Genomic DNA, 288,358 nt, shown 5'->3' on the forward strand with positions numbered 1-288,358 from the left:
AGCATTGTTTGGGTTCTGGAAAGAGCTCTCTTCCTGGCTTGGAGATGGCAACCTTCTCACTATGTCCTTGCATGGTGGAGAGAAAGTGTTCTGGTCTCTCTCTCTCTCTTTTAGTTAACATATAATGTATTATTTGTTTCAGGGGTACAGGTCTGTGAATCATCAGTCTTATATAATTCACAGCACTCACCATAGCACATACCCTCCCCAATGTCCATCACCTAGCTACACTATCCTTCCCCCTGCCAGCAACCCTCAGTGTGTTTCCTGAGATTAAGAGTCTCTTATGGTTTGTCTCTCCATCTTGTTTCATCTTGTTTCATTTTCTGGTGTCTCTTTTCTTATGAGGGAACTAATCCCATCATGAAGGCCTGACCTTCATGACTTCATCTAAACCTAATTATCTCCTGAAGGCCCCGTCTCCAAATATCATCACATTGGAAGTTAGAGCTTCAACATATGAATTTGGCAGGGGGACATAATCTAGTCCATCAAAGTATGAGAACTCAGAGGGCTCTCTTAGCAAGACTTCCCTCTAAGTACCAATAGCTCCCTCAGACCACAGCCTAAAGGCCAACTCCTAAAAATCTAGCCCCTCCCTACTTCCCAGGACTTAGCTCCTATGCCTAGTTTCTGTACAATTACCCTTTGTTCTACCAGGTGACTTGTGGCTTGTAGCTGTTATTTGAGATGTCAGACTGATGGCAAAGTCACAGAAGTAATGGATTTTGTTTAGCCAGTGAGACTTATGGGTGAATCTTGACACTGTAGAATCAGGCATGGCCTGGTTGAAAGAATAGGGGATTGAAATCCAACAGACCTGGGTTCATATTATGGTTCTGTCACTTACTTGCTCTGAGACCTTGGCCAACCTACTTAATCCTTTGAGCCCCTGTGTTCTCATTTATGAAAAAGGAATAAAAATAATAATAATAATACCTATCTCAAGGGGGATTTTGTGAGGATTCAGTGAGATAGTGCCTCAAATTCTACCATTATGAGTCTTTCTAAATTCTTCACTCTGCTTATTGGCATAGGCAAATCTGAGGGAAACTCAGTAAAGGGCTGAGTTGACTAAGAATTTCTCTGAAGGCAGCAACCTCAGTTTGGGGGAGAAGAACTTATTCCAATGAGCCTCCCTTTGCTGGAGGGAGAAGTGTTTTGCTTGAATTTAAAATATTCCCTCACTCTCTTGGCCCTCTCTGAGACTGCCTCCAGGGTGGAACCCTGTAGAACTGCGATCACCCATCTGGCTTTCTGACTTAAATCTCCTCTTACCCATAGACTTAACATCACCCTGACTTCAAGCAGAACCTAAGGACACCAAGGACAGAGGAAGAGCATCATCATTACTGATGAAGTACTATTTTCATGGCTTACATTTATCCTGTATTTAATACACTCTGGGTACTATGCTTAGAACTTTACATGTGTGATCTCATTTAGTCCTCCAATAAACTTGTAGGTTCTGCTATTACCCTCATTTTACTGATGAAGGAATTGAGGTCTAAGAGAGTTATGTAAATTGCCAAAGCCCCCTGAGCCTCAGCTCATTGGATCAGGATTGGATATCTGATGCAGGCTGAATCACTCAGATTCTCTCCCCCAGAATTGTAGAAATGGATTTGAGATGCTTGATGTTCTGCTGGTCACGCAAAATGAAGACATGTAAACTTGGGAGCTATGAGGTGTTCATTAATGGTTAGGTACAAACAAAGGCAGAAATTCTATAGGGAGAAAGAAGGAGGCAAACACAAAGAAAGAAACACATAACTGAGGCTGTGGAGAGGGAGAAAATGAGAGGGACTCCCTGGATTTCCCCACTGGACTTCTTGCCTATGTTAGTCATGACTCTAGGATGTAAATGATAGAAATCTGACTCCTACTGGCTTAAATGAAAAAGAATCAATCTATTGGCTCTAAGAATAACACTGGCTTCAGGCACACCTTGATTCAAGATGCTCAATGTTGTTGGGATCCTATCTCTGTTCTTTGGATTTGCTTTCTTTTGTGTTGGTGTCAGCTTCAAGCATGCTCTGTCCATGGTAGAAAGATGGCTACCCAAAGCCCCAGGCACAGATTATTCAATTTTATCTCTGCAGAGAGTATCTCTTTCCCAAAAGTTGCAAGAAAGGTCTTACCATTGAGTCGTTGGCTGGCTTGGGTCATATGCCCAACTCTGAGGCTATCACTATGTTCACGGAGATGGAATGCACAATTGGCCAAACATGGTTCCAGGGATTAGAGTTAGTTCTACTCAAATCAAACGCACTGAGAGGAGGACAGTGGCTCCTCAAAGAAACACTCCTCAGAGGAAGTAGGACTGGATCTACGGCAATAAATACAATAGGTGCTCATTGCATGTTGCTCTTGTAATAAATTTCTTTGCTTTCTTTTAGCCAGCTTAAAATGGTTTTGAGGAGAAATTTGTTATTTGTGACTTAAAGAACTCTTGACTGAGATAGCCAGATTTCTACTATATGCTTCCAGATCTCCTGCCCTACCTTGTAATATCTTTTCTACCCAGCCACCAGCCCCAAAGTCTTGTCCCACTTGCTCTAATACCTCTTTGTAATCACAGATAAGATTGGTACATTTTTTTCCTACTTCACTAGCCTGATGCAAACCAACATCTGGAAGCCATGCTGAAGGTGGCAGATCTTCAAGGTAAAAAGAACTTGGTTTCTTAAAGAACCACCTGTCACTCAGGAGCATACACGTTGCAGTACACATACACAAGAAATAAACTATTGTGTTTAGCTGAGATTTGAGAGTTGATGTGTTTCAATGGATACTTTTACCTTAAATAATACAAAAATAAAGAAGGCCAGGTTAAGGACTTTAGACTTGACTGTCATTGCTGAACACTGGACATTCTAGGTTGCACAGCCTATGTGCAGCCCTGGGTACCTCTCCCACTTCAACCCCTAGAAACTGGGTGTGGTGGTTGCCACTCTGTGTTTGTTTCTTTTCATACCAACTCCAGGGGGGAGGGTGGGCTAACTTTTAACAAGTTCTCAAGTGATGCAAATTCTGCTGGTCCAGGATCATATTTGGAGTAGCAGGGACCTAAGTCAGGCAGGATGAGGGCTTAATCTTAGGTTAGTGGCAGTGGGATGGAGAGGTTCCAGATTCTAGAGCTATGAAGGAGATCGAATTGACAAGATTAGACAATGGTTCTGATATGTGATAAAATCAAGAATGAATTTCTAAGTGTCTGGTTTGGGTAACTAGATGGCAGAGTTGGGGGGATTTTCTTTTCACAGATCTACATTTCCTTTTTTTTTTTTTAAGATTTTATTTATTTATTTGTCAGAGAGAGAAAGAGAAAGAGAGAGAGGGTGAGCACACAAGCAGGGGGAGCAGCAGTCAGAGGGAGAAGCAGGCCCCTGCTGAACAAGGAGCCTGAGGTGGGATTCGACCCCAGGACCCCGGGATCATGACCCAAGCTGAAGGCAGCCACTTAACCGGCTGAGCCGTCCAGGCATCCCATGGATCTACATTTCTCATAAAGAACTTGCATTTAATTGTGCATTGAAGAGGGAATAGAAAAGAAATCGATGATATTGTAAGGAGCCCAGGTAAGTAAGGAGGTATTTTAAAATATAATAAATATATTTAGCTTTTGATGAATAAAATATACACTTTTCAGTTGAATAGTTTCTTGGGTGTGATCCATGCTGAATTGTTACAAACTATTCAGCTGCTGGAATCCAACAGCATTCCCACAAAGACTTAATAAAGTATGATATTTTTTGCTCCTTGTTAATTTAAGAACTAATCATGGTATAATGCTGACCAGGTGTGACATACTGATTTCTCTTTAAAAATAGTTTCCAGGGAGCTGATTATGAAAACATAAGGCAGATAATGTGCTTCTTTCAATACTGAACCCAATTAATTTCAGTGACTCATAAGTGCTAGGGTGAGAACTTAGAATATTAAAGCTACATTTGTTTAAGAAAGAAATAATCTTTCTTCTTCTCAATAGACTTCTAATTGTTTTGTACATAATTCTCTCTCTGAAGTCAGGTTGGAGAATTCAGTAAAACTAAAGGAAGGTTCATCCTTAGTCTTTACTAAAAGAATATCCAACGACTTGGTGACAGTCTGGGGGCTGAGGACGAGCTGATCACCCTTTAACAGGAAGCAATGATGATAATAGTTAATACTGAGCTCTTTTACGCACCACACATCTTGTTGAATTTCTCACCACACTCTGAGATATGTATGTTTATTTTATTTTATTTTTATTGAAGTATAATTGACATTTAACATTATATTATTTTCAGGTAGACAACATAATAATTCAATGTTTGTATACACTGAGAAATGATCACCACAATAAGTCTAGTTACCATTTGTTGCCATACAAAGTTATAAATTTTCTTCCTGTGGATGAGAATTTTTTAAGATTTCCTTTCTTAGCAACTTTCACATTTGCACTACAATGTTATCGACTACCGTCATCATGCTGTACATTATATCCCCATGATTTATTTATTTTTATATCTGGAAGTTTGTACCTCTTGAGTCCCTTCACCCATTTGCCCACTCTTCCATTTCCCCTCCCCTCTGGTAACCTGCAGCTATTCCCTGTAACTATGAGTTTTGTTTTGTTTGTTCATTTTAAAAAATTCTATCTATAAGTTAAATCATACAGTATTTGTTTTTCTCTGACTGACTTATTTCACTTAGCATAATACTGAGGTAGGTAATTTTAATTCCCATTGTATAGATGGCAAAAACAAGGCTTAGCGAGGTTCAGTGATCTGTCAAGTTGTCTCGGATGGTAAGTGACAGAAATGACACTTTCATCCAGGTCTGACTGCTTACAGAACTATGACCCTGGAAAATTCTACCTCTGAATTCTAGAATGTCAAACAAGGGAATAGAAGGTACATCTTCTAAAGCTTACGTATGAGGAAAGCAAAGTTCAGGTGATTCCTGGTCTAGTGTGGTTTCTGATGAGGCAACACACTGCCTTTTACAGCAACCAGCCAAAGCTATAAAGTTAGTGAAATAGATCTGATTTATAATGCATATAAGTGGTTCCCTATTGGTATGACTTTGAAAGCCCTGGGAAGAAGACTGTTTTCCCCAAGATATGCTTTCCCCCATTAGATGGTCTCTGAGGTTCTATCATTAAATATTAATTCCTCTAAGTTAGGCCATTCATATATCTTTATTAAAATACAGTTGCTCAAGCATTCCAAAGTGAATGTGTGCATACCCTTTCCTTGAGAGAGGTTTTAACTGGGGAGGGGTAACCAAGGAGTGAGGGGGATAGGAGCCAACTGAGATGAGTGTTAGGGCAAGAGAAAAGGAATAAGGAAAAAGATGAAACATAGGGGATCTGAGAGCCTGAATGACAAATCTCTAAAACTACTTTGTGTGTGTGTGTGTGTGTGTGTGTGTGTGTGTGTGTTTTAAAGATTTATTTATTTATTTGGGAGAAAGAGAGAGAGAAACTCAAGCAGACTCTGTGCTGAGCATGGACCCTGACATGGCGATTGATCTCATAACCCTGAGATCACCTCAGAGTGGAAACCAAGAGTCAGATTCTTAACCAACTGCATTACCCAGGCTCCCCTCAAACTACTTTGTTGAAGAACTGATTTAGACTAAAGGCTGACTCTTAATGATAAATTTTTGTTTTGAGTAGAGATAGAGATAACATTAAGCAGACCTGATTTCTGTCACCAAGATCGCCTACAAATATAATGTGGATATGCCGCGCAGTTACAAAGAGCTCGGAGAAAAAGCCCTGAATCTGACACTTCCTTATTTTCTGACCCTGAGCAAGTCTCTCCACCCCCACTACCCAGCTTTAGCTTTTAACATGAGTTGCTGTCAGGTGGGGCAAGAGAGGAAAGGCCAGAACTGAGAATTGATTTGGCTGCTGGGTAGATGATATTTTTGAAACACTCTGAATCTGTTCTAGCATTAAATCCTCCTAGAGCGCATCCATGCTGGACATGCTTCAAAAAGGTTGACATTAAGCATTCTTACAGAGCCTTCTCAATTCCCAGCAGCTTCTCTGGTTCACATTCCTCTCCTGTTAGGGATCATTAGTGGAAGAGTCTCAGCTGTCCTTCATACCATTCTTATTTGGCCAGAGAAGCCTCCACTGCACACTTTTTCCTAGAGGGGTCCTTTGTCAACTCTGGAGAAAGCAGAAGGAGAAACAGTTTACATAATGGTGTGATCACATCGATGCTTCAAACTAATTTTTCTCCAATTACCACATTTTCTGACAGCTGGTTTAGAAGTTGTTACCATTTTTTTTAAGCTGGAAAGCTTTCAGTTATAGATCTAAGTTTATCAGAGCATAGCTTTAAAGAGCACATTTAAACAGAGCTTCAGATTTTAAAACAGAGATAATGAGAGCTATTTCACCAATGACACAGATCGGAAAAAGGGTGATTCCTCCTCTGAGGAACCTAGTGAAAGATATTAATGTTTGGGAATTTCCCCAATTAAACTCATGGGTGAAATTCTTCACAAGGCATCTTACCTTAGATTGTGGTTCAGCTTGGCACAGACCTATCTGTGTGACAACCTAAGTGAAAGACCTATTGACACAGCTGATGGAAGAGGAAAGCCTGACAAAATCAAGGCCCTGGCCACTAGCAGGTGTTTATGCAGTTGGTGAGAACCAAGGGTTTGACATAATCCCTCAAACCTTGGATATAGTTGTCCCCTGTTGTTACAGGGCCATGATGGGAAAGAAGAATGAGTTGATTCAGATAAAAATGAGATAAACAGCCTTCTGTTATGAAAAGAATATGGGTTTAAGAGTCAGAAGTACCGGGACGCCTGGGTGGCTCAGTTGGTTGGACGACTGCCTTCAGCTCAGGTCATGATCCCGGAGTCCCGGGATCGAGTCCCGCATCGGGCTCCCAGCTCCATGGGGAGTCTGCTTCTCCCTCTGACCTTCTCCTCACTCATGTTCTCTCTCACCATCTCTCTCTCAAATAAATAAATAAAATCTTTAAAAAAAAAAAAAGAGTCAGAAGTACCTAGGTTAGAATCCTTGCTTTGCTGCTAACTAGCTAGATGACCTTAGGGTGAGACCCTAGACTTCTCAGCTTCAGAATCCTCATGCATATGGTGGCATTGTGTACAGGTGGATGGGACAAGAGGATACAATGGAAGGTGCCAAACACAGGGCCTGGTGAATGACAAGTTCTCAGTACTTGGGTTAAGAGCAGCTTTAAAATCATTTCCTGGGGGTGCCTGGATGGCTCAGTGGGTTAAAGCCTCTGCCTTTGGCTCAGGTCATGATCCCAGGGTCAGGGGATCAAGCCCCACGTCGGGCTCTCTGCGCGGCCGGGAGCCTGCTTCCCCCTCTCTCTCTGTCTGCCTCTCTGCCTACTTGTGATCTCTATCTGTGAAATAAATAAATAAATAAAAATCTTAAAAAAAATAAAATCATTTCCTGGCATCTACCCCTAATCTCATTCGTGATTTTCATTTGGCTTCACCCATCTGCTGTAGTCAGGTCACTCTGGCCATACTTCAGCCCACTTCTTGGACTCTGTATGTCAAAGTATAGAAAGCTGTCTTGACGCAGTATAGCTTGAGGGCATCACGCAGAGCTTAAGGGGCTCTGATGGCTCCCCATTGCCTCAGAATCAATTAAAACTCTGTAGCAAGGGAGGCAGTGTTGTGGTGAAGAGCTCTGCCTCTGGAATTAACTGGGTTTGAATCCCATCTCTGTCCCATCCTTCTTGTTTGACCTGGTGAAGCTACTCCACTCTCTGAGCATCAATATTTTCAGTGGTTTAAAAAAAAAAGGGATTATAATAGTGCCAATTTCATAAGGTTGTTGAGATTATGTGAGATAACGCATGTGAAGTTTTCAGCATGAGCCTGGCATACATCAATCATGTAGTGTTTGTCATCGTTGTTACTATTTATTATTATTATTACTATTATTTTATATTGTTGATTTAAAAAAATTTTTTTAAGAGAGAATCTTATGCAGGGCTTGATTTCATGACCCTGAGATTGCTACCTGAGCTGAAATCAAGAGTCAGACACCCAACTGACTGAGCCACCCAGGTGCCCCTTTAAATTTAATTTTATTATTATTTATTACCACTTGGTTTCATCTTACTTGTTTAGCCTTATTTTCCTCTCTCCATAATTCACACAACACCATGCTTCAGCCACTTTGAAATACTACCAAAATGTATCGAACAGTATAGTGGTTATAGTTAATAATACTGTCTTATATAATGTAAGTTGCTAATAGAGTAGATACTAAATATTCTACCACAAAAAAGAAATGGTAATTATGTGATGTGACACAGATGTTAGCTAGTGCTATGATAATCATCTTCAATATAAAAGTGTATGCAACTGACATGTTGCTTAAACTTATACAATGTTATTTGTCCATTATAACTTAATTTTTTTCCCCAAGCTTTTGAAAGCAGGGGCTCTGTCTCACTTATTTAACAATTATTTATTAAGCCTTATGTGCCTGGTACCACTACACGTGTTCAGACATCAAAGATCTAATGCATGTTCCTGCTCTTAAAAAATTCATAGTTTAGTAAAACCATTTATCCATCAAATTCAATTCAGATTGTTATAGGGCATACCCATATCAGTCTTATTAGTCTGTACATTCCTCATACCTAAGCTCTGTGAGTTGACTTGATTTGATTTCCATCACCAAAAATATTTCCCTTTTAGTTTGTTTCCTTCAGGCCTGTATTAATCAGTATTCTTTTGGTTGCAAGTGACAGAAACCTAACTCAAATGAGTGTAATAGAAAGAGGAACTTACTGGCTCACCAAGGAAAAGGTGAACAGCCAAATTATGTGAAAAGGCGGGGGAATCTGCATTTCAGGAAGAAGTGGCATCAGAGGCTTACTGTATTTTTGCCTTATAGTTACCACTACCATCAAGACTAGCTATTATTCTTTAATTTAATTATTTAAAATAATTTTTTTAAAGATTTTATTTATTTATTTGACAGAGATCACAAGTAGGCAGAGAGGCCAGCAGAGAGAGAGGAGAAAGCAGGCTCCCTGCTGAGCAGAGAGCCCAATGTGGGGCTCGATCCCAGGACGCTGAGATCATGACCTGAGCCAAAGACAGAGGCTTTAACCCACTGAACCACCCAGGCGCCCCTAATTTAATTATTAAAAAAAAACCTCCCAGGGACACCTGGGTGGCTCAGTCAGTTAAGCTTTTGCCTTTGACTCGGGGTCATGATCCCAGGGTCTTGGGGAAGAGTCCCACATCAGGCTCCTTGCTCAGCAGGGAGCCTGCTTTTCCTTCTGCCTTCCTCTCCCCCTGCTTGTACTCTCTCTCTCTCACTCTCTCTCTGACAAATAAATAAATAAAATCTAAAAAAAACCCCAAAAAACAAAAAACAAACTCCTAGAGAAAGATTCTGATTAGGATGGCCTGGGTCAGGTGAACCAATCAACTGCAGTCAAGAAAGTGAGTCATATGAAACATGGCAGCCATGTGGATGAAGTCTGGGAGAAACTACCCAAGGTAATGTTGGGGAAGAGGATGTATACAGACCACAATTAAAAATTTCCACAGGGTTGGGGCACCTGGGTGGCTCAGTGGGTTAAAGCCTCTGCCTTCAGCTCAGGTCATGATCTCGGGGTCCTGGGATTGAGCCCCGCATCGGGCTCTCTGCTCAGTGGGGAGCCTGCTTCCCCCTCTCTCTCTCTGCCCGCCTCTCTGCCTACTTGTGATCTCTCCCTGTCAAATAAATAAATAAAATCTTAAAAAAAAATTTCCACAGGGTCTTGGAGACACTGTAGGTTTTCAGAACTCCTTGGAAAATCCATGGTGAAAAGGGGTGTTAGACTCATTCTTAAACATTTTCAGGTGGTGTCTTGTGGGTACTGATGATGGTCAACAGACAATAAAGCATTATGGATGGCACCCACAGAAGAACAGCAGCATAAAGTACTGGCCAGGAGCTCTATAATGAGAATGGGAATGCAGTAGAGGCAAACTTATACCTTCTTCTGTTTGGGGCAGGCCTTATCTGAGTCCCCCTAATGGCCAAACGAAGGTACAGTCCTTACTACTCTAATGGTTATGCAAATCAAAAATTATTCAGGAGCCCTAAGGTTCAAAGCCCAGAGGAGAAACAAGCTACAAAAACACAGAAAGGTCCAGAGGAAGGGATCAAAGTCTGGGAATGGAGCCAGGGGTTCAGAACTAGGAGGTAGTTTGATTGGGTAGGCTGATTAGACAGCAGTGGGGATCGACAGTCATTGAGGGATTGCCTAAGGTATCAGCTACCATTTACAGCTTGCCTTTAAGGTCTGGCAAGAATGTGCTATGTGGGTGGGATGGTCTCATTGAAAGATCCAGTGGCGGAACAGCCATGGCACAGTGAAAAATGCACACATCGAACTCTTACCGTGAGCCCAACTGAGCCATAATTATAGATTAGTATATTTGGAGACTTAATGGAATTTTCCAGGAGAATTCAGGACCAGAGAGCCCTGTGCAAGTCAATAGAATCTGTAATTCTTGGGTATCAGAGGCTTTAAGAAAGAAGAGAATAACGGCAGAGAAGGATTTGAGGTATTTGTTTCATATGGATCTTCTGAGATAAAAGGATATTGTGACTGTCAGCGAGAAATGCAGACTAGGCCTCACAGGTGTCAGGCTTGCGAAGTCAGAGATCTAGGACCCTGTATTCACCCTGCACAGCCACTAAGCTGTGATGCACACTCTCTTCTGGACACATGGCAAGGCGACTTCATGCATTTACTGTATACCAGACATTGTCCTAGAATTTTTCATGCGTCACTTCTTTGAACCTCAGAAAACCCCATGAAGTAATTACTAAAATTGCCCCATTTCACATGAGAAATGAGGGCCAAAAAATTAATTGCTGAAGTCACACAGTTAGCATAAGGTAGATCTGGAGAGAGAACATCAAGCTCCAAGTGATTGGTCAACTCTCTAAGCTCCCCCACCCTACTTTTAACTCCCTTAGTTACCAACTTTGTCTGGCACAAAGTCACCAACTTTGTTTTTCCATGTATCCCTTCAGTGTCCACAGTTACTCATTCAGCTAGTACCCAGTGTCATATTAATTATTACTAAAAAAAATATTCTTTTTTTCAACTTGAATTTTTTTGAAAACTAGGTAATTTAGGCAGATGGCATAAAATTTAGAGATATGAAAGAGTATACAGTTATTTCCTATCACCCAGTAATCTTATTAAGCATGTTAAAAAAAAGACATCAGGCCCAAATGGAGTCACTTGTGCTAGATCTCATGTCAGCAAACCAAGACTTAATACCTAATCTAGTGGCAGTTTTCAATTCTCCAGGAATGTAATTTAAAAAAAAAAAAAGATTTATTTATTTAAGTACTCTCTGCACCCAATGTGGGGCTTGAACTCATAACTCCAAGCTCAAGCATCACATACTCTACCAACGGAGCCAGGCAGGTGCCCAGGAATGTAACCTTTAACCAGTCAACATGGAATCACCTGGTCAGGACTAAAGAGATAATCTGCCCAATAGACCCCTTGCATTCCCCCTCAGAAGGGTGACCTTGCCCGAAACAATGTATTCTTTGCTACTAATTTCATCTTTCTGCCCTCTTTCTGCCTTTAAAAACTTTTCCTTAAACATATATGGAGGTTACTCAAAAAAGTTAAAATGAAACTATTCTACGATCCAGCAGTCTTTCTATTGGGTATTTACCCAAAGAATATAAAAATACTAATTCAGAGGGACATATGCACCCCATTGTTTATAGCAGCATTGTCTATGGTAGCCAAATTATGGAAACAGTCCAAGTGTCCATTGATTGACGAATGGATAAAGAAGTGGAGATTATAAATATATATATATGTGTGTGTGTGTGTATATATATATATATATATAAATATATATATATATATATATACTCAGCCATAAAAAAGGAGTGAAATTCTGCCATTCAAAACACATGGATGGAACTAGAGAGTATAATGCTAAATGGAATAAGTCAGAGAAAGACAAATACCATGTGATTTCATTCATATGTGAAATTTAAGAAACAAAACAGATGAGCAAGGGGAAAAAGGGGGAGAGAGAGGCAAGAAACAGACTCTTAGCCATAAAGAACAAACTGATGGGTGGAAGAGGTGATGGGGATTAAGAGGGTACTTGTGATGAGTGCCAGGTGTTACATGGATATATTGAATCACTATATCATACCCCTAAGCTAATATTCCACTATATGTTAACTAAATGGAATTTAAGTAAAAACTTAAGAAATCTTTTTCTTTCTACAGTTTAGCAGAACTTCTTTCTATTATTTGATGGGATGCTGCCTGATCCATGAATCGTTGAATAAAGCCAATCTGGTCTTGAAATTTACACAGTTGAATTTTTGCTGTTGGAAATGCATGAGGTTTAGAAGTCATTTGTGTCTTCTTTCTTTCATGTCTATTATCTATTTGCTATAGAATTGTTTTTGTTCTTACTAGTATGTAGAATCTTTTATTATAAGGGAATTAGTCCTATGCCTGTGGTATGAATTGTCAGTATTTTCCCCAGTTTGTCTTTTTGCCTTTTGAATATATGAAGGTTTTTTTCTATGGAGAAATGTTTTGGCAGTCTAATTTATCAAATTTTAAAATTTTATGATGGAGATACGTCATCCTTAGACAGCTATTCCTTACTCCAGGATTATAAAACAAAATACTGTACGTTTTCTTCTATTACTGTTTTGGTTTTGATCCAGCTGCAAAATTTTTGATGTAACATGTGAGATATGGATCCAATTTAATTTGATAACTTTCAAGTTATTCCAAAAATGTTCGTTGAATAATTTTTTCCCCCACTGCTTTGAAATGTCGCATTTATTCTACACTTGATTTCTGGATGTATTTAACTTGTTTCTGAGTTTTCTATTATTGGCCTCTTTTTTTTATTTTTTAAATATTTTATTTATTTGACAGAGACAGAGAGAGAGAGAGAGAGCGCACAAGCAGAGGGAATGGCAGGCAGAGGGAGAAGAAGGCTCCAGAATGAGTAAGGAGCCTGATGCAGGACTTGATCTTAGAACCCTGAGATCATGAACTGAGTTGAGGGCAGACGCTAAACCAACTGAGTCACCCAGACATCCCTATTGATCTGTTTCTTGATGTGTAAGTACCGCATTGTTTAAATTACTGCAGCTCAATACCATGTTTTAATATCTGGTAGAGCCAGTCGTTTTCTTTCTACTCTTCCTTTTCAGAATTTTCCAAGCTATTCGTGCTTGTTTCTTACCTTTTCTTACTTTTTTAAGATTTTATTTTTAAGTAATCTCTGTAACCAATGTGGGGCTGAAACTTAAAGACCCTGAGATCATGAGTTGCAGGCTTTACTAACTGAACCAGCCAGGTGCCCCTCTGCTTCCTTATTTTCTATATTAATTTCAAAGTTAACTTGTCTATTCCCCCTCCGCCAAAATCTGTCAGTATCTTTTCTATTGGAATTGCATTAAATTTACAGATAAATTTAGGGAGAAATGACATCTTTATGATGTTGAGTCTTCCTACCCAAGAAAAAGATACAGCTTTCTTTTTTTAAGTGTACTTTGGTGTCCCTTAGTAACATCAGTTTTTTTTTTCAAATAGAATTTGAGTACATCTTTTTCAGCTTACTGATGGAGAATCTATCTTTTTTATTGTGATTATAAATATTTGTTCCCTTCCTCTGTGTATTCTAACTGGATGTTCTTTTGGCAACAATTTAAAATCTCTACTGTGGCAGTATTGCCTCAAGCTATGTTGAGAAACATCATATCTGGTTTGATTTGGGTTCCAGTTCTTGCTGCTAGCTTGCAGGCAAGACCTAGACCCCTTGAGATTGAGGGGCCTCTGAGGGTTCTGGCTCAGGGAATGCCCTATCCATTCACCCTAAGCTTTTCTAGAATGGGTGCCATGGATACTAAAACAGGTTGATGATGTTATATATGTTATAAACAACTACAAATCTATATGAATTGAATGCCTTTTCATCCACTGTAAGGTGTCTGCCCATACCAGGGCAGAATATGGGGCAAATTAAAGCTTACGCTGCTTCAAGTCGAAAACTCTAGATAGATTTTTCTTTGCAGTCCTGACAACTGGTCACCTTGAGGTAATTGATACAGCATTCAGTATTACACTTTCTAAAGATGCGACATGATTTTCTACTCAAATCACAAAAGGCAGTAGAGAGTCTGGTATCCTCCCAGAAAAATGGAATCTTGGGCTGGCATTGGAATTTGTCGATATTCATTAACATTCTTAACCAACATTAATATTTAATGAGCCCCTGCTATCTATGTGCCATTCTGTGCTGGAGCTCCAGACCCCAAAATGAATGAAGTCACAATTCTTGCTCTAGAGGAGCTTGCGGTCAAGTGGGAACAATAGGCAGAAACTCACTGTAATGCACTAGCTTAAATACTCAACAGAGTTAAGATCAACATGCTCTGGGAATGCAGAGAAGGGGGTTGTGAAATTTATTTGGGCTTAACAGTATTGGCTTTTGAGCTAAGCCCTGAAAGGTAAGAAAGTAGTTAGTTTGACAAGGGTAGCAGGTGGTACTAGTACCCTGTAACTCTCTACTTAAGCACTAGTTTTGGTGAAGAGATATGCCTGGCTCTTGCAGGCTGCTGGGGGAACTAATGCTCCCAGGAGCAGTACTCAACCAATCTTGAATGGGATTTGGCGGATAATTGCCCTAGTTTTCTCACCTGTTGAGCGGCATAACTCCAAGATATGCTTTATCATATCTACCAGGGTTGCTGAGTAACATCGGACCCCAGCCACCCAAAGTGGTAACCTTCTCAGTAAGGCACATTTTCCTGGCTTTCTTTCCCTCGTGGTCTCACTTGTCCATATCCTCACTGGGGCTTCCTGGGAATCACCTCCAAGCAAACTATTTGCTCTCAACTCCTAGTTTCAGGGTCTTCTCCTGGGAAACTAACCCCACAGAGCAAAGCATAGGCAGAGTACGTTCCTGGAAGAGGGAAGAACATCAGCAAAGGCACAGAAATATGAAAGCATGCCTTCTTTTGGTCCCAGAAAGCAGTTTCAGATGATTGCAGACCTGTTCAAGGAAGGCTAGGAAATGAGCAATTTGAAGAAAGGATGGTGGGATTAGAATGGGATTTTTTTTCTAAGTAGACTCCACACCCAGTGTGGAGCCCAATGTGGGCCTTGAACTCATGATCCTGAGATCAAGACCTGAGCCAAGATCAAGAGTCAGACGCTTTTTTATTTTTTTGAGTACTTGAATATTTTATTGCATATTACATTGAACATTTCAGTAAGAATCTTTCTAATATTTCTTCACATCAAGGAGGATCAGTTGGTTAATTTAACACTGAAAGTGTTTTCCAGAGTAGGGTTCACATTATGAAACAGGATCTTGTGTTACATGACACTGATTACAATTGCAGAAATAATCCCAAACAAGTCTCACACAACCAAACTATTCTTATATTCCTGCCCTTGCTCACCTCATTATTTGTGTTATTCTAATTTGAGCACTGATTCTATCTTCTAATAGAAGTCATTTTTATATGCTCATAGTCAAATATCAGAAGATGAAAGTATGCCCGTAGAAGCGACCATAGGAAGTCTAAATTCGTAAATGCAACACACCAAGAGTCGATGCTTAACAGACTGAGCCACCCCGGCGCCCCTAGAATGGGATTTTATAAAAGGCCCTCAGAAAATTTGGTAGTGGGCAGGGGCACTGTTTGGGAGCAGGGAGAAAGAAGATCTTCATCTTCTCCTCCCAGGTATTTTTGTCCAAGGACTGGGGCTCCAAGCTCTAGCTCTGTAGGGCAACAGGGCTCACGCCCTCACCTGGTCGATCCTCACGCCTTTCTCCAGATTGCGTAGCTGCCTCCATCACCTGCCAGACCAAGCCCAGCCGTTGCCGGGACGCAGCCGCGCTTGCTGGAGGTGGGCGGAGCTTGGTCAACAACCGGCACTGTTGCCAGGCCTGGCGGCTGTCTTATCCCCAGCGCCTGCACAAACGGAATTTTCCTTCCTGCAGCTGCGCCTTAGCACTCACCACTTGCCTGTCTCCGCTCTCCATGCGGGGCTCATCTGAGGCTTTCTATTCAGACAGTCATTGATATTCCCATCCTGTTGTTGGCTCCTGTCAATGGCGGAATGGGGAGACTTTCGCAGAATAGGCTGGGGAAGGGCCAGGTGCTTTTCCTGTTTGCCTGGATAGTGAGAGGTGGTATTTTTTAAAAGCGGTTTCATAAGCAGTCTCTGGCCTTTTTTTCTTTTCCTTCTTCCTTTTATTCTTCAATCTTCCTATCTTCTGCCCGTCCTCCCTCCTGCCAGACCCTGGATGAGGCATTCTGGATTCAGAGATGACTTAGTTGAGATCTCAGTTTAGTGAAGGAAACAGAACATGACCCAATAACTTCAATACCGTGTGCTGAGTGCTACAATTGACTTATTTATGTATTTTAAGTATTTGTTAAATGAAAAAAGAAAAGAATGAATGTTAGGGTGTGGAGGAGGGAGGCATAGTCAGGAAGGGCTTCACAGAAGTGGTGGTGCCTGAGCTGCATTAGGAAAGACTGGTTAAAGTCATGAGCACCTGCTAACTACCAAGCACCAGGCTAGGCCCTTTTAGATCGAATCCTCATGACAACGTGATGAGGTAGATAGTCCTATGTTACAGAAGAAGAAGAAAAACCGCAGGGAGATAAGATAAATGATCGGAAATCATAGATCCGCAAATGGGACCATTAGGATTCTAAACTAGCTCTGTGTGCTGCAAAGCTTGTGGTTGTTCCACTGCACCATGCTGCAAGGCATGGGGAAGGGTACCCCAAGTAGAGGGAATAGATTTGCAAAGGCTCGGAGGCACACCAGAGATGACATATGGGTTAATTTTCTGGAGCTGTTGGCTGCCGTGTTCTCTAGTCCCTAGTACTTTCCAATGTGCTCACTGTGTCTTGTAGGAAAAGCAAGTGGCAAGTGAGTGTTCAAGTCTTCCTCCTAAATTGTCTAGCAGAGTTTGAATCTCAGCTCTCTGGGACAGGCTATGTGACCTTGGGGAAGTCTCTTCCCCTCTCAGAGCCTCTGTTTCCTCATTTCTTTAAGTGAGAGCATGATTCTTACCTTGTAGAGTTGTAGGAATTCAAAGCAATGTGTGAAACAATCATTACAGTCGATTTGTTCAAGGTGACATTAGGATACCCAGGACCAGCTCATGATGGAGGAGTTGGCTAAATCATTAGGCAAAGGGAATTTTAGATAATTGGTTGGGGGAATGCCTTCCATCCTTCAAGAAATGAGAACGCTGGCAGAAAGCCTACTGCTAGCTTGTTTCAAATTGACCAGATGCTATTTTGGAGATGAGGAAAGACATTCTATTGACAGTGTAGGGAGAAGATAAAAACCAAGGAATAGGAAAACTGACCCCACTCCTGATCAAGAACAGGGGACAGGCAAGCCAGCCAGGTGTCTTCAGCTCTCCAGAGAGCCTCCAGCCCTGGCAGAGTCCTGCAGACTCTGGGACTCAGGGGAGGGGATGGAGAGAAAGTGCTGATGGGCTTTCAGGCTGAATCACACTCATTAAAACAACAGTCAAGTGTTCGACCTTGGACTATGACTCTGTTTTTCTCAGGTCCCTGGAGCTGGCTGTTTTCAAGAGAAGAAATGGGGTCATCTGCTCAGAGTTGGTGCTGGCATTAAGAAACCTTCCCTTGGGGACAGCTGTGCAGGAACTCATATAATGTGGTGTCAAGGGTGGGGGTTGGGGAAAGATTCTTCTCAATGTATAGATACATTAAGTAGTTATGCCATTGATTCCTTATGGCCTTTCAGCAATAAAGAAGTGGATGGCTTTTTCACAGAAATCCTCAGATATCATAAACATATCTTCAAAATAAATCTTCACTTAGAAATCATAGGCTTTGGCAAGCTCCTGATGCCCCACTCTGCTCTGCTAGCTCAGCCTGCCCACCTGCACCCACCATGGCCACCATTCAGCAGCCAGTAGGAAGATGGTGCTTAGTGGAGAGCAAAGGTTTTGATGAATATATGTAGGAAGTAGGAGTGGGAATGGCTCTGCGAAAAGTGGGTGCAATGGCCAAACCAGATTGTATCCTCTCTTCTGACAGCAAAACCTCACCATAAAAACTGAGAGCACTCTGGAAACAACAGAGTTTTCATGTAACCTGGGAGAGAAGTTTGAAGAAACTACAGCTGATGGCAGAAAAACTCAGACTGTCTGCAACTTCACAGACAGTGCATTGGTTCAACATCAGGAATGGGATGCGAAGGAAAGCACAAGCACAAGAAAATTGGAAAATAGGAAACTGGTGGTGGAATGTGTCATGAACTCAGGTCTATGAAAAAATAGAGTAAAAAATTCCATCACTATTTTGGACAGAAATTAGCTGTGAGGATGAACAAGCTCAGTTCAATGAGCAAATCTCTATACTGCCTTTTTTTTTTTTCCATTACTGTGTTCAGTTATCTTTATCACATTTTACATGCAACTATTTCAAAGTGTTGATTTAATTAGGATCATCTCTTTGGTTAGTAAATAAATGTGTTTGTGCTAAAAAAAAAAAAAGAAGAAAGACATAATAGGTTTTGAGCTTATGAATCTATATAACCTCTTCATTTTACACCTGAGGAAACCGAGGCTCAAAATGAAATTGACTTGGGGCGCCTGGGTGGCTCCGTGGGTTAAAGCCTCTGCCTTCAGCTCAGGTCATGATCCTAGGGTCCTGGGATTGAGCCCCACATCGGGCTCTCTGTCTGCAGGGAGCCTGCTTCCCCCTCTCTCTGTCTCTGCCTGCCTCTCTGCCCACTTGTGATCTGTCTGTCAAATAAATAAATAAAATCTTTAAAAAAATGAAATTGACTTCAGGATATTGCATAGTTAGGGGCACCTGGGTGGCTTAGTCTGTTAAGCATCTGCCTTTGGCTTGGCTCATGATTCCGAGGTTCTGAGATCAGCCCCGCATAGGTGAAGGGGAGGTCCCTGCTCTCCCTGCTCAGCAAGGAGTCTGCATCTCCCTCTCCCTCTGCCCCTCATTCCCTGCTCCCACACTCTCTCTCTGTCTCTCAAGTAAATAAATAAAATCTTTTAAAAAAAATATTACATAGCTATTAAGCTATTAAGTGGTGAACCAGGGATTCAAATATTTGTTTCTAAATCAGAACATCTGTTTCATTATATTTCTTTCTTTAAAATAATTGGTGTCATGAGAATGTGCCAGACATTGTATTGAGCACTGTTTATAAATGATCTCACTTAATTTTCTTCAAAAACTCTGCAAAGAATGATTAACCCCACTTTACAGATAAATAAACTGAGTCTCATTAAAGAAATTGCATGAGATTGTTTTGCTAAAAAGCAGCTGAGGCAGAAGATAAACCCTTATGGGTCTAAGAATCTAATTGGTTCACAATTTAAGCATAGCTGAGATTACAAACACAACAGCTCATTCACTGGCATCTTTTTAATATCTCTTCCTATCACCTGGTAGGAGCCTCCTTGAAGAGGAACTGTAACAGAAGTAGAGGGAGGGGGTTGCCTTCTACACCCAATCAGTACAGAAAGCTCAGTGTTGTCCCTGGGGTGGGTTGAATGCTAAGTGGAAAGGATGCTGTTTCACTTATCCATGAAGTGGTGTGAGGAAGCATCAGAGGTTGCATCTGAAGCAATCTCTGATGAATCCTGAGTTTCCCAGGCGGGGGAGACCCACTCTGTGCTGCTCCTGTATGTGTGTGACAGTAATGTTCCTCTATCACCATGGCAACAACCAATACACCCGCATCCCACAAGAGGCCAGAGCTGCTTTGTGGGGAGCTGTGGTCCAAGCTGGGTGGGAGGAGGAGTGGGGTGTATGGGGGAAGGGGTGTCTCATTGGCTTGATTCTTTTTGCTTCAAACTAGCTTGTTCCTGGGGGCAGAAATGTTCATACAGGATGCCAAGCCTCCTATCTCTGCAGGATTTGGGGCAAAGGGAGATGACAGGGAAGCTGAGGAGAGGCCAGGTGGGCACATTATTTCTTGTATGGTTTCCAATGAAATGCATTTATTAGGCAAGCTGCTGCTGAATGGCATCTTTCTAAGGGACCTGCCAATATACTCTAATGGGGAATCTCATGGGTTTTGTAAGCAACCAAACCTGCCTTATAGCTCTTCAATATTTCAGTTCTAAGATCTCATGTTAGTTAGTATAATGTCTTTGAAGTTCAATTGCTTTAATGGTAAAAAGAGGACATTTAACACCTCCCTTGGGGGAGATTAAATGAGATAACACACAGGCAGTTTCTGGCATGTGGTCGGCATCTCATCAGTTGTAGACATTATTGTGTCCCCAATATTGCCAGAGAAATGGGGACTTGGCAAGGGGACCATCTCTGACTCCTTTAAGTCAGGGGAAGACTTGGGATTAGAATTCATTCCATCCATTTCTCCTGGGTGCCTCTGCTTCTCTCTCTTTATCTCTCTCTCTTCTTAAAGCCATGCTCAGTGTTGGCTCCCCAGACTCAGCCCCTGTATTCCCTTGCTCAGCCTGGTGACATCAGGTGCTTATTTCCCTCTGTGGGTCTCCATGCACAGAATCTCACAACACTAGACCTTGGGGATCACTCAGCTCATTTTCCAGGCCAGGAAATGAAAGCTCAGAGAGAGAAGTGCATTGTTCAAGGTCACCCAGGAAGGTAGAAGCAATTAGCTGAAATGATTGTTGCATATATTTTAGCAGGTATGACTAAGCCTGGGAATGACTGCAAAGGATCCACCTCATGCTTTCCATGAATTCTCTTGGGTGTGTAACTGTAGGATAAGTATGTGTGGGGAGAGTCCTTTTTTTTTTTTTTTAATAAAAGATTTTATTTATTTATTTGACAGACAGAGAACACAAGTAGGCAGAGAAGCAGGCAGAGAGAGAGAGAAGCAGGCTCTGCACTGAGCAGAGAGCCCGATGCGGGGCTCGACCCCAGGACTCTGGGATCATGACCTGAGCCGAAGGCAGAGGCTTTAACCACTGAGCCACCCAGGCGCCCCGGGAGAGTCCTTTTTTATATTTCAGTTCTGTGATTCCCCTGGTGTCAGAAATATTAATAGCTAACATTTGCACAGGGCTTTACTGCTTATAAAATACACTCATAGACTTGATCTTATTTAGTCTTCACAATAGCCCTCAAGGTCATTATGATCATCACACCTTTCTTTTACAGATGAGAAAACTGAGGCTAGAAATGATCTGTTCAAAGTTACACAGTTACCATGAGGTAGATTTAGGAATTAAACTTATATTTGTGTGATTCCTAATCATAGCAAACTGGCCCAGCTGACATGGCCATCTTTGGAGAGTTCAACGTCAGGGACAAAGCTGTCCTCTACCCAGAGGCAAATGAAGAAGGTTATCCACAGGGCTGATTATTAAGAAGGGCCACCTGAATGAAGGTGACAAACTCAATTCAATTGGGTTCTCCGAATGACAGGTAACATGAGTGTGGAAAGCAATATTGATGCCTTTTCTGGTTAACCTTTTCACTTTCAAAGTGGTCCCATATTATCTCCTGAGAGGCTCAAGGCACACCTGTCCCTCCCTGTTTACGTAAGAGGCCTAGAAAGCTGAGCAACTTTTTGAAAATCACAAAGCCAAGTAGTGATGGAACTTAACAGTTTCTGGAATTCCAAATACCTTCTACATCTCTTTAGGGCAGATGGGCCTGAATGGGGTCCCCCAATCCTGAGAAGCGAGCAAAGGCCAAAGGTGGCATGTTCAAGGATACTTCCTTGTTTGAGAGGACACCTGGGCAACAAGTGTTTGGTCAGGTGGCTTGGTATGCCAGCTTTTCCTTTTAAGCTGTTTTTGAGCTCTGCCTGCCTTTCTCCCTGTGAGCATTCTCTGCTGCATTGTTGTTCAGGAGAAGAGAGAAATCAGAGAGGCGATAAAGCATTTAAATTGGTTCCTGATTTTAGCAGGATTCTTTCATCTGCAGTCGCCAGATGTGTGCCTGTGTTTACAATTCAGTGGGAAGATAAAGATTATGCAAGGAAGGGCCTTACAGAGTCCTGGGCTTCTAAAACTGGTAGAGACCTCTGAAATTCTGATATTTGGCTTAGTTGGACCCTGAGTGATTCAGAAAAGTGAGGGAGACCCTTCCACCAATTGCTTTGGGAAAAATGCCTTCTACCTAGAGATGAGAATGGCTGGTTGGTCTCAGAGAAAGACAGAAAAGGCCTGAACAGTGCCAGAATTGTATATTTTATAGAATTTTCAAGCCCTGTTTCCCCTTCAATTCCAGAAAAAAGGCAGGACATAAGATAGACTGAAAGTGCTATATTCTTCCTGCATCTGGAACCTGGATTCGCAGGTAGGGATAAAGGAAAGATTTTCATTATGGCTCATTAAAAACACAAGCCCACTTATAAGCGTGTCTTTGCATGCTGCACCGACACTTCTTGGCAAGAACTTAGCGTATAGAAAATATTAGTTTAAGCAGTTGTGATTTACAGTTATGTCAACTAATCAAAATCTTCTGCTTATATACAACTGATTAGTGACCATACATTCCCAATTATAAGAAAATGGTCTATTTTCCCATAAGAATAATATTCTTATTAAAACCTACCAGAAAGTAACAATAAATCCATGGAGTATTTGATAGATATTTTTCAATGATCTTATAGGCTTCCATTGTATCAATGAGGGAATCTAAACTGAAGGAGTTCTTTGGGCATATTTTGGTCTAGCACCCAAGACTGGGATACCAAGTGTGTGTTAGATGTTGTATCAGGCTTTGTACAACATTTTGAGAGGAGCAGAAGAAGAATCCCTCACCTTGAGGTACTTGCTACTTAAAAAGAAACCTGGATAGACACTAGCAACATAAACATACAAGTACAACCTGCAGAGCCTCCTTACAAATATGTAAGGGCATGCTTCAGGCCAGGAACTATTCTAAGGTTCAAAAACTATAGTGATAGGTAAGGTCTTTGCCTTCAAGGAATAGATCAATACATTCTCACTACTTACCCAGTTTAGTTTCCCTGTCTTTGCTTTTCCTAGCCTCTCTGTCTTGTTTTCTCCACCCTGTCCTGGGTATCCGAATTCCACCCATTTCATAAGGACTGAGTCCTACCTCCCCTGTGAAATCCTCTTATCTCTCAGATCTTTTCTTCTTCTGGCTCTTTTTTTTTTTTTTAAGATTTTATTTATTTATTTGACAGAGAGAGAAAGATCACAAGTAGGCAGAACAGAAGGCAGACGGAGAGGGGGAAGCAGGCTCCCTGTGGAGCAGAGAGCCAGATGCGGGGCTCGATCCCAGGACCCTGAGATCATGACCTGAACTGAAGGCAGAGGCTCAACCCACTGAGCCACCCAGGTGCCCCCTCCTCTGGCTCTTTTAACACTCACTGCCTGCTCCACTTTCTGGTCATTCACCAACTGCTCTGCTATTGCTGGTTATGTGTTCACATGTTTACGAGCTGTCTTCTTAAGGGTGTAACTTGGGTTTTATTTATTCTTGAATCTTCTTTATCCATGAGTGCTTAGCATAATACCCTGCATGTATTAGATACTCACAACATGTTTTTTAACTGGTTGATTTAAAAATATGATACATACACTACTAGCTTCATGGTTAAGTGGAATTACTTAGTGAAACATGAAAAAAAAAAGATAACCCAAACATCTGAAAAATGGAAGTGATAAAAGTATATGAAATCCCATCAAGAGATTTATCCTTTGGAAAAGATTCATCTGATACTCTAAAAAATACTTCTAGGAAGGGCAGTACATTAAAATAAGTTTATTTAGTTATTAGTGAAGTTATCAGTTTTATTCTCCAATAGACACAAGAGCTGAGTTGGATAAGAGTACAGTTCGTCTCTCAAACAGCTGAGTCCTTATTGCAGGCCAAGGACCATGCTTCATGCTGGGGTCCAAGATGGCTCAAACATAATCCTCTCTTTGAAAAGCATACATTCAAGCCACCAGAATATTTTATCATAAATTTTTTAAGGGGCTATGACCAAACCAGACTCAGGTTTTATCTACCATGAAACACTGTCTATCTGAAACACTTCGTCTACCGTGGAGGATTGAGGGAAGGCTTCCTGGGGGAGTCATCAACTAGCATTCCTCTAGGCCTTCTCTGCCAGAATGCCTTCCCTACTTCTCTGCTGGTAGTCTTATAGCTGCTTTAAGACTCACTTCAAATGTCACCTTCTCTGAGAAGCCATTCCTAAACCTCATAGGCAGAATGCATCCCTCACTCCTTGGTGTCCCTAAACCATTTAGCCCAACGATATTACAGCATTTCTCACATATTCTTGTAGTAAATCGTTCCTGTGTCTATCTTTCCTGCTCTCTGCTCCCATAGATTGTGAACTTTCCACAGACAGGATCTACTTTGCGTTTATATCAGTCTATCAAGCACTTACCACTGCCTGGCACAAGGTGGATGGGAAGACCACTGTATTATTATAGTTGGCTGGAGGCCTCTTGAACATCACTAGGTCTCTGGCTCAGAGCCCAATTGTGCATCTATAGGTCCCAAGTTGAGTGCCAGCTGGGAGGCAGGACTCAAGAACTGCCTGTCAGTATTAGTGACAAGATGTTCACTGATTCTGTTTAGTCCAACAGATACCTACTGAGAACTAGTTCACATAATAAGAATCAAGCCACTGCTACTAGAATATCTACTGTGTGCCAGGTGCTTTATATACACAATTTATTCTGTGTAACAACTTTGAAAAGTTTCATCTCCCCATGGCATAATGTATAAACTCCTTGAATCACTATAATCACCTGATATTAATATGTAACATTGTGTGTCAATTATACTAAAATAATTTTTTTAAAAGCATTATCTCCTTTTATCAGATAGGGAAAAGAAGCTCAGAGGCTAATTTGCCTGAGGTCACACATCACCCCGAGTGGGCTGAATGTAAAGTACTATATCTGCTGTGTCCTCTTCCCATACAACACATGGATTAAGTATATATCTCATGAGAGGTGAAAACAAAGGTCCAGAAGTCAAAACAGATTTAGGGAGTGCACATGGAAAGGTGATAATCAGAGGTCTTCATGGAGGTGGAAAGAGATCTAGCCAATTAATGAACTGGAAAAAACATATAGAAAGATATTTGAAGAGATAAACTTCTTGGTACAATATAGGACGCACCACTGCCTATCAGGAAGGCAAGCACAGAAAGGGTGGGGACCCTTAGATACCCCACTTGGGGGGAGGGGTCTCCAGCCTTATGCACGGTTTCACCTCTCTGGTTCATGAGGATGGGAAGAGAAGGTGCTCGTAAGTGAGCCATCCCTAAAGTGCAGGCACCAAAAATGCGTCCACAGACCCAGTGGAAGATCTGTCAAATCTCTGTCACCAAAAGGATGAAGGGGTGGGGGTGGCGGGTGGGGGGTGAGGATGTCTTTCTCACTTAATATTGAGGAAGGAGTAGTTCTTTTGTTTCATCATATGAGTGTGTGTGTGTGTTGTGTATGTGTGTGTAAACGCGCGCGCGCGCGTGTGTGGGCAGATTATTCTTTCCTCCATCACTTGGAGGTTGAGGAGATGGCACCTTTCTCCCAGCTTTGGGAAAAGAGGCGGTTCTTTTCTTTCCCATTACAGGGAGTATGTGCGTGTGTATGCGCGCGCGCACCAGGGGAATGGGTCCATTCTCACCTCAGGCTCGGGAGGCTGACACCTCTCTTCCTTCGAAAGGGAGTGGGGACAGTTTTCTTCGCCTCCATCTCTGGGTGGGACATGGCTCTTTTATCCCCAACCAAAAATGTGGTAGGGGTCTCGGCTTTTTCCCTATTCTAGGGAGCAAGACTGGCTCCCACACTCTCTCCACAGAACTCCGCTCAGGTTGCAGGAGACCTGGCAATCCCCCTGTCCCCAAATCTCCAGAGTAGGGACCCCACCGCTAGGTGCGGGGCGCGTAGGCAGCGAATAGGGGGCGGTGCCGGCTCTGCGGCGAGAGGCGGGGCGAAAAGTGGCTCCGCCTCCGGCCCCCGCCCGCTCCCTGGCGCGGCGCCTCGCGCTGCCCGGCCCGCCCGGCCCAGTGCACCGCGGCTGTCTGCTGGGCTCGCGCGCCGCGAACCCGGCCGCAGCCGACTCAGCCACCTTAGTCCCCCAGCCGCCGCCGCCTCAGTCTCGCCCTCCGCGCCGTCCGACCCCGCCGCCCCGCGCGCCCCCAGCCCCTCAAGCCAGATGATGAACTTCCTGAGGCGCCGGCTGTCGGACAGCAGCTTCATCGCCAACCTGCCCAATGGCTACATGACCGACCTGCAGCGGCCCGAGCCCCAGCAGCCGCCGCCGCCGCCCCCCGGTCCGGGCGCGGCCTCGGCCTCCTCGGCGCCCCCGGCCGTCTCGCCGGGCCCCGAGCGGAGGCCGCCGCCGGCCCCGGCCCCGGCCCCGGCGCCCGCGTCGCATCCCGCGCCGCAGGCGGCCGCGGCGCCATCGGTGGGCAGCAGTTTTTTCAGCTCGCTGTCCCAAGCGGTGAAGCAGACGGCAGCCTCGGCCGGCCTGGTGGACGCGCCCGCGCCCGCGCCCGCCGCCGCCAGGAAGGCCAAGGTGCTGCTGGTCGTCGACGAGCCGCACACCGACTGGTAGGTACCCGGCCGGCGCCGCCGCGCGGGGTTCCCGGGGCCTGCCGGGCAGCTGGAGGCCGTGGGGAAGGTGGTCCCGGGCGCCAAGGAATCGTTCCTGACACCTGAGAGGGAGGGTCTGCATGGTCCCCCTGTGGGGAGATGTTGGGGGGGGGGGGGGGGTTCAACGTTGTGTCTGGTGGCGGGGGCAGGGTGATCTGGAAAGGTGAATCCTGAGGTGAAATATTGCCTCGATTCTCTCAAATCCCTCACGACACGTAAAAGAAGGAGCTACTTTATGCAACAGGGAAGAATCCTAAAAAAAAGAAAAAATAGAGTTTTGTTTGTTTGTTTGTTCTTGAAGGGAGGGGGCAGAAAGAACAGACTTTCAGCCTAGACACTTAGAAGCTCAGGTGAAACATTTAAAGCCAATACAAAAGATTGTACATCGTGAGTCACGGAGTGAATTTGCGGTGGAAATGAGTGTTTCGAGGGAGAGGGTGATGGGGGTAGTTTTCACCTGGCTGGATGAAGGCTTGTATCAGTATTGACATCTACGTTGGTCGAAGCACGGATGTGAGAGCCCATGTGTATGTACTTGAGCTTGCTGCAGAGGAGCATGGCTGAGGTCCGTTTAAGAATAATAAAATGCTTGGTTTTTTGAAGCACGGAGGGGATTTGTGGTTTTTTAAATTTGTTTTTGTTTTAGTTAAAAAAAAAAGCGTGTGTGTGTGTTTGTGTGTGTGTGTGTGGCGGCGGGGTGGGAGGATGGGGAGAGTTGTGAAAGTGAAGGTGGTTTTTTCCAGCTGGAAAGATGATGACTGAGGTAAAATATTCTGGATCATTAAAGGGGTACAAACAAATAAAAAGATCTACCTTAATGTAGTAGACAGCAACTTGGAGAATTTCTTTCTTTCTCTCTCTTTCTTTCTTCTTTCTTGGGATATTGCAACTTAGAATGGTGAAGGCTTCTGGAAAATGTTACCTCTAGTTAGTAAAAGCATGAATGGGGTTCATTCAAGACAGATCAGGTTAAAGAGGTTCTATGTCACGTAGCAGGAAGTTGGCCCAGGGATGGTTGGGGTCGGTGGTGATGGAAGAATTGACTGGTGAAGGAAGGGCTTGAAGAAGTGAAGAGGCAAGAAATCTGGGTTGCTTCTTCTTCAGGAATATGGGAAGGGTTTTATTTTTTACTTTCTCAGAAAGGTTGAGGTAAGAGCCTGGACCCAAGTGCTTCCTCCTGAGAGTGAGACACAGAGGGACCACAGAATTGTTTTTCTCCATTTCCTCTTTTGGCTGCTTTACTGCTTTTCTCTTTCATTTTCTCACAGGGAGACTTGGAGGGAGGGAGTACTGGCGTGGGTGTAATGGAAGTGAGCTGTAGATGTGGAGATGCATTCCTGCTGGCTCCTAATATGACCATTCTGAATAGTCATTTGGGTGACTTGTGTAGTTGCCTTTTCTCAGAACAATGGAGTAGAAAATCTTAAGGGACCTTTGTTAGGAAATGACAGAGGAACTGGCAAGAGTGTATGAGGAAGATATAAGAGTATATGATGGTACCATTGGTAGTCCCATAGGAAGATTATTCTTAGTTTAAATTACAAGTGCTTATTAAATGAGAAAGGTAGGTAACTAAGTTTTATTGAGCAACTGTTATATGTCAGACCCTTACTAGGTGCTCTTATATATGTCTCATTAAATTCTAAACACAAAGCTGAGGCTTACAAAAAGTGAGTAACGTGTTCCCAGTCATACAGCCAGCAAATAGTTGACCTAGGATTTGAACTTAGGCCCATTTGACTCCAGTATTGCCATTCCACTATGCTGTATTGCCTCACAATATATATAATATTAATAATGTATTATCATTATTGCCAATAATACAATAATAAGTTTGCCTCATCATTATATTATTGGCAATATTAATAATAGGCTCCCTCTACAGGGTAGGCAGAGTAGGGGCCTTACCAAGAACTCACATTGAAATTTGGAGACAAAATGGAGACATGAAATGAACAGTTAAAAAAATTATTCTACAATTATTATTTCAGACCAATGTTTTAGGCATTCAATAAATAGAGTGATTGTGAGAGCCAGAGTTATTGGAGAAAGCTTTATAAAAGATGAGGGTTTTTTTTTTTTTTTAAGATTTTCTTTATTTATTTGACACACACAGAGAGAAATCACAATAGGCAGAGTGGCAGGGGGAAGCTGACTCCCCGCTGAGTAGGGAGCCCAATGCAGGGCTCAATCCAAGGACCCTGAGATCATGATCTGAGCCGAAGACAGACGCTTAACCAACTGAGCCACCTAGGTGCCCCTAAAAGATGAGTCTTGAAGAAAGGCTAGGAAAAGGAGGGGAGAAATAGGAATATTGATGCTTCATTTTTTATGCAGGAATCTGACACTCATGTACCTTGTCCTGATCTCCTGTTCTGATGAAGACATTTGTTTTGGGTTTAATTACCTGTTAGGTACCAGCAGGTAGGAAGATACTCATCTGTGTGGGCATGATGTGGTTGCTGAGATTTGTGTTTAGCACTAACTGCTTCTATTGCTTGGGATTCAAAACTCTTTTTGGATAGTGTTTTTCTCTAGGAAAACTGCCTGCCTGGCATGAACCAGAGAATTTGCCTTGCCCTGGGGACTAAACTTCTGATGGAAGCAATAGAAGCCATTTTCCTTTGGGCTGACTCCCAACCGTTTTCTGATTTTCTTTGTAGTAATAACATTGATTTATTAAAACTCATAAACCCAGTTTGAGTCTAGAGCTTGACGGCATTTGATGCTTCTTTGTTTCTATGCTTAATAGCAATTCTCAGGATTGCAGATTTTGTTTTCTTTCTTGCCTGAATTTGCTAAAAGCACCTCAGTTAAATATTTTTGAATGGTTTTATTGAAAGTTCTCTATAAGTTAAGGAGCAGGTGTCTGCTTATGATAAGTACAGTGACTTAAAAAGGTGCTTTTTCCTCTAATGGCAAATTTTAGCAAATTTGTCTCACTGTTTAAGCTATCTAGATAGCATTCAGTGAACAGGTGTCATATATGTCCAATATTATTTTCCTGATGCTTGAATAGGAAGTCAGAGTGTAGCTTCCTGGTAGAATTTAAGAATATTGGTCCCATTTGAACTATAGATTGCTAAAATAAAGAGGGTTTTAAGAAGCATTTAAATAATTGGAGATTTAAAAGAAGGGCTTAAAGTTGGCAGGCTCTCAGAGCAACCTTAATATATAGCAGATTCCTTCAAATTTTTATCAGTGTAATTAAGGACAATGGAATTTGGGGACTTTTCCACAGACTAAGTTGATGGGAAAATTGGAGGTTGTTTCTGTCTCTTGTTTAAAATGTGTTTTCATTGGTTGCTTGAGATCTTTAGATTAATTGCATGGTAAAGAATCATTGAAAATATGTATCTGCTCCACTAAAAAATGAAATCCCTTATTACTAATTGTTACTAGTATTTTAAATATATATACGTTTTGCCTGAAATGCATGTCTTCTTTTAAGGTTCATACCTAAATTTGAAGTGCAGTTAATACTGAACTCTAATTATCTTTGTGCTTAAACAAGGAACAAATGTCCATTTGTATGTTGTTTTTTTTTTCTGCATCTTACACTCTCACTGGTGAAGAGGTAAGTTTTCTCTCAGATTTTTCCCTGCCTCCATTTTCAGCAATTCCAATTCCAGTGACCAAGTGAGCTTTTCCGTCTTAGCATGTCTCAATGTTTGATTTGAAAATCAGCATAGCACAGACATTCTAGAGGTTATCTGATGTTCTGGGGACTGTAGATATGGTAAGTCCACAGGTGTTTATTGAGCACCTTCTTGTTATGGGGTGTATATGCTAAGAAAAAGGAGTTGTAGTATCTGTCTTTGAATATTTTTCTGTTCAAGTGGACAGCTAAGATAACACACTTTTTAAAAAAAATTAACATATAATGCATTATTTGTTTCAGGGGTACAGGTCTGTGATTCATTAGTCTTATTTATATAATACCCTTGCTCATTATAACACATACCGTCTTCAATGTCTATCACCCAGTTACCCCATTCCTACACCCTCCTCCCCCCAGCAATCCTCAGTTTGTTTTCTACGATTAAGAGTCTCTTGGAGCGCCTGGGTGGCTCAGTGGGTTAAAGCCTCTGCCTTCGGCTTGGGTCATGATCCCGGGGTTCTGGGATGGAGCCCCACATCAGGCTCTCTGCTCAGTGGGGAGCCTGCTTCCTCCTCTCTCTCTCTCTCTGCCTACTTGTGATCTCTATCTGTCAAATAAATAAATAAAAAATCTTAAAAAAAAAAAGAGTCTTTTATGGTTTGTCTTCCTCTCTGGGTTTCATCTTGTTTCATTTTTTCCTCTCTTCCCCATGATCCTCTGCCTTGTTTCTTAAATTCCATATCATGTATCAGTGAGATCATATAATTGTCTTTCTCTGTGACTTACTTTGCTTAGCATAATACCGTCTAGCTCCATCCACGTTGTTGTAAATGGTAAGATTTCATTTTTTGATGGCTGCATAATATTGCATTGCATATATATGTACAACATCTTATTTATCCATTCATCTGTTGATGGCTATTTGGGCTCTTTCCATAGTTTGGCTATTGTGGACTTTGCTGCTATAAACATTGGGGTGCAGGTGCTCCTTTGGATCACTACATTTGTTTCTTTGGGGTAAATACCCAGTAGTGCAATTGCTGAGTCTATTTTCAACTTTTTGAGGAATCTCCATACTGTTTTCCAGAGTGGCTGCACCAGTTTGCATTCCCACCAACAGTGTAGAAGGGTTCCCTCATCCTTTTTTTTTAAGTTTACAAAAACTACCCCTTATATTCAAAGAATATAGTCCTTGGATCAACAGTATTGGCATCAAATAGGAACTTTTTTTTTTTTTTTTAAGATTTATTTATTTATTTTAGGTAGAGAGCATAAGTGGGAGGGGCAGAGGGAGAGGGAGAGAGAATCTCAAGCAGACTCTACACTGATTGCTGAGCATAACATTTGGCTTGATCCTGAGACTCTGAGATAATCACTGGAGGGGAAACCAAGAATGGGACACTCAACTACTCAACCCACTGCACCACCCAAGTGCCCCAGGCAGGAGCTTGTTGAACTACAGCTTATCAGGTGGTCATACCTCCTGAGTCAATTTGCATTTGAATAAAATGTCCAGGTGATTTACATGCACATTAAATTTAAGATGCACTGAACTAAAGGATATGTGATTAGTGCTAAAGGTGTGGCAACCACACTACTATGATTTATTGAGCCTTTGCTATATGGGAAGCATAATAAGCTCTTTACAAATATCACTGAATCTCTGCCACAGCACTGTAGTACTTTAGAAGTTCAAAAGAGTGAAAAATGGATGTGGGCTACAGTGGGAAGGGAGTGCTTCGTGCAAGTATCGAGATTTGAACTGAACTTTGAAGATTTTGAATCAAAAGAGATAGGTTTGACTCAGTCCAGAGAGCGGATAGTATAAGGAAAGTACAGTGGTAGAAAAGAGAGAGACCATGAAGAAACTGGACTGATGCATTATCTAGGCAGCACCTATTTTCCATGTCTTAATGGTCCGTCTTTGGACATATCATTAAGAATAGGGGAATTCAAAGTACAGTAGTCTGGACCAGTGCTTGTGAGAGACTCTAGAACAGTATTTGAATTAGAACTTGGGAAAACTCAAGTGAGATTTGAGGCTTCTGTCTACTAAATATTTTATCTGTATGTCCTGTTTCTGACTTGTGAACACAAACATACTGATTCTATAAAATTGCATTGTTCTTAATAGCCATAGGCTATAACTTAGAATTCTAGATTAGTAGAGCTGGAAGATCATCTGGGTACTTTATAAATGGAAGAAATATGATATGAAGAGGGAACGTGACTAGTTCAGGGTTACTCAGCTAGTTAATGACAAAACCAGGACTACAATCTAGAACTTCAGTCTCTCTACTAAGCTTTTACCCCATTTTACCCTCTATTTTACTATCTTTCTATCTTCCTTTTATCTTTCTCCATTTCAAGGATTGATAGGGACTTTTTACTTTTATAATTATAACATTTGAACTTGAAAGAACCTGAAAGAGCATATAGTGCAGAGAAATGGAATGATTTGGCCAAGGTCAAATAAGAAGTTGGAGAATGAGGACTAGAATTTATATCATCTGACTCCAACTCAAGTTTCTTTCTATTCTCTCTCTCTTTTATTATTTTTTTTTTAAACAACTGATAATTTATTTAAAAGATTGATTTAGGCCTCTGCAATGGTGTCTTCAACCTTGACTCCTGGCTCCATACTGATGGAAGTAATTTGCTTAACAATCTCAGAAGGACTGTGCAGATCAATGAGTTGCTTGTGGATCTTCATCTGAGAACAATTTCAAGTCTTAGAACCTTAACCACAAGCAACTTTTTCTTGTAGTGATTCTCAGAATCTTGGTAGGTATCCGAACTGGTCCTTTCACTTCGAGATTCTTTTCCTTTGCACCTGTGATCAGGTTAGTATACACTGTTTCCCAAGATTTTAGGTTGCAGCTGGCTAGAGTAATTCTAAATTGGTGAATCGCCATCTCTGGTTCCAGGGTGTCTTCCCAGTGGCTTTAATAGCTATGACTGTGGAGCGGCTTTCTGACTGACTTGTTCCTGGAGGAAAGCAAACAGGGGTGAGTCAGGAGCAGGAGCAGGGCATCCAGGACTCCACTGTAGCTGCAACCATGTCTTTCTCAAAGAGGTTTTTTTACTCTTAAGTTACTTTTTAGGCAGATCCCTCAAATATAAGCCTTTTCTCCTTAGAAGTACTGTTTTTATCTATTTCTTTTAAAGATTCATTGTGGAATGCTTAGTAAATATTTTAAAAAGAGCCACATGAACACCGCACTAGAGTCACACGGACAATTGCATTATCTTATATGTTACTGTTTCAGCCAAGGTCATTGTAAAATGGTTGAAGGAAAGACTGTTCGAGAGTCTAGTAATCAAAATCCAACAATATAATAAAGTTAGTAGGACTGTGGTACAATGATGACCTTCTTTCCAGGGACTCATTTTTACTGTAGTGTTCCTGTCTACCTGAGATTGCTTCCTGTCTTTCTGTACCCAAGTTCAGATCTATAATTACGTTAGCCTTTTCAGTATCTTGCTAAGCAAAAAGTAGTGGAGGTCTACACAGTAAGTTTTCCAGAATTATATGCCTTCCCTCACATTGGTAAGACAGTTTTAACTGGGACATGTTCGGTGCAGTTGAGCATCTAACACAAGCCAAGTGCTGGGGATATAAGGATAAGTTTGGCATAGGCCTTGTTTACTAGGATCTTCCCGCCCAGTAGGGGAGAGGACAGACATTTAAGTAAGATTGATTATAGTATGGTAATTAGTGTGCATAGGGTACTATGGGAACACAGAGGTGGGCTGTCCTAGGAAATGAAGGTACGTTAGAAATGTTGTGCTGTTAAAAATGTGCCATTGTATATCCTTAGGTAAACCACTTTGCCTCTTTGGATTTTGATTTTCTAAAATCTGTCAGTTGATAGGATTGAAAAAGACACTCTCTAAGATCCTTTACAGCACTACTTTATTTCCATGTTACAGTTTATGTGCTATTTTCTTTTAAAAGCTTTATAATTTACTCTATGGCATAACACTTGTAAATCTTTGGAAAAAGAGGCTTAGGTCAATAAATGACTAAACATGTCTTTGATGAAAAGCTCATCTTTGAGTATGCTCCATTTAGTACCTCTTTCTTACCTCCTCATGATGGGAACTGGGGACTTGTGGTTAAATTCCTCTCTTCCTGATAGATCTAAGAACTTTTGTAAACATATGTTGAAGTATTGGCTGACAGAGTTTATCTCTTGATCCCTGCCATGTACACTGTGCTGCTGAGCAGTTTATACAACATATACAACATTGTCTCATTTTATCCTCACAGTGATCCTGAGAAGTAGAAAGAATATTTCATAGACGAAGAAACAAACTCATGAAAGTAATCACTTGCCCAGTATTAAATAGCTGTTAAGCTGAAATGTCAGGTTCTGAACCTAAATTGGTAGAGTCCTGCACACATAAGACAAATTTGCCAGCAGAAAAATTAGATTATTTTTTGTTATAAAAAAGGTTTCTTTGGCAAAAGGATTTACCGCATGATTCACTTAAATAGTAAGCACCCTACTGCTTTTGAAATTGCTCACTTTATAAAAATTTTATATATACACAACTTTTTCAGGATCATATTCATTACAGGGAGTGACATAGTTAAACATGGTTAAACATAGTGGCCTCAGTAGGGAGAGTTGCATCCTGTTTTTGGTGTTTAATGGTACTCACACTGTGTGTGCCCCTTTGAATCCTGTGAGTAAGATCTTCTGCATACTCGTTGGGTGGCATTGTCATCCTTTGTTTTAGCTTTCTACGTAGAAGCAATTGAATACCAGAAGGCTACATATAGCTTTCTAGAGAGAAGAGAAGATGATATAAAGGGCATTTCTGTCCTGCAGATACTACTTCTGTGCAGCAGAAGGAAGTAACTTAGAATAGGGCAGGTGACCTATGGAGAGAATAAAGTGTACAAATACCATAGATTTCTGAACTCAAAAGATGCCCATGCAGCATAAGTAAGAATTACAGAAAGTATACTTAGCCTTGGTGTTTGTTGCTCAGTAGTAGGCATTTCTGAAGTTTAATCAGTTTACATAAAATTGTAAAGCAGATTATGATTATATTCAATCTACCCTTTTCTTCTCTTTTCAGGACCATGAAACAATGTGAACATACAGGATTGAGGCCCAGCTCCACCCTTAACTGTATGACCCTACCAGAGTTACAAAACCTCTCTGAGCCCCTTTTCCCTCTATTTGACACATTTTTCACTGGGGAATTACCATATGCCAGACACTGTTCTAGGTTTCAGAATAACACAGACAAAAATTAGTTCCCATATGTGTGAAATGGAAGTGAAAACATGTATATCCCATAGTGATGTTGTGAGAATTGAATAAGGTTTTGGAAAAGCATTTTGTAGAGGGTAAAGAGCCTTACTAGTGATTGTTATAGCCTTCCCTATCTTTGTCCCTTTTTTTTTTTTTAAAGATTTTATTTATTTATTTGACAGAGAGGAAGAGATCACAAGTAGGCAGAGAGGCAGGCAGAGGGGGAGGGGGAGCAGGCTCCCTGCTGAGCAGAGAGCCTGATGTGGGGCTCTATCCCAGGACCCTGAGATCATGACCTGAACCGAAGGCAGAGGCTTAACCCACTGAGCCACCCAGGCACCCCTGTCCCTTTTTTTGAGTTCCCTTATGGTGTAGTTTTATTGTCTATTTTGCACACTTCGAGGATGAAGAGTATTTTTATTTTTTTTTAAATTGAAGGCTACTTGTTCAAAGCAAAATTTTTGAAGACTCCTTTTTTTTTTTTTTTTTTAAAGATTTTATTTATTTATTTGACAGAGAGAGACACAGTGAGAGAGGAACACAAGCAGGGGTAGTGGGAGAGGGAGAAGCAGGCTTCAGGCTGAGCAGGGAACCTGATGCGGGGCTTGATGCTTAATGACTGAGCCACCCAGGCGCCCCTTCCTTTGGTATATTTTGAAGGGAAATATAATTTTAGCTTTTTTTTTTTTTTAAATAAGAGAGATATTACCTATTCGACTCAGCTGATTTAACAGTTATGGACAGGACCACATAAATCCTTATTTTGTTTAATAAATAAATTCTAAAATAACTCTGCTTCAGTTTCACTTGTGACTAATTAGGGAAGGGTGGTTACAGAGGGGAATGAAGGAAGAGAGAATCAGAATGGCTTTAAAAGTTATGTTTGTGCAGGGCACCTGGGTGGCTCAGTTGGTCAAACCGCTGCCTTTGGCTCAGGTCATGATCCCATGTTCCTGGGATCGAGTCCCGAATCGGGCTCTCTGCTCAGTAGGGAGCCTGCTTCCCCCCTCTTTCTCTGTCTGCCTACTTGTGATCTCTCTGTCAAATAAATAAATAAAATCTTTTTTAAAAAAAAAAGTTAAGTCTGTGTTCTTTTCTCCTATTCAGTCTATCTTTCACATTGCATTCTAAGTATTAAACAAAAGCATCCACAAATCTTATAATTTCTTTTAATGTTCTTCTCTAACACGTTGTTGCTCATGAAGCTTATTTACAACGTGCTCCAGTTTATCTTTTCAGACTCATTTGTCACTACTCTCTCTTTTTTTTTTTTTTTAAAGATTTTTTATTTATTTACTTGACAAAGATCACAAGTAGGCAGAGAGGCAGGCAGAGAGGCAGGCAGAGAGAGAGGGAGAAGCAGGCTCCCTGCTGAGCAGAGAGCCCAATATGGGGCTGATCCCAGGACCCTGGGATCATGAGGTAAGCTGAAGGCAGAGGCTTTAACCCACTGAGCCACCCAGCTGCCCCTGTCACTACTCTCTTAATCCTAAACTTTTGCTATATCCTGGGTTACACTCTTCTAAACACATACTCAGCTTTTAGGATTCCATGCGATTATTTCACAATTCCTTTAGAATGTTTCTGTTGTGCTTCTCTGTCTTACCTCAATGATCATTTTCTTTATTCCATTCTCAGAGCATGAGGATACTGTCTTGTTTTAAAAAAGACCCATTCCCTCCTCCATGTCTTTGCTCTAAATTCTACTTCTTCTTTTCCCTTCTGTTCATTCTCTCATTTTCTGCTGGTTGCTCTGTCACTGCAAATAAAGAAACAAGCAAAATCTGTTCTCCACCTTCTTAGTCACTCTTCCAGATGTGAAATAGAAATCTCACTCTTGTCTCTACTCCCTTATCCTATATTTCCCCTCCTGCACTGATGGCTTCTATTCTATAATACTGATTGTTCTTGCTAAATCCAAAGGAAGGTGTCAGTCTATACTTTCATGGATTGGTTTGACACTGTTTATCTTCCATTTGGAAGTCCCTTCACTTCTGAATATGGCAATCTTTGTTCATATCTTTTTAAAGTTCCTTCTCACTCTTTTTCTTCCTTTTTTTTTTTTTAAGATTTATTTATTTATTTGTCAGAGAGAGAGAGAGAGAGAGAGAGAGAGAGATCACAAGCAGGCAAAGAGGCAAGCAGAGGCAGAGAGAGAAGCAGGCTCCCTGCTGAGAAAGTTGCCCTATGAGGGACTCTATTCTAGGACCCTGGGATCATGACCTGAGCTGAAGGCAGCCGCTCAACCAACTGAGCTACCCAGGAGTCCCTCTTCTTTTTCTTTGATTACCTCATTAAATATAAGTGTTCCTAAGGGCCCCATCTTCTGCCCACTTCTTTTTTCACTCTACACACATTCCCTGATCCATCTCCTCTCAAGATGTCATTTATCGGGGTGCCTGGGTGGCTCAGTGGGTTAAAGCCTCTGCCTTTGGCTCAGGTCATGATCCCAGGGTTCTGGATTGAGCCCCGCATCGGGCTCTCTGCTCCACAGGGAGCCTGCTTCCTCCTCTCTCTCTCTCTGCCTGCCTCTCTGCCTACTTGTGATCTGTCTGTCAAATAAATAAATAAAATCTTAAAAAAAAAAAAAAAGATGTCATTTATCTTCTAAATGCAATCAGTTCCCAGACCTCAGCCTTCAGACCAGAACATTGTCCTGATCTTTACATACATTTTTAGTTGCCTGCTGTATTTCTCCATTTGGGTGGTTACAGGCAACTCAAGGTCATTTGTTCCAGTATTGAATTCCTTATCTCCTCTATTCTCTGTCTCAACTGAGGACACTGACTGTTGCCTATTTCAAGTTCTCATTAATTTCACCTAGAACTCTTATAAGTTTCATGATGATTTCTACTTAATAGCTTGAATGAACTATTTAAAATACAAGTCTGACTCATTCACTCCTTTGCTTAAAGCTTTTCATGTCCTATCCCATGTCTGATAAGTAAAGTTCATCACCTTCCCATGTTTTGACCTGTGCTTTCTTCTCCAGTCTCCTAACCATTTCCATCCCTAAACTTCAATTTATAGTAATATTGAACTATTGAACTAACACACATTATGGCATTCCTTCCCCTTGTCTTTGTTTATGCTGTTCACTCCACATGCAATTGTTGTTCTCTTTTCTTCCTTTTCTTGACTGAACTCATATGTACCTTTTGAGACTGAGATGAATATTTCTTTTTCAGAAATTCTTCTCTTACCCCTGGATATATTGGGCATTTCTGTCCCCTCCATGCCCTCCTTCAGTCATATGGTTATCTTTATCACTGGACTCAAAACAATGATCTATTTGTGTGATGAAGAATTCTTTGTGGCAAGCTTAATGTTTTATTCATTTTTATATCCTTAGCATCCAGCAATGTCTGACACATAGTTTAAGTTCAATAAATCTTTGCCAAATTGAGCTAAGGAGAGAGAGATCCAGAGAATAACAAAAGAGATAGAAGGGAACAATGGTGAGAAAAAGTATTGTAGGATGAGAGGTGTATGTTGGAAAACATCTTTGTTCACTGCAAATACAAGCACTAGAATGCTTTTGCTTTTACTTATGCTCCATGAAATGCAAATAGACTTTATTAGTTTTCAACCAGTCCAAATCACAACTCTTTAGAGATTTAGCTCTGAATGAGATCCAATAGCAGCCTACAATACCGGAAAGTATTATCTGGCCCATGGTAGCTTTGAGCAGAATAGAGGCAAATGGAATAAAATTACAGACCGAAGCTCTCCTCTCTAGCCTATATTGACACTCGGCTCTCCTGGATCTCATTTTTCTGAAGTTGATCCTGCTTTTGTTTTTTGTTTTTTTCCCTGTCCAGCAAAACTCCAATCTTGGGCCACCCAAGCTGCTTTTTTTTTTTCTCTTTCTTGAGAAATTCCTTTGGGTTATCCCAAGGATAATTCTGGAGAACTAAACAGCATTGTGACTGATGGGAATGTGTTGAAAGGAAATACATAGTAAGCTTTTCATGATCTGACTCTGCCTACCTCTTCAGTTCTACCTTTCTTTGATTTCCCCATCCACTTTGATAACCATGACAAACTACTTAAGTTTAACTGAATGTGCCATGTCCCTATGTCTTTATACTACTCCTGCTACCTGAAAGGCTTCTTCTGTGTTTTTGCCTGGATCATCTTTAAGACTCAATTCAGTTGTTGATTATATTAGAGTCAGGACTAGACTTACTCCTTTATTGTCTTCTAGTTTGTGTTAGAATCTATAACATGTTTGTTTATTTCATAGTGATTAACTTATAACCAAATTTTATTTGTCTTCTCATCTCATCTTCAACGCTGAGATCTCCTTGAGGACAATGACTGTAACTTTTTTTTTTTTTTTTGGATGGTCTCAGCCTTTTATTTTTTTATTTATTTATTTTTTTAATAATTTTATTTTTTATAAACATATATATATTTTTTTTTTCCCCAGGGGTACAGGTCTGTGAATCTCCACGTTTACACACTTCACAGCACTCACCATAGCACATACCCTACCCAGTGTCCATAACCCCCCCCCAAGCCCCCTCTGCCCAGCAACCCTCAGTTTGTTTTGTGAGATTAAGAGTCACTTATGGTTTGTCTCCCTCCCAATCCCAACTTGTTTCATTTACTCTTCTCCTACCACGTTAACCCCCCATGTTGCATCTCCTCTCCCTCATATCAGGGAGATCATATGATAGTTGTCTTTCTCTGATTGACTTATTTCGCTAAGCATGATACCCTCTAGTTCCATCCACGTTGTCGCAAATGGCAAGATTTCATTTCTTTTGATGGCTGCATAGTATTCCATTGTATATATATACCACATCTTCTTTATCCATTCGTCTGTTGATGGACATCTAGGTTCTTTCCATAGTTTGGCTATTGTGGACATTGCTGCTATAAACATTCGGGTGCACGTGCCCCTTCGGATCACTACGTTTGTATCTTTAGGGTAAATACCCAGCAGTGCAATTGCTGGGTCATAGGGTAGTTCTATTTTCAACATTTTGAGGAACCTCCATGCTGTTTTCCAGAGTGGTTGTACCAGCTTGCATTCCTACCAACAGTGTAGGAGGGTTCCCCTTTCTCCGCATCCTCTCCAGCATCTGTCATTTCCTGACTTGTTAATTTTAGCCATTCTGACTGGTGTGAGGTGGTATCTCATTGTGGTTTTGATTTGTATTTCCCTGATGCCAAGTGATATGGAGCACTTTTTCATGTGTCTGTTGGCCATCTGGATGTCTTCTTTGCAGAAATGTCTGTTCATGTCTTCTGCCCATTTCTTGATTGGATAATTTGTTCTTTGGGTGTTGAGTTTGCTAAGTTCTTTATAGATTTTGGACACTAGCCCTTTATCTGATATGTCATTTGCAAATATCTTCTCCCATTCTGTCAGTTGTCTTTTGGTTTTGTGAACTGTTTCCTTTGCTGTGCAAAAGCTTTTGATCTTGATAAAATCCCAATAGTCCATTTTTGCCCTTGCTTCCCTTGCCTTTGGCGATGTTCCTAGGAAGATGTTGCTGCGGCTGAGGTCAAAGAGGTTGTTGCCTGTGTTCTCCTCAAGGATGTTGATGGATTCCTTTCTCACATTGAGGTCCTTCCTCCATTTTGCGTCTATTTTCGTGTGTGGTGTAAGGAAATGATCCAATTTCATTTTTCTGCATGTGGCTGTCCAATTTTCCCAACACCATTTATTGAAGAGGCTGTCTTTTTTCCATTGGACATTCTTTCCTGCTTTGTCGAAGATTAGTTGACCATAGAGTTGAGGGTCTATTTCTGGGCTCTCTATTCTGTTCCATTGATCTATGTGTCTGTTTTTGTGCCAGTACCATGCTGTCTTGATGATGACAGCTTTGTAATAGAGCTTGAAGTCCGGAATTGTGATGCCACCAACTCTGGCTTTCTTTTTCAATATTCCTTTGGCTATTCGCGGTCTTTTCTGGTTCCATATAAATTTTAGGATTATTTGTTCCATTTCTTTGAAAAAAATGGATGGTACTTTGATAGGAATTGCATTAAATGTGTAGATTGCTTTAGGTAGCATAGACATTTTCACAATATTTATTCTTCCAATCCAGGAGCATGGAACATTTTTCCATTTCTTTGTGTCTTCCTCAATTTCTTTCATGAGTACTTTATAGTTTTCTGTGTATAGGTTCTTAGTCTCTTTGGTTAGGTTTATTCCTAGGTATCTTATAGTTTTGGGTGCAATTGTAAATGGGATGGACTCCTTAATTTCTCTTTCTTCTGTCTTGTTGTTGGTGTAGAGAAATGCGACTGATTTCTGTGCATTGATTTTATATCCTGACACGTTACTGAATTCCTGTACAAGTTCTAGCAGTTTTGGAGTGGAGTCTTTTGGGTTTTCCACATATAGTATCATATCATCTGCGAAGAGTGATAGTTTGACTTCTTCTTTGCCGATTTGGATGCCTTTAATTTCTTTTTGTTGTCTGATTGCTGAGGCTAGGACCTCTAGTACTATGTTGAATAACAGTGGTGATAATGGACATCCCTGCCGTGTTCCTGACCTTAGCGGAAAAGCTTTCAGTTTTTCTCCATTGAGAATGATATTTGCGATGGGTTTTTCATAGATGGCTTTGATAATATTGAGGTATGTGCCCTCTATCCCTACACTTTGAAGAGTTTTGATCAGGAAGGGATGCTGTACTTTGTCAAATGCTTTTTCAGCATCTATGGAGAGTATCATATGGTTCTTGTTCTTTCTTTTATTAATGTGTTGTATCACATTGATTGATTTGCGGATGTTGAACCAACCTTGCAGCCCTGGAATAAATCCCACTTGGTCGTGGTGAATAATCCTTTTAATGTACTGTTGAATCCTATTGGCTAGTATTTTGGTGAGAATTTTCGCATCTGTGTTCATCAAGGATATTGGTCTGTAGTTCTCTTTTTTGATGGGATCCTTGTCTGGTTTGGGGATCAAGGTGATGCTGGCCTCATAAAATGAGTTTGGAAGTTTTCCTCCCATTTCTATTTTTTGGAACAGTCTCAGGAGAATAGGAATTAGTTCTTCTTTAAATGTTTGGTATAATTCCCCCGGGAAGCCATCTGGCCCTGGGCTTTTGTTTGTTTGGAGTTTTTGATGACTGTTTCAATCTCCTTACTGGTTATGGGTCTGTTCAGGCTTTCTATTTCTTCCTGGTTCAGTTGTGGTAGTTTATATATCTCTAGGAATGCATCCATTTCTTCCAGATTGTCAAATTTGTTGGCATAGAGTTGCTCATAATATGTTCTTATAATTGTCTGTATTTCTTGGGTGTTAGTTGTGATCTCTCCTCTTTCATTCATGATTTTATTGATTTGGGTCCTTTCTCTTTTCTTTTTGATAAGTCTGGCCAGGGGCTTATCAATCTTATTAATTCTTTCAAAGAACCAGCTCCTAGTTTCGTTGATTTGTTCTATTGTTTTTTTGGTTTCTATTTCATTGATTTCTGCTCTGATCTTTATGATTTCTCTTCTCCTGCTGGGTTTAGGGTTTCTTTCTTGTTCTTTCTCCAGCTCCTTTAGGTGTAGGGTTATGTTGTGTACCTGAGACCTTTCTTGTTTCTTGAGAAAGGCTTGTACCGCTATATATTTTCCTCTCAGGACTGCCTTTGTTGTGTCCCACAGATTTTGAACCGTTGTATTTTCATTATCATTTGTTTCCATGACTTTTTTCAATTCTTCTTTAATTTCCTGGTTGACCCATTCATTCTTTAGAAGGATGCTGTTTAGTCTCCATGTATTTGGGTTCTTTCCAAATTTCCTCTTGCGATTGAGTTCTAGCTTCAGAGCATTGTGGTCTGAAAATATGCAGGGAATGATCCCAATTTTTTGATAACAGTTAAGACCTGATTTAGAACCAAGGATGTGATCTATTCTGGAGAATGTTCCATGTGCACTAGAGAAGAATGTGTATTCTGTTGCTTTGGGATGAAATGTTCTGAATATATCTGTGATGTCCATCTGGTCCAGTGTGTCATTTAAGGCCTTTATTTCCTTGTTGATCTTTTGCCTGGATGATCTGTCCATTTCAGTGAGGGGAGTGTTAAAGTCCCCTACTATTATTGTATGATTGTCGATGTGTTTCTTTGATTTTGTTATTAATTGGTTTATATAGTTGGCTGCTCCCACATTAGGGGCATAGATATTTACAATTGTTAGATCTTCTTGTTGGACAGATCCTTTGAGTATGATATAGTTTCCATCTTCATCTCTTACTATAGTCTTTGGTTTAAAATCTAAGTGATCTGATATAAGGATTGCCACTCCTGCTTTCTTCTGATGTCCATTAGCATGGTGAATTCTTTTCCACCCCCTCACTTTAAATCTGAAAGTGTCTTCAGGTTTAAAATGAGTTTCTTGTAGGCAACATATAGATGGGTTTTGTTTTTTTATCCATTCTGATACCCTGTGTCTTTTGATTGGGGCATTTAGCCCATTAACATTCAGGGTAACTATTGAGAGATATGAATTTAGTGCCATTGTATTGCTTGTAAGGTGACTGTTATTGTATATTGTTTCTGTTCCTTTCTGATCTACTACTTTTAGGCTCTCTCTTTGCTTAGAGGACCCCTTTCAATATTTCCTGTAGAGCTGGCTTGGTGTTTGCAAATTCTTTCAGTTTTTGTTTGTCCTGGAAGCTTTTAATCTCTCCTTCTATTTTCAATGATAGCCTAGCTGGATATAGTATTCTTGGCTGCATGTTTTTCTCGTTAAGGGCTCTGAATATATCATGCCAGCTCTTTCTGGCCTGCCAGGTCTCTGTGGATAAGTCTGCTGCCAATCTAATATTTTTACCATTGTATGTTACAGACTTCTTCTCCCGGGCTGCTTTCAGGATTTTCTCTTTGTCACTAAGACTTGTAAATTTGACTATTAGGTGACGGGGTGTGGACCTATTGTTATTGATTTTGAGGGGGGTTCTCTGAACCTCCTGGATTTTGATGCTTATTCCCTTTGCCATATTGGGGAAATTCTCTCCAATAATTCTCTCCAATATACCTTCTGCTCCCCTCTCTCTTTCTTCTTCTTCTGGAATCCCAATCATTCTAATGTTGTTTCGTCTTATGGTGTCACTTATCTCTCGAATTCTGCCCTCGTGGTCCAGTAGTTGTTTGTCCCTCTTTTGTTCGGCTTCTTTATTCTCTGTCATTTGGTCTTCTATATCACTAATTCTTTCTTCTGCCTCATTTATCCTAGCAGTGAGAGCCTCCATTTTGGATTGCACCTCATTAATAGCTTTTTTGATTTCAACTTGATTAGATTTTAGTTCTTTTATTTCTCCAGAAAGGGCTTTTATATCTCCCGAGAGGGTTTCTCTAATATCTTCCATGCCTTTTTCGAGCCCAGCTAGAACCTTGAGAATCGTCATTCTGAACTCTAGATCTGACATATTACCAATGTCTGTATTGATTAGATCCTTAGCCTTTGGTACTGCCTCTTGTTCTTTTTTTTGTGGTGAATTTTTCCGCCTTGTCATTTTGTCCAGATAAGAGTATATGAAGGAGTAAGTAAAATACTAAAAGGGTGGCAACAACAGGAAAATATGCTTTAGCCAAAAATATGCTTTAGCCAAATCAGAAGAGATCCCAAATCGTGAGGGGGGGGGGGGGAGGGGAAAAAAAAAGGTGAAAAAAAAAAAAAAAAAAAAAGGAAAAAAGAAAAAAGAAACAAATAAAAAAAGAAAACCAATAATGAAAAAAATATAAAAAGGAAAAAATATATATATATTAGATAAACTAGTTAAAAACGTTAAAAAAGAAAAGGGTAAAAGTTTAAAAAAATTTAGCAGAAGAAGAGAAAAAAAATTGAAAAAGAAAAAAAAATTAACTGCATGGCTAAAGAATCATGGGGAGAAAGCCATGAGTTCTGTGCTTTGCTTTCTCCTCCTCTGGAATTCCGCTGTTCTCCTTGGTATTGAAACTGCACTCCTCGTAAGTGAACTTGGTCCTGGCTGGGTTTCTTGTTGATCTTCTGGGGGAGGGGCCTGTTGTAGAGATTCTCAAGTGTCTTTGCCCCAGGCGGAGTTGCACCGCCCTTACCAGGGGCCGGGCTGAGTAATCCGCTCGGGTTTGCTTTCGGGAGCTTTTGTTCCCTGAGCGCTTTCCGTAGAGTTCCGGAGGACGGGAATTAAGATGGCGTCCTCCCAGTCTCCGGCCCGGAGGAGCCGAGAGCTCGGGGTCCCACTCCTCAGTGCGCCCTCAGGGAACAGCGTCCAATTACTCCTGTCTGCCTGGCCTCCAGCCGTGCTCCGAGCTCACCGAGCCTGCTACCGGTTCAAGGTAAGCCCGAGCTGTGAGCTCACTCCTCGGCTCTGTCTCTGTAGCCGGCTTCCCCGTTCTAATACCTGCAAGCTCTGCGACACTCAGACACCCCGATCCTTCTGTGACCCTGCGGGACCTGAGGCCACACTGGCCCCGCGTGGGCTTCACCCCAGTTAAGCCTCTGGAGCGATGTCCCTCAGCGGAACAGACTTTTAAAAGTCCCGATTTTGTGCTCCGTTGCTCCGCCGCTTGCCGGGAGCCGGCCCCTCCCCCCGCGGTCTATCTTCCCGTCCCTTTGGATTCACTTCTCCGCCAGTCCTACCTTTCAGAAAGTGGTTGATTTTCTGTTTCTAGAATTGCTGTTCTTCTTCTCTTCGATCTCCCGTTGGATTTGTAGGTGTTTGCAATCTTTAGATAAGCTATCTAGCTGATCTCCCGCAACCTGAAGTAGTCTCAGCTGCTACTTCTCCGCCATCTTGACTCCTCCTGTAACTTTTTTTTTTAAGGTTTTTTATTTATTAGAGAGAGAGAGAGAGCCCACAAGTAGGCAGAGTGGCAGGTAGAGGGAGAAGGAGGATCCTGCTGAGCAGAGAGCCTGAAATAGGGCCTGGGATTATTACCTGAGCTGAAGGCAGATGCTTAACCAGCTGAGTCACCCAGATGCACCAATGACTATAACTTTAATCTTGATATCCCCAGCATTTGGTATGAGAGAGAAGGTTTTCAGTAATTATTTATTGGATCATTCAATGACTTATGAAAAAAATTATGAAAATACGAATGATGAGGAAAAGCAACTATTCAGCTCCCTATAAACAAACAAGAGCTATGTTAACAAATGTGATTATTCATTAAGAAATGATATGCATATATATGCATGCCTGGGTGGCTCAGATGGTTAAGTGTTTGGCTTTGGCTCAGGTCGTGATCTCTAGGTCCTGGGATCAAGCCCTGAGTTGGGGCCCTGGCTTACCGGGGAGTCTGCTTTTCCCTCTGCCTCTGTCTCTCCCCCTGCTCATGTTCTCTTTCTGTATCCTTCTGTTTCAAATAAATAAAATCTTTAAAAAAGTGATATATATATAAAAATCCTTTTATAAGCTGTAAAATGCTATAAACGCACTAATTATTTTTACTGGCCTCCCTTACAAGAGGCTGATGATATACCTGTCCTTCCCCTCTCTAACACCTCTTCTGATGGGCATAAACACTCCATGCTTGTTTTCTGGGGAATAGCCATGTGCTCTCTCTTTCTTCCCCTGTTTCAACCTAGGCACTAAGATGTCTTTGTTTACTTGAGCCTTCCTCAAATTTTAGAGTCTGTTCGTTCTTTTTCCTTCTGTCTAGGACCATTCTTCCATTCCAGTCCTCCTAAGTACAGCTATAATACCTTTCTAGGATAAATACTTCTTATTTATTTGTTCAGGGGACCTAGCAACTTTATGCAATAAATTTAGCCTGAGGTAATCCTGCAAAAAAGAGACTTGGGCTTTATGGAAGGAAATTGAGGTCTCTTTTTTCTGTTGTAGACTCAAATCCTTGAAGGCCCTAATATTAATAATGAAAAAGTAACTGAAGATTGTTTCTTTTATACTTCCGGATTCCAGTAATAATCCAGAGAGGGAGCTGTGTGTGTTGAGGGGAGGCAGGGGGATATGCTGGAGTGTGCTGTGCCCCAAGTCTCATGGTGCAGGGCTCCAAATTTGAGGGTATGCAGTGGAATGTGATGGACCCTGTGATGCAAATGTAGGGATACATATGGATATGTTTCCCTCTTTGGCCCCTATCACTCCCTGATGGTGAAAATTTAAGTTCCGTTGTATCCTATGTTGCAGAGTGTTAACGTATTAACACTTCAACTGTTGGACCAAAGGGCATCAGGAAAGATTGATCTGCTAATCAATTGGAAAACATCCACTAACTTCAGTGTGTTAGTTGCCATGAAGCCCTCAAGACCAGTTAATACTTTGAATCAGATAATTATAGAATATATGCTTTCAGCTTTAAGAAGTTGTGCAGAATCTCAAGGAAGACAGAAGTTAGAGTACAGTAGAAGGAGCTTTGCAAACATTTAAAATATCCAGATTTAGGTGTCTACTCTGCCAGTTAACTTTTTGTGTCACCGTAGGCAATTTAACGCTTTAAGCTTCAATTTCTATTTCGAAATTTAGGGATTTGGGTTAAATCACCTACAGAAGCCCTTAGAAATCAAGTGATTTATTTATTTTTTTTAAATTTTTTTACATGTTATGGTAGTCACCATACAGTACATTATTAGTTTTTGATGTAGTGTTCCACGATTCATTGTTTGCGTATAACACCCAGTGCTCCATGCTATCCATGCCCTCCTTAATACCCATCACCAGGCTCTCCTATCCCCCCACCGCCTCCCTTCTAAAACCCTCAGTTTGTTTCCTGGAGTCCATAGTCTCTCATGGTTTGTCTCCCCCTCTAATTCCCCACCACCCCACCTTGGTTTTTCCCTTCCTTCTCTTAATGTCCTCCATGCTATTCCTTATGTTTCACAAATAAGTAAAACCATATGATAATTGGCTTTCTCTGCTTGACATATTTCACTTAGCATAATCTCCTCCAGTTCCATCCATGTTGATGCAAATGTCGGGTATTCATCCTTTCTGATGGCTAAGTAATATTCCATTGTATATATGGACCACATCTTCTTTATCCATTCATTTGTTGAAAAGCATCTCGGCTCTTTCCACAGTTTGGCTCTTTTGGACATTGCTGCTATGAACATTGGGGTGCATATGGCCTTTCTTTTCTCTACAATGTTTCTTTGGGATATATACCCAGTAGTGCAATAGCTGGGTTAAAGGGTAGCTCTATTTTTAATTTATTGAGGAACCTCTGCACTGTTTTCCAAAGTGGCTGCACTAACTTGCATTCCCACCCACTGAAATCAAGTGATTAAGAAAAAAAAGAAAGAAAGAAAGAAACCAAGTGATTTCTACAGGTTAGATTGACATTATGAAGAGTTTTTCAGAGAAGGAAGAAATTACTGTGGGCTAATGAAATCAGAAAATGTTTCATATAAGGGGTAGATCTGAGCTAGCCTTTGAAGGCTGAGTGAGATTTAGATTAGTGAGGAAAGAAAGAGGCATTTCACTTGAAAAGAAAGAGCAAAAGCATAATAACAGTAATGAGTAATGTGTATGTAGAGGAGATTTAGACTAGGTAGCATACAGGTTTCAGGCCAGTGAAAAGAGAGAAGTTTGGGTATGCAGTGGGGGAGAAATGATAATAATACCTAATGTATTGGATATACCATGTGACAGGTGGTGTTCTAAGTAGATGTTATTAACTCATTTATTAGGTTATGAAATAGGTTATTATTATTATGAACTTAATTTTACAAATGAGGAAACTAAAGCTCATAGTGAATCCAGGTTTGAACCCAGGTTGTCCAACTTTGAGTCCATGCTCTTAACCAACATGCTCTGTGATCACTGAATAACAGTGTTTCAAATTTCTTGCCACTAAACACCTTGCTGTTTCTTATCCTCAATGACATAAACACACATTTGACTTTGGACAATTTCTTGTTCTCTCTGAACTTCAGTTTTTTCAGCTATAAGGAGGAAATAAATATATATCTCAAAGGGTTCTTATGAGAATCAATCAAACTGAAAATGTCTAATGCTGTGTCTGGGACATGGAGAGATTCAGTAAATGTTCCACCATGATGAGCAGATTTTCACAGCAGCTTTAAGACAACAGCTTACCATATGAGTATTTATAGAAGACTTCAAGTCAAGTAAAATAATTTGTAGACAGATTTCCATGACACCAAAAATAATTTTGAAAAATAGGACAAACCTAAATGAATATTCCTTCATTTTAGTTATAGTGGTTTGTTGCATATAGTTTAGAAAACACTGATTACTAGTGTTTTGAAACAGTCTCTGGGAAAGATGTTTTTGAGATGGCTTATTAGTAGAAACTTTATTCTTTGAGTGCTGTCACATTCGTTGTCTCAGTCCTCCACACAGTAATATTTGTGGGGCATAATTAATGTTATTCTCATTTTATGTAAAAAGGAATTACGATGGAGAGGTTACTCAAGCTCCCATAGCCAGGAAGTGATAGAATCAAGACTAGAACTCAGGTCTTTGACTTTGGGTCTTGTATATTTTTCTATGGACTTTCTATACTGAGATGCAGGAGCCATAGAACTAGGTGGATGGCTAATCTAGTTGGAAAATGGATAAGAATAACAGTTCTTCCAGCCATTTAACAAACTTCTTTGTTTTCAAGGATATTTATATTTAGCTTAATGATTTCCCTTTAATGCTGCCTCAAGTTTCTCTTGCAGAAACTGCTGGGTTCTTACACAAAAAGCCAGTGAACATTGCCCTGGAAAGTGATGACAGGAAGTTTGAGACTGGTATTCTTTGGAAAGAATGGAGCCAAAAGCCCTCAAGAAGCATCATGGTGTTCTGAAAAGCATAGATTTGGAATCAGATGACCCAGGTGAATTCAGGCATGGCAAGTTTCTGAATCTCAATGTCCTTATCCTTAAAACTATAGTAATAATACCTGTCCTTTTTTCTTCATAGGATTGTTGTGAGGTCAAATTGCAAACTGTAGCACACAGATTTAAATATATATGGATTGAAACTATTGTAACAAGTGGGATTGAGAGTTGATATGAAGAAGAATTTCCCACTTAATTTCCTCTTAAGTATTGTCATGGACAGTTTATCTAGTTATGAGAAGTAGGAATTTAGGGGAGCAAATATATTTTTTCTAGAATCAAGGCTGTCGATTATAATCAACTGTGGAGGTGGTGAATTTTTTTCCCCCACTTTTCTGTGCCTTCTCTCCTTGTCGATGCCTTTCCATGGACACATGTCCTATGAATGACCTAGGTCCCATTCCAGAGGTGAACGTATTTTCTGAAACAAAAGTGGGACATGAGGTCTAATTTTTCAGTGCAGGAACTAGTCTGGATGATTTTTAGGTGCTGAAATGTGGGAATTGGGAAATTTTGGTGGTTGGAGACATTGGTGGTTGGAACCTCCTTGAAGTTAGGGGGTTCTTGGCGATCGGAGGCCAAATTATTGTTGGCATCCCTATTTCCTGGCCTTTAATAAATTTTCAGTGGACTGAGTTAATCTCTGCTTAGCTAGGAGTTGTTAATGGTTATTGGCAATAACTTTTCATAGGTTTTTGCCTTTTTGTAAAAGGAGCTGCAAAATAGAAAAACATCTCTAATCCTACCTAATGAATAGTGGAATTTCAGCACCAAGGTCGGGGGCGAGGGGGGAAGAGAAGCATTCTTTATTATACTTGCCCACATGAAAAGTCTACTCTTTGAAAGAATAAACTGTGAGTTAACTTGGTAAAGTGGGATAAGACTGATTTTCCTGTAGCTTTCAGATAGCGTATGCATTCACATTTGGTTGAAAAAAATGCACTCAACTTAACTTTGACCCTGGAAAGAAATTGTAGCATTTAGGATTTTGTAATAAGGTCACACATTTAAGTAAAACTTGGTAATTTATTATATGCTTTGACTTGCATATGTCCCCTCACTTGTCATCTTAACCTTATAAGTTGGTATAGCTTCCTGTTTTGATTAGGAAACCAAGGCTCAGGTAGATGGTGATTCACTTAGAGTTATAACGTGAAATAGGTAGAGCTACATCTAAAAATCTAGATTCTTCTTTGTGCTCTTTTCTCCTTACTCAGTGCCCCTTTTCTGAGCTCTGCATTAGTCAATCATGATGCTTTTGCCTGAAAGCACTAAGGATGGATAAAAAAATTGCTTAAGCTGGAAAGAGCCTGTATGGTCTGTGACAGGTGCCGTGTAGGTTGGTTGAAAAACAACTTAAAGATTAGCTCCTTTCCCTATGTGTTTTTGTTAATGCTTATAATATTTTTATGATTTAGAATCCTTCTGGTGTCCTTGGTATATTTCAGACTGATTTTAAGTTGTCAGGAAAGGGGATTTTTCTCTCCAGAGCTCAATTCCTTTAAAGCTTCTTATTTTCCTTTGTACCTGGGAATTTATTTCTTAGCCAAAATTCAGAGTGGTACCAGACTTAAGTTCCTACCAAAAAGACTGTTCCCTGCTGATCTGTTTTTTTTCTGCCTGATTTTTTCCTACATAACCTGTCCCTTTTGCTACATTCCACCCCTTAATTCCGGCTTTAATTATGTGCAAGTTTCTGAGAATTAAAGGACAGTGAATTTGGGGGTAGGAAAAGGATATGAAGCTCCTGTCCCTTTTGATTCCGTGTGCTCCATCCCCCACCAAATCCTGGGAATACCTTGCTATTCTGTCCACTTCCCAGCATCCTTTGTCTTTCTCCAGACCCTTTAGGAGCATCTCTGCAGTGGTCTTGAAATAAAGACTTCCCAGAGATTTTTTAATGGTTGGTTTGGTTTTTCCCATATTAAGAGCTTAAAAAAAAAAAAGAGGCACATAGAGATCAACCTTTTGTTTACTTGGTCCACTTCCCCTCCGCTCTTGAGGACATTTACTGTGAGGTTTCCCATGTATTTCTTTCATTCTTTCATGAATTAGTCTGTAGGAGCTTGTGCTAGAATACTGAGCACAAGAGATGTTGACCCATCTTTGCAAAGCTTATAGTTTTTTGGGGAAGATAGTCAATTAAACAAGCAGTGTAGTAATAAATCCCAACAAGTGGGATTTATTGTTCTATCAACATGATTAAAGAAAGTTTTAAATAAAACATATTTCTCTCATAATATCATCATAGTAATAGAGTAGCTGCTTTCACATTTTTCCATATTCTCTTCCAATATTTGTCCATATGCAAACATATTTTTATATAATTGTGATTGTGGTCTAGCTATAATTTAATGTTCTTTCTGCTTATAAATAATTTTTATATGTTGTTACTTATATATTTTTTCATAGCTATTGTACCATGATTTATCCAATCATATTTCCTTTTTTAAAAAAAAGATTTTATTTATTTATTTGAGAGAGAGACAGTGAGAGAGCATGAAAGGGGAGAAGGTCAGAGGGAGAAGCAGACTCCTCGTGGAGCTGGGAGCCCAATGTGGGACTCGATCCCGAGACTCCGGGATCATGACATGAGCCAAAGGCAGTTGCTTAACCAACTGAACCACCCAGGTGCCCCTATCCAATTATATTTCTATTAGAGAAGTGTGTTGACTTATGTTTTTCATGATTAGTACATAGTAATGCTATAGGCATTCTCAATTTTTGGGAAAGGAACTATTTGATCAAAAATTATAATATATTTGGGCGCCTGGATGGCTCAGTGGGTTAAAGCCTCTGCCTTCGGCTGGGGTCATGGTCTCAAGGTCCTGGGATCAAGCCCCACATCAGGCTCTCCGCTCAGTGGGGAGCCTCCTTTCCCCTCTCTCTCTCTCTGCCTGCCTCTCTGCCTACTTGTGATCTCTGTCAAATAAATAAATAAAATCTTTAAAAAAATTATAATATATTTAACATTGATAGAAGCTATACTGCTTCCTATAAAAAGTTTTTACAGTTTGTAGTCCATCAACCTTTTTATCACTTTTCAGCACATTTATTATTTTTTTAAGTGTTAATAGATATAAAAGCTGTATTTGAATGTTTTAATATGTATTTCTATGAGTACAGGTAAGGTTGAATGTTTTCCCTAATGTTTGTTTTATAAATATGTGAAACGATTGCTCTGGACTTTAGTGGTTTACTTGTTGATTTTGCTTACTTGGTGGTTTGATTTTAAATGGGACATTCATTGTTGATGAAGAGGAATGGATGACAGTGGCTAGAAGGTCTTTTTGGGGATTTGATCTAACTTAGCAAAAACTTCTGTGATTGTGCAGCCAAGAGTTCGATTCTTTGAGCTAAATTCAGTACTCCAGGGGTGCCTGGGTGGCTTAGTTGGTTAAGCGTCTGCCTTCAGCTCAGGTCATGATCCCAGAGTCCTGGGATCAAGCCCCATATTGGGCTTGTTGCTCAGTGGGGAGCCTGCTTCTCCCTCTGCCTGCAGCTTCCCCTGCTTGTGCTCTTTTGCTCTCTCTCTCTCAAATAAATAAAATCTTTAAAAAAAAATAAAGTCAACATTACATGTAGGGCTGACACATATTGGGTCTATACTAGGTTGAGAGTTTTTTCAGAGCAAGGGCCTTGTTTCATTCTTTGCCTCAGCTTTTAGCACACTGGCCGATAGTAGGCCTCAAAAAATTGTTGCAGAAATACAAATTTCTTGGGGGTAGTGGATAAACTCCTCTAAATATTATTCTTACCTCTTCTTAAATTGCTTAAACTTTTCACGTCTTAGATTTGTTCTTTGGATCTTAACGATTTTCTGATTTTGGAGGCCTCTGGGAATTTATTAATATCTATAAGAGGATGACTGTGGTGCTCTCAGGCAGCATATTGAGGATTATAACCACACTATGAAAGCAATACTCTGTAGAGAAAGAATATAGAATAGACACCTGGTGGTGGAGGAGTAGAGATGGGGTGAGAGAGATACTCAGAAGGGTAGTAGGAAGTTGTCAGAAATAAACCTCATCTATTGCAGAGAATCCCAAGAGTATGAGAACTGGAAAGTAATCTTAGTGTTCACCTGAGCCTTGGTGTCATTATCCAAAATGTCAGTGAGAATGCCTGCTTTCTAGGGTTGTCGTGAGACTTCATTGAAATAAAGTATATTATGAAAGTGCTATGTGAAAAGAAATAATTGTTATCATCACTATCTCATGTAAGAAACCAAGAATAGAGAGAGAAAGTTACTTTTATTTTTTTCCCAGAAGCTGGATTTATTCTTTATATTTTGCTGCCAATCTTTATCATTTGAAGATGAAATAGAACTTTCTTTTTTTTTTTTTAAAGACTTTATTTATTTATGACAGATAGTGAGAGAGGAAACACAAGCACAGAGGAGCTGGAGAGGGAGAAGCAGGCTCCCCACCAAGCAGGGAGCCCAAAGTGGGGCTCGATCCTGGGATACTGGGACCATGACCTGAGCTGAAGGGAGATGCTTAACAACTGAGCCACCCAGGTACCCTGAAATAGAACTTTCTAAAGTACTATTTTCCCTCAGGGAAATAGTGAGGAAGGATGGAGGATGGGAGGGGGGTAACTTTGGGAAGTGAATAGACTTTGTTAGCTTTTTATCACTTGTGCAAATGGTGGGTTATCTTATAGTTAGTGGGAATAGTGAAGGTTTTGGTCCAAGGGAGTATTCGATCATGGTAAGTGCCTTCCTAAGGGAGGTTTATCTGGAGACAGTATTGAAAATTTGGAGGAGGAAGAACTTGTGTCAGCCTGGAGACTTTAGGAGCATGTTTTGGTTGTTCATCTCTGAGATACTGGAGGCTTGTAATAGTGGGACCACAGCAGTGAAGAAGGAATGGATACAAGGAAGTCAGAGGGTATAGTCCTAGGCTAAAGGACCTCTGGGACCTTATGACCTTCAATCTGTTATCTCTTCCAGAGGTTTGTTTTCCCTGAAAAATTTTTAAACATTGAAATATAAAGGTGTATAGCCCAAAGAGTTTTTGCAAAGTACAAAGTACAACCCAAGTCAAGATATATAATATGACCAATACCTGCTAAGCTTCTTTGGTACCCTCTCAGTCATTACTTCTCCTCCCCCAACAGGTTACCACTATTTTTACTACCTTCACCATATATTAATTTTGCCTGACTTGAGCTTATATAAATGGAACCATGCAATATAAACAGTATTGGGTCTAACTTCTTTTGTTTGACATTATGTTCATGAGAGTCCTCTGTATTCTTTTATTTTATTTTATTTTATTTTATATTATTTATTTATTTGTCAGAGAGCAAGAAGTGTGCACAAGCAGGCAGAATGGCAGGCAGAGGCAAAGAGAGAAGCAGGCTCCACACTGAGCAAGGAGCCCAATGCAGGACTCGATCCCAGGACCATAGGGTCATGACCTGAGCCGAAGGCAGCAGCCCAACCCACTGAGCCACTCAGGCATCCCAAGAGTCATCTGTATTCTTATATAGAGCATTACTTCATTCTTTTTCATTGCTCACTTATATTCTATGGTTTGAATATATCATAATTTATTTATTTATTCTGCTCTTTGTAGATACTTAAGTTGTTCCCAGTTTGGGAATGTGATGAAAAATGCTGCTGTGAACGATTTTTTTTATATGTCTTTTGGTGAATATAGGTTCTTTTTCCCTACCCAGGAGTGGAATTTACTGGGTAAGGGCATAATCACATTCTCATGAATGTCCTCTTGGTTTGTAAATGTTGCCTTCTTGCTATATCCTTATATGGTGGGGAGAGAGTTCTGGACCCTTCAAACTCTTAAAAGGGCACAAATCCCATTATGGGGGGCTTTACCCTTATAACCCCATTTAAATATAATTACTTCTCAAAGGCCCTACTTCTAAATACCATCACACTGGGGACTAGGGTTTCAGCATACGGATTTTGGGGGTTGAGGGCGGACATAACTTTCAGTTCATAATGAGTTGTGTAATTACTCAGTATTGCAGTATTTTAAATATCAAAGGCTTTTATGTTTTAAGAAACTTGAACAGAAAGGGCTCTATCTAACATAGGCAGAGAAAAGAAATACTGGTTATTGAATGCCTGCTATATACCGGGTACTGCCTAAATGCTTTTACTTATATTATCTTGTTTAATCAAGATAATACTCACGTGAAATCAGTGTTATTGCGTTGATTTTATAAGCCATAAAACTGATAATCACAGGTTAGTCAGGCAACTCATAATTGCTGACAAGAATCCAACCTAGATCTTGAATCCAAACCAGTCACATCACATAGAAATTACATTTTGTCAGTGAGGTGCCTTTTGCTTTTATTTATTTTTTTTCTTTTCTTTTTTGTGGGTGGAGGGGGGTCTTCTTGAAGATCCGGAAAGCCTGTAGTATAGGTGACCCCCTTCTGAGAATTAGTACTTAGCTGGCCCTGCAAACAGTAGCCTCCTAACCAGGCAACCCTTTCTCCCCACTCTCCACTCCCAGTCCCTTAGGCCTTTTCTGCCTCCCCAATGAATCTCTTAGCAGCCAGTCATTAAGACTGTCTCAAGGTAGATATTATACTGGCATATCCTCTGCTGCAGCTGGCAGGCTGATGGAAGAAGCTCCCACAGAATTTTTAAGGCTAGTTAAGCCTCTTATTTCTCTCTCATACCACTTTTCTTCATGTAGCTTTTTACCCCCAAGAGTAGGAGATCAAGAATGACATGTAATAGGGGTAGAAGGCAGGAGACCTGGGTCGTGGCCTTAATACTAATAGTTATATATTCTTAATCTCCTCTTGATCAAAGTTTTATAATTTATAAAAAGAGGGGGTTGGATTGGAGTTAGTGGTTCCATGGATCATCCTCAGGGCCTACTCTGGGAAGACCCAAGTAAGAGATACTTTGGATCCTCTCTGTATATTATTACAACCAGAGCAGCTCTGGTTCTATTTGTTGTGTATGTATTGAGCTTCTGCCTGAGATTTTAGTTAAAGCAAAGGATTATGTAACAAATATATGCTTGAAATCCATTAGACTTAGAAGATCTCTTATAAGTGAAAGTATTACTTTGTGAAAGATTATGAATGGCATAACTAGGATGAGCAAAATTTCACCTTTAACATTTTCTTTTTCTTTTTTTTAAGATTATTTATTTATTTGGGAGAGACAGCAGGGGGAGGGGCAGAGGGAGAGAAAGAATCTCAAGCAGATTCCTCACTGAGCATGGAGCCTGATGCAGGACTCGATCCCATGATCCTGAGATCATGACCTGAGCCGAGCTCAAGAGTCCAACGCTTAACCGATTGAGTCACACAGGCACCCCTCACCTTTAACATTTTCTTGGTGTATGCAAGGCCTTCACGCTATCCTCTGACCACCTTGAGGGAATGGAGGAAGTATAAATAATTTTGTCTAGAGTAGGAGAATGGGAAAGATTAATCAAAGAGGAGGCATCTGACCTAGAGTTATAGGAAGAATAGAAATTCACTGGGTAGATTAGGAGATTGGAGGGGATAAGGCATTTCAGGTAGAGGAATGAGGCAGGAAAGCATGAAAAGACACTATTATTTTGGTAATACTGTGTTCTTAGTTTAGATATTCTGTATGATGAAAACAGGAAGAAAGAGGAATCCTAGATGATATGAGTTGAGAGGTCAGTGGGCTCCTTTGTAAAGGGACTTGAACATCATTTATAGTGATGAGGACTAATGAAGAATTATAAATATCACTTGAGTTAGTACTGCTTAATGAATTTTGGGTTCCTCTAGACTTGCATCCTTGATCCACACAGCAGTGTTTGGATGGTAGCTATGGCAATTGTGAATCCCATACACTTAGAAGTAATTTTGATTAGAGAGAGCCTTGGTGACACTATTTTTTTCTTCTTACTTGGCTTAGAGTATTGGATATATGTGTAATGCTTGTGTGAAACAAAAGGGTAGGGGAGTGGAGGAGGCTCTGTTGTTGGGCAGCAAGTCTCTACACTGTAATAAACTCAGTGGTGTTCTTACCATTAAAACTGTCATCACAGGTAGAAGTGGCAAGGTTGTAATTTTACCTCCTTTGTGAAAAATTAAAGTCAGCCTTGTAGCTCATGCTTCTTCCTAGTTCTTCTCCATAACAGATCTCTTCAATTCTGCCACTGGAAACATATGTTTATTTGTAATGCATTGCATTCATGGTAATTGGAGCAGTGTGCCTTTTCATTCTTCTAACACCCATTTCCCTGCCTAGAGAGGCCCAGAGCATAAAGTAATGAGCCTGTGAATTGCATTAGGTTGGGATTCATTTTCCCAATTAAACACATATAAAGATGTCTCACCCATTTGCCCCCTTTTTTATCATCTATACCCTTGAAAAGTCCCTAGATCCCATGAGTTCTATACTGGTTGAGGACAGCTTTTACATTGGGGCATGTATCTGCCCAGTTGGGGCCAATGTCAGCTTCCATTTTACAATACTGAGGAGTGAACTGACATTGAAAAGTTAAAATGACCAGGCACTTTACATACATTTTCTCATTGAATTCTTACACTTACAAAGAAGTGTTATTGCCATTTTACATATAAGCAGATGGTAAAGTAACTTCCCCAGAGTTGCATACAGCTAGAAAGTGGTAAGTGAGGATTTGAATGTTTGTCTGAACTGAAAATCTGTGGGTTTTTTTTCTACTTCTTGACTCTGAAAGCAGAATAATTGTGCTGTTAGAGTCATAGAAATTTCATCTCTGAATGGGAAGAAGCTTAGGGGAAGAACTTTGGCATGAAGGTCAGGAAAGAGGTCATACAAAGTAATAAGTTATAAGCAGTTCTACTATTTACACCACTTGGGAATTAAACAGGTTATGCTGGGACCAGTAGTGAGTTTAGATAATTTCCAGGTATGATGAGTCAGAGTAGGGAGCAAGAGATTGATATGATATGTAGCTGGGGCTTTCTTAAAAAAAAAAGAATTAAGGTGTAATTTGCATACCTTAAAATTCACCTTTTTAAAGTATACAATTCACTGGTTTTAGTATAGTTCCAAGGTTGTGTAACTATCAGCACTATCTAATTCCAGAACATCTTCATCATTATACCCAAATTCCCTTTCCCTAGCTCCAGGCTAATCTACTTTTTGTCTCTGTGGATTTGCCTATTTTAGACATTTTATATATGTGGAATTATATAGTAACCCTTTCTTATATAGCTTCTTTCACTTAATATAATATTTTCAAGCTTTATCTACATCGTAGAATGTTAGTACTTAGTTCTTTTTTATGGATTTTATTGATTTTTTTCCTTGTTATACAATATTGCATGGATTTACATATTTATCCATTTCTCAGTTGATGGACATTTTGAGTTTTTAACACTCCTGTGTCATTATGAGTAACGTTGCTATGAGTATTTATGTGCAAGATTTACGTATGTATGTGTGTGTGTATATATATATATATATTTTTTTTTTTTTCCAGCGTAACAGAATTCATTGTTTATGCACTACACCCAGTGCTCCATGCAATACGTGCCCTCCATAATACCCACCGCCTGGCTCCCCAACCTCCCACCCCCCACATCTTCAAAACCTTCAGATTGTTTTTCATAGTCCATAGTCTCTCATGGTTCATCTCCCCTTCCAATTTACATTAATATATGTTTTGAGTTCTTTTAGGTATATACCCATGAGTGGAACTGCTGGGTCATGTAGTAAGTCTGTGTTTAATTTTTTGAGGAACTGCCAAATAGTTTTCCAAAGTGGCTGTACCATTTTACATTCCCACCAGGACTGTATGATGATTTCACTTTCTCTACATCATCAACAACGCTTTTTTTAAATTTTTGAAATTATTTTTATTTTATTTTTTTTTAAAGATTTTATTTATTAATTTGAAAGAGAGAGAGAGAGACAGAGAGCATGAGCTTGGGGAGAGGCAGAGGGAGAGGGAGAAGCAGACTCCCTGCTGAGCAGGGAGGCCAATCTGGGGCTCCATCCCAGAACCTGGAGATCACAACCTGAGCCAAAGGCAGCCCATTTAATTGACTGAGCCACCCAGGCATCCCTTTTTTTGTTTTTTCAAAATGGCTATTTTAGTGTGTGTGTGTGTGTGTTTTGAGATTTATTTATTTATTTGAGAGAAAGAGAAAGTGGGGGAGGGAAGAGCAGAGGGAAAAAGAGAATCTTAAGCCAACTCCTCACTGAGGCATGGAGCTTAATGCGGGGCTCCATCTCACAACCCTGAGACCGTGACTTGAGCTGAAATTAAGAGTTGGTCGCTTAACCAACTGAGCCATCCAGGCATTGCTAGTATGTGTGCTTTTGATTTGCATTTTCCTACTGATAAATGATGCTGATCATCTTTTCATGTATTTATTGACTATTTGTATGCCTTCTTTGGAGAAATGTCTATTAAAATTTTTTTCCCCATTCATGTTTGGGTTTTTTGATTTTTTTTTTTAAAGGACAAAAGTTTTTAATTTTGATGAAGTCTACTTTATTTTTTCTTTTATTTCTTGTTCAAAGTCACAAATATTTATATGACCTGTGTTTTCTTCTAAGAGTTTTATAGTTTTATCTCTTAAATTTGGGGTTTTGAAAATCCTGGGAAATGCAAAAAATACATTTAGATTTTGGATTCCTGAAAAGCAATTTGCGAAAGAGGAAAAGAACCCCAGCAGTGTATAACATAATAATAGTTTAATGATACAAATTATAATTGAAGAATTGTGTCTTTTTTTTTTAAGATATTATTTATTCATTTGACAGACAGAGATCACAAGTAGGCAGAGAGGCAGGCAGAGAGAGAGAGAGAGAGGAAAGCAGGCTCCCTGCTGAGCAGAGAGCCTGATGTGGGGCTCAATCCCAGGACCGGAGATCATGACCTGAGCCAAAGGCAGAGGCTTAACCCACTGAGCCACCCAGGTGCCCCAAGAATTGTGTCTTTTGTTGATAATGTGTTTCTTCTCTCAAGTTATATATCTAGAACATAATTTCAATTTTTTTACTTATGAATTTCAAACTTTTTACTTATGAATTTATCTATTGAGTTTTGGGAGCTTTTTTCATTAATTTTATGTAGAGCTCATTTTCAATTATTCATTTGTCTTATTTAGTTTGTGGAGTATATATTCCTTTTGTTTCTGAAGCTGTGTCTTTTTTTAACATTTGAATCACATATGTTTTTGTTAGCAATGATCTTAATAGATAATAAAAATCATTATTACCTATTAAAAAATGTGGGGTTTTGAACCATTTCTCAATAATTTTTATATGCTGTGTTCTTATACATGTGGATATCTGCTTTCCTCAACACCATTTGTTGGAAATGCTTTCCCCATTGAATTGTCTTGACATACTTGTTGAAAATCAATTCATGATAGAACTATGGGTTCATTTTTGGATTCTCAGTTCTATTCTATTGATCCAGTGAATTCCAGTGATTCATTATCTATCCTCATACCAGTATCACACTGTCTTCATCATTTACTTTTATAGTATGTTTGCCTAGTAATGTTGGAAAGTCTAAGAGGAAAGTGTAGGTCCTCCCAACTTTGTTTTTTCCAAGATTTTGGTCTATTCTGGGTCCTTTCAATTTCCTTATGGATGTTAGGATCAGCTTGTTAATTTTTGCGACAAAGCTGGAATTTTGATACCTTAATCTATAGATTAATTTGAAGATTATTGACATCTAGTAAGTCTTACAATCCATGGACATAGTTGTCTTTCCACTTGTCTTAATTTTGTTTAATTTCTTTTAATAATGTTTTGTAGTTTTCATTGTATGAATCTTGTACTTCCTTTTCAACATTTATTCCTGATAATTATATTCTTTTTGATGCTATCATTAATGGAGTTCTTTTCTTAATTGATTTTTATTTATTTAGTCTTTGTGTTACTCATTACTATATATAGAAATACAACCGTTTTTGCATATTGATTGTGTCTCCTGCAACCTTGCTGAATTCTTTTATTATTAATTTAATTATCTAATTGTGTGTATGTATTCCTTAGAATTTTGTATGTATAAGATCATGTCTTCTGTAAGTAGAGATAGTTTTATTTCTTCCTTTCCAATTTGGATGCTTTTTTTCTTTTTCTTGCCTGATTGTCCTGGAATACAATGCTAGGTAAAAGTAGAGAGAACAGACATCCTTGTCTTACTCCTGATCTTCAGGAAAAGCCTTCAGTCGTTTACCATTAGCATCATGTTAGTTGTGTTTGTGTTTTTGTTTTTTTTTTCATAGATACCCTTTATAAGGTTGAGGAACCTTTGATTTTTTGATTGCCAAGTGTTTTTATGATGAAAGGGTGTTGGATTTTGTCAAATGTTTTTTCTATGTCTATTGAAGTGATCATGTGGTTTTTGTCATTTATTAATATGTTGTACTGCATTGACTGATATTCATATGTTGAACCAACCTTGCATTCCTGGGATAAATCTCACTTAGTCGTTGTATATAATCCCTTTTATATATTGTTAGATTTGGTTTGCTAACAGTTTGTTTATAGCTGCAATATATTTAGTAGATCTTCTGACATTATACAAAGAGAAATGTAAATTGCCTCATATTGTTCTACCAAGTGCTATGTGCCACCACCTTGCTAAAGGCCTTACATAACGTTACCTTATTTAAACTTCTACCTTTGTGCTAGGTGGAGATCATTTAATCTCCCATTGTATGCTAGGTAATGGTGTTCCTATCTTGCAGATGAGAAGACAAAAGGGTAAAGATTTGTTTTTGTTTTTGTTTTGGTTGTTCAGCACTTATCCTCCCTTAAATAGGGATTGAAGCTGCAAGGAAAAGAATTGAGACAGAACCAAATAAAGCAATGGATTTTTTAAAGGTGGGTCCTGAGTTGTTAAACTAGTTTTATGTATATAGTAACAGAATTGGACCTGGGTCATAGAGTAGAGATCTTATATAAGGTGAACGGTTGAGGGTAGAGAGAAATCTTATATAAGGTGAACGGTTGAGGGTAGAGAGAAATTAGTTTTTCTTAATTATATGGCCAGTCTTTTTTGAGATCAGTTCGGATCAGAACTTAGCCCCTAAATCAAAGCCATCTTTAAACCTCAGGCTTAAAGAAGACACGTTTCATGCCCTTAAGTAGTTAATGGTCTACTTGTGGATGACATACAAGCTGTACAGTGAGATTCTAGGCCTCTAGCAATGGCCCACATTAACCAGGTGGGCACTGGTGCTGGGGGAGCCTGGAATATTCACTGTATACTTAGTTGTTAATAAGAATAATGATAATAATAACAATAGTATGGAGTGATTTGGTATAGAGTATACTGGTTTGGGACACAAGTTGGTGATTTGGGAGATTTGTGCTTATGTTTGAGGAAGAGAGACTCCCTGAGTGTTCAACAGGTTGATTATCATGAATTAGGATTGTGTAGCCATTCAGCTTCCCAAAGGTGATTGGAATTTGATGAGAGATGGGCTGGCAAGTATGTAGTAGTAGACAGAAATGGCCTTGAAAGTAGATTTTGGAGTGACAAATACATAGGAGGTAGAAGGTATTCAGATGGACAAATTTAATCTAGTTTTGATGAATAGGAAAGAAGAATGGTGATTGGTTTCTTCTGATGGAAGCCAGGGTGAGACAGGAGGGTGTGGTAGAGAACTTTAAATGGAATTGGCAAGTTCTTTTACTTAAAGTGAATGGTAAGTCCATGAGAGTTCTTTTTATTAATAGGTTTTATAACTTCTATATATATTACAATTTTAAATGTATCTAGTATTTCATTCAAAAAAAGAGAAGAAAGAAAAAAAGAGGAATAAAGGAAAATAATTAGGTCCCAGCAAGGAACTAATGTGTTAACAGAGGAAATGCCAGGTAGCCTTTGCTTAATGTGTGTTTTATTATCGCCATCTTGCCCATTTGGAGACATTAGGCGATTATGTACTTCTCTATTCTCTTCCATAACCTATAACTGAAAAGGTAATTTCTTAGAGCTGGGCTTTGGGAAGAACAGAAAAGATGAAGATTTGAAACAGATTTTGTTTCTGCTTCTCAGAGGAGAAAATGGTGGGTGTGAGAGTGGGAGCTCATGTGTTCAGGCATCAGACTTGGCAGACGACTCCCTCAGAGCAGATGGAGTGAGGATTTCATTGCCTGACAGACTGACTCAGACCTGCCTCCCTGCAGCCAGCCACTACTGGGTATGGTTTGAATCTTAGTCAGAAGCTGCAGGATCATGTTATTCCTCTTTCTATTCTAGCAGTGGCGAACTCTAACTTTCCTAGCAGCCCAGGACTCCGGAGGACTAAGTATTCCTTCAAGGAGCTGATGATGTATTCAACCTTGGTCATTTGCAGAGAGCATGGCTTTGATGACATGGTCATTTCTTAGGCTGAAGTGTATAAGCAGAGGCTATAACTCCAGTGGATGTTACTTCCATCCATGTTGCTTTAGAGAGGATTTTACATTGGATTGGATTGCCTGTGTGTCCTTCATGCTTCTTTTCTGCCCTAAGATGATGAGATTTGAATTGGAAGCTTTTATACAGTCCAGTAATTGGTGTAGTGAGGTCAGCAGAGGAAAAATCCTGGGGAAAGACTTGGAATTACCACCTGAGAAGTAAGTGGCTTTCCAGAAATTATAGATCTTGCTGCCAGTCACGATTTTAGCAACCAGTGAACATGAACATATTCTGGATTAGGGCCACAGCGTTTTAGTTGCTATCCTTGCTTTAGTCTCTCTCCTGCCAATCTAGATGGTAAATGCTGCCAGGCTTTTTCCCTAAAACCCTGCTTTCATCATGGCTCTCTTCATTCAGGTATCTGTGGAAGCTGCTGCTGTGCTTTAAGTCTAGCCATACTGTCTAGTTTTGAAATTTGTTATATCTGGCCTTAATGTCTTACCTTCTTCCCTAGCATTCATTCTTTTCTTCTTTAGCTAAAACCTACCTATCCTGTAAGACTTAGCTCAATTTCTTTCTCCTTCAAGGTTACCATTGGTCATTCTATTCTTGGCTCTGTCAAACATATATGGTCATTTCCAAATAATTCAGTGGTAAATTATTTTGTAGTCTTTATGTGTATTAGTATTGGACTATGAGCTCTTTGAAGCTGTGGACCATGGTATTTAAGATGATGCCTAGCAATTACCAGTATATTTTGTTAAATAATTAAACACTGAAATTTTTTAAAGAATAACTAATGTTTGTATATTATTTTAGAAGTCCCAAAATGCCTTCACCTTTATTATCTTAATCCCTCCCTGCCATTTTTTTTTGTATTTCCATTTAAAGATGAAGAAAGTGAATCTTGAAGAGTTGATGTAATTTGCCCAAGGTCTCACAGTTGCTGCTGGTAGAGAGAGAACTGGAGCCTAGGTTTTTGCGTCCATTGCAAATGCTGGCTTGCTTTGGGCTTTCTTAAAATCCCAGTTTTCCTCAAAGCATTCGTTGAATAATATATGCAATTCCATGGAAATATTACAGGAGCAGTGAAAAAGTAATGTCTTCCTGTGACCTGGATAGTCACAAAAGATGTAGTGAATGTTTCAAACTCAAATGAATCGGAGGAAGAGAGGTTGGGTAGGTTGAAGAGTGTCCCCCTCTCCCCCAAATTCATGTCTACCTAGCAGCACCTTAGAATGTGACCTTTTCTGGAAATAGAGTCTTTGCAGGTGTAATTAGTTAAGGATATTGAGATGAAATCACAGATTTAGGGTGGGCTCTAAATCTGAAGACTGGTCGTACTTACAAGGAGAAGAGAGGACACAGAGAGAAACAGAAGAGAAGACCGTGTGAAGGTGGAGACAGAGATTGAAGCCATGTAGCTATAAGCTAGGGAGCAAGGATTGCTGATAACCAGTAGAAGCTGGAAGAAGCAAGGAACTCATGGTTCCCTATAACCTTCAAAGGGAACCTAGCCCTCCCAATACCTTGATTTCAGACTTTTAGCCTCCAAACTGTGAGAGAATAAATTTAGATTTAGTGACTACATTTATGGTGATTTGTTATGGCAGCCTTAGGAAACTAAAACAGAAGGGAAGAAAAATTAATATTTACTGAAAGGTCTGTTATATACCAGACATGTTCTAGGCATTTTAATATGTTATTTTACTTTGTCTTCCATCAACTTTATTTGAGTGGTAGAGGTTACTTATCCATATTTCATAAGTCAGAAAAATAAGGCTCAGAAAGATAAAATAAAAAGATTGTGTTTTCAGACTTTTTTTAAAAATGGGGGGTGGGGAGGGGCAGAAGGAGAGGGAGAGAGAGAATCCCAAGCAGACTCCCTGCTGAACACAGAGCCTGATTTGTGGGTTCATTGTCAAGACCCTGAGATCATAACCTGAGCCTAAATCAAGAGTCAGATCCTCAACTGACTTATCCACCCAGGTGCCCCTTAAGACTATTCAAGACTGCTCTATGATGTGTTGTCTGCTATGTGGTTTTTGTTTTGTTTTGTTTTGTTTTTTAATCCTGATGATTGCCTGAGGAGCTTATTTTGTGGCCACTAGAGTGACTGGGCACTGAATTATGGTGGCCCATCCCTACTAGATTGGTAAAAATGTGAAAGGTGGATTAGGCAAAAGAGGCCCAGAAATCTCATACAACCTTTCTTCTGGGATTAATTTTCAGCATCTGTCTACCCTAGCATTTTTACCTATTCTTTACCCTTGCATATTCACACTTCCTTCATGATACTTTCCTAGATTCTGCTCTAATATTCTTCTATCTCTTCATCTCTTTCTCATCTGAAACTATAGCAATTGATCTGTTTCAACTTTATTGCACTTTAAACAGTCTATTTTTTTATTAGGTGATTTCTGCCTGTTTCTTATTTCCCCATGTATATTGTAGGCTTCTTGAAGATGAGGATCTTCTTTGTCATTTTTATATCTTCCATATTACCTACCAGGAATCCTTACATGTAACATCTGTTAATTAATTGTTGGTTGAATTTCTGTTTTCCTTTTTTCCCTCTTCTCCACTTTCCAGTTATAGTGCCAACCTTTGGATGGAAGGCATAATTTATCTTTAGTCTCTTCCTATCTTCCTTCTCAGTGACATCATTACCCTTTGTGATGTACCTAACACCATCTCTGGACCTTCTTGTCTGCTGACTCTCATTTACTTCTTTTCTGAAGTGATTGCTGTGCTATGGCCCAAATCACTTTATAAGAGATTTATCATAGCTCATTCACAATGTGTTATAATTATATTAGATGTCTTTTTCCCAAACTGCAAACTCCTCAAAAGGAAGGGTTTTCCTTGCTCATTTTTATATCCAAAATGCCTCTTAGCTTTTTGCTTCACATTCTTTAATGTTGGTTGAGTGGACAAATTAAAGGTGTTTTTCTTCCTAGGATGTCTGTATTTTTCTAGGAAAACTGGTAGCTCAATAGATCTTCCAAATCCTATTGAATTTGTTGTAGAATTAAAAAAAAATACTAATAAGTAGTGAGGTAAAGGTCTGGATTGGGAGCTTTTTGATTCCCTAACTATTCGACCATATAGGTTACCCACTATTTTATATGGCTGATCCTGCCAGGTATAGGTGGAATGTAGATCATAAGGCCAAGATCATCTTGAAAAGTGATTCTGAAACTCTCCAAATGGAGTAGAATTACTTCTTGGAGAGTTTTGTGATGCTGTCTTTTCATGAAAATAGCTTTTAAGAAGCAAAGCAGAAGATTTTAAGGTTTAGATAATTCAAAGCTTAGAGCTGATTGAGATCCTCTTTTATAATATCTTCTTACTGGAAGAATAGTATAGCATAGTATGATAGCAAAGTATAATAGGAAGAACACTGAATTGGGAGTCATAGTGCAAGTTCTGGCCCCAGATATGACTCTAATTAGTTATATGATTGTGTTGGACTTCTGGTTTTTTTTGTCTTCCAGTGTCCATTTCCCCTTCTTTTAGCATCAGTACCCAGATTTTACTTTGGGGAACCATCTTCTCTCCAGAACTCAGGCTTTGGGCTTTGGACAGAGCCCACGGTACTCCTTGCTCAAAGGAAAGATACGTTATTCATATTTTGCTAATGAAAGTATTATATTCTGATCAAGGAGATTGACTTAGGAATGGTACCAACACCAGTTTGGATCTATGACTGTGCTTTTATATCAGTTTTTTAGAGAAGATAAGTATTTTTTTTATACTGGACATGAACCTGGAAGGATATAAGACTGGGGTCCTCAGAAGTTTTGCTTGAGAGTAAAGCCAAAACAGATGAAGAGCAACCAGGTTCTTTGAAGTCCTAAAATCTGTTGAACTCAAAACCCGGACTTTTCAAATATGTGAATTAGTAAAATTATATTTTTGCCTAGTTTATACTTGTAAATGTAAGAGTCCTAACTGAAAATGAATTTAAATAAGATTTTCTGAGTCTTTATTTTATTATTTTTAAAATGAGTACACTGGGCTCATTAAGAAGTAGATTTACTTCTGTCTTGATACCTGTTTGAAATAAACTGAATTTTTTTTCACCAGAATAATTCAAAAAAATAATTTTTGAATTATTTTGATATAATAAATTTTGAGAAATTTGAAATTTTGAAAAATTTCAAAAGATTTGTATCAAAATTTATTTGATATAATAAAAATAATTTTTTTACCAGAATAATTGGTGGTGTAAATGTTCTTGGTGCTACTAAATTATTACTTTGTTTCCCTATAGTTAAATCTAACCACTGATGTTTCAGTGGATTTATAAAATCATAGTAATGGCCTTGATCAGCTTTGTATACTTAGCCAAATCTCAGCCTCTGAATTTTAGTTTCTTCTTTTAGGACACTGATGCTGATAGCTCTTTTGTTCAACTCATAAAGTCAAGGGGTAGAATGAAATCAAAGGTTCAGAAGAAAAGTATAATTTGGGTCTTAAGGGTTGGGTAGGTTTCAGATGAGGAGTGGTAAGGCATGAACATGAACTGTATGAGCAAAGGCAAAAAAGAATGGGAATTCTGTAAGTCATACTTGTTTGTACTCCATAGAATATTATATTTCATTTTGTTTTTCCCATTACATAAATAATTAGGATATTAAAAGATTTGAAATTAGATCCTTGTGGAAAAATAAAGGGTTCCAGAAACATAGTAATTCTCTAAAATTTTTGACTCTGTGCTCAAAATAATTCTAAGCAACCATTTTCTCTCCTTTCATAGGAAAGAAATAAGGGAATAGGTATGAGATATTTGGAATCTTATGAAGACATTTATTTAAACAATAGAACCCCCCAAATAGGAGGAGCCTTTTTATTTTAGGTCATGATCATCTAGTTTTATGGAAGGGTATGGAGGCACTGAGATCTCTAGACAAGCCATTGGTATCCCTTTTAACTGTAAGTCTACCTGCTCATGATCTTTTGTTGTGAGCTATAACACATTCCTGCTAGTGGGGAATAAGAACAATATCTATAAGATGGGTTTTCTATATTATATTGTGCTCTATGGCATTTGGTTTGTAGAATTCTTAGGACTTCAGAGCTGAAAGGGTAATAATATAGTAACTATTTATTGAGTACTAGCTGTGTGCTATGTACTATGCTAATATCTTTACATATTTAATTCTTAAAATTATTCTGTGAGATGGTGTTATTTCTATTTTATGAATGAAGAGATTGAAGATTATAGAAATTAAGAAATGTACTCCAGGTGATTCATCTAAGTGGCAGAAGTGGAATTATTAAAAATTAAAAATCTGTATGCCTTAAAGATTATATGGTCCAGAGGTTCCCAGACTAGGCTTTCCAAGTGGTCAGTGATCTTGAGTCTTAGTCCCCTAAATTTCAATCCATTCATTCCACTATACCACTGCCAGGGGGCTGTATTTGTGGTGTGACCAAATCTGTGCTAAAAATGAATTTAAAAGGAGTTTACTACATTTAGTATTTTTTTTAAAGATTTATTTATTTATTTTTATAGAGAGAGAGAGGGCAGGGGGAGGGTGAAAGAGAGAGGAAGAGAAAGAATCTCCAGCATACTCAAGGTTGAAGTACAGAGCTTGACTGGGGACTCCATCCTACAACCCTGAGATCCTGATCTGAGTGGAAACCAAGAGTCCAAAGCTTACCTAATGGAGCCACCCAGTGGCCCCTGCATTTAATATTTTAGTGTGTGTGTGTGTGTGTTTTAACTATGTGACTCCTTAATGATTGAGATGTGATTATAAAATATTAGAAGAATCAGAACTTAAGTTTTTTTATGCAATAAAAGTAAGTAGGTAAAAAAGTAAAATACATAATTAAAAAAAAAAGATTTTATTTATATGAGCGATAGTATGCACATGAGAGCAAACATGAGTTGGGGGAAGGACAGAGGGAGAGGGAGTAGCAGGCTCCCTGCTAGAGGGGAGCCCAACATGTGGTTTGATCCCAGGACCCCAGGATCATGACCTGAGCCAAAAGCAGACTCTTAACCAAATGAGCCACCCAGGCGCCCCTCAAGTACATAAATTTGTCATTGACTGCAAATAAGAATTTTGTTTGTAAAATGTAAAATGAGTTAAAATGGGATACTAAGAGTGAATGAAGAGAAATATATTTCACATTTTCTTTTCTGGGTTAAATAAGCAAATGGCCATACTATTTTTTTATTTGGATAGATGGTTTTTGTTTTGTTTTGTTTTTGTTCTTGGAGGATTCTATTGCTTAGAGAGACCACTACCACAATTGCCACCACTAATAACAATCATTTGAGTAAACTTTTACATTTTACAGAGTACTTTCACTTACGTTATTGCCCTGGACAAAATTAATTTTTCCATCTTTTGTGTTCCCATAGTCCTCTGCACATAGCCCCGCACTGTATTTAAACTATTTTTTATATGCCATAACCCCCTGCCCCAGTCCCTACCTACCTTATTCCCAGTACAGTATTCATAGTCAGCTGATTTGATGGTCTTGTGGAGCTGGAGAATTGAATGGTAGGGAGCTCAGGACTGCCTCCCAGAAGCCTCCCAGAGAGAATTTGAATCTGCTGGAGTTAGGAAGAAAAAAGTTAAAATCAGTTATGGGTAGTAATAAAATGAAGCTTGAATTTATAGTATAGTGTAGTGGGAAAAGAAGTTTAGACTTTGGAGTCAGAGGACCTGGATTTGAATTCCTTCCTTTCCCCATTTACCAGATATTCATTCATTCTCAAAGCACCCTGTACTTCTCCTTAATAGTGGTATTTATCATAATAAAAATTAAATAATTATTTGTGTAATGATTATATTTTCCACTAGGATATTTATTCAATCAGGGGAGAGACTGTTAGTATTGTTCAGTTATATCCTCTGCACCTAGCACAATAACTGGTATTGTTTGGGTGCTCAATAATATTTGTTGAATGAATAAATAACTGGTAAGTTAGGGGGGAAGGTTAAAATTGGCTTGACCAAATTTGAAGGTTTGGAAAAGATTTGACTGAGGATATTATATTTCAGCTGAGACTCGAAAGATAGAAGTTTGCTAGTCAGATGAACAGAATCACATTCCAGGAGAAAGAACATTCATGAAGCTTCTGTATGGGAAAGAACGTAGTTTAGAGATACATATTTCCATATGACTGCAATGTAGATAGGGGACAGTGGTGTAAAATGAGATGAGAGTAAACAAAGTTTAGATCATGCAGAGGCTTATAGGCTTTGCTAAATATTTTGCACTTTATTCTCATAGAAATGGAAAACTATAATAGTTTGATAAGTAAGAGCCATGATTAGATGTTCCTTTTGAAATGACTGCTCTGGCTGCAATCTAGTGGACTCAGAATTGGAGGAGGGGAAATGTGGATGCTGGGAAACTATTAAAAGTCTGTTGCAGAAGCCCAGGTGAGAGATGATGTTGACTTGGACAAAGATAGCGGCAGTGGAGATGGAGAGAGCTGGAATAACATAAGAAATATTTAATAGATAAGATTATGAGAACATGAAGATTGATTAGATAGGAGATGAATGAGAGGGTTGTAGCAAAGTATGTCAACTAGATTTCTGGGTGGGCACTTGGATTGATGCGGGTGATGTTTCCTGAGATAAGGAGTATTAGAGAGCCTAAAGGAGCAGATTTTAGGGAGAGATGAGGAGAGTTATTTTATTTTATTTTATTTATTTTTATTTTTAAATTTAATTTTAGTTTTTCAGTGTTCTAAGATTCATTGTTTATGCTCCAGAGGAGAGTTATTTTAGACATGTTGAAGTGCCTATGAGACATCCAACCAAAGGATGATTATGGGCAGTTGGGTATATGGGTTTGAATTTCGGGAAGGCATATCATGTTCCATATGAGGACAGAAATAACTACCTTATTCTTTTTTTCATGACTGTATTGGATTTCACTGTATATACTAAGGTACTGATCATGTGTCATAGTAACTAAAGGAAAAAGTAAATAATATGGAGAGAGAAGAATTGATAATGTAATTTTTTTAAGAGCAAGAGGGAATGAGGTCTAGCTCACAGGTGGTTTTGGTCTTAGATAAGAGGAGGGCCACTTGATTTATTATTTTAACAGAAGGGATGGAGGAGAATATGGATGAAGATACAGCAAGTTGTGTAGATTGGATGGTGGGAAGTTGAGGATGTATCCATCTGGTGGATTCTATTTTCTCTGTTAAGTAGGAGGCTAGGTCATCTACTGAGAATGAGGAAGGAGGAAGAAGGAAGGAAGGGGTGTTATTTGAAGGGAATGAATAGGATTTAAAATTACCATTGCCTTTTGACCAAACACATGATTTATTGACAGTTGAAGGCCTTGTTGAGGTGATAGTATGCCCTATATTTTTTTTTTTTCGTTTCTCAGCAACTTGGGGATATACTTGGAGAAGGTGGATAATTGAGCTTATCAGGGGTTTTTGAGGTTTTATCAAGTGGAGATGATGAAAGGGAAAGGAAATTTAGGTTCTTGAAATACTAGATCATGGAATCAAAGTTGAACAGAGAGGCAAAAGAAGATGGGGAGTGGGGATTGGGACAGTGGTTCTCAAACTTTAGTGTGCATCAGAATCATCTGGAGAATTTCTTAAGGTGAAGATTGCTTTCATTTGTAAAACAGGAGGTAAAGTTCTGATGCCTTTCTCACTTGGTTGGTATAGATATTAAGGAGGCAGCATGTGAACTTTCTAATTTGAACAGAGCTATTATTTTTTTAAAGATTTTATTTATCTGAGAGAGAGCAGAAAGGGAGAGAGAGCGAGCATGAGTAAGGGTGAGGGTCAGAGGGAGAGGGACAAGCAGACTACCCACGTAGCAGGGAGCCTGATGCGGGGGTTATCTTAGGACCCTGAGATCATGCACCCTGAGAGCAGAAGATAGCTGCTTAACCAGTTCCCTGAAGAGAGCTATTAACATACTTTTTGCTCTCAGCTGTTCAGATTTAAGGTGGTTTAATGAATTAGCAAATAACTAGTATGAAAGTACTTTAGTTTTTTGTTTTTGTTTTTGGTACCTGATTGTGATACCCTCTACAAGTTACATACTTTGTGTATTCCAGCCTTTTGCTTCTGACTTAAGGTAAAATGCCCATTACTTGTCTTTATTGGACTGAGCATTTTATTTGACCCCAAGTGAAAACTTTAGCCTGTCTCTGCCTTTTTAAAAAATTATTTATTTTTCAGCTTAACAGTATTCGTTGTTTTTGCACCACACCTAGTGCTCCATGCAATATGTGCCCTCCCCAATACCCACCACCTGGTTCCCCCAACCTCCCACCCCCCGCCCTTTCAAAACCCTCAGGTGGTTTTTCAGAGTCCATAGTCTCTCATGGTTCACCTCCCCTTCCAATTTCCCTCAACTCCCTTCTCCTCTCCATCTTCCCATGTCCTCCATGTTATTTGTTATGCTCCACAAATAAGTGAAACCATATGGTAATTGGCTCTCTCTGCTTAACTTATTTCACTCAGCATAATCTCTTCCAGTCCCGTCCATGTTGCTACAAATTTGGGTATTCATCCTTTCTGATGGAGGCATAATACTCCATAGTGTATATGGACCACATCTTTCTTACCCATTCGTCTGTTGAAGGGCATCTTGGTTCTTTCCACAGTTTGGCAACCGTGGCCATTGCTGCTGTAAACATTGGGGTACAGATGGCCCTTCTTTTCACTCCATCTGTATCTTTGGGGTAAATACCCAGTAATGCAATTGCAGGGTCATAGGGAAGCTCTCTTTTTAATTTCTTGAGGAATCTCCACACTGTTCTCCAAAGTGGCTGCACCAACTTGCATTCCCACCAACAGTGTAAGAGGGTTCCCCTTTCTCCACATCCCCTCCAACACATGTTGTTTCCTGTCTTGCTAATTTTGGCCATTCTAACTGGTGTAAGGTGGTATCTCAATGTGGTTTTAATTTGAATCTCCCTGATGGCTAGTGATGATGAACATTTTTTCATGTGTCTGATATCCATTTGTATGTCTTCATTGGAGAAGTGTCTGTTCATGTCTTCTGCCCATTTTTTTATATGATTATCTGTTTTATGTGTGTTGAGTTTGAGGAGTTCTTTATAGATCCTGGATATCAGCCTTTTGTCTGTACTGTCATTTGCAATATCTTTTCCTATTCCGTGGGTTGCCTCTTTGTTTTGTTGACTGTTTCCTTTGCTGTGCAGAAGCTTTTGATCTTGATGAAGTCCCAAAAGTTCATTTTCGCTTTTGCCTTTGGAGACATATCTTAAAAGAAGTTGCTGTGGCTGATATCGAAGAGGTTACTGCCTATGTTCTCCTTTAGGATTCTGATGGATTCCTGTCTCACGTTGAAGTCTTTTATCCATTTTGAGTTTATCTTTGTGTACAGTGTAAGAGAATGGTTGAGTTTCATTCTTCTACATATAGCTCTCCAGTTTTCCCGGCACCATTTATTGAAGAGACTTTTTTCCACTGTATATTTTTTCCTGTTTTGTCGAAGATTATTTAACCATAGAGTTGAGGGTCCATATCTGGGCTCTCTACTCTGTTCCACTGGTGTATGTGTCTGTTTTTATGCCAGTACCATGCTGTCTTGGTGATCACAGCTTTGTAGTAAAGCTTGAAATCAGGTAACATTATGCCTCCAGTTTTATTTTTGTATTTCAACATTTCCTTAGCAATTCAGGGTCTCTTCTGATTCCATACAAATTTTAGAATTATTTGCTCCAGCTCTTTGAAATATACTGGTGGAATTTTGATCGGAATGGGATTAAAAGTATAGATTGCTCTAGGCAGTGTAGACATTTTAATAATGTTTATTCTTCCAATCCAAGACCATGGAATGGTCTTCCATCTTTTTGTGTCTTCTTCAATTTCTTTCATGAGTGTTCTGTAGTTCCTCTAGTACAGATCCTTTACCTCTTTGGTTAGGTTTATTCCCAGGTATCTTATGGTTCTTGGTGCTATAGTAAATGGAATAAGCTAAGCAACCTAGATGAAATGGGTGCATTCCTGAAAAACTATAAACTCCTAAAATTGAACCAAGAAGAAATTGACAACCTAAATAGACCGATATCTAGTAACGAGATTGAAGCAGTGATCAAAAACCTCCCAAAAAACAAGAGCCCAGGACCTGACGGATTCCCTGGGGAATTCTACCAAACTTTCAAAGAAGAAATAACACCTATTCTCCTGAAGCTGTTTCAAAAAATTGAAGCAGAAGGAAAACTTCCAGACTCTTTTTAGGAAGCCAGCATTACCCTGATCCCCAAACCAGTCAAAGACCCTACCAAAAAGGACAATTTCAGGCCAGTATGACTGATGAATATGGATGCAAAGATTCTCAACAAGATCCTAGCAAACAGGATCCAACAGCACATTAAAAAGATTATCCACCATGACTAAGTGGGATTCATTCCTGGGTTCGGTTCCAAGAATGGTTCAACATTCGCAAATCAATCAATGTGATAGAACAAATCAGTAAGAGAAGAGAGAAGAACCACATGGTCCTCTCAATTGATGCAGAAAAAGCATTTGACAAAATCCAGCATCCGTTCCTGATTAAAACACTTCAAAGTATAGGGATAGAGGGAACATTCTTGAACTTCATAAAATCTATCTACGAAAGACCCACAGCAAATATCATCCTCAATGGGAAAAAGCTTGCAGCCTTCCCGTTGAGATCAGGAACACGACAAGGATGCCCACTCTCACCACTCTTGTTCAACATAGTATTAGAAGTCCTAGCAACAGCAGTCAGACAACAAAGAGAAATAAAAGGTATCCAAATTGGCAATGAAGAAGTCAAACACTCTCTCTTCGCAGATGACATGATTCTTTATATGGAAAACCCAAAAGACTCCACCCCCAAACTACTACAACTCATACAGCAATTCAGTAATGTGGCAGGATACAAAGTCAATGTACAGAAATCAATGGCTTTCTTATACACTAACAATGAAAATACAGAAAGGGAAATTAGAGAATCTGCCTTTAAAAAAAAAGATTTTATTTATTTATTTGAAAGAGAGAATGAGAATATGAGAGAGAGAGAGAGAGAAAGAGTATGAGTGGGGAGAGGGTCAGAGGGAGAATCAGACTCTCCTCTGAGCAGGGAGCCCAATGCAGGACTCAATCCTGGGACTCCAGGATCATGACCTGAGCTGAAGACAGTTGCTTAACCAACTGAGCCACTACCCAGGCACCCTGACTCTGCCTTTTTAAAATGAGGCAATCAATGTTTCCTATGTTTTACTTTCCTAAAGGGATGGTGTGAGATTTCATTATTTTTTTTTTTAACTACAAAATTTTCTAAATTCTTTTGAGACTGTTTTTAACATGTAAAGTCTCCATTTTAGTTATGAAGTCCAGTAATTTATTATAAAGCTGGTGGCAATAGCTAACATTTATTGAGCACAAATTGTGTACCATGCATTTTGCCAGTTACACAGTAAGGCAATCTAAGGAATGCTTACTTAGTAGGTACCTTAATGAAATAATTAATTTAATCCTCTCAGCAGAACTATGAGGGTATATACTGTATTTCCCCATTTTACAAATGAGTTAAGTGTGACTTAGGAAAGGTAAGTAATATGCCCAAGTCATGCAGCTAGTAAGTGATAGCTAGGGTTCAAATCCAAGTTTGTCCAATCTCAAACTTCCATTTATAATCACTATACTGGAATTACAGCGACCAACATAGTAATGTCTACTTTCAGTCACTGTATGAGCTGGTTTATTAATTTTGCAATCACACGCAGACCTAAGCTCTGGAAGCTTTATATGTCAGTCTTTTTAGTTCTGTGTAAGATGGCATTGTCAGGGTTTCGTGAATATGCAGTTGAGACATGGTGAAACTGGTGACACTTGCTGTTTAGAAATGCTTATGGTCCCCGTCTTTATCATTCATTCAGCAAATATATATGAACACTTAGGATATGTATCAGGCCATTGTTCTAGGTGGATTATAAAATACTCTGAATTCTTCCTGGTTTAGTGTAACTTTGGAAATGTAACTTTGGGGCTCAAAAGAGAAGGGAGAGGAATTATGGAAAGAACATTAGATTGAAGGTGAAGAGACCTGGGTTTTAGTCTGGTACTGGAGTGCTATAAATGACTTGGTTATATAGAAAATGGTATAGTGCTTCTTGTAAAGTGGCTAGTATGCTTCCTGTAAAGTGGCTAATATGTGTTGAATGAAAACTGGTTTTGGAACTCATTTTGTTTTGCAGTCCTGTGATGTTCTGTTAGGACATTCTTCTCTTTTGTTCACTCATATATCCATTGGGTCATGCATATATTTGTGTTAAACCTCTGCCTGGGTGGTTAATAGATTTGCAAACAACCTGCTTAAGTCCGGAGTAGAACAAATACCAGACAGAGATGAAATCAGTACCGTGGATAGCTCCGACTGATGCTGGACCTACACAACACAAACCAGTGCTAGTGGTTCTTAGGCTGTAAATGATTATAATTCTCTGCAGGAATCTTTGCATGTTTGCAGATCCTTATGTTACTCCCTTCATTTAGTGTAGATTCCTTGACAGTGATGGCTACAGTTTGGAATGATTCCATAGTTTTGTAGACTTGAAAAGATATTTGGGATCTTCTCATCTAACTTTCTCATTTTAATGATAGAGAAAATAGAGACCCAGAAGGAGAATAGCAAAGGGATAAGTGCCTTGTCAAACGGATTATAGCAAGTCATTAGAAAGGTCTGGACAAGAACGTTTAAGTCTGCTGACTTTCAGGCCAATGCTTAGTATATGACAGTGGACCTACCTGTCTGACTATTTAAGTGTCCTCTCAGTAAAAGCACTTCAAATTATTAGACTACAGAATATGACTACCGAAAAATTTTTAACTTTCTGGATGAACAGGAATTTAAGATGACTTCCCTTGGGGGCTTTCAGTGGAGAATATTTTTTATTGGAATATAAGCAGAGGAAACTGTGCTGAGAGATGAATTGCTACATTGTTCTGTATCTCTGATAGAGGCACAGAGACTGATAATTTCTTCTCCAGAATTACTGCTGATCTTCTAGTTTTGGGTAGTGGTGTTCTATTCCTCAAATTCTCTTGCCCCAATAAGTTTTCTTAGTGTAGACAAATCTCCAAATTTTAAGAACTGAAATGTCATAGACTCCTATGGTCTACCTCCTTTATATTGTGGAATACTTTTAGTTTTGAGATACTGTTCAACAGTAAGTGGATCCTAGGGCTCGGAAATGGAAAACTCAGACTTACGTCACCCTACTTGAAGATGGCTTGCCAAAGATCTTCTCTGGACCAGAGGGAATGTTTCTTAAATGTGTCAGTTGTAAAAAATGTCTTTAGGACCATACTGTATAACAGCATCTGCTTCAAGGCTTGCCTGCACCTGAGGTCTTAGGATCTCACCTCTTCACGGAAAAACTCAGGTATTCATTTCTCCAAGAGAGAAGCTTTTCAGAGGCCAAAAATCTTATTAAATACATCATATATTTCCCATGGGGCTACTGCTTTTGAGTTGGTTCCCTGCTGGGTTCCTCTTCCATTCTGTTTCTTTATGTTGTGCTTTCTAGTGATGATAATTCTTTGCCTTTGATGAGTGTTTTGGTTTTAAAGCATGTTGACACATCCTTACTTAATCTTCACACCAATCATATAAGATGAATATTATTCACATTTTAGTATCTAGATTCAGCAAACATTTATGGAATGCTAGCTACATGCTAGACATTTTGCTAGACTCTCTCATATGTATGATTTTTAAAAGTCCCATGGTGTTTCTGTAAGGTATTGTCCACATTTTATGTAAGAGAAACTAGAAGAATAAAGTGGTTAATTAAGTAACTTCTATTCCATTCATTATTTCTTCCCCTTCCTCCTCCTCCTTTCTTTTTCTCCTCCTCCTCCTCCTTCTTCTAATACCTGCCACCTGGCTAGAATTGCTTAGAACTTAGGGAGAAGTAAAAGACATGTTTAATATTCTCAAATTCATGCAGTGTCTGAGGGAGTCAAGATTTGTAAAGATAAGGTAGAATGTAATCTAATATTAAAAATTAACTGTTGGGACACATGAAAAAGTGCTCCACATCACTCGGCATCAGGGAAATACAAATCAAAACCACAATGAGATATCACCTCACACCAGTCAGAATGGCTAAAATTAACAAGTCAGGAAATGACAGATGCTGGCGAGGATGCGGAGAAAGGGGAACCCTCCTACACTGTTGGTGGGAATGCAAGCTGGTGCAACCACTCTGGAAAACAGCATGGAGGTTCCTCAAAATGTTGAAAATAGAACTACCCTATGACCCAGCAATTGCACTACTGGGTATTTACCCCAAAGATGCAAACATAGTGTTCCGAAGGGGCACATGCACCCAAATGTTTATAGCAGCAATGTCTACAATAGCCAAACTATGGAAAGAACCTAGATGTCCATCAACAGACGAATGGATAAAGAAGATGTGGTATATGTACACAATGGAATACTATGCAGCCATCAAAAGAAATGAAATCTTGCCATTTGCGACAACGTGGATGTAACTAGAGGGTATCATGCTTAGCGAAATAAGTCAATCAGAGAAAGACAACTATCATATGATCTCCCTGATATGAGGGAGAGGAGATGCAACGTGGGGGGTTTTGGGGGTAGGAGAAGAGTAAATGAAACAAGATGGGATTGGGAGGGAGACAAACCATAAGTGACTCTTAATCTCACAAAACAAACTGAGGGTTGATGGGGGGAGGGGGGGTTGGGAGAGAGGGGGTGGGGTTATGGACATTGGGGAGGGTATGTGCTATGGTGAGTGCTGTGAAATGTGTAAACCTGGCGATTCACAGACCTGTACCCCTGGAGATAAAAATATATGTTTATAAAAAAAAAATTAACTGTTGGGGTGCACCTGGGTGGCTCAGTCAGTTGAGTGTCTGACTCTTGATTTTGGCACAGGTCATGATCTTGGGGTCCTGGGATTGAACCCCAAGACAGGCTCCCCACTCAGTGAGGAGTCTGCTTGGGGAGTTTCTCTCTCTCCCTGTGCCCCTCCCCCTGCTTGCCCATGCTCTCTCTCTCTCTCTCTCTCTCTCTCACAGATAAATAAATCTTAAAAAAAAAAAAAAAGTTAACTGTTGGTAAAACTTCCAAGAAAAAAAATTAAGTTGACTCTTAGAAGAGAGCAAGAAAAAACAAAATCTGAGTGGACCAGAGAAATTAATACAAGTTTATGGTAAGAAGACAGAACCTTAATTGAGGGATCTGAAGCCTTTATAGGTCCCTGATCTGTGGATAACAAGATAAAGAGTTAAGTTAGGAATGGTAAGGTAGATAGGGATATTGGTAGGAATAGAGATTAGAGGCAGGAAAACAAGTTGGGAGGTTGTTTTAATCAAAATTACCCATAGGAGCCAAGCATGGTCATATCTTCCTCCTTCCTAGGGAGAAGAGAACTTTTTTAAAATGCCAAAGAATCATAACATTATTGAAATTTTTAGGTTTGCCCCATTCAGTTCAGCTTCCAAAGAAGTGGTAGGTAGGGGATTGGTACACCTATCCCACTTCTCTACCTTTGATCCCAAAATGCTATTTTGACCTTACTGTGGTTCTCGTCCCTGTTTGTGTTTTTCAGTATGCTTCCCCACATGTTTCATTTTACCTTTACAGCAACCCTGCTGCAAAAGGCATGACAGGTATTGTTTACATCTGGCAAATGAAAAGAGACTGAGACAAAAGTATTTTAGACAACTTGTGCAAGAACACACGATTGAATCACTTTAGAGCTGAGAATAGGATTCTGATTGTGTGATCCTTCTTTCTCATTACCTGGTAGAGATAATTTTAGCTCTCACATTCTTCTGCTTTCCATTCACCAAATTTAATTATTCCACAATTTGTACTTGTATCAGTGATTACTGTTTACATTATTAAAACTGTAAATATTTCCTGCAGAGCTAGATCATATATTGTACTATGATTACAGGGCTTACCTTACACCCCTCCTATCCCTTGGGAGTTAATATTCTGATGCTTTTCCTTGAATAATTTTTACAGAAGAATTAAAAATTTACTGGTTTCCTCAGAATCCATTATACATTTGTGACTTTCTCCATGTTCCTTAGACAACAGAGCTTGAGGCAAGCAATTGTTTATTGGGAGGTGCAGTCTTAAGGCAGAAAGAATGAAGGTAGGGGGAAACAAGGCAGGAAGAATGGCAAGCAAATGCAAGGTGATGCAATAACTCACTGGCTACTGTTTTACAGCAAGCCATGAAAAACTAACAGCTGGTCCTTTGGCAGGTTCATCTACTCACCCACTCAGCGCATTTCCATATATGTTGTATTGAAATATGTTAGAATAGTCCACCAGAAAGAGGGAAAGGGATTTTATCTGTTAATTTCCCCATATTTTGTGTCTCCCACTGGTTAAAATTTGCCCTATGAAGAATAAACCCCCTCCCCACCCTTCTTGTTTGCATCATCAAATGTGTGTTTGGCATTTTGGGGGAAAGCAAGATTCCACCTTCCCTAGTGTCATACTTCATCTGAATCTGGAAGTTGAGGGAGGAGCCAGAGACACCCTGAGTAGAACTCTCTGAGCCCACAGAGAATCACTGTGGTGTCAATTGAAAATAAAGTGAGTAAAACAAAGAGAATCTGATGAGGAGGAAGAAATGTGTCTAATACAGTCAACTACTAACAATATCTGAAAAATCTACCAGTTCTCCCTTTTCCCATCCCCTCCCTGTCTGGAGATCTCACGTCCAGAAATCTCTGTTCTCTTGCAATCTGTACTATTTGCTACTTAGTCCTATTGTATTCTGGGACATTTTTTTTTTTTTTTAACCGCTGTCCTTGGGAGTAGCTACTGTTTCATGGACCCCACTTTTTCCTTTTTGCTTTACCTTACTGTCTTATTCTTTAGAAGCTCAATTTCTAGTTTTTCAAGAAAGGGTGCCTAAGAGATGAATCTTCTGAGAAATTGTGTGTTCAAAATGTTGTTATTCTACTCATATGTTTGTTTTACAATTTAGTAGCATATAGAATTGTAGGTTGAAGATAATTTTTCTCCAAAATTAAGAAACTTATTGCTTCTTTTTTCTAATATATTACTATTGGGAAGTTTAACACTAATAGGTCAAGAAGGCAGAATTAAAAATTTAAAAACTTTGGGGAGCCTGGGTGGCTCAGTCTGTTGTCTGTCTTTGGCTCAGGTCATGATCCCAGGGTCCTGGGATCAAGCCTCCCTGCTCAGTGGGGAGTCTGCTTCTCCCTCTGCCTCCCCCCAACCCCACTTATGCTCTCTCTCTCTCTCAAATAAATAAAATCTTTTTAAAAATATAGATTTTATATCTAACAGTTTAAGAACATACCTTTTCTTCAAATATACATGGAACATTTATAATAAATATGAACAAGTCATGGAGTCCATCAACAAATTTTAAAAATAGATATTATAAAAATGATCTTTGATTACAACACAATGAAATTAGAAATTAATACAAAAGGATAAGTTAAAATTTTCCATATATTTTGAAATATTAACACAGACTTAAGGGGGCATCTGGGTGGCTCAGTTGGTTAAGTGTTAGACTCTTGATTTGGGCTCAGGTCAAGATCTCAGGGTGGTGGGATCCAGCCCCCAGTCGGGCTCCACGCTGGGGTGGAGTCTGCTTGAGATTTTTTCCCCTTCCTTTCCCATCCCCCTCTGCTCCTACCACCCCCCAAATAAACAAATAAATAAAATCTTTAAGAAACACACTCAGACTAAGTAGTTAATATAGTTAAAAAACACTAAGGCTGAATGATAATGAAAATATTACATAACAGCATTGAGGCATAAAACAGGAGTGGAATACAGAAGAATATCTATCTTTTAAAAACATATATTAGGGGCGCCTGGGTGGCTCAGTGGGTTAAGCCTCTGCCTTTAGCTCAGGTCATGATCTCAGGGCTCTCGGCTCAGCAGGGAGCCTGCTTCCTCCTCTCTCTCTGCCTGACTCTCTGCCTACTTGTGATCTCTCTCTGTCAAATAAATAAACAACATTTAAAAAAATAAATACATATATTAGATATGAAAACCTTAAAATGAGTGAGCTAAGTATCCATTTTATGAAGTTAGAAAATGAAGAGAATGAACTGAAAGGAAAACAAATACATTAAAAAGAATGGATTTCCATATATACAAAAAATATTTGATGGGATTTTGTGATTACATTGACTCTGGATTAGTTTTGGGAGAAATTATATCTTTACATTTAAGCATCTTCTAGTTCACAGACATGATGTATTCCACCGTTTATTTAATGCTTCTGTAACTTCTCTCAATTTCATTTTGTGGTTTTTCAGTGTGGAAGTCTTTCACATATTTTGTTGTGTTTATCCCTGGGTGCTTGGTGGGGTTTTGCTTTGTTTTGTTTTGGTTTTGATGCTGTTATAAATGACATTACTCTTAGCATTTTATTTCTTTTTATTAGTTGACAAAAATTAGAGCATTAGCATTTGCAGCACCTAGTGAACTAATGTATCTAGGCATTGAATATCAGCAGCTGTTAACATCACAAAAAAAGAGACAAGGAGAAATCATGCACTCCTGATAAAAGAACATAAAGTGATCCAACATGAGTCTGATCAAGCCTCTGAGTCCAGCTGCCAATTTGTAGGAAATACAAAGGGCTGAGGAACATGTTGATTTTCCTTGTGGAAGATACTACATACAGGTCAATGCCTCCAGGTTCTTCAATTTCTTCAATGCCTTCAGATGTACCATAGAGAAAGAAACAGATTAAAGAGGGAATCCTGTGACTTGAAAGGGATTTAGAAGACATGTACAGTTTGTTTTTTTTTTAATGGGCATCTCTAAACTATAATTTCTAAAAGTGTACACTTGGGTATAAACTTAAGAATGTGATTATTATAAAGTCAAGATAAAGTTTACTTTGTGGGGATGGGAGTAGGTTAAGGTTATAATAGGGGACTGGGGAAGCTGCTGGGGTAGGCAAAATTCTGTTTCTTAACCTGGATGGTGTATACATGGGTATTTACCTCATAACAACCCATCAAACTCATTAAGCAATATATTTTTTGGTGTGGCTTTCTGTATGTTTGTTTTATTTTGCAACATAAAGGTTAAAAAAAACACCTTCTGTGGTTTGAAATAATGAACAAGAGAATTAGTGGGTAGAGAGGAGGAAAGAAGGGACCTGTGCTTGGCTTTCTGCTAGGGCCTTTCACAGATATTAATCTTAATATTCAAACTGTCCCTGTTTCATTGAAAGTCAGCCTTTGACACACAGGTTTACAAAAACAACAAAACAAAACAAAACAAAACAAAAAACAAAACCCAAACTATCCTTGTTTTACCAAGTTTTTTAGAGGTTAAATAAATTGCTCATGGTAATGAATAGTAGAGCAGAAATTCAAGCCCAGACCAGTTCTAATTCCAAAGTAGAGTCCTTTTACTCCTCATTAGACTGATGTTGGCAAGTAGAAGTGTGGGTGGCATAGTAATTTCTTTCTAAATTAAATGGCAGTAGTATCTGTTCTCCAGTTAGTCACCCTTCTGAAAAGTTGTGTGCTTTGTGTATGTTAAAAATTCTATGGAAACATGTATATTAAATTCTAACAGAAGAAAATAATAGTTTTTAAGAAGATAATATTGGATAGGAAAATACAGTGATACCTTTAAATCTCCTGTTTCTTGGGAAATTTTTTTCTAGTGAAACATGAACAAAGGTATTTGAAGTAAATTTCAAATATCCAGCAGCCAAGCAGTACCCGAACAATTTTTTTTTTTAAGATTTTATTTATTTATTTGACACAGAGAGAGATCAGAAGTAGGCAGAGAGGCAGGCAGAAAGAGAGGAGGAAGCAGGCTCCCTGCTGAGCAGAGAGCCCGACGCGGGGCTCGATCCCTGGACCCTGAGATCATGACCTGAGCCGAAGGCAGCGGCTTAACCCACTGAGCCACCCAGGCGCCCCCGAACAATTTTAAAAATACAGAAATAGAGGGTGCAGGGAGGGATTTTATTTCAGTATTTTATGTGGTATTGACTTTAGTCTTAAACAATATAAACTTGGATTAAACATGCCTGTAGGTTGAGTAAGAGTGAATTTGTTATTTCTTTGGTTACAGTTTGATTTCAGAAAGTTGGTTTTATATTTATATTTTTAATTTTGACTTGGATTCAGTTCTCTCAGCATCTTATCTGTCAATAATGTAATTTGTTCTCTTAATTTACAGGGAACCAACCTTTCCTACACTCTCTGCTGTTTTGCTTTTCCACTCCCTTGGCTTTCTTTTCTTGTTACTATGAGACAATCAGGGAAGATTTTTATAAAAAAGTATAATGCAAATACTTAAGTATGCAAATTGAGTTGGTTCTATAATTTTAAAAGTATTTTAAAAATAATTATATAAATATACTTGAAACATATTCTTTGTTGTGACCATTTTAGAACATAGTTTCTCAAAGTGTGGTACTTCTACTACCTGCATCAAAATCACCAATGATTTAAAGCATACTCCTTAGGTCACACCCTATGAATCAGAACCTCTACATTTTTTAACAAGTGACTGTTCCTATAATTTGGTCTTTATCTTTTTTCAGTTTCCCTATTTATTTCTTCATTTGCTTAAATTTATTTTTTTCTTTCTTAGATATAATTTTCTTTTTTCTTTTTTTTTTGTTCCTTTACTTCCAGTATAGTTAACTTAGAGTGTTACATTAGTTTTAGGTGTACAATATAGTGATTCAGCAACTTTATACATGACTTAGTCCTTATCATGACAGATGCATTTTTAATCCCTTTTACCTATTTCACCCATCCCTCCACCCACCTCCCTTTTAGTAACCATTAGTTTGTTCTCTGTAGTTAGGAGTCCGTTTTTTGGTTTGTCTTTTTTTTCTTCTTTGTTCATTTGTTTTGTTTCTTAAATTCTATATGGAAGTGAAATATGTCTTTCATGTTTGTCTTTGTCTAGTGTTTTGTCTTTCTCTGACTTATTTCACTTAGCATTATACCCTCTAGATCCATGTTGTTGCAAATGGTGAGATTTCATTCCTTTTATGGCTGAGTAATATTCCATTATATATACATACACCACATCTTCTTTATCCATCTGTCTATTGATGGACACTTGGGTTGCTTCCATAATTTGGCTATTGTAAATAATGCTGCAGTAAACATAGGGGGTGCATATATCTTTTTGAATTGGTATTTTCATATTCTTCGGGTAAATACCCAGTAGAATTACTGGATCATATGGTAGTTTTTAATTTTTTTAAATAATTTTTATTTATTTATTTGAGAGAGAAGAGAGGGAGAGGGAGAAGTTTCCCTGCTGAGCAGAGAGCCCAACATGGGGCTCGATCACAGGACCCTGAGATCATGATCTGAGCTGAAGGCAGACGTTTGACTGAGTCACCCAGAAGCCCCTGTTTTTAATTTTTTTAAAGAAATTCCATACTGTTTGTCACAGCAGCTGCATCAGTTTGCATTTGACTTAAATTTCTTATCAATAATGTCTATAAGGACATGTAGATATCAGTAGGCTATCTGGAGTTGATTTGCTAGATCTTGCATGTTTTTGAGATAATAGGTTTGATGTAAGTGGGAGATCTTGACAGCATAAATACATTTTCTTTCCAACAGATTAAGGATCCCTTTAATGATAGTAAATGATTTTTGAATGATTCTCATCTGCATTATTAAAGACATTAAATTCAGATATGCTTTTATGCTGTAGGTATATATAAGACTAAAAAAGGAATCAAGACTTAGGTTTTTTTTCAGAATGAGCGTCAGTTATTCCAGTCATTAACCTTTGTATGTTTGTGTGGTGTAAGATAACAGTAATTTACTTCTTTTCCTGACAGGCAATTGTTTCTTCCTTGTTTAAATATGCCAGTGGCAGGAAATTCTCTCTTGGAGCAAACTGTTCCTTGCAATGATGGATAGTTTGCCTCTATTATTTTCTCTTATTCTAGTATCATCCCTCCTGATAACAATTAAGCTTTAGCATTTAGAAGTGGGCTCAGTGAATAAGTCAAGATAAAAGCATTGGGAAAGGGAATACAAAGGCAGTGCTGAAACAAGGAGAGAGGCATGGGTAGAGAGAAACTGAGAAAGGAGACTGGGTACCAAAAATCTATTTGACAATTTTGCTTTCCCCAACCTAGTCCAAAGATTCTGTTGGAGTGTCATAATAGTGAGAATTGTTTCTAAAAAGAACACCTTTATCATTCCCTCTCCCCCGTCACATGCCATGTCCCAAGCGTACCTTCTCATTCCAGTTCTACACTAGTTTCAACTACTTTCTCATCTTAAAAGCCATCTCCTAGGGAGCTGAGGGAAATTGGAAGGGGAGGTGAACCATGAGAGACTATGGACCCTGAAAAACAACCTGAGGGTCTTCAAGGGGCGGGGGTGGGAGGTTGGGGGAACCAGTTGGTGGGTATTGGGGAGGGCACGTATTGCATGGAGCACTGGGTGTGGTGCAAAAACAATGAATACTGTTATGCTAAAAAGAAATTAAAAAAAAAAAAAGAACTGAAACAAACAAAAAAAAGCCATCTCCTAATGATAGCACTTGGGCCCCACATCACCACTAGTTGGAATGAGAGAGCCTTAGTATTTGGCCAAGAGCTGAATTCCAACACAGAGGCATATCTAAATCTACCTGCCAGATTGCATGCATCCCACATAATATGTTGCTCAGGTGATTTCTCAAGAGAGCAACTGATTAGGGGCACCTGGGTGGCTCAGTCATTAAGCATCTGCCTTCATCTCAGGTCATGTTCCCAGGGTCCTGGGATTGAGCCCTGCATCAGCCTCCCTGCTCAGTGGGGAGTCTGCTTCTCCCTCTACCACTCCCCCTGCTTATGTTCCCTCTCTTGTTGTCTCTTTCTCTTTGTCAAATAAATAAATAAAATATTTTTTAAAAAGGAGTTGATTAAACCACAGATGAAAATGCAAGCAGCAGGTCTCAGCTCTGACTTGTAAAGAGCTTAAAAACTATCACTTCCATCCTTACATAAGAAACAACTGAACAAAATGAAAATCAGTAATTTTTCTTGGACAGTAAAAAATATGTAATAAGTAAGTTTTCATATCAGAGGACTGAGATTACTACCCTAAAATATGAAGAGACAGGTGAACCCAGAAAGTCACAGTTGAGATCTGCTTACCTGGAACAGAAGCTGCTGGAGTCATAAACTTGGTAGGAGCACTTAACTGATAATTTTGATGAATTGCTAGAGGCTGAGGGTAGACTAGTTTGAGAATGAAAAACTTCTGGGGTCCCAATCTTTGTGAAGACTAAGATTCTTCTTAGAGGAAAAAACCCCACACTTTCATGGGTTTTATATCCAGGAACCCCACCAGGTTCTCACTGTGAAGAGCCAAGAAAGATCTCATCTTGATTCTGGCAGAAAGAGACAAGGAACCATTATAAGATATAGATATAGATATAGATATAGATATAGATATAGATATAGATATATAGCCTTCATAATAAGGGTCTCCTCTCCAAGAGGGAAAAACTACTAGAGCCTTATCCTACCTGGGGAAGGGACATTTCTTTAACTCCACTCCTGTCCACTCTTAATATTTCACTTACGTGAGGAGAGAGGAAAGAAGCTGAAAAACACTTGTGAAGGTCACAGCATAGAGACACAGGCCACTAAAAGACTGAGATTTAATCATAAGATTATAGAATGCTTTCCCCATTTTACTGCTGCACCATTAGGGCTCTGATAAAGTAACTGGATTATAGCCAAAAGAGTTGCAATACATAGACTCTTTCTGAGGTGGAGTTCTCAGGGAAACCACAACAGGGGAGACACAAACAGGGATACTAGGGGAATTTGAAGACTCTGGCACCTACTGCTACAGCAAATATTATACAGCCATGCTCTTAGCCAGAGTAGCACAAAACTTCACACTAAGGGCCTATTTACCCTAGTTCTGATTCCTGATGAATCATGTCTGGCTTTCAACAAAAAATTACAAGTTACGCTAAGCGGGGTAAGAAAGCAGTCTGAAGAGACAAAGCAAGCATCAGAAACACTCATATGGCACAAGTTTTGGAATCATACAGGAAATTTAAAGTAACTGATTAATATATTAAGGACTATATGGAAAAATAGACAAAATGAAGGAACAGATAATATAAGAGAGATGAAAATCACAAGATTGAAAAATGTTAGTAGTGACATCAGAATCGTTCCTTTTTTCTCTTTTATTTACAACTAATTGGATGTTTATAGCCTAAAAAATCACCCCTATACAGCATTCCAGGACATCCAAGATATCCACCCAACTGTGTATCTGAAAGTGGGTGGATTGAACCTTGGAGGAAGCTGTGGAGCAAGGCAAGTGGCAGTGGAACTGGTGGCAGCAGAGCTTGTGGTAACAGAGAAAGCAGTGGCAGGTCCAGCAGCAGGACAGCAGGATCTTCATGGCACAGGAGGTGGAAAGTGAAGGTGTTTTTAAAACATGGTGTGCTCTCAATTTTAGTGGCCAATCAACGCTGGAAAGAGAAACTAAAAACTTGTGCTATGGCACCACCTTCTGGAAAACAAAAGAAAGGTGCCTAATTACCAATGTGTTGAACTGTTAGAATCAAAACAGAGCCCTTCCTGAATAAGAAAGATGTTTGCTGCTTCAAATGCAGTGGCAGAGGCAGTTCTCATCAACACCTTGAAAAGTCATGGTAGTATAGTATCACAAAAAGAAAATGACAAGTTTTCCGGCACTTATCCCAAAGATGTAGAATATAGTGATCTGATAAATAATTCAAAAGAGCTGTTATGAAGAAATTCAGCAAGTTACAAGATAAATTAGTAAGGCAACACAGTGATTTCAGGAATAAAATTAATGGATGGTAGGAGTATTTTACCGAAGAGAATGAAATTCTAAAAAAGAACTAAACAAATTCTGGAGCTGAAGAACTAAAAAGATAACCTGAAGAATGCATTAGCATGCATTGGAAATAGAACAGATCAGATGAAAGAGAGAATTAGCATGCTAAAAGACAGGAATCCAGAAGTGATTCAGGTGGAAGAAAAGTAATATTTTTTAAAAGTGAAGAAAGCCAATGAGAGCTATCAGTCTCCATAGAAAAGCCAACATAAGACTAACGAGTGTTCCAGAAGAAGAGAGAGTGAAGGGGGCAGAGAGAGGTGTGGTTTTGGTGCACAAGCAGGAGGAGCAAGGAGCCCTATGTGGGACTCAATCCCAGTACCCTGGGATCATGACCTGAGCCAAAGGCGGCCGCTTAACCAACTGAGCCACTCAGACATCCGAACAGAGAGTTTATTTAAACAAATAATGGCTGAGAACTTCCCAGACTTGGGGAAGTAACTGAATATTCAAGTCCACAAAGCTAATAGAACACCTTATTATCTCAAAGCAAAATAAGTGTCTCTAATACATATTACATTCAAACAGTTAAAAGTTTATGGTAAGGAATTTTAAAGGCAGCCAGGAAAAAAAGGACAGTAACCTGCAAATGAACACCCATTAGGCTATCAGCAGATTTCTGTGCAGAAACTCTACAAGACAGTAGAGAGTGGAATGACATATTTAAAATATTGAAAGATAAAAATTCCCAACCAAAAAGGCAACCTAGTGAATGGGAGAAGATATTTGCAAATGAAATCCAATAAGGGGTTAATATCCAAAATATTTAAAGAACTTATATAACTCAACACCCAAAAAACCCACAAAAAGACAAACAATTTAATTAAAAACTGGGCAGAGACCTGAATAGCCATTTCCAAAGAAGATATACAGATACCCAGCAGAAACATGAAAAGATGCTTAATATCACTACTCATCAGTGAAATGCAAACCAAAACCACAATAAAATATTACACCAGTCAGAATGGCTAGTATCAGAAAATAAGAGATAACAAGTGTTGGTGAGAAAATGGAGAAAAAGGAACCCATGTATACTGCTAGTGGGAATGTAGATTGGTCCAAACATTAAGAGAAACAATGTGGGGATTCCTCAAGAAAAATTAGAAATAGATCTACCATATGATCCTGCAATTTCACTTCTGGGCATATATTCAAAGGAAATGAAAACAGGATTTCAGTGAGATATATGCACTCCCATGCTTATCACAACATTCCCTATAATAGCCAGGATATGGAAGTAACCTAAATACCCATCATTGGATGAATGGATAAATAAAGAGGTGGTACATACATGTAATGGAATATTATTCAGCCATGAGAAAGGAGGATATTCCTCTATTTGCAACAACATGGATGGCCCTTGAGCATATTATGCTAAGCAAGATAAGAAAGAGAAAGACAAGAACTATATGATACCACTTATATTGAAATTTTAAAAAGTTAAATATGTAAAACACAGTAAAAATGATTGTTATTTTAGAATGGGGGCTTGGGGTAAGAGTGATGGTTCTTAAGGGTACAGAGTTATAACAAATAGGAAATAAGCCTTAGAATAAGTTTTAGAGACTTAATGCACAATATAATGAATATAGACAATAATCTTGTGCTATTGATTATGTAACATAAAATCACTACATCACGACTAAATTATATAAATGTATCAAAATAACATGTAGTATACCTTAAACTTATACAATGTTACATGTTAAATTTATTCAATTAAAAATGCTAGAAATAACACCATAACAGAAATGAAGAATGCTTTTGTGGGGTAAGCACTAGACTGGACACAGCCAAGCAAAGTATCAGCATGCTTGAAGATATAGCAATAGAAATTTCTCAGACATAAATGCAAAGAGAAGAGTTCAAAAAGAAATAAACCAGAACAGAACATCCAAGAATTGTGGAGCAATTTCAATAGATTTAACATATGTATGATTAGAATATCAGAAGGAAAAGAGAGAGCAGAATAAATATTTGAATAATGATAACCAGAAATTGGTGTTGAAAAAGCATTTGACAAAATGCAACACCATTCATGATAAGTATTCCCAGCAAACTAGGAATAGAAGTGAATTTTCTCAGCCAGATCAAGAAATCTTACCAAAACCAATAGCTAATATCATAGTTAATGATGAAAACTGTATGCTTTCTCCCTAAGATTGGGAATAAGAGGACATGTCCTTTCTCACCGTTCTTATTCAACATTGTACTGGATTACCGAGCTACTATAATAAGACAAGAAAAGGAGATGAAAGATATATAGATTGAGAAAGAAGAGATAAAACTCTTTGTTTACATGACATGATTGTCTGTGTAGAAAATTACTAAGAATTGACCAAAAAACTTCTAGAATTAATAAGCATGTAGGGCAAAATTTCAGTATGCAAAGTTAATATATAAAAGTCAGTTGTTTTCCTGCATATCAGCAGTGAACAATTGGAATTCGAAGTTGATAAAACTCTACCATTTTTAAGAGCATTACAGAAAAAAAAACTTTAGTATAAATTTAACAAAATACGTGCAGAATATTTATATAGAAAAAACCCCCCAAAACTCTGATGAAAGTAATAAAAGATCTAAATAAATGGAGAGATATCTTATGGTCATGGATTGGAAGACTTAATATTGTTAGGATGTCAGTCCTTCCCAACTTGATTTTTAGTTCAATGGAATCCCATTAAAAATCCCAGCAAATTATTTTGTAGATACCAACAAACTGATTCTGAAGTTTATGTGGAGAGACAGAAGATATGATTAGTTAACACCAACATGAGGAAGATCGAGGTTGGAAGTTTCACATTACCTGATTGCAAGACTTACTATTAATCTGCAGTAATCAAGATAGTATACTACTGGTTCAAGCAAAGGCAAATGGATCAATGGAACAGAATAGTCAGTGGAACAGAATAGTCCAGAAATAGACCCATACAAATATAGTCAAGTGATAGCTAACAAAGGAGTCAAGACAGTTAAATAGAAAAAGGGTAGTCTTTTCAAAAAATAGTGCTAGAAAAAGTGGACATCCATATGCAAAAAAACCCCCCCACAAGAACTAGATACAGACCTTATATCATTTACAAAATTAATTCAAAGTGAACCATTTTATTTATTTATTATTTTTTTTAAGATTTCACTTATTTATTTGACAGACAGAGATCACAAGTAGGCAGAGAAGCCGGCAGAGAGAGAGGAGGAAGCAGGCTCTCTGCGCAGCAGGGATCGGTGCGGGGCTCGATCCCAGGACCTTGGGATCATGACCTGAGCTGAAGGCAGAGCTTTAATGCACTGAGCCACCCTGGTGCCCCCAAAGTGAACCATTTTAGATCACAATCTAAAATGCAGAATTGTAACCGTTCTAAAAGAAAACACAGGAGTAAATTTTAGTGATCTTGGGTTTAGCAGAGTATTTAGACACAACACAAAAAGCACAATCCATAAATGCTAAAATTGAAATGTTGGACCATATTAAAATTAAAAACTTGCTCTATGAAAGACACTGTTAAGAGATTCATAAAAGCAAGCCACAGGCTAGAAGAAAATATTTGCAGAGCACATATCTGATAAAGGACTTATTTCCAAATATACAAAGAACTCCAAGTCTCAACAGTAAGAAATGTAGACTTTAGAAGTCCATTTGGCAGTTTCTTACAAAGCTAAACATAATCTTGTTATAAAATCTGGCATTCATACTCCTAGGTATTTACCCAAGTGATTTGAAAACATATGCCTGCACAAAAACTGACAAGCACATATTTATAGCAGTTTTATTTATAGTGGCCAGAAACTAGAAGGAATTACCGTATTCTCCGATAGGTGAAGGAATCCATACAATGAAAGTTATTTAATGATAAGAAGAAATGAGCTATCAAGTCACATGGATGAATCTTTAAAAAAAAAAATTACTTATTTGACAAAGAAGTCAGAAGTAAGCAGAGAGGCAGATAGAGGTGGGCGGGGGGGGGGGGAAGCAGGCTCCCTGCTGAGCAGAGAGCCCAATGTGGGCCTCAATCCCAGGACCTGACCTGATCTGAAGGCAGAGGCTTAACCCACTGAGCCACCCAGACACCCAAGCATATTGCTAAGTCAAAGAAACCAATTTGAAAACGCTACATGCTATATGATTCCAATTATACGACATTTTGGAAAAGGCAAAACTATAATGACAGTAAAAAGATCAATGGTTGCCCAGGGAAGTGAGGAGGAGGGAATTTGAATTAGGTGAAGCATAGGAGATTTGGATTTTTTTGCTGGTCAGTGAAACTATGCCATATGTTACTGTGACTGTGGATACATGACACAATGCATTTGTCAGAATCTTTGGAATTTAAAAGCTCAGAGTGAACCACAATGTTTGGAAATGAAAAAAAAAAAAAAAAGGAGGTTGAGTGACCCCAAGATGAATACAAAATGTAACAGAGTTACAAATATATTAAACAATCTCACTGTGAATGTGGAGAAGTGAGAAAAGTGTACTGACCTAATTGTGACATTGAGTAGAGTTTTTAAGACTAAAGGCAAAGGAAACTGTACATAAGCACTATACTCTAGTTGATAATATTTTATCCCCTGGGGGTATGGGTTAACAATCTGATAATGCTATGGACATCTACCGAAACCGAACAATTAAGTAAATGGATGGCAGTTGAAACCAGGTTTCTTACTATTGGAGTGTGAGCTTATGGAAAAGCATGGGAAGGAGGCTAGAGTAATCCATATAGTAATGGATTAGAATTGGAGACATTAATGTGAACTCATGTTTAGCTTAATATAGGTAAAGACAGTAATATATGGAAATGTTTATAGGTGAAGATGTGTTAGAGGAGCACAGAAGTCAGTTGAGAGAGTTTCCAGTGGCTAAAGGTAGAACAATTGGAGCAAAAATATAACTAAAGTTCTATTGGGTTATAACCTAAAATATGTAATAAATATGCATGGGTCCATATTGATATAAATAAATGGTTGAATAAATAAATGGGGAGAAGAAAAAAAATTTCCTTATAGCATACAAATAGTTTATGTAGATTGTCTGTCATCAAGGAGTTGGAGCATAACTCCCCACTTTGTAAGTGTGAGCTGTGCGTAGTGATCTCCAGCCAGAGAGCACAGTATTGAAAGTGGGAAAAAGTAACTTTAATTTGGAGAAATTTGACAAACACTATCTCAGTTGATCAAGTTCATCATTAACAGTAGTAAGTCATGCTGATAGTATGTACCTCTGCCATGCTGTGACTAGAATAGCACATTCTTTCTCTGCTCTTCCTCCCCCAAACCCATAATCCTAGCATAATCATGAGAAAAACATTAGATATATCCCAGTTGAAACATATTCCAAAATGCCTGGAAAGTACGTACTAAAATTGACAAGATTATGAAAAACAAAGCCTGAGAAACTATCACAGCCAAGAGGAGCTTAAGGAGACACGACGACGACTAAATGTAATGTGGCATACTGTATGGGAGCCTAGAACAGAAATAGGTCAGTAGGTTAAAAACCAAGAAAATCTATAATTCCCTCAGCATAATCTCCTCCAACCAGAGAAAGTCAATTATCATATGGTTTCACTTACTTGTGGAGCAGAAGGAGTAACATGGAGGACATTAGGAGAAGGAAAGGAAAAGTGAATTGGGGTAAATCGGAGGGGGAGATGAAGCATGAGAGACTGTGGACTCTGAGAGAGAAACTGAGGGTTGTGAAGGGGTGGGGGATGGGTGAACCTGGTGGTGAGTATTATGGAGGGCACATATGGCATGGAGCACTGGGTGTGGTGCATAAACAATGAATCTTGGAACACTGAAAAAAAAAGATTAAGATGTTAAAAAAAAAATCTACATTTAAAAACAACCAAAAAACGTAAATCAGTTGAACATCAAAATTAAAAACTTATGTTTCAGTAGAAACTATCAAGAAAATGAAGAGTCTGCAGTATGGAAAAAAAAGTAAAGTATATAGCTGAGAAGGTTCTAGTATCCAGAATATATAAGGAACTCTTATAACTAACAATAAAATGACAATCCAGGGTTTTTTTGGTTTATTTTTTTAAGCAGCCTCCACATCCAGCATGGAGCCCAGTGTGGGGCTTAAACTCACAATCTGAGATCAAGACCTGAGCTGAGATCAAGAGTCAGATGCCTACCGGACTAAAGTACCCAGGTGCCCCCAATAATCCAGTTTTTAAAAGGGCAAAAGATTTGAGTAGACATTTCTCCAAAGAACATATACAAATGGTCAGTAGCACATGAAAAGGTGCTCCACATCATTAGTCATTAGGGAAATTTAAGCCAAAGCCACAACGAGATAAAACTTCACACCCACTAAGATGCCTATGATAAAAAAGATAATAGCAAGTGGTAGGGAAGATGTGGAGAAATTGGAACACTTATACACTGCTGGTGTGAATTTAAGATGGTGTGCTTGGGGAAATATTTTGGCAGTTCCTCAAAACGTTAAGCATAGGGCTACAATATGAGCTAGCAGTTCCATTTCTAGGCATACCTAACAGAATTTAAAACATGTTCATAAAACAACTTGTATGTGAATATTCATAGATGCATTATTCATAATAGCCAAAAAGTGGAAATAACCCAAATGTCTGTCAAATGATGAATGAGTAAACAAAATGTGGTCCATCCATACAGTGGAATGTTATTCAAATATAAAATAGAATGAAGTATTGATATATGCTATAACATGGATGAACCTTGAAAACATGCTGAGTGAAAGAAGTCAAAAGACCACATATTGTGTGATTCTGTTTATATGAAATGTCCAGAATAGACAAATCTTTAGAGACAGAAAGTAGATTACTGGTTATCTGAGGATGAGAACGGAGCACTGTGGGTGATTGTTAATGGGCATGTGGTTTCTGTTTGGGATGTTAAAAATGTTCTACAATGAGATAGTTGATGATGGTTGCACAAACTTCTGAGATACTAAAAGCCCCTGAATTGCACACTCTAAAGGGTAAATTTTGCAGTATGTGAATTATATCTCAATAAAATAAAAACTGAGGAAATCAGAATAAAGTATGTATTTTAGTTAATAATAATGAATAAATAGTGATTCATTAGTTATAACAAATGTACCATACTAATGTAAGATGTTAATGGTTTGAGAGTTGTGGGAACTCTGTACATTATTGTTTCAATTTTCCTGTAAATCTAAAGCTGTTCTAAAAAATAAAGTTAGTTTTAAAAAATGAAAACAGCTGTTTTAACATAAGAGGGGAAAAGAAACAAAATCTCACTTATGAAAACAGAGGAATAGTTAGAGCCATTTGTTTTATAAGAAAAAAAAGATTCAAAGAGAGAAAATCTCTAATCAAATTGCAAAGCATGAATTGAGTATGTTCACCAAAATTCTTGGAGGCATTGGTAGAAAATCTGACTCTTATGCAAACTGGCTATTATATTTGCATAACTACTGAGTTTTTCAGTCCAAATGATTCCCTTTTTCCTTCCCAACAATATTTGCATATTGATAAAAGAATGTTTGTAGAGTGTAAGTTATGGAAATAAGTATGCTGGAGTCCTAACATCACAGAGGGTGGAATGGTAGTTACATTCAGAATGTAGAGCATTACATTCTGTTCAAGAACTTCTTCACAGTCTTTATGAAATTCTGTTTCATATCTCCCTAACAGAGAAAGGACGGAAACAGATTTAAAAAAAAAAAATTTTTTTTTTTTAAAGTAAGCCCTATGCACAACATGGGGCTGGAACTCAGGACCCCAAGATCAAGAGTTGCATGCTCTACTGACTGAGCCAGCCATGCACCCCACAGATGGAGATTTTATTAAGGGAAAAGGAACAGAACATGTCCATGTCAGAGTTTTAACCTAAGTTGTTGAGTGATACAAAGGGAAACTTACTCCTCTTACAGTTTCAACTCTGTCTGATCTTCTTTTGTTGTAGTCTTTCTGTCCTCCAAGGCTATTTCCTCTATGAAACCTGTTTCTCTCTAGTCTATATTATATTACTTTGTTGAATTGCTCTAACTATAATTGGCATCACTACTTTGTTTTTTGTTTTAATTTTGTTTAAAGATTTATTTATTTATATAAGAGGGAGAGAGAAAATCATCAAGCAGGATCCCTACTGAAGGTGGAGACAATTTTGTTTTTTAAATAAGAGTCTGTTAGAATTTATATATTTTTATTATTTCAGATATCTACATATCATACATTTGATGTTTGCCCTTTTGTGAGAATCTATGGGAGAAATTCCTTTTAGTTCTTATTATGAAGCATTGGTTAGGCCTCTCCCAAATAACTGGTTGGCTTTCATTTAATGATGTGCTACAGTTTTTATTGATTTCCCCGTGTTGCTTTGTTATACAGACACTTAATGCCAGATTTATAGTCCATCACTAGCAACTGTATATTGGACCTTATGGCATATGCCTGAACTGTTCTTAGTCCTGGCTTCACCATTTTCTGCTGCTGGTATATTCCTCGCCTTAACACCATAGATAATTCATTTTTATTCTAATCCATCATATGTGTGTTAGGAAGTACTCTTAAATCCTTTGTGAAAGGATTTAAACATTAAAATTACTCATGGATCTGTGGTTATAGCTATTATGGTAAGAACAGTAAGTAGGAAGTCAGCTGACTTGGGTTCTCATGTGGGCTGGGTCACTAATTAGTCATTTGCTTTTCCTAGCCTTAATTTCCCCACTTGCAAAATGAAAGAATTAGGTAATTTCTAAGGCCATTTCCTGATATAATGTAGGTATGTGTGTCAGTCTCATCCCACTAACTTTGTGAATGTTCTGTGACAGCAGAAATGATTTCTTCTCTTTCTTACAGAGCATTCTCTTTCTTACATGGGACTGAATACCTCTTAGGATCTTAATAAATTTTTTTTTTGAATTGAATGTTTTTCTAGGCACTTTTTCCTGTATGTAGAGTCATTGTTATTGGTATTTTCAAGTTGAAATCAGACTGTCATTTATACTAAAATATGGGAAGGTACATTTATTTCACATTACTCTCAGGAATGCAGACTTTTCTATGCTGCAGGCACTGTTAGCTATTTGCACATATTCTAGGGCTTTCTGTAGGGCCTTGGCAAAGTGGCTACACTTATTCCAAAGTATTGGTGCTCTCTTTGGCCCCACTTATCAACTCAGTTACTACAAACCTGTGTAGTATACACTGAGATAGTAACATAGGGTTGTCAGGCACTCAGGGAGGAGATAACAAATATATATCACTGATGCGTTATCATTGATGAAAGCAGGGTATGAAGAAATTTAAGAGAATTGAACTTGGAGTTTCAAGTTTTGCTTTTTGGGTTTGCCTCTGATTTTTATTTTTACTTTCTTTTAACATTTTAATTCTAGTATAGTTAACATGCAGTGTTATATTAGTTTCAGGTATATAATATAATGATTCAACAATTATATACATTACTCAGTGCTCATCATGATAAATGTACTTTTGTATTTTTACTTTTGAAACAATAAAATTGTTGGCTTTTTAAAAATCTGATCCCAACATTATTGATCCCAAATCATTTTACACATAATTTCTGATCTTTTAGCCTTTGGAAAATATCATATCTGTTATATTTTTCGATTCTTCATCTTCATACTGAGGAGTTGAGCAAAATCACTGCGGAGTCCTTTCCAGAACTAACATTCGAGACTTTATAGGGCTTAACTATTAAGTTGAAGATGACGGGCTTTGCTTGGAGCTTCTAATGTGTGATAAAAGTATCGAGAATCACAACCAGATTCAAAGCTTGAACCCAGAGCACTAAGAGAATCAATATTTTCTCCTAGATAATAACTCTGCAATGATTGCATCTTAGCCCTTTAAGCAGTATCAGCAGAATTACCTCCAAGATGGTTTCACTTCAGGGTCCTTTGCACCTTTATTATGACAGCAAGGTTTAAGTGAAGTCACACAAATCCAGCCAAAGAATTTGATTGCATTGGTGCTGATGGTGTTCAGAAAACCGTCAAAGATTTAGTGGGTATCTACCCAGCACTTTAGGAAGATGTACACTGCTATGAATGAAGCCTCATCAAGCTGATGGAGGGAGAATTCCAAGTAGCATCAGTTTCTCCCTCTGTCCTGAATCAGTCCCATCAATATATCACAAGCTTTGGGTCACTTAGCTTTAACCAAAACAAAACAAAAGGCATCCTTGACTCCTATACTCCCAATTTCCTTGTTCCTTCTCTGGGAAATCTTCTCTAACTTAATCCGTCTCCATATCTTCACTTCTCAAGCTTTCTTTAAATTTTTAAAAAGTGGATGAACTCAGTTGTAATAAAGTATTTGGTATGAACTTGCTATCTCTTTTTATGGGAACATTTAAAGTTCCACCTTTCATATCTGAAAATATCTTTATACTACTCTTGCACTTAATTGATAGTTTATTGGCTTTGGAATTTTAGGTTGGAAGTCATTTTCCCATAAGAATGTTGAAGGCATTGCTTAGTTATCTTCTGACTCCAGTATCGTTCTCAGGAAGTTCAAGGTCACTTTGATTTCCTTTTGTATGTGCTCTATTACCAACCCTTTTTCCTAAAAGCTTTTAGAATTTTTCTCTTTGAGTTACTCTTCTGAAATTTTTTTTTTTTTTCAAAGATTTTATTTATTTATTTGACAGACAGAGATCACAAGCAGGCAGAGAGAGAGGAGGAAGCAGGCTCCCCGCCGAGCAGAGAGCCCGATGTGGGGCTCGATCCCAGGACCCTGGGATCATGACCCGAGCTGAAGGCAGAGGCTTTAATCCACTGAGCCACCCAGGCGCCCCACTCTTCTGAAATTTTTAATGGTGAACCTTGGTGAGAATCTATTTCTGCCAAGCTCTATGGAGCAGTTCTTTTATTCTGGAAAATAAGTTCAATTCTGAGACACTTACTTAAATTTTTTCATTGTTGATTTTCTACTCATGTTTTTCTAGAACTACTATTATTTGGATGTTGAAATTTCTGAACCAATCAGGTAATTTTAATTTTTTTGTTTTCTGTTTACATCTCTAGGTTTTTCTTATATGTTTAGGAATATTTCCTCAAGTTTTCTGCCAACATTACTATTGAGTTTACTTTCAGTAATATTTTTTTCTCTTAAGAAATATTCCCATTTAAAGTGTATACTTTGATGGTTTCTCTTATATCCAAGAGTTGTGTAATCATCACTACGGTAGATTTTAGAACATTTTCTTCACTCCAAAAAGAAACAGTACCGATTAGCAGTCATACTCCAAGGAAATGTCACATTATTTTCCCAAGTTGATGGACATTTGGGTTTTGGCTATTATAAACAATGCTGCTGTGAACATTAATGTATAAATTTTTGTGTAGTTTCATTTATCTAAGGCATATACCTAGTAGTGGAATTGCTGAGTCAGATTGTTATTCTATGTTTAACCGTTTGAGGAATTGCCAAACTGTTTTCTACAGCAACTACACCATCTTACATTAGCTGTGTATGAAGATTCTGATTTCTCCACATCCTTACCAGCACTTGTTCTTTTCTTTTTTATTATAGTCAGTTTAGTGGGTAAGAATTGGTATCTCTTGTGGTTTTGATTTGTGTTTTCCAGTGGATGATGATCTTGAACAGTTTTTCATGTGATATTGGCTATTTGTATATGTGCTTTGGAGAAATGTCTATTCAGTTTTTTTATCATTTTCTAACTGGGTTATTTGTCTTTTTATGATTGAGTTGTAAGAGTTCTTTATTACAGATACTAGACCTTATCAAATATATAATTTGCAAAAATTTTCTCCTTTACTGTAGATTGTACTTTTCCTTTATTAATACTGTCTTTTGAAGCATGTTTTTCATTTTAGCGAGGTTTAATTTATTTTTTCTTTTATTGGTTGTGTTTTTGATGTCATACCTAAGAAACTTGTGTCTAATCCAAGGTCACAAAGATTTATGGTTGTCTCCTTCTTAAGAGTTCTGTACATTTTGCTCTTACATTTAGGCCTTTTATCCATTTTAGGCTAATGTCTGCATATGTTATGAAATAGTCCAAATTCATTGTTTTATACCTGGATATACAATTGTCCTACTACCATTTGTTGAAAAAACTTTTCTTTATTGACTCTTCTTTGTACCCTTGTCAAAAATTAGTGGATCATAAATGTGAGGGTTTATTTCTAGGCTTCCTTTACTTATATACTTTGAACTTTAAAGAACTCATTGTCTTTTTCTGATTATTCCGTTTTCATCCTATTTTTCTACCATGACTCCATTATCTCTCTGAGGATACTAATGATAGCCTTTAAAGCTTTCACTTCTCTGATTCTATAGGTTGCTCTTTATCTGTTCTGGGCTTTAACTCTGTGTTTCATTTTGTAGTGTCTACAATAATGTGTATTATTCTTGATTGTCAGCTTAAGTCTAAAGAAGAACACTACAGGCTGATTGAAACTCTATGGATTTGGGTAGAACTTATCTACTATGGGCCTCTGTAGAGTGATCCAGCTAGATCTGATCAATATGTCAGTATGTAAAGTATTTTTCTTTTACCTCCTTGGTTAGGTTTATTCCTAGGTATCTTATGGTTTTTGGTGCAATTATAAATGGGATTGGTTCCTTGATTTTTCTTTCTGCTACTTCATTAATGGAGTATAGAAATGCAACAGATTTCTGTATTTTTATTTTGTATCCTGCAACTTTACTGAATTCTTGTATCAGTTCTAGCGACTTTTTATGTGGAGTCTTTTGGGTTTTCTATATAGAGTATCATATCATATGCAAAGAGTGAAAGTTCGACTTCTTCCTTGACAGTTTGGATTCCTTTTATTTCTTTTTGTTCTCTCATTGCTGTGGCTAAGTCTTTCAGGACTATATTAAATAATAGTGGTGAGAGTGGACATCTCTGTCTTTTTCCTGACTGCAGAGGAATAATTCTCATTGAGGATGATAAATTAGCTGTGGGTATTTTATAAATGGTCTTTATTGTATTGAGGTATGTTCCCTCTAACCTGACTTTGTTGAGGGTTTTTTATCATGAATGTATGTCTCCTGAGGCAAGGGAAACAAAAGCAAAAATGAACTATTGAGACTTCATCAAGATTCTGCACAGTGGGGGCGTCTGGGTGGTTCAGTCGTTAAGCATCCGCCTTCGGCTCAGGTCATGATCCCAGAGTCTTGGGATCGAGCCCCACATCAGGCTCCCTGCCCAGTGGGAAGCCTGCTTCTCCCTCTCCCACTTCCCCCTGCTTGTGTTCCTTCTCTTGCTGCGTCTCTCTCTGTCAAATAAATAAAAAAATCTTAAAAAAAAAAAAAAATGATTCTGCACAGTGAAGGAAACAATCAACAAACCTAAAAGGCAACCTATGGAATGGGAGAAGATATTTGCAAATGACATATCTTATAAAGGGCTAGTATGCAAAATCTATAAAGAACTTACCAAAGTCCACACCCAGAAAGCAAATAATCCAATTAAGAAATGGGCACAAGACATGAATAGACATTTTTTTCAAAGAAAACATACAGATGGCTAACAGACACATGAAAAGATGCTCAATGTCATTCATCATCAGGGAAATAGAAATCAAAACTATGATGATACCACCTCACACCTGTCAGAATGGCTAAAATTAACAACACAGGAAACATTAGATGTTGGTGAGAATGTGGAGAAAGGGGAATCCTCTTTACACTGTTGGTGGGAATGCAAACTGGTGCAGCCACTCTGGAGAAAAGGATGGAGGTTCCTCAAAAGTTAAAAATGGAATTACCCTCTGCCCCCCAAAAAGTGATCCAGCAGTGGCACTGGTAGGTATTTACCCAAAGAATACAAAAATACTAGTTGGAAGGAATACATGCACCCCGCTGTTTATAGCAGCATTTCTACAATAGCCAAATTATGGAAAGACCCCAAATGTTCATCAACTGACTGATGAATGGATAATGTGGTATATGTGTATGTATATATATGTACACACACACACACACACATATGTACATACACGTGATGGAATATTTCTCAGCCATAAAAAATAATGACATCTTGCCATAAATGCTTTTCAAAATCATTTATAAAGAAAAGCATGTATAATGCCTGTTGTTTGTAACACTATGTCATGTGTGAGAATTTTGAAACAATTTTGGGTAAATACCTATTAGTGCCACTGCTGGATCACTTTTTTGGGGCAGAGGGTAATTCCATTTTTAACTTTTGAGGAACCTCCATACTGTTCTCCAGATGCACCAGTTTGCATTCCCACCAACAGTGTAAGAGGATTCCCCTTTCTCCACATCCTCATCAACATCTATTGTTTCCTGTGTTGTTAATTTCAGCCATTCTGACAGGTGTGGGTGGTATCATCATAGTTTTGATTTCTATTTCCCTGATGATGAATGATGTTGAGCATCTTTTCACATGTCTGTTAGTCATCTGTATGTCTTCTTTGAAAAAAATGTCTATTCATGTCTTGTGCCCATTTCACAATTTTGAAACAATTTTCTGTAATTAGCACATGGTTGGTAATAATAGTCAATGCTCCTTAAGTACTTACTATTTGTCAGGCAGTGTTCTAAACACTTTAGAACATGTATTAATAAATATAATCCTCAAAACAATCTTGTGAAGTAGGTATTATTAATATTTCCATTTCATAAATGAGGATACTGAGGAACAAGCTGAAGTCACAGAGCTAGTTATCTGTAGAGCCAGGATTAGAATGCATATCTGACTCACTCCAAAGTTCGTGCTTTTCTCATTATGGTATGCTGCCTTTAGAGGCAGGAAAAAGCAGGCTAGTGAGGAGGCTAATGGAGTAATGCTGGTGTGAGTTGATAAATGCCTGGACTAAGTATATTTGTATTACCATAGTGATTGGATTTTCTTAGTACTGATTTCAGATAATCTCCTTGTCCTCACGAGCCATGAAAATGTTAGGCAAAATCCAGTGTTATGGCATGTAAAATATATTTCCCAGGTTGCTTGCAGTAATAATTTTTTTATTAGACTGTGTGAACCAATTTTTTATTATGGTAACCTGATCACTGTGGGAAATGAGAATGAAGAAAAAAATTCAAAGGAGTAATGCTAATAATAGTTACTCTTTAAAGATTTATTTATTTATTTGAGAGAGAGAACAGTGTGAGGGAGGAGGGAGCCAGATGCGAGACTTGATCTCAGGACCCTGGAATCATGACCTGAACAATTAACTGTCTGAGCCACTGAGGCACCCCTATAGTTAATTTTTAAATCAGTTGCCAAATACTATGCCAAGTGATTTACCTGTATTAATTAACCTTAATTAGTTAATGCCATGGCTAGGATAGGTTAAGTAGTTGTCTAATTTCATATGGCTCCTTTGTAGTAGATTTTTTTTTTAAACATATAATGTGTTATTTGCCCCAGGGGTATGGGTCTGTGAATCATTAGGCTTATATACACTTCACAGCATTCACCATATCACATCCCATCCCAATGTACATAACCCAACCACCCTCTCCACACCCCCACTCCCCCAATAAACCCTCAGTCTGTTTTGTAAGATTAAGAATCTCTTATGGTTTGTCTCCCTCCAGATTCCACCTTGTTTCATTTTTTCCTTCCCTACCCTCCAAACCCCCCACTCTGCCTCTTAAATTCCTCATATCAGGGAGGTCATATGGTAATTGCCTTTCTCTGATTGACTTATTTAGTTCAGATAATACTCTCTAGTTCCATCCACGTTGTTGCAAATGGCAAGATTTCATTTCTTTTGATGGCTGCATAGTATTCCATTGTATATATATACCACATCTTCTTTATCCATTCATCTGTTGATGGACATCTAGGTTATTTCCATAGTTTGGCTATTGTGGACATTGCTGCTATAAACATTTGGGTGCACGTACCCCTTCGGATCCCTACATTTGTATCTTTAGGGTAAAGACCCAATAGTGTGATTGCTGGGTCATAGGGTAGCTCTACTTTCAAATTGTTGAGGAGCCTCCATGCTGTTTTCCAGAGTGGCTGGACCAGCTTGCATTCCTACCAACACTGTAGGAGGGTTCCTGGGAGAAAGAGAATCTTAAGAGGTTTCACACACAGCATGGAGCCTGATGCGGGGCTTATGACCTTAGCCAAAAAATCAGGAGTTGGATGCTTAACCGACTGAGCCACCTATATGCCCCAGTAGAACTGTTTTGAACAAACATCTTAATCATTAGAAGCCCTTGAAGTTCCCATTGCACTGCTCTGGAAATAAACTGGGGTTACCCTTGTAGCTCACTGATGTTAAGATTACATGTCAAATGCCTCTGTAGTGTCACATGGTTTGGAGGAACAAAGTTGATCAAAGTAAACTTTGACATGGGAAATTTGGTGGTTTTAAACAGATATTAAGACAGAGGAAGAAAATGTGTTGAGGGAAATAGCCGCTAACCAATGGATTAGAATTTGACAAAGGGAGAGGTATTGCAAAGTAGAAGTATGGTTTCCTCTCTGACTTTATTCCTGGTTGATTTTACTACTCGCTGCAGGATTGCAAATGGGACAGTCTTACAAGTGTCTCCTCCATAATCTGTTATCCACAACTAGTTAGATTAATAGGTTAGATTAAGCCCTGAGCTTGATGTCAGTGACTCAGTTGAGATGAACTCACTCTAAGGAAAACTCCTGTAAGAATAAGCCTGGCCACAGATTTCAGTTAAATTTTACATAAAATCTTTTGGGCTATTTGCTCTCTCATTGTGGTGGAAGAAAACAGCTTGCCTGACTAAATGGATTGATATGTGATTTCTTTTCCTACCTATCTGTATGCCACCCTTTCTTCAAGGCCCAAGTCAAGTATTATTTCCTCTAATGAGCTTTTCTAAAACTCACATTGTTCTTTCTTTGTATGATTATCGGTTTGTCATTAACTTTAGCATTTGTTCTAAGATGTAGAACTGAAGGACCAATGGGCAGAAACTAAGAAAGACAGAATAAGGCTCTGTACGTGTGTCAAAACAGTGTGTGGACAGGTTCCTAAGATCATCCTTAGATTGGATGATTCACTTAGCTAAGAGTATTCTCAGAACTCAACATGTAGTCATACTCACAGGTATGACCTATTACCATGAAAGCAAAATCAGCTAAGGGAAAAGATGCATATGGTGAAGTCTGGAGGAAACAGGTGCAAGCTTTTAAGAGTCCTCTTTGGTGGAGTTGGACAAGATGTGTTTAATTCCTGCAGCAATAAGTATTGTGACAAGGGTGAAATGTCTACCAGGAAAGCTTTATTAGACACTTAGTACCTAAAGTTTTTCTGGGGACTGGTTGTGTAGGAACCCTCTTCTTACCACATACCATCCAGACCCCTTAGAAAGAAAGCAGGTTTTCATCATAAACCACATTGTTTGTATAAATAGTTTAGACACAGTGAGCCATTCTTACGAGTTCTGACAACGGTGGCACCTTCCTGAAATCTAAGTTCCTAGATACTAACCAGGGGCCCACCTTGAAAGCAGGACTTTCTAAGGAGAGCATTCTCAAGCCTGGTATGTTAACTTTTTATGGTATTAGGAAGACCTTTCTAAAGTGCAGACAGAAGGTGAAATAGGCTAATGTAGGAAGTAAACATTACCTTGTTAGTAAAAGGCATTTACAAATAAGTTGGATAAAAGCTTGTATGAAAGAGGTGCCTTGGTGGCTCATTCAGTTATACATCTGACTCTTGATTTTGACTCTGGTCATGATCCCAGGGTCATGGGATTGAGCCCCATGTTAGTCACCATGCTCAGCGTGGAGTCTGCTTGAGATTTTCTCTCTCTCCCTCAGCCCCTGCCCCTGCTTATGTACTCTCTTTCTCTCTCTCTCAAATAAATAGATAAAATCTTTCAAAACAACTTATATGAAAAGTTTTAGAGAGATAAAAAGTTTCAGAGGTGATCTATCCATTGCTGCTATTCTAGGACTTTTTTTTAATCCCATGAAATATATTATTTTGCAGTTTCTTATTTTCCTTTTGTTAGTCCTTTAATACACAGCACTATATTAGAAGTCAAGAGACTTGAGTCTCTTACTTAGTGCTGTCATTCTTCACTTGTCTCCTTCATTTTTTTCTTATCTGTTTATAAGGGAATTAAACTTTTTGATCTCAGGTGCACTGCCTACCTCTGATATCTCTGCCCCTTGAGAGAGTCCACTCGATTACTTTGGTCATTAAAAAGCTCTTGATGATACTGGGGTTAAAAATATACTTACTTTAATGTCTAACCATCCCTGTTGTTCTTAATTATGTCCTGGACAGATCTATTCCATTTCTCACCTACAGTGCCTGTGTATGAGTTCCACCACTCTTGGTGTTGGTGCTAATGAATTTTCGAGACTGAAGTTTGAGTTTAGCTTCTTACTCTAGGTTAGTGGAACTGGAGCAATAAGGAATGGGGGAAACTCCGTGGATAGCTAAAGACAAGGGAAATGTTTGTTCCTTCCTCCTATAGTTCCCCTTAGACTTAGAAACGCTTTGGGTTTAGGAAAACACTCAGAAAATACTGAAAGTGCTTGAATGTTCCTAAAACTCCAGGGTCCCAATAATTTATTTTTTTGTGGACTGTAGTGATTCTCCCTGAGCATAAAGAACCTAGGTGTGGACTGCTGCTGGCCCTTTATCATCGGTTCTGCCAGTGGTCTCTCCTGAGGATGGTGCAGAGCCCAACCATCTGCTAGTTTTAATCTGTCTGGAGACAGGAGCCCATTGGAGTTAAAAAAGACCTAACCTCCCCATCTACCTAGCAGAATTAAAATGACATCTAAATTTAACCCCCATAAGCTGTCAATACTCTGCCAAGCAGAAAATGATGGAAGTTAGGGAGTAAGAAATCTTTAGAGGCCAAAGAATGTTTTTCATGGGTTGAAGTGGGAAGAGGAGAATGCTAAGACAAATCTTTTGTCCAGACATGTTTCTTCCCATTCATGTAATTCAGAAATCGATTTCAGTATCTCTGTTAGGTAATCATTCACGTTTGAATTAAAACCATTCATTGATCAAGAGTTTATTTCTGTGACTTGAGATAATTCATTTAGTCACTTTGAATATTCTTTATAATGTCAAGGTGAAAGCTGCTTCCCTGTAACATCTAACTACTTTTAATTTTCCTAACTATATCTCTTAGTGTCATTCAGATTGTCCTGTTTTCCTCTGAGGAAGCCCTTCAAAATATTGTTGTACCCTGCAGATGCCTCTGGAAAATGTAATTCATTAAATTCATATGAAAATTAGTTAATCAGATTCTTTCCTCCAGGATGGTGGATTAGATAAGTATCTAGAAGGAATAATTAATTTTAGAGCAATCCTGGCTGAATAGTGTTATAGCAGACTTTAGTGAACCTAAGGGCATTAGGTGTCTCTGGGGAGTCAGGGGAAGATGGAGAGTTGACAGATGGTGCAGAAAGGTAGACGAGGTATCCCAGCAGTTACATGTTACCTAAGAATTAATAGAATATAGGGGGAATTCCTGGGCTGGGTTCAAGGGTCCTGGGTTTTAGTCTTGCCTTTATTCTTGATGAGCTCTATAATTCTGAGCAGTCACTCCTGGTGCCTGGTTTTTGTATCTGTAATGTGAGGTAGTTAGATTAGAAAATTAATAGGCCCTGGGTAGCCCTTAAAGCACTATAGGCTATGATTACCAGGAAATAGACCAAATGCATTTTAAGAAGATTTCTGCCCTAGATATCTAACTTGGCCTCTAGGGGACACATGTATCTTCAAGATGAGCAAATTTAATTCTAAACATTTTTTTTCTTTTAATGGTTTCCTTGGTCCCTATGAATTATAAAATCAGTAGCTTCGGAAGAGATCTACATTCAGAGCTGATGAAGCGAGTCAGTCTCTGGCTATGGCCTTTAGAAATGCTTAAGCCATTTGCCTGCAAATGTGTTACCTATTTTATTTTTATTTTTTCTCTGCTTTTAATATTCTTTTATTATTTTTTCTTACCAATAGTTTATTTTTTAAGTATTTACTTAAATTCCAGTTAGTTAACATACAGTATAATATTAGCTTCAGGTGTACAATATAGTAATTCAACACTTCCATAAAATATGTTGTTATTTTTAAATGAACATGAGGAAGGGGGTTCAACATGGTGGGGTAGAAAGATACTGAACTCATGGATTATTTCCCTCTGAAAAACATATGAAAACTAGATGAACTGCTTTCTACAACAATGGATAAAAGGATCATATTGAGATGAGTAGGAGAGGCAGAGGTAAGGTCTCACACACAATCCCACCCCTGGCCTGGGGACCACAATAAGGAGGATCTCACCAGATAAGCTCTTCTCCTGGAGGAAGGAGAGATCATTGCCCCACTTTGGGCACCTCAGCCCCTGGGATCTGAACTGAAAAGATGAACCTCCAGAACCTCTGGCTTGGAAAACCAAGAAGGCCAATGTCTGGGAGTACTAAAGTCCTACAGAAAAGTGAGAATCTCCTCTTGGAGGGCTCACATGTGGTCTCACTCACCTGGAGACCCAGTGAAAAATAACAGTTTGAAAAGTCCCTAGACGATGTATGAGGGAGATTCACTTGCTGATCTGGAGGCATCAGCTGGAGAGGCAGGGAACAGCTGAAACACTCTCCAGAGATGGAGACATTGGCAGATACCATTGTTGTACTCTCCAGATAGCCTGCCAGCACAGGCAGGTGAGCTTGGATGTGGCACCCTCCCACCACCCTGTTGCGACCTATGGGAATAATCAGTCACAGTGCTTACTGAAGCTGGAGAGCTTGGACAATTGCAGCACTCCCCCACTCCCTAGCTGGGGTGGGTGAGCACAAATAATTGTAGAGTTCTCCTGCTCCCTAGCTAAAGTCTGTGAGCATAGATAGTTGTGACATTCTCCTTACCCCTGGCTAGAGCTGGCAAGTGCAAGCATTCCCCACTCCCAGCCTGAAGCCTGTCTGTGATCAGACAGGGCATCCTCAGTGAATTGCTGAAGCCCACAGGTACATGCAGTAAATACATTCCTTCCCCATACAATGCCCCTCCTGCCCTGCCCTGCTGCTTTTCTGAAGCTAGCAGTTGTGCCCCACCCACTGCAATCCATAGCAGCCTTACTAAAGCCACCTGGCCCATACACTGTACAAAGGAGATACCCCTTGATTGCCTGGCCCTGGTGCCCCAGAGAGCTGGTGTTCCAAAATTCCATGGGACTCGAAAAAATCAGGAAGACAGTTCTTGGCACTACACCACTCAGGGCACTGCACAGACAGCAGACATAACCCTAATCTTCCTATGAAAAAGGCCTCTTTACTTGGCCTGGAGCTTTAGAATGAGGGATAGGCTTCAGGTTTCCCATACTTTGAGAGGCTAAAGAGGCACTCCCAGGGAGATACCATCCTTTTACACATACTTGGCCTCATTTTAGCTCTATGATACTGCCCAGGAAGGAGCTAATATATTGTCTGGAGCCGCAATTTTTGCAGCTGTGGCTCAGGGAACACCTTTAGATCTCCTAGCTTCCAATTAGCCTGAAACTAGGTGCTAAATGAGATTCCTCTGCTTGGAATACTAACAGGTCTTGGTACACCTTCAACAATGGGTACATATCAAGGATAATTCAGGCAGTTTAGACAATCAGAAGGTTTGAGAAACTGCCAAGAGATAGGGCAAGGTTGAACAAGAAGGATCATCATCTATGCAAGGCCACTCCTTCAAGACTGAAGAGGTAGCTATTCCATCTAACACAGAGAAACAAACATAGGGTCAAGCAACATGAGGAAACAGAGAAATATGTTCCAAACAAAAAAGGTAAAACCTCACAAAAAGACCTTAATTATGTGGAGATAAGTAATTTACCTGATAAAGAATTCAAAATAATGGTCATAAAGATGTTTGCCAAAATCAGGAGAATGGTTGAACACATTGAGAACTTCAACAAAGAGATAGAAAACAAGAAAGTACCAAACAGAAGTCACAGAGCTGAAGAATACAGTAACTGAACTGAAAAATACATTAAAAGGGCTACACACATATTGGATGAAGTAGAGGAATGGATCCACAAACTGGAAGATAAAGCAATGGAACTCAACCAGAGTTGAACTCAACCAGAGCAGCACAAAGAAAATAAAAAATTTAAAAACAATGAAGATAACCTAAGGAATCTCTGGGACAATGTTACATTGGTTAACATTTGCTTTACAAAGGTCCTAGAAGGAGAAGAGAGAGAAAATGGGACAGAAAACTTATTTGAGGAAATAATGGGTGCAAACTTTCCTAACCTAAGGGAGAAAATAGTCAGGTCTAGGAAGCCCAGAGGCTTCAGATAAGATGAGCCCAAAGAGAGCTACACCAAGACACATTATAATTAAAATGTCAAAAGTTGAAAAGAGAATCACAAAAATAGCAAGAGAAAAACACATAGAAGGGAAACTTCATAAGGCTCTCAGAAGGTTTCTTAGAAGAAACTTTGCAAACCAGAAGGGAGTGGCCTGACATATTCAAAGTCCTGAAAGAAAGGGGGAAAAAACAAACAAACAAAAAAACAACCCAACAGGGCGCCTGGGTGGCTCAGTTGGTTGAGCAACTGCCTTCGGCTCAGGTCATGATCGCGGACTTCTAGGATCGAGTCCCACATCAGGCTCCCAGCTCCTTGGGGAGTCTGCTTATCCCTCTGACCTTCTCCTCTCTCATGCTCTCTCTCACTCATTCTCTCTCAAATAAATAAATAAAATCTTAAAAAAAAAAAAAACACAACAAACTTCCAACTAAGAATATTCTGTCTGGCGAGATTATCATTCAGATTTAAAGAAGAGATAAGAGTTTTCCAGACCAGCAAAAGCTGAAAGAGATCATCACTACTAAACTGGCCTTAGAAATAATAAAGGGACTTATTTAAGCTGAAAGAGATGGCACTAATTAATAACAAGAAATATCATGGGGCGCCTAGGTGGCTCAGTGGGTTAAGGCCTCTGCCTTCGGCTTAGGTCATGATCTCAGGGTCCTGGGATTGAGCCCCCAATTGGGCTCTCTGCTCAGCGGGGAGCCTGCTTCCCCCCCACCCCCCGCCCCACCTGCCTCTCTGCCTACTTGTGATCTCTCTCCCTGTCAAATAAATAAATAAAATCTTAAAAAAAAATCCAAAAGTAAAAGTCTCACCGGAAAATGTAAATATATAGTAAATATAGTGGATTAATCACTCCTAAAGCTACTAAGAAGTTTAAAAAACAAAAATAGTAAAATGAACTAAAACTATGATAATTAGCAAAATGATACATAAAGTAGAAAGATGCAAAAAGTGACATAAAAAACAAAATGCTGGGGGAGGGGTAAAAATTTGGAGTTTTGAAATATGTTCAAATTTAAGTTGGTATCAACTTAAAATAGATTGTTACATATATATGATGATACATGTGAACCTCATAGTAACCACGAAACAAAAACTTACGGTAACTATGCAAAAGAAAATGAGAAAGGAGTCTAAATAACACTAAGGAATCATCAAATGACAAAGGAAGAGAAAAAGAGGAGAAGATAGAAACAGAGAGAACTATGAAAACAGCCAAAAAACAGTTAACAAAATGGCAGTAAGTAGTTGGATAGGTGTCTGACTTGTGATTTTTGGGTCAGGTCATGATCTCATGGGTCATGAGATTGAGCCCTGCATCAGGCTCTACACTCGGTGCTCAGCAGGCAGTCTGCTTGTGATTCTCTCTCCCCTACTGACCCTCCCCTCACTCACTCACTCTCTCTAAAATAAATAAATAATTTTTTTAAAAAAATGGCAATAAGTACATACCTATCAGTAATTACTTTAGTAAGTACATACCTATCAGTAATTACTGGGTGGCTCAGTCAGTTAAGTGTCTTCAGCTCAAGTCACGATCCCAGGGTCCTGGGATTGAGCCCACATCAGTCTCCTTACTCAGTGGGGAGCCTGCTTCTTCATCTCCCTCTGCTGTTCCTCCTGCTTGTGCTTTCTTGCACTCTGTGTCAAATAAATAAATAAAATCTTAAAAAAAAAGGGGGGGGTAAGGACACACAGAGACTGAAAGTGAAAGAATAGAAAGAGATACTCCACACAAATGGTAACAAAAAGGAAGCTGGTGTAGCTATACTCATATTAGACAAAACAGACTTTAAAACAAAGACTGTAATAACAAAAAGGAGCACTGCATAATGTAAAGGGGTCAATACAGTAAAATGATAGAATGTTTATAAATATATGTGTACATAACGTAGGAGCACTGAAATATGGAACAAATATTAACAGATCTAAAGAGAAATTAACAGCAATATGATAATAGGGTATTTCTAGGGGCGCCTGGGTGGCTCAGTGGGTTAAACCTCTGCCTTTGGCTCAGGTCATGATCCTAGGGTCCTGGGATCGAGCCCCACATCGGGCTCTCTGCTCAGCAGGGAGCCTGCTTCACCTCCTTTCTCTCTCTCTGCCTGCCTCTCTGCCTACTTGTGATCTCTCTCTCTGTCAAATAAATGAATAAAATCTTTTAAAAAAATAAATAATAGGGGATTTCTAAACCCAACTTCCATGAATGGATAGATCATCCATATAGAAAATCAATAAGGAAGCATCAATTTTAAATAACACATTAGACCAGATGGACATAATAGATATATACAGAACATTCCATCCAAAAAGCAGTAGAATACACATTCTTTTCAAGTACACATGTAACATTCTCTGGATAGATCATGTGTTCAGCCATTAAACAAGTTTCAGTAAATTCAAGAAGATTGAAGTCATACCACGCATCTTTTCTTACCACAATGATATGAAGCTAGAAATAAGTTATAAGAAGAAAACTAGAAAAAAACCCAAATTCATAGAAATTAAACATGTTACTGAACAATTACTGGGTCATAGAAGAAATAAAGGAAGAAATAAAATATTAGAGACAAATGAAATAAAATGTACCAAAATTTATGGGAGGCAGTAAAGCAGTTATAAGAGAAGAGTTTATAGCAAAATTGGCCTACCTCAAGAAATAAAAGAAATCTCAAATAAACTACTTAATTTTACACCTAAGTAACTAGAAAAAGAACAAATGAAAGAAAAGGAGAAAAAAAAGCCCAGCTTTAGTAGAAGGTGAGAAATAAGGATCAGAGTGGAAATACATGAAATAGGAACTAAAAAGACAATAGAAAAAAAAAACAGTGAAAGTAAGAGCTGATATTAAAAAAATTTTTTTTTTAAAGTTGACATTTAGCTAGACTCAACACACGAAAAAAGAGAAGGCTCAAATAAATGAAGTCATAAATTAATGAGGGGTGTCTGGGTGGCTCAGTCATTAAGCGTCTGCCTTTGGCTCAAGTCATGATCCCAGGGTCCTGTGATTGAGCACTGCACTGGTCTCCCTGCTCCACAGGAAAGCCTGCTTCTCCCTCTCCCACTCCCCCTGCTTGTGTACCCTCTCTCTGTGTCAAGTAAATAAATAAACTCTTAAAAAAAGAGAAATGAATGAGAAGCTACAATTGATACCACAAAAATACAAAAGATCCTAAGAAACTGCCATGAAGAAATTATACACCAACAAATTGGACAACCTAAAATATTAGGTAAATTCTTAAAAACTTAATCTTTCAAGACTGAACCATGAAGAAATAGAACATCTGAATAGACTGATTATTAGCAAAGAAATTGAATCAGTACTTAAAAACCTACCAACAAACAAGGGTCCAGGACCAGATGTCTTCACTGGTAAATTCTACCAAACATCTAAAGATTTAATACTATTCTTCTCAAACTCTTCCCAAAAAAAACCTGAAGAAGAGAGAATGCTTCCAAACTCATTTCAGGAGGCCAGCAATACCCTGATAGCAAAATCAGACAAGAACACCACAAAAAAAGAAATTTATAGGCCAGTATCTTTGGTGAACATAGATATAAAAATCCTTTTTTTTTTTTTTAAAGATTTTATTTATTTATTTGACAGAAATCACAAGCAGGCAGAGGCAGGCAGAGAGAGGAGGAAGCAGGCTCCCTGCCGAGCAGAGAGCCCGATGCGGGGCTCGATCCCAGGACCCTGGGATCATGACCTGAGCCGAAGGCAGAGGCCTTAACCCACTGAGCCACCCAGGTGCCCCATAGATATAAAAATCCTTAAGAAAATATTAGCAAACTGAATTCAACAATATGTTAAAATGACTACAAACCATGACTAAGTGAAATTTATTCCATGGATGCAAGGATGGTTCAATATTATCAAATCAATCATGTGATACATCATATTAACAAAATGAAAGACAAAATAGGATTATCATAATAGATGCAGAAAAATAATTGACCAAATTTAACATCCATTCGTGATAAAGACTTTCAACAAAGTGGGAACATACTTCAACATAATAAAGATTATAATAATATCATACTCAGTATTGCAGCTAATATCACTGCAGCTAATACCATACTCAATATTGAAATGCTGAAAGCTTTTTCTCTAAGATTATAAATAAGACAAGGATACCCACTGTCCTTACTTTTATTCAACATAGTATTGGAAGTCCTAGCCCCAGCAATTAGGCAAGAAAAAGAAATAAAAGACAAATTGGAAAGGAAGAAGTAAAACTCACTATTTTCAGATGACATAACACTATATAGAGAAAACCCTAAAGACTCCACCTAAAACCTGCTAAAATTAATAAATGAATTCAGTAAAATTACCGGATATAAGATTAATATGTAAAAATCTGTTGCATTTCTGTATACTAATAATGAACTATTAGAGCAATCATGAAAATAATCCCATTTATAATTGCAACATAAATAATAAAACCTGGAAGAATAAATTTCTTTTTTAAAATTTTTATTTAAATTCAATTTGATTACCATATAGTATATTATTAGTTTCAGAGGTAGAATCATGATTCGTCTGTTTCATGTAACACCCAGTGCTTATTCTATTAAGTGCCCTCCTTAATACCCACTATCCACTTACCCCATTTCCTCACCCCCCTCCCCTCCAGCAACCCTCAGTTTGTTTCCTATATTTAAGAGTCTCTTGTGGTTTGTTTCCCTCTCTGTTTTTGTCTTATTTTTCCTTCCTTTCCCCTATGTTCATCTTACCCCTGTCAGAATGGCTATTATCAACAAGATAAGAAATGGGAAATGTTGGCAAGGATATGGAGAAAAGAGAACCCTCATGAACTATTGGTGGGAATGTAAGTTGGTATAGCTACTATGGAATGAAATATGGAGGGTTTTTTAAAAATTAAAGTTAGAGCTATTATGATCTAACAATTTCACTACTGGGTACCTATCTGAAGGAAATGAAAACATTAATTTGAAAAGATATATGCATCCATATATTCACTGAAGCATTATTTACAATAGCCAAGATATGGAAACAACCAAAGTATCTGTCAGTGGATGAATGGATGAAGAAGATGTGGTGTGTTTGTGTGTGTTTGTGTGTGTGTGTGTGTGTGTGTGTGTGTGTATGTATGAAATCTTGTCATTTGCAGGAACATGGTTGGAACTTGAGGGTATTATACACACACACACACACACACACACACACACACACATATTATATATATATGAAATCTTTTTGCAGCAACATGGTTGGAACTTGAGGGTGTTATGTTAAGTGAGTAAGTCAGCCAGAGAGAGAAAAATACCACATGATTTCACTTATATGTGAAATCTAAAAACAAAGCAAGCAAACAAACAAAGCCCAGACTTACAGATACAGAGAACTAGACTGGTGATTGCCAGAAGGGAAAGGGTGAAATGGGTGAAGGGGATTAAGAAGTACATACTTCCACTTATAAAATAAATAAGTCATGGAGATATAATATACAGCATAAAGAATATAGTCATAACTTTGTATTAAATGTTTAATCACTATATTGTACACCTGAAACTAAAATGTCCAAAAAGAGAGATGACACAGTAGAGTTGAAAGAATACTAAATAGTCTGAAGACTCAAGTTAAAGGACTGGCTCTGTCACTTCCTTGCCAGTAAACCTTGAGCTAGTGAGTTAACTTCTCCATGTCTTAGAATGCTGTAAGGTAAGAGAGTTGGACTAAACTTTCAAGTAACTGAGACTTGGCAACTCAGAAGTAAGGGAATGGAGCTAAAAGCCTCTGGACAGAAAGTCATCTGGGATGACAGCAGGGATAGGAAGATGTTCCTGACCAGGAGCCTGATAACAAAGCATTACTTCTTGTTGTACCTTGGCCTAATTGAAGTTGTGGTTTTTTATCCTGATTATGCCACTGAAAGACTGGTTAGTTAGTGCTTTTCTAACTTTCCTCCCACAGATATCCCTTATGACAGGAAGATAAACTCAAGGTTTTTGTGGGAGAGGGGAACAGTACAGCATTAAACAGTCTACTTCAAGTTGAGCAATAGATACATTTAAAATGTTATATTAAGACAATCTCATGTAAATTTAAAAATTCTATTCTGTAACACTTTTGTTTTACTATCAATATTGAGTTTTAAATTATTTTTAGGGAAAAGAATATTAAAAACTATTTCCTTTGTCTCTTCCCCTCATAATCTCAGTGGACAGAAGGCCTAAGTCTGGAATAATGATAAACACTAACCTGTTTATAGTAGTTTATTTTCAGAGTAGAGATAGAAGAGGACTTTCAGTTTATATTTTTATATTGAACTTATTGCAAGTATATATTCAGAAAAAGTTGAATTTTTTAAAAAAGATTTTATTTATTTATTTGACAGAGATTGCAAGTAGGCAGAGAGGCAGGCAGAGAGAATGGGGGAAGCAGGCTCCCCATTTGAGCAGGGAGCCCGATGCGGGGCTCAATCCCAGGACTCTGGGATCATGACCTGAGCAGAGAAAGCAGAGGCTTTAACCCACTGAACCACCCAGGTGCCCCAGAAAAAGTAGAATTTTTAAAAACACCTACCTTTTCTCCAAAATATCATTGCATGAAATTGGTATTACAGGAAGAGTCTTTCTGCGTATTCTGTGGAGATATGTATTTTTTGACACATTTTTCCAATTTAAGGAGCATGGGGCAATAGGAGAAGATGACAGCCTTGCTCTAATCTTTTCTCAGAAACATTTTGACATTGTATAGCCTAAGTTATAGTTTTTAATATTAGTGTTTCCCAAACTGTTTGCTTCAACCTGTATGGGCAAATTTGATCATCCCAACCATGGAGAGGAGAGGTGTGATTGTTAACAGTCTTTTTGTGAGGTAGCATGATGTAATAGGGAAAGGACTGGGCTTTGGAGTAAAAAAAAATATCTATTATTTATGGTTCTATATCTTATCTGTACAAAAAAACAGTAATGCCAAAGAACTTGAGTCCTGTCTACGACTTATAAGACCTTGGCAAGACATCTAATTTCTCTAAACTTTCATGACTTTATTCAGAAGTGATCCCTGCATCCTTTGAGGGTTGTTATGAAAAGTAAGATAATATATGCGTAAGTGCCCAACATAACACTTGGCACATACTAAATACTTAGCAACTTACTTCTTTCTTCTTGTTGAGGAAGCACTTTATTCCTTTCAAAAAGCTTTCATATTCAAGGTCCGTTTTGATCCTCTCAGCTCAATAGATAATTATTCTTATTTAAAATAAGGGAATGTGAGTGATGTCCACTCACACCACTGTTATTTAACATAGTACTGGAAGTCCTACCTCAGCAATCAGACAACAAAAAGAAATCAAAGGCAACCAAATTGGCAAGGAAGAAGTCAAACTTTCACTATTTACAGATAACACAATACTCCATATAGAAAGCCTGAAAGACTCCACCAAAAAAAAAAAACAAAAACAAAAACAAAAAAAACCCAAAAAACTAGAACTGATACAAGAATTCAATGAGGTTATAGGATACAAAATCAACCTACAGAAATCTGTTGCATCTGTATACACCATTAATGAAGAAGCAGAAAGAGAAATCAAGGAATCAATCAATCACATTTATAATTACATCTAAAACCATAAGATACCTAGAAATATATCTAACCAAAGAGATAAAAGATCTGTACTCTGAAGACTATAAACAATTATGAAAGAAATTGAAGATGACACAAAGAAATAGAAAAATATTCCATGCTCATGGATTGGGAAGAACAAATATTGTTAAAATGTCTATACTGTCCAAAACAACCTATAGATTTATTGCAATCCCTATCAAAATACCAACAGCATTTTTCACAGAGCTAGAACAAACAGTCCTAAAATTTGTCTGGAACCATAGAAGACCTGAATAGCCAAAGCAATCTTGAAAAAGAAAAGCAAAGCTGAAGGCATCACAATTCCAGACTTCAAGTTCTATTACAAAGCTGTAATGATCAAGACACTGTGGTACTGGCACAAAAACAGACACATAGGTCAGTGGAACAAAAAAGAAACCCCAGAAATGGACCCACTGCTATATGGTCAGCTAATCTTCAACAAAGCAGTAGAGAATATCCAATGGAAAAAAGACAGTCTCCAACAAATGGTGTTGGGAAAACTGGACAACAACATGCAAAACACTAAAACTAGACCACTTTCTTACACTATACACAAAAATGAATTCAAAATGGATGAAAGACATAAATGTGAGACAGGTGATCATCAAAATCCTAGAGGAGAACACAGGCAGTAATCTCTTTGACATCAGCTGTAGCAACTTCTTACTAGATATGTCTCCAGAGGCAAGGGAAACAAAAGCAAAAATGAACTTTGGGACTTCATCAAGATTAAAACCTTCTGCACATTGAAGGAAACGATGAAACTAAAAGGAAACCTACAGAATGGGAGAAGGCATTTGCAAATGACATATCTTATGAAGGGTTAGTATAAAAATCTATTAAGAACTTACCAAAGTCAACACCCAGAAAGCAAATAATCCAGTTAAGAAATGGGCATAAGACATGACTAGACATTTTTTTTCAAAGAAGACATACAGATGGCTAATAGACACATGAAAAGATGCTCAACATCATTCATCATCAGGGAAATAAAAATCAAAACTATGATGATACCACCTCACACCTGTCAGAATGGCTAAAATTAACAACACACGAAACAACAGATGTTGATGAGGGTGTGGAGAAAGGGGAACTCTCTTACCCTGTTGGTGGAAATACAAACTGGTGCAGCCACTCTGGAGAACAGTATGGAGGTTCCTCAAAAAGTTAAAAATATAACTACTCTATAGTCCAGCCAATGGAACTACTAGGTATTTACCCAAAGGATACAAAAATACTGATTCTGAGGGAGACATGCACCCTGATGTTTTATAGCAATATTATCAACAATTGCCAAATAATGGAAAGAGCCCAAGTGTCCATCAACAGGTGAATGGATAAAGAAGTATTGGTATATGCACACAATGGAATATTACTCAGCCATAAAAAAGCATGAAATCTTGTCATTGACAGTGACTTGATTAGAGCAAGAGTATTATGCTAAGTGAAACAAGTCAGTCAGAGAAGGACAAATAGCATATGATTCCACTCATATGTGGAATTTAAGGAAGAAAACAGGTGAACATAGAGGGGAAAACAAAGGAGAGGTAAACCAAAAAATAAACTCTTTAACTATAGAGAACAAACTGAGGGTTGCTGGAGGGGATGGGGGATGAGGGGGAATGGGTTAAATGGATGATGGGTATTAAGGAGAGTTCTTGTTTAGATGAATAGTGGGTGTTGTAAATGATGAATCACTAAATTCTACACCTGAAGCTATTGTTACACTTTATGTTAACTAACTGGAATTAAAATAAAAACTTGAAAGAAAGGCATGTGTTACATGAGCACTGGGTGTTATATGCAAACAGTGGATCATGGAACACTATATCAAAAACTAATGAAGTACTGTATGGTGACTAACATAATTTAAAAAAGAATTAAAATGAGTTTCAAATGATATGTAAAAAACAAACAAACAAAAACACTCATTGTTATTATTGGAGTAAATGAGGGAACCACCTCATTATTTTGAAAGCTGGCAAATAAAAGAAGCAAGAATTTAAAAAATAAATAAATAACTTGAAAAAGAAAAAAAAATAAGGGTGGGTGATAGGACAGGGAAGGTAACTTATTTGAGATCACCTTCAATATAAGCAGACGAGCTAGAACTTGAAGCCAGATCTTTTGATTTACTATAGGGCTTTTATTCTGTACTTAATTTAGTGGAATTTCTGTTGTATTTAAATTGGATTGTGGGTATTATTTACGGCATTTAGTTCTGTCAAAATAATGAAATCTCAAAACTTAGTGGAGACTTAACAGAGGTCTAGACTCTGTATCTTGCCCCTTACTCAACAGAGGAATTGACCATCAAATAAATATAAGCAGCCTAGGTAGAAGTGTTTAAAGCATTACTTGGAAGTTTTGAGACATAGGGGTTTGGCACAATGAACATCAAGCCTTCTAATAAGAACTTCTGAGTTTGAGTTTCATAACTACTTTTGGCCAAGACACAGAATAATTGTACAGAATAGGTATTAACCATCAATAGAAGGAGATATCACAGTAAAGATAATTAAAGCAAACTACAGATTGGCCATTATTTTTTACCAAGGAGAATTCTTTTTTTTTAAATTTTTTTATTTTTAAAAATTTTTTAAAAGATTTTATTTATTTATTTGACAGAGAGAGATCACAAGTAGGCAGAGAGGCAGGCAGAGAGAGAGAGAGGAGGAAGCAGGCTCCCTGCCAAGCAGAGAGCCTGATGCAGGACTCGATCCCAGGATCCTGAGATCATGACCTGAGCTGAAGGCAGAGGCTTAACCCACTGAGCCACCCACGTGTCCCAAGAATTCTTTTTTTTTTTTTTTAAAGGTGAGTTTTTTCCTCCTTAAATATGTTATCTTTAAGTTTTATATATCTAAGATCATTTTTCAGTGGCTTCTTAGAATTTGAGATTTTTAGGGTCACCAATGAGGAATTAGAAAAAATTTGAACTGTTATCACTGCTAAACAGAGCACTAGTGTTCAGACTTTCTTCACTTTAAAATGCAATTAAATAATAAATAATAATAAATAATAAATAATAAATAATAATAAAATGCTTTAAAATGCAATTAGATAATAAGCCTAAAGATAATGAGGACTCATACCTACGTATGAAAAAAACTATGTGGACTCTGTTTTTCAAGAGATAGTTGAGACACAATCTCTTGCTTTCCAAAAACTAAATCTAGTAGGGACTGCAGATATGAATGTAATTAGCCAAAATAAGTGAAAGAAAGGCTTATTTAGAGAAATATGAGGGACACAGAGTAAGAAGTAAGTAATTTACCAGGAGGGATCATATCAGGTTACTTTGAATGATGAGTAAAATTTTTTGAGATAGATAAGGGACTCTAGTTGGGTTGATTATTCTGGTAGAGAAAATAATTACATAATATGTAATTATTAAAATAATTAATTAAATAATTAATTAAAATAATTACATAATTACATAAAATGCAGAAACCCTAAAGTGCATATTTTTAAATATTAGATCTTATGACCTGCTACATGGGTTGGAGTTGGCAAAGGATGACTTCAGAAAAGCAGGCTGGATCAAGGTTGTAAAAATCCTTGAAAACCAGGCAGAGCTTGACTTGAAGACATTTTTAAAAAATCCAAAAGGTGACATGATCAAATAGAGCTTTTGGAAGATCATATTAGTGTGGCTGACTGGGCCTTGATTTTCTGAATCTTTGAATGTTGGGAAGGATAGTACTTCAGGCCTTTAAAGATTTTATTTGTCAGAGAGAGAGCAAGTGAGCGAGCGAGCACAAGCAGGGGGAGCAGTAGGCAAAGGGAGGAGCAGGCTCCCTGCTGAGCAAGGAGCTTGACGGAAGACTCAGTTCCAGGACCCTGGGATCATGACCTGAGCCAAAGGCCTATGCTTAACCAACTGAGCCACCCAGACATCCCTACTTCAGGCCTTTAGAATTCACAGCTTGGTTGGAACCAGAGATTCTTCAAATTGGAGAGGATCTTAAGTGTTATTTAAGATCCGAATAGGATCTTAAGTGTTATTTAGCAGTTACCTGTCTTCTTATGTATCAGAAATTCATGCAGAACCTTAAAAAAAAAAAATTAAGACTCCCAGTTTCCATCTTAGATCTCTTTAATCAGACCCTCCATGTTGGGATCTTTGATTTTTCTTTTAATACATTTTCCACTTGATTTTCATAACTAGTCAGAATTGTGGAACAATGTTTGAGAACCACAGGTCTAGACCAATCCTGTTTCTCACCCAATTCCCACCATTTCATGAGTGGAAAATTTATTCCCAGCTCTCCTATTTCTTAATTCATGTCCAGGACTTAATTCAATCCACCTTCACTTCTTCAACATTTTCTTGACCTGATACTTCTCTTTATATACCTGTTCTCAAACAAAAACCAAAGCAGAATGAACAGCAACAAAAATACCCAGCCACTTATTGTCTACCTGTTATACCCCTGGGTGCTTATCCATGTTTACCTTATAATTCTTAAAATAACTCTGTCTGAAGGGTATTGTTATTCTGAGTTCTAAAGAGGTTACATAACACTCAAGGCCACATAACTTTGAGGTGACAGAACTGAATCTTCAAACCAAGATTAATTCTGTGCTTTACTTAATTTTTTCTGCTACCTCCAGTGTCACCTTTTATTGTGATTCTACTGAGTAGATCTCTTCCTCGATGATGAGGTCTACAAATTTGGGTTCTCAGATTCAGTGTAGCCTGAAGGTATTCCACCATGTTCTCTTCTAGCCAAATCCTGTCCTCATGATGTCCTCGTTCCTTCTTGAAGTCTTCTTACTATATTTCCATTTTTGAGCTCTTTCCAAGCCCATGTGAATTCAGAACACTTATTAGCTATACCACTTACTTGGAATTGCTTCACCACTCAGATTAGTTCATCTCTCATATTATTTCTCATGTCCCTAACCAGATAGTAGGCTTCTTGGGATAAGGAATTGTATTTCATGTATCATTGCATTCTATACCCTAGGTGTTTCAAAATGTTTTACATAGTTGCTACACAATAAATGTTTATTGATTGACCACCTGGAACATTTTGGGAAATGAGAGAAGAGACTTTTGGGTAAGAGTTTGAGGTCACTTTTTGAGATCATCCAATACCAAAGAGTTTTTGGAGCTCTGAAAGTAGTTTATAATATTTTTCCTTTTCCTACATTTTCAGCACTTTTCTCAGCAGAAGACCTGATGACTGTCCTTCTCTAGGGTCTGTTGACCATCCTTAATAACCATTCCTCTCCCGGTCCACCTTTGACCTTGAACTTACCACTTACCTGCTTTGGGCCTCTGTGCCTTAATTAGTATAAGATCAAAGTAACCATTAAGTTTCTTTCTAGCTCTAATATTCTATGGTGCCATAGTCCAGAACCTCTGCTGAATGATGAAGTAAATTATTTATCACATTTCCTTGTCATCGTAGAAGCCAAATTGGTTTGATGAACAGGTTCTGTAGAATAAAAACTTCTTCATCCAAGCCCCAGACTTAATGGACATATTAGTGTTCGTGGTCTCTATAGGTTTATTTTTGTTTTGTTTTGTTTTGTTTTTATCAAAGGAAACTTCAAACATAGGAATAGTGGCATTTGTCAGTGTTAGCTATAACTGAGAGATGTAAGCTAAGAAAATGTGATTGACATCATTAGACCTATTTTGACAGTGTGATAATATTCTCAAAGCACACCCCAGCATTTTAATTATTTTGATCTCATGTAGGTCAAAGTCTGGGTTTTATTTCCCTTCCCTGGGAAGGTGGGTAGACAGTTTAATGATGGTTTTGCCTACCAGGACATTTGGTTTTAATGATGAGCTCAAATGTTTCTTTGTTCCAGTGAGAACTTAAGCCATAATAAGGAAACTTAGTAGTAGTGAAATAAAATAAATAAAATAAATAAATAAATAAATAAATAAAATAAAACTTAGTAGTAAAAATATTTTGATGTGGGAAAATATAAGCACGTTTTGCTGAAATGAGGTTGTTCACATCACTGACCCTGAGCACGTTATTCTTCTTTCCACATCAATATTCTTTTTTTCTGAGTGTCCTGCCCCTTTTTGCTGGGAGCAAATATCCCCTCACTGAGTATCCCACTCCCATCTCTATCTCCCCAATAGCCCTTTATCCTTTCTCTGTAATTCTAATATAAGAAGCCTCTGTGTGCAATTTACTGCTTAGTTCTCTATTGTCTTCCTGTATTATTATTTCACTGTTTTATGTCTATTCATTTGTCTCTGTAAATTATTTGCTTTTTGAAGGCAAGGAGCAATCTTTGTTCATCTCTGTAATCCTAATATCACTAAGATGGCTGCAGAAACAGTACAGAGGAAGGAGTGAAGGGAGTGTAAGGGACTTAACATTTTTTTAATTTATACCTTGAGCTAGGGCTATTTACCTTATGTTTATTTTTCAGTCTTTATGACAGCCTAAAGTTAGGAAATATTAGGTCCATTTTACTTAAGAAAACTTGACCTCAGAGAGGTTAAGTTGTGGGGAAGAGAGGTCAGAGGCAGTGTGGAATCAGGCATATTTAGTATTAGATTCCTTCCTTTCTGCCATTTACTTTTTGTCTTACCACAGTAAGTTATCTAACCTCTCTGAGTTTCAGTTTCAAGATGGAGATAAAACTACCTTATTGGGTACTTGTGAACCTAAATGAAAAGATAATATAAATAAGGAACATTTGGATACTTGGCCCATATGCAGTTAATAAATGAGACATAAGTAGTTAATAAATGAGCAGTTAATAATGGTCCATAGCAGTTAATAAATGAGACATTTGAAAATAAAATGGACAGGACTTGCTATTGGATTGGTTGTAGTTCACAAGAGAAAAAAAAATGAAGCATGACTCCTGGTGTTTGTCTTGAACAGCTGAGAAAATAATGATATAATTTACAGAGAATCTGGGACACTAGAAGCAAAACAGTTGTGAAAGGGAAGTGACTAATTTTGAGATTTGATTGGGTAATTGAATATGCAACTCAACAGCTCAAAGGAGTGATCTGAAACAAAGATACATGTAAAATTTGGGAGTTCTTGGCTTATATGTGGTAACTAAACCCCTCAGGTAGAAGAGAAAGATAAAGAGCGGAGTTAGAGTATCTATATTCTGTAGAACTTCAGTATTTAAAAGTGAGTAGAGAGTAACCTAACATAGGCAACTTTAAAAAGGCAGCCAGATGGGTTGGAAAACCAGGAAAGTATAGTGTCACAGTATCCAAGAGAAGAAAACATTTCAAGAAAAAATTGTCACACATGATCTCTTTCTTTTTCACCTTCCATTTACTCTTCAACCCGGTACAGTCTGGCTTCTGCACCATCCCCTCAACTGCACTGAAATGGCTCTTTTCAAAGGACTGTTATCCACTGTTGGACACATTTAGTGGGCATTTCTCCATCCTCATTGAACAGCATTTAGCACAGTTGACCATTCTCTCTTTCTTTCCCTTACTTCTGTGGCTCCTCTTTTTTGTACCCTTTCAGAGTTATTCTTCCTTTACCTAATCCCTAAATGTTGGGATTCCTCAGGGCTCAGAACCAAGCCCTTATCTTTCTGAAAATTCTTTTCTAAGGTGATCTCAACCATTGCTATAGATTTGTAATGATCTTGATCTAATAACTTCCAAATTTTTATTTCCAGTAAGAGTTCTCCAGTGAGCTTCAATTTTCTGCATGACATCTCCACTTGGAGATACAGATAGATAGATAGATATAGATATATCTATATCTCCCAAACAGAACTATTGAATATTTTCCCCTTCAAACCTGTGTCCTCCTCAACACTTCTTTTCATCCTAATAAATAGTACCACTGTCTAAACCAGTTAAGCTCGAACATTGGGTTCAGCTTCACTCCCTCTCCCTCATTCTTGACATCTAACACCAAATCAAATGTGTTCTATTTTCAGAATATCTCAAATTATCACATTTCTGTCTGGTCTAGGTCCTATTACTTTTCACCTAAACTCTTAAAGTGGCCTCCTATCTACATTTTCTGCGTTCAGTCTTGTCTTCCTATAATTCTTTCTCCATACTTCAAGGAAAGAGAGCTCTTAAAAATGTAAATTTGGTATGGCATGTATTAATTAAAGATGAAATTAATCAGTTTCACATTAAAACAGATTCTTGTTGGTTCCTTCAGAATCCTACAGCAGGTTAGGGGGTGGCTTGGAAGAGAACCCAGGTGTCTAGAGAACCAGTCCAGAGCTCCAGAAGGACACTTACTAATAGGATTCCAAGTGACATTTTCTCAAAGTTAAATAAAGAGAAAACACATGGGTTTTCTGTTTATTCTGTTAATTATAAGGCTTCTGCTATTTGATTTATATTATAAAATTCATTTGTGATCATCAGCTTTTGCTTATGCCTGAGGGCTCAGTGCCTTTGATGAGATTGGTTCTTAGTATCAGCAGAGTGATAACTTCTTTATTGAGAATCAATTCAAGAAACATTTTCCCAGTTCCTTCTCTGTGTTAAATTTTAGGTCTACAAAGAGGACTAAGTTCTTTACCTTATATCTGTCCTCAAAATTCACAGTCTAGTAAAGCAAACAGGATAGATTAAGTATCAGCTATTATAAATGCATATAAAGAGGGCTATAGGAGAAGATGCAGGAGTGATTGATTTGGTTCTTGGGTAGATAGAGTGAAGAAGACTTACCAGAGAAGTTAATACTTGCACTAGATAATAAAGGATAAATCCGCATTTTCCATAAAGGGAGAGGACATTTTGGAAGAAAACATGATCACAGGTATAAAAATATATCAGATAACAATAGGGAAATATTTTATAAAATTACACCGTGACTCTAAATCTCGGAGGAAAGAAATTGTGCACCAGAATATAAAGAGTCTGAGGAAACAGAAATAAGGCAAAGTGAATAGTGGATCAAGTTAAGAAGAATTCTCTAAGTCAAGAAGGAAACAGGTCAGTGAGAATGATGGAGTGCAGATCTCTGACAAGTATCTCCATTAAAGTGAAGTAATCAACTAAAAATGGTCAGTGGCAATTGCTTAACATGATGACTGCCTGAGGTGGTAGAAATTTAAAAGGAAAAGTTGAGGAATGAGGTGTCCATAGAGGACTTCAAAACCTCTGGAGCATAACTTGCAATTTAGAAGGCCATGCACATGTACAGGGCTGAGTGCCTATGCAGGATTTGTAGACTACAGCAGAGTTGTAAGGTACCTGGCTGAGTAATGTAGTCTTATGAATGAAGTCTTATCCCAACACATAGAGATCCTTCAGGAAAGACTAGACTTACTGGTTCCAGGCATTTAAGAACATCTCTGTTCAATTATTAACAGACCACTAAGCTAACCGAGCAGAGACTTCACTGGCTACACACAAAGAATAGAGACTTTTCCCATCAAAGTCACTAAACAAACAAACAGTAACAGTGGCTCTTTGACTTATTCCCATGTGATCTCATTTATATGTGAAATCTAAAAAACAAAAAGCAAAACCAAAACAAAACAAACCAAGGTCATAGATACAGAGAGCAGATTGGTGGTTTCCAGAGTTGAGGGATGGGTGTAGGAGAAATGGTTGAAGGGGGTAGAAAGTTATAAACTTCTCATTATAAATAACTTATGGGGATATAATGTACATCATGTTGAGTAAAATTAATAATACTATATTACATATTTGAAAGCTGCCAAGAGGGTAAATCTTAAAAGTTTCCATCACAAGAAAAAATTGTAACTATGTAAAGTGATATATGTTAATTAGACTTATTGTGGTGGTCATTTCACAATGTATACAAATATTGAATCATGTTGTACACCTGAAACCAATATAATGTTATATGTCAATTATACCTCGATTTTAAAAAAAGAATTAAAAATATGAAAATTATATATACCCAAATGGGAAATAACAATGAACAGAAAATATATAAGGATATATAAAATAGATACAAAAGATATGTAGATATATACAAATATATAGATATATAAAGGTATATAAAATAGACATTCCGTAGTTTAAAAATACACTAACTGAAATGAAAAATTCACTAGAGAGGTTCAACAGCAGATTTAAGCCAGGCAGAGAAAAAGAATCTGTGAACTTGAAGATTGTTCAATTGAGATTATATAGTAGGGAGAAATAAAAAATAAAGAAAAATGAACAGAGCCTCTGAAACCTGTGGAGTATCATCAAACATACCAGTATAAACTTAATGAGAGTACCAAAAGGAGAGAGAAAAAGGAGAAAGAATATTTGATAAGATAATGATAGAGAACTTCTCAAATTTGATGAAATTACCCCAGAAGCTCAGTAAGCCTCAGGTAGTATAAAGTCAACAGAGTTGGGGGAAATCGGAAGGGGAGATGAACCATGAGAGACTGTGGACTCTGAGAAACAAACTGAGGGTTTTGGAGGGGAGGAGGTTGGGGGTTGGGTGAGCCTGGTGGTGGGTATTAAGGAGGGCACATACTGCATGGAGCACTGGGTGTGGTGCATGAACAATGAATCCTGGAACACTGAAAAAAAAAAAAAAAAATGAAAGTAGAATGGTGGTTGCCAGAGGTAAGAATGGGAGAGCAAACACAATGGGGAGTTATTGTTTAATGCATAGAGTTTCAGGTTTGAGAGATGAGAAGAGTTCTAGAGATGGATGGTGTTAATGGTTGCACAGTTATGAGAACATACTTAATGGCACTGAACTGTACATTTAAAAATTATTAGAATGGTAAATGTTAAAAAAAAGATAGACACCTAAATCATCATCATCAAATTATCAAAGCCAGACCCAAAGATACTCTTGATAGCATAAAAGAAAAGTGACTCATTGTGTATGGGGAGGGTGGGAAATCCTCAAAAAGATTAACAGCTTATTTTTCATCAGAAATGATGGAGGCCAGAAGGCAGTGGGATGACACATTGAAAATGCCAAAAGAAAAAGACTGTCAGGGGCGCCTGAGTGGCTCAGTCATTAATCGTCTGCCTTTGGCTCAGGTCATGATCCCAGGGTTCTGCAATTGAGCCCTACATCAGGCTCCCTGCTCGGTGGGGAGCCTGCTTCTCCTTCTCCCTCTCCCTCTGCTGTTCCCCCTGCTTGTGTTTCCTCTCTTGCTGTCTCTCTCTTTGTCAAGTAAATAATAAACAAAATCTTAAAAAAAAAAAAAAGACTGTCAATGAAGAATTCTATATCCAACAATATCATCTTTCAAAAAGGTACGAGAAATTAAGATATTCCCACATTAACTGAGAGAGGTGGAATGAGCAAGAGAGTGAGAGAGAGCAAGGGGAGAGAGAATGAATTCATTGTTGGCAATGAATAGATTTAAAATAGATTTAAAGTCATAGATAGGTGGGGGATGGGGTAACTGGGTGATGGGCATTAGGGAGGGCATATGATATGATGAGTACTGGGTGTTATATGCAACTGATGTATTACTGAACTCTGTATCTGAAACTATGATACACTATGTTATATATGCCATACGAATAGTAACCAAAAGAGTGGGAGTGGCTATACTAATATTGGGCAAAACAGACTAGACAAAAATTATTACTAGAAACCAAAAAGGATATTATATGTTGATAAAGGTTCAATCTATCAGGAAGATATAACAGGTATAAACATACATCTAAATATACAAAACCTTAAAAAAAAAACCTGACTGAATTGAAGGAAGAAATTGACCGTTCAATAATAATAGTTGAAAACTTGAGTACTTCACTTTGATTGATGCACATATTACTTAAACAGAAGATCAGTAAGGAAATAGAGGACTTGAGCAACACTAAAAACCTATTAGATCTAACAGGTGTTTATATCACTTCAGCCAACAATGGAGGAATGCCTGTTCTTCTCTAAGCATATGGAGCATTCTTCAAAATAGACCATACATTAATCTATAAAACAAATCTCAATAAATTTTTTTTAAAGATTTTATTTATTTATTTGACAGACAGAGATCACAAGTAGTAGGCAGAGAGGCAGGCAGAGAGAGAGGAGGAAGCAGGCTCCCCACTGAGCAGAGAGCCTGATGCGGGGCTCAATCCCAGGACCCTGGGATCATGACCTGAGCTGAAGGCAGAGGCTTAACCCACTGAGCCACCCAGGTGCCCCAAATCTCAATAAATTTTAAAAAGAATTTAAATAATCCAAAGTATGTTCTCCAACTGCAATGAAATGCAATTGTAAATCAATAACAGAGGGAAATTTAAGAAATTCACAAATATGTGGAAACTAAGCACATTCTTTTTTAAATTTATTTTTTAAAAGATTTATTTATTTATTTATTAGAATGAGAGAGAGTAAGCCAAGCAAGGGGAATGGCAGAGGGAGAGGGAGAGACAGGCTCCCTGTTAAGCTGTGAGCCCTGTATGGGGCTACATCTCTGGATCCTGGGATCATGCCTTCAGTGGCCTACTCACTGAGCCACCCAGGCACCCCAACTAAACACATCCTTAAACAACCAGTGAGATAAAGCAGAAATCACAAGGGAAATTAGAAAATACTTAAGGGAAATTAGAAAATACAAAAACACACCATACCAAAATTGATGGCGTGTGGTTAAACAGTGCTTAGAGGGAAATTTATAGCTGTACATGGCTATATTAAGAAAAAAGAATGATTTTAAATGAATAATTATCTATTGACCTTAAGAAAAAAAAAAAAACTAGGAAAAAAAGAGCAAACTAAGTCCAAAGCAAGCAGAAAGAAGAAAATAAAAACTAGAATGGAAGGAAAGGAAATAGAGAATAGGGAAACAACAGAGAAAAATCAATGCAACCAAAAGTTGGTTCTTTAAAAAGATCAACAAAAATTGACAAATCTTTTGCTAGACTAAAAAAAAAAAAATACAAGATTCAAATTACTAAAATCAAGAATGTAAGAGGGTACATTGCTGTTGGTCTTGGAGAAATAAAAAGAATTTTATGGGAACACTATGATCTCTTATGCCACTAAAGTAATCTAGTTAAAACTGCAAATTCCTAGAAAGACACAGAGTACTGAAACTGACTCAAGAAAAAATAGAAAATCCAAAGGGACCTATAAAATTAAACAGATTGAATTAATAATATTTTTAAAAATTATCCCATAAAGAAAAGCTTAAAACCAGATGGCATCACTGGTAATTTCTAGCAGAGGTTTAAAGAAGAATTAACACTGATCCTACACAAACCCTTCAAAAAAAAAAAAAAAAAAAAAAAAAAGGAAGAGAAGGGAGCATTTTCTAACTTACTCTATGAAGCAGTATTACCCTGACACTGAAACCAGGTAACACATTATAAGAAAACTACAGAACAATCATAAAAATACATACAAACATCCTCAACAATAACAGAGAACTGAGTTTGGTACCATATTAAAAGGATTATATATCACAGCCAAGTGTGATATATCCCAGGAATGGAAAGTTGGTTCAACATATGAAAATCAGTCAATGTAATACACCATACTAATATAATAAAAGCCCATGTGTTCATTTCAATAGACACCAAAAAAGCATTTGACAAAATCCAACACCTTTTCCTGATACAAACATTCAATAACTAAGAATCAAAGGGAACTTCCTCATCCTGATAAAAAGACATCTATAAAAAATCCATCTATAAAAAAGAAATATCACACAAATGGTGAATCAAGGCTGTCCCCCTAAGATCAGGAACATGACAAGGATGTCCACTTTCACAATTTTTTAAAAAAGATTATTTATTTATTTATTTATTTCATCCCACTCCCAACTCCTTAAAGCATGCTTATTTTCTGGACAATCAATTTTTTTTAAAAGAATTTATTTATTTGACAGAGATCACAAATAGGCAGAGAGGCAAGCAGAAGGAAAGAGAGAGGAGGAAGCAGGTTCTCTGCTGAGCAGAGAGCCTGATGTGGGGCTCAATCCCAGGACCCTGGGATCATGACCAGATCCGAAGGCAGAGGCCTCAACCCACTGAGCCACCCAGGTGCCCCACAACTTTCACAATTTCTATTCAACTGGAGATTCTAACCAGGATAAGAAAAGAAATAAAAGGCTTCTAGTTTGGAAAGGGAAAATTCAGTTGCATTTCTATGTACTAGCAGCTAATCATCTGAAAAAGAAATTTAGAGAACTATTCCATTATAATAACATCAAAAGTAATAAAATGCTCAGAAATAAATTTAACAAGAGCACAAGACTTGTACACTGAAAAACTATAAAACACCTTTGAAAGAAATTAAAGAAATCTAAATAAATGGAAATAAGTTTATGGGTCAGAAAACATTATTAAAAGATGGCATTACTCTCCAAATTGATCTACAGATTCAGTGCAGTCCATGCCCAAATTATACATGGATTTTTTTCTTTTTTCTGTGCAGGAATTAACAAGTGGATTTTAAAATCATATGGAAATTCAGGGGACCCAGAATAGCCAAAACAATTGGAGGACTCGCAATTGCAGATTTCAAAAGTTACTACAGAACGTGATTACAAAGCTGTTGTATCAAAACAGTGTGGTACTGGCATATGGGCCAAACATAAACATATAGGTGAATTAAATAGAATTGATTGTCCAGGGGCACCTGGGTGGCTCAGTGGGTTAAAGCCTCTGCCTTCGGCTCAGGTCATGATCCCAGGGTCCTGGGATCAAGCCCTGCATCAGGCTCTCTGCTCATCGGGGAGCCTGCTTCCTCCTCTCTCTGTCTGCCTGCCTCTCTGCCTACTTGTAATTTCTGTCATATAAATAAATAAAATCTTTAAAAAAATTGATTGTCCAGGAAATAAGCCCACATATCTATGGCCAATGATTTTCAACAAGGGTGACAAGACCATTCAATGGTGAAAGAAGTCTTTTCAATAAATGGTGCTGGAGCAACTGAATACCTACATAAAAAGAATTAGATTGGACTCCTTTCTCACAGTATATAAAAAAGTAACTCAGTGTAGATTATAGACTGAAGTAGAAGAGCTGAAACTGTAAGATGCCTAGAAGAGACTACGGGTGTTAGTCTTTTTGACCTTGGATTAGAAAATGGATTAGAAAATGACCTTGGATTAGAAAAGTCTTAGATATGACACCAAAAGCATAAGCAATACAAATAAATGATAAATGTCACCAAGGTTAAAAATGTTCATGCTTCACAGGTACTGTTTATTAGAAAATAGAAGAAAAGAGAATATAATAGCAATAAATTTCTTTCTCCTCTTTTCAACCTGCCCCAAATTCAAACAAACATTTGTTTCTGTCATTCATTCCTGAATTTTAGCCCCCAACCTGTATTCCTTTTCCAGATTAGGCCCTAAATGGTTGCTTTACTATATCTTAATGCAAAGTCTTGGAAATAATCAGATATAATTAGGTCTTATTCCTTAGATTTATTATTTCTTCTTCCTTGAGTAGATAGCTGAGAACTGTTGTCTTTGAGATTTTTTTTTTTAAATGAGCAAGTCTTAGAACTCAGACGAATTTACACTTACTGTGCTATTGTGAGAAATTGAAGTGGAAGCTAGAGTGTAATGTTCATGCCATTTAAACTCAGGATATGGAATGAGAGCGATATTAGAAGCTAGGCAGAAACAGAGGCTACACTGAACTACAACAGATAGGAAAGGAGAAAAAAGTATTAAAAAGACATAGCCCTTTAGGAATAAAGAGCATTGAGGGATCAGTTGAGATTTCAAATAGCCCAAAAAATGGAATAAAATGAAGCCATAAAGAATATAAGGAAGCTCTTTATGTACTGATAAGCAACAATTTCTAAGATACCTTTTTAAATTAAAAAAGAGAAGGAAGTACAAAGTATATACAGTATGCTACCCTTTGCATTAAAAAAGGAAAATTATATATTTTATTACCTATGTAAGCATAGAATATCTCTGAAAAGAGGAAAAGAAGTTGAAAACATTTTCTCCTTTGGTGATGGGAACTAGATGGATTTTACTGTAATAAACTGTCAGCGTGGTGGCAGAGCTATTTTGAAATTTCTTCCTATTATAACTATATCTTTGATAAATTACAGTAAAAATAATATTTTTAACCATTATTAGACCCTCAAAAACATAAGGAAAATCTCCAAATTCCACTACCCTTATCCCTCTATGAATTTTAAAAGAGGATAAGGAAAAAAGTGAGTGCAAACTGAACTGAGAACTGTAAGCAATAAACAACCCTAAAGGCTGAATTAGCCTTGAGGAGAAAGGCTGACTGATGTCAACACTGGGATCTACAGACTAAGCGTTGTATCTTCTGAAATGTGGTTCCTGACCCTGGAACTTTATTGCTTACCACATTAAGATAGTTTCTCAGAGAAGTCTAAAATGATAAAATAGGTCATGTGATACTTCACTCCACTCCCAACTCCTTAAAGCATGTATATATGCAAAACTTTTTTGGAGGAAAACATTCTTAACTTAGGTGTTGAGGATTCCCAAAGATCAGATTCAACCAAATGTGAGCTCACAAGCAAAGATCACGAAACTTATGAGGAGACAAGTCACCGTGATTGAGGTAAATCAGAAATAACAAACAGCAGATTCAGACCTGGAAGACTTCTGATATTAGAGCTTTCAAGTAGAGAAAGTAAAATCTTTATGAAAGACATGTTTGAGGAAATATAATATGAAATTACTATGAAGAATTGAAAAAACAAAATAGAACTTTTATGTATTTATTTTATAATTTTATTAATTTTATTATTTCTTTGTCAGAGAGAAAGAGACTGAGCAAGCATGGGGAATAGCAGGCAGAGGGAGAAGTAGCCTCTCCAGTGAGAAAGGAGCCCAATGCCACACTTGATCTCAGGATCATAGGATCATGACCTGAGCTGAAGGGAGATGCCTAACTGACTGTGCCACCCAGGCATCCCAAAATAGAACTTTTAGAAATAAAAATTATAGTTGAGAAAAGAAACTCAGTAGATTGGATTGAGTAGCAGCTTTAATACAGGTGCAGAGAAAATTAATAAATTTGTTGACCTAAAGAAATTGCTTAGAATATAGCACACAGAGAGATAAGTAGATGGAAAATATTAAAGTGAAGTTTTGTGATATGGTCAATAGAATTAGAAGGTCTGAAATCCATCTATGTTGCCCAGAGATGAGGGGGGGAAAGAGAGGCATTATCCAAAAAAATAATTTGAGCTGATAAATCTCATCTCTGAAGAAAACACAAAACAAGATATTTTTAAATACAGAGAGAAAAAACAACCACCTTACACTATGCACATTGTAGTGAAACTAAAATACCTAAGAAAAAGAGAATATCTTGAAAATAATCAGAATAAAAAGATCACCTATAGAAGAACTGTAGTTAGACATAGTAGTCAGCAGTGCTATTACAAATATATCATTTTCTTTCTTTTTGCCTGTAGTAGGATTGCTTTCCTTTTCTTTGAAGTTGAGTGTGGCATGTAACTTTCTTTGGCCAATAAAATGTGAAAAAAATTAAGCTCACTTCCTGAAACACCAGTATGTGATTCATCATTTCCCTTTTTCATGTCTAAGCTATTATGGAAGTAGGTGTCAAGACAGAGCCTTTGAAAACATGAGTCCCTGAGTGACTGAGTAACAGAAACTTATGCAACTTGTGTAGAAAATGTAGTGTGAGCAAGAAATAAACTTTTTGTTGTGTTAAGCCACAAAGACTTGGGAGATTATTTATTACTGAAGCATAATCTAGTCTATTTGATTGATAGAGAGATTACAGATCCTCACTAGTGATAATAGGAACAAGAGGAATGAAAATTCTATTTCCAAAGTGATGAGAGAAAATAAGTGACAACTTAGAATTATATAACTGTAATTACTAACACTTATTTAGAATTTACAATGTGCCAAATTCACTTGTAAGTTATTATCCTCATTTTATGGATGAGGAAACTGAGGACCAGAGAAAAGATGTGAAGTTCCTAAAGCCTATGGTTAGTAACTGACAGAGCAGGGATTCAAAACCAGGCATCTGCTATAGTCCACTAATTTAATACTGTCTCTCAAGAATGAATGTGAACCATTTAGCAGAGCTTTGCTTAAAGAATGTTAGGAATAGTGCTCGCATCAGCAGCATATATACTAAAGAATGTTAGGAATAAGAAAGATAATCCCAGAGGTAAAGTCTTAGATGTAAGAAAGAAAGGTGACAAAGAAATGAAAAAACTTTTCTCTGTAAGTCTAAATGAACATTGTATAAAATAATAATGATAAGTATATTTGGAATGGAATTTTAAAAGACAATCAAAATCCCAGACAACAATAACATGCCAGTCTAAAGGAGGATGATTAAAGTAAAGTATTCAGAGGAGGAGTCAAGATGGCAGAGAAGTAGCTGGCTGAGACGACATCAGGTAGCAGGAGATCAGCTAGATAGCTTATCAAACCATTGCAAACACCTACAAATCCAACGGGAGATTGAAGACAAGAAGAACAGAAATTCTAGAAACAGAAAATCAACCACTTTCTGAAAGGTAGGACTGGCAGAAAAGCGAATCCAAAGCGACAGGAATATAGACCGTGGGGGGAGGGGCCGGCTCCCGGCAAGTGGTGGAGCAATGGAGCACAAAATCAGGACTTTTAAAAGTCTGCTCCACTGAGGGACATCGCTCCAGAGCCTAAACCAGGGTGAAGCCCACATGGGGTCAGCATGGCCCCAGGTCCCGCAGGGTCACGGAAGGATCAGGGGTGTCTGAGTGTTGCAGAGCTTGCACATATTAGAGCGGGGAAGCTGGCTACAGAAACAGAGCCGAAGAGTGAGCTCTCAGCTTGGGGTTGCCTTGAACCAGTCACAGGCTGGGTGAGCTCGGAGCGTGGCCAGAGGCCAGGGAGACGGGAGTGATTGGGCTCTTTTCTCTGAGGGTGCACTGAGGAGTGGGGCCCCCAGCTCTCACCTCCTCTGGGCCGGAGGCTGGGAGGCCGCCATTTTCATTCCGATCCTCTGGAACTCTACGGAAAGCGTTCAGGGGACAAAAGCTACTGAAAGCGAACCTGAGCAGATTACTTAGCCCAGCCCCTGATAAGGGCGGTGCAATTCCGCCTCGGGCAAAGACAATCGAGAATCACTACAACAGGCCCCTCCCCCAGAAGATCAACAAGAAATCTATCCAAGACCAAGTTCACCTACCAAGGAGAGCAGCAGAATTCCAGAGGAGGAGAAAGCAAAGCACAGAACTCATGGCTTTCTCCCCATGATTCTTTAGTCTTGTGGTTAATTTAATTTTTTTTAAATTTTATTTTATTTTTTATTCTAATTTTTTTTAACTTTTACCCTTTTCTTTGTTAACATTTTTTAACTAGTTTATATAATATATATATATATTTTTTTCTTTTTTATATTTTTTCTTTGTTTTCTTTTTTTAATTTTTTTTTCTGAACTTCTTTTTATCCCCGTTCTCTTCCCCCCCCTCCCCCCCACGATTTGGGGTCTCTTCTGATTTGGTTAGAGCGCATTTTCCTGGGGTCGTTGCCACCCTTTCAGTATTTTATTTGCTCCATCATATACTCTTGACAAAATGACAAGGCAGAAAAACTCACCACCAAAAAAAAGAACAAGAGGCAGTACCGAAGGCTAGGGACCTAATCAATACAGACATTGGTAATATGTCAGATCTAGAGTTCAGAATGACGATTCTCAAGGTTCTAGCCAGGCTCAAAAAAGGCATGGAAGATACTAGAGAAACCCTCTCTGGAGAGAAAAAAGCCCTTTCTGGAGAAATGAAAGAACTAAAATTTAACCAAGTTGAAATTTAAAAAGCTATTAATGAGGTGCAATAAAAAATGGAGGCTCTTACTGCTAGGATAAATGAGGCAGAAGAAAGAGTGATATAGAAGACCAAATGACAGAGAATAAAGAAGCTGAGCAAAAGAGGGACAAACAGCTACTGGACCACGAGGGGAGAATTCGAGAGATAAGTGACACCATAAGATGAAACAACATTAGAATAATTGGGATTCCAGAAGAAGAAGAGAGAGAGGGGAGCAGAAGGTATATTGGAGAGAATTATTGGAGAGAATTTCCCCTAATACGGCAAAGGGAACAAGCATCAAAATCCAGGAGTTGCAGAGAAACACCCTCCAAATCAACAAGAATAGGTCCACACCCCATCACCAAATAGTAAAATTTACAAGTCTTAGTGACAAAGAGAAAATCCTGAAAGCAGCCTGGTAAAAGAAGTCTGTAACATACAATGGTAAAAATATTAGATTGGCAGCGGACTTATCCACAGAGACCTGGCAGGCCAGAAAGAACTGGCATGATATATTCAGAGCACTAAACGAGAAAAACATGCAGCCAAGAATACTATATCCAGCTAGGCTATCATTGAAAATAGAAGGAGAGATAAAAAGCTTCCAGGACAAACAAAAACTGAAAGAATTTGCAAACACCAAACCAGCCATACAGGAAATATTGAAAGGGGTCCTCTAAGCAAAGAGAGAGCCTAAAAGTAGTAGATCAGAAAGGAACAGAGACAATATACAGTAACAGTCACCTTACAGGCAATACAATGGCACTAAATTCATATCTCTCAATAGTTACCCTGAATGTTAATGGGCTAAATGCCCCAATCAAAAGACACAGGGTATCAGAATGGATAAAAAAACAAAACCCATCAATATGCTGTCTACAAGAAACTCATTTTAGACCCGAAGACACCTCCAGATTTAAAGTGAGGCGGTGGAAAACAATTTACCATGCTAATGGACATCAGAAGAAAGCTGGGTGGCAATCCTTAGATCAATTAGATTTTAAGCCAAAGACTGTAATATGAGGAAGGACACTATATCATACTCAAAGGGTCTGTCCAACAAGAAGATGTAACAATTTTAAATATCTATGCCCCTAACGTGGAAACAGCCAACTATAGAAACCAATTAATAACAAAATCAAATAAACATATCAACAATAATACAATAGTAGTAGGGGACTTTAACACTCCCCTCACTGAAATGGACAGATCATTCAAGCAAAAGATTAACAAGGAAATAAAGGCCTTAAATGACACACTGGACCAGATGGACATCACAGATATATTCAGAACATTTCATCCCAAAGCAACAGAATGCACATTCTTCTCTAGTGCACATGGAACATTCTCCAGAATAGATCCCATCCTGGGTCATAAATCAGGTCTCAACCTGTATCAAAAGATTGGAATCATTCCCTGCATATTTTCAGACCACAATGCTCTGAAGCTAGAACTCAATCACAAGAGGAAATTTGGAAAGAACCCAAATACATGGAGACTAAACAGCATCCTTCTAAAGAATGAATGGGTCAACCAGGAAATTAAAGAAGAATTGAAAAAATTCATGGAAACAAATGATAATGAAAACACAATGGTTCAAAATCTGTGGGACACAGCAAAGGCAGTCCTGAGAGGAAAATATATAGCGGTGCAAGCCTTTCTCAAGAAACAAGAAAGGTCTCAAATACACAACCTAACCCTACACCTAAAGGAGCTGGAGAAAGAACAAGAAAGAAAGCCTAAACCCAGCAGGAGAAGAGAAATCATAAAGATCAGAGTAGAAATCATTGAAATAGAAACCAAAAAAAACAATAGAACAAATCAACGAAACTAGGAGCTGGTTCTTTGAAAGAATTAATAAGATTGATAAACCTCTGACAGACTTATCAAAAAGAAAAGAGAAAGGGCCCGAATAAATAAAATCATGAATGAAAGAGGAGAGATCACAGCTAACACCAAAGAAATACAGACAATTATAAGAACATACTATGAGCAACTCTATGCCAACAAATTTGACAATCTGGAAGAAATGGATGCATTCCTAGAGACATATAAACTACCACAACTGAACCAGGAAGAAATAGAAAACCTGAACAGACCCATAACCAGTAAGGAGATTGAAACAGTCATCAAAAATCTCCAAACAAACAAAAGCCCAGGGCCAGATGGCTTCCCAGGGGAATTCAACCAAACATTTAAAGAAGAACTAATTCCTATTCTCCTCAAACTGTTCCAAAAAAATAGAAATGGGGGCACCTGGGTGGCTCAGTGGGTTAAGCCTCTGCCTTCGGCTCGGGTCGTGATCCCAGGGTCCTGGGATCGAGCCCCGCATCAGGCTCTCTGCTCAGCGGGGAGCCTGCTTCCTCCTCTCTCTCTCTGCCTGCCTTTCTGCCTACTTGTGATCTCTCTCTGTCAAATAAATAAATAAAATCTTAAAAAAAAAAAAAAAGAATTGGAAGGAAAACTTCCCAACTCATTTTATGAGGCCAGCATCACCTTGATCCCAAAACCAGACAAGCAAACCATCAAAAAAGAAAATTACAGACCAATATCCTTGATGAACACAGATGCGAAAATTCTCACCAAAATACTAGCCAATAGGATTCAACAGTACATTAAAAGGATTATTCACCATGACCAAGTGGGATTTTTTCCAAGGCTGCAAGGTTGGTTCAACATCCGCAACTCAATCAATGTGATACAACACATTAATAAAAGAAAGAACAAGAACCATATGATATTCTCAATAGATGCTGAAAAAGCATTTGACAAAGTACAGCATCCCTTCCTGATCAAAACTCTTCAAAGTGTAGGGATAGAGGGCACATACCTCAATATTATCAAAGCCATCTATGAAAAACCCACCACAAATATCATTCTCAATGGAGAAAAACTGAAAGCTTTTCCGCTAAGGTCAGGAACACGGCAGGCATGCCCATTATCACCACTGCTATTTAACATAGTACTAGAAGTCCTAGCCTCAGCGATCAGACAACAAAAAGAAATTAAAGGCATCCAAATCGGCAAAGAAGTCAAAATATCCCTCTTTGCAGATGATATGATACTATATGTGGAAAACCCAAAAGACTCCACTCCAAAACTGCTAGAACTTGTACAGGAATTCAGTAAAGTGTCAGGACATAAAATCAATGCGCAGAAATCAGTTGCATTTCTCTACACCAACAACAAGACAGAAGAAAGAGAAATTAAGGAGTCAATCCCATTTACAATTGCACCCAAAACCATAAGATACCTAGGAATAAACCTAACCAAAGAGGCTAAGAATCTATACACAGAAAACTATAAAGTACTCATGAAAGAAATTGAGGAAGACACAAAGAAATGGAAAAATGTTCCATGCACCTGGATTGGAAGAACAAATATTGTGAAAATGTCTATGCTACTTAAAGCAATCTACACATTTAATGCAATCCCTATCAAAATCCCACCCATTTTTTTCAAAGAAATTGAACAAATAATCCTAAAATTTATATGGAACCAGAAAAGATCTCAGATAGCCAAAGGAATATTGAAAAAGAAAGCCAAAGTTGGTGGCATCACAGTGCCGGACTTCAAGCTCTATTATAAAGCTGTCATCAAGACAGCATGGTACTGGCACAAAAACAGACACATAGATCAATGGAATAGAATAGAGAGCCCAGAAATAGACCCTCAACTTGATGGTTAACTAATCTTTGACAAAGCAGGAAAGAATGTCCAATGGAAAAAAGACAGCCTCTTCAATAATTAGTGTTGGGAAAATTGGACGGCCACATGCAGAAAAATGAAATTGGACCATTTCCTTACACCACACATGAAAATAGACTCAAAATGGATGAAGGACCTCAATGTGAGAACAGAATCCATCAAAATCCTTGAGGAGAACACAGGCAGCAACCTCTTCGACCTCAGCCGCAGCAACATCTTTCTAGGAATATTGCTAAAGGCAAGGGAAGCATGGGCAAAAATGAACTATTGGGATTTCATCAAGATCAAAAGCTTTTGCACAACATGCAGAAAAATGAAATTGGACCATTTCCTTACACCTCACATGAAAATAGACTCAAAATGGATGAAGGACCTCAATATGAGAAAGGAGTCCATCAAACTCCTTGAGGAGAACACAGGCAGCAACCTCTTCGACCTCAGCCGCAGCAACATCTTTCTAGGAATATCGCTAAAGGCAAGGGAAGCATGGGGAAAAATGAACTATTGGGATTTCATCAAGATCAAAAGCTTTTGCACAGCAAAGAAAACAGTTAACCAAAAGACAACGGACAGAATGGGAGAAGATATTTGCAAATGACATATCAGATAAAGGGCTAGTGTCCAAAATCTATAAAGAACTTAGCGAACTCAACACCCAAGGAACAAATAATCCAATCAAGAAATGGGCAGAAGATATGAACAGACATTTCTGCAAAGAAGACATCCAGATGGCCAACAGACACATGAAAAAGTGCTCCATATCACTCGGCATCAGGAAAATACAAATCAAAACCACAATGAGATACCACCTCACACCAGTCAGAATGGCTAAAATTAACAAGTCAGGAAATGACAGATGCTGACGAGGATGCGGAGAAAAGGGAACCCTCTTACACTGTTGGTGGGAATGCAAGTTGTTGCACCCACTCTGGAAAACAGCATGGAGGTTCCTCAAAAAGTTGAAAATAGAGCTACCCTATGACTCAGTAATCGCACTACTGGGTATTTACCCTAAAGATACAAATGTAGTGATCCGAAGGGGCATGTGCACCTGAATGTTTATAGCAGCAATGTCCACAATAGCCAAACTATGGAAAGAACCTAGATGTCCACCCACAGATTAATGGATAAAGAAGATGTGGTATATATACACAATGGAATACTATGCAGCCATCAAAAGAAATGAAATCTTGCCATTTGCGACGACGTGGATGGAACTAGAGGGTATCATGCTTAGCGAAATAAGTCAATCGGAGAAAGACAACTATCATATGATCTCCCTGATATGAGGGAGAGGAGATGCAACGTTGGGGATTAAGGGGGTAGGAGAGGAGTAAATGAAACAAGATGGGATTGGGAGGGAGACAAACCATAAGTGACTCTCAATCTCACAAAAGAAACTGAGGGTTGATGGGGGGAGGGGGGTTGGGGAGGTGGGGTTATGGTCATTGGGGAGGGTATGTGCTATGGTGAGTGCTGTGAAGTGTGTAAACCTGGTGATTCACAGACCTGTACCCCGGGGATAAAAATATATGTTTATTAAAAATAAAATTAAAAAAAAAAAAAAGCTTTTGCACAGCAAAGAAAACCGTTAACAAAACCAAAAGACAACTGACAGAATGGGAGAAGATATTTGTAAACGACATATCAGATAAAGGGCTAGTGTCCAAAATTTATAAAGAATTTAGCAAACTCAACACCCAAAGAACAAATAATCCAATCAAGAAATGGGCAGAAGATATGAACAGACATTTCTGCAAAGAAGACATCCAGATGGCCAACAGACACATGAAAAAGTGCTCCACATCAGTCGGCATCAGGGAAACAGAAATCAAAACCACAATGAAATATCACCTCACACCAGTCAGAATGGCTAAAATTAACAAGTTAGGAAATGACAGATGCTGGCAAGGATGCGGAGAAAGAGGAACCCTCCTACACTGTTGGTGGGAATGCAAGCTGGTGCAACCACTATGGAAAACAGCATGGAGGTTCCTCAAAAAGTTGAAAATAGAATTACCCTATGACTCAGCAATTGCACTACTGGGAATTTACCCTAAAGATACAAATGTAGTTATCCGAAGGGGCACGTGCACCGAATGTTTATAGTAGCAATGTCTGCAATAGCCAAACTATGGAAAGAACCTAGATGTCCATCCACAGATGAATGGATAAAGAAGATGTGGTATATATCCCAATGGAATACTATGCAGCCATCAAAAGAAATGAAATCTTGCCATTTGTGACGACGTGGATGGAACTAGAGAGTATCATGCTTAGTGAAATAAGTCAATTGGAGAAAGACAACTATCACATGATCTCCCTGATATGAGGAAGTGGAGATGCAACATGGGGGGTTTCGGGGGTAGGAGAAGAATAAATGAAACAAGATGGGATCGGGAGGGAGACAAACCATAAGTGACTCTTAATCTCACAAAACAAACTGAGGGTTGCTGTGGGGAGGGGGGGGGTCGGGAAAGGGGGTTGGGGTTATGGACATTGAGGAGGGTATGTGCTATGGTGAGTGCTGTGAAGTGTGTAAACCTGGCGATTCACAGACCTGTACCCCTGGGGATAAAAAATACATTATATGTTTATAAAAAAAATAAATAAATAAAGTATTCTAAGGCATTGCTTCTCAGTAGCAGTGATTCATTAGGAATGTGAGGCTCACCTCACAATACTGAATTGGAATTGCTCTTTTAACACTCCCCAAGTGATTCATATGGATAGTAAAGATTGAGAAGTACTCTCCTAAGGTCCTTGAATTGTTTAGGAAGGGGGATTATGATATCAGTTAACTTCAAATGTAATGAAAAGAAACAATTTAATTTCAAGAATAACTAATGAAAGAAAAGAAATAATGTGTATATAATTTCCAAATAGCACAGGAGTCAGTAAAAATTAACAAATTAAGAAAGAAAGGGTCAGGAAAAGAGAAAAAATATGTACAGGGCAAATGAAAAGCACTGTTGAGTTAAGTGTAACAGTCATTCCATTCAATGTAAGTGGCCAAAATGTACCAGTTAAAAGAGAGAAAAATAATAGATTATCAAATGACATTTTAAAATAACCTAGCTGTACATTTTTAAAGAGAAACACACCAAAACATAAGGTCATGAAAGTGAAAATATCAAAAAGTATACTAGGCAAACACTAAACATGAGAATGTTCAGGAAGCAGTAACACCTCTACAAAACTATATAGAAAGAAAAAAAGTTTGGGTAACCAGATTAATATCAAAGTACATTTTAGGGGAAGGGCTTCAACTCAGAAGATTTATTAATTCTAAAATAATCTTGAAATATATAGAGCAAAACTGATAGAACCACAGGGAGAAATTTACAAATGCAGTATATCGCTAGTTTTCAATACATCTTTCATAATTTTTTTAGGGTCAAGCTTCAAAAAAGCGGTAAAGATATAGAACATTTGAACAATATAATTAATATGCATGATCTAATAGGCATTTTTACAGTTCTTCCTATCAACAATTAGAGAATATATATACAATTCCTATGGTAATGTTTTGTTGGGTTGGTTTTTAATTGCTGTTTAACAACACCTATTTATTAGCTCACAGTTTTGTAGGTCAGTAGTCTCACATAGTGTGGCTGTGTTCTCTGCTGAGAGTATAAGTGTTAGTTGTGTTGCTGGAGGTACAGGGGAATAATTGCTTCCAATCTCATTTTTTTCTTTTATTATGTTCAATTAGCCAACGTATAATACATCATTAGTTTTTGATGTCCAATGACTCATTAATTCTAACCTCATTTGTTATGTTGGCAGAATTAAGTTCCTTATGATTATAGATCTGAGATCTTATTTTCTTACTAGCTGTCAGCCAGGGGTCACTACCTGAATTCCTTACTATGTGGCCTTTTTGATCTTTAACCTAGCAATGGCACCTCAAATGTTTCTTGTGCTTCACATCTCTGACTTCCCCTTCAGCCATCAGCTGGAGAAGTCTCAGCTTCTAAAAGGCTTCTGCGATTTAACCTGCTTTAGGGTCACCTAAATAATCTCCCTATATTAAAGTCCATTGTGCCATATAATAACCTATCCATGGGAGTAAAATTCATCCTATTTAACAATCCTGGGATTAGACTGGGAAATCTGGGGCCACCTTAAAGTTCTGCCTATTGCATTTGTGTAAATGTTTTATCTAATTTACTAGATGGGAAGAGTCTTTAGGGCAGATAGCAAATTCTGATATTTACATTATCACTGACTAATAATTAATGTGTTAGAAGTATGAGATTTCAATATTATTCATGTTTGATCCCTAATATCTAGTACAGAGTATGATTTATAGTATAGTTTTAGCAAATACTTTTATGAACAAATAAAAGAATGAATAATTATGTAATTCACAGCAATGACCACTATTTAGATAGTTATATAGCAAGGTATATTTTTTGTAAAATAATGTATAATTTAGTTTGCAATTTCTTTGTAGCTTTAATAAAATTATAGTCTTCTAGTTTTTTTTAATTGAACTTTAAAAGCAAAATTCTGCAAATTATTCCCATAAATATCTTTCATATTTTTTTCCTAATGTAAAGAAATGAGCACTGGAATAGGAAATAAAAGATAGATTCAGATTTTGACCCAGCCACTAACTAACTAGAAGTGTGTGTGTGTGTGTGTGTGTGTGTGTGTGTGTGTGTGTGTGTGTTTTCAGGGTGAAGACTATTTGGATTAGGTAATCTTTTAATTCCAATGTCCGTTGCTACTATTTCATATACCACTCAACTGTTCAGACATACTATTTCACATAACAATGTGACTTATACATTCCAGGTACCCAGCAAAAGTATTCCAACTAAAGGAAAAAATACTTGAAGCTAGGTACCAGAGAGATTAATGGATGCCAACAATAGCTTCCAAGACAAATTTATCTTTGGAATTGAAAGTTTATTACCCTGAGACTATCTAATGTTAATGTTTTCCTTCCTGTTTGAGTAGCTTTTTAACCTGCAGTTTTGAATGATGGTTATTGTTGCAATTTAATGACATTTGCTCAGCCCTTACTGACTATCTGCTCAAATAATAGATTAGCAGATACTAATCTCATCAGAGGGCTTGTCTGTGTAATGATGTCACTGTAATCAGGCTGGGTAATTTAATTCTCCACTTAGTTCAGTTGCTAATGGTCATCCAGAAAGGTCTTTCCCATTTGAGATGACTCAAGTGGAGGCTTTTGGCATATGATACTGTATTTTCAGGGATACTACATAAAGAGGAGCAATGTGACTTATTCATCATCTCCACCTTTCAGTGCAGGATGGTTTTTAACCCAATATTCCCTAAAATCATTTGGCTACAGAAGACCTGCCACAGAACACTCAATAAATCTCATAGAACACAGTTTGGGAGAGCACATGGGTGGCTCAGTGGGTTAAGCCTTTGCCTTCGGCTCAGGTCATGGTCTCAGGGTCCTGGGATCGAGCCCCACGTTGGGCTTTCTGCTCAGCAAGGAGCTTGCTCCCCCTCACCCTCTGCCTGCCTCTCTGCCTAGTTGTGATCTCTTTCTATCTGTCAAATAAATAAATAAAATCTTTAAAAAAAACACACAGTTTGGGAAAGGCTGATTTTTTTTTTCTAATCTAAGAAACAAGACCAACTCGTAGGAACATTATAGCATACTTTTATTAGAGGTAGCTTTAGACATTATCTGGTTAAACTCTTGAAGATAGTTGATGACAGTATTTGGATCAAAGTAATCCAGGTATCTTGTCTCTCACTTCTGTGCTTTTCTCACTATATTACAGTTCTTAATAAAAAGATAAAATCACCTAGGTACTATGGTCCATAAGCCCTTTTTTGCTGAAAATGTCCATACCTTGAACACTGATTGGTCTTCAGTTTGGGGATAGGAGCCAAAAGAGGGCTTTGACTTAAAGTATAAACTGGCTTTTGTTTAAAGAATGTTTTCAGCTCCAGTTCAGATTTTTTTTTTTTTTATATATAAAGTCCTTTTAAGGAAAGACTTCTTATCTCACTTTCTCCCTTCTGGAGTAACAGCTGTTATTAAGTTATCAGACTCCAGTGTAAACTAATAAGCCATCTTCATTTCTAACATCTGTACTATTAGAATGTGTGTTCCAAATGAGGACCTGCATCCTTCATAAGTTATTTAATGAGTTTTTTTGGTTTGTCTTTTATTTGCTTTTGTTTGGTTGGTTGTTTTTTGTTAATAAGTCTGGCAACAACAAGTTTTCCCAGAGCTTTTCTTGGACCTCTACTTAAGGGAGAGGGGGTAAAATGGATGAAAAGTTTTGGGGAGGGAAATTGTATGGAGAAAACTCAAATACCTATTCTTAATACTGAGCTGTCTGATTAAAAAGAAAATGTGGCCATAAAGACTCAATGAGGTTTGCAGGTTGCCCCTACTTACAGTTTGTTATTCCATCTCTAAATACCTATTTCTTTACATGTTGAAGATTTTTTTTAAGTTTATTTCTTTTTAGTGCTAACATCATGCTCAAACACATGACCCTGAGGTCAAGAGTCATGTGCTCTCCTGACTGAGCCAGTCAGGGTCCTCCATGTTGAAGATTTTTTGTTCTTGCTTTCTCTTGCCAGAAAATGCCATTGTCAGAAAGCATTTTAAGGGAATATTTCCTAGGAAATTAAAAGAAGTTGGACTCAAGGTAGGAACACAGTTGGGGGCCTGGGGACATGAAGAAGTATCAGGCAAAAACAGAAAGAAAGGCACAGGAGACACAGCTACTAAAGGCACCGTAGTTGAAAGTACTTGGACTCTGAAGTCACTAGACTTTCGGATTTTGAGCTATGTCATTTTGGATAAGGTATTTAATCTCTCTGGGCTCATTATCTGTTCTCATTTAAAATGAGTATAATACCCCTTATCTTCAGGATTATGAACACTACATAAATCAAAGTATGAGTGTTTATTATCATATTCATTGAACAGAGTTTGCTTATGAGAAGTGAGATTGAAAAACGTTTTTAATTTCTCCTTTTTTGGAAATATTTATGATAATTATGTAGTATCAGAAAACCAGTAAAGATATTTTTGCTTTAATATAAAAATGAACTATGTGCAGTGCCTGATGTTTATTAAGTTCTCAATTGGTTCTTTTTTCCTCCCTCCTTTCCTTCTTTCTCCAACACACTCTCCACCACCAAAGTTCCTTGATTTATCACTTATTATCACCTGTTTCCTCTGTAAGGCAGAGAATAAGACCCAATTATACAGACAAATCCTCTCCTGGGTTTGGGGTAGATACAGGATGAGAGGAGGAAACTCTGCCTGTCTAGGCTCTCTGACAGAGGCAATAAAACATAAAGATTCAGGACTCAAGCTCAGGAGAAATTCATGAATTTGTATTCATGAATACAAATTGGCTGAATAACCAAGACAAGTTATTATCTTTTTTAATTTTTAATTTTTAAAATTTTTTAGAGAGGGAGAAAAGGGAGGGCCAGAGGGAGAAATAATCTTTTTAAAAAATGATTATTTATTTGAAAGAGGGGGGAGGGAAAGAAGGAGGGAAAGAGAGAATCTAAGCAGACTCTATGCTGAGCATGAGCCTGATGGGGAGCTCTATCTCACAAACCTAAGATCACTACCTGAGCTGAAAGCAAGAGTCGGTTGCTCAACTGATTGCCACCCAGGCATTCTGAGAGAGAAAAATCTTAATCTAAGCTAATGCTTAGCACAGAGCCCAACTCAGGTCTCAATTTCATGACTCTGAGATCACAAACTGAGCCTTAACAGACTGAGCCACCTGGATGCCCCTCACCAAGACAAGTTATTTTGATGAAACTTCTGTTTTTTCCCTTTTATTTATTTTTAAAGATTTTATTTATTTATTTGAGAGAGAGAGCATGAGTGGGAGGGTCAGAGGGAGAGAGAGAATGCCAAGAAGACACTGTGCTGATCATGGAGCCCAACTTGGTGCTGCATCTCACAACCCTGAGATCATGACCTGAGCTGAAACCAAGAGTCCAATGCTCAACTGACTGTACCACCCAGGCACCTCTGTTTGTTTCCCTTTTAAAATGTCAATAATAATAATACTCACTTAGTAGAGTTTTGGTTTATATATATTTAGCATAGTATCTGGCACATTGTAACACTCAATGAATGTTAGTTGATATTATTATTATTATTATTATCAGTATTACCAACATCTCATCCAACTGAGATCCCCTTTAGGTCCTTAGACAAACTAAGTGAACTTTTAAAGAATTGGCAATTCCTAAGCAGTTTGATAAGGTGGCTCAGAGAAAATGGTCTTCATTTTTTAGCAGGTCTTTTTTTGTAAATCTTTCTCTTCTTTATCTTAAATAGGACTTCTGACTCAAAAGCTTTGAATTGGCTTTTGGTGTGAATATATTGCCCACTCTACCAGGCTTCCAAAGAGTCCTAGTTAATGGGGTATTATTTGAGGAATAGAAATATGGAATTTCTTAGCCATCAGTTCACTGCATTAGGCTGTTTGTCTCTGGGGTATATTGACTACTTATCCATGTTGAAAAATCAGAGAATCCTTGGTCAGTATAGTATGATGAATCATAGTGGGATCCCTAGGCAATTAAGTGGGTGGGAAAAGGGCTCTCAGTGCCTGAAAAAATGAAATAGAATCTGGGACATGGCATTATTGTTGTGTCAGCCAGCCTTCCAGGAAGGCAAATCTTTAGAAACTACTTAATACATTGGGAGAAACTCCTAGATAAGACCCCTGGGTGATGGTTGGTATAGTTTATCTCCTTAGAATCTCTAGAACAGTGTAGAGTTTCCTCAAAAAGTCAAAAATAGAGCTACCCTATTACCCAGAAATTGCACTACTGGATATTTACCCCAAAGATACAAATGTAGTGAAAAGAAAGGCCACATGCACCCCAATGTTCATAGCAGCAATGTCCACAATAGCCAAACTGGAAGGAGCCAAGATGCCCTTCAACAGACAAATGGATAAAGTAGATGTGGTCCATATATACAATGGACTATTACTTAGTCATCAGAAAGGATGAATACCCACCATTTGCACTGACATGGATGGCACTGGAGGAGATTATGCTAAGTGAAATAAGTCAAGCAGAGAAAGACAATTATCATATGGTTTCGCTTACATGTGGAACATAAGAAATAGCATGGAGGACATTAGGAGAAGGAAGGGAAAAATGAAGGGGGGGAATCAGAGGAGGAGATGAACCATGAGAGACTGGAATTGGGGAAACAAACTGAGGGTTTCAGAGGCGAGAGGGATGGGAGGAGGGGTTAGCCTGATGATTGGTATTAAGGAGAGCATGTATTGCATGGAGCACTGGGTGTTATACACAAACAATGAATCATGGAACACTACATCAAAACTAATGATGGTGACTAACATACCATTTAACATACCATTAAAAAAAAAAGAAAGAATCTCTGAATGTTGAAAAGCACGAGAATGGTGTAGCTTAGAGATAGCTTGACAGAGGTGCTTTGAGTCTAGATGAGAAATCCAGCATTCTCCTTGGAGTCCAAAAGCACAGTACCTGTGTGCAAGTAAAATACCATGCTGCAAGTTAACCATCTGCCATCCTCCTACCCATTGTTCGATTTCTTGGATCAACTCCACTGCCTTTGAGGGCATTCCTGGCAGCTTCACAGTCAGGTTCAATTAATTCATTTTATTTCTATATTTAGATTTGTTTAACTACCTCTGTCAATTGAATTGTGACATAGGCTTCTTAGGTTTGTTTTTAATTCATTTCACTATTTGGGGGTCTCTATCTTGTACTCAGACACAGCTTGCAGCTATGGAGGACCTAGACATATAGACTGTACCTTCAAATTCTTTACAGTGAAGTTGTAGGGCTGTTAACTCATTGAAATATGAGTACTAAGAATCCCTCATATTTGCATAATATTGAGCAGTTTGCAAAATGTATATAATTCTCTTTCAGTTATCATGGAGAGCTGTATAGTCTTTTTAAATTACTATGTGGATTTTGTAGATGAAGACTCTAAAGCTTGAAATGGAGAAATGTGTCCACCAGGGTCATAGCACACCTCTGTTAAAGGGCAGTCTAAAACATGAACCCATTTTTTTCTGCCTCCAAGTGAAAGCTCATTCAATTATGCCTTAGGTACCTCCATGGATATCTTGTAAGTACTTTAAGAATTAAGTCATATCAAGTTAGTTATAAACAGTAGGTTCTCTAGTAGTCTGGAATGATCATGGATTGTAATGATCAGGGAAGACTTTGTAGAATAGGTAAGATTTGAGTTGGGCCTTAAATGAATGGAGGAACCGTGAGGGGGATTTTTGGTGTCTGTTCTTCTGAGTGGCAGGGTTTTCTTATACAGAGGTCTTTGTGCAAGTTCTAAACTCAGTGGTGGTAATCTTTGTTTGTCATCCTTAAAAAGCATTTCACCCTTCTCTCTATTCCACTCCCTAGAAATAATTGTGGCCCAGATCAGCATCCTAGTTCTGTGTATTGATATCTTCATGCAGTATTCTTTCCCCAAAGTATTCCTGTGGAAAAGAGAGTACATATTGTAACCCAAATAGCTGCTGGCATTAACTTGAAGTGTTTTAAGTCTTATGTTTTGATTTTTAAGTATATGTAAAATTTACATTCTACTCCATAATATTTGTAATTGTTTGAGGTAAAAACCTTTGAAGGAAAAAAGGAAAAAATTATTAAGTACAAATGACATTTCAAGAAGAAACGCCATATTTATCTTCCCTCATTTTTATTTTTATTTTTTTCAAAATTTTTATTTATTATTTGAGAGAGAGAGAGAGAGAGAGAGTACAACCGGCGGGGGGGGGGGGGGGAGGGGGGGGGGGAAAAAGACTCCCCCCGAGCAGGGGGCCTGACTCAGGACTCAATCTCAGGACCCTGGAATCATGGCCTGAGCCAAAGGCAGACACTTAACCGACTGAGCCACCCAGGTGTCTCTACCTTCCCTCTTTTTTAAAAAAATTGTGGTATAATGAACAAAATGTAAAGAACAAAATGTAAAGTACCTATTCTGAGGTATACAGTTCTGTTCTTAGTATGCTAAGTGGCGTTTAGTACATTCACAATATTTTGCAACCATCACCACTATCTAATTCCAGAACATTTTCATCACCCCAAAAGGAAACCCTGTACTTAATAAGCATTCACTCCCATCCCACATCCTGGACTACTATTCTGTATTCTGTTCCTATGGATTTGCTTATTCTGGGTATTTAGTGTAAATGAAATCATATGATGTGGCCTTTTGTGCCTGACTTCTTTCACTTAGCATGTTTTTAAGGATCTTTCATGTTGTATGTATCAGTACTTCGTTTCTTTTTATGGTTGATTTTTTTAAATTCCTCAGTTGATAGGTATTTAGGTTGTTTCTGTTTTTTCCCCTATTAAAAATAGTTCTGCTGGGAACATTCTTGTAAAATTTTGTTTGAATATTTGTTTTCAATTTGGGGTTATCTCCCAAGGGGTGGAATTGCTGAGTCATGTTAACTCTATGTTTAACTTTTTGAGGAACTACCATATTGTTTTCTACAGAGCTGCACTAATTTATATTACCCCAAGCAATGTATGGGAATTTCTATTTCTCCACAAGCTCACCAATGCTTATTGTCCATTTGTTTTATTACAGTCATCCTAGTGGGTGTGAAGTAATATCTTATTGTGGTTTTGATTTGCATCCCCCTAATGACTAATGATGTTGAGCATCTTTTCATGTGCTTGTTGGCTGTTTTTATGTATTCTTAGAAAAGTGCATTCAGGTTCTTGCCCATTTAAGAAACTGGGCCGTTCGCCTTTTTTGTTGTTAAATTGTAAGGGTTCATTATATATTCTGGATACTAGACGCTTATCAGAAATATGATTTACAAATATTTTCTTCCATTCTTGGGGTTGTCTTTTCATTTCCTGATGGTATCCTATGATGCAAAAAAGTTCTTTATGAAGTCTGATTTTTTGATGTATATCTAAAAAAACATTGCCTAATTTGAAGTCATGAAGATTTAGTCCTATGTTTTCTTTTAACACTTTTATCATTTCATATCTTACACTTAAGGCTATGATCCATTTTGAGTTAATATTTGTATATAATGTGAAGTAAGGGTCCAGATTTACTCTTTTGCATGTGGATATCCAGTTGTCCCAGCACCATTTATTGAAAAGACTGTTTTTACCCATAGTCTTGGCAACATTGTCAAATGTAGCTCAGTCATTGGGCATCTACCTTCAGCTGGGGTCATAATCCTGGGGTTCTGGGATCTAGCCTTGCCTCAGGCTCTCTGCTAGGCAGGGAGCCTGCTTCTCCCTCTCTCCTGGCTCATGCTGTCTCTCTTACTATCTGTCTCTCAAATAAATAAATAAAGTCCTTTAAAAAATCAGTTAGCCATAGATATATGGTTTTATTTCTGGACTCTCCATTCTAGCCCATTGATCTATATGTCTATCCTTATGCCAGTACCACATTGTCTTGATTTCTGTGACCTTATAGTAGGTTGGAGTGTGATTGAGTCCTCCAACTCTGTTCTTTTTTGATATTGTTTTAGCTAATCTCAGTCCCTTGAAATTCCATGTAAATATTTGGATTAATGTTTTCACTTCTGCAAAAAGGCTGTTAAGTTTTTGGTACAAATTACACTAAAACTATAGAGCCTTTGGGGAATATGGCCATCTTAACAATATTATGTCTTTCCTTTTGTTTAAGTCACCTTTAATTTCTTTTAGCAATGTTTTATAGTTTTTATTGTTCAGATCGTTCACTCCCTTATTTAAATTTATTCCTAAGTATTTTATTATCTTTGTTGCTATTAAAAATAGAATTGTTTTCTTAATTTTCTTGTCAAATTGTTAACTGCTAGTGTGTAGAATATAGCTGATTGTTGTATGTTGATCATATATTCTTCAATTTTGCTGAATTCATTTATTAGCTCTAGTTTGTGTGTGTGTGTGTGTGTGTGTGTGTGTGTGTGTATTCTTTAGTTTCATGTATAATGTGTGAATTAACTTTCTTCCCCATTTTAAAAGATATATTACCCATTGCATACAACTTCACTTTGCTGTGAGTACACATTACCCCAGTGTGAGAAAATATTCTGGCATACTTCTTTTGTTTTCATTTTACAGTTTTCTTTTACATCTAATTTTATTCTTTTAATAACAAGATGACCAATAATATTTCCTTTTACTGATAAGGACACAGAGGCTCTCAGAGTTTAATGATTGATTGTAGGCTCACATGGCTTCAGAAAGAGCTGAGGTCTTCTCACTATAGCTCCAGCATGCTTTTGATTGAACTCGAATTCCTTTGTGTATTTGCTGTAATGAGTAGAACTTGGGCCACAGTAGTTTTTTTATGAACTTGAGAAGCTAGTTCTGTAGCTAGGATCAGTACTCAGTAAAATGAAAAATGAAAGCAACATTTGTTCTCAGAAAGACTCATAGAAGAATGTTCATAGCTCTTTATTCATAATAGCTCCAAACTAGAAACATCCCAGGAGTCCATCATGGAGACCAAACAAACAAATTCTCATATTCATATACTGGAATACTACTCAGCAATAAAGGGGACAAGTTACTGAGCATAGAGCACATGAATAATCTTGAAAAGATTATGCTGAATGAAAAAAGCCTTACTGGGTGCCTGAGTGGCTCAGTTGGTTAAGTGTCTACCCTTGGCTCAGGATCATCCTGGGATCAAGTACTGCATTCAGGGAGCCTGCTTCTCCCTCTCCTTCCCATTCATGCTCTCTGTCCACTATCTCTGTCTCTCTCAAATAAATGAATAAATAAAATCTTCTTTAAAAAAGAAAAAAAAGGCTTGCTGTATGGTTTCATTGATATGAACTTCTAGAAGAGACAAAACTAATCTCTCGTGGAAAAAGTTGTATCAGCAATGGCTTCTAGAAGTGTTGGAGATTGATAGGAAAGGGGTATGAGGAAGTTTTCTGGGTTGATAATAATGTTCTATACACTTATAGGGGTTTGGGTTACATAGGGCGTGCTCTTGTCAAAACATAGCAAATGCATGTAATATTTGGGCATTTCATTGTATATGTTATCTCAGAAGAAGAAAAGAAGTATTAAACTTAGTTATGATATGCATGCTTAAGTATTAAGGGGGAAGTGTATTGATGTTTGCAGTTTGCTTTGGCATTGATCAAAAAAATAAGATGAAAAAAATAAGATGGATTAATGGATGGATGGAAGTATAGACAATTGGACAGATATGTCATAAAGCAAATATGGTACAGTAGTCCTCTCTTAATTACACTTTTGGTTACCTGTGGTCAGCCACGGTCTGCAAACAGATTGATCCTCCTGACATTAATAATGTTTAAAAGGTCATTAGTAGCCTAACACTACATCACTATGCCTACATCATTCACCTCACCTCATCTCATCACATAGGCATTTTATCATCTCACATCATCACGAGAAGAAGGGTGAATACAGCACAATAAGATATTTTGAGAGCGAGATCACATTCACATAACTTTCATAACAGTATATCATTATAATTTTTCTATTTTATTATTAGTTGTTGTTAATCCCTTATTGTGCTTAACTTAAAAATTAAACTTTATCATAGGTATGTATATATAGGAAAAAATAGTTTATAGGCCTTTAGTACTATCCACAGTTTAAGGCATCCACTGGGGGGTTTTAGAATGTATCCCCCTCAAATAAGTGGGGACCTACTGTATAATAATGCTAATGGTAAAATCTAGGTAGTGGATTCTCTATAAAATTCTTTCAACTCTGAACTTTGCTCTTTGTTTGAAATTCTCCATAATAAAATATTGAGGGAGGAAAGGAAACCGAATTTGGAAACATAGTTCCTTTTCAAGCACCCTCTCCTACCCACCTTCTCCTCAGCTTCATAAGATGGGCCTAATATTACATAAATGCTGGGCAAGATGGGAGTAGCAAGAGTTCACTCACCAGGCAGGCTGCAAGCTGGCATGACAACTTTCTATTATCGCTAACTCCTTTCTTAGTCTGGGACTCTTTCTATGTTGTTACCCAGATTCTGTCCACTAGCACATACGTTCCCAAGAAACTTGCCTATCAGTCTTTAATTTTATCCCTAATAATAAAACCTGTTTCTGTTGGAGAAATATCTTACTACCTTGGAAAGATTTTACTATTGTCATTCCAAAGAATCAGCTAATTTTCATCTGAACAAAGGCATTCTTTTGTGTGGAAAGAATAGTCAATTGGGAGGCAGGAGATTTGTATCTACAGTAGACTCAGATAAATGACTTGTGCACGGTCAAACACTGATATAGAGTAGAGCCAGATTTTGGATCCAGGAGTCCCTAATTCCAATATGTCATTCTGTTCCTCTTTATGATCTAAAGGAATGTGTGGTGGAGTTTCAGAAGGCAGACATTTTTTACTCTTTAAATTCTGCTGTATAGACAGCTACTACTTTAGAACCTAGCCCTGGAAGTAAATCAACTTTTGGGGGAAGAAAGCTTATAGCCAGCTCTTAGTAGCAGCATAAAAACAATTTCAATCTTCATATCCTTAAATTATTTTCCTACTTTACTTACAAAAAGCTCTCCTAGAAAATTGGCTGTGGAAAACACTAGTTTTTGTGCCATATGTCAGATGAAACACTTCAGGGTTCAGGAATTCCTAGTGTTTAAGGTCTCTTTAATCTTTTTTCATTCTGTATTTGTAATAACCTGTTCAAGGTCTTTCTTAAATAACCAGTTCCTGGGAAAAAGTGTACAAGAGACTCAGAGTTCTAATTTACATAGAAACTTAAATCCCAAGAGCTTCTGATTAAGGAAGGGTCTTTGCTGTTTACCTCCCTAATTTTACATTATGGCAAGAGATTATGTTTGGGGGATATTATTTTGCTCCCCAGAATACCATTCATTTTCCTTAGTACTTACTACAGTAACTAGTACATAGTAGGCATTCTGTGAACTTGTGATGAACTGGGGTAACTGTTGGTTTCCTTGGAGCAAGGTTTGGACTTGTACATCTCCTAGTACAGTTCTTCCTAGCACAAAATGAATATTCAAGAATTTTTAAAAAAATTAATTGAATTGAGATTTTACTTCTCTTTGAGGGGAGTGCCTATTATTTTAACTAGACATTTCTCAACCAAGAGTGTCAGGCTCCTGAATGAATCATCACTCAGGATCAGAGGGTTAACCATAGCCTAGAGAAGAGGGACTGAGCTTATAAGCTGATTCATGGAGCTGTATGTCAGATCTTTTTAGAGAGCTGGCTTTTTGGATTGTCCTAGATTAATTGAACACTAACAATAATAAACCCTTAGCATCCAGTTAGAAAAACTGGGGATCTTCCTGAGTTCCTGGGAGAAGGAAATGACAAACTCCTCCTTAATCAGATTTCTGGGCTTGGAACTAGGGATTTTTTTGTGAGGATGCTGTGTGTCTGATTGCCAGTATGGAAAGAGGGAGCAGAGACAAAGTTTGGGAGAAGAGGGGAAGAGAGTGGGGACACAGTTGGGAGAGGGAAAGGTAGCTAGTAATACAGAGAGAAAAATAAGAAGACCTGAGAGAATAGTGGTTATGACCTCACCCTGGTTTTGTGATTGGTCAGTGGTGTAATTGAATTTTTGCTGGACAACTGTTTCCCCACAGTAGCCAGAATATCCCCTGCATTGGGTTTGACTTTAGTAGTCACCATCCTCAAAACCCTTTTCTAGTCTTGTGGGACCTTGTGATTCAGAGTGAGCTTTACATGTTTTATGGACCAAGAGGAGAAGAGGCTTTAAGTAGCAGCTCTCGTCCACAATCAAGTCTTAGACATCCTAGAGAGGTTCCTTCTTGTGATTACAGATGTTGCTGTAAGCTTTAGAATCTAGGGCATTCTTGATTAGAGTTTAACCTCAGGGGGAAGCAAAGGTCATTGCAATTTCACCCAGGAATTTTTTATAGGATAAATATATTTGATGAAAGCTACATAAAAGGTAGTTTCCCGGGGTGCCTGGGTGGCTCAGTGGGTTAAAGCCTCTGCCTTCAGCTCAGGTCATGATCCCAGGATCCTAGGATCGAGCCCCCGCATCAGGCTCTCTGCTCAGCAGGGAGCCTGCTTCCTCTCTCTCTCTGCCTGCCTCTCTGCCTACTTGTGATCTCTGTCAAATAAATAAATAAAATCTTTAAAAAAAAAACTTAAAAAAAAGGTAGTTTCCCTACCTTCATAGATATGTAAAAAGACTCACTTAAGATGTACTATCATCGTAATTTCTCCTTGCTTACAAAAGCTTCCAAATATAAGATCAATGGATCTAACCTGTATTCCTAGAGAAAACTGCAAAACAATTTCTTCTAGTCATTTAGCATATATTTTTTGAGTTACAACTTTTCTAGGTGCTTTAGTTTTAATGTTGTTGAGATAGAGGAATTTAGTCCCTAAATTGTGTCTTACCAAGGTATAATCTTTAGAAAAAGGAATATCATATTTTGTTTGAATCTGGTTTCAAAATCTACAAAGAAATGCTGGAAATTATTTAGAAATGCTGCTCTGAATTTTGTACCAATCAGTGCTATTTCATATAATATCTCATCATTCATTGTTTATAAAATCCCTAGGACAGAGAACTAACTATATCCTGGCCCACCCTCCCAAATAACATTGGGAACTGAAACTAACAGCACTCTGGATGATCTGAGTGGGTAGTGCCAGAGAATGTTATATAACCTGCTAAAAATTCTGCATTGAGGTTGCAGTTAGAGTTGTCAAGTTTTAAATCCTTTCCCCTATGTTTTCTACCTTTGCCCTTCTGGGAAAAGATAGAACTTCCTAACCAGAAGTTAGTGACATCTTCCTTAGAGGAAAGAGTCAGCCTTCCTGGAGGGAATTGGAAAATGGGGATTCCTGGGTCTTCCTGGGTACTCTATCCTGGTCCTCTGTGCCACATTCTGTTTAGTCTTAATTCTGAGCTGCTACTACATGAAGAGTGTTAGAAGATATGTTGGTTATGGAGATGAATGTGGCATAGATATTGCATTCAAAAAATGTAATCTGATTAGGGAGATAGGATATATACAGGAGGAGGTAAATGAAAGCAAGAGCAGCAACTCTCAGATGAGTGACGTTTGTACAGCAAGACGTAGCACAGGAAAATGGAAAGAGCAGTGACCTTACCAGTTGGAAGACCTAGATTGAAAGGTTCAGTCTTATGTTCATAAGCAAACAAACCTTTTTTGCCTTAACTTACTCATCTGTAAAATGGGGATAATGATCTTCACCCTGCCTAACTCTCAAGGATGTAAATGAGATATTATAGTATATGAAACTTTGGAAAACACTATTTAAAATACAAACACAGATGGACAAGTGAAGAGTGATTTTATCCCATTTTACAGATGAGGAAACATGCATAGAAAGATGAAAAACTTATTGAAAGTCCTGCGTGCTTGTGATGAAACGGCCATGTGTAGTTTAGACACAAAACAGAATGACTTTTTCCATTTTTCCCCTCCCTTAGACCTTGTTAGGTAGCCAGTACACTGTTGCCCCCATATAAAATATGTTTAAGGGTACGTATTTTATCCTAAGGATATCTGTTTTAGGGATATACTGTCACCTTACTCATTTGCCTTGGCAAAGTTTTAACACAGCACTTACCAACAAAAATATAATGCAAATTGCAGGTGTAAGCCTTGTGTGAAATAAATTTTTTGGTAGCCACAGTAAAAAAAAAAAAAAAAAAGAAACAGGTGAAAATAATATGTTTTGTTTAGTACAGTGTATATGAAATTTTCTCATTTCAACATGTGATCAATATAAAACAAATCATTAAAGAGATGTTTACATTCTTTTTTTTCCCCCCATAATAGTCTTTGAAGCTGGAATGTGTATTTTGCCTCCCAGCACATCTCAGCTTGTATTAGCCACATTTCAGGTGCTAGGTAGTCACCTATGACTGGTGGCTTCTCTGTTGGACTGTATAGCCGTGTACAGTCTCCTCTTTTCCCACCTTTCAGTTCTGGCTTTCTAACCTTCAATCTGATCTTTGTTACTTTCTTTAATGGATCTTTTTATTTTCCCCTTCTTTTGTCCCTAGAGAACCAGACTTCTTTTCTTTCTAAGTGCCAGGTATTCTTTTTTGGTCAGGTAGGCAATTATCTTCTCTACTAGCTACTATTTGAAATCAGCTACTGTTCCTTATACCATGCCTTTCTTTCTCTGTGAATATTCAGCTCTTTTGAACTGAGATTTCCATCTCATGTTACTTACGTGTCTGTCTCTTCTAATAAATTTTGTACTCCTATGGACAAACATAGCATTTTATTCATTTCTCTGATCCCAGCCACTTAACACAGTTACTGGCCCCTAGGAGAAATTTGATAACTTTTTAGTAATTGAACAAATAAATCAGCCTTTCCTGGATACCTCTCCATCTCCTTCTTCCTCCTCGACAGTGATAGTTTTAATGGTAACGGTAGTTTTTGTTATAGAGCTATACTTTTTGCACATAAAGACCACTCTTGTTATTTGTGGTTTTAATTATTTACAGGAAAACAAATAGCCAGAATTTTAAACCATATTCTACAGTTCTTTCCAGAAGCTCTTTTTTTTTTTTAAGTTTATTTATTTATTTGACAGAGAGATCACAAGTAGGAAGAGAGGCAGGCAGAGAGAGAGGGAGAAGCAGGCTCCCCACTGAGCAGAGAGCCCGATGTGGGGCTCGATCCCAGGACCCTGAGACCATGACCTAAGCCGAAGGCAGAGGCTTAACCCACTGAGCCACCCAGGAGCCCCGAAGCCCTTTCTTTAGTCACTTTTTAGGTTGTCTGATTTTACCTATGTTGGGAAAGCCTTCAGAATGTATTAGACTTGGCTCTTTAACTGCCTACTCGATTCCTAAAGTTTCTCCCAGGTTAATTTCCCTGTTCTTTTTGCCTTCATACCTGTCCTTACACTCTGTCCAGACTTTTCCTTCACTAGGAGTTTCTTATTCACTCTCAGCCCCAGTTGACCTTAAGGAGGGAACTTCCTAACAGCAACTTAATGTGAAACCACAAAGTCATAGAATCCTGAAGTTAGAAATTATCTTATGAAAATAAAATAAAATAAGAAATGATCTTAGAGATTCACATCCAGGGGTCTTCATACTTTCTAAAGTAGCTGAATTTTTTTTTTAAACAAAGCTTTAGTCACAACTCTGTATATAAAACTGGTGAAAATGGAGCTGCTTCAGGGAAATAGGGCTAGAGGTTGCTAGAGTTATTTTGGGTTCCACAAAAATGGTTTGTGAACCACTAATAGGGTTCAACTCCTTTACAGTATAAATGGGTAAACAGAGACCTAGAGAAGTGAAATAACTTGTCTAATCCATACAACAAGCTAGTGACAGGATCTGGACTGGAACCCAGATTTTCTTCCAGGTCAGTGTGCTTTGAACCACAATTTACTGTTTGGAGCCTCATTTCCCAAGGGGAGAAAACAGTAACAATGAGTCTTTTATTTTACTCTCCTTGATGAGATCTGACAGGGTCCACCTCTTCTTCTCCTCTAGTAAGTCATGTTGGCCCCCTCCTGTTATTGTTTTTCTCTAGAACCCAGGCTGGGGCTTGCCTTAGCCTTTGTTCTGTTCCCAGTTTTTGTAGTGCCAAGAAGAATAGGGAGAGAGCGGATTCAGGCAGGTCATGGTGGCACAGATGTTTCCTGTCCCTTGGCTACTCTGGCTGTGTCTTTAAGAGGCAGCCGAATGCCACAGCCAGGTGTGTCTTTCAGGGCCTTCCAAGCCCTTGGAGGTGGTAGGTGTTTATAACCGCAATTTCCTCACTAGCTTCTGTTTTTCACAGGCCTCTAGCCACTACCTGAGGGAATACATCTATCTATCTATCTATTTTAAGATTTTATTTATTTATTTGTGTGAAAGAGAGGGAGAGAACACAAGGAAGGGGAGCTGCAGGCAGAGGGAGAAGCCCTCTAGGGCTCAACGCTAGGACCCCGGGATCACATCATGACCTGAGCTGAATGCAGATGCTTAACCAACTGAGCCACCCAGGTGTCTCTACAACCATATATATATATATTTGGGAGATGTGGCTAACTTTATAAAACTATATATATATATATATATATATATATATATACACACAGAGAGAGAGAGAGAGAGAGAGAGAGAGAAAGCACATGGGTGGCGGGGAAGGAGTAGAAGCAGAGGGAGAAGCTTAGGGCTTGATCCCAGGACCCCAGAGATGGTGACCTGAGCTGAAGGCAGATGCTTAACTGACTGAGCCATCCTGGTGGTCCTTCCCCCCACTTTTTTTTTTTTTTTTTTTTCCAAAGATGGAGGGAACACATCCAAACCTCTACTTCAGGAGTCATCAGTCATTCAAAGCTCTCTGTGTCTGGCCATAGTTTACCTCTGTGGTATTATTTTCCAGTGTCCCCTTCATGCATCCTACGTTTTCTCCCAGAGTATTCTGTTTTCTTCCCTTCCTCCTCATCTTCACCTGTTAAAATATTATTTGCACTTCCAGATGAAACTTAAAGGCCACCTTCTTTAAGAAGATTTTTCTCAAGGGGTGCCTGGGTGGCTCAGTCTGTTAATGCATCTGCCTTTGGCTCAAGTCGTGATCCCAGAGTCCCTGCTCAGCGGGAAACTGCTTCTCCCTCTACCTCTACTCCTCTGTTCATACTCCCTCTCTCTTGCTCACTCTCTCTCTCTCTCAAATAAATAAATAAAATCTTAAAAAAAAGAAACAAGTCTTTCTCAATTTCCAACCTTATGCTGCCTCCCTCTATTGTAGTTTTATAAAGTTAGCCACATCTCCCATCATTCCCTGCCTCATATTTTATGTACAGCAACTTTGTACATACCATTTGTATCTCACTTTCGTAGCTTTGGTTATGATGTCAATTTACCCACAATTCCCTACCCAAATTTTTACTTTAGTTTTGCCTGGCTAGCTCCCTTTTAAATTTAGGACGGGCACAGGCAACACTTTTTTCAGGATGGCTCTCTTGACCCTTACAAGATGAGTTAGGCTACTCCCGTAATAGAATATAACTATCTCTATCATTGTACTTACGCACTGTATTTTATCTATCTGTATCTGACTCCCACACCAGAGAGTGTTCCAAGAGAGCTATGACTTACATTTTCTATTTCCATCATTTAACAATGTCTTATTAAAAGTAGATGCTTAATAAATATTTGTAGGATAGATGAATAAATAATTTTTGTATTATTTTAATACTTTTTACTATTACATTAAAAAAAACTGTCTACCACTAGACTACAAGTTGTGTGAAAGCAGGGATAGGGTTTGAGTCTTACATTTTTGTCCTTCACAGGGATTAATTCATAATAGATATATTAGCTAGTGTTTTCCAGAGAAACAGAACCAATAGGAATTATATAGATACATAGATTTATTTTAAGGAATTAGATCAAATGTAATTTAATGAATTTTAAGGAACTCAGGCGAGAACTGGTATTGTAGACTTGAGTGAAATCTGTAAGACAGGCTCTCAGGCTGGAAACTCAGGCAGGATTTCTGTGTTTGTCTTGAGGCAGAATTCCTTCTCTGAGAAACCTCAGTTTTTGCTTTTAAGCTTTTGTACTGATAGGATGAGGCCCACACACAATTATCAAGGATCACCTCCTTTACCTAAAGTCAACTGGTTGTGGATATTAATCGCATCTACAGATTACCTTCACAGCAACATCTAGGCAAGCATTTGACCAAATAATGGGGCACTACAACCTAACCAAGCTGACGTGTAAAATTTAATCATCACAGTAAGTGATCAATAAATGTTTGCTGAATTGAAGTATGCTTTTGAGCTTCCTATCTGAAGCTCAGAAAAAGAGAATAATCTTATTTCTGTTTCCAGCAATAATTTGAGCTCAGTAATCTGAAAATTTTCCACCCACTAAACCCCTAACAGCTCTGAATAAAAAAAAAAAAAAAACGGTAACATTCTTTAAAATACACGACTAAATTTGCAAGAAAGTAAGGGACTCTTCAGAGGCTAAAAAAGGAGATAGACTGAGTAGTAAGTCTATACATAATGTCCTATCAGGCGTCTTGGGGTATCTGTTTTGGTAACCTTGGGACTTGGATTTTAATACCCACACAAGAACAGGAGATGTGGATCTTCATGAGACAGGCATTAAAACTGAGACCTACAAGTGAGCCTTGGACTTAAGTAAAATGATGGTTAGAAAAAAATCTCATTAACACATGGACACAAGAAAGTTGTCTATCTCAGCCTATACTCTAGATACAACAACAACAAAAAGGAGGCTCTCTGTGAGAATTCAAAACCATAGGTCTATCTTTAGTTGGGTTTGGAGTTTGGATTTGTACTGCCTGGGTAGTCTGAGGTTCTCTAAGTTGATAACGAAAGAGTATGCCCAACCAACAATACCCTGGAATATTTAGCAGAAGAAAACACGAACTTTCTTAAGATGACATGAGATCTATAAGATGATAAAAAGATCTATAAAATTAATATATTTAAAATTATTAAGGGGATGCCTGAGTGGCACAGTTGGTTGAGCATGTGCCTTCGACTTGGGTCATGATCCTGGGCCCAAGTCAGGCTCCCTGCTCAGGGGGAGCCTGCTTCTCCTTCTTCCTCTCCCTCTGCCTGCTGCTTCCCCTGCTTGTGCTTCCTCTCTCTCTCTCTATCAAATAAATAAGTAAAATCTTTAAAAAATAAAATTATTAAGGACAAAACATAATTTAAAACATGCTATGAGGCATATGTGACAAATAGAGTTTCTAAAAATAAAAAAGATGTAAACATAGTCATTGAAATTAAAAACATAAGGGACACCTCGGTGGCTCAGTTGGTTAAACGCCTGCCTTTGGCTCAGGTCATGATCCCAGGGTCCTGGGATCGAGCCCCGTATTGGGCTCCTTGCTCAGCAGAGAGCCTGATTCTCCTTCTCCCTCTACTGCTGCTCTGCCTACTTGTGCTCATCTCTCTGTCAAATAAATAAATTAAAAAATAAATAATATACTGTTTAAACAGGAGATTAGATATTGCTGAAGGAAAAAAATGGTGAATTGGAAGTTAAGGCAGAAATTATTCATAATAACCTTCACAGAGACAAAGAGAAGAAAAATATGAAAACAAAGTTAAGAGACAAGGAAGATAGAATGTGAAGATCCAATATATGTTTAATAATAGTTTTAGAAGGAGAAAATGGAAAGAGGCAATGTTCAGAAGTAATGGTTGATATTTTTCCAAAATTGATGAAAGATCTCAATTAGGTCTTTGAATTCCAAAGGATAAATTAAAATAAAGCCACTTCTAAACATTCTTTAGTGAAACTGCCTAACTGCAAAGACAAAAAGTAGATCTTCAGGGCATCCAAAGATGGAAGAGATAATCTACTAGAAATTGCAAACTGAGAATAGTAACAAAATAAACAAAGGAGTAATGTCCTCAAAAGCTTAGAGGGAGTAAAAAACCCACCAATCTAGAATTTTCCACCTACTTAAACCTTAATTCAAGAGTAAGGGTAAAATGGAGATAAATTTAGACAGATAAAGACATCAAGTTTACAACTCAGAGACCATTTCTGAAAGGAGTACTCAAAATGAATATTCTTCAGGAAGGAGAAAATAGGAAGGAAGTAGTAACATGAGAAAAGCAACAGTGAGCAGAGAAATTGACAAACAAATGAGTAAATCAAAAAACAATAGAAAAACTTGACAGTATGAAATAACAACAAAAATAGTGACTAGTTTAGGGAGTATGAAAATAAAGTGAAATTGAAATATTGGGCAATAGTGATAAGTGACATGGGAGGGGAGTAAAGAGAAAAGAGGAGTGATCAGTGTTAAAGCACACTAAAATTTGGGAGGATAGGAGAGCTACTGATTAAATTCATACTTTAAAAGTAAAGTATGCATGTTAAAAGAAGAGTTGAGGGTAACCACACAATAGAAATAAAATGTGCAATTGCCAGACTATTAAAGGGAAAAGACTTGCACCAGGGACCCCATACAAGAAAGATGAATTCTGCATACTTTGTAATAGCAAACATTCAGAAAAACCTAAGTGTCCATCATTGGGAGAAAAGTTAAAATAAATTTGATATATTCAAACAATGAAAGTAAATGAACCAGCGTTTTTTATGTATAACCATGAATATACATAAAAATTGCAACATTGAGTGGGAAAATGCTGCTTGAAGGCAGGTAGATAGAAAATAATACCACTTATATAAAGCCCCCAAACAGGCAAAAGAGTACTACGTATAGTATATACATGTAGTAAAACTATATAAATATGTATATGGAAGTAATACAAATGAATTCAGAATAGTTATCCCTGGGGAGGAGAGGAAGGGGAATGAAATTGAGGAGGAAGGTGCAAGAAATTTCAACAGCAAATCTTGTATTTCTTCTTCTTTTATTTTTTAATCTGAGAAAAACAGAAAAATATTAAGATTGACAAAGCTTGGTAGTGAGATAAACAGATATTTGTTATAGCAGTTTTAAAATATTTCTGTGTGCTGAAATTTTTCTTCATTTAGGCAAATGGTGAACTTAAATTTGGAGAAATGTGTATAACTTTAGAAAAGTGTGTAATTATGTGTATAACTAATTCTAGTTAAGTTTTATTTTTTTCACTGTAAGACATGATATTAAATGATGGCAGAAATTTTGACAGATACCACTGTGACTGATTAAAATGTGTAACTTTAAAGAAATACACAGACTTGGCATTTTTCCAAAATCATTTTTTCTTTAAGTGGTAGTTTGCCAAGAGAAAACAGCATTGAACAAAATCTCAGATTTGTTTAACTTCCAATATTTATTGTTTAGCTCAGGTTTGATCTGACCAATCCAGATTTCATTATGTTCTAGTCATCATGCCCTTATGACATAAACTGGAGCATTTTCAAAGAGGAGGCTTCAGGGTGATGCTGTTTGAGAGAGAATAGTGGCAGTGTAGCTTAAAGAGATGAAGACTCAAGAAGGCCTTTTCACTGTCCCCAAGAAGGCAGACATGTACAAAAAAGGAACAGACTGATTTTATGTGAGCAGAGCAAAAACCAAACAGCAACCCCCAATATTTGGTTCAGTTTAAAAATCAACTGACTGGGCGCCTGGGTGGCTCAGTGGGTTAAAGCCTCTGCCTTCGGCTCAGGTCATGATCCCAGGGTCCTGGGATTGAGCTCCGCATCTGGCTCTCTGCTTAGCAGGGAGCCTGCTTCCTCCTCTCTCTCTGCCTGCTTCTCCGCCTACTTGTGATCTCTGTCTGTCAAATAAATAAATAAAATCTTAAAAAAAAAAAAATCAACTGACTGAAAATGAAAACAAAAACAAAACCCCTGAAAAATGGTAATTTTTCTGAGTTCCCTTGTTATGAACATTGTAGAATACATCCTTACATTGGGGTGGGGAGTGGAATTTGTTGATCTAGTTTTAAGCTTCCTACACATGAATGATAGACTATTAAGTCTTTAAGCCATTCAAGCAAACATAGATACAAGAATTGTTGATGCAAAGGGGAAAACTATTCTTGGCCTCAGGATTTCAGCTTTATCTTGGGAAAATCCCCAAAATACAGAAGCTGGAATCTGGGATATAAACAATATTCAGGGAGAAACCTCCCTTCAAGACAGTACTGTCAAGGTGTCTGTTTCATCATTCCCCAAATTCCAAATTATTGGATTCACAGTCTTCAGAGGCCGCTCTCCTGACCATTGGCAAACCAGGAAGCAAGGAACTGGCTCCATCCTACCTTTCAGCCTATCCCTATGCCCTGTCACTTCCTCTTTGACATATGCATATCCTATATTATATCATAACCACACCGCCACTTAGCAGGTTTTGTGAATTACACTTTCATGCTATAATACTTTTGTCTAAGCCAATTCTCTACTTGAAATGCCCTTTCTGCCTCACATATTGAAATCCTAATTGTTTAACTTCCTGTGCTGTCAGAACCTGAAAATTCCTTTAGAATCCATCTGATTGAATTGCCATATTTACATATAAAGAAAGTGTAATTTAGATGAATTTCTAAACTACACAAAATTTCTCCCATTCACACTATATTAAGAATTTATCACTCTTTTCTCTGTATTATAGGACAAACAGAAAATCATATAGAATGTTTAGGACTTTATCTGTTCTAAATTAACAATATCTTTAAAGGTTAAGTATCTTAGCTCCAAAAGAGCACAAGGAATTTTTATTTTTAATTGTCATAAAATACACATAACATAAAATTTACTATCTAAACCATTTTAAGTGTGCAGTTCAGGAGTGTTAAGTATATTCACATTGTTGTACAACCAATCTCCAGAACAATTTTATCTTGTAAAACTGAATATCTATATCCATCAAAAAACAAATCCCCAATGAGCACAAGGAATTTTAAAGAGATATTTTATCATGTTAGGTGTGATGAAAGAAATAAAGGATTTTTTAAAGTATATGTATCATAACTAAAAAGAAACTAAAAAAAAAAAGAAATGAGAAAAATAAAAAGAAACTGAAATATTTCATTTCAAGAAGTGGAGAATTATGTAGAAGCCTGATGAAGAAAAGTTTTTCCCTTGAAATCTATGGAAAAAAAGAAGAGAATTAATATTTATAATGGTTGATTATTAGTGAGAAAGTTACCAAATTGTATCTAAAGGTGTTGGTTGTCTTTACTGTTCTAAGTATCTCTTTTTAAAGCTGTATTTTTATTACAAAAGTCATACTTCTTAGGAAAACATTTTAAAATAATAATAGAAATTCTTTTGTTCAGTTGTTTTTATTGCAAAATTTTATTTAGTCAAAAGTACAAGTTTTAAAAGGATGCATAAAAGTGAGTATCTTAGGGGCATCTGCGTGGCTCATTCAATTAAACGTCCGCCTTCAGCTTGAGATTGAGTCCCACATGGAGCCTCATGTTGAACCCCATTTGTGCCCCTTGTCAATTTCCTGCTCAGCAGGGGGTCTGCTTCTCCCTCTGCCCCTCCCCCCAGCTTGTGCGTGCTCTCTCTCATAAATAAAATCTTTTTTTAAAAAGTGAATATCTTAGAAAATTATTAGTAAATTGTGAAATTTTCAGAAGTGACTACTCTTTAAAATTCTTTTTGAATAATTTCATATTTTAGAAGTCCTGTGAAGTAGTTAATAAGATCTGCTCTGGAATCATAGTCATAAACCCTGAATCCACCACTCGGTAGTTGTATGACTTGAACAAATTAATCTCTCTGTGCCTTAGTTATCTGTTAAGATTGGAAGATAATGTTATCTACCATAAATGATTGATATGAGGATTTATTCATAGAGTATATAAAGTCAGCACAGTAACTACTGCTTACTAAGTACTTAATAAATATTAGCTATTATTAATTTTACTCTAGTTAATATAATTCTGGTGCTTGGGCTCTGTGGTAAATAATCTACTCTACTGCTGTTAACAGTAATTTTTATTCTTTGTGCCAGAGCTGGGTGAGGTCTATAGTCTTTCCTCTCCCTACACCTTACCTAGTGCTTTGCATATTGTTGGACGAATAGTAGATACCTAATCTAATAAATCTTTGTTGAATGAATGATGAGAATATTTTTAAGGGTTTATAGAATATATTTCATTATAATAGCACTGAATAATAAACTCCTTTTCAAAGGAATGTATCTAGTGCTAAGTAAAAATGAACTGGGTTTTTAATCAGTTTGAGTTGATTTTTAAAATGACTCCTTTGGACTTTTAAATGTGAGGAGCATTTCAATGAATCATGAGAGGTGGCTGAAAGTGTGGACAAATTCATTGAGGAGAAGAGAGCCAGAACAATACCCTATATCTTTCCACTGCTATACCAAGGCATGAGCATCTATCCAGATCCATTCTGGACAAAACTTGGTATAACAAGAAGAGCATTGAATTGAGAAGTGATGACCATTCCCACAGGGTTCTTTTGTACACTGGTGATATAGTAGTGAGCATAATTACCTTCCATGGGTTTCCTACCACATGACCTTGGCCACTGTTCCTCTTTAAGCCTCAGTTTCTTTCCCTATATAAATGAGAGGATACCATTTAAAATTTAATGTCCATTTCTCCATTCAGAATATGTGTGGTTCCATGTGCTAAACTTGGGTGCATCTGGAAACCTATGGCATATCTCTTCTAGGACAGTGCCAGTTATTCTCACATCCTGCCAAAATTCAGTTGTTAATAACTATTCTGGTGAGTAATATCTCCCCCTGAATTGGTGCCAGTTGGAAAATTGTAGAATGGAATGTACCACCTGGGTTTGGATTTGGAAATCTAAAGTATTGTTGCCTTGAGGTACAGGGATGTTTCTACTGAGCCATTGTGGTGAGTAGGCTGAAAATACCAGCCATGGCAGTTTTTACTTGGACCAGGAAATGAGGGTCAAACCTACTTTGCTAATGATAACAGAATGAAGAGAGCTCTTTTCTTATTTCCTTCCAGCAATTTGCTGTATGAACTGTTATGTAGTATCACAAACAGAATCAATGTATCAGTAAAGTGAGAAAAATAAGTAAAACTTACGCTTTTGTAATGCATAGCTGTTGATATTCTATATCATAATTTCACAAACACTCTGAATGGACTCAAGTCCTTAGTTTCCACATCTTATAATGTCACTTTGGGATATCACTTCAGTTCCAGTGTTCCTTGATTTTGGGAAGAGTTGCCTTTCTTGCTGTAAGGGAGCAGCATGGTGGAATGGAAAGGGAATGCAGTGTACCTCAAACTCAGTGTATGACTTTGAATTAGTCAAGTGTTTCCCCTCTCTGGGCCTCTGTTTCCTCCTAAATAAAAGGCCTCTAAACAAAATTTTCCCTTTTGGAAGGCTGAGTTATTAAGTTATTAAAGTCTCATATGAGAGTAAAGTCTTATAAACACTAGTATATTGTCTTAGTAATATAATATAATATTAATATTAATATAATATTTAAAAGTTTTATAAATAACTAGTGTGTTGATTTGTACCTAAATTAGATCATTAAGACAGAGGATGGTCTCATCAAACAGAGTAATGACCATATTTCTGTCAATAATTATAAATGCCTGATCAACATTCAAACAAAGTATCCATTTTGTTGAAATGCTCTCCATTTCAAAGGACTCACACAAGTACACTGTTTAGGGGTGCCTGGGTGGCTCAGTGGGTTGGGCTGCTGCCTTCGGCTCAGGTCATGATCTCAGGGTCTTGGGATCGAGTCCCACATCGGGCTCTCTGCTCAGCAGGGAGCCTGCTTTCCTCTCTCTCTCTCTGCCTGCCTCTCTGTCTACTTGTGATCTCTGTCAAATAAATAAATAAAAATCTTAAAAAAGAAAAAAGTACATTGTTTAACCCAGTGATTTTTGTATAGAAAGGGGGAAGAAAATTACCTACAATGTGTGAATGGGTGCTTTACATACTTATAGTCATTAGATACTTTACATACTTATAGTCATTTGACAAATATTATCTGGCACCTAGCATGTACCAGATATTATAATAGAGCTGGACATGGGATTGACACAGTGGTTACCATGACAGCAAGGTCACTGTTGTCATGTAACTTACATTTTGATTGGAGAGGTATATAATAAATAAATAGCCAAGGAAATTATTTTTTAAAAAGATTTATTTATTTATTGGAGAGAGTTGGGGGAGGGGCAAAGAGAGAGAATCCTTAAGCAGCCTTCCCACTGAGCACAGAGCCTAACTCAGGGCTCCATCCCACAACCCATGAGATCATGGTCTGACCCGAAACCAAACATTGGACACTCAACTGACTGAGCCACCCAGGCACCCCTCAAGGAAATTTTTAAATAAAAATAATATCTTTGAAGATAATGAAGACAGAATGACTGGGAGGGAAGGAGACTACCTTAGCTCAGGTAGTCTAGAAAAACATAACTGAGGAGGTGATGCATAAACTGAGATTCAGATAGTAAGAAGCAACAGAATGTGCAAAGATCTAGGGGAAGGAAATATCCTGCAACAAGGGCAAAAGCCAAAGAGATGATAAATTTAGCATGTTTGAGGAACACATTAAAGGCAGGGTCAACAAACTTTTTTTTTTTTTTCTAACAAACTTTAGAAATAGGTATTACCTTTATCCAATAGATAAAGATACAGAGAAATAAAGAGCCCAAATTCAGGCGGTAAATGGAAGATCTGACTTAAACCCAGGTTAGCCTGGCTCTAAAATCCATGCTCTTTCCACTGAGCGGTACCACTTGGCAACTGACTGAAATGCAAAATTTCTGAGTTGGCATGAATAACTTGTTTCTTTGTGACACAGTGGAAAAGGTACTCTTTCTTCTTTGTGATTCAGGAAGTATATATTCCAGCTGAAAGTTCTAAATGGCTATTTGCTTTTGACATTGATGAACATACAGTACTGTGTATTCCTTTTTTTTTTTTTTGACAGACAGAGATCACAAGTAGGCAGAGAGGCAGGCAGAGAGAGAAGAGAAAGCAGGCTCCCTGCTGAGCAGAGAGCAGATGTGGGGCTTGATCCCAGGACCCTGAAATCATGACCTGAGCCGAAGGCAGAGGCTTAACCCACTGAACCACCCAGGCACCCAGTACTGTGTATTCTTATATGATACTATTTTATGTATTGTGGTTCCACATTCCCTCAAGTTTCAGATGGGTGGATGTCCTCTGCCAGGAATCAAGCAACAGGTCTTTATTAAAGATTTTGTTATAGGATGGAATGTGTGTGTGTCCCATGTCCCCTAACCATCCACCTCCTTCCAAATTCATATGATGAAGTTCTAACTTCCAGTGTGATGGTATTTGGAGATGGGTCCTTTGGGAGGTAGTTGGGTTTGGATGAGGTCATTCTGAAGCCCCCGTGATAGGATTAATATCTTTATAAGAAGAAAACAGGAATGCTCGGTGGCTCAGTCAGTTAAGCATCTGCCTTTCACTCATGGCATGATCCCAGGGTCCTGGAATCAAGCCTGGTGTGGGCTCCCCGCTCAGCAGGGAGTCTGCTTTTCCCTCTCCCTTTGGTTCTCCCTCTGCCTTCCTTCTCCCTCTCCCCCCCCCCCCCGCCCCTCCCTCTGCTCTTGCTCTCTCTCTCTAATAAATAAATACAATCTTTTAAAAAAACAAAAACAGAGAGTACTCTCTCTCTAGCATATCAGAACACAGCTATAAGAACACAGCTAGAAGGTGGGTCTCTGCAAGCCAGGAAGAGGGTCTTACTGAATAGGCTATGCCTTGATCTAGACTTCTCAGCAAAAATTTCTATTGTTTAAGCACCCAGTCTATGGAATTTTGCTTCAGCAGTCCAAGGAGACAGATATCTGTGTCTATATAGCTATATCTACATATAGATAACATAAATAGGTAATAAATACATAGACAATAGATAATATATATTTCTATACATTATTTCTATATATATTTATCTGTAGATCAGTAGAGTGAGTATATAGAGAGATACATAGGTGGGTAGGTAGATAAAGAGATTTATTATAAAGAGTTCACTCACACATTGATGGAAACTGAGAAGTCCCGAGATTTGTCAACAAACTGGATACCCTGAAGAGTTCCAGTCCAAGTCTGAAGGTCTAAGCACGAAGAAAACTGATGGTATAAGTTTCAGTCTGAGCCCAAAGGCAGAAGACTGATGCCCTAGCTCGAAGACAGGCAGAGACAGTGAATTCTTCCTTACTCCATCTCCATCTATCTATCTTTCTTTCCTACCTTCCTTCCTTTCTAGATTTTATTTATTTGACACAGAGAGAGAGTGTGTGTGCACAAGCAGGGGGAGCAGCAGGCAGAGGAAGAGGGAGAAGCAGGACCCTTGCTGAGCAAGGAGCCCAATGTGGGGCTTGATCCCAGGGCCATAGGATCGTGACCTGAGCCGACGGCAGATGCTTAACCGACTGAGCCGCCCAGGCATCCCCACCATCTTTTATTCTATTCAGGCCTCCAGTGTATCAGATTAGGTGCACTTACATTGGGGAGGGCAATCTACTTTACTCAGTTCTGACTCAAATGTTAATATCATCCAGAAACACCTTCACAGACATACCCAGAATAATGTTTAGCCAAATATCTGGACACCTGTGGCCCTATCAAATTGACAGATAAAATTAACTATCCCAACCAGGCTTTGGTTAAGGCAGATGTGAGTGTGAGAGAGAGTGGTTGGGGAGTAGGAAGGAAATATAAGACAGTGTGCACCTTCAGAAGATACAGTAGATCAGAAGATACTGATACAGTAGGAAAAGGCATATATAAATGAAAAATCAGTGGATTATACAAAGCTGTGTCTTTCTAATGTGACAAGTGAATGGGTTTCAGACAGAGCTTTCAGAGGGAAGAAAAACCACCATTGGAGAGGAAGACAGGGAAGATTCATAAGGGAGGCAGAACTTGTTTTGGACTTTGAAGAATGAGGAGAGGTAATTTCTTTCTCTTTTTTTAACATTATTTTTCAAGTGGTCCTTAATAAGTTTTAGGATACCTGCAAAGATAATTCATAAAATTTGTACCAAAAAAGAAAACAGGACACTGTCCATCCAGTTTGGTTGAGGCTAAAATAAACTTAACAATAATTTGGCTAAGAGCAAAGAGAAAATGATTTGTCTCATTCCACTTACAAATTTAGATGCAGTAATTCTTTGTAACATATTAATAGAATCCAATTAGGTATGAAAAAGGACATTATATAACAAAGTAAGACTTATTCTTGGATCTAAAGGCTGGAAAAAAGTAGAAATAGACTTCACAGGTGAATTCTCCTAAACATTTTTGGTAGAGATAATACAAGTTCCACAAACACTCTTACTCCCCAACTCATTCTGTGAAGCCCATCATTATTACTCTGACACCAAACCAAAGTCACAAACCAAAGTCCCCAGTAAACATAGATTCAACAATACTTAACAGCATTTTAGTGAATTGGATCCGATGATATATAAAAAGGATCATGCATGATGACCCAATGGGGTTCATCCCAGGAACTCAAAATTCATGTAACATTTGAATACCTGTCAGTGTAACTCACCACAGCAGCAAGTGTAAGAAGAAAAACATTATGATCCCAATAGATGCATAAATATCCTTTGAGATTACTCTGTGTGTGTGTGTGTGTGTGTGTGTGTTAAGAACTCTCAGCAGAGGGGCACATGGGTGGCTCAGTGGTTAAAGCCTCTGCCTTCGGCTCAGGTCATGATCTCAGGGTCCTGGGATCGAGTCCCGCATCGGGCTCTCTGCTCAGCAGGGAGCCTCCCTCCTCCTCCTGTCTCTCTCTGCCTGCCTCTCTGCCTACTTGTGATCTGTCTGTCAAATAAATTAAAAAAAAAAAAAGAACTCTCAGCAGATTTTGGGTGCCTGGGTGGCTCAGTTGGTTAAGCATCTTCTTCGGTTCACATGATTCCAGGGTCCTGGGATTGAGCCCCGAGAGTGGCTCCCCCTGCTCACTGGGGAGTCTGCTTCTCCCTCTCCCTCTGCCTCTCTCCCCCACACTTGTGCTCTCTCACTCACTTGCTTACTCTCTCAAATAAATAAATAAAATCTTAAAAAAGTGAATTCTCCACAGGCTTCAAGTATATAATACAGCATTGTTACCATAACGAGTTTTAGATCTCCAAAACTCATTTATCTTACCTAATTGAAACTTTGGAGTTTTTGACCAACATCTCATTTTTCCCTCTCAAGCCCCTGGCAGCCACCATTCTACTCTTTGCTTCTGAGTTTGACAATTTTATATTCCACAGGTAAGTGAGATCATGCAGTTTTTACCTGTGTCTGGCTTATTTTACTTAGCATAATGTCCTCTAGGTTCATCCATGTTGCAAATGGCAGGATTACCTTTTTAAAAGCCGAATAAATATTCCATTATATGTATACATTACATTTTCTTTATCCATTTGCCCATCAGTGGACATTTAGGTTGTTTCCATATCTTGGCTATTATGAGAAAGGGGTGATTTCTTTTTTTTTGAAGGTTCTATTTCTTTATTTCAGAGAGAGAGAGCACAGAAGTGAGGAGAGGAGCAGTGGGGGAGAAAGAGAATCCCAAGCAGAATCCAAGCTGCATGCAGAGCCCAACACAGCTTGATCTCACAACCCTGAGACCACAGCCCTGAGCAGAAACCAAGAGTTGGACATTCAGCCAACTGAGCCACCCCAGGCACCCCGAAAGGGGTGATTTCTAAGTGGACCAAAGCACAGAGGCAGTAGTTTGATGAGAGGTAGTTGGGAAACAATGTCTTAATGGCAGATTGATGTGGTAGTACCATTCAGTGTCTGAATGGTGGTTGGACAGAGCTCCTACATATGCTTGTGCAGATTTTTCACCATACAAGGGCATTTGAATGAGGAAACTAGTGGGGAATGAAACTCAGCCCCATGTTCTTTTTGTTAAGTACCGCAAGTATAGGAGTGTATCCATCTGGAGGAAGGAGTGCCTTTTTCTAAGTCATACAAAAACTTTGCAGCTATCTTGGAGGAGGGAAATAATAGGAGATAAATTAGAAATAGAAGGATGGGACCAGATTATAAAGAACATTCTTCTGTATCTCGTCTGCAAAAAATGGATGGGAATGTGCATCTTTGATGGTAGTCGTGATTGTGGGTATGATTTGTGACCCTGCACTGGAGTTAAATTTAGAGATTTGTCAATGCTAGAAATCGTGTTTATCTAGCATAAAATAAATCCATATATTTTAAAAATTATATTTGCTTAATGTTTCTCTAAAGCAAACTTCATAACTGACCCATTTTCCTCCAAAATCAAATCAGCCTGATTTAATTTTATAAGCCAGTCATGGAAAGAGAATCTGTCCCATGACTCCAAAGCATTCTGTTCTGTAGCTCTGCTATAATTACAGACAAATGCATCTAATCTTCCCATCATGTGTTCTGAGTTACAGGATTCCTTTTTTTTTTCTTCTGTACTTGATAATCTTGTTATCTGGCTATATTGCATCATTTAATTATTCCCCAAAATAGAGATCTTCAGGAAAATCTCAGAAAAAGTGATTTGGTATTTCCAAATCAAGTCACAACTGGGGTGTTTACTCAGAAATTAGTTATTTTCAGAACTTTGAGATTGCTGTTTTTCTTAGGGGGTCTCATCTGCCTCCTAAGGCTATTAAAGTCTTCCCACAAATAACCTGAGGGAGTAACATAAACTCCAGAGAAAGGGACTATGTAGGTATCCTCAGAAACCTACAAGCCCAGGACTCTTTCACAATGAGCGTGGCTGAATTCTCCGATATTAACTTCCAAATGTCTAGCTATATTCAATTCATTAACTCCATAAACATTTCCTGGGCATCCACTATGTGTCAAATAATATGATAGGTATTGGGAATACAAAAATGAAGAGAGCACAGTCCCCATCTGAGAAAGTAAACAGTCTCTAAATTTGATCATCAGAAGCCCTGAAATTTAATTTTACTAGCTCTGCCACCTATTAACTGCTACCTTTAAGCAAGTCACTTAGTTTAGCTAAGCCTTATTTTACTATAAACTAGTAACATTGAGATGACTTCCTTATAAGGCATGAAATTTTGTAAGATTAATAGGTTATTTGGGATGAATGACATATGTGGTCATTCAGTGTTCTCTTTCCCTCTCTTATTCATGTCTGTCCCCTTTGGATCTTTAAAGACTGAAGAAGACACTATTTCAACTAAGAAATAATGTCTTCTTCAGCCTTTCCTAAAATCTGAGCATTCACATTTCGTTCCATTTTTCCCGGGGCCATTTTTACTTTCACTGTATCATTTGTTTTTAGGTAAGTGGACATAATACGCTCAGTCAGAAATATGAAAGTCCTACAGCTTGTACAAGACTAGGTCAGAGTGTAAGAAAGCCTTTATGTTGGGTTTCCAATAAACTTTCTGATGATACCCAACATTTTTTAACCTTTCACTCTCAATTTTTAGGTTTTGTCTGTGACAACATACAGAACTGGTGTCTTTTTTTTTTTTTTCCTGTCTTTAATTTTTCTTTATTGGGTGATCCTGTGATAAAATCATTTCCCTTGAATGTGTTTTCTTACACTTCACATTAAAACTCCTCTGCCACTTTTCTGCCCACGTCCACATCTTCTTTCAGTTTATCCCTAATCAGCTTGGCATTTTAATCCCTGAAAGAGCTGAATGCCATCTGCAAACTTGGCAGTTTCCCCTGTACTCTCTTCCATATCATTTGTATGAATGTTAACTAAGACACCATGCAGCTTGCTTTCTACCCAAGAAGTGCCTTACTTGCAGGGCATTTGATTAAACAGCTTAATCACTGAATTAATGATATTAAGGAGTAGCCACAGAACTCTTTATCCAGAAAAGTGTTCACTTATTCCTGTTGGTTGCTTCTTATTCCTAAACCAGTTATTCATAACAGACATTTCTCCACATATTGAAAGAAAGTTTTACGGTTCATGAATTAGAAAGCAAGTCTAGATTTAAGTTAAGAACCCCGTTACCAATGTCGAGGCCCTACCTGACTATTTTAGGTCTCATTTATGTCTCTGTTCCAGAACATCTTTAGTAAAAGTCTTATACCACTTTCTATGACTTCACTAAATCCTTTTTGCTAATATCTTTTTAAATAACTGTCCTTTTCCAGCCAGCTACAAAGTTCTGAGGCCTAATCAATCAAAGGATCAATTGAGTTGTCAGATGAGTGCTGTGTAGTAGCTATCAGTTTGTTATGTACCAGTAAAACCAAGTCCTGAAATCTGGTTACTGCACCGGCTTCCCAAATGATCTCAAGCCCTGGTTTAATCCTTCCAGTCTTTCCCACATGCCAGGTAAGATGGTCTCTCAGATTTTAGGCACAACTGATCATGTCACCCCCTACTTAATATTTTTGATGGTATTCTGGAGACAGTTGGGGAAATTTTAATATAGACTCAGTAAAGATGTTTAAAATTACTATTAATTATTAAATAATAAATTAAGTATTAAAAAGTCATTACTCTAAGATAGGCAGATTCATAGATGGAAAGTAGATTAGAGGTTACCAGGGACTGGGACGGTGGGTAAGTATGGGTGCTTATTGCATAATGGCTACAGAGTTTCTGTTTTGGAGGATGAAAAAGTTTTGGAAGTAGTGGTGATGATTGCACAACAATGTGAATGTACCTAATGCCGTTGAATTTTAGACTTAAAAATGGTAAATTTTGTTATATATATTCTGTTACATTAAAAAAATAAACCAACACCGGTTAGAGATAGTACTTAAAATTTTATAGAAGAAATAACATAATATTTGGGGTTTGTTTTAAAACGCTCAGACAATAGTCTCAATAACAGTGATGGCGATAGATGAAAAAGATTGGCAAAATGTTGATAACTATTGCAGGCAGTTTTTTCACAATAAAAAGTGTTTAAAAAAATCTTTTGGAAGCTAGATATTAAGTCCCAACTATTCAGCCTGACATCTGAACCCTTTGCCAGTTCAATGCTTCCCTTTCTTGGGACCTGCAGCTCCCACTGCCCAGCCTGTTGTGTCCTTCCCTGCGGTGTTCTGTGCTCAAGTAGCCTCAGCCATTCAATTCTGCTTCTTATTCTCATGTGGCAAATTCCTATTCATTCTTTAAGACCCAGCTCCTTCTCTGGAGCCTTCCCAGACTTCTATAATCAAGAGAACTTCTCCTTTGAGCTCCTAAAATTCCTTTTTTATGATCCTGCTACAGCTTATTCCCTGTATTTACACATATACCTTTTATTCATGCTTCTGTTCTCCACAGAACCTGTGAGCTTCTTGAAGGTAGAGGGAACTTACTTTTCACTGTATCTGTTTCTGATCTACATGAAACTTCTCTTGTTTTAGTTGTGTGCTTTAAATATTTTCTAAAGAAAAATTGAAAGGTGGGACCGTGAATATTAGTTATAAATCTTAAGAGTTGCAAGGGACCTTAGTAATAACCCATATTGGTAGTGAATAGCATTCTCCTTTTCTAGAATGTGCTTTCTCTACTTGGCAACTGCTAATGCATTTTTACAGTTCTAGCACTTACCATTGGATACTCAGTAAATTGTTGCTGAATTTACTGACAAGTCACAACGTTTCTTTCTAGATATTGCAAAAAGCTAAGTATCTAGCTTTGGGTGTATGAACACACACTTTCTAGGAGAAACAATGGATTTTCAGGCATTGTTTGTCAAAGCGGCAAATAAGCCCCTGGAGGGATATTCCTGGGCCGGTGGGGTTGGTGCCTCTTCAGAGGGCTAAGTGGTGAGCTGGGACCACAGCATGTACATAGTACACATCTTGCCAGTGGGTGGCGGCAGGCCCTCACAAACTCTCCCCAAGACCAGCAGGGCTAATTTTACCAATGGGTGGGAAATAGGAATCCTCTAGTATCCCTAGCTTACTTTCTAACTTCTTGATGCCTAAAGATGCTTGACTGAAGGAACGAGGCCAGTAAGACAGTGAGTGCCAGAAACAGCACCATGTTAAAGGTAAGTATCCAGACCAGTGCCACGCATTTACTAGGTGCTAGACTGGTTCCAGAGCTCTAAGAATGCTTGTTAGTGCCTTCATATTCTACCTTGAGTTTTTGATTCTTACACAAATCTCAGGCACCTAGAGAGGATTTACACTCTAAGCTATTTTTAGGTCCTTTAGTTCCAGTGTGGATGGAGACTGAGAACCAATTATCACATGACATCCTCGGATGTCCACATGTGAGAAGAGAGGAGGTTAGGCCTGCAGAGACAGGCTCCATCTGCTCAGTCCTGAAGGTGGCTCTTCTGATTTTCTACATTTGCTTAGCCAAAACCATCACTCCTAACATCTCCAGTCAATAAGCAAGCCCTGATTGTGAATCTAGGAAAGTACACAGCTCAGTGAAGGAGTTGGAAATTTGTAGATATGATGTTTGTTTAGGCATTAGCTCAGATCATATAACCTGACAACAGGACAAAATTGTTATTCAAAATCTAAAATGTTCTGGAAAATCCAGGGCTCTCATATGGATGGTCTTTACTCCAAGCATTATTACATAATCCAGTTGTGTGGAGCTGAGAGTGGGAGAGGGGTGTCCCAGATTATGGGACAACTGAGTTTGAAAGTTGGTATCATATGATGATGCTATGAGCATCATGAGTGGACAATATCATGAGTGGACAATAAATGGAATGAAAGTTCAGAAGAGGAAGAGGCTATGTTGGCTGTGGTAATAATAAAACAGTAATAATACCTGGTACATAAATGTTTGTTGCATTTTCCTAATAGTACTTCATATTTGCATAGCATCTCAGAGTTTCCAGAACACTTTCATGTCAGTTATTTTCATCTGGCTTTATTAAGTATTTGCAACAACCTGTGAGTAAGGTATTAATAAATGAGGTAAAATACATAAAATACTTAGAATAGTGGCCAGTGCATAGTGCATGCTTGCTATTAGTATTACAATTATTATTAACCTTATTTTATACAGAGAAAACTAAGGCTGAGAGAGGTGATTATTTGCCCAAAGTCACACAGTTGAAAAGTGGTAGAACTATGCCTGAACCCAACTCCACTGGTTCCTATTTCTAGACCTTTCTCCATTATCCCATGCATAAAACAGGAAGATTTCAAGTTGGGCTTGCCTAAGTTTTACGGGAGCCTTAGAAGAGAAGTGTCTGAAATCGTGGTCCTCAGCCTCACAAGCCCTAGTTGGATAGGAATTGTTGAGTATATTCGTTGCCTTGAGTAAGAAGAGTTAAATCTAGAAGCCTCTACTCATTTTAGCAATAAGGTGAGATGGTTCATTGCCTGGCCCATCAAGGAAGCTGTAAGCCATTAAACTCACATAGATCCTCAGCTGCTAGGCTTGTTAAGAAAATGTTACAATAGGGGGAAATTGACAACACAGGCACCATAGATATTTTTAGTCTGTGCTTTAAGGATGTACATCTTGGGTTCTGTTTAGGATTGGCAAAGAAGGTGAATTTGGGCTGATTTGACAAGACCGCCAGTCAGAAAGTCCTTCTCTGTGTCCAGTTTATGCAAGAAACTGTGGGGATTGGGGCGAAGGAGACGGGAACTAAGGGAGAGGAAGTCGCTTTCCCAAACTTTCAAACACTGAGAAAGAGTGCTGTATTTTCCTTATTGGGGGGGGGGGGGGGTGGGCAGTGTGGCAATATCAGTAAAAACTGTAACTGTGTCTGTTCCTTGAACCAGCAATTCTTCAATAAATTTTTTATCTTTCTAATATACAACATGGTGACTATAGTTAATAATACTATATTGTATACTTGAAATTTTCTAAGAAAATAGATCTTCTGTGTTCTCACCACACACACATAAAATGTAACTATGCAAGTTGATAGATGTGTTAATTAACCTGAGTGTGGTAATCCCATTTCACAAAGTATAGGTATATTAATTCATCATGATGCACACTTTAAATATATACAGTTTTGTCAATTGTATCTCAGTATAGTTGGAAAAGGTAAGTTATTTATCCCATGGATGTATTCTTTTTTTCCTATGGAGATATATATACATATATTTATTTATTTTTAAAGATTTTATTTATTTATTTGAGAGAGATAGAGAGCACAAGCAGGGGGAGCAGCAGAGGGGGAGGGAGAAGCAAGATCCCTGCTGAGCAGGGAGCCCAATATGGGGCTCCATCCCAGGACCTCATTATCTAACCCAAAGGCAGATGTTTAACCAACTGAGCCACCTAGGCACCCCAGATATATATTTTTTTCAGATTTATTTGTTTGTTTTAGAGAAGAGAGGAAGGGGCAGAGGGAGAGAGAAAGCAGACTCCATACTCAACATGGAGCCCAGTGGGTCTCGATCTCAGGACCCCAAGATCATGACCTGAGCCGAAACCAAGAATCAAATACTTAATTGACTGCACCACTCAGGATTCCCTCCTATGGATATGTTCTTAAATGTTAGCCATTATTGCACTGTTTATAATGGTAAAAACAACCCAAAAACTGGAAATCTAAGTACTTACCAATATATATGATGAAATTACTGTATGTCTTTCAAATGGAATTTCATGCAACTATTAAAAAGAAAGAAGTCCATCAGTATATGCTGAAAGCATATCACTAAGATGTATTTTTGAGTGCAATAAAAATCAAGGTTCAAAAAGAAGAGTTTATGCAGCATGATGCTACATGTATGTTTGAAGCATATATGTGTGCAGACATTTTCCCCACACTGGAAGGATAGGCTTGCAACTGATAATGGGGATTATATGTGATGAAAAAGAAATGGGAAAAGAGAAACTTATTTTTTATCTTGTTCTTTTGTGTACTTTTGAAGGTAGATTGATTGATTTCGCCATATGACATACTTTTTTTTTTTTTTTTTTTTTAAATTTAAGCCACTTGCCTAAGATCACAGAGCCAGGGAAGGGTACCTCTAGGATTCCTACCCAGACTGTGATTTCAGAGCCCTGTGATTCACAACTCCCCTGGATTCTAACACGCTGCCTCCAAATAGTGCTCTCTTAGTATCAGGAGGTACTTCGGTCACTTGCTTATAAATCACACAATTTTTCATGAAAATACCTGGAACCTAAATTTCTAAGGGCTAGAGCTAGGAAAATGTGCTCATTCTCCAGAAGAAGGCTCTGTGCCCCATCTGCCTGCCATCTTTAGTTCGTTTTCCATAAGATTGTGCTCAGCCAACAGAGGTCAGTGACCTGGAGTCAGGAAACACAGACTAAGATTTTCAACAGGACAAATTACCTTAAGGAAAAGGCATTAAGATCATTGGAGAGGTGGGGGCAGGGAGAAAGCATGCAAACAGTATCATTAGCCAACTTGGTCAATGGGCAGGTGCAGGAAGTGGCAGATAAATCCAGCCAGAATCTATAAATATACTTTAATATCAGTGTTGTAAATTCACAAAATAAGTGAGTGAATTAAAATACTTGGCAACACATAAGCATCTAGTTGTAAACTCTCAGTTCTAAACTTAGTCCTAAGAACTTTTCTGTGGCTTGGGCATATTATTTCCCTGCTCTGGCTTTCAATTCCCCCATCGGTCAAAGGAACATTGCTGTCTGCCCTGGCTGCTTCAATAAGGCAAGGAATGTGCTTTGAAAGTGCAAGGTATCATATAGAATGAGAGGTTATTGTTAATGTCTCTGAGACCTCATAGAACAAAAGCTATTTTGACAGGAAGATAGGAGGAGGCATCAGAAAAGCATTGCTGGTAGTAAGGTAGACACACCTCATCAGTTCAAGAAAAGAACCTCCAGGGTCATTTACTCCATTTCTCCTTTTTATTGTCCTGGATAAAGGCCTTCAGAGTTTAAGATCTGCAGAGCAGTGATAGTGGCACGTGTAGATTATCATTTAAGTCCATAAATAAGTTAGAACAGTAGCCAAAGGGATGGGATATGGCACAGGTGGAGGGGTTTGCTGAGCTATAAATGTTGAACACAGTTCTGGAAGCAAGCTGATGAAGCTTAGCGAGTTATTGGGGCAAAGGTTGGGGACTAGGCTTCAGTGATCCAGCTCCAGGATGGCTGAATGCCTCTGAGGAACAATTTGAGGGTGGCCAGGGACTTGGATAGGACAAATGACAACTTCCTAGAACGGACTGTTCCAGCAGAGAGGAAAGGAAATAGCCTGGCCTCATCCTGGGTAGTTCACAGGAACCAGGATAGGAAGTATTTGTAGTAGAACTAGTGCTCACAACATCAAGTCCCTTTTGAGCGGAAGAAGGAAAATGGGGGGAAAAACATGCAATGCAGCACACATGACAAGACAGTTTTCGTAATGGTGAGAGTGAAGATGGAGAGTATGAATCAGCAGAGAGGGATGACTGTACAGCCCCAGGAACACTGGATTCAAACTTGGGTGTGAATACTGTTTCTGTCACTAAGTTATCATGTGACTGTGAATACACTATTTTTCTCCTCCGAGTCTCATCATCTCAAAAATGAAGACCTTTCTCCCTATATCATAAATTGTTATTAGGATTAAATGAGATGTTCTTGAAAGCAACTTGCACACAATTCCTAGAACATTATGCCCAATAAATGTTAGTTTATCCCTTTATTTTGAGAGGGTCTTTTGGAAACCTCCAGTGTAGCATACTAATTTGAAATTTCAAGCTCTGGGAAAGAACAACCTCGCTAACAGGTATAGCATAGAAAGGCCCTTTATTCACATGGAGAACTAGCCTAAGTGGATAGGTAAGAAAATCTTTGGGGGTAGGGTGGGGAGGGGGAGATTAAGGGAAAGTAGGAACGAATATCAATATAAATATAAGCACAGTCCACTTACAAGGGACTCTGAAGTCCCTGACGCCTTGTGAGGCTTCTTTAGATCCATGAGAAGATAGGAAGATAATAAGTACTATATAACTTGGCCTGACTAGTTTTCTTGACTGAAATTCAGAAATACAGAATAGGTTTTGTGTTCAATTATAGTAGCTTTCCTCAGCCTCCTACCTTTTAAAATTTCTTTTCTGGTATAATTAATGCTCTGTCATTCACTGTCCTTCAATCCTTACTTTGTTGGTTATATCTGCCTTTTAAACTATTAATTGCCTCAAATACTTTTTGGAGGTATAGATATGAAGAGGTAAAATGATAACAGTTTCTTTAAAAACTAAAATTCCAAGGGTGGAACCCACCTAGAAAATCAGAGTGATGGGGAAGATAAGGAAAGTATAAAGATGTGTACTTGGTCTTTACCAGGAATCATATTGGGAAAATTCCTACTTCTAGACTTCTTTTGTAGCCCAATGACAAAGGAGGATATTATAAAATCCCAAAACTTGGGAGTGAAAAAGTGCATTGGATTATTTTATGGATGGGTAAACTGAGTAAAGGAGAGACCGTGGTTTGCTTGAGGCTCTCTCACAATAATCTATTAGTTGAGTTAGAGTCCAGTCCTATCCCAGGTCTCTTGACTCTCATTCTGGGGTTCTGTCTGCTGTAGTCCTCTTCTTTATGATAGTAAATTTCTGATCTCAGACACATCTACAATACTAATTTGTGTGATTTTTGTTTTGTTTTGGTTTGGTTTCTGTTTTGTTTTTGTTTTTGTTTTCGTTTTCCAGGGCCAAGTGCTTCCGGGGTAAAAAAGTCCTTGGAGATTATGACATCAAAGTGGAACAGGTAATTACCCTGAAGCCCAGAGTTACATCTGCGTCATCATTATTCTCTCTTGACATCCCAAAGTGAATCATCTAATCTTCAGAGTGGAGTACAGTGTTTGTCAGTGGATTCCAGGCCCTCTCTCCCCTCTCCCCACCTGTTCCCTGGGGCTTTTCTCTTTTTGAGATATGACCATGAAGGCTGCCTTTCAACTTCCCTGACTTCTTTTCATGGTGCTGGTGTCTATAAAGTAGTGAATAATGTGGTTCTTAGGGTTCTCTGGTAGTGTGTTCCCAGGCTGAGGAAAACCACAGGGGAATGTCTTCCCGGGACACTGGCCACATCTCCATATTGTTGATGGCATGATATTTCTGGGTTGGCACATGTCTGCCCTTCAGCTGTGCAGCCTCCCATGCTGCCTACTTTGGGCGTGAAGCTACACTTCAGAGAGAATTAAAACACACATACACACGCCCCTATTTTTAATGTAATGAAGTCCTGAAAGCCCCCCTTCCCTTTTTTAAAATCTTCCTCTACCCTTTGCTTCATGATAGAGATTAAGTCCATTTGGGTGGAGAGGGGGATGTCCAGTTTAAACAATGCATATGCTTTCTATGTAATTATAGAAGTTACTCATCATTCTTTACAGAGTGTGCTGTGACTTACAGAGTACTTTCCTACCCATTATTGTATTCAGTTCTTAGAACAACTTGTTGGATAGTCAAGGTTGATTAAAAATTATTATTATTCCTATTTTAGATAAAAGAAACTGTCCCCACACCCCCCACCCCAACCCCAGGAGGACAAGTGATTTGCCTGAAGTCCATGGAGCTAACTGGAGGCAGAGCAGAAGTAACACCCAGTCGCCTAAACTAAAATCTAGTGTTTTTATGTTGAAACTGACAGAGGGCATGTTGCTCTAGTTTGCATCCCCCAGTTTGCATTCCCACTCTATAGAAAGGGAGCACAGAGTTGTCAGAAGACTTGAGCTTTGCTCCTGTCTCTGCCAAAAATAAATTTTTTTTGTCCAGAAAGTCACTTAACTGCTTCTTTTGTAAATGGGGAGAATTATCTCTGTCCTTCCTGCCTCACAGAGTTGCTATGAAAGTGAGATGAAATCAGATTGTGAAAATGCTTTGGGAAACTGAATAAATGAATGGTGGGAGGGCTGCTACTGTTCTGTGGAGAATTGGCAAAGCCAGGACTATGGGCGTATTTCTCTAAAGTTATTTTTATTTATTTTTAATTTTTTTTTTAACAATTGTAGTAAAAACACATAACATGAACTCTACCCTCTTAATCCCCTACTATTATTTTCCAGGCTGAATTTTCAGAGCTTAACCTGGTGGCCCATGCAGATGGGACCTATGCTGTGGATATGCAGGTCCTCCGGAATGGCACAAAAGTTGTCCGGTAAGGTCCTTTCTATCCTCAGGGTCACTGTCACTGTCTTCAGAGTTATTGTCTGGTTTGCATAGGTGGTTTCAAAGTCAAGTGTTAGAGGGGATGGCAATGCCATGTATATAGTATAGAGATTAATGATGTATGCTATGTAGCAGTGGTAGAGGAAGGCAGAGAAAACCAGCTCCTGCTCTCAGGGATCTCTTAGTCCAATGGTAGACAAAGGACTCAGGACTCATTTAGAGGTAACTGGATTCCTATCAGAGGGGTTCTAGGATTCCAGCCCCACTTCCACCAGTGTTATTTTTGTGCTTTTATCTCTGTGTATATTTTCCCAGGAAAAGAGGATTCTGTTGCTTAAAAAGAAAGTTTGAAAACCTCTGATCTAGTTCAACCTCCTACTTTACATTCATTTGCTTAGATTCACTCAGTGAGTTGGTCACAGAGCCTTGTGTTTCTATGTGAATTCTCTTCACTCCCAACCCTGTACTCTTCTATGTTCCTCAGTCCTGGGAATTCATAAGTCTGATGGGAAAGTCTAGGTTGGAAGGGACATAAGATAGAAGAAAATTTGCAGTTACAGGGCACATACATGCCAGGTGGTATGCTGGGTAACTTACAGATGTGGCCAAATTTAATAAAACAGTTCTGTGAGGGAGGTAACAAGAATTCCAGATGAGGGAAAATGGCTTCCACAGTGTCAATTTTCCCACGGGCTCAGCATGGTGTCAGGTATTCAGATACAGAATCTTGTGCCAGGAAGAATCTTTACTTCATCCTCTTCCCTATGTCAGCCTATAGCATCCTGACACTGAGGTCTCCGACATCCAGTAAGAACTGGCTCAGTGACAAGAAAGGCAAAGCTCAGGTGTCTGGAACCTAACAATAGGAAACGTAAACTCATTCATTCTAGAGATGAGGAGGACAGAAAACCAGAAACCCGTCCAGTGGGGAGCGAGCTCAGGAGAGAATAATGGGCCCCTCCAACTGCAGGTAGAGTGAGTCATAGGGATGCATGCACACAAGGATGTGGTGACAGAAAGGTCCATCGCAGGGTGCCAGGAGGGATCTGGCAAAACTAAGGCAGGTCCTTCCAGGTATGCGTGTAGGAACTTAAGAGCTGGCCAGTGTAGGAAATCTAGGGTTCAGTTCCTATAACTGGCATTTAAGGTTTTATCTCAAGAATACAGCTGGAGTCAGTTTCCCAGAACTGGGGCACAGGGAGATCAGAGCAGCTCCAGCACATGCCATACTGACTTGATGCTACATTCCTTGAGTTACTGAGAAGGGCTTCTTCCACCCCCACTTCAAAAGGCTGATCTCTGAGCCCCGGTGGTACTGGAGCTGTAGATGGGGGTTGAATGTATGCCTGGGCAGAGAACCAGATGGGTCATTGCATATGGTGTGAAACTGGCAAGCTCCAGAGCCTTGAGGGAGAATGCTGCTACAGAACTGACTCTTTAGGAAGGTGGGGTTCCCTTGGAGTTAAGGCATGAAGATAGAGCAGCTGAGGAGCTTTGCTGGCTAGAGGGGAAACACAGGGAGCCTTCCCATGCATGGGAACATTCTGTACTCCCAGTGCTTCCTGTAGCCATTGCTCAACCTCAGTTCTTCAAAAAATATTTGCACCCCTCCCTAGTGTACACTTTGGAAGAATAACATTGGGAAGTTTGGCATGTGTTCTCAGCCAGCCAGGACCCTTGCTCTTCTGGGGGCCTGAAGAAGGCATTGCCTATTTTAAGGAGCAGCTATAAGGAGTCAGAATAGGACACTGAGTTCAGGGATCTCTGTGGCAGGGTGGTGAAGTCAGGCAAATATGTCTTCAAAGTCTACTGGGGCACTCTTGGAGTATAAACTCTGAAGCCACAAGGAGCTTCTCCTTTATTGTCCCATAGGGACCAGGTAAATTCTTGTTCATTTAAGTTTAAGGGTATGAAAGTGTTTCTTTCTCCCCTCCTGAGGGAATTTGTACCTTAGAAAAAGACAATGCTCAATCCAGAGGAATAAGGGAACTTCAGACATTTCATTAATTCTCCTTTAAGAGGTGCCATAATACCTCACTTCCTATTCCATAGAATATTAAAATGAGGGGCTTATATCAGGTGACCCTTAATATCCCTTCTCTGTCTAGGGCTTTGGAAATAGGAGACAAGATGATATATGACCTGAGGGGCTGGTTTATGGGAAATTTGCCTCTACATTTTTACCAGGTCTTTCCGGCCAGACTTTGTGCTTATCCGGCAGCATGCATTCGGCATGGCAGAGAATGAGGACTTCCGCCACCTTGTCATTGGCATGCAGTACGCAGGCCTCCCTAGCATCAACTCACTGGAATCCATTTACAACTTCTGTGACAAGCCATGGGTGGTGAGTGAGGCCCCCTTCCCCCCAGGTAAAAGGGTGGGATCCAGGTCCTGTATCTCTCAGTCCCACAGGAGGGACCACTGGTAATCAAGTTGCACTAGGCACAACTGAGAGGATGTGAGAGGAGCTTCAGACATGGGGTAGGGTGGGCTCTCACAATAAAACATTATCTTCAAGGGCTGGGCTGCCTTTGATGTAGAGTGGACCTTTGGCCTCACAACAAAGTCACACAAAGATTCTCTAAAGAAGTCCTTATAGATCTGCAAGCTCTGCCCTCAAGCCATAGATGTAAGAATAAAAATACCTGATTCTTGCCTCTCAGTGGTCTATTGGAAAGGCCTGAGGCCAGTGGGGACCCAGCTCCTATAACAGCTCTCCAGGCTGCCCTCTTAGAAGGAAATACCTGCTCCCAATCACATCCTCTTCCTCTTGTTTTTCAAAAATCACTTCAGCTATCACAGTGGCTTGCCAAGGGCCACTGTGAAGTTCTCAAACCCAAGCCTCTACACCACCCAGGGAGTTGGAGGGGATGCTTTTTAACCAGATGGACCCATCACCTTTGCTGTTGGTCTCTTCCTCACACCTGAACTCAGTTTTCCCGTTCCCCTGGAAACCAGGGAGATCTGAGAGTGTACGAGAAAGACCAATGAATGAGGAGTCAGGGAGAGCTGCTGTGGTTGAGGAGGGAGAGTTGGGTTCCTGATCACCACTCATGCAGATACCTCGGGCCTGAGGCACGTAAGAATCCTAGAGTTTTGCAGAAACAAGCTAAAAGAGTTGTATGATTTAAATGTGAAGGCATTATTTGAGGCCTTCACTGAGTTTCTTTTCTAGGGACTTCCCTTTTCCCCCTAGTTACACAACTTTCCCTACTGCACATAAGCCCTAGCCCTTTTCTTCCCTTTCCTTCCCCGCCCTTTCAATACCTGCTAGAATTTGTCTATCTCATAGTCACACAGGATGATTCTGCTATTGCTAGTTTATTTCTTCTAAGTAAACTTTTCTGTGCCTTGTTTCTTTGTCTGTCAACTAGGGATGGATAATAGTAGTACCTGTCACCAGTTTGCCAGCCTGGTTGTTATAGTCCCCTAGTATTTAGGATCTCTTAAAGAAAATAGTCCCCTCCTTTATGTTCCAAAACTATGCCAGAAGCCAGGGTGGGAGGATCAGAGAGCCTATGCCTAGGGCTTCGCCCCTCCTGGCATCTGGGATCTGGTGAGGGTTCACATTCTCACCCATTCACAATCCCAGCACATTGCCTTTGGCATCACATGAGAACAGCAAGGCTTCCTGGCCAGACACCAAGCTCTCCCTTCATTTTCATTAAGCAGCTACCACACTAATGGCATTTTATATGTTGTTCTCTACTTGTTAATGGAAGTGAACAAATTTGGTGACCATGAAGGGAGGGTTCCCCTGAGATGATGAATTTTGTTCATATTCTCTTTATTGTGACTGTTCTTGGTGTGAGGAAAGCCCTCAGTTGGGTGGTTAAGGTTCTACCTTGTGTCTCTGAGCACATCTGCTATTATATATTGGTCAGGGCAGTCTGTGCCCTGGGATTTTGGAAGCAGAAGTGGCCCTATCAATGAAGGTAGCATTCCAGAGAAAGTAAGACTGCCACCATCCCATATTGCTGCAAATTTATCTAAAAATCCTATCACTCCATCTGAGGCACAGGAGTTGAATTAAAGCATTTATTTCCAGGAGGGCCACGGATAACATATTAAACTCAAGACTGATTCTGAAATCTCATTTCTTCCAAGAAGTCTTTCCTGATTCAATGAAGAAGTGGTGATAATGAACATTATCTTCCTATTCATTGCCAACACCACCCCCAGCTCCTAAATCCATTCTTTTGTCTATGCATAGAGGAAATAACCCTTATCAGATATTACATTTGTTTAATTGGTAACTGTGTGCTTGTGACTTAATCTAAGTTTCCAAGGAGGCAGGGGTTAGAAGCCAAGCCCAGTACCTTGAGCAGACAGGGACTGCTGGAGATAAAGTGGAGTAGGGTAGGGTGAGCTCCCAGGGACCTAACTAGTGCCTGGGAACTGGCTGCCATTTTAGTCTTGCTGTCCCAGGACTCTGGGATTTTGCCGAGGGCCTTCCTGGCATCGCTGTGGTGTCTGTGTAACTCTCCCACATGCTGGAAAGATAAGGCCTCACATGCCTTGGTGCCATGCCAGGGCGTGGGTTGCAGCAGGACAGAGGTTGTTAGGCAGAGCTGGCATCAGCTTGCTGGTGATGCTGGAGAGGCTTGGGAGCTCAGGCAGGTATCCAGAGGCAGAACAGGAATCCAAGCTGGCCAAGGTGGGCAGGCAGGACTTAAAGGTCAGATGGGGTGATGGAGAGAATCAGAGAAGGCAAGAAAGGTCTGAGGGGTTTGTCTTGACAGTCAAAGCAAGCTGAAAAACTAAAAAATGGCAAGGACAGCAAGGTACAGTGAAACATGCAATGGGGCAGGAAGTGACCTACCTGGTTGCTGTCCTAGTGCAGTCCCAATTCCAGGCATGATCTGGTAACCTATGCTTTCCTTTGCTTCTCTAGCCTCTGTATCCTCATATGTAAAATGAGTTGTCTGGTCTAGAGACTCTCTAAAGTCTCTCAATAATAAAATCTTCAGGGTTCAAGAGTCCCTGAATCGTACTTTTCAGTTTTAGAGGAGGCTCTCAAGATCTATAGTCACCAGCCATGTCACAGATGGGAGTGACTCAGAAATTCCAACATTTTCCAGCATTTCAAAAATAATGAAATTCTGCCCCTGACAACAAAAGAATCACAATATATGATCACTTAAACTGCAGTTTGATAATGAAGTTTGGGAGGAAATATAATAAAATGATCTTCCTTTATGGTAAAAATTTTGAAGAACTGATCAAATTCACTCCTTTCATTTTATATATGAAGAAAATGAGGCCTGGAGAGGAGAAATCATTTGCTCAAGGACACCTAGCGAGTTCAAGGCAGAACAAGAACCCGAAGACTCTAACCCAGTTTTCTAACAACCCAGTTCTAAGTTTCTACTCCTCCCCCCACACTCCCCTGTCCCCACTGGCTCTTGTACCAACATCCCTTATTGAGAATAGGACCTAGGGTTTTGAAAAATGTTCTAACTTTCCTTTTTCTGATAAATAGAAGGCAAGTTTGATCTGGCAACTTTTCCTTCTAGCAGTTCCAGATATCAGTGGTTTCAAGTGTAAACTAACCCAAGTAGCACTACAGGGAAGATGCTGGATTACCCCTGCTGCCAGTGCACTGGAGGTGTGTGGGTGGGTGTGTGTTTGAATGGATTGAGCAGAAAAGTCCTATGTGTTTCCTACAGGAAGATCATGGTCTCTGCAGAGTCTGAAAGGCAGCAGGAGGAGTTATAGTTTGGAAATAAAGGGGCCTGGCTATGATCCCACTTCAACTATTATGTGACGTTGGGCAAGTGATCTCTCTGGGCTTCAGTTTCTTCACTTATAAAATGTGGGGGCAGGGAACTCCAGGGGGTGCTAGATGTTTGCCTGAGGCTTTTCAGCCCTCAGACTGTAAGTATGTGTATCTCACCTCTTCGTAGAGTTGTTCTGGATTCTCCTAGGTAAAGGATCCAGAATTCTGTTCTTAGATGAGTAGTAAGTCCTAGAGAGTCTAGGTCTGTCTATCCTGCATACCATGAGCATCAATATCTTCCTAAAGAATAGCTTTATTCATGACCCCTGCTCCAGTTCTTATGACTCCATACTGTCTGCAGAAAACAGCTACCATTCCTTTCTTAGACTTGGAACTTTCAAGACTTGTCCCCATGTTACCTACCTAGCTTTATCAATTGTCATCTCTAGAGATGCATGCATTTAAAGTTAGAGATCTAAATTTCAATCCGAGCTTCACCTCTTTGTAGTTCTGTGACTTCAGGCAACTATTCTACCATCTCTGAGCCTCATATGTAAAATAAAGATGATAAAATACCTAGTTCATCAATTTGATATGGGAAATGAATGAAATACTGTAAAATTGTATAGATACTGAATGAATGTTAGTGCATTCTCCCTCCCTTCCCCAACTAATGCATAAGTTCTTTTATTTTTTTTTGGCTGCTTTATTTTTTTAATTTAATTTTATTAAATTTTAAAAATAATGATTAAAAATTTATTTTTTTAATTTAATTTTATTTTATTTTCAGTGTTTTCAAAATTCATTGTTTATGTACCACACCCAGTGCATATGTTCTTTAAAAACAAGAATTGTACACCTTTTATATCCTCGGTGTTTTGTTCAAAGTCCCCAACAGAGCAAATGCTCAGTAAATATTTGTTTGATAGATTGATGTTTGTCTAAAGCAGTGTCTAGATAAGCTGAATCATTTGCTTCTCTTTTGCAGTTTGCCCAGCTGGTGGCCATCTACAAGACATTGGGAGGAGAAAAGTTCCCACTCATTGAGCAGACATACTACCCCAACCATAAAGAGATGGTAGGTGATTGAGTGGGGACTTTAGTTCCTCTGCTGCTTACATTCTGAGCCACATGGGGATTATGGGGCCCTAAAGAGGGCCTCAGCATTTCAACCCCAGACATTCTGTTGGGATTGAACTGTGGGGCTAGAGCAGCTGAATTTTAGTCGATAACCCCTTGTTTCCAAAGTCTGGAGACCAAATAGTTAAGAGTAGAAATATGGGCATTTTATCAAGTTGAGAAACTAATAAATCTGTGTATAAACAATCAGAAGATCCTACTGTTTTGGGTTCTAGCCCTGGCCCTGCCACATATCAATGGACTAGTTAGATTCCTTGTGTGTGAGTTTCTCAATAGGAAAGTTCAATGGCATAATTATTCCTGACCAGGATATCTAATATGGTACTTATAAAACGTAAGTGAGATTAGGTGATAGCCTTCTGGAAAAGTGTGAAGCACAACTCAGATGTAAGATGTTGTTCCTATAATTATTCACCAGCCCCTTCCATTCCTCTGGCTTCCTCAAGATTGAGATAAGACTGGGTTAACACTATGCCTTCTCTGAGGCCATGCTAGGATGTCCGAAGGAACAGAGAGATGGCATGGTTGGTGGTGAGGAGGCTACAACTAATGTTTTTTTCTTTATGACCACCTCTAGCTCAACTCTCTTCTTCCTGTCTGTCCCTACATTCTCTGCCCCAGGCCTGCATGGTCAATTGGTGATCCTGCTTAACCCACCAATGGAGACTTTCTGCCATAGCATTCCAGTGTTGTAATGTGGGACAGAGATCCCTACTCCAATAAGGATCTCCATTGGAACCATTTCTGTGAATCAAGAACCTTCATTTGGCATATTGGTCATGACCCTGCTTATTAGCAAACCACACACAAAAGATTAATAGTAAACTTGAGCCTTGAAAAGAACTACCTTATTCATCTTTGCCAGGGAGAGGCTCTGGAACTTTAAGCCCTCATCCTTCATAAACCCTTGAGATGAACATAAGAGCTTTCTCTTTCAGGGCAAGCCAGGAAGCCTTGCAGAATCTAAGGAACCCTAAGGGGCTGTGCTTAGAGTTCTACCACTAATACACAGTGGTGGAGGGGAGTGAACTTTAGGGCAGACAGGGGGCAAAGCTGGCTTTTTTCATGCCATAAAGTCTAGCAGGGCTGACCAGTGAGAACAGTTGTAACAGTTGCAAAATATGTTCCCCACCTACCCTCTTTTTCCCCCAAGTGTCTTTGTGTTATTTCTCTCATGTCCTCTGTCCTGAAATTGACCCTTGAGAAAGGACCTCCTAAGATCTCTCTGAGGTGTCAAAAGCTAAAGGGGAATTTCATCTCTACAAGAGAAAGGCTTTTTTGGCTTAAAAAAAAAATTCTGAATTAGGAATAAAGACTTTAGTAATCTAGTAGAGAAGGACTTTCTTAAAGAAATCGAGGAGAAGCTTTATGGACATCAGTTGAGGACATTAAAGATAGTTGACCTGGAGAGACAATACCTAAGTCTATTCTTGTCCAAAGAGGTATGTTAACTGGACCAGATTCTCTGCTAGGAATGGTATAGAGGAGATTATAGCATGTAGAATGAGGTTAAGCCATTGCAGGTCTCACAGTGAGTGACTGTATTCCCCCAAGTGTCTCCCCAAACAGAAAAAAGTATATGAAAGGATTAGGATGCATAGGGACATGAGTAAAGGACATACAGCCGTAGTGGGTTGTTCATTTCATTCCTCCAAATCAACTTGTGTCTGATTCTGTCAGCCCACCTTCTGGTATTGTACATCACAGTGCTACATTATCTCCTATGTATAATAATCACCATTTCTCCCCTATCAGATCAGTTAAGGGAATAGTTCTGGCTTTCTCCTGGGGAGAGAAGGGAACAGTTCTGGCTTTCGAAAACAAACTAAGCCAAAATCAAAACTTTCAGTAACAGATTTCTGTTACTAGCTAGCCTAAAAGGGTTTGGGACACAGGGGAGATGGGCTGAAGGCTGGCTAGAAAAGTGATGTTATTTTCTGTGGCCCTTGACAGGTGCCAGGCTGGCATTTGGATTCAAGCTGTAACATGCCCCATCCCTATCCTAAAACTAGCCAGACCATCCACTCGGTACTTTCCATTGGCTGGCAGTGATGAGGCGGATGGTGATAGCCAGAGCTCCACAGGGAAGGAGAAATGGCTTGGGCTTCAGGATGCTTGAAGGAGTGTGATGGTCACTGGCCCCTATTAGGGCTGTATGATGTCAACAAACTCCTTCCTGAGGGGCAGGCGGCCCTGGTACCAGCTGCAGGTGCCATCAGCATGCTTCATGCAGACATAATGCTGGGCCTGGTACCCATAGAGCTTCCGTTCCAACAGCCAGTCTGTCCAGAGGCACTCGTTGGGAGCTGAGATGGTACAGGGCACTGTATAGCAGGTGGTAATCTAGAGTCATAGCCACACAACATCAACGTGAGTATGGTGTCCTTTTTCCATTATTGCCTTTCAGACTCCTACATTTCATTACAACCCAGCTCAAATGCCCCTGACTCCTGAAGCCTTTCCTAGTCCCTAAACTTCCTTCTGAGTTCCCTTTCCCCATCTCCTAACATACAGTATTGCCTCTCAAATGATATCTCTGGAGTCAGACAGGCCTGAGGTCATTGGTCCATCACTGACCCTGAGCAGATCACTTCTTACAGCATTGATTTCTTCACCTTAAAATGGAAATCTTAACTCTTCATAAATTTGTTATAAAGACTAAATTAAATAGTTTAAGGAAATACATCATTACAGGGCCTGGCAAAAAGTAGACTCTCTCTAAACGGTAGCTATGTTATCTCATTCTTTATATGATAGCCACCTTCCCAGCCAAAAATGTAAGTACTTTGAGATCATGAACTATGGGCCATGTTGCTTTTCCATCCCCCACTTAATACAGTGCCTGATCCATGGCAGATTTCAAATATAGTACAATAAGTGAATAAATGCATGCACAAAGGAAAGAATATGGCTGCAAGTCTCAAGACCCTTCCCTCAGCCCCAAAAGACCTTGCAAATGGATATTCCCTTACTTGGCAGCCACAGTTCAGATGGTAGTGGTGATTCAGACTTTCTCTCTGCAAAAAGGACAGGTTCTCCCAAGGTTCGATGTAGTTGCACAGATGGATGAAGACTTTTCCATCACTGAGGACCTGACCTTCAGGGGTAATGGAGGAAAACCTAGCATGAGGAATTTGCTCACGGAGCTCCAGGAGCCCAGGTCCGCAAAGAGACCAGAACTACAATTTCTTCAATGGCTTCTTGGTGGCAGTGGTGACATAGGGCTCAGTGAAAGAACCAGAAAAACCTTTATAATTTTTATATCAAAGATATCAACAGATTATTTTTGTATGAGAGAGTTGTGGGATGAAGGTCTTTTCCTTTAGTGGTGTAGAGAGAAAAACATGGACTTTAAAGTCAGACTGTTGACACAACTGCCTTCTTTTCTCTCATTTACAGCCATGTGACCTTAAGAAAGTCACATAACTTCTCAGCTCAAAGTATGAAAGTAGTAAGTTGTTGTCAGGATTAAATGAGAGAATGTCTGTAAAGTTCCCAGCACAGCTTGGGCCCACAGAAGTTTCCATAAATAATAGGTCCCTTACTTTTTCCAACCCTTCCAGTATCTACCTAGCCTGGTGTCCTGCCCCGTTGATACCTATCTTGGTGAGTCTCTCCTCTTCCCCATAGGAAAGTGTCCCCTCTTTACTTATCAAAGTCTTTCCTAGCTTCCAAAGGCCCTTTTCAGTACCACAGTGTCCTCAGAGCCGTCTCTGACCCCCTAGCCCACACCTCTCTTAGAACCTTAGTCACTCAATTATTCACTGAGCAACTACTACGACTTGGTACCCAGAAATCCAGAAATAAATATGACAGAATCTCTTCCCCAAGGAGCTTAATAACCAGTAGGGCAGATAGGTAAGTAGGCAAAAATTATACTGTTGTGTGATTATGTATAAGATGCAGTATAAGAATGAACAAGGCACAATTATCTCCATCTGTGGAAGGGGTGTGGGGCAAGGAAGGTGTCTCAGAGGAGCTGATGCTTGTATTGGTCTTTGAAAGGGTGGATCGGAGTTCCCCTGTGAGACAAATGAGGGAAAGGACTTCTGGACATAGGGACTACCCTGTGGAGGGTGGAGCGGCACAGCCCAGCAGAACACCTTCTGCAACTGCAAGTAGTTGAGTTCAGCTTTGGGGGATATGAAGAGTTGGGAGCTGTTATCCACACTTGGCTGAAGATAAAGCTGGTGAGGTCAGCAGTGTTCTGGTCACAGGGGCTTTCAACATTAGACAAAAGAGCTTATGCCTTCTCCTAAAGAGCAGGGCACCACTGATGACTGCTCAGTAGACTTGTATTTTTTCATTTATCCCCACCCTCAGTTAGACTTGATGTTTTTGAGGGCAAAGAACATATCTCCTCCTCCCCTTATGCACCACAGTGCTGGCAGAGGGCTAGGTACACAGAGGGAATGAGGTAGCCTTGTCTGCTAATCCTGGGACATGAAGGGCTCAGTGACATGCCCTGCTTCTGTCTCTCCCAACCATAGGCTCCCAGATCAACACAATTCTACATCCTTAGGTCTGGCAAGCCCCTACCAGTGTGACTTCTAATAGCTATGATTTCTCAAGAGCCAAGCTTGGACTGTGAGCTTTTTGAGGACTGTGGCTTGTCACTGAGTCTCCACCCTCCTGCACAAGGCCTGGCAGTGAGTAGGTGGTCGTTACTGCTGAATGGATGGACAGATAGTGGAAATTCCTTCTGTTATCCCCACCTGCTGTGTGGGTTTTTTTGTTTTTGTTTTTTTTTTCCTTGCCTTCTTTCCAAATATTTTTCTTCCTTTAGGGGCAATTTAGGTCCCACTTACAGAGTGAAGCTTCCCTAATTGTTTACAATCACACACTTACCTCTTGTCCCTGAACTTCAAAATAATTTAGTATTGCATTCATTCACTTATGTAGTCATAATCTTGTGTGGTTTCCTAACTGTCCTGTCCCAATCAATGGAGTATGGAGGCCTGCCTGGGCCCAAGTTCATAGAGACTTGTTAGACTTGTTAGACTGAAGTCTCCTGTTAGGGCCTGTGCTTTACTATACCCCCCAGTAGATGACCTGTGATGTGATTTAGCAGAGTCTCATTATGAGCCAATATCATGACCCAATGTAGCTATCTAAAGTTAATGCCACTGTGACTATAATATGTGTGTTGGAGGCAAGGTTAACATGCACAATCCTCATTTACTCTGTGAATCAAGACATCACCTGTGGTGCAGTGTCCAGTTTAGGGGCCTGTGCTAGGGGAGAGACAGGCTCTATCCCATTTGATAAGGTGGCCAGGCTAGGAAGGGGTCTGGGAACCAAGGGCAGCAGACCTAGAGCTAGAGTGCCTATGTTTATGGTCCTTGGGCCTCTGAAGGATCATCATGGGCAGAGGGCAGAACTGAACCCACAAGGGGCAGTTTCAGTGGAGAGGATTTTTGGTTCAAGATATCAAACTTACATCAATTAAAACTGTTTAAAAATGGGACCAGCTGCCTGAGCCTGGAAGTGCAGCCTGTCCTTAAAGTAGTGAAGCAGTGGCCAAGATCACTGTAATGAAGACTCTAGCATTGAAAGGAAGGTTACCACAGCTCCTCCCAACTCAGAGGCTGGCTCTTAGGAACACAGCTCTGTTTTCTGCCCAAGAAAATGCCACCTAGCTCAGCTTGCTGCCCAAGGACAGCCCTGGCTCCTTCTTCACTGCTTTCCTTAGGACGGAGACTATTAGGGTTGCTTGTTGATCTTCAACTTACCAGTCAAAAGATATTGCTTCTGACTGTTAGCTTCTAGTTTCACACCACAGAGGGAGGAATCAAAAGGTGTATAGATATACTGAACATCTTTGAGTTTCTCAAACCCTTTAAACATCTGAAAGGCAATTACAAAAAAAAAAAAGCAGTGTTGGGTCAGTGAGTATACTTTATATCTTAACAGGAAAAACTCATTTCTCAATCTAAAAGAAATTAAGCAAAAGTCTAGTTCAGGATTTGGTACACACAGATGGCCCAACTGGGTCATTTCTATCTTTAGAAAAATCTAAACCTTAGTTTATTTGGGTGAGAATACCTCTAATAGCCCCATGGATGGACACTAAGGCCTGTGGGCCCTGCTCGCAAATGTCAGCCACTTCCACTTCAGCGTCAATACCCCAGGATCAATGAACTAGGTTACCTGCCTACCAGCCCCCCTCCCAGTACACAGACCCCACTCCTCCCAACAGCCCAAGGAATTCGATGCCCTGTCCTGTTCCCCATGTACCTTTATCTGTTTGATTTCATACCGGATCATTTTTTGAGTGTCAGCAGGGTCTGTGCTAGCAGGAACTACCTTCTCACTGGAGATTTTGGCCCGAATGGCTGCATAAGAAGAGAAAAGAGGGGACCTTCAGCCACCTGTGGGAGGAGTTCATCTGGGATCTGGATGACCTGGACCCCTGGAGAATTTTATAGGGAAATTCTGTGTTTAGGTCTTGCTGGATTGTGAGGGGAAACGTGTGTAAAAGTGGGGACCTGGAAACTCATCCTCCACAATTGCTCGAAGTTTCAAACTCCTCAGGTGTACTGGATCCTATAATCTCTATACTTTACCTGCTTGTTTTGAGAGTCTAATTCTCCATAGCTAGACTGCAGTGGGTTGGAGGTGGGCATCAGGGTAGAGGAAGGAGGGAGGAACCCCTTGAGGACAGTCAGTTTGCAATCATCTACCTATATAGCCTGAGGCTTCAAGAGAGCCTACCCAAAGCTGATATTGGTAAATGTTTATTGAATTAATACATATATTCTGACCCTATACAGAGGTAGTTTGTCTCTTGCCATTTGGATGTTAATCAAAAACTGGTTATAAAATTCTTTCTATGTGCTTGGCCCAACAGTAGGTACTAGGTCCATAAACATGATTAAGATAAGGTCCCCCATCCTGCAGAACTCTTGGTTTAGTAGAGAGAATACACTTATAAAGAATAACAGCACAGTATACGGGGAGTACAAAAATTTTTGTTAGAGATACCATGGAAGCACCAAGAAGTCAGGAAGTCTTCATAGAAGAAAAGATACCTGAATAAGACCTTGAAGGATGAATAGGAGTCTGCCAGAAATTTAAGGGGAAGGGGAAGGTGCATTTCAGGCTGAGGAAAGATCAAGAACAACAGGTGTTTTGGGGGGGGCGGTACATGGAGTAAACATCAGTTATAGGCTTGGACACAGTGGGATGTTTATAATGAAAGCCCAGTCCTCTGGCTCCTGTCCACCCCCCCCCATCCAGTAGTTCAGAATATCCAACCCCTGGATAACTCCCCATGACTTGTTGTTTAAGTCCATAATTGCAGTAGGCAGAGGTGAGGGGGTCGCTATGGGGGTTCCTTTCATTTCCTTGCAAGTCAGTCAGGCTTTGCACTTGCAAGGTTGCCATGACACCAGCCCTGCCCAACCCATCACACCCAGTCGGAGGTAACTGGTGCAGCATTTGATCTCCCTTTCCTTCCAGACTCCAGGTCTACAGCTCACCTCAGCCCCATAGCAAACCCACACAACCACCCCCTGCTCTGGTCCTCTCCAGCCTCTGGACTCACCAAGCGCCGAGTGGCAGACGTGCTGCTGGGGGTGTGCAGGGGCACAGCTGCATGCCTCAACCATACCCGGTGGCCGCAGCAGTACCAGCAGCTGCAGCAACAGCGCCCAGCTTGGCGCGGTCCGGGGGCTCCAGGGCATGACACTGCAAAGCCCTGACTGTGCCTGTGGGGACTGTCTGACCAAACCGGCCCTCCGGGGCTCATCCAGAACGTGTCGTACCCCTCAACCCAGGCTTTTTGAGGTGGACCTAGGGCCAATCCCGCCCAGATGGGCTCCTCCCTCCTTTGGCTGTAGGCCACCCACGGCTGCAGGACCCGCAGCCCTCCTGACTGGCAGGCTCAGTAAAAGGAAGAGGGAAGCCAGGAGAGAGGCCCCTAGTCTGTTTCCCTGCCTAAGCAATCAAGCCTTATAGAAGCAGAGGGAAAGCACTGGGAAAGAGGATGGTGTCAAGGCAGAAGGACAAGTGCAACAAAGATAAAGGCATGAGGGCAGAAAGATCGATAGGCTGTGATTCACACTGAAAGAACAAGAGTGAGGAGAGGCACAAACAGAAAGTGAGACAGCAGAGTCAGAGAGAGGCAGACAGAATTACAACAGGCAAAAGAGACAGTGACAGAGAGGACGGACCCCTTGCTGAGCTCCACACTGGGAATGAGACAAGCTACTCAGGGCTTCTTTCAGCTGCAGGAAGTGTTTTCAATGCCCTATTTATGAGGCTCCAAAGCAACAGCAAACAGTAATGGAATAGGACAGAGAAAGTTGGGGTGTGTGTGTGTGTCTTGGCGCTGACAGCTGGGGGGTGGGGAGAGATGTCAGAGAAAGCAGCCTGTGGTTTAGAAACTCTTTCCCATATCCAGAGCCTCAGACTCTGCAGATGGCTGAGGACAGTGCTCTTGGTGGGGGCTCAAAGCACAGGATATCCCATCACTTAGGGCAAACCTTCAAAGCCCTCTCCAGATCCTAGGCCACACTGGTTCCTATCTCTTATCATTATTCACTGGACTGACTATACCTTGTCATAGAAGGTAGGACAGCTCAGAAAGTAAAGAAGCAAGGCACATGGGGTCACTGCAACCAGAGCCTTGTCTGCTCTGTTTGACAGAGCATAGTGCTCCAAGTCTCCAAAAACAAAGAAACCCATGAGATTATTGTAGGATATTTCCACACAGTGCTGGACTAGAAGGTAGAAGGCTAGGTCCTGATTCTGTCACAGGTAGCATTGCAATTTTTGCCTCTCTGGGCCTCACTTTCTTGTCCGTTAAATAGGCTTGAACTACTTGTTTCGAAGGCCCTTTGGTGCTCTTTGTCCCAGCTTCAACTGGCCTCAGCCAGGAATATTGAAATCCTCAGGTCAGGTATTCCCAGCATCTGGTCACACCTCAGATTCCCATGGGAATCTGACTTTTTATCAGAGTTAACTTCAATTTTTTCAAAAGACATCTCATTTTGATGTGGTAGTGATGTTTGAAAAGAAGGAAATTGAAAGAGAGCGGAGTCTGATTTAGAAAGATGAGATTTGGTGACCAAGTTGATTCTTCATATAATACCCAAACCAAGATAGAGCCTGATGTATTTATTATTGGACAGACCCCAAAAAGCATCCAGTCCAGTCTCTTCATTTGGCAAATGTGAACACAAAGGCTCAGTGAGGTAAAGTGACTTACAAAAAGCTAATGGCAGAGAAGACTAGAATGCAAGTCTCCTGACATAACAGTGTAGTGCTTCGTCCACTCCACCATAGTACTTCCTCCATCGCCACTTTGTAACCACTTGAAACCCTGCCTTTGGAAGGTAGTTCTTTTAAGTTTCTATTGTCCCTCCGTTAAAATATGGCTACCTCAGGATAGAGTTTACACTCTTTTTTTTTTCTCTGTAATTTTTAAAAAAATTTTTTAATTTTTTATAAACATATAATATATTTTTATCCCCAGGGGTACAGGTCTGTGAATCGCCAGGTTTACACACTTCACAGCACTAACCATAGCACATACCCTCCCCAATGTCCATAACCCCACCCCCCATCTCCCAACCCCCTTCCCCCCAGCAACCCTCAGTTTGTTTGTGAGATTAAGAGTCACTTATGGTTTGTCTCCCTCCCAATCCCTAGAGTTTACACTCTTAATAGTGTCTTTGCATGTTGAATTCTTGTCAGCTCTCTTCCAAACCCCAAACTGGGCCGAAAGAGGCCTTAGCATCCTAAGCTGTGTTTGGTGTTGAGTTTGAGGTGTTGGTGAGCAGTGACAACATTGTGAAAGTGAGGGAGAAAATCCAGGTTCAGTGTAGGAAGCTGGATGTTTGAAGGGGAAGGAGAGGGTACTAAAAGGTACATGACAAAGGGGACATTAAAATTCCGAAGATACATTTCTTTTTAAATTCAGGTTTACTAAGATACAATTTTCATACAAGAAAATTCACCCTTTCAAAGATGCTTTTTCTTTCTTTCCTTTTCCTTTCCCTTTCCTTTCCTTTTCCCTTACCCTTCCCTTTCCCTTTCTCCTCTCCTCTCCTCTCCTCTCCCCTCCCCTCCCCTCCTCTCCTCTCCCTTCCTTTCCCCTCCCCTCCCCTCTCCTCTCCTCTCCTCTCCTCTTCTTGCCTTGCCTTGCCTTGCCTTTTCTTTGGCTAAGGACTGGTCCTGCCCAGGATTTGTATAATGCAGAGAATATTGAAGCAATGAATGTTAAAGGTATAGAAAGTACTGAGCAGCAAGCAGGGTTCTTACAGTTCTGCTAATTGTATGCTGTGACCTCAGGCAAGTCACTCTCACTCTCTGGGCTCAGGGGCTTTTTGTTTGTTTGTTTGTTTTCTGCATCTTCCCACAGAATATTTATTTATTTATTTATTTATTTATTTATTTATTTATATTAACGTATAATGTATTATTTCCCTCAGGGGTACAGGCCTGTGAATCATCAGGTTTACACATTTCACAACACTCACCATAGCACATACCCTCCCCAATGTCCATAACCCAGCCACCCTATCCCCCAACAACCCTCAGTTTGTTTTCTGAGATTAAGAGTCTCTTATGATTTGTCTCCCTCCTGATCCCATCTTGTTTCATCTTTTCCCTCCCTACCCCCCCACGGTCCCCAGTCCTGCCTCTCAAATTCCTCACATCAGAGAGATCATATAATTGCCTTTCTCTGGTTGACATATTTCACTCAGCATAATATCCTCTAGTTCCATCCACGTCGTTGCAAATGGTAAGATTTTGTTTCTCCTGATAGCTGCATAGTATTCCAGTATGTGTGTGTGTGTGTGTGTGTGTGTGTGTATGTGTATACCACATCTTCTTTATCCATTCATCTGTTGATAGACATCTAAGTTCTTTCCATAGTTTGAGTATTGTGGACATTGTTGCTGTAAACATTTGGGTGCACATGCCCCTTCTGACCCTACATTTGTACCTTTGGAGTAAATACCCAGTAGTGCAGTTGCTAGGTCATAGGGTAGCTCTATTTTCAACTTTTTGAGGAAACTCCATACTGTTTTTTAATCTGTAAAGCAAGTAGGTTGGGCTAGTTCTTTAAAGGACCCTTCCAAGGGTATTACCAAGAAAATATTTGTACGATGCCATAGAGAGTGAGGCACACTCTGACCAGTTCATTCCTTTCTCCTCTGCTTTCAGCTGACACTGCCCACATTCCCTGTGGTGGTGAAGATTGGCCATGCTCACTCAGGCATGGGCAAGGTAAGGCCATGGTAAAGGTTTGTTTTGCTTTGGGGTTGAGGCCAAGAAGGGCACTTTTTAGAGAGCCTGTATATGGACTATTTTGCCTCATTTCTCCATGAATTCTTTCCAAGGAGATGATGCGACCCCTCTGAATTATGAGTGTTACCCAAACAGACCTCTTCCAACAAGCTGAGTACAGGCCAGTTGCTTGGGCCCTTGGGCCCTTTCCCCTCCTTGAGGGGAAGCTAGAAAGAAAGGGTATCCTAGGGAGATGTGGCATCCAGGTTTACATCAGGATGAATAACATCTTGATGGGTTTAGAGGCTCAGAGCTCTTGTGACTCTCAGTATATGTATTTGTATGTCTCCTTTTCTCCTTCTCTGCCTTGCTCCAATGTTAGGTCAAAGTGGAAAACCATTACGACTTCCAGGACATTGCTAGTGTGGTGGCCCTCACCCAGACATATGCCACAGCAGAGCCTTTTATTGACGCCAAGTATGACATCCGGGTCCAGAAGATAGGCACCAACTACAAGGCTTATATGTGAGTGGGGCTGGAGTGCCAGCAGATACTCTTCACTTTCTCCTCAGCCCAGTGGAAAATCTGAGCCTCCAGGTAGCAGCCAATTCTCATTTAACCTCATCTGGCCCAAAAGGCAGAGACCAGAGAGGGTACCTTTCAAGTCAGGGGCTCCCAGCCTGAGTTCCTTTCAAGTCAGATGAGGACCAATGAACTAAGATGAGAAATCAAATTAATATTTATTTTCACTAGGCTCTAAGTGAAATTTGACATCTCCTCGGTTATAAACCACGGCAACAGACTACAGTAGTAGCAACAGCACATGTGACTTAGGCTAAAGGTAATCACAGACATTTTTTAATTCATATTGCAGTTATGACTGATATCTCTAAATACCAATTATTTTTATCACTACTCAAGAATCATGGTAGTTGTTGCTACTCAACTACATGGTAGTTGTTAGACCTGTCACTGCAAATAGTTTTGTTATTTACAAAAAGATGTATGTTTTTACTCATCACAGATTTGTTTAAGATTTTGATAACTATTTTGATAATTATTTTTAAAATTGGGTTTCTTTGTTATCTTAGGTACTTTATTTTATACCTTTACGACTCTTACGTATTTTTGTACATTGAAAGGAATCCATAGAATTCGCCAGTTATCAGAATTCTGAAAAGATTAAGAAACTCCTAATGAAAACGTATCACCCTAAAAACATGCCAGAGCATTAAAAACCTAGTGGTTATAAGAATAGGTAACTTCGGGGAGCCTGGGTGGCTCAGTGGGTTAAGCCTCTACCTTCGGCTAGGGTTATGGTCTTAGGGTCCTGGGATTGAGCCCTGCATTGGGCTCTCTGCTCAGCGGGGAGCCTGCTTACCCCTCTCTCTCTGCCTGCCTCTCTGCCTACTTGTGAACTTTCTCTCTGTCAAATAAATAAATAAATCTTTAAAAGAAAAGAAAAGAATAGGTGACTTCTCCACATGACTGTGTCCATCTGCCAGAATACAAAGTTAAAAGTTTCCTCCATCTGACTTGAAAGAACGAAAAGATTTCTGGATGACCAGAAATCTCTATAAATCTTCTATAATATACATGCAAATAGCTTACAATTCCAATTTTGAAAATATGAGCCTCTCACTTTTTAAAATCTGCAGGGTAGTATTTCCTATATAAACAAGAACATTCTAATATATGAATTTGGTCTTGGCCACTCGGCATTTGAGTAGACTTCAAGACTGAGCAGATTCCCTTTCCCTTGCCCATTCATTTCCATTGTTCTTCTGTCTCCCCCTTCAGTGTTTGTACTCCCCCACCTCTGGAATTAGTTAGGAGCTCTGCCCCTCTGCACAAACCTCTGGTTTAGTCTCTGCACAAATGGGAATTTCTGTCACCCTCCTCTGAGCTCCCTGGGCAGGAACAGTGAAATCACCCCTAACAGCTTGTGCAGCAGCAGGCACAGAGTAAGCACCCATTAAGTATTCAGGGAAGAGCCCTTGATTAGAACCGAAGCATAGAATCTTTTTTACTAGATTACTACTTTTTTAAAAAAGTTTATAGTTTTTGATTTAAAGTCTTGCTGCTTCAAAAAGGAATTTAGGATTGTTTTAAAATTGTACACAATGTAAGACAAGATAATTTAAAAGACCATTATAAAAAGCAGCTAAAATAAGCAGAAAAATCAGTATGTGTAAGCACCTAGGAAAGCAGATTTCCCATCCTTTACTTTTAAAATCCCCTAAGTTAAAATAATAATGATAATAATAACAAAATAAAAGACAAAATCCCCTAAATAAACACAAAATGTTTATGACAGTAGAGCAAGAGTGTCTTGATCCTTAAAAGGAGACATCTCATTTTTAAAGGTTAGGATTTCTAAAAGTAATTTTGAAGAAGCATAAGAAAAGAGAATCCTCTAATACTGATGAAGGGTGGGCCACCAAAGAAACTTTAGAAAACATTTACTTTCTTTAATTTGCAAGGGACAGTTATTCAGGTCCCCTTGGCTCCTCTTCCCCAAACTTTGAGCTATCCCCTTGCTTTCAGAAGGAATTGACCTGGTGATAGCCAAGATATGGTTTGAGAGTCTTCCCTACTCCCTTAGCTCTCACTCTCGAGTTTCAGACCAGCCATATTTGGTAGACAGAGGGTATTGTTCCTGCTCTACTCTCATTAGGTAATAATGTGCATCCCTCTGTGGAGGTCAGATGACCTCCAAGTCCTGAAAGGTAGTTGAGCTATTAGTGAGTGGCTTCTAGGTGCCCCCTGATTCTCCCCCTGCTCCAGTGGCCTATATGGATCTGTGCCCTGCATCTCATTGTTAGAGAAAGGTGTGAAGTGTGAAGGACATTATTATTATTCACTCAAAGTTTCCAAAACCCTATTATATACCAATGCCCTGTGCTGGGGACCTAGAAGTGAATGACTCTGTCCCCGCTCTTGAAGAGCCCAACCTGGTCACAGGGACACATTCATAAACCATCAGTGTTAGAAGGACAGTGTTATTTTTATTATGATCTATCTTTGCGTCTCTACTCAGATTTTGCAAGTCACTCATCTGTTAGTTGTTTGTTTGTTTGTTTTTTCTGAACTAGGCAATGTGGTATAGGGGAAGCACAGCACAATTAGGGAACAAAGAGTCTTGGACTTTTTTTTAATCAAATATCTAATTTGACTGGATATACAACTTTGGGCAAGTCATTTAACCTTTCTGAGTCTTAATCTCCTTGTCTATAAAGTTGGGGTGAGGATGTCAGCCTGCTCAGAACAGTGGTTTGCACTGAGGCTCTGGTGAGGGGTTTGTGGGGGAAGAACACTGGCAAGCAGTCAGTATTGTACAAGAGTGAGGGGTTGTTATTACCACATCAGTTGACTCACTGGGCCACCTCAGGTCTCTGAAAACTAGCTATATATCTAGGTTTATCAGTGTCTGAGATCAGACCTCTGGGGTAGGTACTCCTGGGAACTGCTGAGTAGAGACTACTACATGCATCCAGTCTCCAAATGGTAGCAAGTGACAAGGATGTCAGCACGTGAACAGCTCTGTCAGTAGTGTGAACAGTGCTTTTCTGTCCCCTAGGCTATCCTCCTCCTCTTGACTGTGTCTGAGTGAAGACTCATAATTAAGAAGTCCTGTTTTTGGTGTTTTACAATTTATTTAATAATTTAATCAATAATTTAACCAATTAATTTATTTAATAAATTAACCAAATTTAATAATTTGGTGTTTTACAATTTATAATCTGTATCAATTGATCTTCATAACAACCCTGTGTTTACACAGGGATAAGAGGCTCAGAGAGGTAAAGTGATTCACCCATAGTCACCCACCCAGTCAAGAGCAAATCCAGAACTAGAAGCAAGGTCAGCCACCTCCTATTTAGTCTAAGACTAGTTGACTCTAACACCTGCTCACAGTTGGAGAGGGTGCAGAGGGCATAGCAGAGAGGAGGTTGGTGACTTGATTCCATCAACAGCATTTAATGGACAAGGCAACTTAAGCCTGAAGAAGTTAACTGACTTGTCCAGAGTCACATTGTTAATACTGTAGGCTCTTAGAAATTAACTGTTGAATGAACAATAAATGAGCTAGTAAGGAAGCCATGGGGAGATATTCACAAGAATCCTAAGAGTGTCCCCAGGATCAACAGAATTCAGTTTGTATATACCCAGTCAGCCCAGATACTAAGTGGGTAGGCTGCTAGTAGTTTATAACTTGTGGACCTAAGACTTAGCTCAAATAACTAATATAAAAAATAGATATAGGACTGTAAGTGAGGTTCAGGAGAGCAAGTGTTCATCTGGTTGAAAAGATTAGGGAAGGCTCCATGGAGCCACAGCAGTCTGGGCTGGACTACAAAGAGAAGAAGGACATTGAGGGTAGGGGTTGGCAGGGCAGCCAAGTTCTCAGTTCAGCAGACAGGTGCCTGGGCTACTTCTGCAAGAAGCAGGTGGGGAGGGGCGCCTGGGTGGCTCAGAGGGTTAAGCCTCTGCCTTTGGCTCAGGTCATGGTCTCAGGGTCCAGGGATCGAGCCCCGCATCGGGCTCTCTGCTTGGCAGGGAGCCTGCTTCCCCCTCTCTCTCTGTCTGCCTCTCTGTCTACTTGTGATCTCTCTCTCTCTGTCAAATAAATAAGTAAAATCTTAAAAATAAATAAATAAACAAACAAACAATTAAAAAAAAAAAAAAGAAGCAGGTGGGGAAAGCAGCAGTTAGTTAAAATTCTGGGAAGTTTCACGCCCCCCTCTTGCTCGTGTGGCTCACTGCCTATCCTATCCTTGTGGGACCTTGTTGCAGGAGGACATCGATCTCAGGGAACTGGAAGACAAACACTGGCTCTGCAATGCTGGAGCAGATCGCCATGTCAGACAGGTGAGTGGGAGAAGGAGTCCACTCCCCAGCCCAGCTTCCATAGCTGAAGAGGTATAAAAAATGAGCCCTGCCCAAAGGAAGCCTTTAATCAGGACAGAACACAAAGAGCCAAGCAACCAGGTAACAAGATCAGGCAGGACTAGGTTATATGCTAAATTATGTAGATAAAGACTGGACATGATGTAGAAGCTCCAAGAAAGGAGCAGTTACTCTGCACTGGAAAAGCCAACGAAGGCCACCTAGAGTATGTGAGACCTGCTTTGAGCCTGGACACTTAGGTTGAATCTGGAGTTCAAGTGAGAGAGCACTGTAGAGAAGGCAATATGCTTGATGGGGAGAGGAAGGGGAGGTGGGAAGGGGTGGGATAGTAGAGGTGGAGGCACCAAGAAGATCATGAGTAGCAGGTAGGCTTGATATGAGCTAACACCCCAGCTTCAGAACACCTTCCCATCCCTTCCAGGTACAAGCTGTGGGTAGACACCTGCTCTGAGATGTTTGGTGGCCTGGACATCTGTGCTGTCAAAGCTGTACATGGCAAAGATGGGAAAGACTACATTTTTGAGGTAAGTCTGGCTGGCCCAAGGAGTATCTCAGTAAGAGACAACACCCGAGGCTAGAAGCCAGGCTCTTAGCTTGAGAACTATGTGGGTGACCCAAACTAGGTTTAGATCAGAGTCTCTCAGGCCAGGGGATGGTTCCCAGACAACACGACCAATGGATGTGCATAGCGAAATACCTCCACCAGCAGGGAGCTATTGTTTCCAACCAGCTAGGCTGACCCATGCTGGGTAAGAGTTGCCACATTTGGGTTCCTGGGGTCCTAGCCTAATGCTCTTCCTCTGGGAAGACTGTAGTGATTTACCATTTTTGGTCTCAGAAAATTGGACTTGGGAATCATTCAGTTCAATCTGCTCATTTTGCAGATGAGAAAACTAAGGCCTAATGCCATAAGCATGTGTTCAAGGCCATGGAGTGAATCAGTGTCTCAGCCTGGGCTAGATAGAGCTCAAGTTTCCTAGTTACAGGAGATTTTTTTTTTTAAGATTTTATTTTAATTCCAGTTAGTTAATGTACAGCATTAATAGTAGTTTCAGGTATACAATGTAGTGATTCAACACTTGCATGCAACACTTGGGGTTCACTACAAGTGCACTCCTTAATCCCCATGCCCTTTTTAAACCATCCCCACACCCTGCCCTCTGGTGACCATCAGATTATTCTTTAGAGTTAAGGGTCTGTTTATTGATTTGCTTCTCTCCTTTTTTCCCCTTTGTTCCTACGTTTCTTAAATTTACACAGGAGTGACATCATATAGTATTTTTCTCTGACTGACTTATTTCACTTCTGTCATACTTCGTAGCTTCATTCATAACCTTGCAAATGGTAAGATATCATTCCATTTTTATGGCTGAGTAATATTAATATACATATATATATACTATATAATCTATATATATGCCCACACACCACTTTGTTTTTAATATAAATGTGAATCTATTTCAGGGTTTTCTATACTGTTCTACTGATCTATGTATCTATTTTTATGACAGTACCGTACTATGTTGATCACTACACCTTTGTTTTGTTTTATTTCTTTTCAGTGTTCCAGAATTCATCATCTATGCACCACACCCAGTGCTCCATGCAATACATGTCCTCCATAATACCCACCACCAGGCACAGGGGATTCTTCTTAGCATCTCTCTGAGCCTTGGAGATACTTTACTCGGCCTGGTCCTCTAACAAAATTTGCTGACTCCCTTTCCCCATATTAAAGGGAAAATCGGTAGCAATATGATTCCTTCACTCATATTCCTGCCCAGTCTTACTGGGAGCAGGAAAGGCTCCTTGCCAGGAGTTGGTGGTATTGGCAAAAGATTAGTGTCAGGAACCCAAAGTGGGCTTCAGAATCTACTCCATGGTCTACTTGGCACATAGCATTCTAAATAATCATACCCCCTCTCTCAGTGGGACTCCGTTTTCTCATCCATAAATGAAAGTTGGATTACAGAGTCTATGATCCTAGTTAGCCAGCTAACCAGTTCCTAACAGAGGAAAACAGTTACCTGGACTTTGAGGTACAGGAGGAATCAGGATGGTGGTGAAAAGGGAAGGCATCCCAGGTCATGAGCAAAAGCAGAAATCTAGTTGTTTAAAGGGCAGACTGTGTGGAGATAAAAACTGCATGGGTGAAAAGTCTCAGAGATGAAAACTGGCTACTCCTAACTAGAGAGTTAAGGGAATGACCTCCATGTATTCCTGCTTTCCCTGCCTACAAATCTCTAAGCCCTTGCTGTCTCCCTTTCCCTACCACCTTCAGCCACGAATCTTGTACACTCTACTGAGTCCTGGCCTAGGTGAAGTCTGGGGGGAAGAGCCAAAGCAAAAGTTTGCTGAAGGGGGAGACTAAGGTCCTAATTCTGCACAGGAACATGCTTCTAGCTGAAGACAAGAACACCGGTTTCATCCCCAATCTGTCTCTGATGCCTTAAGTTCTATTCATTCTGAAAGTCTATACCAGGCCTTTGATTTTTCCAGCCCCTTTCCTAACCTGGGCTACATCTTCTACCAGGTCATGGACTGCAGTATGCCACTGATTGGTGAACACCAGGTGGAGGACAGACAACTTATCACTGAACTAGTCATTAGCAAGATGAACCAGCTGCTGTCCAGGACCCCTGTCCTGTCCCCTCAGAGACCCTTAACCACCCAGCAGCCACAGGTAAGCAGCGGGAAGAGATAAGAGACCCAAGAACCATTCCCAAGCCCACTGCTATAGACTGTGGTGGCTCCAGGATAGAGGAGCCTTCTCAGCAGTCTGCAGTATCAGCTATGGAACTATTCAGTTCTATAGATCCAGTACTTACTGGATCTCTTCTCTCTGAACTTGAAGTCTCTGGGGAACCAGAGCCCATTTCTCTTGGGATACTCCCACTTTTAAATGGGAAGTCTCTGAGGAAGGGCTGGGTCAGACCTCTTACCAGCTGTTCACTGTCTGTGAGGGGTCTGCTGCATTTGTGGAGAAAGAAGGGTGTTTATCAGAAATCTGCTGGCTTAGAGAGAAGAAAGGGTCAGGTCCCTCATTCTGGAAGAGAATGATGAGGTAAAACTCAAATTAGAAATCTGCTTTCGTTCCTAAGAGAGAGGAAGTTTTCTTCAGTTGACTATGGTGTGTGACTCATGGCCAGTCACATTCACAATGGCAGTATCCCAGATGCCAAGTCTGGTAGGAAATCCACATTGAAGTTTTTGTGGCTCAGGCCCTATGGCTCTAGAATAGGCCAAAGAAAGGCAGGGATCGAACGTCTTAAGTCCCCATCTAGGAGATATCTCACTTTGCAAAAATGTCCCCCAACTTTCTTCTCACTGAATTTTTGCATAATGAACTGGTAAGAGCTTGGGACAAAGAATCCAAGAACTGAGTCCTAGTCTAGCTGTTCTCCCCTAAACAGCTGTGTGACTTTGGGGGAAAATTACTACCTTTTCTAGTTCTCAAGTTTAATTAATTACTTGAACATAAAAATCTCTCAGAAATCTTTCTTTCAAAATCGCACTTCAAACAGTTAAGGAGATAGAATAGAATGGTGATTTCAGAGTGTGGACTTTCAAAAGAAAACTACCGAAGTTTGAATCCTGGACGCTCCATTTTATTGGCTTTGTGACCTTGGATAAAGTACTTATATGTGGCTCAGCAGAGATGACAATGGCACCCCTCTCCTAGGGTTACTGTGAGAATTAAATGAAGAGCCCAAAATATAGTATATATATAATATAGTGTATCATAAATGCTCAAAAAGGTTGCCTGTTGTTATTAAGTAACTAAGCAGCCTCAGGACTTAGGTTCCCTACAACCTCTGGCTTCAAGATCTTCACTCCCTTTTCTAAAGATCAGTGCCTTGCTGTGATTATACTACAACCTCAGAAGCCAAGTAATTAGAGTCTGGAAATCCTTTAGTAAGATAGAAGGAAAGGAGTGGGGAGGGAAAAAGAGTACAAACCAGCCTGGATTATGGTATAGAAGCAAATTAGTTCTTATCATTTGAATGTCACAGAATCATAGCATAGGAGCATAGTTGATATTCATAATAATGGACCTGAACCATAAAGAACAGCTTTAAAAAATATATATTTTTTTTATTTATTTGACACAGAGAGAGAGAGAGAGATCACAAGTAGGCAGAGAGAGAGGGGGTAAGCAGGCTCCCCGCTGAGCAGAGAGCCTGACATGGGGCTCAATCCCAGGACCCTGAGATCATGACATGAGCCAAAGGCAGAGGCTTTAACCCACTGAGCCACTCAGGCACCCCAAGAAACAGCTTTATTTAAGTCAGTATTCCACATGTTGTTTAAGAAAATTAGTAATATAATGTATAAGAACTATTTCTGTAGAAATGACTAAAATAGGGGTGCCTGGATGGATCAGTTAGTTTAGTGTCTGACTCTTGATTTCTTTTTTTTTTTTTTTTAAGATTTTATTTGAGATTTTATTTAAGATTTTATTTGACAGAGATCACAAGTAGACAGAGAGGCAGGCAGGGGTATGGTGGGGGGGAAGCAGGCTCCCCGCCAAGCAGAGAACCCAATGTGGGGCTGAATCCCAGAACCCTGGGATCATGACCTGAGCAGAAGGCAGAGGCTTTAACCCACCGAGCCACCCAGGCACCCCCTGACTCTTGATTTCGGCTCAGGTCATGATCCTGGGGTCTTGGGGAATCTGCTTTAGGATTCTCTTCCTCCATCTGTCTTTCTTCCCTCCCCCACCCCGAAATCAATAAATAAATATTTTTTTCTTTTCTTTTTTTTTTTAAGAAATGACTAAAATAAGACTGTGACAATTGGTAAGTCAATTCTTTCTCTGGATCTCAGTTTCTTCACCTGTGGTATAAAATAGATCTAAATACCTTTTGAGCTCTGAAAATTTTTTTGAGTAGAATACTTCCATCCCTACTCACGCTAGATAAATGGGAGCTCCTGGGCTAGTAGACTTACTTTGGGCATGCAAGTTGAGAGTAGCCCCCTGCTATGGGATGCTATCATACATTAGCTCGTATGGGTGTTTTGTACCTTCTGTAGCTGGCTCACATGTGTCAAACCTCCGGGCAAGTACAAGAATCTGTTTCTATACATCAGGAATGTTAGTCACAAGAGAATTATAGTAGGGTAATTAAGAGAACAAAAATTAATAGCTTATTAGAGATATAAGCCCATTATTTAAATGTTGTACTTAACAAGAGGTGCTAAAAAAAGATTTTCCTGGTTAAAAAAATATCAGACCTGTGGTTAGATTTCATGATTTTGTAAAGCTTAGGGATTAGCAGATTGTTGCTTGTCCCTGCCCTAGAGGAAGAGTGATAGCCCTTTTCTTCCCTTTAACCCTGAGAAATACAGAGAACATCTGGTTGCCCCTTAATGAATTTATGACAGAGTAAGACAGCCCGATGCTACTCAGGCGAAATAAACAAAAATAGGTTGTTCTGGGATTCTGTGAGGATCCCTTACGTACTTTTATAAATAGAAGTGTGCACAAAACTTTCTTGGCCTTCTATAGGGAAGTCATTTTGAACTAGAATGCAGAGGAGACCTGAATTCAGCCTTGTCCTTACCACTGATCAAGTGACCTTGGGTAGATATCTTCCTGTTTCTGTGTCTCAGTATTTTCATATGTAAAATGAAGGACTGAACAAAAAAAACCTACTAAAATGTCTTCTAGCAATGAAATTTAGATTATACAGAAATGATATCTGAAACATAAAAGTTCAGTAACAAAGAAATCACCAAAAAAACTGCCCCCCCACCGAAAGCGTTAGCTTTTCTTTGGGACAGTCCCCTTACTTTGCAAACATTACATAGTGCAACTTAAATATTCTCAAGAAAAATCTAGAATGTATCTGAATCAGGCCAAGAAACATAGTAAGGAATGAGCTTTCCTAAATATAGGAGCTCCTGCAACGATCCCTTGTAGTAAAGTCAGACTGACTCAAGGATAAGCTTTTCTCTGCTCAGGATCACATTCAAAACTACAACACGATATTGTGGAAAGCACACTGTACTGAGAGTCAGAATACTCATGGTTATTCTTACTCAGTCATAACATTATGTGACCTCGGGTAAGTCATTCCCTATCTCTAGACCTCTGGTTCCTCACTTACAGAATTAAGTTGAATCAGATGATATCTAGATCCCTTTTATTTCTAAGGTCACATGAAACCTGGTCTGCCCAATTGCGAAGTCTGAGAGTACAGTCCTCTACAAGACTGCCCTCACTCCTGACGTGAACAGGAAGTTCAGAGAGTTCTTAAGAATTTTCTGGAAAGACTCACATAATTTACCTCACATAAAATTACTCACATAATTTTACTCACATAAAATACCTCAAGCTATTATACTCACAGGTACATTTTAGGAAAGGATACAGAACAAAAATAAAGGAAGATGCACAGGGCAGAGTCTGGGAGTGTTCCAAACATGAAGATTCCATTGTCCTAACCTCCCAGCATCCATATGTAACAGTACACATGGTGCCAATCAGGGAAGCTCATCTGAGATTCAATGTTCACAGTTTTTATTGGCTTTCATGTCATAGGCATGCTTGATTGATCACCTCCTTGAAATTGGTCTCCAGCACCCCCATCCATGAAAGTCAGGTTAATACCATGTGGCCCCAGGGACCACTGTGAGTCACCTCATCAACTTATATTATCTAGTGTGGTCTGAGGGCCTCTCACCAACAAAGAAAAGACACTCCTATTACTCAGGAAATTCTAAGAATTTAGACTTACCTCCCAGGAGTTGGGGAGAAAAGGCCAGATTTCTCTTTGGGCAAGGCCAGATTCTTTACTATATACATGATTAAATTAATTTAGCAAATGTCTCTTAAATACTTTTAGCCCTTTGTACACAAGGGTAATGCCCTATTTCGACTGTGTTTCTGCTGACTAGCACAGGCTAGCTCAATGTATGTGCTTAAAATTAGTTTAATAGACTTAGGGCTACAGTGATGAATGAGATACAGTCTCTGTCCAAAAATTGTTTATATTCTAAATTGAAATCATGCCTGAATTCACAGAGTCATCACCATTCATCGGACGATACCTTCTTGTATTCTGTTAGTTTCTTCCTAAACCTTGTGCTTTGACCCCAGACCATCCTAAAGACAGGAAGTATACCACAGTCTGTCACATTTGGCAGAACGCTGCAACTTAGGCTTGAGGTCATGACTCTACTGATCATATTTCTCCCTCCCATTTCTCCCTGATGATAGCCCATTTCCACTAGTTATGATTGAGGAGACATTTCAGTCATCCTGGCTCCAGGGCCATAGAGCTGTCAGACTAGATTACTTCCATATTTCCACTATTACATCTGCCAGTTTATCTGGATCTTAAGCCACATGAATCTCTTCTAAGCCCCACCTTCCACAGGTGATCTGGGTCCCACCTTCTTTTTGCTCTCACATTATCCCTCTCTTCTCCATCACTGATTTCTTCTTTTCGAGAAGATTATCACATCCATCCACAAACATCTCCCATTTAGAATAATAAAGTAAAAGCCAATCCCACTGAAATTGCTCTTGTCAAAGTGACTCCATGTCATCTAGTTCTCATCTTCATTTTCCCATGTTCTTATCTTGCATGATTTCTCAGTAGTCTTGATGTAGTTCCCCTACACTCTCTCCTTCTTGAAACATTTTCCTTTCTATGCCTCAGTGATTCTGTTCTTGCCTGGTTTTAATTCCGCCTCATTGGTTTCTTCTCACATCCTTTGCTGGCTCCTCCACTTCTGCTAAATCTCCACATGTCAGTGCCTTAGAACTTGGTCTATGTACTTTCCTTGGTGATCTGAACTAACCCATACCTATCTCCTGCCCTGACCACTCCTTGAACTCCAGATTCACAGTTCTAACTCTTGCTTGACATCTTTATTTACATGTCTAAAGGCATCCTAATATAACATGGCCAATTTTTCCCCTGTAAATTTTTGACCTCCTTTCAATTTTCCCCAAGCAATTCATGTAGGCCCCTACCTGTGTCTTTGCCTTCCTACCATTCTAGCTCTTTCTCACTGGTAAGGGCCTTTATATGTGCCGTATCCTCTGTCTGAGAAGCTCTTCCCCTTGTTTTTGCATGGCTGGCTCCTTCATGACAGTATAACTGAAATTTCCTCAACCATCTAATCCAAAGTTTCCATCTAATTACTGACTACCACCCCTGCTTCTTTAATTTTCTACATAGCACTTACTAACAGCTTAAGTCATTCCCATCTGTTTCTTTCTTTGGCTCTTCCAGTAGAATGTAAGCATCTGAAGAGTATGGGGTCTCTTCACTGCTATATCTCTAGGGTCTGCAGAGTAGCTAGCACCTAGTAGCCATTGAATACATCATGGATATACTAAGGAGGGTGCAGTCAGTCATCAGGAGAAGAGTTAAACAGCAATAACAATACTATGTCTTCCTGCTTTTTATTATGATCTTGTGATAGGAATTCTATGCAAATGACAGTGATTAAAATACTCCTTCTACGCAAACTACTGCCCTTTTCCTCCCCTAGATATGGCATTGCAGTACATATTTGTTGAATGAGTTACCAGATGGAATAATTGTCTTTAACAGCCCTTGCAGCATATTGGAGTTGGTGTTGGGAATCCTATGAGCAATTTTGGTAGTGTACAAATGGAAGGGATACAAACCAAACGGTATTACCTGGGTCTCAGCCAGAACTCTGCATGGTGCACTGAGCCCTTAGCTGCTGTCACTAAGTCACGTTCCATTCCTCACAATCAAGCCCCTCTTGCTGGCTCCTTTCTTCTGTGGCTTTGGCAGCTCAGACTGAAAGAGCTTCTGGCCCGAGTCACAAGTCCTAAGAGCTATTCCTTGCCCAGTATTCTCGGTCAAGACCAGGATAGACCATTACTAGTCATTTATCTACCTTTCTCTCTCTCCCTCTCTCTCCTTGCCTGCAGCTCCACCCTTACAGCTTTCATTTCTCTCACTCTAGAAGAGGCCCTTAGTGTTGGGTGAAGGGGAGATTAGTAGAGGGCACACCTTGCCTTATTGTCAGCCAGTCCCCTAGCCTGAGATGGATTAATTATAGAAAACAAAGAGCAAAGTCATTGAGGTGGGCCCAGGCTAGCTGCTTGCCCAGTTCAAAGGGGTAGGGATGGGGGCTGTAAGAGGCACTGGCTATGTAGCTGAAAGTAGGAAGGTGAGTCGCAAAGCCTTATCTGGCTAATGACAACTTAGTCTCAGCCTAGCTGGACAGCCAGCCATGCAAGAGTTGGTCAGGGCAAGTTACTCCATCAGCTCTGAAGTGCTTCAGGGAGACTGTTCTCAAGGTGGCAGTGACACCTGGTGGCCAGTGATGGCCAAAGCCTCCAGGCTATATACCTTTGAAACCTCCCTACAGGCCCTGCTCTTCCATCCCCCACACACCTTGGGGTCTGTCTTCTGGGATCTGAGCTGGGCCTTATAACCTAGGGCTCTAGGGTGGTGTATGCTTCTCCTGAGACTCTCGGGAGTCAGGGAGAGAACTTCAGGTAGACAAAGCTTTTAAGTCATGCCCATAGAGCTGGCATCCTGGTGCTCTCCTTTGTGTGGCTAATCTTTTTTCATTTCCCATTACACTGTTTCCGTTTTTGTTATTTTCCTGTAAAGTCTTCCAGAGTCAAAGGGCTGAATTGCTAATGCAGAGATTTCAGACACTAACAAACTTTCTATTTGGCTTGTGGGTTATACCCATGAGGAGTGATTCTAAGTAATTCCAAGTATTACACATGTGATGTCCAGGAGGAAGACAAGCCTCTTCCCCTACCTTGACAGGTCAGATCACACCTGCAATATTGTTTCCAGTCTGAGGGTCACAGGACAAGGACAACCTCTAACTCTAACTGCAGTGTGCTCAGAGGAAAGAACCAAGAGGCTGCGGCATTTGGCAAATCTTTGAGTAAAAGTTAAAGGAGCTCCAGTTGAATAGCAATAGTTTCAAGAAGCCTGTGACTTATTACCTTTAGCTCTCTTGTGGCTGTCCTGAGAGAAGACTGATGCCAAAAGGCAAACCTGCTAGAAGACAGGAGTAAACTCTAAAACTAGGTAAGGAAATGGCTACTCTAAGAAGTAGTGTGTGGCTGCCACATCATCGCTGATGTTCATTCAGGTGCAAGATAAGCCCCTAGTCAGGGATATGGTCAAAAGGTGGGCTGGGGGCTAGGGCTATTGGAGCAGGTAACTTAAAATATCCTTCCAGATCTAAGATGCTGTGTGCTAGCCACAGGCCTGGAAAGAGCAGTGATATGACCAGAATTGAAGGATTGAGGTCCATAAACTGGTAACCTCTGACCTCTGGTGGGACATTCTACCAGTCCTTTTTAATGGTTCTCTGGACTTGAAGAGATACTCAAAACATTTCCATATAGATCTTTACAGATGCAGAGGCTTGAAAAGATGAAGTCTCTTGAGTACAGGACACCAAGATTGAGAAGGGATTTCACTGGGGTCTAAAGTGCCATGTAGTTAAGGAAGGGACACAACTCAGATCCCAAACGTGGGACTAAGAAGGACTTACATAGCTTAGAAGAAGTAAATTTAGGACAAATGAAAGGCCTTCCTGCTTCCCACAGCAGGACTGGCTTTAGGGAATTTGTTCCCCAGTGAGTGTAAGCTGAAAATGTGAGGAGATTTGAGGCAGGTTCAGATAAAGTCACTAGTGACCAGATCCCTTAACAGACTATTAAGGGAAACTGACTATTTTGGGGATGTCTTAACTTTTAAGGGACATCTTTAATCACTTGAAGCTGACATTCTGACCTCGCGTGACCTGGCCCTTAGTGCCCCCATAGGTCTCATGGACTGCCCCCATGGGACACTTCTTATGTCGTTAGAAAATCACTGATTATGGGAGGGCCTCAATCCAGAAGATGAGCTCTGCCCTCAGAGTAGCAATTGCCCTCATGAAAGGAGGAGGAAGAGGAGGAACTCATCCCTGGGAATGTTTTTAACCTTTCAGAGGAAGAAAGGTGGGCACTGGTAACTGCTAGAATGATCTCAGAAAAATCCCAAGGTGCCAGAAAACATGCTGTTCCCTTTGCTCTGACTGAACCTACAACCTCCGACCACATTCCTTCCTGCTGCTTCATTCCCCCTGGGGTCCTAGACCGGGGGAGTGAAGCCTGGGGGAGCTGATCAGAATAGCTCTGTGGCGTGTCCAGCAAGGAGCTTGGCCTGGCCTCTTTCCTGGGGCCAGACCCTGAGACCCTTTCCCAATTTCCTGTCTCAGATATGCTGAGCAAGCATGGGCCTTCCTCCTTGGTGGGGGCAGCTGGACTCAGGCCAACAACTCTCAAAAGTTGAGTCACTTAGTGTCTTTCCTTCCTCAGCTTTCCATCCTGCTGGGACCTCAGATAGGAGCTCCTGTCTCCCAGTTTGTCTGCTGAAAACCACAGGATAGCAAATTAAAGGTGCCTTTGACAAAACCCCACAAACCCTCATCCACGGGCTTGGTGTCTCTCCTAGACCAGTGATTTCCTGTCCATTCACCTCAAGAGCTAATATTTATTGTTCCAAAATGACTCTTCTGCATCTTCAAGGACCTCACTGGAACAAGTCAGTGATATACAGAGAGCATGGTATAACCCAGCCCAGAATCCCCTACATACTGACCTACTATGTACCAGATGACAGGAAGCCACCCAACAATACTTTCTACATTAATGCATTAAATTCTAGAGCTTCATTAGAGCTGCATTCCTTTGGATTGATATTTATTATTATCGAAATAATAATGATGCTCACTTATATCATTGCTTTGCCTAGCACTGTACAGTTTACAAAGCACAGACATTACTTTGAGCCTCACCATCCTTACATAATAAGGTTTGTGCTGGTATATCTATCTCCATTTCATACTTTAGCAAAGAGAATGCAGATGACTTGTCCAAAGTCATACAATGTGTAAGCAGGAGAGTGGAATCTTCTGTGATCTACAATACTATGCACTATGCCTTTTTCATGTCCCCACCAGAGCACTAGGGAAGGTAAAAATGGAGAAAGCTGGGCCTTTGTGACCTTGTGTAAGGTAAACCCAACTGCTAAACCTGCCAACCTAGAGGAGTTTCTGAGTTACACCTACCTTTTCTGCCTCCCTGACTTCTCAGATTGCTAAAACCCAGTGGGTTCAGCAAAGTGGGATACAGCCCAACCAGCTTTGATGGAAAGCAGTAGCACATTCTACTTGCCAAGCCTTTGCCTACAGACACCTCTGCTCAGGCCCAATAGCCCTGGGTCTTGCTGGGCTCAAGACTCTGCAGCTAAGAAGGGCTTGTCTCCTATCTCAGACATCTAAAGAACTGAAAATTGCATGGAAGAATTAATGGAAACCCAGAACCAGAGGGCCTGTAGAAGTCCTCTGCCTGTAAATTCATGACCTCCTCCATAGCATCTCTGACCAGAGTTTGTCATGGCCCTCCTTAAATACCTCTAAGGCCAGGAGACCAAGAACCTCACTACTACCCAAGTCAGTTCTTGACTGATCAGATCTACATTTGACTAACTTTGATCTTCTACTCAGTTCCAGCTTCCATGATTACCTCACTTAATCATTCCAACTGGTGTGCTTGAGGACCTGAGACTCATAAATTAAGTAACGTTCCCAAAGTTACATGAGGAAAGGTGTCATTTCCATACTTCTCACCATCCTGTCTGTTCCAAGTACCCACTTTTTCCCCATGTACCCATTTTAATTCCACCAGTGTCCCCCTTAAAGAAACACCCAGAACTGGTTGCAGTGCTGTCTTGTGAGGCTTATCAGCTGAAAGAGCATAGGACCTGAGCACTCCCCTCCTTGAGACACTGAAGCCCCTCTAGCTGCATCAAATTTTTGGCAACAGCATTGTCATTCTATAAAGCCACAGTTGTTTGGTTTTTTTCCCCTTGTGCTGCTGTAAAGTCCGTTTATTCCCCCTTCTTTTTTGGGTGCAGCTGAGCACAAGCATTGGACAACATATTACTACCTGTTTGAGTCAGCTCAACTTCCTGAGGAAAACTGCAGCTCAGTCTGGCCGTGGGCTCCTGCTTGTGGGCTGGCTATAGGCCAGACTTTGGCAGTGACGCCAGAGTGGCCAGACTTCCATGGAATTCAGCATCTCAGGCAGTTCTTGGTGACCAGAGACAGATCCCATGGTAGCCAAACCCCACGGGAATAGCCCTCAGCCCCAACAGATGGATGACTTGTGGGTGGAGCTAGAGAGTCTCATTCTAGCAACGGACAGTCCTAAGGGACTCTTCCCCTACCCCTCATAGTCCCTGGGAAGTCTTCAGTCCACAACCTCTGTGGAGCCAGGAAAGGGTGAAGCTCCCTAGGCACCAGACAAGGGTGGCCAAGGCATATTCCGAGGATCCAGCTCAAAGGACTGCCTCTGGGAGCTCTTCCTCTGAAGCTTTAGGAAGGGAACTTTTGGGCTTAGTTCATCCATGTCTTATTTATATATTTCTGAGGCTGAGGAGAGCCAGAGCCAGCCTTCCTTGGTATGATTACCCCTGTCAGCTCATCCAATGAGTATCTGGAGTTCTACTGTTAGAGCTTAATCTATGAGATTGTAAAGGGTTCCCCCCCCACCCTCAGAATCATAAATTGTCAGGATAGAAGGAACCATAGTGTTCACCTAATCTATCTCATATTTAGTAGGAATATTCTCTACAATATCTTTGTCCTAATTCTCTAGCCTCTGCATGGACACACTCATCTCCCAAGATAGCCTCTACCACTAATTTTACTATAGAAAGTTCTTCCCGTAACTAAAATTCTGCCTTTCTGGAGCTTTTGCCCATTGGCCCTGGTTCTACTCTCTGGTTATGTGGTCTTCTATAACCCTATCTAAAAAAATAACAATTCTTTTGGAGGAGTACATCTTAAGTTGTTCCTGACCAATGTCTGAGGTAATTGGCAGCCATCAGTGGTATGGGGAGAGGCCCCAGGAAAGGAGACTGTCAAGAGCCAGTCTAATGGCTGCACAAACTGTATGAATTTTGTTGTCTTTCATCTGAGTATCCTTCTCAGGCAATGAGAAACCATAACACTGATAGCTTGTCGGGGAGACCAGAGGAGGCTTTACTATCACAACTAAATAAAGTTCTCTGAAGCCTAGGAATAGAACACTTTAGGGGGTATTCCATCAGGGGAGTAAGACTTGGATAACAACAGAGTTTCAGAGGAAATTCCTCATCAGTATCACCGTCATCTGTTGCATTTTACTTAGCACCTAATGGGGCCAGATGCTTGTAGATATCTAGATAGATGAATAGATAGGCAATCTCACTTCACATCACAGAAACCTTGTGAAAAGAGGTGGTACAGAGGGGCAAAATAACTTGCCCAAGGTCATAAAGCTAGTAAATGGCAGATCTGGATTGAATCCAAGGTCTTCCCAGCCCAAAGGCCCAAATTCCTTAGTCACTCTATTGCCCAAACTTAAAGACTTGCTGCTGGAGACCTAGGAAGCAGTGTATGTGTATGTGGTTGAGGATGAATTTGGTGCCCAGCCCAGTCTTAGCATGTCAGAAGCCCAGGTAGAAAGGCCACCCTATTATCTGTGCACCCATTATCAAAGACTACATCTTGGCCCCAGACTTCACTAGTTGGCAGCCAGGTCAACAGAAAGAAGAGAGCACAGTGGGAAAGAACTCTTGGGCCTAAAGTGTCCCTGGGTTAGGCAGTCTTGATGGAAGCAATTTCTGCTTCTTTGAGCTTGTTTTAACTTTACCTTCTGCATCTAATATACAAGCTCATATAGCAGGCCTCAAGTTTAATTCCCTAACCTGAGCATTTTCAGAGCTGCTCCCTGGAGTTGATACCAAATACAATATGGTTTAACTTCTATGATTTAACGACATTTCTCTCTCCTAAAGACTTAAACTCTAGTCCTTTTTGGATTTTCACCATTATTGTACTACATGTTCATTTATTTAACAAGCGTTTATTTAGGACTTCTTATATACTTAGCCCCGTGCTTGATGGTGTTGGTAAAATGATGATACATCTTGAATTTTCCAAAATATTCCCAATTCCAACTGTTTTAACTTTTTAAATAAATAGTTCCTGTTCCAGGCCATATATCTCTATTTTTCTTTGAGAACAAGTTTGTTAGGAATTCATGAGAAGATGAAGACACATAGTCTGTTCCCTGAAGGATCTGTCAGTCTTCTTGGAAGCTTCATCCCAGTCTTTAAGATAAGAACACAGCACTGTGAAGACTCTCTTCAGTAGTATGAGTCTTCTAAGTGCTGTTTCAGGCTTTCAGAGAAGAGATCACAGTCAAAAGGGGCAGTCAAAAGGGAAGATTTCATGGATGAAGTAGAAAGTGACTTAGACGTCTGGGATGTGTTGGAAAGGATTGGTAAAACAGGTGAAAATGTATTTCTGGAGAGTAACATGGTGTTGCCTCACCTAGATAATAAAGAGTGAGGGGTTGGGCCTGGAGGAAGCAGGTGTGTTTAGGACATGAGTGAGAGAGAAGGCTAGGAAGGTCAATTTCAACCATGCTGAAGCAAGTTTTAGATGTCAGCTTGAGGGATATGGTTGTCATCCTGTTGGCAATGGGAAGAATGGGAGCATCAAGTTGCCTAACCTCACAGCCCAGCTGCATCAGCCTCTACTGTGTAACCCTGGGCAAATTACCTGACTTAGTTGGGCCTCAGTTTCTTTGTCTAAAGATTAGGGATGTTGATAATAATAGCATCTACCTCATAGAGGTCTTATGAGGTTTGCAGTACTTCATCAAAGTGTCGATCATGTTACCTGGCACATATGTAGTGTTAGCTATAAGTTATTAGAGCACTAAAGTGACACATTTAGGGAAGGAATGTAGGAGGACACTAAGTAGGCACAGAGAGGATAGACTGGAGAGAGAGGAGACTAAAGCATGAGGAGACTATTCTGGTAGTAGTATAATATAGTACTGTAGTATACTATAATAGTAATAGTAGTAATCTAAGCAGAATAGTAATAATATTATAATAATACTATAGTAATCTAAGTAGTAGTCTAAGTAGTATATAGTACAGGCTTGACCAGCAATTGTCAGGAGAAGGTGATGAATCTTAGATGCTGAGAGGGAAAAACTGACAGGTCTTTCTGCTAACTAGATGGTGTGGTCTCTAGCTGGTGTGTTGGGTGTGGGTATTTCAGAGTCAGAGCTTAGACCAAGCACCGTGACATTGCTTGGAAGAAGGAGAGGGGAAGTGTTGGTGTGCTTGCTGTGATCTGTGAAAGGGTGGGGATTGTAGGTAGAACAGCGCCCTCTGATGTGGTGGCACTTAGGACATTTCAAAGGTCCCCTGCCTCCTACTGCCTTAATTCCTTTTAGTAGGAAAGTTTTAAGTAAATGTTGTTAAAGACCAGGACACTGGAGAGGGTAACACTTCAGCTCTCCTTGAGTGAGCTGAAAACAGGCCTTTGTAGGCAGGAGAGGAGATTGATGGTCAGAATGGAAGGCCCATAGGAAATGGGGAACTGGAGAAAGAGTTTTCATGTGGGAGTAGGGCTGAGGGGTACGTCACGAGGGAGAGAAGCACTGAAAAAGGAAGTGTGAGAATGCTGAAGACATGCTTAGCCCATTTCACAGCCTTGCCCCTGCAACTCCCTCTGTGACATCACCATTGACACACTTGGCAACCCTTGGGCTTTCTAGAGCATTTCCCTTGTACTGAATTTAAGCTCTAAATGTTCACTGCCTTTAATTCAAATGTTAGACAAACTGAAGTCACATGAATCTTTGATCCTGTCAGGGCATAATCAGATGATAGCTGGGAGGAGAGGAAGCATGGGAGTGGAACCATGTTGTTGGATAAAATGTAATTATGCTATTTGAGAAGGAAAAACAGCTTGGCCTTGAACACTTTTACAAGCATTAACATCTTACTCTTTCCCTCTGGGGAAGGGGGCTTTGGGGGAAACAAGTGCCCCCCTCCCTCAAGTCCTTCCCTGTGGGAGTTCCAGCATAGCCCAAAGAGTGGATCTGACTCCAGAGCCAGTCCCAGAGCTAATCCTACCCCAGAGTTAACTCCATAAGAGAAGTGAGGCAAGTCTGGACTTATCACCTGGTCTAGCCCCTGCTCTTGGGGCCCCTGGAGTCACCTAAAGCCCAACCACCCTCTGGAGTTGGGTATTGATCTTCCCTTTCCTTCAGGAAGCCAGGTCTATGAGTATTATGGGGAACTAGACAGCAGGTAGCCACCAGAGAAGAAACCAGTTGCTCTTAGAAGACTCAAAGCTTCTAGACAGACTAAGTGTTAGAGGGAGGAAATGAAAAGGGGGATTATGGGGTCTCAGACACTGCCTATCAGTGTGGGACTAAGCCCCAGATAGCCGAGATCTGTGCTCCAGTAACATCTCAGAGGTTGAGAACACCTCTGAGGTGTTTCTGGAACAGCAGAAGCCTCTAGGCCAGATCCCATGGTCCCCATCAGTTCCCACTGCACACGTGCCATGAAGCCACGGGGTTTCTCTTTGGAATCTGTTCGGAGTTTTGTTTTTATCTTTTTTGCATTTTGTTTTCCAGAGTGGAACACTTAAGGATCCGGACTTGAGCAAGACCCCACCTCAGCGGCCAGCCCCCCAAGGTTGTTTACAGTATATTCTCGACTGTAATGGCATTGCAGTAGGGCCAAAACAAGTCCAAGCTTCTTAAAGTGATTGGTAGTTCATTTTTCAAAGCAGAAATTTTAAGCCAAAAACAAACAAGGGAAGAAAGGAAAGCGGGGAGGGGAGCAACAGACCCTCCCATTGGTGCCGTTTCTGCGTTCTTTCAATGCTGACTGGACTGTGTTTTCCTATGCAGTGTCAGCTCCTCTGTCTGGTTGTTTACCTGTTCCTGTTCGTGCTTGTAATGCTCACTTACGTTTCTCTGTATAACTTGTGATTCCAGGGCTGTTTGTCAACAGTGTACAAAAGAATCGTGCCTCTCCCAAATCTAGCGTGACTCTATCTTCTGGGTGGTTTGATAGTATTTTTTAAAGTATTACATAATGTGGGGTGAAATAGGACTGGGGGATGGACAGGGAGAAACAAAGACCACAAAAATAAAACCCAGCTCCTCTCCTTCTCCCCCTACCCCCAGGCTCTGATTAAGTCACCCCCCCCACCCCTGCTTACCTCCATGAGTGTGCTTGGGATCTTCAGTGAATTGTGCTTTTTGCTTCCTTTCTGCATGACTAGGGTAAATAGATAGAAGTTTAAGAGATTTTTCAAGGTCTAATTTCCATAGCTTCATCCGTTGAATCTGAAGGCATCCACCTTTTTTCCCTTTGCTAAAATTTGGTGCAGTTTGAGTTTATGTGAATAGGCTGGCTGTGCCTGTAGAGCTCTTGTGTTTTTAGTGATGACATGAAATATAAAGAACAAGCTATTTCCAGGAATGTGTTCTGTATTTGACATCCCAGTGTACCTTATTTTTTATTATTAACTAATTAGCTATGAGATTAGACAAAAAAAAATGGGGCCGCTGATGTGCAATATCAAAGTGAACATGTGAGTATTTTCTGTGTGTTGATCTCAGTCCCCCAAGTTGTTTCTTCTTTGTTGCTGTTTCTGAATTGGCCATATTATGCGCTTCTGTGAAACTGAGGCTGCTTTGTATTCCCCAAAGCCTGACCTATGTACATAGATGATTCGTTAGCAATTTTGGACATAGGATGCAGGAAACTACTGAAAGTCTGAGAAGGAGTTGACCATTCTGCTCTTGGCCTCTCCCTAGGCAATCATGAGACCAAATCAGAAATGTCCCATTTCACAGAGGGGTATACTGCCTACAGAACTCTGAGGTGGACTCCTGCTTTCATTTTCAGCTGTTACAAGAGCACTCTGGAGGCCAGCGAATGAGGGGCTTTATCTTTCCTCGGAAGAACTGTCTCTGATTTTAGCTTGTGTGTGTTTGGGACAGAGTCTCCACAGCCATGTGGCTATTGAAGAAAGCTCACCAATTTGTCTTCTTTCCTCTGACATGCAGTTACTGGGCTGTGATGAGACAGTTAATTAAAGCCTCGGCTTCAGTGCCTCATCTTGCCATCTCCTAGCCATACTGGGATGGGCACTGAGTGGTCTCCTCTAGCACTGTGGTCCATGGGAGTTTATGCCAGCAGTTTGGATTTTAAAGAAGTGCTTCTGGCTCTACTATTACATTCCTCTCAATTCCATTCTGATATGTTACCGTTCTGGATTCCAGGTCTGAGGAATAAATAGTGTTGATAGTATGGTGTATGTGTCAAGGGCATGTGCCCTAGTTTCTCTGTCGGCTGCTGGCAAATTCTGAGGCTACAGGGAAATGCACTGAGTGTGAGTGTTCTCATCTGTGATCCCTCCCTTAGATGGTGATGGTGGTCAGTCTGTTGTAAATATATACATATATGCATTTGTGCACTTCTAGGTGGGTTGCATAAGAATCAGGTCCTTAAATACCTCCCAATCTGATGAAATGGTAGAAAGGAATAGAGCAACATTTCCCAGAATGGAGGAATACATTTTCATTTTTTATTTTTATTTTTTTGTCCAAGTGGTGAGCTGAAGGTGGTGTTGCTTCTCTGCATGTTATCAGTGTGAACATCCAGGTGCTTTTCATGTGACATTTGTGAGCCACAAATACAAAGTTGCCATTTGAATTCAGTCAGGCTCCAGGGTGGTGTTAGCCAGTTTCTCAGGTGGGGGAGAAACTGATTAGGGCTCCTACTGCCAAATGCAAGCAGGCAGTGTGACCTGACTATTATGTGCCCTCAGGCAGCATGCTAAGGGCCAACTCTGTGGCCTGGGGGACATCCATGTCACAGTATAGGATTGCTGTTCAGGTGTTTTGTATCCATTTCTTTTCTGATGTTGTCCCCTTTTTTTGTACCAATCCAGCTGGGAAAACCTCAGCCAATGCTGGAAGTGTGATTTAAGTACCTCTCTTTTGTGACTCTCTTGTACAGCTTAATGTGCAATAAAGGAAAAGTTATATCTGTCTTCAGTGTTAAGTTGTAAAGTTTCTGGCTATTCAAGCATCTCTGTACAAGTGGGAAAGAACTCAGGTTCCTGGTCTAAGAGGCTGAGCCATCAACCTGCTGTACTTTACAAGAAAAGGCTGATACAGATGAAGCCAGACTTTGGAAGAGGCAAAAACTGGCTAACGTGAAAGATGCTGATCTGTCGTCTTCATCTTTACTGGTTATCTGATTTGAACTTGGAACTTCAAGTTTTCAATCCAAAATTCCATTTATGTATTTATGTAAAACTAACTCCGGTATTCATTGGTAATTGATACAGTGGAGCCCATGCCATGTAACAGGGAGATGGGCTGGTAATCTTGGGTGCATAGTAGTGTAGATGGATAATTCTGCCTCTGCAGAGTGTATAGGTACTCTGGTGTTTCTAGGATATTAAGTTACAACACAACTCCTAGCTGCTCTTGGGTTTCTATAAGCCTACTCCCTCCAGCTGGCTCATGAATGTGGACACTGAGAGTGAGACATGAGAAATTGGATCTCTCAGGCCAATTATGCATCATTTCCACTAGTCAGTATGCACTGATGAGGACATCTTTTGAATTTTACTAAGTCAAAAGATGACTAAGGAACCACCACCCCCCCATCTAAGCAAAATCTGAGCAATCAGGTATCATACTTATTGCCTGACAACTCCCAGAGGAAGAATGGCCTTTTCCCCCTCCAGCGCACTGGATGGTTTTCTGTCTCCTGCTGAGAGAATGGTGTCCTGGTCCTTTGGAGGGGGTGGGGGTGGAGGTGAGGGGCTGCTTCTTTCTTTCTGCTGTCTTTTGTACCCACAACATCTCCAGGGGAGAATAGAACTTGGATTTCTGGAGTTCACCACACACACCAGAGAGGGAGTAGAGCCCCCTGAGGATGGTACTACGAGACAAAAGAGCACATGGAAACAGAAGATTCCCCCTAGTCATGTGCTTGAGTTAATGTTAAAATGAAGCCCTGGTGGGTGGGGCATGGCAATCAGGCATGTGCTGGTCAGGAGCCGGACATGGCCCAAGTTCTATAAAAACAATGCAAGTCTATGATCATTAATGATCATAAAGCACACAATACTTTTTAAAGAACTTTCTTGTCCATTAACATCTTTGAAACACTACTTCTTGAAAAACAACTAAGACTCGGGATTACTTTTTCATAGTTTTATGGTTATAATCACCAAGGCCCAGAGAAGTTTGCTGACTTGCTTGGAGTCACTGAATGACTGTCTTGACTTTGTGACTCCCAGACCTGTGCTTCCACTGCCTTGTACTGCATCTGTAGTGTGGAACTTGAGACCTCCTAGTAAACCATGAGGCAGGTTACCCTCTACCAGAGAAACCTCTGGGGAAGTGGGGTGGGGTCCCTCTGGTCTAGGGGGCCTTCTGTAAAAGAGCTTGCTTCTGATCAGGGGCACTCATCCCATGGTTTCTTCCTTGTCCTCCTGACTTCTGATGTGCCTGAGGTGCTCTGTCTCTGAGGAGGAGCAAGTAGTGGCGGATGTATGAGGGAAACCAGGGGCTGGCTCTGGAGCCTGACAGAGCCTCGGGTGGCTTCTTGTAATGGAGCTTATCCTTTTGGTGATTAACTAACTTCACCCTTTAAGACATAGATTCTAATAAGGAAACCCTTTGATACGGTTAAATTATGAAGTTTTTCTTGTACTGAACCTAGGGGGCCCTGGGCAACCCCAAGGAATGCAGCCCCCAGGCAAGGTGATGCCTCCACGCCGGCCTCCCCCTGGACCATCACTACCACCTTCCTCCTCTTCCTCCTCCTCCTCTTCTTCCTCCACCACCCACGGAGATGCGCCCTCCAGCAGCAGCTCCCTGGCAGAGGCCCAGCCACCCCCGGCTGCTCCACCACAGAAGCCCCAGCCTCACCCACAGCTCAAGTAAGAGACAACTCAGCAGCTCCTTCCCCTCCCTTCTTCCTGCCCCTCCTCACAGGCCTTAGGCTCCAGAGCTGCTAGAAAGCACCTTCAATCAGGCTTTCTTCTACAGATATTTTTGTGGAGCTTTTTTGGATTTTGGTTTTGGGTTTTTTGGTTGTTTTGGTTTTTTTGGTCTGTTTTTTTTTTGTTGTTGTTGTTGTTGTTTGTTTTGCTTTGTTTTGTTTTGTTTTGGTTGGGAGCATTGTTGGGGGTTGATTAAGGAGGGTAGAAAAGAAGGAAGTGAAAGTCCAAGGTCTAGCTAGAAGCTCAAACCCTTTCTTCCTGGGGAATGCCAATAAGGCAGAGTCACTGCCCCTTTCCTATTCTTATATTAGCTAAGGGTTCGTTCGTCCTTCCTTCCTTCCTTCCTTCCTTTCTTCTTTCTTTCTTTTAATCCTATCTCCCACTCTTTTTTCCATTCCTTTTCTGTGTGTGTGTATGTGTGTGTGTGTGTTTCTCCCTCTCAAAATTAAAAAAAAAAAAAAAAAAATCCTCTTTCCTGCCTCTGACTCACAGTTTAGGGTGTGCAATCAGCAAGGCTGCCCAGAAGGGAAAGAAGGGGAAGGCGTTAAATCCATTTCAACTTGTTACCTTCTGCTGTGTCAGAAGGAGGTCAGTTTCTGGTATGGTCATCAGAGGAGGGCCCCAGATAGATACCCGGAGGAACTCCATCTTCTTGGGCTTCCTCACTCCCTAGAAGCCCCCACCACACTGTCCTGCTTCAGAGGAAGAACTGAGGGCCACTGGAAAACAGTAAAGCTGTACTTGGGATGGACAGCACCTGGTTGTGGATGGTGGTCTGTTCTACCCTCTCCCCTAGAACTAGAGATGCCTCTCTCCACCATCCCCAAACAGACCTCTGTCATCACTGTAAGCAGAGACAGCTATAGCCTTTCAGCCTTTCAGGGGTGGGAGTGACCCATCAGTGCTTCTCAGAGTGAGGTGATGGGCATCTTCAGGGAGGGAGAAAAGGAGCCCACTTAGACATGGTCTAGTCATTGTTTAGATGAGTAAACTGCTCAAAGAGATTTGACTAATTTTCTTTCTCAAAACCACTCGGCTAGTTAGTGGCAGAGCCAGGATTCAGGCTCGGCCAGTCCGGATGACCACTTTCTCTGGGTCTTCCAGCCCTTGTGGCTGGAGGGACATCACCCACTCCTGCTCCCCAGCTCTGGCCAGTGGCACATTTCACATCTCACCTGACCTATAACTTCCCCTCAATCCAATTGTTTTCTGCCGCTGACTTAAAATCTCTCCTGCCTTCTCATTAGCCGCCACTGGCCCCAGTCTGAGAGCAGATCTTCGGGTTACCATTGCCTTTGGGCTGAAGTTGTTGAATAGGGCCGTCATCTGGCAACAATCAGGAGGCTTATATCCAGGGCCCTTGGCTGTGCTTGCAGAGGGGGCCCTCCCTCCCAAAGGCCAGCATGTTGGGGCCCATCACCAACCCTAATGAAAGGCAGGGTTTCTGTTCACAGTCACTACAGGAGAGAAACTGCTCACACTCCTGTAGAGGGGAGTTTTGGGGGCTGCATCCTGAATGTAGGGAAGGGTTGGGAGCTCTAAGACATCAGGAGAAGATTTCTACAGCCAGAAACTATCAGGAAAGAGACACAGTGAAAGTCAAGGAGACATAGCAGACTACTGGAGATGCCAGACCTTATTCTCTTCTCAAGTACTTGGCTTGGCCTCCCCTCAACCTTCTTGACTTCAGTTTTTCTCTCTGAATCCCTAGTCTTTCAGGGGGAAATCTGGTTCCTAAAATATGTGTGATTTGGGTTTTTAATTAGAAAACTGCTTAATGTCCTTGTGGTACCAGATACCTATCTCGTTTGCCCCTGAATACCCTGACCTGCACAAACCTCATATTAGAGCTCCTTTGAGGAAGGCTACAAAGAATGGTCATGTCCATTTTAAGAGGAAGTAACTTGAGGCCTTGGTTTATTCCAAGTTTATTTGGAATCAGAGAAAAAAAGCGGAGTATAAAGGCCTGAAAAGGCCTGGGGAGAGTATTTTACCAAACATCTGCACATCACAAATGAGAAACCAAGACCCAGAGAAGCATAAGAATGAGTGAAGGGCAGATCCAAGACTTTACCCAGGTTTTCTGATGCCGGCTTTACCACTTGACAATTAATGGAAAAGAGAGTACAAAGAGCCTATGGTCCCCTGATCGCTATATTTCATCAGAAGGGAAGGGTGTGAGAGTCCTAGATTCTTACTTACTAAGTTGGGACCTCTGAAATGTAGCCTGTGGGCCATTTAGTTTAGCTTAAGTATAAGAAACAGCCTTTGAGTCACTCCTCCTCCTTTCCCTTTTCTCTTTTTTCCCTTCTCCCTCTTTCTCTTCTCTTTCCCCTTCTTCTCTCCCACACTGCCCCCATCCTTTCCTATCTTAACAGCACTGAAGGTGAGGATAATAGCACAGGGGCCTCCCCGGGTCCTGGCAGTACTCCATTGCTGACTTTCTCCTCCATCACCCTGGTCTCCCTGGGGTGGGAGTGGGGGTTCGGTTGTGTATCCTCATGTCACCCTCTTTCCCTGCCTCACTGGGAACACCCCCTCTCATGTTCTTTCTGGTTTTTATCTTCAAGCAAGTCGCAGTCCCTGACAAATGCCTTCAGCTTCTCTGAGTCCTCCTTCTTCCGGTCTTCAGCCAATGAGGATGAAGCCAAAGCGGAGACCATCCGGAGCTTGAGGAAGTCCTTTGCCAGCCTCTTTTCAGATTAGCTCTCCAGATACTCGTGGGGGGGTGGGCACCTAGCCCCACCGGGAAACTTATCTGAGACATTTATTAGTAGTCAGCCACGCTTGGTGATATCCCAGGACCTTGACGTGTGTGGTCCCTTACTTTGCTCTGTTGTGCTAAGTGATATTGTGCAGCTCAGAAAAGACCATGTGAAGGTCTCAGGGCAGGTGCCTAACCAGCAAGGAACACCTGACATCAGAGAGAATAGAACTGCTTTCCTGTAGTCCTGAGAGTTTCCTCTGAGGTCATCGTTAGCTGTGAGTGTAGTGGCCTTATTGTGATAGTGCCCTCATGTCTTATTCTTCTTCATAAAACCAGGATTCCTTCACTGAGGACTCTTGGTAGCTTACCCTAGCTCAGAGGCAGTGCTAAGCATGCCCCCGCTTTAGTCAGTGCTGCCTGTTTGGGGAGCATATACTTACCCCAAAATGCTCTTGGCGCTAAGTGTTAGGAACCTACCCACACTTGGATCTCTTGTCATACCTGTTTAGCTGTTTAAAAGACACCTGTGCAGCACAAGAGATTCCTCTACTACTATCATGGTAAAGCACCTTTAGTCTGTCGATACTGGAGAGAACAAGGATCTGCAGTCCCCCCGCTCCACGTTTTCTCTTCTCTGGAGAGTTCTTATGTGCGTGCTGCAGTGATCTCGAGCTCTGAAGCTGCACTGTAGAGAATGCATGCCACTGTAACAGCAGTATGCCAAGTTTTGTGTTCATCTCCAAATAAATGTTAAGACCTTTGGTGTAATAAAAGCAGCAGCATTAACCAGCATTTGATTCAGCCATGAGGTCTCTCCTAGGCCACCCTTTTGGCTGAGAGAGTATATGTGAAGCATATGTGTGTGCTTGCAAGTGTAGGGAAGGGAAATGTCTAGGAGAGTGATGCTGTTTGTGCCAGTATGCTTGGGAATGTGTTTGTGTGTGAGTGGCTATTTGCAAGTGGTTGAGAGTACGGCTATCCTTTAGACGTCACTTATGTTGGGCCTCTTGACATCTCCCAGTGAATGCTTCCTGCAGGACAACTGAATTTCCTTTGGTGACTCAGCATTTCTACCAATTTTACTGAATTTGTAGGCTTTCTAATAAGCATAACACCCTTGATCCTGTGGCAGCCAAGTTAGACCTACTTGTCTGGTCCATCAGTCTCCTCAGCTAAAGCCACATGAGGGTGCCAATGAAGCTGGACCCACCTGCTCTGATGAGTGGCGTCTCACAAGCCTGGCCTCAGGCATCCTAAAAAGGTCTGCAATTGAGGGTGGGCTCCAAGGGACTTTGCTGTGGCTTCTTCACAGCTCACACAAGAGTAGGTTCCCAAAGACCACAAGTCCTGTGAAGATAAGCACCACATCTGTGCTAATAAATGGAAACCAGTGTATTTTTTAAAAAGATTTTATTTATTCATTTGACAGAGAGAGACAGCAAGAGAGGGAACACAAGCAGGGTGAGTGGGAGAGGGAGAAGCGGGCCTCCTGCCAAGCAGGGAGCCCGATGCAGGGCTCAATCCCAGGACCCTGGGATCATGACCCGAGCCAAAGGCAGATGTCCAAAGACTGAGCCACCCAGGAAACCAGTGTATTAAATTATATCTATATAATTTCCAACACATACTATCATAACCCAACAAAATAACACTCAGCCAAATGCCACTATCTTGCTAACCCTCGTCACAAGCAATAGATGCTGAGAGGCCAGAGAGTGAAGTTCTCTGACATCAGAGTCTCCTTTCTAAGTCAGCCCATGATTTCAAGTTTCAAGGATCTAGAACTCCACCTTCTTCTGCCACTTGTGGTCACTTCTGCCCCCTACCCCAATTCTAGAAATGTTTAGTAGAATGCATTAATTTCATTGAAAAACATTGAGCGCTTACTATGAGCATAAACATTGTGATGGAGTAAAAATACGTTTACTAACACTTTCGTAGTGCCTACTAAGTTTTAGGCACCATTCTAAACATTTAACAAAGACCAATTCATTTATTCCCTCCAGAATCCTGTATTATAGGTACTAGTACTGTTTTATAAATGAAGAAATGGAGGCGCATCAAGATTCAATAACTTTCTCAAATTCACTCAGCTGGAATGCAATGGAGCTGGGGTTTGAACCCAAGCAATATAGCAGCATAAGTCATGGCCTTGACAATTTTGCTATATTATTTTTTATTTAATCTAGCAAAGGAAACAAGATATAATTTTATTAAATTATACATAATGTGAAAGCAAAATAAGAAATAAACATAAAAATTCTTCACACCCATATCTTCCTCCTTCCTTTACCTCCTCTATACCTATTGGTCCCAGGAAAGGGGCAGTGGGAGAAGGTCAGAGAATGTGTATCAGTGTTGACCCCTTGTCCTAGAACCATGAGTAACATACACAGTGTATCTTATTCTGATTGAATATAGTTCTGGTTCTTAAAAAATTACTCATTCTTCCACATGTGATGTCAGACCAAAAACCGCAAGTGGCTTATTTAGAAAATGAGTCAGCCAGGAATTGCTAGGGTGACAAAAAGGGGAAGCATTTACCATGGTCCAAAGAACACATGGATTCTATTCAACCCTTAGTAGTGGAGTGGGCCAGAAGTGGGGGAGTCCCATTTAGAGACACCCCTCTTGGTATGTAATAAAGCTGGCCCCAGACACTAGGAAATTTGCCACTCAACAATCAATAAATATTTGATGAATATCATGATTAAAAAAATGATCTAAATCTGTAAACTCCCTGGGTTGGTGATAGTCCACTACAGATCTTGAAACCTTCAGTCTGTATCTGTAGGCCAGTTGTGACTCCTCTGCAGTCCTCTAGACAGCTGATGGGGATTCTCTACCCATATCTTTACCCTAGATTAATAGAGATAGAACACCTCATCCCTACCCTCACAGAACTCTCCATTTCCTTGGGTCAAGATTAATTAATTCTACTTTTTTTTTGTTCACAACTCTTTATTGTATACTTACAATATTACTAAGCTCGATAAATTTTGTGGGAAGAATATAAAAATGAGTTAAGCAAAGATTCTGCCCTCATAAAGTTTACCATCCAGTAGGGATGCTATATGCCATATATATATATATATATATATATATATATATATATACATACATACACACATATATACAAATATAAGGAAGGAAGTGGTCAGTGCTGTGAGACATATGCAATCAAAATGTTGGTTTGGAAAAAAAAATTAAGTTTGATAAGTATTGGTGAGGATATGGGAAACAGAACACTTACATTTTGCGAGTGGAAACATGTTGGTATTACACTTTGGGGAACAACTTGGCAATATCTAATGCACAAACCCTATGACTCAGTAATTCCATTTCTAGACATTCACTCTAGAGAATCTCTTTCACATGTACTCAAGAAGGCAAGTAAAATAATATTAGTCACAGGCCCATTTGCAAAAAATGGAAACAACCAACTGTCTCTCATGTGAGAATTATAACATAAATTGTGGTTTACTCTATTCCAATTCCAGTTTTACCAATACCATTTACTGTATTGGAATTGGAATTCTGTATTGGAATTGGAATACTGTATAGAAGTTAAAGAAAAAAACAAAAATCAGGGCACCTGGGTGGCTCAGTCTTTTAAGTGTATGCCTTTGGCTCAGGTCATGACCCCAGGGTCCTGGTATCAAGCCCCACATCTGGCTACCTGCTCAGTGGGGAGTTTGCTTCTCCTTCTCTCCCTCCCCCTGTTCATGTGCTCCTTCTCTCCTTCTCTCTCTCCCTCTCTCAAATATATAAAATCTTAAAAAAAAAAAGAAATAAAAATATTTGAAGAAGTTAGTTAAATTCAGGTAAGATATGGAAAGAGAATGAAAAAGATGAGCCAAAAACAGAGTAAAAGCAGTAGGTGTTGTGGGAATGTAGCATACTTCTAGCTTGGGTGGTCAGAGAAGGGGGAACCCTACTAGTGAGTTGTGAGCAGCCCACAGGATGAGGAGACATGCCCACTGGAGAAATGGGGTGAACACATAGAATGCAGTCACCGAATTTTACAGCTGGAGGTTTCATCTAGTTCTATCCTCTCATTTTACAGTTGAGAAATTTGAGGTCTCTGCAACTTAAGGAGCTGGCCAAGGTCATGAAGGAAGTTAGTAATAACAGTAAACGAGTCTCAGTACTAGGTATCTGATGGGCCATTCAAGACACTGTCCTTTATGAGATAAGTGAATGGATGTCACTTCCAAGAGCCCTCCGGGGAGGGAGAGGCTTATAGGGCATTTCAGAAGCCAGAAAAGAAATGGGAAGAGAGTGTTGGGCCACAGGAAGAGCCTGGAATCAAATCTGAGTTTAAATCCTGACTTTGCTAATTATTAGTTAGTTGACTTTGATTATAGCTTTTCTGTGTCTCAGTTTTCTCATCTATGAAATGAGAACAATAGTACCTTGCTGAGGAGATTATTTTAAGAATTAAATGAGCTAAGCTTCTTCAGTATATGCTGTTGGTAAAACTGGACAGCTACCTGCAAAAGAATGAAACTACACCGCTTTTTTTTTTTTTAAGATTTTATTTGTTTATTTGACAGAGGTTACAAGTAGGCAGAGAGGCAGGTGGTGGGGGGTGGGGAGGGAAGCAGACTCCCTGCTGAGCAGAGAGCCCGATGTGGGGCTTGATCCCAGGACCCTGGGATCATGACCTGAGCCAAAGGCAGAGGCTTTAACCCACTGAGCCACCCAGGTGCCCCATTATACCACTTTCTTATACATAAAGATAAACTCAAAATGGATTAAAGGCTTAAACATAAGAGCTGAAACCATAACATTCCTAGAAGAAAACAGGCAGTAATTTCTTTGACATTGGCTATTGAAACATTTTTCTAGATATGTCTCCTGTAGCAAGGGAAATGAAACAAAAGCAAAATTAAACAAATGGGACTACACCGAAATAAAAGCCTTCCCTACAACAAAGGAAACCATCAACAAAACAAAAAGGCAACCTGTTGAATGGGAGAAGATATTTGCAAATGATATATCCCATAAGGGGTTAATATCCAGAATATGTAAAGAATTTAACACACACACACACACACACACACACACACACACACACACCAGCAAGTAATCCAATTAAAAAATGAGCAGAGGATCTGAATAGGCATTTTTCCAAAGAAGACGTGCAAATGACAGTATGGAGTTTCCACAAAAAGTTGAAAATAGAGCTACCCTATGACCCAGCAATTGCATTGCTGGGTATTTACCCTAAAGATACAAATGTAGTGATCCAAAGGGGCACATGAACCCAAATGTTTATAGCAGCAATGTCCACAATAGCCAAACTATGGAAAGATGCCCATCACCAGATGAATGGATAAAGATGTGGTGTGTGTGTATTTGTATGTATATATGTATGTGTATATATATATATATGTATATATATATATACATATATATATATATACACACACACACAGGAATATAATGCAGCCATCAAACCCCCCCCCCAAAATCTTGCAACTTGCAGTGACGTGGATGGAACTAGAGGCTATTATGCTAAGCACAAAAAGTCAACCAGAGAAACACAGTTATCATATGATCTCACTGATATGAGGAATTTGAGAAACAAGACAGTGGATCACAGGGGAAGGAAGGGATAAATGAAACAAGACAAAATCAGAGAAGGTGACAAACCATAAGAGACTCTTAATCTCAGGAAACAAACTGGGAGTTGCTGGAGGGGAGTGGAAGGGAAGGGGTGGCTGGGTGATGGACATTGGGGAGGGTATGTGCTATGGTGAGTGCTGTGAGTTGTATAAGACTGATGAATCATAGACCTGTACCCCTGAAACAATACATTATATGTTAATAAAAAAAGACATGCAAATGGCCAAAACACATGAGGAGATGCTCAATATCACTGGTCATCAGGAGATTGCAGATTAAAACACAATGAAATATCACTTCACACCTGTCAGAACTGCTAAAATCAAAAACACAAGAAATAACAAGGTTCCTCAAAAATTAAAAATAGAACTACCATACGATCCAGTAATTCTGCTACTGGGTATTTACCCAAAGAATGAAAACGCTAATTCAAAAAGATATATGCACTCCTATGTTTATTGCAGCAGTGTTTACAATAGCCAAGATAAGAAACAACCCAAGCATCCATTGATAGATGAATGGATAAAGAAGATGGAAAGGATGTGGGAGATCTGATTGGCAGGTTCCTGGCTTGTTACTAAGTCCTAGTGGTCTGTACCAAGCATCACCTGTGCAGGTCTCTGTCCTCTGCCTCAGGCCCTAGTGAGAACATGTGAATAGAGGAAGAAAATTTCTTCTCGCCTCAGTTCTTGCTCTCCAGAATTCTCCTTCATGTCAAAAGTGCTTCTCTTGGGTAATCCTGATCTCCAAAAGCTAGATCAACACTCAACTATTTTGAACAACAGGAAGACAATCTGAGGATTAAGAAAATGATCTGCACAGTTGGAGGGAGAGAATGCGGCAGATGCAAGGCTTATTTTGACAAATGAAAGCACACCTACTTAAATTTCCAAACACTCTGCACTATAAACAAGGAGGTCTGTAGAGGAAGGTCCAGTGGGAGAGAGCAGCCAAAACACAAAACACAGCAAAGTGTGCATAACATACACCAGAAACACTACTTAAAATTTTTGTCGTTGTTGCTGTTGCTGTTTTTCCTGGGGTTTTCTCTTTTTTCCCCCTTTACTTGTTTCTTTTCTGGACAAAATGACTAGTTTAGACAGAAAAGTTCACCCCAAAAGAGAGAATAGGAGGTAGTAATCCCTGCCAGTTTAATCAATCTGAATATAAGTAAAATATCTGAGTTAGAATTTATAAAAAACAATTATGAAGATACTAGCTGGGTTTGAAAAAAGCATAGAAGACACTAGAGAATCCCGTACTGTAAAAATAAGACAACTAAAATTTAATCAGGCTGAAATTAAAATGCTATTACTGAGATGCAGTCACAAATAGAGGCTTTAACAGTGAGGTTGAATGAGGGAGAAGAGAGAGTCAGTGATCTAGATGACCAACTGATAGAAAATAAAGAAGCTAAAAAGAAAAGATAAAGACAACTAATGGATCATGAAGGGAGACTTTGAGAACTCATTGATTCCATAAAGTGAAATAATATCCAGATAATAGGGGTCGTGGAAGATGAATAGTGGGAGAGAGGGACAGAAGGTTTATTTGAACAAATTATAGTTGAGAACTGCCCTAATCTGGAGAAGAAACGGGCATTCAAGACCAGGAGGCACAGAGAACCACTCCCTCAAAATTAATAAAAATAGGTCAACCCCTCTACACATAATGAAACTTGCAAATTTCAAACATAGAGAGAAATTCCTGAAAGCAGATCAGGACAAGAAGTCCTTAATCTACAACATAAGGTTGGCAGCAAACCTGACCACAGAGACCTGGCATGATATGTTCAACATGTTGAATGGGAAAAATATGCAGCCAAGAATAGTTTATCCAGCAAGACTGTCATTCAGAATAGAAGGAGAAATAAAGAGTTTCCAGGACAAACAAAAGCTAAAAGAATTTGATAATAGTAAACCAGCCCAGAAATATTAAAGGGGATACTTTGAGCAAAGAGAGAGCTCAAAAGGAACAAAGACCAGAAAGGAACAGAGATAATCTACAGGAACAGCAACTTTACAAAAGTAATACAATGGCACTAACTTCATATCTTTCAATAATTATCCTGAATGTAAATGGACTAAATGCTCCAAAGAAAACACATAGGGTAGGGGCACCTGGGTGGCTGGGTCATTAAGCATCTGCCTTTGGCTCAGGTCATGATTCCAGGGTCCTGCATAGGTCCAGAGACCTGCATCGGGCTCCCTGATCAGCGGGAAGCTTGCTTCTCTCTCTCTCTCCCACTCCCCCTGCTTGTATTTCCTCTCTTTCTGTGTCTTTCTCTATCAAATAAATAAATAAAATCTTTAAAAAAATACATAGGGTATCAGAATGGATAAAAGACAAGACCCATTGATACGTTGCTTATAAGAGACTCATTTTAGACCCAAAGACATGTCCAGGTTGAAACTGAGGGAGTGGAGAACAATTTATCATTCTAATGGACATCAAAAGAAAGCTAGAGTAGCCATCCTTATATCAAACAAACTCGATTTTAAACCAAAGAATGTTATAAAAGATGAAGAAGGACTCTACATCATAACCAAAAGTGTCTATCCAACAGGAAGATCTAACAATTGTAAATATTTATACCTTTAACTTGGGAACAGCCAAATATATAAGCCAATTAATAACAAAATTAAAGAAACACATTGATAATAATACAATAATAATAGGGGATTTTAACACCCCACTCACAGCAATGGACAGATCATCTAAGCAGAAGATCAACAAGGAAACAAGGGCTTTGAATGACAAACTGGGCCAGATGGACTTCACAGATATATTCAGAACATTCCATCCTAAAGCAACAGAATACATATTCCTCTCAAATGCACATGGAACATTCTCCAGAATAGATCATATACTGGGTCACAAATCAGGTCTCAAATGGTACAAAAAGATTGAGATTATTCCCAGCGTATTTCCAGACCACAATTCTTTAAAACTTGAAGTCAACCACAAGAAAAAAATTAGAAGAACCACAAATACATGGAGGTTAAAGAGCATCCTACTAAAGAATGAATGGGTCAACTGGGAAATTAAAGAATTTAAAAGATAAATAGAAGCAAATGAAAATGAAAACACAACTGTTCAGAATTTTGGGGATGCAACAAAGGCAGTTCTAAGAGGACAGTATACAGCAATACAGGCCTTTCTCAAGAAAGAAGTCTCAAATACACAACCTAACCTTACACCTAAAGTAGCTAGAAAAAGAACAGCAAATAAAGCCTAAATCCAGCAGGAGAAGAGGCCTAATAAAGATCAGAGTAGAAATCAATGATACAGAAATCAAAATAACAACAGATAAATGAAACTAGGAGCTGGTTCTTTGAAAGAATAAGATCAATAAACCCCTAGCCAGACTTAGCAAAAGGAAAAAGAGAAAGGATCCAAATAAATAAAAAAAAATTTTTTTAAGATTTTACTTATTTATTTGACAGAGATCACAAGTAGGCAGAGAGGCAGGCAGAGAGAGAGAGAGGAGGAAGCAGGCTCCCCACTAAGCAGAGAGCCCGATGTGGGGCTCGATCCCAGGACCCTGGGATCATGACCTGAGCCGAAAGCAGAGGCTTAACCCACTGAGCCACCCAGGCGCCCCCAAATAAATAAAATTTTTAAAAGGATCCAAGTAAATAAAAAATAAAAAGAGGAGAGATTACAACCAATATTGAAGAAATAGAAACAATTATAAGAATATTATGAGCAGTCACATGCCAACAAATTAGACAATCTGGAAGAAATGGATGCATTCCTAGAAATATATAAACTACCAAAACTGAAACAGGAAGAAATAGAAAACCTGAACAGACCCATAACCAGCAAGGAAATTGAATCAATAATCAAAAATCTCCCAACAGGGCCACCTGGGTGGTTCAGTCAAATAAGCATCTGCCTTCAGCTCTGGTCATGATCTCAGGGTCCTGATATCAAGCCCCATGTTGGGCTCCTTGTTCAGTGGGCAGTCTGCTTCTTCCCCTCTACCTGTGTGCACACACACTCTCTCTCTCTTTCTCTCTATCTCGCTTTCTCTCACTCTCCCTTTCAATAAATAAATTAAATCTTTTTTAACTCTCCTAATAAATAAGAGTCCAGGGCCAGATGGCTTCCCAGCAGAAGCCTGGCTTCTACCAAACATTTAAAGAAGAATTAATACCATTCTTCTGAAGCTGTTTCAAAAAATGGAAATGGAAGGAAAACCTCCAAACTCATTCTATAAGGCAACATTACCTTGATCCCAAAACCAGATGAAGATCCCATCAAAAGGAGAGTTACAGAACAATATCCCTGATGAACATGGATGCAAAAATTCTCACCAAGATACTAGCCAATAGGATCCAACATTATATTACAAGGATTATTAACCACGACCAAGTGGGATTTTTTTCCTGGGCTGCAAGGGTGGTTTAATATCTGCAAATCAAGCAGTACCGTAAACTACATTAATAAAAGAAAGGACGAGAACCATTTCATCCTCTCAATAGATGCATAAAAAGCATTTGACAAAGTACATCTTTTCTTGATTAAAACTCTTCACAGTGTAGGGATTGAGGGAACATACCTCAATATCATAAAAGCCATAAATGAAAGACTCAGAGTGAATATCATTCTCAATGGGGAAAAACTTAGCACTTTTCCCCTAAGGTCAGGAACATGACAAGGATGTCCACTATCACCACTGTTGTTCAACATAGTACTGGAAGTCCTAGCCTCAGCAATCAGACCACAAAAAGAAAAGGCATCCAAATTGGCAAAAAAGAAGTCAAATGCTCACTCGTCATAGATGACATGATGCTCTATGTGGAAAACCCAAAAGACTCCACCCCAAAATTGCTAGAACTCGTACAGGAGTTCAGAAAAGTGACAGGATATCAAATCAATGCCCAGAAATCAGTGCATTTCTATACACTAACAATGAGACAGAAGAAAGAGAAATTAAGGAGTTGATCCTATTTACAGTTGCACCAAAAACCATAGGATATCCAAGATACCTAAGATACCTAACCAAAGAGGTAAAGGATCTGTACTCTGAAAACTACAGAAAACTTATGAAAGAAATTGAGGAAGACACAAAGAAATGGAAAAACATTCCATGCTCATGGATTGGAAGAGCAAATAGTGTTAAAATGCTACCCAAAGCAATCTACACATTCAATGCAATCCCTATCAAAATACCACCAACATTTTTCACGGAGCTGGAACAAACAATCCTAAAACTGGTATGGAACCACAAAAGATTCCTGAATAGCCAGAGGAATGCTGACAAAGAAAATCAAAGCTGGAGGCATCACAATTCTGGACTTCAAGCTGTACTGCAAAGCTGTAATCATCAAGACAGTATGGTACTGGCACAAAAAAGATACATAGATCAAGGGAACAAAACAGAGAACCCAGAAATGGACACTCAACTCTATGGTCAACCAATCTTCGACAAAGCAGGAAAGAATATTCAATGGGGAAAAAACAGTGTCTTCAACAAATGGTGTTGGGAAAATTTGACAACCACACGCAGAAGAATGAAACTGGTCTGTTTTCTTACACCATACACAAAAGTAAACTCAAAATGGATGAAAGACCTAAATGTGAGACAGGAACGATCAAAATCTTAGAGGAGAACACAGTCAGCAACCTCTTTGATCTTGGCCACAGCAACTTCTTGCTGAATACGTCTCCAAAAGGCCAGAGAAACAAAAGTGAAAGTGAGCTATTGGAACTTCATCAAGATAAAAAAAACTTCTGCACAGCAGAAGAAACAATCAACAAAACTAAAAGGCAACCCACATAATGGGAGAAGATATTTGCAAATGTCTTATCAGATAAAGGTTTAGCATCCAAAATCTATAAAGAACTTATAAACTCAACACCCAAAAACCAAAAATCCCAGCCAAGGAATGGGCAGAAAACATGAACAGACATTTCACCAAAATAGACATATTAAATGGCCAATAGACATACGAAAAAAATGCTCAACATCACTCGGCATCAGGGAAATATAAATCAAAATCTCACGAGATACCACCTCGCACGTGTCAGAATGGCCAAAATTAACAACTCAAGAAACAACAGATGTTGGTGAGAATGTAGAGAAAGATGAACCCTCCCCTCTTGCACTGTTGGTGGGAAGGCAAACTGGTTGTGGCCACTCTAGAAAATAATATGGAGGTTCCTCAAAAAATTAAAAAATAGAGCTACCTACCCTATGACCCAGGAATTGCACTACTTGGTGTTTATCCAAAGGATACAAATGTAGTTATTAGAAGGGATAAATGCACTTCAATGTTTATAGCAGTGATGTCCACAATTGCCAAACTATGGAAAGAGCCCAGATGTCCATCAACAGATGAGTGGATAAAGAAGATGTGGTATATATGTACAATGGATTTTATATACCACAACCAACAAATCCATACATATCGCTTGCTAATTGCAGTGATATGGATGGAACTAGAGGATATGATGCTAAGCAAAATAAGCCTGTCAGAGAAAGATAAATACCATGTGATTTTGCTCATATGTGAACATAGGGGAAAGGAAGGAAAATAAGAGGAAAACAGAAAGGGAGACAAACCATAAGAGACTTCTAACTACCGGGAACAAACTGAGGGTTGCTGGGAGCGGGGGTGGGGGGAGTTGGTGGGGGGATGGGATAACTGGGTGATGGGCATTAAGGAGGGCCCTTGAAGTAATGAACACTGGGTGTTGTAAGCAACTGATGAATCACTGAATTATACCTCTGAAACTAATAATACAGTATATGTTAATAAAATTGAATTTAAATTTAAAAATTTTTAAATTTTTTTTCAAAAAGAATATTATTCAGCCATAAAAAAGATTGAAATCTTGCCATTTGCAACAACATGAATGGACCTACAGAGTGCAGTGCTACGTGAAACAAAAGTCAGAGAAAGATAAATACCATATGATTTCACATATGTGGAATTTAAGAAACAAAACAAATGAAAAAACACAGAGAAAAAAGGAATAAACAAAAAAACACACTCTTAAATACAGAGAACTGACCGGTGGTTGTCAAAGGGGAGGTGTCTGGGAAGATAGATGAAATAGATAAAGGAAATTAAGAGTACACTTACCTTTTTTTTTTTTTTTTTAAGATTCTTTCTTTCTTTCTTTCTTTCTTTGGCAGAGAGAGACAGCAAGAGAGGGAACACAAGCAGGCAGAGTGGGAGAGGGAGAAGCAGGCTTTCTGCTCAGCAGGGAGCCCAATGTGAGGCTTGATCCCAGGACCCTGGGATCATGACCTGAGCTAAAGGCAGAAGCTTAATGACTAAGACACCAGGCACCCTAAGAGTACACTCATTTTGATGGGCAGTGAAAAATGTATAGAATCATTGGATTATTATATTGTACATCTGAAACTAACTTAACATTGTATGTTAAGTATACTTTAATAAAAAAATAGTTAAATGAATTTATTCATCTAAAATCTGTTCCTAACAGTGGTTGGCGTGTGAGAGGATCACAAGAAATCCTCTCTGTTTCATAAAAAGAACATCAGTGGAAGCCCCAAATCCCCCCTTGGCCAGGACTCCTCCAGGGGCAACTGAACAAATGCCAGTCATGCCTTTCTTCTTCTCCTGTAACCAGGTGGGTCTTTAGGGCAATTTCAGCCCATTAGTTGCTTTTTCCTAGGGCTATGACTCTTAGATTAAGTTGATTAAATTGAGGTGAGGGTAGACACCTAGGGATGCAAATGCTGCTGCCCATAGCAAAGAGCACACACACACACACACACACACACACACACACACACACATGCACACGCACAGCAAAAGCCACTGCAACTATGGAAATGACAACACAAATCCTGTATGATTCTAATGGGCTAATTTTTAGATACTCATACCATGTGATCATTCCTACAGTGGTGTGGTTTCCTTCAAATAATTCCCTTGGGAGCCTAAACATTTATTCCAACAACCTGCTGCTCATGCTCAGAAAATGATTGTCCTTAGATCTGTAACCCTCAAATTTGAATATCTTTAACTTGTGGGAGACCGGGAGTTCTTTACCTAGGAACACACAGATTCCCATGCAAACTGTTCTGTGTATCATGCATTTTGGCAGGTCCTCAACACACAAAAAAGTGGTTAAGAATTATTGTTTGAAGGAGTGAATTTTGATTTAAAAAAAAAAAAACATGTAAAGTTCTTTTGGAGTCAACTCTCATGATTAAGCTAGATAATATGTAAGCCTCAAAACAAAATGTGACTATAAATTAATGAGATGGATATTGATACAGTCATACATGTACACATATGCACACACATACACATTTGTGTTGGTCCACTGGTCTATATTTTCAGGAATCTTTTCTTCTCTTGTTTCACTGTCCATAATCCCCAGCCTTTCACCTTTGTCAGGGAAATAACCTGAGAGAGAGAAAGGGGAGGAAGGAACAACAGAGAGCTGTTTCAGGGATCTCACACCATGTGTAAATTAAATGTTCCCCAAGGAACACCTCCCATCTCATTTTCATCCACCTCCATATCCATATATTTTTCTTCTATAAGAATTTCCACCCTTCAGCTAACTCCTTCAGGAAGTTTGCAACGGAAAGCCACAGCCATCCCAGTGGATCGGGTTAAGTTCAGTGACTGCCTAACAAACCCTGGTTGTTCTAGATCCAATTCTTGGGGAAGGGGATTAGCTCTGCTGGATTACTGGTGGGTTGATACAGGTTTGGATTTTTGAATCTAGAGCAAATGGGTAGTGATAGAGAATTGAAAGACTAGGTCCAAAGGAGTCCTGTAGATGGCGCAACCACTCCTGACCTATCAAGACTCTAAAGACTTTGTAGGGGTGCCTGGGTGGCTCAGTTCTTAAAGAGTCTGACTTTGTCTCAGATCATGATCTTAGGGTCTTGGTACTGGGCCCCACATCAGGATCCCTGCTCAGTGGAACATCTGCTTCTCCCTCTCCCTCTGCTCCTTCCCCCAGTCATGCTCTCTCTCTCTCAATCTCTCTCACAAATACATAAATAAATAGATAAAATATTTTTTAAAATGCTCTAAAGATTCTCAAACCAGACCTGAGACCTGAGTAACTTGGTGCGTGGACTGGAATGACATCTGGGATGCTCATTTGTCTTTGGAGTTTCACTGAGCTAACACAATATAACTCCTAAAGACATTTTTTTTAAAGATTTTATTTATTTATTTGACAGACAGAGACCACAAGTAGGCAGAGAGGCAGGCAGAGAGAGGGGGAAGCAGGCTCCCCACTAAGCAGAGAGCCGGATGCGGGGCTCCATCCCAGGACCCTGGGATAACGACTCGAGCAGAAGACAGAGGCCTTAACCCACTGAGCCACCCAGGCGTCCCCCTAAAGTCATTTTTATTTTAATATTTAATGCTAAAGTAGTGAATTTCTCAATATAATATTAAGAAGAGTTTAACAGATTATTTCTTCTTAAAGACTAGTCCTTTATTCTGTCTTCATAGATATTATTCCGGGGTAAAACCTTTATTCACACCTTTTATTGTGACAATCTCCTAACTGTGCTTCCTGGCTTGAATCTCTTCCTTCTTTCTGTAAGGTACACTTCTTTTAAAACCTGTGATGATCAAAATGTTTCAGTGGATCTCCAGTTGGAAAGTAGAGTCCAAACTTCTTATCTTGGTTGTTAAACCCTACTGAGTTTGGCCTCAATTTATCTGGGAGGCATTATGTCTAATGGTTAAATATTTGGGCTTTGGGGTTAGACAAACCTGGTTTCAGTACTAGCTCTACCACTTACTAGCTTTGTGATAGTGGGCAAATGACTACCCTTCTATAAACCTCAGTTTCCTCACTCATATGATTGTAGTTGTAACATCTCATATGACTGTTTTGAGGATTAAATGAGATAATGTGCAGAAAGTGCGATGCACAGGTACCTCGCACATATAAGGAAGATTCTAACACATTTTGTTTATCATTATTATTGCTTTTCCACCCTATCTCCCCTTTTTAGTTACAGCTAAACTGATGTAAATTTCACTGTCCTTGTTTTTGCCTTCTTGCTCTACACATATATTCACTTTATCTTTTTTTTTAGCTATCCTAATTCTTAAAAATTACTTATCTTCATTACCCATCCAAATCATGTACATCCTTCAATAACCAGCTGAAATATCACCTACTCCATGAAGCACTGTTTCTCCACCCAGTAGCCTGCTGTGATTGTTGTCTCTCCTCTGAAGTCTTAAAATACAGTAAGTCTCTTACAATACGATAGTCTCTTACTTACTTACTATTATAAATACTACTTACAAGACAGTAGTTTCCTGTGATTGTTGTCTCTCCTCTAAAGTCTTACAATACACTTATTGTTTCTTTAGCAAGTTCACAAAATTTTATTAAAATGTATACATTTAGGGATGTCTGGGTGGCTCAGTTGGTTAAGCGGCTGCCTTTGGCTCAGGTCATGATCCCAGCGTCTTGGGATCAAGTCCCACATCGGGCTCCTTGCTCAGCAGGGAGCCTGCTTCTCCCTCTGCCACTCTGTCTGCCTGTGCTCACTCTCTCTCTCTCTCTGACAAATAAATAAACAAAATCTTAAAAAAAAAAGTATACATTTAGTCTCTTAGTTCTATTCATAATCTTGGACTCTTGTTGATTATTTTTATATTGAATTATTTCCTTCACCTTTTTTTTTCCCTATCAAAGTCTATGTTTTAGGCTATTCTAAACTACACATTTTCCCCAACACTGTATTTTTTTTTAAATTTCTTTTCAGCGTAACAGTAATCATTGTTTTTGCACTACACCCAGTGCTCCATGCAATACATGCCCTCCTTAATACCCACCACCTGGCTCCCCCAACCTCCCACCCCCTGCCCCTTCAAAACCGTCAGGTTGTTTTTCAGAGTCCATAGTCTCTCATGGTTCACCTCCCCTTCCAGTTTCCCTCAACTCCCTTCTCCTCTCCATCTCCCTGTGTCCTCCATGTTATTTGTTATGCTCTGCAAATAAGTGAAACCATATGATAATTGACTCTCTCTGTTTGACTTATTTCACTCAGCATAATATCTTCCAGTCCCGTCCATGTTGCTACAAAAGCCCAACATGTATTTTGAAAAACTTAAGATACACAGAAAGTTGAACTGTAAAATAAATATCCTTATACTCACTACTTGTATTCCACAATTAACATTGTAATATGCTTGCTTTGTCCCATATCTGTCCACGCCACTATGCATCCAACAACCCATCTTACATTTTTAATGCACTTCGTAGTAAGTTGCAGATATCAGAATACTTAGCAAATCATGACACAATTTAGCTCCATCTGCTAAGGGTTGTGAAGATGATCTGCTTTATCCCCTGCTTTTTTTTGTTTGTTTTTTTTTTTTAAGAATTTCTGTTATTCTTTTTTTTTTTTTTTTTTTAGATTTTATTTATTTATTTGACAGGCAGAGATCGCAAGTAGGCAGAGAGGCAGGCAGAGAGAGAGGAGGAAGCAGACTCCCCGCTGAGCAGGGATCCCGATGTGGGGCTCGATCCCAGGACTCTGAGATCTTGACCTGAGCCGAAGACAGAGGCTTTAACCCACTGAGCCACCCAGGCGCCCCAATCCCCTGGTTTTATAGACAAAAAAACTAAAGCCCTAAGATATTAAGCAATTAATTTAACATTGATCAGTTTATCTCCAAGTATATACTGATCACCTATTATGTCCCTGGTATTTTGCCAGGTCCCAGAAATATGGTAATGAGCAAAACACATAAAGGTTCTGTCATCATGGAGTTTACAGCTTACTGGGGAAGAAAGATATTGAACAGATCATTACAAATAAATAATAAAGTACATGAATATCCAACCAAGTCTGGTGGTTTAGAAAAAGGATCGTGAGAGGAGTCACTACTTACTGCTCTGATTTCCTGACCCTTACTACTGGTGATATCCAAACACTTTCATATATAATAATAGTCTCTTTTTTTCTGCATGAATAAATGACCATAGTATAGAATTATTCTTGTTGTACATGTAAGAGAAACCTCACAAATTCCTCCAGAGGAGACCAAATACTGTGATACAGAGTTGAAAATGTAGCCTCTGTGGAGGAAAAGATTCTCAGGAACATGGCGGTGTTAGCCTGAGCCCAAGAGTTAAAGTTGTGAACCAGAAACAGCAGTCTCTCAGGAGCTAGGGCAGAGATGCTCAGGTCAGACTTCAGGAAGCATATGAATTCAGGCAAAAGGAACCCTAGGCCTGCAGGAAGCTCAATTTAGGATGGACCAAAGAATTACAGATACAAGGATTTCATTAAGAGTGATCTCCTGAGCTGGACTTTGTACCTATTTTTAGAGTTGTAGTTTCCTAGTAGACTGAGTACATGTGAGTGAAGCATAACTTTTCCTTAGGAAATTTCTAGAGTTTCTCTCTTATTGAATGATCTAAGGATTTCACAATATCTCTTCTAAGTTTGTACTATTGGGATCTGTTTTCCTGTTTTAAAGTAAAGAAGTGGGTCCATGGCTCATCTCAAGACAAGGAAATAGGTTAGAGATTTATCAAGGTTTTAGATCTGATTTTTAGAATTCCAAAGCCAGAGTTTGTCTAGCTCTGTTCATGCATTGGCTGAACACATTTCCCCCAAGACTTCCCTTTCAGAGAACATTGTTATAACTGGAGAGACCAGCTTGCTTGCTTGTTTGCTTGCTTGCTTTCTTCCTTTCTTACTAATCATTATTTTTAATACTTTTTTGGTTAAGATATAACTGACTTATAACGTTATATTAGTTTCAGATGGACAACAGGATGATTTTGTATTTGTATATATTGCAAAATGACCACCAACTTAAGTCTAGTTAACATCCATCACCACACAATTACAAGATTTTTTTTTTTTCTTGTGATGAGAAAGATCTACTTTCCACTTTTTAGGATCTACTTTCTTAGCAACTTTCAAATATGTAATATGGTATTATTGACTATAGGTTACTGCCTGTGTTCTCCTCTAGGATTTTTATGGTTTCATGTTTCACATTTAGGTCTCTCATTCATTTTGAATTTATTTTTGTGTATGGTGTAAGAAAGTAGTCCAGTTTCATTCTTCTGTGTGAAGCAGGCCAGTTTTCCCAACACCATTTGTTGCACATACTGTCTTTTTTATTTTTTTCCTTTGGATATTCTTTCCTGTATTATCGAAGATCAGTTGACCATATAGTTGTAAGTACACTTCTGGATTTTCTATTCTGTTCCATTGATCTATGCATCTGTTTTTGTGCTAGTACCATACTGTCTTGATGATTACAGTTTTGAAATATAGCTTGAAGCCCTGAATTGTGATGCCTCCAGCTTTGCTTTTCTTTTTCAAGATTGCTTCGGCTATTCAGGTCTTTTGGGGTTCCATATAAATTTTAGGATTGTTTGTTCTAGCTCTGTTAAAAAATGCTGATGGTATTTTGATAGGGATTGCATTAAATATATAGATTGCTTTGAGTAGTATAGACATTTTAACAATATTTGTTCTTCCAATCATGGAGAGCAACTCTTAAAAGGCTGGGGGATTTATGCATTCTCTAGAAAATATATGAACTGTAAGTATTATTTTTAACCCATTAGTTTCTTAGCATCTTTAACCCATCTACTATTAGTTCAAAACTATTAGTTTTGAAGTCCAATTTTTTTTATAATAGAACACATTTTATTTTCAAAAAAGTTTTGTACATGGAATCTGAATGTATAAAACATATCAAATTTATTCTGATTAAAGCCAAAGAGTAGGTCAGGCACACCACTCAGTTGACCTATTGTACGTTTACCCCAGGGTGATCCTGCTTCCCTTCCATGAAATGCCAAATGTACTGGTCTAGTCCAGTTCTGCTATATGGTCTATAGCATCTCTAATGATTGTTCATTCAGACTTTTTTTTTTTTTAAAGATTTTTCCTTTTTTTTAAAAGATTTTATTTATTTATTTGAGAGAGAGCACATGCAAGGGAGAGCTCAAGTGGGAGGAGGGGCGGAGAGAGAGGCAGAAGCAGGCTTCTCCCTGAGTAAGAAGCCTGATGATGTGGGGCTTGATACGGGGCTTGATCCCAGTGTACTGGGTTCACGACCTGAACCAAAGGCAGACACTTAACCAACTGAGCCACTCAGACACCCCCATCCAGCCTGTCTTTAAATCTAAGATCTAAGACTTTATGTTAAGCTAAATCTGAGCTATAAGCTAATAATATTATAACCATTATCAAAATGGAGAAGTAACAGCTGCTCAAATCAAAATCCACCTGGGATGAACAGGTCAGGAACCAACAGAGAGCAGCATGCACTGTGCATGCCAAAGTACTCAGACAGCAACGAGAGAAGGGACTCAGTGTCAGCCTCTGGATCAGAGCCAACTGCCTCCAGCCCAGTGAAGACAGCAGGAGGAGTTCTATGGAGTGTACCTTGGAAAATGTGATTGCACTCCTTGGCACTATATTTATTCCTTACAATTGCTTCAAGCCTTAGGGCTGCTGGCTATTTGAAATACCATTTTAATTAAAACATTTACTCTAAGTGACAAAATCAATCTAATGAAAGGTTACAAGGACCAAGACTGGAGAACATTAAAAATGTACATCATGTTGCCATCTTTTTCTTTCACACCCATCCCAGGTCTCTCTCTTTCATAATGAAGTCTAAGACCAATAGATGGGATCTTCCAGGTTCTCAAAACACATGTATTTTTCCTTTTATGAAAAAAGGAGCCTCTCAAAAACCAATAAACATTTAAATGGCATTGTGGGAAGGATTCCTCATGCCAGGTTCCACATCCAAATGAACTGAGGAAAAGTACTATGTGGCAGATAATCATGGATAAACACAAGTAGGAAGCTTAACTTCCTCCTGGTGACTGTCCAGAGCCTCTTGGGGCTAAGCCAGTGTTCCCATTCCCACTCCTGAGTTAGGTGTTATTGCCTTCCAACAAACCTACAAAGGTACCATGGTTGTAAGATAGAAGAAAGGAAGACAGAACTCTATATGAAAGGAAGTGATTCATTTTAAAACATACTGTATTTAAATACAATATTAAAATGAGTATAAGATTCTACACTCTACTGTGAGTAAGGGTATGTCTACTGGGAGCCCAACTGGGAAAAAACAAAACAATCCAAAGTTGGATTTTGGTAGACGTGCACCAGCCCATGGGTGAAATGTCAGCCAGCTGCCTACTGGGAGAATGTATATTGAAGAGCACACAAAAAAAGGGTGTTTCTGAGAAAACACCTGACAAACCCTAAGAACATAGAATTCAGGCAATCAAACAGAACCATGAAACAAACACAACATAAAACCTTCCAATCAGCCACTTTGCTTCTTCTGAATTATGCTGAGAGTGGTAACATACTTCCAAATATAGATAGTATGTTATTTAATGGGTAGTAACAAGCTGCTGGCAGAGGGGTTTCATGTTGTCAGTGTATAAATAGGAGTCATTTGGGCTCCTTGCTGCACAATTGCCCTTGCTGGAGATAAATAGAGAGTGCAATTTCTGCTGTCAACAGTATACAGTGTAATAGGCCTTTAGTGCAATAACACTGGGCAGTGGCCCTGAGAACAGGGGGCCCTGTTGGTTGGTAATGGCCAGAATTGTATTGTCTCCTGCACTTTAGCCATCTCCATTTTATTCTAAATTTACCTCCTATAAGAAATACTCTACTTGGCTGCATTCAGTCTAGGTGTGAGGCACAGAATGAAGACATTTGCTTTTTCTGTGAGAGCCATAAAATCTTTCTGAGGAGAGGAACAACTATTTTTTAAAATATAATTTTAAGAGGCACCTGGGTGGCTCAGTTGATTGGATGACAGCCTTTGGCTCTGGTCGTGATCCTGGAGTCCCAGGATAGAGTCCCGCATCGGGCTCCCTGCTCGGCAGGGAGTCTGCTTCTCCCTCCAACCCTCCCCCTTCTCGTGCTCCCTCTTTCTTCCTCTCTCTCTCAAACAAAAAAATAAAATCTAAAATAATAATAATAATAATAATTTTAAAGAGATGCCTGGGTGGTTCAGTTGGTTAAGTGTCTGCCTTAGGCTCAGGCCATGATCCTGGGGCTCTGGGATGAGCCCTGGGTTGGACTTCTGATCAGCAGGGAGTCTGCTTCTCCCTTCCTCCCTTCCCGCCCCATCTGCCCCAGCTTGTGTGTTCTCTCTCTCTTTTTCTCAAATAAGTAAATACAATCTTTTAAAAAAAGAATTTAAAAATCTGATATGTATACATACATTTAGAAAAATTTAATCTTAATATTGGAAGGAATTTCAAAGGGGATCTAGCCCAAACTCATCTATCACAAACCTGGCATGGAGTGGTGCATGAGGTTTGCAAAGTACAAACAGATAAACAGTAAAACTTCATGCTTTCAAGTTCTATTGTTTCAAGTTTTGCAATACTCCATAAGGATAAAAAGGATAAAAAGATAAAAAGGAAAGTAAAAAAGAACCATGTTACTTATAATATTTGAAACATATATAATCAAAGAGCCCTAGGGTCAAAGGCGAAATGCAACATGATATTGCAGAATTTCTAGAAAATGCTGATATTGAGAGCAGACATGTTGGAATCTCACCAATATAGGTAAGCAGTACTCAAAGAAAATTAATAGTATTAAGTATCTATGTTTATAAATATTAAAATAAATGAATTAAATATGCAACTAAAAAGTAGGAAAATAACAAAAATGGAAAAAGAGCAGAAGAAATTGATAAGAATAAAAGCAGAAATTAATGAGACTTAACAACTGACTCTATTACATCAAAAAGCTTGTTCATTGAAAAATTAACAAAAATAAATGATCCAATCGCCAACCTAATTTTGAAAAAGGAGAGGAAGACTAAAGACACAAAATAAGAAATGACAAGGGGACAGTAACCATCAAGAGAAGCAATTTTGGGGTCTCCTAAAAATTACAGAAGACCCAAAAGAACTTTCATTCATGTGGGTTGTATATATTACTATTTACCATATTTGATATTAAATTTGACAATTTAAACAATATTTATGCATTAATTAAAATTGTAAATAACTAAAACCCCATTGCTGTTAACATAAATAAAAATTTTAGGGAAAAAATTCTATTCTCCTTTAGAAATTACTGAGAAGAGTGGCTCGTTTACATTTTTGCAGATCTCTTTAATATCTGGCTTGATGGAAAACAGCTGGATTCTCACTCACTTCTGCTGTCAGTTTATTGTGATGTCACATGCTGTAGCCTCTGGATACAGCTACCATGTATTAGTGAGACAATGAGGGAAAGATCTGAAGACTTGATGTCCTAGGAAAATGTAACATACAAAAAATATATGTAATTTGCCAACAACAAAAAACTACAGACCAATCTTGTTTATGAACATTGATGCAGAAATCTTAAATAGAATATTTGAAAATAGAACCCAACAGCATACTAAACAAATGTCATTATCAAGCAATGTCCTTATCAGGACTTGTTCCAGAATGTAAGAATGTTTTAATATTAGGAAATCATTAGTTGTTATAAGTTAATAAAACACATAAGTCATCATATTAGCAGATCAAAGCATTTGACCAAATTAAAAGCCCATTCCTGATAGAAGCACTCAATAAAACAGGAACCAGTGGTTCCAATGGTTCTTAAAATTACAAAGTACAAAAATTATCATGTTATTTCATTAACATGAATTTATGTACACACTGCTTTTATGCTTTTAATTTTATATATGATATAGATGTAGATATGAAGATGGAGAGAGAAATAGAGATAGAGAGACCGAGATAGAGACAGCGATATCTTAGCTCCCAGACCAGCATCTCATTTCATGGGAAATCCTAAAGGCAGTCTCACTAAAGTCAGATTTAAGACAAGGGTGACCGTAGTCACCATTTTATTAACCTGATGTTGGAGGTGTTAATCCATGCTGTTCAATAAGTGAAAGCAATTAGAGGCATATGAATTGGAAAAGATGGATAAAATTATCTTTTGGAGGAAATCTAAGAGAATTGATGGAAAACTACAAATAATTAAAGAGTTTAGTTAAGAAGCAGGAAATTAGGTCTCCCCTCTGCCACCACCACTTATTTAATATGCCACATTCCTGTTTACTCTCTGTTCTGTTCCATTAGTTTATTTTTTCTATTTATAGACCAGGATTATGCAATTTTAATTACTATAACTTTACCATGTGTTTTTATTGTTAGGAAAATTCTAGCCTTTTCTCCCTTTCCAAAGTTGGCTTGATTATTTAATTGAGAAGGCATTGCATTTACATATTTATTTACTAGGAGAATTGACATCACCACAATGTAAGACTTCCCATCTTGGTAGCATATGCTGTCCCTCTAAACAAGGCTTTCCCTACCACCCTATTTTAAATTGCAGCTCCCCCCAATACTACCTATTCTCCTACCCTGCCTTATTTTTCTCCATAGCACTTGTGTCCATCTAACATACTTTATATTTTATTATTTTGTTTATTATCTGTCTTCCCTTACTAGAATGGAAGCTTCATGAGGACAAGTACCTTTGTTTTCTCTACTGCTATAACTAGCCCCAATGCCTAGGATGGTCCCTGACACTTAACAAGTGCTCAACAAATATTTGCTGATAAATTAATACAATTGGATCTTCTTTTATCCTTAAATAACAACTTACAGTTTTCTTCATATATGATTTGCTAATTTCTTGAAAATTAGTTCCAGTTATGTAGTTGTTGCTATTGTGGAAAGAACTTTATTCTGTTTAACTTTCTGATTGGTTGAAAATTAGAAAATTCTAATAGTTTCTTACTTGACTGTCTTCAACTTTCTAGATCAACAATCATATAATTTGCAAATATTGTCTTTTCTTTTCTGATATTATTACCTGAAATATTTCCCTGTTTTGTATTTTCATTGGTTGGGACCTCCAATAAAATGTTGAAAATTATGAATAAGAAGCATCCTTGTTTTGTTTCTTAATTTTAGGAAATGCTCATCATAATAAATTATTAAATGTGATTAAATATGATATATGAACTTTATCAGATTAAGAAACTTTCCTTTTATTCCTAGGAAATAGGAAGCATGAAAGTTTTAAATTTTAAGATACTCAAATTATTAATATTTTTTTCCTATGGTTTGTATTGACTGCATCTTATTTGAGAAATCCTTCTTTATCTTGAGGTCATAAGGATACTTTCCTATACCTCCTTCTATAAATCTGCCACTACCATTTAGGTCTTTGGTGTACCTGAAATTAATATTTGTGGTATCGTGATATAGGAATACAGTTCCATTTTTCTCCTGTATAGATATCCATGATCCTTATCTACTTGCAGTGATATTTCTATCATGTATCAATGTGTGGGTCTCTTTGGGCTCCTCAGATTTGTTCCATTAATTTATTCATCTGTCTGTACACAAATACTGCACTATCTTCCTGTAATTAATAAACATTAATATTTGGTAGGAAAAGCCCCTTACCACATTCTCCTTCAAAATTACCTTTGTGGTTCTTGACTCTCTGCCTTTCCATAATGATTTAGGATTAGTTTGTTAGGTTGACAACTTGACCCTGTTGAGATTTTTGTTGTAATTGTATTAAATATATAGATGAATTTTTACATCTTTTTACACTTTACACATGAACTGCCATTTTTATAAACTGAGTCTTCTAGCCCAGAAATGTGATATATCTCTCCATTTATTTAGGACTTTTTAAATGTTTTTCAGTAGTACTTTTAAGTTATTTTCACATAATTATCTTGCATAAGTTTTCTTAGATTTATTTCTGGATAGCTTATAGTTTTTGTTATGATAGACATCCTTTATTCTGTTGTATTTTCTTTTTTTTTTTAATTTTATTTTTTATAAACATATATTTTTTTCCCCAGGGGTACAGGTCTGTGAATCGTCAGGTTTACACACTTCACAGTACTCACCATAGCACATACCCTCCCCAATGTCCATAACCCCACCCCCCTCTCCCAACCCCCCTCCCCCCAGCAACCCTCAGTTTGTTTTGTGAGATTAAGAGTCACTTATGGTTTATCTCCCTCCCAATCCCATCTTGCTTCATTTACTCTTCTCCTACCCCCTTAACCCCCATGTTGCATCTCCTCTCCCTCATATCAGGGAGATCATATGATAGTTGTCTTTCTCTGATTGACTTATTTCGCTAAGCATGATACCCTCTAGTTCCATCCACGTTGTCGCAAATGGCAAGATTTCATTTCTTTTGATGGCTGCATAGTATTCCATTGTGTATATATACCACTTCTTCTTTATCCATTCGTCTGTTGATGGACATCTAGGTTCTTTCCATAGTTTGGCTATTGTAGACATTGCTGCTATAAACATTCGGGTGCACGTGCCCCTTCGGATCACTACATTTGTATCTTTAGGGTAAATACCCAGCAGTGCAATTGCTGGGTCATAGGGTAGTTCTATTTTCAACATTTTGAGGAACCTCCATGCTGTTTTCCAGAGTGGTTGCACCAGCTTGCATTCCCACCAACAGTGTAGGAGGGTTCCCCTTTCTCCGCATCCTCGCCAGCATCTGTCATTTCCGAACTTGTTAATTTTAGCCATTCTGACTGGTGTGAGGTGGTATCTCATTGTGATTTTGATTTGTATTTCCCTGATGCCGAGTGATGTGGAGCACTTTTTCATGTGTCTGTTGGCCATCTGAATGTCTTCTTTGCAGAAATGTCTATTCATGTCCTCTGCCCATTTCTTGATTGGATTATTTGTTCTTTGGGTGTTGAGTTTGCTAAGTTCTTTATAGATTCTGGACACTAGCCCTTTATCTGATATGTCATTTGCAAATATCTTCTCCCATTCTGTCAGTTGTCTTTTGGTTTTGTGAACTGTTTCCTTTGCTGTGCAAAAGCTTTTGATCTTGATGAAATCCCAATAGTTCATTTTTGCCCTTGCTTCCCTTGCCTTTGGCGATGTTCCTAGGAAGATGTTGCTGCGGCTGAGGTCAAAGAGGTTGCTGCCTGTGTTCTCCTCAAGGATTTTGATGGATTCCTTTCTCACATTGAGGTCCTTCATCCATTTTGAGTCTATTTTCGTGTGTGGTGTAAGGAAATGATCCAATTTCATTTTTCTGCATGTGGCTATCCAATTTTCCCAACACCATTTATTGAAGAGGCTGTCTTTTTTCCATTGGACATTTTTTCCTGCTTTGTCGAAGATTAGTTGACCATAGAGTTGAGGGTCTATTTCTGGGCTCTCTATTCTGTTCCATTGATCTATGTGTCTGTTTTTGTGCCAGTACCATGCTGTCTTGATGATGACAGCTTTGTAATAGAGCTTGAAGTCCGGCACTGTGATGCCACCAACTTTGGCTTTCTTTTTCAATATTCCTTTGGCTATTTGCGGTCTTTTCTGGTTCCATATAAATTTTAGGATTATTTGTTCCATTTCTTTGAAAAAAATGGATAGTACTTTGATAGGAATTGCATTAAATGTGTAGATTGCTTTAGGTAGCATAGATATTTTCACAATATTTATTCTTCCAGTCCAGGAGCATGGAACATTTTTCCATTTCTTTGTGTCTTCCTCAATTTCTTTCATGAGTACTTTATAGTTTTCTGGGTATAGATTCTTGGTCTCTTTGGTTAGGTTTATTCCTAGGTATCTTATAGTTTTGGGTGCCATTGTAAATGGGATGGACTCCTTAATTTCTCTTTCTTCTGTCTTGTTGTTGGTGTAGAGAAATGCGACTGATTTCTGTGCATTGATTTTATATCCCGACACTATACTGAATTCCTGTACAAGTTCTAGCAGTTTTGGAGTGGAGTCTTTTGGGTTTTCCACATATAGTATCATATCATCTGCGAAGAGTGATAGTTTGACTTCTTCTTTGCTGATTTGGATGCCTTTAATTTCTTTTTGTTGTCTGATTGCTGAGGCTAGGACCTCTAGTACTATGTTGAATAGCAGTGGTGATAACGGACATCCCTGCCGTGTTCCTGACCTTAGCGGAAAAGCTTTCAGTTTTTCTCCATTGAGAATGATATTTGTGGTGGTTTTTTCATAGATGGCTTTGATAATATTGAGGTATGTGCCCTCTATCCCTACACTTTGAAGAGTTTTGATCAGGAAGGGATGCTGTACTTTGTCAAATGCTTTTTCAGCATCTATTGAGAGTATCATATGGTTCCTGTTCTTTCTTTTATTAATGTGTTGTATCACATTGTTTGATTTGCGGATGTTGAACCAACCTTGCAGCCCTGGAATAAATCCCACTTGGTCGTGGTGAATAATCCTTTTAATGTACTGTTGAATCCTATTGGCTAGTATTTTGGTGAGAATTTTTGCATCTGTGTTCATCAAGGATATTGGTCTGTAGTTCTCTTTTTTGATGGGATCCTTGTCTGGTTTTGGGATCAAGGTGATGCTGGCCTCATAAAATGAGTTTGGAAGTTTTCCTTCCATTTCTATTTTTTGGAACAGTCTCAGGAGAATAGGAATTAGTTCTTCTTTAAATGTTTGGTAGAATTCCCCTGGGAAGCCGTCTGGCCCTGGGCTTTTGTTTGTTTGGAGATTTTTGATGACTGTTTCAATCTCTTTACTGGTTATGGGTCTGTTCAGGCTTTCTATTTCTTCCTGGTTCAGTTGTGGTAGTTTATATGTCTCTAGGAATGCATCCATTTCTTCCAGATTGTCAAATTTGTTGGCATAGAGTTGCTCATAATATGTTCTTATAATTGTCTGTATTTCTTGGGTGTTAGTTGTGATCTCTCCTCTTTCACTCATGATTTTATTGATTTGGGTCCTTTCTCTTTTCTTTTTGATAAGTCTGGCCAGGGGGTTATCAATCTTATTAATTCTTTCAAAGAACCAGCTCCTAGTTTCGTTGATTTGTTCTATTGTTTTTTTGGTTTCTATTTCATTGATTTCTGCTCTGATCTTTATGATTTCTCTTCTCCTGCTGGGTTTAGGGTTTCTTTCTTGTTCTTTCTCCAGCTCCTTTATGTGTAAGGTTAGGTTGTGTACTTGAGACCTTTCTTGTTTCTTGAGAAAGGCTTGTACTGCTATATATTTTCCTCTCAGGACTGCCTTTGTTGTGTCCCACAGACTTTGAACCGTTGTATTTTCATTATCATTTGTTTCCATGAATTTTTTCAATTCTTCTTTAATTTCCTGGTTGACCGATTCATTATTTAGAAGGATGCTGTTTAGTCTTCATGTATTTGGTTTCTTTCCAAATTTCCTCTTGTGATTGAGTTCTAGCTTCAGAGCATTTGTGGTCTGAAAATATGCAGGGAATGATCCCAATCTTTTGATACCGGTTGAGACCTGATTTAGGACCAAGGATGTGATCTATTCTGGAGAATGTTCCATGTGCACTAGAGAAGAATGTGTATTCTGTTGCTTTGGGATGAAATGTTTTGAATATATCTGTGATATCCATCTGGTCCAGTGTGTCATTTAAGGCCTTTATTTCCTTGTCGATCTTTTGCTTGGATGATCTGTCCATTTCAGTGAGGGGAGTGTTAAAGTCCCCTACTATTATTGTATGATTGTCGATGTGTTTCTTTGATTTTGTTATTAATTGGTTTATATAGTTGGCTGCTCCCACGTTAGGGGCATAGATATTTAAAATTTTTAGATCTTCTTGTTGGACAGATCCTTTGAGTATGATATAGTGTCCTTCTTCATCTCTTATTATAGTCTTTGGCTTAAAATCTAATTGATCTGATATAAGGATTGCCACTCCTGCTTTCTTCTGATGTCCATTAGCATGGTAAATTCTTTTCCACCCCCTCACTTTAAATCTGAAGGTGTCTTCGGGTTTAAAATGAGTTTCTTATAGGCAACATATAGATGGGTTTTGTTTTTTTATCCATTCTGATACCCTGTGTCTTTTGATTGGGGCATTTAGCCCATTAACATTCAGGGTAACTATTGAGAGATATGAATTTAGTGCCATTGTATTGCCTGTAAGGTGACTGTTATTGTATTTTGTTTCTGTTCCTTTCTGATCTACTACTTTTAGGCTCTCTCTTTGCTTAGAGGACCCCTTTCAATATTTCCTGTAGAGCTGGTTTGGTGTTTGCAAATTCTTTCAGTTTTTGTTTGTCCTGGAAGTTTTTAATCTCTCCTTCTATTTTCAATGATAGCCTAGCTGGATATAGTATTCTTGGCTGCATGTTTTTCTCGTTTAGTACTCTGAATATATCATGCCAGCTCTTCCTGGCCTGCCAGATCTCTGTGGATAAGTCTGCTGCCAATCTAATATTTTTACCATTGTATGTTACAGACTTCTTCTCCCAGGCTGCTTTCAGGATTTTCTCTTTGTCACTAAGACTTGTAAATTTTACTATTAGGTGACGGGGTGTGGACCTATTCTTATTGATTTTGAGGGGGGTTCTCTGCACCTCCTGGATTTTGATGCTTGTTCCCTTTGCCATATTGAGGAAATTCTCTCCAATAATTCTCTCCAATATACCTTCTGCTCCCCTCTCTCTTTCTTCTTCTTCTGGAATCCCAATCATTCTAATGTTGTTTCGTCTTATGGTGTCACTTATCTCTCGAATTCTGCCCTCGTGGTCCAGTAGCTGTTTGTCCCTCTTTTGCTCAGCTTCTTTATTCTCTGTCATTTGGTCTTCTCTATCGCTAATTCTTTCTTCTGCCTCATTTATCCTAGCAGTGAGAGCCTCCATTTTTTATTGCACCTCATTAATAGCTTTTTTGATTTCAACTTGATTAGATTTTAGTTCTTTTATTTCTCCAGAAAGGGCTTTTATATCTCCCGAGAGGGTTTCTCTAATATCTTCCATGCCTTTTTCGAGCCCAGCTAGAACCTTGAGAATCGTCATTCTGAATTCTAGATCTGACATATTACCAATGTCTGTATTGATTAGGTCCCTAGCCTTCGGTACTGCCTCTTGTTCTTTTTTTTGTGGTGAATTTTTCCACCCTGTCATTTTGTCCAGATAAGAGTATATGGAGGAACAAGTAAAATACTAAAAGGGTGGCAACAACCCCAGGAAAATATGCTTTAGCCAAATCAGAAGAGATCCCAAATCGTGAGGGGGGGTAAGGGGATAAAAAGAGGTTCAGAAAGAAAAAAAAAAAAAGAAAATAGAAAAAAGAAACAAATAAAAGAAAACCAATAATGAAAAAATATGAAAAGGAAAAAAATATATATATATTAGATAAACTAGTTAAAAAATGTTAAAAAAGAAAAGGGTAAAAGTTAAAAAATTTAGCAGAAGAAGAGAAAAAAAAATTGAAAAAGAAAAAAAAATTAACTGCATGGCTAAAGAATCATGGGGAGAAAGCCATGAGTTCTGTGCTTTGCTTTCTCCTCCTCTGGAATTCCGCTGCTCTCCTTGGTATTGAAACTGCACTCCTCGTAAGTGAACTTGGTCCTGGCTGGGTTTCTTGTTGATCTTCTGGGGGAGGGGCCTGTTGTAGTGATTCTCAAGTGTCTTTGCCCCAGGCGGAGTCGCACCGCCCTTACCAGGGGCTGGGCTGAGTAATCCGCTCGGGTTTGCTTTCGGGAGCTTTTGTTCCCTGAGCGCTTTCCGTAGAGTTCTGGAGGACGGGAATGAAGATGGCGGCCTCCCAGTCTCCGGCCCGGAGGATCCAAGAACCCGGGGCCCCACTCCTCAGTGCGCCCTCAGAGAACAGCGCCCAATTACTCCCGTCACCCTGTCTCCGGCCTCGCTCCGAGATGACCGAGCCTGCGAGCGGTTCAAGGTAACCCCGAGCTGAGAGTCACTCCTCGGCTCTGTCTCTGTAGCCGGCTTCCCCATTCTAATACCTGTAAGCTCTGCAACACTCAGACACTCCCGATCCTTCTGTGACCCTGCGGGACCTGAGGCCACACTGACCCTGCGTGGGCTTCACTCCGGTTTAGCCTCTGGAGCGATGTCCTCAGCGGAACAGACTTTTAAAAGTCGTGATTTTGTGCTCCGTTGCTCCGCCGCTTGCCGGGAGCCGGCCCCTCCCCCCGCGGTCTATCTTCCCGTCGCTTTGGATTCACTTCTCCACCAGTCCTACCTTTCAGAAAGTGGTTGATTTTCTGTTTCTAGAATTGCTGTTCTTCTTCTCTTCGATCTCCCATTGGATTTGTAGGTGTTTGCAATCTTTAGATAAGCTATCTAGCTGATCTCCCGCAACCTGAAGTAGTCTCAGCCTGCTACTTCTCCGCCATCTTGACTCCCTCTGTTGTATTTTCTAATTGACTTATTATCCTGTTGTATAGGAGTGCTATTGGTTTTTCTAAATGTCACTTTCTTCAGGAATCTTGCTGCATTCTCTCATTAGCCATATGTTTAGAAATTTTGAGATTTTCTGTTCAGACATTCATACTGTCTACTAAGAAGGAATATTTTCAATCTTCCTTTACAATCTTTTAGCCTTTAATTTACTTTCCCTACCTTTTGAAAAACAGAAGTTCTTAAGTTTAATTAGGTCCTAAATATCAAGATTTCCCTTCTTTTTATTGCTTTCTGTTCCTATTTAAGAAATTCTTCTGTATTCTCCTATATTCTAAAATCTTTATTGTTTTTACTTTTTATATTTAGATCTACAAATCATCTGGAATTGATTAGTGTATGGTAGAAGATGGGAGTCAAGATTTATTTATTTTTCCTATAGATATTAAATCAATTCAGCACCATTAAATGTAAAGACAACCTATGACCTACTAAATTACAGTGACTACTTTGTCATAAATCTCTGGAGGTCTCTTTTAGAACCCCCTATTATGTTTTAGTGGTCTATACTTTTGTAAATAGCATTGTTTGAATTACTGTATTTTTATGGCAAACCTTGTTATCAAGTAGCTCTAACATGAGATTTCATCACGATTATCTTTGTATTCTTCAGCTTGTCATTTTCCACAAAAAGCCTTCTGAAATTTTTGTTTTGTTTTGTATCCAGTTGGAAGACTTGACATGTTTACAATATTGAGCCTACCAATTCATGAATATGGTATATCCTTCTAGTTATTTAGGTCTTTTTTAATTCGTCTAAGTAATGTTTTATAGTTTTCTGTTTAGAGTCTTCCACATCTTTTGCTGTTTAGAGTCTTCCACATTTTTGCTAGATATTTTTTTCTGGATACTTGATTTTTTTCCTATTATAAATACATATATATCATGAATTATATTTATAAATATATATAAATAAACATTTAAAATTTGTGTTTTCTAATTGTTTATTTCTGGTGTATGGAAATAACACTGATATTTTTGTATGTGGATCTGATACCTAGCAATTTTGCTAAATTTACTTAATTGTAATAGTTTGTAGACTTTTTTTGGATTCTATTTTGCAATCATGTCATCTGTGGATGATGATTGTTTATTTCTTTTCCAATCCTTTTATCTTTCTTCTTTGTAACCTACTATACTGGCTAGGACTTCCAATATAATGTTGACTAAAGTGGTGATAGCATATATTCTTGTCTTGTCTCTAACTTCAGGAGGAAAGCTTCTAATATTTCTCTATTAAATATATTTACTAGATTTTTTTCCTGCTGTTTATTTGGTTAGTTAATTTTTAACATACCTTTTATCAGATTAAGGAAGTTCTCTTATGTTCTTAGCTTATTAAGAGTTTCTTTTTTAATCAATAGTGAATGTTGAATTTTATCAAATGCTTTTTCTCCATCTATTAAGATGATCTTATGTGGTTTCTTCTTGATTCTGTTTATGTGTAAATTATATCATTCAACTTTCAAATTTTAAGTCAACCTTGTATTTCTGGAATAAACCAGACTTGATCATAATGTATTACCCTTCTTATATATCAATAGATCTGATTTGCTAACATTTTGTTTAGAGGGTTTTTTCTATATTTATGAGAAAGTTTGATCTGTAATTTTATTTATTTATTTAAATATTTTAGGTTTTTTTTTTTTTTTTTAAGATCTTACTTACTTGTCAGAGAGAGAGAGAGAGAGGAACATGAGCACAAGAAGAGGAGCTGCAGGCAGAGGGAGAAGAAGGCTGAATAGGGTGCCCGGTGCAGGACTCCATCCCAGGACCCCAGGATCATGACCTGAATCAAAGGCAGATGCCCCACTGATGGGGCCACCCAGGTGCTCCATACCCTCCTTTTCTTATAAGAGAGACCAATCAGATTGGATTAGAGCCAATCCCAATGCCAGCATTTTTAACTTAATTATATCTTATAAGGCTCTATCTTCAAATGTAGTCAGATTTTGAGGTACTAGGGTTAGAACTTCACCATATGAATTCAAGGTGACATAGTTCAGTCAATAACAGTTAGCATGGCCTATCTTACCTGCTATCTTTCTGTGTCCTTATAATGAAGGTGGATATCTTACAGACAATATATATTTAGATTATTTTAGACTACCTCTGACCTTTAAATGGAGATATTGGCTCATTTTCTGTTAATGTCATTTAACTCCTTTCATGTTTTCTTTTGGATCAACGAAGAAATTTTTATTTTTTCATTTTATCCCTTCTCTTAGCTTGTATTTGTTCAATTATTAGCCTTTCTTTTATTGTTACTCTAGAGATTATAGTGTGCATTCCCTGAAAGCTTTATTTTAAGAGATTTAATTCACAAACCCAGCAATTCACCCACTTGAAGGGTCCAATTCAATGTTATTTAGTATATTCATAGGTTTGTCCAACCATCACTACAGTCTGTTTGGAACATTCTTACCATCCCCAGAAGAAATCAACAGTCACTTCTTACCTCTCCCTCAGCCCTACACAACAACTAATCTATTTTCTGTATTTATAGATTTGTCTATGCTAGACATTTCATATAAATGGACTCATATAAGATACAGTCTTTTGTGACTGACTTCTTTCACTGAGCATGGTGTTCATATATTTTGTAGCATGTATCAATACTTCATTTCTTTTAATTGCTAAATAATATTCCATTATATGAATATACAACATTTTATTTACCCATTCATTAGTGATGGACATTTATGTTATTATAATAGTGATTGACATTACAATAATATAATTAGTGATGGGCATTATGTTATTATAATGGCCCATCTTTGGGCTATTATAAATACAAATATTTGTGTCTCAGTTTTTGCATGGACATGCATTTTAAATTCTCTTAGGTGTGTACTTCAAAGTGAAATTGTTGGTTCTTATGGTAACTGTTTAGTTTTTTGTTTTGTTTTGGTTTTTTTGAGAAACTTCTTTTTCCAAAGAGGCTGCACACAATTTTACATTCCTACCACCAGTGTATGAGGGTTTGTTTCTTGACATCTTTGTCAATGCTGGTAATAATCTGTCTTTTGTATTATAGCCAACCCAGTGAGCGAGAAGTAATATTTCATTGTGGTTTTACTTTGCATTTTCCTAATGGCTAGTCATCTTCAACATCTTTTCATATGTTTTTTGGCAATTTATATATCTTCTTTGGAAAAATGTCCATTTAGATTCTTTGTTTATTTTTAAATTGGGTGATTTAACTTTTTATTGTTGAATTGTAAGAGTTCTCTATATATTTTGGATACTAGGCCATTAAAATATACAAAATTTCTCTCCCGTTCTGTCACTTGTCTTTTCACTTTCTTGATAATGTCCTTTGAAGCACAAAAGTTTTACTTTTGATAAAGTCCAATCTATCTATTTTTTCTATGGTTGCTTGTGTTTAGGTGTTACATAGATTTATATCATTTTTTTCCTAAGGGTTTTTATAGTTTTTCTTCCTAAAATTAGCTCCCTGATCTATTTTTTAAAAAGATTTTATTTATTTGACAGAGAAAGAGAGAGAGAGATCACAAGTAGGCAGAGAGGCAGGCAGAGAGAGGGGGAAGCAGGCTCCCAGCTGAGCAGAGAGCAGAATGCGGGGCTCAATCCCAGGACTCTGGGATCATGACCCAAGCTGAAGGCAGAGGTTTTAACCCACTGAGCCACACAGCACCCCTCCTTGATCTATTTTTAATTAGTTTTGTGTGTGGTATGAGGTAAGGGTCCAACGTCATTATTTCATGTGTGTATCCAATTGTCCCCATTGTCCCAACACCATTTGCTGAGAAAACTACTTTCTTCCATTGAAATTGTTTTGGCACTCTTTTTTTAAAATCAATTGACCATAAATGTAAGGGCCTTTTCTAGTTTTGCTTTTTATATTTTGCAGACATTTCTATGTTTGAAGCAGATAAGGTATGTGAAAATGTGAACTTATTGCAGTATATTAATGAAAGTCACTAAATTTATTTCACACTCTTCTTCCGTTCGCTTAGGAATTAATGTCTTCATTGAGTTTAATGCTTAGGTTTTCAAGCTGTTGATTTTCTTCAAATATTAGGTGATTCTTTTTTGTATGCTTATCTTGTGTGTGAAATCCTTATGTGAATGCTTTTTCTGTTTGTCATGTCTATTGTCTAATTTAGATGCTAAATTAAGGTGGACAGACCTCTAAATGTGATATTATACATCTGACTTTTTTTTTTTTTTTAATTATTTATTTGACAGACAGAGATCACAAGTAGGCAGAGAGGCAGGCAGAGAGAGACGGGGAAGCAGGCTCCCCGTCAAGCAGAGAGCCGGATGCGGGCCTCAAGCCCAGGACCCTGAGATCATGACCTGAGCTGAAGGCAGAGGCTTAACCCACTGAGCCACCCAGACGCCCCCTAAATGTGATATTATAGTGGCTCGTTTTTTGACTGTGGAGTTTCCCTGTCTCTCATGGTGGCTTTTACTGGTACACTGGCCGACTTCTTATTATTCCAGTGCCCAAATTCAATGCATTCAATGGATTAAAGACCTAAATGTGAGACACGAAGCCATAAAAATCTTAGAGGAGAACACAGGCAGCAACCTTTGACCTTGGCTGCAGCAACCTCTTACTAGATATATCTCCTGAGGCAAGGGAAACAAAAGCAAATTAAACCATAGGGACTTCACCAAAATAAAATGCTTCTGTGCAGTGAAGGAGACAGTCAACACAACTAAAAGGTAACCTATGAAATCAGAAAAGATATTTGCAAATGACATATCTGATAAAGAGTTAGTATCCAAAATATATAAAGAACTTATCAAACTCAAAACCCAAAAAACTGAACAACTTTTTAAGGAACCTCCATACTGTTCTCCAGAGTGGCCACACAAGTTTGTATGCCCACAATAGTGCAACAGTGTTCCCCCTTCTCCACATCCTCAACAAAACCTGTTGTTTCTTGTGCTGTTTGTTTTAACCATTCTGACAGGTGTGAGGAGATAATTCTATTTTGATTTCTATTTCCCTGATGCCGAGTGACGTTGAGCATCTTTTCATGTATTTGTTAGCCATCTGTATCTCTTCTTTGGAAAAATGTCTATTCAAGTCTTCTGCCTATTTTTGATTGGATTATCAAATTCTTTGGGTATTGAGTTTGATTAAGGTCTTTACAGATTTTAGATACTAGCCTTTTATCTGGTAAGACATTTGCAAATATCTTCTCCCATTATGTGGGTTGCCTTTTAGCTTTGTTGGTTGTTTCTTTCACTGTGCAGTTTTTTATCTTGATGAAGTTCTAATAGCTCACTTTTGTTTTTGTTTCTCTGGCCTTTTGGAGACGTGTTCAGCAAGAAGTTGCTGTGGCCGAGGTCAAAAGTTGCTTTCTGTGTTCTCCTCTAAGATTTTGATGGGTTCCTGTCTCACATTTAGGTCTTTCATCCATTTTGAGTTTACTTTTGTGTATGGTGTAAGAAAACAGACCAGTTTCACTCTTCTGCGTGTGGCTGTCAAATTTTCCCAACACCATTTGTTGAAGACACTGTTTTTTTCCCATTGAATATTCTTTCCTGCTTTGTCAAAGATTGGTTGACCATAGAGTTGAGTGTCCATTTCTGGGTTCTCTGTTTTGTTCCCTTGATCTATGTGTCGTTTTTGTGCCAGTACTATACTGTCTTGATGATTACAGCTTTGCAGTACAGCTTGAAGTCCAGAATTGTGATGCCTCCAGCTTTGATTTTCTTTGTCAGCGTTCCTTTGGCTATTCAGGAATCTTTTGTGGTTCCATACCAGTTTTAGGATTGTTTGTTCCAACTCCGTGAAAAATGTTGATGGTATTTTGATAAGGATTGCATTGAATGTGTAGATTGCTTTGGGTAGCATAGACATTTTAACACTATTTGCTCTTCCAATCCATGAGCATGGAATGTTTTCCATTTCTTTGTGTCTTCCTCAATTTCTTTCGTAAGTTTTCTTCTTTTTTATTTATTTATTTATTTATTTATTTATTTTAAAAGATTTTATTTATTTATTTGACAGACAGAGGTCACAAGTAGGCAGAGAGGCAGGCAGAGAGAGAGAGGAGGAAGCAGGCTCCCTGCTGAGCAGAGAGCCTGATGCAGGGCTCGATCTGATGCAGGGCTCCATCCGATGCGGGGCTCGATCCCTGGACTCTGGGATCATGACCTGAGCTGAAGGCAAAGGCTTTAACCCACTGAGCCACCCAGGGGCCCCCCTTTCATAAGTTTTCTATAGTTTTCAGAGTACAGATCCTTTACCTCTTTGGTTAGGTATCTTAGGTATCCTATGGTTTTTGGTGCAACCGTAAATAGGATCAGTTCCTTAATTTCTCTTTCTTCTGTCTCATTGTTAGTGTATAGAAATGCACTGATTTCTGGGCATTGATTTGATATCCTGTAGGTATAGATATTGGAACTCTCAAATAATGCTGGTGGGAATAGTGTGGCCCTTGTGGAAACACTTTATCAGTTCCTCAAAAAGCTAAACAGAGAATTGCCATATGACCTAGCAATTCCACTCCTAGATATACCCCAAATAATTGAAAACAGGGGCTCAGATACTTGAATACTAATGGTCATAGCAGTATTATTCACATCGTCAAAAGGTGGAACAACCCAAGTTTCCATCAACAGATGAATGGATAAACAAGTTGTAGTCTTACACACAATGGAATATGATTCAGCCATAAGAAGGAATGGAGTTCTGATACATGCTACCACATGGATAAAATTTGAAAACAAGTGAAATAAGCCAGATACAATGGGACAAATATGGTATCATCCCACTTATATGAAATAAGTGGAATAGGCGAATTCATAATTATATAGTTAAATCATAAAAATGGCTATAAAAGCAAATTTTATGTTACATATATTTTATTACAACAAAAAATACAAAAAAAACCACCAAAAACTAAACAAAAATGCAAAAAAATTCCATTCTTCCCTTCTGCTTTTGTGTTATTATTGTATACATCCTAAATTCTATATATGTTATAAACACTCTGTACATTGAACACAATACCCTCAATTCAATAAAAAAAGAAAAAATCTTCTATATTCACCCACATATTTATTATGTCTGAGTTTCTTCATTTCTTTGTGTAAATCCAAACTTTGATATCATTGTTCTTTATCCTGAATAACTTTTTAAACATTTCTTGCAGTACTTGTAAGCTGCTGACCAATTCTCCAAGGGTTTGTTTGTCTAATAATGTCATTATTTTACCTTTACTTTTTAAAGTTATTTTCACTGTGTATTTTTTTTCTTTCATTTAAAAATCATCTTGTTTGCATGGTTTTCGAGGAAAAGTCAGAAGTCATTCTTACCTCCAATTCCTCTGTATTATAGTGTGCCTTTTTTTTTCTGGGTGCTTTAAAATTTTCTCTTTATAACTTGTTTTCAGCAATTTGATTATGGTGTGTCTTGATATAGTTTCCTTCATATTAATTTTGCTTGGGATTCATCTTAAACCTCTTTGATTTGTGGGTTTATAGGTTATTTGTTTTTTTAATTTAAGGAAAATTGGTCTTCACTTCTTCATTTTTTTTTTCTGTCCCTTTTCCTTCTTGGAATTTAATTATATTCATGTTTGACCACTTAATGTTGTCACACAAGTCACAAGGCTCTGTCCATTTTTTCTGAATGGTTTTCTTCCATATTTAGTCCATTTAGTTTCTATAGCTATGGCTTCAATTTCCCTGGTCTTCTTTTATATTTCCTAAAGTACCATTACTCTCATCCAGTGGATTTTTATTAATTCAAATATTGTCTTTTTCAGCTCTAGAATGTCCACCCAGTCCTTTTACATATCATTAATTTCACTCTTCATTGCGTTCATATTTTTGTTCAAACCCTTGAATGTGTTTACAATAGCTTTTAAAGTACTTTCTGTTAATTCCATCATCTCTGTCATTTTTATAACTGTCCTTATTGACTAATTTTTATTATAGCTATGGCTCAATTTCCTGCTTCTTCACAAGTCTAACAACTTTTTATTTGTGATTGTGATCTTTTGTGTTGATTGTTTGGATTTTGTTATCTCCTGCAAAGAGTATTGTGGAATTTTGGCAAGTAGTTAAAATACTTGGAGATAAATTTGGTCCTTTCAAGGCTTAGTTTTTAAGTGTTGTTATATAGATGTACAGTAGCCTTACTCAATGGTTAGTTTAGCCCTACTTTTTTTTTTCTTTTTTCTTTTCTTTTCTTTTTTTTCAGAGAGAGGAGAGAGAGCATGCAGTAGGGGGAAGGGCAGGAGGAGAGGAGGAGAGAGGATCTTGAGCAGGCTCCATGCTCAGTGTGGAGCCCCACCTGGAGCTCAGTCTCACAGCCTTGAGATCATAACCTGAACTGAAATCAAGAATCAGACACTCAACTGAGTAAGCCACCCAGGAACCCATAGTTCTGCTTCTAAGGCATGGTCTTCCTGAGGTCTTTATTGAATGTGCCAGGTGTTTTAAGAGGTCTATACTTGAATGTCTCTCAGCATTGTGTGAGCTCTATGAATTGTGCTCCATGAATTGGAGTATAAGCTTATAGTTCCCTGATAATTATGTTTTCCCCAGTAATTGTTATAGTTTTTACTATCCCTGTCTGTGTAGTCCCATTTTATGCATGTTCAGCTTAGTATTTAGGCACAGACTAAAGAGCAACTCATGCAGACCTCTAGAGCTTTTCTCTCATTACTGTTACTCTATACCATGGACTCTGGCCTCCCCAGTCTCCCAGAATTCTAATCTCTTTCTCCTCACTTAGCATGACCTACCTGTTCTGCTTGGGTTCCCCATTCCTACACTGAAGTCCAGGAAGTGCCTTGGCAAGAAAGCTCTGGTGGTCATAAGACTTGCTTCTTTTGTTTCTCTTAAGGATCACAGTCCTGTGCTCTCTATTGTCTGATGTCTGAAAACAATTGTTTCATAAACTTTGTACCATTTTCTAGTCCTTTACAGTGGGAGGACAAGTCTGGATCCTGCTCTTTTTTTTAAATTTTTTTTCTTTTTTTTTTTTTAAGATTTTATTTATTTATTTATTTGACAGACAGAGATCACAAGTAGGCAGAGAGGCAGGCAGAGAGAGAGAGAGAGGAGGAAGCAGGCTTCCCGCTGAGCAGAGAGCCTGACATGGGGCTCAATCCCAGGACCCTGAGATCATGACCTGAGCCGAAGGCAGAGGCTTTAACCCACTGAGCCACCCAGGCGCCCCTGGATCCTGCTCTTTTGCCGTGGCTAGAAGTAGAACTATAATTTTTTTTTTTTCAACTCATGGAACAATGATAGTTTGTAGAGCTGTGTTTCCACTTAAGGTAAAGGAAGAATGTGTGAATGAATACAATGAAGTATAGTAAAATAAATTGCCAATGCTGTAATCAGACCTCCTATAGCTTTGAGAAACTGTAAGTTCTCACTTTAAACAAGAATTCTTTATGTTGTGTTGCCAGTTTGATTTAAGGTTCTTTCTTTCTCTCAGGTCAGGCATATTTTAGAAATTACCCCTTCACAATGGGTCTTTAATTGACCATTAACACCAATGGAATGCTACCTCAAGTAACATTCACTATCTTCTGTGATATCCTCTAACATGAAGTTAGGAACACAGTATGTTCCAAATGTCCCTTATTTCACTGAGGGACAAATGACAAGCTCCAGTTTGCTCCAGTGATATTGGTACTAAGTCAGCCAACTATGTTTTTAAAATCAGGTACGCTAATTTTGTTTAGGATTTCATAGGAAAAATAAAGTCTTTCTTTGTAGGATCTAAAAGTGTAAGATTCTGCTTTTGAGATTATGGCCAATTTCTTCATTCACTTTGTTTTGAGTGTTTGGATTTTTGTTAACCATGCATGATTAATGGTTTGAATGAGTCTTAAATATTTTCATGTATACTTTCAGATAGATGCCTCCACTTCAAGTCTTACATCATGCTAGATATTTTATCTGAGTAGAAAATTAACAATTGGGATAAATGGAAAGGTGAGTCTCTTTCTTAAGTATAAAAATCTCTAATTTGAGTTAGCTTGTGTTAGGTGTGGTCAGGACTGCAGGAGATGTTAAGCAACTTCAAACAAAAGGGTAAGTAAAGGAGACATAATTATTTTTGCTTATTAATATTTATTTGAGTGCCCACAGCACTGAAGATACAGTGCAAGCAGAACTGTTACCTATAAAATGTGTGGATTTAGTTTGTTACGCCAGGATATAGAGTAATGTGTCATGCTTTTCTATGGAAACACAGTGATCAAGGTGAATATCAGAAATGCTGTATAAGTCAGGAGGCTTGACTGAGAACAAAGAAAGATGAAGGGAGGAGAAAGACAGAGGTTGAATATGATTTGTATGTATTTAAGATGAGAGGATTTCCAGAATTTCAAAGACATATCTTCCATGTTCATCGCAGCACTCAATGTTCACAGTAGCCAAGGTATGGGAAGAGCCTCTGTGTCCTTTGGAAGATGAATGGATAAAGGAAATATGGCTTATACATATAATGGAAAATTATTGAGCCTCAAAGATGAAGGAAATTCTGCAGTATGTGAACAACATGGGTTGACCTTGAGGAAGTTATGCTTAGTGAAATAAGCCAGACCTGGAAAGACAGATTGTGCATGATTCCACTCATATGAAGTATCTAAAGTAGTCAAATTTGTAGGCTGACAGAGTAGAATGATGGTTGTCAAGGGGAGGGGGGAGGGGGAAAACAGGGAGTTACCACTCAAGGGGCATAGTTTCAGTTAAACAAGATGAATGAGCTCTAGACTTCTGCTACACAATATTGTACCTATAGTCGACAATATTATATTGTACAGTTAAAAACTTGTCAAGAGGGTAGAGTTCATCATGTTAAGTGTTCTTATTACAATCTGAAAAAAAGAGTAGAGGATTCCTAATTGTATTCATGGTATGGAGATCTTATAGGAATGTTAAAAAGTCTTCAAAACAAAACAAAACAAAATTGTGTTGAAGTCCAGTCCTATAAAGAGTTTCAGGTTTTCAGCACATGCCTCTTTCTTTGACTTTATGAATGGAAAAATGTGGCATGTATCCACTGGCTTAATCTAAGGTGTCAACAACCCCTCTCTGAAGTGATTGAAATAAGAGGAGTGCCTACAATTACTAAAGATCTTCCGGTGATAAAAGAGAAATTGCATAAACTTCTGGCTAATGTATCAGAATGATTCAGCGTTTTACAAAAAATTTACTTCCACCGACTTTCCAGTTAGGTAAATTTTCAGGAACACTTTCTCCTCATACGTAGCTGAGTCAGTGGAAAAGCAAACCGCTCACTCCCAAAGCAGTCATGGCTTCTTGAAGGCTGGTTGGAGCCCTGCTTTTACTCTCTTCTTTATATCCATTTTCCCCTCTGAAAGCAATAGGAAATAGACTGAATGGATGACCAAGCTGGAGCAGAATTCTACCTGTTGGCAGGCAGTTTTTCTAAGCTAGGTTACCAAGGGTGAGAATACCGGTAAAGCAGAGAACATGCTCTAAACTCCTTGCAATTGAATTGTCTAATTCACCTGAAAGAATCTGCACCTAGCGTCTTGCTTATCAAGTGTGCTCCCTAGGGGACCTGATTAAGGAAGGAAAGAAATAGGATATTGGAACCACTGCCACAGACGTGCTGTGTGAACATTTACCTAATAAAACATTGTTGAAGCCATGCCTATTAACCTTTAACTTCCAAGTCTATGCATAGTAAATATTGGCTCTATGGATCCTTTTAAAAGCTGACTGGAATCTGGACAGCCAAGGTTTTCTGGATAGCTATGAATAAGCATCAAGCTTTTAAAAAATTAACTATTCTAAAAGGAAATAGTTCTGAAATTTTTTTTCTTTTATAAGCAAAATGTATAGAATACAATTTTCTTGAACACCTAATTAATCATTAAAAATTGTAGTCACAGTGATGAGCTGTAATGTGGTGATACCTTTAAGTATAGTGAAATGCTAGGACACATTTTTCCCTATGACACAAACTGGTTCCAGACTCCTGTCCCTTTTAAGTTGTTGGATATTTTCCCCTCATGTCATTTTGTTTGGCTCTTCCCTCACAGACACAGTATTAGTGGATAGTACTTCCTGTTATTAAGAAATTTTGAAATACTTCTCCTAATTTGTTATTAGTGGATATGGGCAGAGATGATATATTGCCAGATTTCCTGTGTAGAGACTCTCCAATGCATCAAGTTCACTTGCTTTGGTGCATAGACTTGGTGGAATCTGTTTGATCTGTTCAAAGGCATTTGTTATCACCATCTCTTTTTGCAAAAGATAGGTGAGTTTGCTTAGCGCTGAGTTCTTGTTTGTTGATGTTTTGCTACTATTTTATTTAGTTTTTTACACAATAAAGAGTTAGTTTTCTTACTGTCAAGATGAGTAGTGGATGCTGTGGTGCAGGACCCCAAATGGACTTTCAGGACTGAGGTGTTCTCTCCCCCAGCAGTTGACAGCTTTAGCTACTTAAATCTCACAGGCAAGTTTCTCTCTGGACACTGCCCTCAGCCATGGGGGACTGCTTTGCCACAGGCTGTGCTTCCTCCCCAGGTGCAGCTCACATCCAATGACCAATGTGTGTGAGTGTCATAGGTCTAACTTCCTACCTTGACTGAAAACAACTTTGAAAGGCCATCCCAGCTCCAGAACTTTCTGTGGGATTGGCTGAAGCCATTGTTGCAACTGTATCACAGCTCAGCTTCTCCTGCCCAACCCTGCTCCCCTCACTCCCTTCCAGGTATTGGTCTAAAGAGAATTCCTTTTGAAACTCCTTCAGGCAAATCTCTGTCCCAGAGTCTCCATCTCAGGCAAACCACCCTAAGAGAGGCAGTAATGAGTTCCTCTGCCAATGGAAACCGGGTTAGGGTTGCCCTTCGCTGTTCTGTGACATCAACATTTATGCATGAGGATAGCACTTCTATCTTGTTCATCTTCTGCTCCAACTTCTAGATTTCCATACTTTCTACAGAATTCCTTCTTTGAGTGGAGACTTTGAAGTTTACTAGTTGAGGTCATAAAAATTGGACTTCAAAAGATAGCTTAGAACCTAACATTTACTCAGATAAACGCTTTTACCGAAAAAGTTTTATTTAGATCTTTGCTTACAGCCTATGAAGTATCAAGGGCTTTTTCATGTTATATTATTTTATTTCTTTAATGTTACAAATGCTCATTTTGAGTATTCTCTATTTCTTTTATTCTTTTAAACCAAAATTCATGCTCCAGAATAAAGAAATATTTATGAACACCTATTTTCCCACCATGGCCTTCTTCAAACTCTCTTGTTCTCATGTTCTGTCTGCCAAAACTTGGACAAGTGTTAAATATCTTCATCCTTGTCTTTGATATAAGATCTCCATGCTACTATTGTGACAGCTTGCTCTGATAATCCCCATGCCCCATTCATTCATTTTTTGTTATTTTATTGAGGTGTAGTTAACAATCCTACCCTATCAATTTTACCTGGTAATTTCTAGTCTTAAACTATTTAAATAGCCTGGTTAACCACCTTGAATGCAGAGATTTTAAAAAAATTTTTTTTGAAAAGATCTCAAGCATCCTAAAGTAGTACAAATTTTAATTTAATTTAAATGTATATAAACAACAAAAAAATGTATCACTGATCAAAACCAGCATACCCTAAACTAAGGTCACCTATTTCACAGAGTAATAGACTTGGAAGGGGCCTCAGAGAAATCATCTAACCCAAGCACCTATTCTACAGCTGAAATCCAGAGAGAAGTGAATTCCCCAGTATGTGGCAACAAAAGCTGGAATCTGAAGCTAGATCTTTTGACTATTGGTTCAGAAATCTTACTACCTTACCACATAACCACTGGATTCCTTTTGTTTTCTCTCCAAATCACTCCGTGAACTCAGAGTATTTTCTTGACTCAATACTTTGGAGACCACAGTTATTTCAACTTCATTGCTCTTAAACCTCAAGTGGGTTTCTGGTATTCCCGCTTCCTAATTCAGTTATGCAACTCATCAGCATAATTTAACCAACACACGTTTGCTCGGGTGAGAAAATATTGATGTACTTTCATCAATATCTGGGTTTTTCTTTAAAAAAAAAATAACCCGGTAAAATAATTGTGCTAAAATAATTGTCAGAATGTGCTAAAATATTGTCAATGTGCTAAAATAATTGTCAGAAAATGTACATGTTCCTTTTTGAAAGTGCTTCACATAAGATGCTTCTTTGTGTGAAATTTAGCTTCACATGTGGTAGGATGAACTGTTACTCCGACCAAAAGTACATGCAACTTTGTTCACTTCCATATACTTAGGTTTCATCTGAAATAAATTGGTTAACTAAATAAGGAACAAATGAACAATCAGTTATGCAAATATTCATCATGGAAAGACATCAGAGTGAGTTTCAACTTGAATAGGAGTCCTAAAATTACTCTAGAAAGATAAGAATGATGTCAAGTGGAGGGAGCAAGGACTCTGATTCTATTTTACAAATATTTTCCTTTCATATCTCTGGTCTTTGTCAATCTCTTCAGAGTCACCAAGGCAGACAGGCAATTGACAGTTTCTTGCAGTAAATCATTTTGCTTAGAAATCCTGCATAGCAGGTATTGCCTGACTCAGCTGGAAATGATAAACTAGCAATGTTGTTATTCGAGTTAGGAGGACCTAAAGGAGCATAAAGCTACCTGCTGTGTTGTCATGGTATCTGCTTAAAAGAGTGATAAAGAACTTCAGTTTGGGGAAGTGGGAGGCTTCAGCATGCATGAAGAACCGAATTCTCCAAAGTTTCCATTTAGGTTAAAGTACCCAGAGAGAAAGTCAGATCCATTCTTGACCTCACATATAACTCCATTCTCTAGCAACATCTCCAGAGATACCACGGATCTGCAAAGGTTTCAGTTACAGAAATGTTTCTCAGTTCCCTGGCTTCTTAGGAAGTTTTCTCACGTGGCTGGTGTGGGTGAATCTGGCCTTGCTTCTTATTTTTGCTTCTTATTTTTGTGAAGGGACCACACCAGAATGAACCATGTCCCTACGATGGGTTTGGTAGGGGCTGAGAGCAATGGCACTGTGAGCCTTTCAACATCTTGCTGCTTCTCTGGAGCTAGGCAGTCTCATTTACAAATCTTGACCCTCCTTCCGCACCAAGCCCCACTTCTCCCCATTCCCCCCCCCCCCCCCCCCCCCCCCCCACCCCCCACCCCAACAACAAACTCCTGGCATTCTTTACCAGGTACTGACATTCAGGCTGAGACCTGCTTCCTTACAAAGGACTTGTTTCCTTCCTATCTGGCATATCCCAGGTAGAAATCACGTTTCATAATGTTTTTCTCCTTTTGTTCTCAGATGTTCTAAGTCGGCTCCCTGCAGCGCATGTCAACATTAGAACACCTGGGGCAGAGCTGGCTCCCAGAACAACAGCAGAGACTTGCCAACAAGCTTGCTACGGATTTCTCTGTAGTGGAAATTTTGGGACTGGGGCCTGTTTAGAAATATCAGAGATAACTTGGGGAGGGGGTAGTGCCAATGCTTCCTTTTAGAACAAGATAGAAAACCACACAGATCATTTTAAAGAAGCCATGCTTTGGACTGGATGTGAGAGGGAATGGTTTAGAGGTCACAGGTCACTGCCCCCTTGCTGTTGAGCAGACTTTAGTTTTATTTCCTCTGTCATGATTGGAAAAGGATTTATTTCTAACCTTCTATCAAGCTGTTCTCATATAACTTGGGGTCCAGCATCAACTCTTATGGGGAATGAAAAAGCTACAGAATATATGTGGAGCATGAAGCCCCTCCATCACCCTCTCTTTTTTTCCCCATCACTAAGTGTGTTTGATCCATTAAAGCCCAAACTTTTGCTGGCACCACCTTGGTCTCTCACGGTCACCTTCACGAAGGCTCCAAGTGAGTCAGCTGAAATGGGAAAGAGTAAAGAGGTGTGTTTCTGGCTCCTCCACTCAAGACTCTGAGCAATGATCAACTGCAAACAAAGTCTCTCAACCTGAAACTCTCAAGGGCAGGGTGTGGGGAGGTGTGCGGCATGGTATACGCCCAGCAGGTTGGACATGTGTGCTTTCCTTCTGTTTAATAACTAACTCTCCCCACTGAGCTGCAGCCCAGCTTATGATGCTCTTCATGGAAAATACCACCACAACACCAACCTTCAAAATCTTTGTGTTCTGGCCAGGCATAAAAAGTTCCCTCCTTCCCTGCAGTGATTTCCCCAACCCTCCCACCCCAAACAATTACTCATGTTCTAAAATGTTTATTAATGAAATTTGGCTTCTCTGGTTGATTTTGTAGGAAAAGCTTTTCACACATTGAAGTCACGCATCTGCACACACATTGGCTGACACTCGTTGATAGCTAAGGACACAGATGGAAAGGCCCTTGGCTGGCAAGCTGTCTCATGTGACTGCAGAGCCCTACCTTTCATATGATTCTTCAAGTTCTGTATAACTAGAAGAGCTATGTGCTGGCTAACAGAGAAGACAACCTCACTCCTCTCATACCTCTGTGGAATGTTGCTACGTAAGAAATAAGAATTGTCATCCAAAGCCTGTAGAGTCCAGTAGTCTGCTTCTCATGAAGGACCAGCAGATATTTTGTAAGAATTCAGGATTGTTTTCCTTGATGTGACGCTTAAAAATCTAAAAAAAACATTATGAAATGTGATTTCTATCTACTTGGCAGCGAGGGGTGATGTGATATTAGATTTACACACACACACACACACACACACACACACACACACACACACACTGTGTGGAGACAAGTTTTAACCTGTATCTTGGAACCTCTGGTTAAATCCCAGGAGACAAAGGACGACAGACCTTGTAGAGAGGGGTTTCAACACGTGGACTTGAATCAGACTGCCCATGTTTAGATACTGGCTCCTTTACTTATCATATTAGGCAAGTTACTTAATGTCTTTGTGCATTAGTTACCCAATCTGTAAAATGGGGACAATAGCAGTTCCCACTTCATAGGGTTGTTATGATAATTAAATTAAAATTTGTGCAGTGCTGAGGTGCCTGGCTGGCTCAGTCAGTAGAGCATGAGATACTTGAACTCAGGGTTGTGAGTTCAAGCCCCAAGTTGGGTGTAGTAGAAATTCCTTAAAAATAAAATGTTTAAAAAAATGAAACAAAAGAGGGTGCCTGGGTGGCTCAGTGGGTTAAGCCGCTGCCTTCGGCTCAGGTCATGATCTCAGGGTCCTGGGATCGAGTCCCGCATCGGGCTCTCTGCTCAGCAGGGAGCCTGCTTCCCTCTCTCTCTCTCTGCCTGCCTCTCTGTCTACTTGTGATCTCTCTCTGTCAAATCAATAAATAAAAAAATCTTTAAAAAAAAAAAAAAAAAAAAAAAAAAGAAACAAAAGAAAAATTGTAAGGTGCTTAGAAGTGTGTCTGGCACATAGCAAGCTCTATATAGGTGTTTACTAAACAAATAAAATAAAAGTGTGTTACAACCGTATTGGTTTTCTAGGGTTGCCATAATAATACCATGGACTGGGTGGCTTGAACAATAGAATTTTTAGAAAATATTTTATTTATCTATTTGAGAGAGAGAATGATCATGAGTGGAGGAGGTGCAGCAGAGGGAGGAGGGAGAAAGAGGCTCCCCACTGAACGGAGAGCCCCATGTGGGCTCGATTCTAGGACTCTGAGACCATGACCTGAGCCAAAGGCAGATGGTTAACTGACTGAGCCACCCAGGCACCCTTAAACAACAGATTTTCGTTTTCTTGAGCTTTCGGAGGCTGAAAGTCCTAAACCAAGGTTTTGGCAAGATTGTTTCGTTCTGAGGGCTATGAAGGAAGAATCTGTCCCAGGCCTTGATCCTTGGATTATAGATGGCAGCCTTCTCCCTATGTCTTCACACCATCTTCCTTCCATACATGTATGTGTCCAAATGTTCTCTTCTTATAAGTACACCAGTGATTTTGCATTAAGGCCCACCCTAATGACCTCATTGCAACTTAATCACAATGATAAAGGCTCTATCTCTAAACACAGTCAAAGTCTAAAGTGCTGGAGGTTAGGACTTCAACATATGAATTTGAGTGGGGTGGGCACAGAAGATGATACACAATTCAATCCATAATAGCAATTTTAACATGAGCTCCACTATCTCCAGATGGACATGTACAGTTGAAATAGCAACATGTAAGAGCAGCTACCAAACCATGGGCAAGAGGGCCCTTTTATCTGCATAATTTCTCCTTTAAACTTGTTGTATTCATTTATCAAACTCTATTAAAACCATGCTTACAGCCTGTACCTCTCCTGGGAACTGGATGAGTTCAGTAAGCCCAGGCTCTTTCTTCAGAGCAGCACATTTAAGTGTCAAGTTTTGGCTTATTTAATCAGTCCAGACTTTATTTTTTGAGTTCAGTTGGGTTCTCCCTAATCCCAGCATCCTTTCATCCAATCTATCAATATTGGTTAGACTGTAATGGTGTCACTCATAAGCCTTCATCTTTCCAGAGCAGGAGTCCTTTAACACAGCTTGCATACTATATACTCAATATGCTTTTTGAATAATGTAAAATTTTTGTTTCTAATTCTTTTTTGGGACATGCCCTCTTGGGTGAAATACAGAACTCTCTGTACTATGCCATATTTGCAAGGGCTTTAGCTTGTGAATGCCTGGATACATGTGAGTGTCACCCAGACCAAAAAACACACCATAATGTTCTGAATAGTGAAAGAAAACCAGGGAAATATCACAGGATTAATCAATTTTAGAAATAGTAATGATGATAAAATCTGAGTATAAGTTAGAATAAGTTGAAAGAAAATGTTAAAAATCAATAATCCCCCCAAACCTAGGACACAGTTGATGTAGGTTTGGGACTTCTTTTGA

General features: G+C 39.2%; 2 protein-coding genes and 2 pseudogenes across 5 annotated transcripts; 2 read left to right on the forward strand and 2 right to left on the reverse strand.

Moving 5' to 3' along the window:
• The first annotated feature begins 17,984 nt into the window (after nt 1-17,984).
• Nucleotides 17,985-18,364, forward strand: LOC116857473 (annotated as a pseudogene).
• Nucleotides 18,365-26,106: 7,742 nt separating this feature from the next.
• SYN2 (synapsin II) lies at nt 26,107-237,779 on the forward strand. Of its 2 annotated transcripts, XM_032841678.1 has the most exons (13): nt 26,107-26,607; nt 188,653-188,710; nt 190,011-190,102; nt 192,301-192,457; nt 196,821-196,910; nt 208,148-208,210; nt 208,593-208,735; nt 213,008-213,082; nt 213,543-213,645; nt 215,655-215,804; nt 230,628-230,688; nt 234,751-234,970; nt 237,604-237,779. In XM_032841678.1, exons 1-13 carry the CDS (start codon nt 26,210-26,212, stop codon nt 237,737-237,739), a joined length of 1,746 nt encoding a protein of 581 aa, XP_032697569.1. In that variant the 5' UTR covers nt 26,107-26,209; the 3' UTR covers nt 237,740-237,779. The 2 variants fall into 2 exon arrangements, with proteins under 2 accessions (XP_032697569.1, XP_032697567.1); XM_032841676.1 differs by lacking the exon at nt 234,751-234,970 and having other exon boundaries at nt 26,112-26,607; nt 237,604-237,728.
• On the reverse strand, nt 32,847-39,196 carry LOC116857470 (annotated as a pseudogene).
• TIMP4 (TIMP metallopeptidase inhibitor 4) lies at nt 194,138-204,708 on the reverse strand. 3 transcript variants are annotated; one of them, XM_032841679.1, is made up of 5 exons: nt 204,519-204,708; nt 203,210-203,307; nt 202,705-202,819; nt 199,945-200,069; nt 197,993-199,315 (listed from the first exon to the last, which is right to left on the reverse strand). In XM_032841679.1, the coding sequence occupies exons 1-5, from the start codon at nt 204,655-204,657 to the stop codon at nt 199,118-199,120; spliced, it is 675 nt and encodes a 224-aa protein (XP_032697570.1). In that variant the 5' UTR covers nt 204,658-204,708; the 3' UTR covers nt 197,993-199,117. The 3 variants fall into 3 exon arrangements, with proteins under 3 accessions (XP_032697572.1, XP_032697570.1, XP_032697571.1); XM_032841681.1 differs by lacking the exons at nt 197,993-199,315; nt 199,945-200,069 and adding an exon at nt 194,138-194,784; XM_032841680.1 differs by lacking the exon at nt 204,519-204,708 and having other exon boundaries at nt 203,232-203,279.
• Nucleotides 237,780-288,358: the final 50,579 nt, after the last annotated feature.

The sequence above is a fragment of the Lontra canadensis genome, unplaced genomic scaffold, assembly GCF_010015895.1.
Source record: "Lontra canadensis isolate GAN:19392208 unplaced genomic scaffold, GSC_riverotter_1.0 scaffold124, whole genome shotgun sequence".
NCBI classification, from domain to species: Eukaryota; Metazoa; Chordata; class Mammalia; order Carnivora; family Mustelidae; genus Lontra; species Lontra canadensis.

Bases quoted from the DNA above. Each gene is read 5' to 3' on its own strand.
- SYN2 (XM_032841678.1), top strand. From the start codon at position 26,210: ATGATGAACTTCCTGAGGCGCCGGCTGTCGGACAGCAGCTTCATCGCC. The intron at 26,608-188,652 runs GTAGGTACCCGG...TTCGTTTTCCAG, and splicing joins GACGAGCCGCACACCGACTG to GGCCAAGTGCTTCCGGGGTA. The intron at 208,211-208,592 runs GTAAGGCCATGG...CTCCAATGTTAG, and splicing joins CTCACTCAGGCATGGGCAAG to GTCAAAGTGGAAAACCATTA.
- TIMP4 (XM_032841679.1), bottom strand. From the start codon at position 204,657: ATGCCCTGGAGCCCCCGGACCGCGCCAAGCTGGGCGCTGTTGCTGCAG. The intron at 202,820-203,209 runs GTACATGGGGAA...ATTGCCTTTCAG, and splicing joins ATGAAATCAAACAGATAAAG to ATGTTTAAAGGGTTTGAGAA. The intron at 199,316-199,944 runs GTAAGGGAATAT...CTATGACTCTAG, and splicing joins ATCTGAACTGTGGCTGCCAA to ATTACCACCTGCTATACAGT.